The sequence below is a fragment of the Pinus tabuliformis genome, chromosome 6 (assembly GCF_031772625.1).
Source record: "Pinus tabuliformis cultivar Carrire ecotype Pingquan chromosome 6, CPIR1, whole genome shotgun sequence".
Classification (NCBI taxonomy): domain Eukaryota; kingdom Viridiplantae; phylum Streptophyta; class Pinopsida; order Pinales; family Pinaceae; genus Pinus; species Pinus tabuliformis.
In genome coordinates, this window is record NC_142292.1 from 615,459,013 (window position 1) to 615,747,370 (window position 288,358).

The 288,358-nt window shown below is 38.8% G+C and overlaps 1 pseudogene; it reads right to left on the reverse strand.

The window, feature by feature from the left end:
• Positions 1-63,354: 63,354 nt before the first annotated feature.
• Positions 63,355-195,067, reverse strand: LOC149260093 (iron-sulfur cluster assembly SufBD family protein ABCI8, chloroplastic-like; annotated as a pseudogene).
• Positions 195,068-288,358: the final 93,291 nt, after the last annotated feature.

Genomic DNA, 288,358 nt, shown 5'->3' on the forward strand with positions numbered 1-288,358 from the left:
ATAATCGTAGGCCTGTCGGCCTCATTTGATCTCACTAGTGCCCCTTCTGGCAACACTATGGTATTCATCATCTGCGCACGCAACATCTGCTATGTTGTTATTGAGCCGACTGCGAGTCTGGTAGAAAGGGTACCAACCTGAGGAGGGCATGCCTGTAATTCCTGCAACTGCGCTCTGAGGACCCCCAACACAATCTGGTTCTCTTGCATGAAATCTTGGAGAGCCTCAGAGGTGACATCGCACACTGTCTCACTGATGTCATGCAGATCACCCTCGGTTAGGGTGATCAGTTCAATAGACAACTTCGATGTCTTGACCTTTTTATGTCACCCTACCCGTTCTATTGGGTGTTGGCACTTCAACTAAATTGGCATGGTTTGTGGGTCCACACCTCCCTCTTCTGTCTCTATGTCCTTCAGTTCCTACCCCTGCGAAGGCATTGTTTGTCCCCCCCCCCCACCTTCATGGCTACCTCCTATGCTACTGCAACCTTTTCTTGCTCAGTTTATTTCTATACAGCGTACTGCGCCGCCTACACTTTTGCTGCCACTACTTCCTTCCTTTGCTTTTCGGCCAACTTTGTGATGCGCAGCTTGGCCTCATCTTTCCTCCTCTGTGCTGCCAACTTCTCTATCTCTGCGACGTCTCGGGTGCACTGCTCCGGCATCCATATCTCTAGTACATTAAAAATGACGTTGTCTGTGGCTACGAAGGGTATCTTTATCCACAGTTTGGTCAGGTCCTTATGTGCTCTGATATAAATGTTGTGGTTGTCTACTTTGAATTTTGCAAAAATCTGTAGGTTGTTATAGATAGTGGGCGACAACCGCAACTTACAGTTGATCCCCATTTTGAGGCTTATCTCCATGAACATCCAAAATATTTTACTATTGCGGATCCTCTTGGCATCCTTTGTGGCCCTAAGCGAAGCGTACTTCGCAGCCTCTGGCAGGTCCCTGCCAATTATGGGGAATTGACTATCGTCTGGTAATTCCCCTGCCACAAGCACTATGGACAGAAGAAGCCATGCATAGTGAAATGTTTTGCCCTATTCCTGAGCTTTGCGGCAATTCTCTAAAAAATCCTTGCAGAGGAACTCAGACTAGTTAAATTGGACCCCCTCCACACACTTCTCAGCTAGTGCGACCACCGGCGTAGGTAATTCGTCCGCATGGCACTTGATCATAACCTTTCCTGCTAGGATTTAGGTCGCCATGCGTACTACTTTGCCCTTGATGCTGGAGATGGCATAGCCCTTCTTCCTCTTTTCCAACTTGTACTTTTTCTTCATGGCCTTCGCAATGGCCAAGTCACTGCTCTTCCCCTCCGAGATGTCTGCGGGGTCCTCTCCTTTGCATGGAAGCTGGGGGATGTGGTGAATCAAGTCTGCCATGATGGGGATGGGCTCCTCTAGCCACAAACATCCATCATGCACCAGGCAGACTAGCTGCCTGACGATGAAAATGGTTATTTGGGTGTAGTGGAAATGCAACACCAAGAGCAGATTCAGTAATCCAGCCTTTTCCACTCCGCGCAACCACTTCTACGGCTCTAATTCGGTAACCCCCACTGCAGTGTTCTGCTTGTGCCTCATGAGGTGCCTGGTCTTAAGGTGAGGGAACTTCTCGTGGTTAGCGAGGTCCTAGTCTTCAAATTTTAGGCTCGGCACCCATCCCAGGTGCGTGCTCTCAAACATAATGTTGTTTGGGAGGAGCGGGGTCTGGAGCGAGCACTTGGTCTCGTCCAGGTCCTTGGGAACTTTAGCCTTCCCTTTTCGTGGGGGGACATAGGCAGGTAACTTTGTCGGTGGGTGTGTAGGTTGAGTTTCCTCCTCCATGCCTTCATCCTCATCTTCAACGATTATTAGGTCCTTTAGGTCTTATTCTTATTCATCAGTCTCTATGGTGATGACTTTCCCCTTCTCCTCCATTGACAACTTGGTGTGCAGTGGGTTCCGCGAGGACACACGTATGGGAACCATCGCTTGTTTGTCCTTCTTGGGTCTTGGCATGTGTAGTGATTTTGGGATTTCTGCCACAATCCCGGCACCTTCCGGAGCATCTCCCACAGCCATGGCCTACGCGGCCTCCTCGAAGGTCATTTTGGTTATCTCCATAGCATCCTCAGTTGATGCCATCATATTTGTCCAGAAATTGTGCACTCGCAAACTTAGGGGCTCAATCAACGCTCGTCACACAACAATCAGGGCTCTTCTCAATAGCTCAATTCGCAAATGACCAAGTGTTGTTTGCTGGGAAACCCTTTATATTTTATAGCGCCTTTTGAATTTGAATTCAACCGCTCCCCCCAAATCCGGTTCATTAATGCTCCCTTGGCAGTAGATTTTCCCAAATCTTTCCCATAAATCATGTCTTAAATGCCTGTCGCCTGCTCCGTTTGGTCTCAAGTCGAGCATTCCATCATGAATAGTGACTTCAATAGTCACTTTCTGGCCAACCCGCGTGGCAGCGCTACCCCTCATGCACGGTTGTGGACTTGGCAACCCTTTGCTTCTACGCACAACTCCAACATCACGTATCTCCTGGGTAGAATAGTTTATAGTCTTGCACTTCCTTTCAACTGCTTGGAGCGTTAAGACTGTACTTCTCTTGGCTAGTCAGGTGGTCGTGCCACCCGTGGAGATTTTCATCCTGTCATCCATCATGTTTCCTATAGAATATCCACATTTTATTGTTACGATCGGCATCACACACTTTACCATCTACAATGTGCTATCTTGGTCAATACGCTTAGCAATTTGCATTCCAAGCCAAGGCATCAAACTGACCAATTCCTGGCGATAGACCTTAAACCTATCTTCATGATCGTATGCATCCTGCCTTATTACCCTGGTTTTTTTTGAGAAAATATTCCTTTATCTCATCCTCCAGCTTCTTGACTTTTTCGTCCACCAGAGTGCTTTCCTTCCTTAATCGTACCCTTTCTTTTTCAAGTTCCTGGGGCCTAGAGTTTCCTAGTTGGATTTCTTCTTCCAGGGTTCTGCGAACCATCATCTCTATCGGTGTTAGTATGCGTGGTCCAACATTTCCCTGTATTATAAGATTTCCAGTGGTTCCTTGATATTCGAGCCTTGGGGGTGCCTGCGGGGTTAGGTGCTTACACGTAATCCTATAAGCCCATATAACCACTGGTACGTGTAGGTCCCAGTCAGTTTGCTTCTCATTGTCAACCTTTTTCAGTGCTTTGCGTACTTTGTTAAAGGCTTCCATGTGGATATCCTTATGTGCACCTAGTCTTTCCATACTTCGTAGTTCCAGTCGGAGGGGTCATTTGTGCCATTGTCTTGCCCGCACTTTTTTACTGATCGTGTCTCCTACTGCTAGTGTTGTGTGTATTCCGACAAGTTTCGCACCATATGCTTGTATTCACCTAGATAGGTGGGTGCACAGGCCAGTTCACCTAACAATTTTGTCTTTTAATCGCATCGGAGGCTTCCCAAACCATAGTTGCATCATCCTTCAGCAATCACGCCAGTCCTCAAAACTCTTATGGTGCATACCTCGCCACCTTGCGGGTGTAGTGCATAGTACCCATTTTAGAGCGTTGAAACACTATTGTTTTGGCACTTCTCTTTCAAATTTGTTTAGGAACTCCTCCACTTCACCTAACCTGTCGTACATAAGTAGATCCCTTATCTCTGTTGTTACACAGCACAGTGATCGCGTCATCATGTTACAGTTGAGTGTGGTTACCTCATGTAACCACTTCTGCCATCGTTTTATCTCTTCGTCAGAATTTGATGTACAAGAGCTTTCACACTCCCATGATATTTAGCCATCCGCGGTTGGATTCACCCAGTCCTACTCTCGCATGGTTATTTTTAGATACAGTCCAAATCTTCGTCGTTGTCATAGTTGCGCACTGGCTCTTTGTAGAGCGATCCTTCTATAGGGTCTAAAGGGTACCACTACATGCAGTGACGTTTTCCCAAAGATCGTCTTGTGCTTCTTTAGATTTATTACTCCATTCATGTCAGTGGCCCAATCTATTCCCAGTAGCATGGGGTAGGGATTATTGTCATCAACAATCTCTATCACTTTGAAATATGCTAGTGCGCTTGCTCCTTCGATGTCTACTGTGATTCCCTACAATATCCCCATAGGTAGGATCTTTTCTTGGTTTGCCATTCATAGTTGGATAGGAGATAGATGTAGCGCAGGCTTGTCCATGTGCTCCCATGTCTGCTTTGGCAAGATGTTTGCATCTGATCCTAGATCCAAAATCACTTAATCCATCTCATATTCCCCGATCTGCGGGTTAGTCTCATCTCCCTACTTGTTCACGTTGTGTGCTTCCTAAGGTTCCAGTCTATGCGTGGTTCTCCTGGTGCGGTCCTAGCGCATCTAGTTATGAGGTCTTGCAACCCCTTTACAACCTTGTTGTCGTGCAGCAACTTCAGGCATGTCTCTAAGAATGTAGTGAGCATTGATGGGTCCATTTCCAGCTCTATTTTATCTTTACTCCTGAAGTGGAGGCATCCACGAAGCTCCTCTTAGCTTCCATTAAGGACTTCTTAGCGTGCTCCAACTAAAATTCTAGTTCCTTTGTTGGAGCCTTGCGAACCTAGGTACTTTCTTTGAGCTATTTTCCTTTGTCATCCCCTGTCATAATACCACTTTAGAGCACGATATTTACATTAGGGTCTTCCTCGCATGGCTCAAACCTCATCATTTGTAGGTTCTGAGTTGGGGGAGGCTGGAGTGCTCCTTTATTGCACAAACTCACTATCAGTGTGGGACAGTGCTCTGTCTCATGATCAAACTGTGTACAGAATAAGCATGATGGTCACGTTGGATTTGTACAATCGTGGGAACAATGTCCTGGCCCTTTGCAATTGTAACATATCAGCTATCCATGACCACTTCTTGGTCCCATTCCACCTCGGCCTCATCCACACCCCTGAAAACTGGTTCGCTTCATCCCTGCATTCTAGTCAAGGGGCCATGTTTCAGCCTGAACTTTGTAGGTAGGAGTTCGATCCATAATTAGCTCATAACTTCTATAGGTGCACTCATCATGGCCTACTAATCTACAAAAATTACAGAGCAAATGCTGTGAATTCTGTGTATACTTGTGTAATAGATGGAAGTTATCTGTAGCATGCTTTCCTCCTACCTGAAAAATCGCGCACCATAATGTAGGTGCCATGCTTGGTCCTACTTGTGCCTTTGGTCTCAATGGCATTGTTCCTCCTCCCACAAGGTAATTCGCGAACACTGGGCAGTGGTCCTTGTCATGACCTTGTCCCTTGCACTTTACGCACCATACCTCGTCGCGCACTTATGGACGAGTCGTCTTGTTTTGTTTCAAACACTGCATCTCAAGGAACAAGCTTTTCAACTGCGTGTGAATCTGCTAAACTCCCAGGTTAGGATCTTGTATTGGAGTCTTGTGCAATCTCATTGAAACCTCCAAAGCTTCAGCCTTATTGGTTAGTCTTTGTTGTGCCAGCGCGTTCTGTAGATGCGGCGTTAACGATGCTACAAACCATTTGCGGTGTTTCCCATTTGTTAATGTCATGTTTGCTTTGTGAATTGTGCACTTCAATATTTGATCCAACTCCCACGGGGTTTTGCCTAGTAGCATTGTGATTTCCTTGAATCCAATAATTGACTGTGCCTTCGATTTTGGCCTACTAAATTCTTATTTTAGCACAACTTGAATATCCGCTATCCCTACATTTGGATTGTCATTGGAATGCTTAATGTACCAGGTTAGCGCATGATCCTGCAGAGCGCTAACCAATGTTGCCTTCTTTATATTGTCGTCCATGACACCCTGTGCTTCCCATACAACTTTTATCATGAACCAAAACTGGTCTGGATCTTCATTCCCTACTCCCTTGAACATTGGTAGCTCTATTCCGCTGGCCATATTGCTTCGCGGTGGTTGCGAAGGTGGGATGTGCGAAGTCGGGGGTGAAGAAGGTGAAACTGGTGGTGGTGTGGGTGGGGGTGGTATGCGCAGAATTCTTTGCCTTATCAGATTGATCACACTTCTTGGTGAGACCTTCATGAGCTCTTCTTCACCTCCTCACGGAGGTGAAATCAAGGGGCTAGTCTCTAGTTCTGTGCTACCTTCGTTTCTGTAGATTCTCCCACTTTGCGTAGCCCCAAACATTAATTTATTCACATAACCTGCTTTTCACACAGTAGCATTTTAATCCAAGTGTTCAAAGATTTAACGTACTTACCTTGCAGTCCCTTGAGGAAGTGTCATTCTGCCTCGCTATAGCTGACTAAAGTATCTACCATGAATTCAATGATGAATCTTCCTATGATTCAATCGAGCCAGTGATCGACAGCGTGCGTGATCTGATCTTTCAGTGCTTCCAGTCTGCGCACCAATTCTGAAGTCCACACAATAGGTTTGTCGAGTTTACACCTTCCTTAGCTATATTCTAGCTTCATGATCCACTTGTACAACTCAATAGGGAAGGATGCAAAGAAAATTTCATGGATCTCCATATACAAGTAGCAATCTAACCACTCTTCCTTTGATATTGTGGATTTCTATTTTCCTACGCCGTGAACTCGTTAATATTTCTATCCAACCACTTTCCAATTCATTTCTTTGTTGGATTCTAGGGATATGACATCATACATCTCTATGCAGATCCTGGTCCTGACAATGGAACCATTTGTTGGCTTATTGGGGCTTGACCTAGGTTCGGAGTTAATTAGCTAAACAAATCCCTATACTACTGGCCCTTTTAGCAACAATCCGTGGAGCACGGACTGAGGTCTCACCCGAAGTAGTATGGGAGGGTGCTAGAACTAGGTTTCCACACCCTTGAGATGTCTAATGAGTTCGACTAGTTCACTGTTTGTCCCTGAACGCAGGCTTCTTTGCACAGTTTCCCATTCCTCATGGCCTGATACATTGCCTTCGCATAGCCCTAACTAGGGGTTGTGCCGCACTCTGAGCTATTACCCAAGATCTTATTTATCTTCCAGTATTGTTTAAGCACCTTCGCCTACTTAAATGTATTAAGTTATACTTAACAATACAAAAATTCATACAGGCTCGCGTAGTAAATAAATAATATAATTGCAAATTATATCCAATCATGCATTAAACTAGGAAAAGATACACATAAGTATAGCAAAACTTCTCTCAATTGATTCATCCAACGATTACAAACTCAACCTTCCCTACACACTCAGCTGGAGGGGTCCATGCACTCAGCCACGGACTACTAGGCCTCTGCGAACATAGCTGCAGAGCCTTCTCCTACTCTACGACCCATAGACACACTTTACACTTTGACTCAATCACTTAGACTTCTCTATTCTTCCTCATTATTAGTTTTCTTTTACACTTAGAGCCTCGCTCTTTTTATACAATCCCATGGTCCACAGACCATGGGTAGGTCTATCGAGCTGACATTACATTACGAAACTAGGGCGGACAACCCTGTGACTCTATTATGACTTCGCGTCCCGCGCCCGCAATTCTAAGAGCTTTTACAAAATACTTGCTCAAAACTTGGGCTTTAAGACCCAAAACATGCCTTGGGGGGATTCCATGCCCAACACATCCATAACATGACCTTAAACATACTTATACACAAAGATCTTGATTATGAGGACTATAATGCACTTTCACTGACTATAGTTAACTGTTGGATATTGTTGTCACTATGTTGAACACTGTTGAACACTATTGAACACTGTTGCATACTTATAATGTATATTTAGGTCCCAGACACATGAAAAGATATTTTGTGTGAGCATCTAAGACAAATGTAGATGCTCTTTGCAGAACTAGATGAGAGTATCTGGGACAGATATGGATGCTCTTTGCAAAACGGGATGAGGGCATCCAAGGTCCAAACATACTCAGATATGCCCCAAACCTTTGATGCTCCTATTAGGATTCTATGTGAGCATCTATGGTGGCCTGAATGCTGCCTAGACCATTCTGTGTGTGCATCCGGGGACCAAACTGGACTCTGGAAACCCTAGCTTCTTGAACACTCCCAAAAACACTCTATGCGTGCATTCGAGACTTCCCAGACGCTCCCATGACCATACTATGCCAATTTTTAGCGACAATAAACCTTATTTACATGCAAGTGTCTGTGACTCAGAAACCCTAGACATGTGTGAGCTTCGACCTTGTAGTTTCAAACCCTTTGTGCAAGTTTTCCTCCATCAAACCTGTGTGAACCAAACAATATAAGAGAGAAGAGAGTTCTTGATTATTGTGTGCAAATGAGCTTGATGTCTCTTATATTTATAGGCTTTCATGAGGGTATACTTGAGGCTGACCTATCCAATTGTACATGTGCTTAGGGCCAACCTAATCCAATATAACTAAATAAATTCAAAAACCAACTTCTGCTTGTCCAAATAAGGTGATATTTAGGTCAATTTTGGTCCTCTTGAAAATAGGAATCTATTGAAATCATTATATTCATGATATGAGCTTTCTAAAGTGGAATTTGACCGTAGTTACATAATTTTAACACTCCCTATTAACTAGGGAGAATTCCATCTACCAATATCTATCCATGTCGTTCTAGTACCTTCAAGTGTCATCACATATTTTCATTGATCATCTCTGTCATGTAGTCGTCATGCCATTATCATCTCAAGTATCTCATCATCACAAATCATCAATGTAAATCTTGATTTATCCCGTGCTTATTCTTTCTCATCTATTAATTGTTTTTGTTCATATGTTGAACATTCTCGAATCTAAAAGAAGAAGAATTGGTTACTTGAGGGGACCTTAAGTTACCACCCTCTATCCATCAGGTTACTACCAGGAATATCATCATTAATCATCATCGGAGAGCATATCATCAAGGAGAATATCTCAACCTATAACCACATTAGGGAATACATCTCGACCTGTAATCTCATGGGGGATCCACATCTACAATCACATATCAAACAATAGGATATCCAAACACACAAGGGAGCACTTCTCGACCCTAGGATCACATCAAGGAGCTCAATCTCAACTCAGAACCACATAGGGTTATCTCAACCCATCCTATTTCCTACTGATCTTCCCATTGATGACCCTAAATATTCATATGGTAGAACACATGCATCATATTCAACTTGGGTTGTACAACACAAGTATGCTCTCAACTCGTTGGCCAAACGCGGAGTGGTATTCTAGACAAGCCCTTCTTGTGGGTATGATGCCAACTAGGGTATACTCTGCAAAGACCAGACGGGGCAGCAACATTCTCTGACTCTATGAAGATAGGGGAGCTACAACTGTAACCATATGGGTAATAGATTGGGGTCATACCCTATTTTCCAGAGTTACCTCAACCCCAAGAACCCTCTATCTCAATTCCTTATCCTAGGAGCTCAGATCAACGCTTCTCTCATCATACTCAAATCTAGTATATGCTTGTCCCAATAGCAGTTGTTTCATGTTCATATAGGAAATTAAATCAAATATCATATTAGATCTTAACTAATCATATAAATCACAAAAGGATACCATAATCATCCTCCCTCTCAAGGAGGTGTTAATCACAAGCCTAAGCTTGTCTCGAACAACTACACTGACTCAATATATGGAAGTATCTCAGTCCCAACTCTATATATGGGATTTTATATCATCACAATGTATCCATGTCATATTTAGATCTTGATCAAACTAATCTCTAAGGATCTTCTACATCCTGCCTCGCAGCTAGCAATGCTAGCAACATCATACTCAATCTCAGTTGGGTGTAAAGCTATAGACTTGTTAGTAATAATATCATGGAAGATCTCATAATAAGGCAACACTCATATGTGCTCATCAAAAATAATATCTATTAACAACACTACATCCATGTAGTCACATATCATAGGAGAAATACTTGAGCCTAAAAAATAGAACATCTCATGCAAACATTTCAAAGGATGTTCAGTGGCAATTCTATGTGAATGAAGCAACTCAATCATGAATTTATTCAGGTTCTCTCTCTCTCTCTCTCTCTCTCTCTCTCTCTCTCTCTCTCTCTCTCTCTATATATATATATATATATATATATATATATATATATATATATATATATATATATATATATATATATATATATATATATATATATATATATATATATATATATATATATATATATATATATATATATATATATATATATATATATATACATATATATATATATGTATATATATATATATCTATATATATATATATATATATATATATATATATATATATATATATATATATATATATATATATATATATATATATATATATATATATATATATATATATATATATATATATATATATATATATATATATATATATATATATATACGAATGGATGTTTAAAGATGAGACATCAATGCTTCAATCAACTATCAGATGCCATGTCATGTTCAACAACATATTGAACTTCAAATCAGAGTGTCCAAGGATTTTCATTTCTATTATTCAAAAACATTTTTCAACAACTTTGAAATATATAATTTCTTTCCCAAATTCTATAAAATGATTATTCATGCCATGATACATCATTTCAATCTTTAGAATCTATATCCCTCTTCCTTAGTTCACATAGGCTCATCAATTGTCAAGATTAGACCATCAATATGTAAAACCAAAACCATAATCAGAATCAAATCCATACCTTGGAACTCATCATCCTGACTTCATCAGATAACTTCAAATATGGACATATCTAGATTGGGGAGCTTGCTTCATGCAATTCTCTCTGCAAGCATAATGCCTTACTAAGACAACATAATCATCCATACATAAATCAATGTTGTATCAACAAAGTCAGCTCATCATAGTTCAGAACTCAGATCAAAACTATTAACAAATTCATCAATTCTTTCAACCAGATGACAGGTAGAGTACATATCAAGTATTGATTTCATCTATTATCATGACAACAAGTTGTCATCAACCATTCAATATAAATCCAAAACTTAATTAAGTCATTGTCATAATCATAATACAAGTCATCTATGTCACTAGGTGCAAATGCATACACCAAGGATAAGTCATGCAGGTTCCTCTTCATACTGAATCAAAATGATCAATACTTCAACCATTGTGCTATGAACAAGGAGGCCAATACAAAACCATTTTTCTGAATACTCACATAAGTCATTGAAGGTTACTATGCCCACATAGAATTGATATAAGGGAAAATCAATAATTGTCAAATCAAATCATTAGTCATAAGGTCAATTCCAAATTTGTTAGCGTAGAGAGATCTATAGTCCAAAACATATCTCAATCATGAATTCTAAGTCATTTTCAAACATCATGTCAAAGCTCCAAACACAACTCATCTATATCAATCAGCTAAATCATGCCAAACTTTTATAGCACAAACCTCAAACATATCTATATGTATGTACCGATCACCCACAAACACAAGTTTAGTCTTCATGTTCATATTATGGAAAACATTCAAGATTTTCCCACTTTCAGATCTTATCATTATTTGCAACACATCTGTGGTACTAACATTTTCTAGGTGAACATCAGATTTCATGCACAATACTTCATTTTTATGTGATCGAAATTTAACCCAACAACTTCAGAAATCAATTTACAGTGGTAGAATATGTCAGAGACACCTTGATTCAGAGTTCAAATAGATTTATAAAACTTTAGATGATGGTAAACTATAGTCAAACCCTTGGACACTCCCTTCAGGTTATCATGGGAGCACCTTTAGCTTCATGGATTCTACCTACACCTTACCATGCATGTGTCCAGGGATGAAATATCCCAGTTCTATGCCTGCATCCAAAACAGAAACCCTTAATTTTGTACAAGCTACAGATCTAAGACTTTGTGGCAATTCAATAATGCGAGATGCACATAAATCATCCTTCAATACTACAAAATGCAAATAGTGATGTGAGTAAGAATATTGAGAAGAGATTCTCCCTCTGACTGGGAATATACTTCATTCATCTTCATTCATGTCATCATCCTATCTCTACTAGAGTCAGGTAACAACAAATTTGTTAGATCATGATAATCAACATCATGTCATCAATCTTTTGTCAAGAGTTAGAGTTGAAATATTAGGGCAGAAAACATATGTGATGTAACATCCCTTGTTAAAAATCCATGTAAAAATATACAAGGCCACAGTTGATGGGACACTTATTCCAAGCTGAATGGTGGGGGAAAAGTCCTAGTGGGTGTTGATTCAGTTTATTATGGCTAAGGAAATTGGCAAAGGAAAGGATTAAGGCTTTGGAAAGGAAAAATACATTTTGGCACATTTATTTATGAAAATAAAGGAAATTAGGAGGAAAGGAAGGTGAAAGGTCACAGGTTGCATGTGAGGAGGAAAATGAAGGAAAATAATGGAAAATGAAGAAAATAGAGGCCTCATTAACAAAAATTCTTATGAGGATAAGTTGGCAAGCTCTTGGCTCAACCTTGGTCAATGTAACCTTTTCCCAGTTTAGTTTTGGAGCTCTCTCTTTATTCTCTCTCTCTCATACTCTTGGAGACTTAGAGTTTTCTTGGAGCACTCTTGGAGGGTGTGACATACTTGGATTATTTGAGAAAGAAGGTAATCAAGAGCATGAAAGCATAAGAGGGCATCTGGCTCAATAGCTACAACAATTTTTCTTTCTGGTACTGAGTTGCATGTACCTTTTCCTCACTAGTTTTAGCATGCATGGCACATGCATGTGGTTTCTTGGTTATGATTTGTCACTAACATGGAGGATTGCCTGGATTAACAATGGATTTCCTAGCCTTGCCATTTCCTTGATAGCCATGGAGATTGTGGGTTAATTTCATTATTTGGTTTTGGTTGGTTCTCATGTTTACTTTAGCTTGGGTTGAGTTATTAGTTCCTGGAAGCCTTGGTTGGAAAAATGCTCTGGAAGCCTTGTAACAGCTTGGGTTTAGTTACTAGTCCCATAGCTTTGGTTGGACAATTGCTCTGGAAGCCTTGTAACAACTTGGGTTGAATTACTAGTCCTGGAAGCCTTGGTTGGACAAACGCTCTAGAGCCCAGTAGTAGTTATGGGTTTAGTTACTAGTCCCGGAGCCTTGGTTGGACAAATGATCTAGATCCCGACAATAGATGTAGGTTGAGTTACTATTCCTAGAATCTTGATTTCAGGCGACTGGGATCCAAACTGAGCCTGAGAAGCAGGCTTCATTTGATAGGATGGTTGGGATTAAAATCCAACCTGCATCTGAAGACCGGATTGGGTCTGGGGCCCAGCCTGGGGCTGAAAACCAGGTTGAGCTTGAGAAGCAATGATCATTTGAGTGCCTGGTTGGGCAGGCCCAGAAGGATGTCCTTGAGAGAGTTGAGGCTGAGCCATCTAGCCATAAGGTTGACCTAGTTGAAATTGAGATTGGCCCATCTGCCCAGAAGGATGAGCTTGCTGGGTATTGGGCTATCCTTGCACAATTGAGGGTTGTCTTGATAGACCGGATGGCTGAGCGGACTAGACAGTTGGTTGACCTGATTGGATTTGAGGCTAACTGACCTGCCCAGATGCTTGACCATACTGGACAGTGGGTTGGCCTTGCTGAACGTAAGGTTGACCAGCTTGCCCAGATGCTTGACCATACTGGACAGTGGGTTGGCCTTGCTGAACGTAAGGTTGACCAGCTTGCCCAGAAGGATAACCTTGCTGGACACCAGGCTGACCTTGTTGCATGTAAGGTTGTCCTGGATTACCAGAAGGTTGAGCAAAATAGGTAAAAGACAAACCACCAGAGGCTGAAGGTTGTCCCTAAAAGGGTTGTCCTTGTGGGCCCCCAAGTTGCCCTGGATAAGACTGCCCGTAATATTGCTGCCCTTGAGAGGTTTGCATGTAAGACGGTTGGCCTTGATTAGGTGGTCCTTGAAGATGTGTAGGCGATACTTGGCCACCATGATAAGTGGTGGTGCCCCAAGCAACGGGTAATGGAACTGAGACCTCAACGGTAGGCTAAGATGGCAAGGATCCGATAAGATAAAGGTGATGTCCTACAGGATCATAGTAATGGAATGGACCTTGCGAGCTCGGATTCTGGACAGCTTGTAAATACTGATCGTATGCCCCCCTACTGGAATGGAACCAGAAGAAGGTGAGGCATTTACCGTAGGATTAACAACTCTGGGTATAGATGTCGATGGGCCACTGTAAGCTGACCCTGAGGAAGGCCCAGCAGCAGTAGTCACAACTGAGGATGCAGTAACGGCACCGAAAACGGGGGTTGAAGATGCCACACAAACAGTTGGAATAGTCAGGACGGAAGTGACAAACACATTGTGAATTTGAGGAATAAAGGACTCTGAGGTCGGAGTGACAGCGTGTGACCATATAGAACTCGTAGAGGGAGTCCTAGAAGACATAACATCCCTTAACGCCTTGTAGCGTAAAGGAAACGTAACACCAAGAGGGGTGCTAGGAAAAGGTGTAGTTTCCGTTGCGGTGGGAATTTCACCGCTCAGTGCAATGGATTCTTCACTTGTGACAGGGGATATGTCCTCCATATCAAAAGAAGACGCTGGAACCGAGACACCAGGGGGAGTAGGAGGGATATCTTCTTCAGAAGGCTCCTAAACGGGGTTCAAATGAATTTCGTAAGCCTCGTCGTCTGGAGCGCAAGAGTTAATCGGTTGGATACTCGGAATAACAGGGAGAGTATCACTCACAACCGGTACCTCGGGAGCAACAAAGGAAGGATACCCTTGGTCACTTGGAACGGGAGACGGGATCAGTGATTCCGCCAGGATAACAACTTCAAAAGATCCTGAGCAAACTAATGAGAAAGAACCCTACTCAAGCTAACGCAAACAAGATCTAACTGGGTAAATGTGAATCATGGCCGAATAAATTTTAAGACACAGGAACAAAACTTGACCTTTTCATTTTTAAAGAGTCGAGAAAAGGAAAAAAGATGACTCTAGTCGCCTTCAAATATTTAATGAGCCTGAAGTGACAAGTGCTTAGATGGACCTTTTCTTTTAGGGAGTCTGAAAAGGAACGAAAGTGACTACTCTGGAGAGCTAGGCAAAAATGTTTACCAAACAAATCCGTAAAACTGCATATACACCTTGGCAGTCATATGAAAACCAAGGACTTTTCGTACGGTAGTCAATCTTCCCGAATGCTGTGTTCGGTGCGTTACGGCTTGTAAGGCGGCAGACACGGCTTCCTATGAATAAAGGATGATAACCTAGTGGGGTCTCCCCATATACTCGATGGTACGTGGGAGCTCAAATCCGTACTAGACCACTATTGAGTCACGGAAGGAGGAATCACCGAACCTTGAGTGAAACAAAAGTGACTAGGTTTAACGACGCCGGAGCACGTCTCTAGCCTAGACCTCTAAATGTGTGCGTTATGTTCCAATGCATTGTTAGATTTATTTAGTTCATTTTAACATTGATCTTGGATTATGTTTTAGTTTTCAGGCCTTACCGTATGTATATTTCAAAGCTTAGGATTCAGCTAAAACGAATGAAGTATCTTTTTCTTCGATGAACTCCTACCTATGGGAGGGTAGAGAGATGATTTCCAAACCAAGAAAACCAAGGCAACACACAGTCACTTAATGCAAGAAGACATCAATTCCTAAAATGCATGGATACTACTAATGAGAGATCTAAACATTCTCTTTTCATATATGCAACTTGAAATGCAAATTTTCTCACTTTCGCATGCTAAATGAGATGCAATTTTTTATTTTGATGCCTTTAATCTAAAGAAATCAGTAAGCAACAAACAAATGTGGAAAACCAGTTGACCCCAAACAATTGTAATCTATGTCCGGGTAGTGAAGAGAAATCGAAACAATGCCAAGATTGGTTCAACAACGATCACTAGATAATCAACCAAAAGTAAGCAAAGGGGAAGGCTCAATCAAACCAACAACAAGCAGCAAACGAATCTTTGCAAACAAGCAACCAAGCAAAGCTAATCTGACAAACTTGGAACAATAAAACTAGGTCACAAAGCAAAAAGGCAAGATTCGCTCAACAAAACTCACAAGAGAGTGCTTCAACCTCTAGATAGTGAAAAACAAGTCATCAACCAAGTGAGAACAACAGGGGTTAGCAAGACTGACAGATTTAGGAGGCAGAATTGAAAAAATTCAATTCTACAGCAATCAGCGCGGGTAATACACAGCAACAAAGCGCTGATAAAGAACGACACGCAACAACAATTCAATGTCAGCACAGAAGTACACGCCTTTTCCGCGATGGTCCGATTTATAGAACCGTCGCGACTGTTAGCTGTAATAACGCGATGGACATGATATTACAAAAAGGGTGGCACGATGACAGCGCGACTGTTAAATTAAAAAGTGTGATGGTGTTCAAAAACAGCCGCAGTCGAGCCAAAAACTCCCAAACCAAAACATTCAATCTTTAAACAATAAAGCATCTCCCAGACCAAGCCAAGAAACCCAAAAAAAGACAACTAATCCCCAAAATTTTGAAAAGAGACCGAAACAAAAACTCAAGGCAAGAGTGAACAAAAAAAGGGACAAAGGCTAGCTCCCCAGCGGAGTCGCCAATTTGTGAAGCAGGAAAGTGTTCCCTCTGCGGACAGAGGCAACCCCTCTAGCCCTAGAGTGGGTCTAGTCACAAACAAGGACAAATCAACAACAATTTTCCTTAAATAGTTCGAGTTGGAGGACTACCTCAACCGGTGGTCGATGGAGTTCCGTTGCGCTGCTCCAGCTTCTGCTTCCTTCTCTCAATGAGTAATCAACCTGAAACAAAGCAAGGAAATAGAACAAAGCACATAACCAGATACAACAAAGAACTATTTACCCATAAAGTCAAGAAATCATGAGCTATCTAGTACATTGCATACGATACATAGGAAAACATCATTGATTGTATTAAATATGAAATAGAGTAAGCTTACAACCCAGGTCTTGACGTCACAAGCCTTCTCAGGAGGGTCCAGCCAGCAAGTTCCTCAAACATTCACCCTTGAAGATGGATCTCCCAATACAAGTCTCTCTCACTCACAAGTTTCACACAAGATCAAAAGCACTTCACAACCTTCCTCAAGCTCTCAAACAATCCCACACTTGTCACACCAGCTACCTATCAAGCTCACAATACTATCAGCAACACTCCAAAGACTAAGAATTCCAAAACTAGCAGCTCATAGCAATGGTGAAAGCTTAAATAGGAGAAGGAGTCTCCATGAATGGTGGGAAGATGAACTTATCTCCAAGGAAGGTAGCACAAATGACGGCACAGCCATGCCAGAGAAGGGAGGGCAACATAAACAAGGCCAACAACCAGGCCTAGAGTCATCTGGAAGGCCGACTGTTAAAACAAACTCGCCCAAACTGGATCATCACGGGTACATAACTGGTCTGTCGTGCTGACATTGCTACTGCATAATGGAGAAGGTCATGTCATCACGGGAAAATACAAGCAACAGTTGCACTGTCATATGAAAATTGACCATTGCGGGAATCACGTGTACTTCCGCGATGGCAGCGCGTATGGACTGTTTTGGAGCACTCGTCAGCGCGTTTATTTGGACAACAGACGCGATGATGCAGAAACTTTGGCAAAATGGGTTATTTGGCAACATCAGAGAGCATGAGCATGAATGATTTTGGACTCATGACACAGTAGGAAGACTGGGATGAAGGCAGTGACAAATTATTGTGTACCACCCTGCATCCCCCATAGTGCTTCGAGTGAGACTTCAGTCCACGCTCCGTGGATTGATGCTGAAAGGGCCAGTAATGTAGGGATTTTCTTGGCTAATTAATGCTAAATATGGGTCAGGGCCCAACAAGCCAACAATTGGTTTCGTTGTTAGGACCAAGATCTGCATAAAGATGTGTATGATGTCACATCACTGGAATCCAACTAAGAAGTGTTGGGTGTGGAGCATGATTATTTAGAGGTCTTTGTTTTCAACCAAATGTATACCCCAGGAAGATTGTACACCCCTCCACGTGGGGGGTGCCGGGGGGGACTTGTCCCCCCCCCACGGTGGTTCGGGGGGGGCATTCCCCCTGGCTGGGGGGTCTGGGGGCTAGTGGTCCCCCGACGGGGGTTTCGGGGGCAGCGCCCTCGAAGCTAAAAACAGATGTAAAATTGCCTTGTAAAAGTATAGTAATTTCTAGTCAATTTGGACCGTTCATTAGGCTGATGATCTGATGGTAGAATTTATGTTTAGTTTAGGGGCTTTTTCGCTAGAAGGCAACCCCTATCTTTGTATGAGGGCATTATATTGAGGTTGTGTAATAGATGTGTATTCTCCGAGAGAGAAATAGAGAGGTGAGACTGTGAGAGAAAATAGAGGATATTACAGTGGATCTGTTGTAGGTTGTGTCTCTTCATTTTGCTAGATAATAGAAAATAAGGATTGGTTGTTCAGGGTGGACGTAGCCCAAACTGGGTGAACCACGTATATATGTGTCTCTTTGGTTTTATGTGTTTGTGTTTTTCCGCATATTATATGTCTTGCATTTCTCTGTCATATATATAATTTTTCTAACAAGAAGGAGATTGAAGATTGGTTAGATAGAAAGATCCACAAATTCATGGTGTGAGAGAACAAGAATCTGTGATTGATGAAAGAAAAGTGGTTGGATAGATATCTATACACAGAGATACATGAAATCTTCTTCTGTTCCTTCCCGGTCAAATTATACAAGTGGATCGTGAAATTGGTTGACGACCAAGGAAGGTGGAGGTTTGACGGTCCAATAGTCTGGACCTCGGAGTTGTGCAGAGATTAGAAGCCTTTCAAGACAAGATCGCATGAGTTGTTGATCACTAACTCGATCACATCATAGGAGGATTCATGATAGAGTTCACGGTCAATACTTCGGTCATTTACAGCAAAGCAGAGTGTTGCTTCTTCAAGGGACCGTGAGGTAAGTATTTAAGGTCTTTAAATACTTGGATTAAGATGCTCTTGTGTGAAAATCAAGTTATGCAACTACCTTGATGTTTGAAGCTATGCGAAGTGGAAAGATCTTCAGGGATAGAGGGAAAATAGGCCCTGAATATAGCCCGCTGCTTGAACCTCCTCTGAGTGACGACAAGGAAGCAGAATGGGCTTCTCCGCAGAGCGTTGTTCAACTACTAAGACAAGGGTTCCCACGAATACTCCATCCACCCAGACCACCTCCATCTTCACCTTCGCCACATATGCCTTCGCCCACACCACTGCCACCTCCACCACCATCCAATATGGTGAATTTAGTAAAATTTCTTATGTTCAAGGGGTCGGGAACTGAGGACCTAGACCAATTTTGGTTCTTCATGAAAGCTATATGGGAAGCTCGGGATATTATAGATGATTAGACTATGTTGAATAAGGAGTTCAGTAGGCTTAAATCTGAAGCTCAATCACTTGTGGGATTGAAGAATATCATGATGAAGCCTGGCGAGACACCCTGCGATTTGGATCAAAGGTTGAATTTCACAATTTGCAAAGCCAACATGAATCTTATGGATGTGTAGAACCACAAATGGTTTGTGGCTTCACTCTTGCCTCATCTAAGGGTTGCTTTATCGCAACAAAAGATTGGGACCCAAGCGCAAGCACGGAGATTTCAATGAGATTGCATGAGACATCAATGCAGAATGCTAATTTAGGAGTTCAACAGATTCACATGCAGTTGTAGAACCTATGCCTAGAACTTCAGAGTCTGAAGAAAGATAGAACAACTCAGCCAGAGGTGCGTGAAGAAGTTTGGTGCTTGAAGTGAAAAAGTCATGGGCATGACAAAGATCACTTTCCAGTCTTCGGGAATTATGTTGCAGCAGAGGGACTGATTGCTCTGCAGTCGGAAGCTCAAGCAGGGCCAAGTACAAGGCCCGCGCTATGGTGAGATATTTTTCAGGTAGTCAGAAAACATGTGACTGACAATTGTCATTTGCTGCAGAAATTTGTACATACACTGCAACAACACCTTTGCAACTTCTGTCAATCGGTGGGTCATGATGAGCAGAATTTCTATAGCTATGAGCTAATGACGGATAGAACGCCCGCACATAGGGTGTAAGCAGAAACTTGGCCTCTAGACCAAGCCGTTGGGGGAGCACAAGGTGATTATCAGGGGCTCGGATGAGGCCGAGGTGGAGGAGGACCTAGTAGAGGTCGGGGACAAGTTATTTGTTACAACTGTGGAGGATCAGGACACTACGCATGAGAATGAATGAACCTGACACATCTATCATGCCGATATTGTACTCAATTTGACCATGCGATAGAGGATTTCCCTGTATTATTAGCTAAGATATGCAAAAAGGGGGCGCAACCTCAGAAGCCAACTAAGAACCTAGAGATGATGAGGGTTGAGCCTTGCGAAGAGGATCCTAAGGTAAATATTGTGTTGTACAGTGGAATGACGACTAGCGAAGATAAGGGGAAGCAATGAGAAGAAACTGAAATGGTTTGCAAAGCTCCAGAAAAGGAGATTGGGTTTGTTCTAGAGCATGCAAGGGAAACATTTATGGAAGCAAAGAAAATATTCTCTGAGTCCTCTAACTCAGGAAGTCAGGATAAGCCAGCTGAAGAGATAGACCCTTCCACATTTACTACTTTCTTGGAGACTTGTATGAAGCTTATACACAATAGCAAGGCTATGAAAGGACTACAGGAGCTGATAAATAAATGCGTTGGAAAAGAAATTGCTCTTGACGGACCGTGCATAGTCAGGAATATTAGTAAGCATAAGGAAAGAATGAGACGTGAGATGAGGCTCACTATGCAGATAGGAGAATATGAGATGGATCAAATTGTTCTGGATCTCGGGTCGGATGTGAATGTTTTGCCTAAACAAACATGGGAGAGGATGGGGCAACCTGCACTACAGTGGTCTACGATTAAGTTAAGAATGGAAAATCAACAAAAGATCATCCCCATGGGAAGATGGAATGACAGTTGATATTGAGGGCGCAAGCACATTGGCTGATTTTGAAGTGATAGAGATTGTGGATGACAACAATCCCTACCCTGTGATCCTTGGGATTGATTGGGCTATTGACATGAATGGGGTGATCAATTTGAAGAAGCAGAAGATGATATTTGAGATGAAAGCCCTTCGCGTAGTAGTACCCCTGGACCCTACAGAAGGACCACACTATACTGAATTATTTCACGATTATGAAAGCGATGATGATTTGGACCAAATTTATAAGATAACTGTGCGAGATTAGGATTGGGTGGATCCGACAGTAGATGGACGCATTTCCTAGAACCATGAAAGTTCCTGCACATCAGATTCAAATGAGGAGTTGGAGCACTAGTAGAACCAACTAGATGAAGTATCTATGCTACGTTGTAATATGATGACCAAGTCATTGTGTTGTGTATCATTGGAGGTAAGAAGTATGCCTTAATATGATGGTTTAACTGATGTCAATAAATTTTTGGATACATTCGAAAGGGAATTGCCAGAGAAGCATCACTTCTAGGCCTTGGATTGGGCACTGCGTGCTATGTCAGCGAGATGGTGGGGTATGCACAAAGACTGTTTTCATGATTGGCGTGTGTACAAAACATGGAAAATTTTAGGGGCAAATATTCATAGGTGGGCTAATTTTCCATTCTTTTTCCAAACAAACAAAAAAAAATCACAAATTTCCATTTTTTTCTAAAATGATTCGCCCAAATTTTATAGTACACCATTATTTTACCTTAAAAATCACCAAAATATTATATCAACTAATATAAAATCATTGGAAATCTAAATATTTCTACAAAAAAATTACAATTTTCATACTAAGGACTAGTAAGATTCGCTAAGGTTTCTAAACTTTAAGATAAACTTCCATCCTTAAAATTTCCCCTGGTATAGAAAGATGATGAGATTGCGGTTTGGTCACCCACAAGTTTGGCTAACAGAGAAATATGATGGAAGGGATGATTCGCGCAATCACTTGGCCAAATAGACTAAGTTTAATGGAGTGGAGCCTTAACCTGAATGGGTGCATCTGTTTTCTCATACTTTGGATGTAATACCGATGAACCGGTACATGGAAACAGAGCTCTACCATGGCACTGAAGAATGGGACGTTTTGCAACAGGGGTACTTGATGAAGTTTAGCTTTTAGGATGGATTTGAATGTATTAATGAGGCATTACAAGAAGTCAAGGTAGCAATCTTCAGAGTACCGCAAGATCTCTTGGACTTAATTCAACTGGATTGGACCACCCAGCTGCACCACGCGCTGGAGTGCTACAATGTGACTGCCGAAGAAGAGGACGAGGATCCGAGGAACATTAATATCCCAAAGACTGAAAGTCACCATGAAGTTGAAGTATTGCAAATTGAAAATCCATATATCATTGCACCACTGAAAGAAGACAAGTGAACATTAGAATAGAGGCAGAGCCGAAATTTGCAAAGATTGGGGACTACTGGGATGATGGAACAATAGATAAGGTCGCTAAATTGCTCCGCGTATACCAGGATTTGTTGCCTATGAAGTTTTCATACCTAAAGGGGATAATAGCGAACCTAGGAGTTATGAAAATTACGTTGAAACTTGACACAGAGCCGATCAATCAGAGGCCTTACCACCTCAATCCAAAGTATAAAAAAAGGGTTCGCTTAGAGCTGTATAAAATACTTGCGGCGGGTATTATTGAACCAGTAGAAGAGTCTGATTGGGTAAGCCCAATAATAGTTCAGGAAAAGAAGAAGAAGGATGAAATAATGATATGCGTAGATCTTAGGAAGTTGAATGACACTTATGTGCATGATCCTTTTCCGACTCTATTCACCGATGAAGTGTTGGATAATGAAGGAGGACAGGAAGCATATTCATTCATTGATGGGTTCTCTGGGTACCATCAGATCAAGATCACGCTAGAGGATAGAAGTAAGACAACCTTCACCACTGAGTGGGGGTGCTTTCAGTATATTTTAATGCCTTTTGGACTAAAGAATGTGCCAACGATATTTTCACGTGTAGTCATCGCAGCGTTTAAGGACTTCATTCAAAAGTTTATGGAGGTATACTTTAACAATTAGATGGTGTTTTGGCTGGTGAAATTCCATGTAGCCAGACTAGGATTGATGTTGGATATATGTCGGAGGTATCAAATTGTGCTCAATTTGAAGAAATGTTTGTTCTGTGTTCCTTTCAAAATCTTGCTAGGCCATGTGGTGTGAAAACAAGGATTAATGGTCGACCCAGCTAAGATAGCATTTATAATTAATTTAGAGGAACCAAGAAGTGTGAAACAGCTGCGCGCAACGGTGGGGCATACGTGATACTATAGAAAGTTCATTAAGAGTTATGCCCATATTATAGCACTAATGGAAAAGCTGCTAAAAAGGATGCTACATTCAGTTGGAATGAAGAGTGTCAGCAAAGTTTACATGTGTTAAAGGAAAAGATGGTCACCGCGCCGATCCTAGTCTTCCCAGATTGGAAGAAGGAATTTCATGTGCATGTGGACGTGTCATGTATTGCGCTCGGGGTAATACTAACACAAGCCGGTGAGGGAGAGTTGGATCACCTTATAGCATTTGAAAGTAGAAAGTTGTCTAAATATGAGAAGAACTATTCAACGACAAAGCGTGAAGGTTTGGCTATGGTGTACGTGCTCCAGAATTTCAGACACTACTTGCTAGGCAGAAACTTTAAGATGTATACAGACCATTCTGCATTGAAATACTTGGTTAACAAGCCTGTGTTGGGGGGGAAGATATGCAAATGGCTACTGCTGTTTCTAGAATATGATTTTGAAGTTATTGTGAAGCCAAGACGATTAAATGTTGGACAGGATCACCTGTTGTGCATTGAAACAGGAGAGGAGCCTACTAATTTGGAAGAAGGACTACCTGACACGTATCTTTTTGTAGTGCGTGTTTTAGACAATCACTTTGCAGATATCATACACTTCCTGACAACAGGAATGGCTTCAGAGGCGTATATTAGTCAACAAAAGAAGAAGTTGGTGGTGTGTGCGGCAGAATTTTATGTCATTGCAGGGCATTTATATAAAATGGGCTCGGATGAAATACCACGACATTATGTGCCTGAGTTTGAACGAAGTAGCATCCTCGTTGAAGCTCATGGAGGAGCTGCAAGAGGACATTATGCAGGAAAAGCAATAGCGCAGAAGCTTCTATGCACTGGGCTGTGGTGGCTGACGCTTCATAAGGATTCCAAGGTTTATTGTAAGGCATGTGATGCATGTCATAGAATGGGTAGGCCATCGCGAAGGGATGAGCTACCTCTAAATCCAGAGCTGACACTACAGCCATTTGAGAAATGGGTGATTGATTTTGTAGGACCAATTTAGCCTCCAAGAAATAAGATAGGTGTGTGGTACGTCATCATTGCGATTGAGTATTTGACCATATGGGCGGAGGTGTAGCCTATGAAGGACTGTACAGGGGAAACAACAACAAATTTCATCTTAGAGTATGTATTGACTAGGTTTGGTTGTTCGAAGAGTTTGATGAGAAATCGCGGTACGCATTTCCTTAATGAGACGATCAAAGCGTTGAAGGAGGAATTCCAAGTTTATCACAAAAAGAGTACGTTGTATCACCTGTAAGCTAATGGGACAATTGAAGCATTTAATAAGATATTAGAGAACGCACTAACGAAGGTTTGTAATGCACAAAGAAATGGGTAGGATTTGCGCATACCCTCGGTGCTATGGGCTTACAGAATGACTTTCAAAAAGCTGACTGAACAAATGCCTTTTATGTTGGTTTATGTTGTAGAAGTTGTGATGCCGATGGAGTACATTGTACCTAGTCTGCACATAGCGACATTCACAGGAATGGCAGATTGTGGAGCCTTAGAAGATGGATTCCATTAGCAAGTTCAAAAGGAGCGCGAAAAGGCATGGCACAATTGGCGCATCAAACTGTGCACCTTCAAGGTAAATGATTTAGTGTTATTATATGACAAAAAGTTTGATAAATTCCCAGGAAAATGTCAAATGCGTTGGTTGGGGCCCTATGTCATCAAAGAGATTACCAATGGTGGAGCAGTTTAGCTGGCGAAGTTGAATGGAGATCCATTTCCAGGGAAGGTAAATGGCAGTTGATTGAAGCCGTACACCGGGGATTTGACCAGATGACTATATGGTGGGAGAATAGTCTTAGCACTCCAGGAAACTAAAAGGAGGTGCGGGACTATAAACTACACTGCCCAGGTTGGCAAATTACGCGACTAAGGGACTACGCGGAAAGGAGGAATGTCACAGTATCAGCAAAAGCGTGAGGGGAGTTGCACTATAGGAGGAGCAACCATGTAGGGTAGCCAGAAAGTGACCATTACAGTCATTGTTTAGGATTTGATAGTGAGAAAATAGTTAAGAGGAGCAAGGGGGTGGTATTTAAGGCAGAATTTAAATGTGAGATCTTTGAAAATCTGCCACCAATCTCGAATTTATGAACGGATTTTGGGGGGAAAAGTGGGATTCAAATTCGAATTTGCCTATAAATTATAGATTGACGCCCAACGAAAAAAAATTTCATGTTGAGAATTGAGGTGTCGAGCTATCAGTTGTGCATGAACCCTAAGAGTTTTGAGGCTTTGGTGGCCAGTTCAGTGTTTGCAGGTTGCCTAAGGAAACCCAGGAGCTCCTTACTAGCCTCATATCACTGCCCGTGGAAACCACAAGTGATGGAGGATCGATGGTCTTTGAGGGAGCAACCCCTGAGGTCGTAAGTGTAGAAGTTCCAGCAGAAATACCAAAGTCACCCAGATCCCCCAGGCCTAGGCCTATGCCGACGAAAGAGGGGCCTAAGACAAAGAAAGACAAGAAGAAAGTGACATAGCCAGTGTGCGAGTCACCAAGAAAGCACCAGAAGAAAGAGAAGCCTACTACGCACGAGAAAGGCAAGGTGGTAGACCTAGAATCTGATGAGGGAGTGGAAGACACTAGTATGGGTGTAGAGGATATCGATATTGAGGGGGTAGACCCGATGTCCAAGTTTCCAGAATACATCCCTCCATGCCAAGGCAAGGTGAAGGTCCCGAAGGACCCAAATGAGGGCAAATTTTTACTTAACACACCGTTGTTGCCAGACTAGATCATATTCGAAGGTTTACGCTTGGTGCACGTGCCACATCTGAAGTTGGAGGATTGGGACTTGGCAGATACTGACTGGTTCCCCCACTTGGTGACTGATATATTTATGACCCACGTCTTCTAAAAAGATTCTAGTGTGACTGCGTTGGAACTGAGGAAGTGGATTAGAGGAGTGGACAAGGCAGGACTATTGAACTTGCTATGGGTGCCGCATTACAATTGCACACCCATAACTTTGATAGTGATCAAACAATTGTTATGCTTGGTGCATGACGGGTGCCTATGGTTAGGAGAACTGATACCGATCACCAATATGCTGATCCATAGGATCACATTGCTACCGCACTCAAGGATGAATCCGCCAAGGCATTTGGTGGAAATACGGGCAAGTGCGACCTCACCGAGAGAATGAAGGACAAGTTTAAGCTTGTTAAGAAACCGCGTGGCTAGTCAATTTCCATCATAACCGACCCCACGGTTAAGGTCGCCACCCAGATCCTGGATAGGAAAATAATGAGGAAGTGTCACGTAGATGAAGTGCTGGCACCAGTTATGTCATTAGCGGCTCAGTGCGTGGATGGCATACAATTCAATTGGGCGCGCTACCTCTGCAGCAAGTTCCTCATGAACTGTAGAGAAGCACAAGACCAGAGTAAGACCTTCCATTACGCATGGCTTTTTCTATCAATCGTACTGGTCACGTGGGAATTACCGGAGGACAGTTAGTTTCCTCTGATCGCATCAAATCTACCAGAAGCAGCGAAGTTCACTTCGCTCTAGGCCACAAAGGATGCTGAGAGGGTCAAGGACAATAAGATCTTTTGGGTGCTGATGGAGGCAAGCATCTTGTTATGCTCTTGACTTGTGAGAAGATACCAAAATACCAAATATGCGAAGAAATATACCTAGAACACAGAACGATAAGAAATAACAGCATGTATTTTACTATTCAGAAAGGAAAGCAATGTTCACTTGCCTCTTCGAGGGGGCAACCTCCAATAGAGTTGGGCTCAATTACAAAATAAGACATGACGCTCCTCAAGGGGAGTCTCTATCCTTTATATAGGATTCATACATGCAATACCATGGGTCAGTACGATGGTTCTTATTAATACCATCTATCTAATACCATGGCCCATTTGTAACTAACTATGGTCCCTTCTTTAAATGTGGGTCAACCACTTACAATTATTAATATGGGCTTTATTGACTCTTTAACTAACTATAGCTATGACTTGACCCTATTACATAAATAAGGGGGTTAGGGTTGGACCCTAACATGCCCTCCCCCATAAAAATAGCTTTGTCCTCAAGGCTGAAGCTATGGAAACTGTTGAAGAACAGTGGATGGTTCCCAAGTCGCATCTTCTAGAGAGGTGTCTTTCCACTTGACAAGGACTTCCTTGATCGCGCGACCATGTAGGTGTCGTTCTTGCGTGTCAAGAACCTATTCAGGTTGGAGCCAGATTAAACCTTCTTCATCTAATTCCAGTAGACTGGTTTGAATTCTACAATGGTTCTCAACCACTTTCTTGAGGCATGAGACATGGAAGATGGGATGGATTTTTGCAGTGGGTGGCAAGGCTGCTTGTAGGCTACTTCTCTGATGCACTAAATTATTTGATAATGTTCATAGAATTTTGGAGATAATTTTTGACAACCCTTGTCTTTGAGTGATGTTTGCTTATATGGTTGCAACCTCAAGAATACCTGATCCCCTTCTTGAAATTTTCACTCTGAACGATGTTGGTTTTCCTGTTGCTTCATACAATTTTGAGCTTGATGGAGACTCTCTTTGAGGTGGGCCATCATGGTTGCACGGTTCTGTAGGATTTGATCCACTGCTTGTACCTTCGAGCATCCCTAGAAATAAGAATTAAGTGAAGGAGGGAGTTGACTATAAACTGCTTCATATGGAGTCATTTTGGTAGTGGCATGATAGTTAGTATTATACCACCATTTGGCTAGAGGTAACCACTGTACCCATAAATGTTGCTTTTCTGAAGTGAAACACCTGAGGTGGGTCTCCAGACATTTGTTGACTGCTTCAGTTTGAGCATCAGTGTGGGGATGATAGGAAGTACTGAGTTGTAGTTGCGTACATTGTAGCCTGAAGAGTTCTTCCCAAAAGTTACTAGTGAAGATCGGGTCACGACCAAACACAATGGAAGTGGGCATGCCATGCAATTTGAAGATCTGGTCCATGAAATATTGAGCCACCAAAGCTAGTGTAAAAAGGGTGGAGTAGGGTGAAAAAATGAGCATACTTCGAAAGTTTGTCCACAACCACCATGATGACTGACTTGTTGCCTAACTTTAGAAGACCCATAATGAAATCCATAGAAACCTCTGTCTAGATTGAGGCAGGGATGGGCAATGGCTATAATGTGCCCGGGGATTTGACGGTTTCTCCTTTGTGGCGCTGACACACATCACAGTTAGCTACAAAAGTAAGAATGTCCGTTTTAATGCCTATCCAAAAGAATGAATGTCGAGTGCGAGCATAAGTCTTCTGAAAGCCTGAATGGCCTGTAGTGGGAGATGAGTGCAACTCTACCAAAATGTGACTTTTAAGGGTGGATGTTGGTGATATCACTACTTTGTCCTTGTAGCGAAGAATCTCATCCTACCAAGAGTAGCCCATTGTGGAATTTGGATCCACCTGCAATTTATTAATGAGTTGGGAGAGCAAAGGATGTGAAAGCCATTCCTTGCAAGCCTCTTCAATCCACTCTAGAATGGGAAGAGAGATTGCTAGCAGGGTGCTTTCCTCCTCAAATTGGCGTGATAAAGCATTTTCTATGACATTTTCTGGCCCTTTCTTGTAAATTATCTCATAATCATATCCCAACATTTTGGCTAGCCATTTATTTTGTTGTGGTGAGGATAGGCGTTTCTCCAAAAAATATTTAAGGCTTTGATGGTCTGTGCAGATTTTGAAATGCCCCAATAAGTATGGTCACCAGGTATCCACTGCATGTAAGATGGCCATCATCTCCTTCTCATAGGTAGATTGTCCCAGATTTGTCCCACTTAGTTGTTGGCTAGTGAAGGCCAAGGGTTGACCTTCGTGCATTAAGACAGCCCCAATACCCATACCTGAAGCATCACATTCAATCACAAAAGATTTGGTGAAGTCGGGTAGTGCCAATATGGGAGTGGAACACATGGCATGTTTGAGAGATATAGATGCCTGTTGCGCTTCATCATTCCAGAGGAATGGATTTTCCTTGAGAAGGTGAGTGAGGGGTCTAGTAGTGCAACCATAATTGTGGACAAATTTTGTGATAGTAGCCGATGAGACCCAAAAATCCTCTCAAGCTCTTCAAGGTCTTTGGTTGAGGCCAATCCTGCATTACCTGGATCTTTTTGGGATCCACCCTGACACCTTCACGCCCCACAATGTGGCCCAAGTACTCAACTTCTTCCATGCCAAAAGAGCACTTGGAAAATTTGACAAATAATTTATGCTTTCGGAGTAGTTGCAAGAGAATATCTACATGTTGAAGATGTTTTTCCAAGGTGAGGTTGTAGATGAGGATGTCATCAAAGAAAACAAGGACAAATTTTCTAGGATATGGTTTGAGCAGGTGATTCATGAGGCTCTAAAAAGTGGATGGGGCATTACAGAGACCAAATGGCATGACCAGGAATTCATAATGGCCTTAATGAGTTCAGAAATCAATCTTTGGAATGTCTACTTCTTTCATACGAATTTGGTGACAGCTCGAGCAAAGGTCGAGCTGAGTAAAGAATTGAGCCCCATTTAGTTCATCCAACAAATCATCAACAACTGGGATGGGAAATTTATCTTTGACTGTCAACTTGTTGAGGGCCCTGAAATCTGGACACATACGCCATTCCCCATCTTTCTTGAGCACCATGACCACAGGCGATGAAGAAGGACTAATGCTAGGACGAATGACACCGACTTCCAGGAGTTCCTTGATTATTTTTTCAATTTCATTCTTTTGGGCGAAAGGATATCTATATGGGAACACATTTGGCGGTTGTGCCCCTAGGACCAAAGTAATGCTATGATCATGTTCCCCTCTCGAGGGTAGAAGATCATGAGGCTGAGGAAGTCCTGAGAAAAGAACACAGAAGGAGAAGACGGCCGAAATTCTCGCTCGGGAGGCAGCAGCTGTGCTGGCCACCCTAAGTACCTCCCCCAAGCCAAAGGAGAAACGCAAAAGGGAGATTCCTCTGTATTTCAAAGCGAGGAGAAGTGTGAGAATTAAAATTGGTAGGCCCCAACCTCCATCTAAAGACCCAATTACCGTCGAAGACACCCCTACCTCGCCAAGGGAGAAGTCCCCCTCCAAAGTATCAGTCACTTATGAGCGGGGGAGCCCCAAGACAACTACCTGGAGGGAGAGAATGGAAAGGTCAGCGTCAAAAACCCCTCTACAGGATGCTGAAGCAGTTCTACAGGAAACTTTAGCCAAGCTCAAGGAGATCGAAAGAATGGAGGGGGAGGCAGCCACCTCACCACAAAGGGAAGCAGAGGTAGAACACATCATGGAGCCTAGCCCCCAGCCCAGCTTGAGCTCTTATTATAACTTTTTGGAGGCCGGGAAAATTATCCCACAAAAATTCACAGTACCGCTCTTCTTTACATTGGAAGAAGAAAGATTACAGACCCACACGTGGATGAGGATAGCTAAATCTAAAGGAGTAGCAGATATAGGTCCCTTGGAGGAACAACTCAAGGAGGAAAGAAGGGAATTAGCTATGGCCAAGCACATGGGAAACTGCCAGCGAGTATTTATACAAGAAGAGAATGAGAAGCTCAAACTACAGCTATAGGAACAGAGGAAAGAAAGGGGCACAGCCTCAGGGGACACTACAGCAGAACCTCAAGGCAAAGAAGGAATGCAAGCTAGTCTTGAGGAACTAAACCAGCATCTACAGGAAAGGGAACTGCAAGCAGACATAGAGATACAAGCTCTCAAATAGTAGTTGCAAGAAAAAGAGGCACAACTGGCTTGCATGGCCAGTTGGGCTATGGATGCTCTACAATGTAGGCAGCCGGCCAAATCTTATGGCCTATACCTACGGGACCAGTGGCTGCAATTCCATATTAATGCATTAGCATAGAGGGGTATCTCCCAGATCCAAAACCCCTAGCAGTTCACAGATTTATGCGACAGTAGCTCCTCAGAGGACAAGGCCAAGCTATCGGAGTTCTACCTCTATAATTTGGCCCTTCCTAATGTAACTTCATGGGATCCCAACACAGTTGTGGGAGATATGCAGCTAATGGCATTTACCTCATGGTTAAACCACGAATAAAAGAGAGCGACAGAGGTCAAAGATGTTATGAACCGGGAGTTACATGAACCACTGTTAATCAGAGCAGAGCCAGGGGACCCCACTTCATTGATATCTGCCCACCAGCACCTAACAACCAACCCGCAGGCTTTACTAAAATATATGGATCAGCAGGCTCAGGCTATAGCACATTTCGAGGATATGGAGTGACTACTAGGGGACAATTGTGTTCATGCTTGCACCCGAAGGTGGAACACATTGTCCCATAACCTCAAAATCAGGGAGTATCACACTCCAACTAGAATGAGGGAGGGCCTAGTACGGGTACCTCTCTACAAGAAGTCCATGCAGAACCTCCAGGCCAGATGGATCAGCCTCAAGCTAAGCCCACCTTTGCTTCCGGGATTGGTATAAGGAAGCACAGAAAAAGAAGAACATAAGAAATGGGAAGAGGTGGAAAAGAAGGACGGGTTCCATGACAGTGAGGAGGATACTACTTCAGAAGCCTGGGATGTGAGAGTGGCGGTTAAAGCAATGAAGGACGAGGAGCTGGATTAGTTGCTCAAGGATGAGCAATCATTTTAGCAGGGGGGTGATGATGAGCCCCAAATTTGGTAACATTTTGGGCTCATTTGGCCTAACTACCCTTGCTCAATCCTTCATTTTTCATAACTTATGCATTATTTTTTAGTATGTTTATGTCATTTGTACGAATAAGGGTAGTCACTATTCTTAGGTGGCTAACACGTGCTCATTTCAAGATTTTTTGACACATGTTGAAGAAAAACCGAGCAGACATGGGCTAGGAGACAGCCAAGCTTGGGTTGAGGATTTGTAGGGGGTTGTCTATAGCTTTAAATAGCCTCCCTCAGGATCTTCACCCCCAACTCCGAGCTCCAAAGGCCACCAAAACCGGATATAGAAGGCAACCAAGCAGATTTCTTGGAAGGAGTTTTTCACTCACAGTTTGGGTAGCCAAGTCCCATAGATTTAGGAGGCCATCTAGGGCCTCGTAGTGTATAAATGTTAAGGCTTCAGCCTTCGAAAAGGACTTTTTGAAAAACTCTTGCATATTCTGCACTACATGCTGCTAGCTCTGTTTTGTTGTTTTGTAGCCATTATTGGCATAACTCTTGACTTATGATTATTTTTTGATAATAGGAAGCAATCAGATTTGATATCAGCTCTGAGTTTTTTATAGGAGCCATAGCTCTCAGGGTTGGGTCCAACCTGAGAGCCTAGGGCCTCCTTATTTGTATTGTTATCTTTCCTTTCAGCACTGTGATTTTCCTTTTATGCATCTGAACGAAGTTTGTTGAGCTAAGATTTAGTTGTGTTGGTTAAGTAGGATATTGTTGATGAATAGAATTACTTCGAATGTATAGAACAGATTGATAAGATAAAGATTGATAAAAGCTCCATAAAAGGGTTGCCTGCACTCTCAATTTCACCTCTCCCTTATTGGATCAGGGGCTGGAATTGTGGAGCCAGTGCTGCTCAACAAAAACACTAGTTTGCTTGACCATGTAATCATTTGTGTAAGGTTTTTCATTTGTAGAAGTTAGTCATGCGTTTAGACCTTTTTAGATGTTCCTTTGATTAAGTGTTGTACATGGTTCTCTTTGGGAATAAAGCTGCTATTCATTCATTTCATTGACAGTTTGGATAGATTAGCTAAGATTTCGGTTGTATGCAGGATTTGGTTGATTCAGTTAAGTGCACATCGTGCAGGGATTATCCATCTTTCTCTCATCCACCTAAGCTTCATCCAGGCCAGCTGCTCCATCTCCTAGTCAGCTTCTTCGTCTCACAACTCCTCTTCTGTCCACGTAACCCTACCTTCTTGCTCTTCCATTGCCTTAGACTTCCTTAAGACAAATTGCTCTCCACACCCTCTCATCATTTCATCCATCAGTCACTGGGTCATCTCAGACCCCTACCCTACCTCCCTATCCATTCATGCATCCTCTTTCACTCACCCATCCTCCAAAATCCAATGTCAGAACATCCTGTAGAAATTTCTGAACATCCTGTAGAACCCCTGTAGACTTCCTGTAGAAGCTCACAAGTGAGGTTTTTGGATAGACAAACTTGGTGAAACTCTCTGGAAGGGTGTTAGGGACTCCTTAGACCCTCTCTGAACCTTCCCAACCTTTTCCAAGAATTTCTCCTCCTTGATCCACCCCTGCACAGTAAGAAGCCAGTTAAAAGTACATGTATGATAATTTTGATAACGTAACCAAAAATACAAAAACATATGTTCTTTAGATAGAGATAGCATAGGCATGTGTATTTCACCTTTGTAGAAGTAATGGCATCTTCTTCAATAGTTTGCCTCCTCTCCTTTGCATCAATAGTACTACTTGGTAGAATTAGGGTTAGCTAGGGTTTATGTTACTCTTTGACTTTCAGTTTCTTTCTGCAAGTAGATCAGCTTCCTTTGAGTTAGCTTCCATCCATCAGGTATAAAGCTTCTTCTAAGAGCTCATAGAAGTTGGCTTGAGCCCCTAGAGGACTTGTGCCAGCTGACCAAGTGACAGTTGCGGCAAGAGCTAGTACTTGTGCATACAGCACTGTCGCTTCCAAGTTTGTTACAAACTACCGGGTTGATAAGAGTAAAGAAGGGAGTCCCAGGAGTTGCAGCATTATCGCTGCAATACTGGAGCCCACCATCTTTTTGGCGCTATTGCCGGGGACGCGTCAGAGTATTGGTGATTGTTGCTTTTCTTCTATTTTTCTACACTCGCCTTCTGCTAAATAGTTCATTTCATTTCCACTCTGCAATTTCATTTCCACAAAAGTAAAATAGATATTTCCTGCTTTCATACATTAGCAATTTCAATTCTGCAAGCATAGACTAGAAATTTCAATTCTGCAAGCGTAGATTAGCATTTCAATTCCGCAAGCGTAGACTAGCATTTCATTCCTGCAATTTCATTTGAGCAAAATAGATTAGTCCTTTCCTGCTTTCATTTCAATTCCGCATTTTCATTTTAGCAAGATAGCTAGTTGCAATTCAATCTATTTCAGTTTTGCAGGTACAAGCAGAAAAAGAAAAAAGCAATCAAAAGCCTTTCCATTTCATGCCTCGTAGGAACAGAGATAAAACCGGAAAATTCTTACCCAACACCCCCACCACTTCACTGAGTCACCCTTCTCTCTTCTTTGGAGACAGTGATCCAGAAGAACCTATAGGCGAGCCTCCTGAGACATACGAAGATCTTATACCAGAAGAAGAGTTAGAAACCATCCCACCTGAAGCCATGGCTGAAGATGGAAGAGAAGATGAGAGAGTAGAAGGTGCCTTTCCCATCCGAGAGACCAATGGAGACATGAAAATGAAAAACATAAGCCCCTCCGCTTTACCTCACATCCATGGATTGACTACTGAAGACCCTGATACCTTCTTGTTTGAGTTTTTTGTCCTTTTTCGAACCTATGACTATACAGAAGATGAGCAAAAACTGAAACTCTTTCCCTCTACTCTCAAGGATGCAACATTACGCTGGTTCATGGGATTACCTGGAAACAGTATCACCACTTGGGCTCAGATGCAGCAAGCTTTCAATACCAAATACCGGGACTACTGTAGGTCCAAGGAAGCCAAGGGAGAGATCTTTCGGATGACCATGGGAAATGAGGAGTCTTTAGAAGATTATGAGGAAAGATTCCAACTTAGCTATAAACGGGCCAGGTGCACACTTGACCCTAAATCTCTAAAGTTGGTCCTACTCTGAGGAGTCCCTGAAGACCTCCTAGATACCCTTCACATGCTAGCTAGAGGAGACATCTACCAACTACCTTACAAGGATATAAAGACTGTGTTTAGAAACCACTCTAGGGCAGCCCGGAAAAGAGGTAGGGGAAACCCCCTTTCAGCTAGTGCTACTTTCTCCAAGCATGAGTTTGTTAATCAGCTGGAGGACCTCAAAAGTGAGGTGAAATATACCATTGCCATGCAACTTGATACATTCCGGATCCAGCAAAAGAAAGAGGAAGCTGAGAGGGCTTTGTCCGTCTTCTGTCCTAGGTGTACAAGGAAGCACCCTAAGAACGAGTGTCCCTTACACTCGGTAGAGGTATGCTTCGTTTGTCAGGAGAACCACCCCACAAACCAATGCCCAACCTTACCTGGGTTTAAGGCCATGTACCAAGGAACTGAGGCACCCACTGAACCTCTCTACCTCCTCAATCAAAGGAGGCCGCAAGGACCTAGACCTTACCACCAGGGGATGCAAGGGACCTCCCAAGCTTATTATAGCCCCAACCAATCTGCTCCTATGCCTTCTTGGGGGCCCACTGCTCATCCTCCCTGGTCTGTGACTCCTCCATGGTCTTACCCACCTCAATACCATACTCAGCCCACTACTCATTCGTTTCACTCACATGTCCAGCCACAGCCTCAGTGGAATGCACCTCAACCGGGGTGGAGGCCCCAGTACAACACTCCTCCCGCCATTTTGCCTCCACCACCAGCTCAACCACAACCATTACCTCCTGCTCCTCCGAGACAACCCCAAATTCCTGCTCAACCGAACCCGAACCCCAACAACCGACAGGCCCAGTAGGTATATACCGGGGAAACAACCTGCCCTACCTATGTTGTGGAGATCCAGGAGATCAACCTGCGATCCGGGAAGACTCTTCCAGATCGCCAACCTCCTCCCCTAGAGGACGAGGAAGACAAACAGGAAAGTGAACCCAAGGCCACTCCACCCTTTCCTGAGAGGCTAACAGTAACCACACAACCCGACCCAGAGGAGAATGAGCTTCTGGGAGAATTCAAACAGTTGTGTGTAAGAATACCACTTCTCCAAACCATCAAAGATGTACCTATATACAACAAATTGGTTAAGGAAAAGTGTTTCAGGCACCCAGGCAGGCGAAAAAGAGATGCCTCAACCATCAATGTCATAGGACAACTGTCTGATCTTATGTTGGGGCAAGTAATCTATCCAAAGTATTTGGATCCTGGGAGTCCTGTAGTTGATGTCCACATCAATGGCACCATCATACCCCACACTTTGATTGATTTAGGGGCTGCCATTAATGTGATGACCAGGGATACCATGCTCAAACTCAACCTTCAGGGTTCCTTAAGGAAGACCTCGACAATCCTGCAGTTGGCAGATCGCTCCACTGTGACTCCCGAAGGGATTGTGGAGGATGTCTTGGTCTCTGTTGACTCTTGGGAGTATCCTGCGGACTTCTTGGTTCTTCAGCCAAAGGCAAAGCTTACCGGATACCCCTTATTTTGGGAAGACCTTGGCTAGCCACTGCGGATGCTTACATAAGCTGTCGAGCAGGGAACATGACCATCAAAAATGGTCCTATGTCCAAGCAGCTAGTCCTATACCCTCCTACCCAACCTCTATTAGAGCATGACTTACCACTTTGGTTGGACGAAGGAGAAGAGGATGAGGTGTACTCTGCACCCTTATGCACCTTAGAGACCACCAGGGGAGGTCCTCAAACTGAGGATGATTTGATTGAGACCTTGATTCAGAATCCGCCTCCCAGTGCATTGTCCTTAGAGAAATTGGTGGAGGATACTCAAGCCAGCACCTTAGTGGACCTTTGTGTGACCGATCCACTCTCTCCCAGGATAAAAAATGTGGAGTTTGGTCCCAAGAGATCGTTAAAGATCAGCTCCTCCCTATCTCCTTCCCAGGAAAAGGAGTTGTATAGTCTGTTGGCCAGTCATCTAGATGCTTTCGCTTGGAGCTATAAGGAGATGAAAGGAGTCCACTGTTCGGTCTGTACCCATCACATCTACATCAAAGAAGATTGTAAACCGATCAGGCAACCTCAGAGGAGAATGAACCCAGCCCTTAAGGACATTGTCAAAGAAGAATTGCAAAAACTGTTGGATGCAGGATTCATCTACCCCATCTCGGATAGCGAGTGGGTGTCCCCTCTGGTGTTGGTACCCAAGAAAAATGGAAAGTGGAGAATCTATGTGGACTACCGAGAACTGAACAAAGCCACCAAGAAAGACCACTTTCCTCTACCTTTCATAGATCAAGTGCTGGATGGACTAGCAGGGAACAAGTTTTTCTCTTTCCTAGATGGGTTCAGCAGGTATAACCAGATCCAAATCAGCCCGGAAGACCAAGATAAGACCACCTTCACTTGTCCTTGGGGTACCTTTGCTTACCGAGTCCTTCCCTTTGGGTTATGCAACAATCCTGCCACTTTCCAGAGAGCAGTATTGAGCATCTTTTCTGAGCTGGTCCATGATTCGGTGGAAATCTATATGGATGACTTCACTCCCTATGGGTCCAACTTCCAAGAAGCATTGTCCAATCTGGGAAAATTCCTAACCAAGTGCATTGAGATGAACCTGTCCCTTAGTCGGAAAAAATGTGAATTCTTGATGACTGAAGGGACCGTGCTAGGACATACCATTTCTCGCCAGGGATTGCAGGTGGATCCTGATAAAATTGCTCTCATAAAAAAGGTTCCACCTCCTCAGAAAGTAAGAGATGTTCGAAGTTTCCTAGGCTTAGCAGGATATTATAGAAGGTTTATTAAAGATTTCAGTAAGCTAGCCTCGCCACTGTTTGGCCTCTTAGCAAAAGATGTTGAGTTCAAATGGACGGACGACTGTCAAAGGGATCTGAATGAATTAAAGGATAAGTTGGTGTCTGCCCCGATATTAAGAGGTCCAAACTGGGCCCTACCTTTCCACATCCACACTGATGCCTCGAACAAATCCATAGGGCAGCCTTAGGACAAGTTGAACAAAAACTCCCATATGCCATATACTTTGTCAGCAAAAACTTATCCAAGGCAGAACTGAACTATACTGTAACTGAGAAAGAGTTCTTGGCTATGGTCCATGCCCTGAACAAGTTCTGACACTACATCACTGGCTATCAAACATTTGTACATAATGATCATGCTGCAATTAGATATTTAATTAATAAACAGGATATGAATGCTCGTATTATTAGATGGTTACTTCTGTTGCAGCAATTTGATTTGACTATCGTTGACAAACCAGGTAAAGAAAATGTTGTTGTTGACTTCTTGTCTAGATTGGATTTACCTGTAGGTGAAGATGGAACAATGGACGACCAAATGCCAGATGAACATCTGTTTGCTATCTTAGTACTCTCCCCATGGTTTGCTGATATAGCAAACTATCTGGTCTCAGCATAGTTCCCTCCACATCTATCTTCCAAAGAGAAAAGCAGAATTGTAAGGAAGAGTGCCTCGTTCACTTGGATCGGGGACAACCTGTTCAAACTTGGCCCCGATCAGATCTTAAGGTGTTGTGTAAGGGAGGAGGAAGTCTTTGACATCCTCCTAACCTGTCATGACGGGCCTTGTGGAGGACACTTTGCAGCCAAGAGGACTGCCTTCAAAGTTCTACAGGTAGGCTACTATTGGCCCACGCTTCATCAAGATGTCAAGCGATCTATCAGCCAATGTGACCGATGCCAAAGGATGGGGAAGCCAACCCCAAGGGACGAAATGCCTCTCCAACCTCAAGTGACTCTCGAACCATTCGAGAAGTGGGGCATGGATTTTGTGGGTCCCATCAATCCTCCTTCAAGGCAAAGGTCTTACATCATTGTGTGCACAGACTATCTGACAAAGTGGGCAGAAACCAAGGCAATCAAAGCAGTGACAGAAGAAAAGGTGGCTGAGTTTTTAAGAGAAAACATCTTCTACAAATTTGGCTACCCAAGAGAGCTAGTCACCGATCAAGGAAGCCAGTTCACCTCCAACTTAATTGAAGATTTGCTTGCTCATCACAAGATCAAGCATAGGACTTCCACCCCCTATCATCCTCAAGCAAATGGGCAGGTGGAAGTCACCAATAGAGCATTAGAAGGGATTTTGACTAAGGTGGTGAGCAGCAGCAGAAAGGATTGGGCAGATCGCCTGGTTGAGGCCACCTGGGCTTACAACACCACTTGGAAGACCACAACCGGTTTCACACCTTATGAACTGGTCTATGGGAAGAGAGCTTTGCTGTCAATTGAGTTTGAGTACAACACATTGAGGATGGCAGCTCAGCTGGACCTAGATCTTAGCCACGCCCAACAAGAAAGGTTATTGCAGCTGAATGGGCTAGATGAACACAGAATGCAGGCCCTTCTCCACTCAAAAGTGGTTCAACTTCAAAGGAAGATATGGCATGACCGGCACCTCAATGACAAGCAATTCCAACCGGGAGATTGGGTGCTGTTGTATGATTCCAGACACAAGGATTTCAAGGGGAAGCCGAGGACAAGATGGTTAGGGCCATATGCAGTGGAGAAGTGTAATGATAATGGGTCTGTTCTTATACGGACCATCGATGAGGAAGCCATCCCCATGCTCATCAATGGGCATCGACTAAAGATCTACAGGAAACCTCTTTCAAGGCAAGAGTTCATCAAAACTGTGGAAAAATCAGTGCTGGTCATAGAGAAGGGTTCTGCCTCTGTTGTGGGCATACCCTGAGCATTAAAAAAAAAAAAAAATCATAATAAAAATATCCTTGGGTGAAAACCTTTCTGAGGCTCCCAAGGTAGACGGTAGGGGTGAAAACCTCATTGAGGCACCCCTGCTGTCTCTCTGAAAAAATTGGAATAAAAACAAAAAAATACCCTTGGGTGAAAACCTCTCTGAGGCGCCCAAGGCAGATAGTAGGGGTGAAAACCTCATTGAGGCACCCCTGCTGTCTCCTCAAAAAAAAAAAAAAAAAAGAGAAAAAACCAAGGGAAAGAAGAAAGAGGCAGAAACAGAAAAATAGTCTCAAGCTTTGGAAATTAATGCAGGTTGTAGGTATTCCATGCAGAAAAGGAGGCCTCTCAACTCAAGGATAAGGGTCCCTACCATGCTACCAGGTCACCTCACCAGCACTCCCTCCAGAAACACTCATCTCTTCCAAGGTGTAGGCACGGTCTGGTTAGAGTTTAGCCTCCTACAGGAAGCTACAGGACTTTCTACAAGAAGTTCTGTATTTCTACAGGAAACTTCCTATAGAATCTTGGGATGGGCCAGGACCGACTGTGTAGAAAAATTTGAAGCTCGAAGTCCAATAAGGAGGCATGAAAACAATGTTTTTCTCCATCACCCACTGTTGTCACCTCCTTCCACCACCATTGCTGCCATACGATTGGAATACCTGCGCAGTCAAACCAGAACGTTGGACTCTCAGAAGAAATAATTTTCAAATGAAAAATAAAGCATGCAGAGGCCGCTGCGCTACCTGTCAAGGAAATCTGAATACCCTACAACCGTGAACGTGACTCCACCGTTCAGCATGCACCTGAGGAGGAGAAACGGCTACAGGATGTCCTACAGGAATCCTGTAGCAGTTGATCCGGCTAGAGCGCATGTCATGAAGATACCTGAAACTTGTGAGCCAGTGCATGCACCATCCACAGCCAAGCAACCGTCCCGTAACCAGCAGCAGTCAGCGAAATGGAGCTCCCGTGCCCGTGCACGAAGCAGCAGCAAGCGGATCCGTCACCCTTGTCCTGAAGCATGATAAAAATAACGTCACAGCCACACAGGTAAGTGCCTCACCCTGTTTCGTCAAATTACATGAATAATGCTTTAAAATGTGTGTAAATATGAAAATGAATGGGTTGAGCAAGTTGGGTCGCCATTCAACTGGCAACCACAACCAGCTCGACGGCCTCGTTCGATCTGAAAAGCTTTGGGTGTGTCGACAAGGTAGGAAGTGGACACGTGGGAAGAGTCCAGTCGGAGAGAAGCGGCGATCTAACAGGAGTGGCGGCGGTAGATATGCAGGGAATGATTCGGCGGTAAGGCAGACATGCAGTAGAATGATCACAGGTGACATCGGCCAACGAGCTGACGGGGACAGCTCACCCCCGCGCCACAAGTTCCGCAGAGATTCAAATCTACCGGCTAGATCACGTATGGCGCACTACACTCATTTATTCCAACCGCTTTTCAGTCGAGTACGCATCCGCAATTTCCTGAAGGTTGATACTCTGAGTTCTTGGCCTGCTAAACGTCTTGTTGTTTCACAGAAGGCCCAAAACCACTGAAGCACTCCCCAAAACCCATGCACGACTCCTACAGGAAGCTGTGCTACAGGAAGCTCAACGTTACGGAGAAATCAAACTGTTCACGTCAAAGGTGGCAAGTCTAGAACAAGGTAAGCCTGAACATAGTCCTCCCATGCAATTGGTTCGAAAGGTGGTGAAGTCGACGTATCAAAGGGGTAGAAAACCGTAAATTTCAGTCTGTGCATGAATTTGCAAGTGTCTTCTTATTTCTGCATGAGAATTGTCATCGTAGTGTATATGCGGGATTTTCTACAGGGTTTGATTCATAATTGAGCCACTGTCAAGGCTCACCTGTAGACAGTCGTAAATTTATAAACTGTGTGCATGATGAAGGCGTAACTCTGCACTCTGTCTGAGGAAATCCCAAAGTTCCATCTTTTTATACTCGCCAGCCAGCTCAGGCCACCACAACAAGCTTTTACCATGCCGGGTGGGTTCATCAGGAAAGAGCCTACAGACTCAAAGAAACTACGGGAAACCCCTGAGGTGGTAGACCTATTTTATCGTGCACGGTGGATGTCATTCTGTGACAAGCTTCAAGGTCACGATCGCGAGGTTGCAGAGGAATTCTTGCGATCCTTGCAACCAAAGTCCAAAACGTTGGCTGTTGTCAACTTCAGAGGTTTGACCCTCAGACTTACCCCATAGTTCATTAGCAGGGTCACTGATCTACCGATGGGGGTACCTTGGGATAAGGAGGAGAGAAAACTAGGCCAGAAGGCTAAGAAGGAATTCTTTTTGCCAGAGGAGCAATTCTCAGAAGACAAGAATGGAGTGCGAAGAACCAGCCTACAGCCGTTCTGGAGTGAGTTCAGCCTCCAAATTATGAAGTATATCACGTGCGAGGGGCGATTCCGCATCGTGTATGGATACCATTTTCGGCTACTCACAGAACTTAGACACCAAATGGACCTACCCTCAGAGAAAAAGTTGAGCATCCCTTACTTCCTCCTGCAGTCCATGACCAAGTGTGCCACTAAGTTGAAAGAGGGGACGCCAGATCAGATAGCCCATCATGGGCTCATTAAGCTCCTCGTGGAAGATGCACTTCACACGTATACCATCCCTCTCTCTTGGGAAACCTTCCGAAATTTGACTAAGGATGATGACATCCGAGTACTGGCTGAGGAGCTCACCTCCTCCAGCAGCGAGGAGAAGGAACCAATTCAAACAGAAAAGAAAGAGAAAGGCCGAGAAAACATGGCCAAAGCACCAAAGAAAGAGCACAAGGGAAAACAAGAGGAAAAGAAAGAGCCCAAGGGAAAACAAGAGGAAAAACAAGCTGCCAAAACAGAGGGTGACAAAACCACATTAACCCCCAGGGAGAAACGGCTACAGAGCAGAGTGGAAAGGACTAAAAAGGTCCATGTCAGTGAGGGCACCTCTAAGGTAGCCTCAGCAAAATTGAAAGAAAAAGCACCCTTAGCCAAGCAGGCTAAAACGGTGCCATCTGTTTCTACAGGAAAATTGAAAATGGCTTCTACAGGAAGCTAGAAATCAGCCACTACAGGGCTTTCTACAGGAAGTCCTGAGAAAAGAACACAGAAGGAGAAGACGGCCGAAATTCTTGCTCGAGAGGCAGCAGCTGTGCTGGCCACCCTAAGTACCTCCCCCAAGCCAAAGGAGAAACGCAAAAGGGAGATTCCTCTGTATTTCAAAGCGAGGAGAAGTGTGAGAATTAAAACTGGCAGGCCCCAACCTCCATCTAAAGACCCAATTACCGTTGAAGACACCCCTACCTCGCCAAGGGAGAAGTCCCCCTCCAAAGTATCAGTCACTTATGAGCGGGGGAGCCCCAAGATAACTACCTGGAGGGAGAGAATGGAAAGGTCAGCGTCAAAAACCCCTCTACAGGATGCTGAAGCAGTTCTACAGGAAACTTTAGCCAAGCTCAAGGAGACCGAAAGAATGGAGGGGGAGGCAGCCACCTCACCACAAAGGGAAGCAGAGGTAGAACACATCATGGAGCCTAGCCCCCAGCCCAGCTTGAGCTCTTATTATAACTTTTTGGAGGCCGAGAAAATTATCCCACAAAAATCCACAGTACCGCTCTTCTTTGCATTGGAAGAAGAAAGAGTACGGACCCACACGTGGATGAGGATAGCTAAACCTAAAGGAGTAGTAGATATAGGCCTCTTGGAGGAACAACCCAAGGAGGCAAGAAGGGAATTAGCTATGGCCAAGCACGTGGGAAACTGCCAGCGAGTATTTCTACAGGAAGAGAATGAGAAGCTCAAACTGCAGCTATAGGAACAGAGGAAAGAAAGGGGCACAGCCTCAGGGGACACTACAGCAGAACCTCAAGGCAAAGAAGGAATGCAAGCTAGTCTTGAGGAACTAAACCAGCATCTACAGGAAAGGGAACTGCAAGCAGACATAGAGATACAAGCTCTCAAACAGTAGTTGCAAGAAAAAGAGGCACAACTGGCCTGCATGGCCAGTTGGGCTATGGATGCTCTACAATGTAGGCAGCCGGCCAAATCTTATGGCCTATACCTAGGGGACCAGTGGCTGCAATTCCATATTAATGCATCAGCACATAGGGGTATCTCCCAGATCCAAAACCCCCAGCAGTTCACAGATTTATGCAACAATAGCTCCTTAGAGGACAAGGCCAAGCTATCAGAGTTCTACCTCCATAATTTGGCCCTTCCTAATGTAACTTCATGGGATCCCAACACAGTTGTGGGAGATATGCAGCTAATGGCATTTACCTCATGGTTAAACCACGAATAAAAGAGAGCGACAGATGTCAAAGATGTTATGAACTGGGAGTTACATGAACCACTGATAATCAGAGCAGAGCCAGGGGACCCCACTGCATTGATATCCGCCCACCAACACCTAAAAACCAACCCACAGGCTTTACTAAAATATATGGATCAACAGGCTCATGCTATAGCACATTTCGAGGATATGGAGCGAGTACTAGGGGACAATTGTGTTCATGCTTGCACCCGGAGGTGGAACACATTGTCCCACAGCCTGAAAATCAGGGAGTATCACACTCCAACTAGAATGAGGGAGGGCCTAGTACGGGTACCTCTCTACAAGAAGTCCATGCAAAACCTCCAGGCCAACTGGATCAGCCTCAAGCTAAGCCCACCTTTGCTTCTGGGATTGGTAGAAGGAAGCACAGAAAAAGAAGAACATAAGCAATGGGAAGAGGTGGAAAAGAAGGCCGGGTTCCATGACAGTGAGGAGGATACTACTTCAGAAGCCTGGGATGTGAGAGTGGCAGTTAAAGCAATGAAGGACGAGGAGCTGGATTAGTTGCTCAAGGATGAGCAATCATTTTAGCAGGGGGGTGATGATGAGCCCCAAATTTGGTAACATTTTGGGCTCATTTGGCCTAACTACCCTTGCTCAATTCTTCATTTTTCATAACTTATGCATTATTTTTTAGTATGTTTTATGTCATTTGTACGAATAAGGGTAGTCACTATTCCTAGGTGGCTAACACGTGCTCATTTCAGGATTTTTTGACACATGTTGAAGAAAAAACGAGCAGACATGGGCTAGGAGACAGCCAAGCTTGGGTTGAGGATTCGTAGGGGGTTGTCTATAGCATTAAATAGCCTCCCTCGGGATCTTCACCCCCAACTCCAAGCTCCAAAGGCCACCAAAACCGGATATAGAAGGCAGCCAAGCAGATTTCTTGGAAGGAGCTGTTCACTCACAGTTTGGGCAGCCAAGTCCCATAGATTTAGGAGGCCAGCTAGGGCCTCGTAGTGTATAAATGTTAAGGCTTCAGCCTTCGAAAAGGACTTTTGGAAAAACTCTTACATATTCTGCACTACGTGCTGCTAGCTCTGTTTTGTTCTTTTGTAGCCATTATTGGCACAACTCTTGACTTATGATAATTTTTTGATAATGGGAAGCAGTCAGATTTGATATCAGCTCTAAGTTTTTTATAGTAGCCATAGCTCTCGGGTTGGGCCCAACCTAAGAGCCTAGGGCCTCCTTATTTGTATTGTTATCTTTCCTTTCAGCACTGTGATTTTCCTTTTATGCATCTGAACGAAGCTTGTTGAGCTAAGATTTAGTTGTGTTGGTTAAGTAGGATACTGTTGATGAATAGAATTACTTCGGATGTATAGAATAGATTGATAAGATAAAGATTGATAAAAGCTCCATAAAAGGGTTGCCTGCACTCTCAGTTTCACCTCTCCCTTATTGGATCAGGGGCTATAATTGTGGAGCCAGTGCTGCTCAACAAAAACACTAGTTTGCTTGACCATGCAATCATTGGTGTAAGGTTTTTCATTTGTAGAAGTTAGTCATGCGTTTCGACCTTTTTAGATGTTCCTTTGATTAAGTGTTGTACATGGTTCTCTTTGGGAATAAAGTTGTTGTTCATTCGTTTCATTGACAGTTTGGATAGATTAGCTAAGATTTCGGTTGTATGCAGGATTTGGTTGATTCAGTTAAGTGCACATCGTGCAGGGCTTATCCATCTTTCTCTCATCCACCTAAGCTTCGTCCAGGCCAGCTGCTCCATCTCCTAGTCAGCTTCTTCATCTCACAACTCCTCTTCTATCCATGTAACCCTACCTTCTTGCTCTTCCATTGCCTTAGCCTTCCTTAACACAAATTGCTCTCCACACCCTCTCATCACTTCATCCATCAATCACTGGGTCATCTCAGACCGCTACCCTACCTCCCTATCCATTCATGCATCCTCTTTCACTCACTCATCCTCTAAAATCCAATGTCAGAACATCCTGTAGAAATTTCTGAACATCCTGTAGAACCCATGCAGACTTCCTGTAGAAGCTCACAAGTGAGGTTGTTGGATAGCCAAACTTGGTGAAACTCTCTGGAAGGGTGTTAGGGACTCCTTAGACCCTCTCTGAACCTTCCCAACCTTTTGCAAGCATTTCTCCTTCTTGATCCACCCCTGCACAGTAAGAAGCCAGTTAAAAGTACATGTATTATAATTTTGATAACGTAACCAAAAATACAAAAACATATGTTCTTTAGATAGAGATAGCATAGGCATGTGCATTTCACCTTTATAGAAGTAATGGCATCTTCTTCAATAGTTTGTCTCCTCTCCTTTGCATCAGTAGGACTAGCTAGTAGAATTAAGGTTAGTTAGGGTTTATGTTACTCTTTGACTTTCAGTTTCTTTCTGCAAGTAGATCAGCTTCCTTTGAGTTAGCTTCCATCCATCAGGTATAAAGCTTCTTCTAAGAGCTCATAGAAGTTGGCTTGAGCCCCTAGCGGACTTGTGCCAGCTGACCAAGTGACAGCTGCGGCAAGAGCTAGTACTTGTGCATACAGCACCGTCGCTTCCAAGTTTGTTACGAACTACCAGGTTGATAAGAGTAAAGAAGGGAGTACCAGGAGTTGCAGCATTATTGCTGCAATACTAGAGCCCACCAATGGGATAAGTCTCTTACAAGCATCTTGGGAGGGTCTTAGACTTATTTATTTATTACTCTAAAAGGAGTTTTACTCCTCGCTTAGGAATACTGCAGTAGCTGATTCCCAAAAAATTAATTCTACCCAATGTCCTGCAAGAATCATGCCCAGGTATAAGAGCCACACAAATAGTTAGATCTGTCGGTGAAACCCTCAACTGCGGAGTATGAGTAGGAATGTGGCAGTGATCGAACCCCTACTACTAGATCTGAATGGCGTATCTGATTGTTGTGACTGCTACAGAACCCAAACTGCTCGATCTGAATGGCAGATCTGATTGTTGCGACTGCTACAGAACCCAAACTGCTCGATCTGAATGGTGGATCTGATATATTTAATTGGTGGATTTGCTAGATCTGAATGGTGGATCTAAAAGATCTGAATTATGGAACTAATTGTTGCGGCTGCAACAGAACCCAACCTGCTATATTTGATCTGGCAAAGATGATGCATGATCTAGAGAGAGACAAGGGAACTATGGTCTCAAGCAGTTTCAAGTGCTACAGATCGCAATATACATAAGGGTTTGATAGTAGTACTTGACCCAATCTTTCAGGGCACTAACCAAGGAGGATCAACCATACCCTTAGCCATACAACCCGACTACCCTATCGTATGTGCGAGTAATCTCCCCGAGTGTTGTTCTCAGTGTATTGTAGCAGCAAGATGGCCAACAGTTTATCTATGGCGAGGTTTCAAGAGAGCCTATGGGGCTTTCAATATACCCAAAGGGTACTTGGAAGAGAGTCCATGCATGGTTCTGTCTAATGCGCTACTACTCTAAGGGGTACCCACAGGGGTTACAAGGGAGTCCAACAAGCATGACCACCTCTTGTATTTCCTGCGTGGATGCCTCCCAAATCCACAGGTTTATGAGCTCAATGACAAATCCTGTGTTTTAAAGACGTCGGAACACATCTTTAACCAAAAAGAAAATCTATTAAAAATGGAGATTCCACTGGCCCTGGAAGGTACTCTGATACCACTTGTTATGCTCTTGACCTGTGAGAAGATACCAGAATACCAAATATGCAAATAAATATACCCAGAAGATAGAACAATAAGAAATAACAACATGTATTTTATTATTCAGAAAGGAAAGCAATGTTCACTTGCCTCTTCGAGGGGGAAACCTCCAATAGAGTTGGGATCAATTACAAAATAAGACATGACGCTCCTCAAGTGGAGTCTCTATCCTTTACATAGGATTCATACATGCAATACCATGGGTTAATACCATGGTTCTTATTAATACCATCTATCTAATACCATGGCCCATTTGCAACTAACTGTGGTCCCTTCTTTAAATGCAGGTCAAAGAAGGGCCATGGAAGAAGTCCAATGCCAATAAATCATCGCTTGACCCGATCACCTTGACAGAAGGTGACTTGGATGACATCGGAGATAAAGTAAGGGATAAGATCGCATCACTGTTGCAGCAGTTTGAGTAGCAGCAGAAGAAGGCCTTGGTTTCCATTTAGATGGGTTTGCACAAGCTACAGATCCAAACTACTCAACTGCAGACTAGTGTAGGGTGGAGTAGCATGGCGTCGACTAGTTTGGCACTAGGAACTTCTGAAGCAGCGGAGATGGTCCGCTCCTTGGATCCCCGAGCTGTCGCACTGTCCGATGGAGCTTTGACTACAAAAGCGGAAGCTAGAAGGGCTATTGTTAGCACTCTCAAGAAGGTTGGGTTGAACTTGGCCGTGCTTCCAAGTGAAGCCCTTCACACCTTGTAGGCAGGTGTGATCACAGAATTTCAGGCTCGAGAACAGCGCGTGCTAAGTGTGATCAGTGAAAAAAAGGTGAACAATGCATAGATGTTCGCCAAGAAGAATTCAACCATTGACACATGGAAGAAGGTGCAGTAGAAGAATGAGCACACTACAGAAATAGTCGTTGAAGCATGCAAAACCATTCTGGAGTTGCATATCCCAGAAGAAGCACTGGTGGAGGCCAAAATTCGGAAGCTCATTGCAGGTGGGCTTGACGCAAATACAGAGTTGGCCAAGGTTCAGTTTGAGTTGAACCTTAATATCACAAATCTTGAGTTGAAGGCCCATCCTTCAACTCCACCGGAGGTCAGAAAGTAGCCACTAATACAAAATGACTAATTAGTTATTAAAAAAACAACTAAAATTTGCATATAAATGACCATTTTTCAGTCACTGATGTAGGTTTTAACCCCATACAGAAATTACCTGCATACGAATTCTAAAACACAGAAAATAAATATTGTGAGAGCAGAACACATAAAAAACACATATACACAGATATTTTCCCCTAGATCCCAAAACCGAGACTACCAGCTTGATTTTTCATTATGTTCCTTTCAATGTTACAATACATATTTATACATGCCAAAGCATCCAATACCGTGGACTGAAAACCATTGCGTCCAATACCATGGACCGAAAACCATCGCATCCAAAAAACATGTGCAAAAATTATGTACAAAACCATATGTGGGTCCGCCCAACCTAACATAGGGTCCAAAACCAAAATTTTCTGGGGCGCTGCCCCAGACCCCATAAAGTGGGGTTACGGGTGCCCCTCAAACCCCCTGTTAACTATGTGGAAAGAATATAACATAACCCAACATTCTCCCACTTGTTTTTTTCTTCCACAGGGGGCCACAAGAGAGCTTAGTCACTTTTCCAACCCTGAAATGCCCATTGTCTCTCTACACCAAGACAACGTTTTAGAGCTCACAGATTTTGTCAATGCATCTGCAGTATTCTTCAGAGTGTCCACCTTTACCAACAACACCTTTTTGTCTTATATCTTATCCCTCACAAAGTGATACTGAACATCAATGCGCTTTGTCTTTGAATGATATGCAGGGTTCTTTGCCAAGAAAATTGCACTTTGGCTGTCACAGTCTATCCTTATAGCTTCATGTACTAACCCCATACTTGAACACAATCTCTGCAATCAAACTGCTTCCTTGCTTGCATGAGTGGTTTCCGTGTATTCTGCCTCTGTAGTTGATAGTGCCACTACAGATTGTTTCTTATTCATCCAACTGACTGCACCTCCAAATAGGTTAAACACATACCCACTTGTAGATCTTCTCTGATCTAGATCTCCAACCCAGTCCGCATCAACAAAGCCATGAATATTCAACTCTCTGTCCAATATTGGTCTTCCTTGGTAGCACAAACCATAACCACTAGTGACACACAAATACCTGAAAACCCGCTTCACTACTGTCCAGTGCTCCTTCCCTGGTTTTGACGTAAACCTGCTCAATACTCCCACTGCATGTGCAATGTCTAGTCTAGTACAGACCATTGCATACATCAGGCTACCGACTTCACTTGCATATGGAACACGGTACATGTCCTCTTCCTCTTCTTGTGTCTTGGGACGTTGTTCAGTAGATAACCTCACACCTACAAGAATAGGAACCTTCACCGGTTCACTATCCTGCATATTAAACCTCTACAATATTGTCTCAACATACTTCCTCTGGTTTAATCAAAGCTTCCTCTTTGTATGATCTCTTTTAATTTCCATGCCCAAAATATAGTTTGCAGCACCAAGATCTTTCATGTCGAATTTGGAGGACAATTAGGTCTTCAAATCCTCGATAATTTCTTTGTCATTTCCAACCAGCAACATACCATCCACATACAAGACCAGATAAATAATACAGTCACCAATTAATTTAAAATACACACAGTGATCTTCTTTTCTTCTGGTGAAGCCAAGTCCCTGTATAAATGTATCAAATTTCTGATACCACATCCTTGGTGACTATTTTAACCCATACAGAGACTTCTTTAACTTACACACCAGTTCTTTCTTACCCTTCACCACAAAGCCTTTAGGTTGTTTCATGTAGATTTCCTCTTCCAGATCCCCATGAAAAAATTCTATCTTCACATCCATCTGTTCTACCTCAAAATCAAAAGCAGCAGCAACAAATAAAAGTAATCTAATAGAAGTTACCTTGGCAACAGGAGAAAAAATATCACCAAAATCAATTCCTTGCACCTGGGAATAACTTTTTGCTACCAAACGAGCTTTTTATTTCTCCACCTTTCCTTTTGCATTTGTCTTCTTCTTGAACACCCATTTGCTGCCAATGGGTTTCCTTCCAGCTGGCAACTCCATCAGATCCCAAGCCTCATTTTTGTTCAAAGATGCCATTTCATCAACCATGGCCTCTTTCCAAAATATTCCATCCTCTAAATCCACTTCTTCCTTCACAGTTCTGGGATCATCATCAGTAATAGACAAAGAAAAATTTAAATAGAAAGCAAATAGACTATACCTTTATGGCTGCCTTCTTTCTCGAACTGATCTTCTCACAGCCAGAGTTTGTGGCTCTTCATCTTCTGATTCCTCCTCTGCTGTAGAGTCTGATTCTTCCTCCTTTAGCTCAAACTCTATCTTCTTAGGTTCCTTTGGTTGGACTTCATGTTTAATAACATCTTTCACCTCTCTAAACACCACATCTCGGTTGTACACAACCTTCCTTGTTACTGGGTTCCAAAGCTTATAACCCTTTAAACCATCCTTATACCCAATAAAGATGCACTTTTCAGATTTACTATCCAACTTGGTTCGTTTCTCCTTTGGAACATGTACATATGCATCACATCCAAATACCCTTAGATGTGAAAGAGAGGGTTTCTTACCAGTCCATACCTCTTGTGGAGTCTTATCCTCCAATGCTGATGAAGGTGACCTGTTGACCAAGTAACATGTAGTATCCACCACCTCTGCCCAAAATTCTTGTCCTAACCTGGCACCATTGAACATGCTTCTTGCCCTTTCCATCAACATCTTATTCAGTCTTTCTGCAACTCCATTCTGCTGAGGTGTATATGGAAGAGTCGTCTACCATGATATACCACACTTATTACAAAATTTTTCAAATTCCTTACTGAAAAACTCTCCACCATTATCTGTCCTCAACACCTTTATCTTCTTTTCTGTCTGGTTTTCCACCAAAGCCTTAAATTCTTTAAACCTGTCAAAGACTTCAGATTTCTTCTTAAGGAAATATATCCATATATTTGTTGGGTCCCTATAATACTAGTGATTACCCCATTACTATTGTAGTTGTATCCCTTATTAATATTTTTGTGCCCCTATTGTCCCCATATTGTTATTACTGTGCCCCACAGAATCCCTCTATTGTTATTTTTGTGGCTTTATATTATTATTGTTAGGTCGGCTGGGTTATATTGTGACTCCTTAGACTTCTATATATAGAAATGAGGTTTTGTCATTTGAATCATCCAAGAACTGTTCATTTATGTAATGTAAATGAGGTTTCCCCCTCAAAGAGGCTGAATTCTAAGGCGTGGATCTATCTTTCCTATATTTTTCTTGAGCTGGTTCATAACATTTGGTATCAGAGCTTTGAATTCTAGGGTTTCGCTGCTCCAAACAGGTCATCGTGGAATTTTCGCTATAACTTTTTTTCTGAAACGTTTCAAAAGATAAAAAAAGAATTAAAAAACCCATTTGAGAAGACATCGCGCTGAATCTCGGGTCAGAATTTCAGATCTTTTTTCACGATATTTGAGGAGATATGATCTAAGAAATTTGGTCTTTTTGCAGACTCCTGAATTACATTCCAAAAAGGTGACCTGGAGAAAATCATCATAACTTTCTCTCTGAGCATCGGATTGAAATTTCGTAAGAAGGTATAGAAATAGGATGGACTGTAGTTTCTTTTGTATCTTTTTCAAAGCCAAAGGTCGAAACAAGGACACGTGGCACATCGTACAATTTCGCTCTACTGAACTAGTCTATAATCATGTCACTGTGGGAGATTTGACATAACTCTTCCTTGGAGAATCCAATTGGGATAATACTGGTGGCATTGGAAAGAGGAGATAGAGGGCTACTTTAGGTTGCAATTTCAGAATTGGATGATCCGAAATTACAGAGAGACATCAGAGGCAATATCGAGCTCCTACAAAGTGAAAAAAGGTGTGTAGATTTTTTTAAATTTTTGCTTAAGCTTGGTTTGAAAAAATATTTTGAAGGAATTCAAAGGGCATAGTAGAGCATTGTTATTGGTAACTGATGCCCCAAGGAAAGAAAATGCAAACACCTAGTAAGAAACTTGAAAGCCCTAGCATGACTCGTGAAGAAGAGGAAGAAATGCTACATGATATATCAAAATTACAAGACCGAGTGAAAGAAATTTCACTCTCACAAAAGCTAACAAAAGCTAAGATAAATGGCGTGGAATCTAAGATAAAGGGCGTGGAAGCTAAGATTGATGATTTGAAGACAGATTTGAAGATAGATTTGAAGAGAGACATGGCAGATTTGAAGACAGATTTGACAAATTTTCTACAAGAAATACTTACTTCATGATGTTAACAAAAGAAATGTTAATCATGATTTCATAGACTCTAATGTGAGATCGAAGACCCACCATAGTCCAAAAATTGATATGAGGAAGCTTGATGGCAAGGATCCCACAACATGGATATTACATATGGAGCAATTTTTCGATCTCAATAATGTGCAAAACACACAAAAGGTACGTATTGCAACTTTATATTTGGAACCAAATAAGTTTGTATGGTATCAATGGCTTTGCTCTCATAAGCAAATTATCACTTGGGCAACTTTTACGGAAGAATTGACAGCACATTATGAGGATACAAAAAGCAACACTTTTTTTAGCCAATTGATAAGTCTCAAACAAAAGGGTTCAATAATGGAGCACATTGAGGAGTTCCAAAAATTGAACATAACGGTAAAAAATATTCTAGAGGAACATAGGATTGATGTGTTCAAAGGGACTTTAAAGGATAATATCCAACATGATGTTCGCCTTTGGGAACCTGATTCAATAGAGAAGGCATTCAAGTTAGCAAGAAAAATGGAAAGCAAAATTATGGCAACCAGGAAGCATACCACTCACAACTATAAAGATGGAAGTGTTGTTGCCCCTAGTCTTCCACAGCCTATAAGGTTGACACCACAAAAATTGGAAGAAAAAAGAGCAAGAGGGCTTTGTTACAGTTGTGATAACAAATACACTAAAAGTCATAAGTGTGCTGAGAAGAAATTATTCTACATAGATTGTGAAGAGGAAGAAGAAAAGTAGCAAGAAAGGTCAAAATAAGAGGATATACTCCAGGAACAAAGCTTAGATAAAGAAGAAATGAATCCAACCATATCTTGTAATGCGTTGGCGGGAATTACCACTCCTCAAACCATCAAGATAGAAGGAAAAATAAAGAAGAAAAAGGTAATAGTGTTGATTGATTCAGGAAGTACCCACAATTTTATTCATTGTAAAGTAGCAAAAGAATTGAATTGCTTCTTATATCCAGCACCAGAGTGTCAAGTGATGGTTGCAAATGGAGGAACAATAAATTGCTTAGGAAAGTGCCATAATATCAAGCTATCCATGGGAGAATATGTATTGACTAGCCCAATGCTTTCCATTCCAATGGGAGGTGCTGATGTTGTACTAGGAGTCCAATGGCTACAATCCTTGGGTACAATAGCTTTTAATTTTCATGAAATTTTCTGTGGAAGGAAAGGAAGTTGAATTAAGGGGTATTGCAGGGAAACCGGGAAAGATAATCAGCTCTAACGGTATGAAAAAGCTTCTAAAAAAGGAACAAAGAGGTGTAATTGCACATTATGTTCGCTAGATGTTTCCACATTGGAATCATCTATTTCTCCAGATCTCCAAAAAGTCTTGGACAATCATTCCAAGGTATTTGAGACTCCCAAAGGTCTCCCACCTATTCGTGATCATGATCATGCTATTCATCTGATTCCAGGAAGTGTTCCTCCAAACATCAAGCCGTACAGATATCCCTATGCCCAAACGAGTGAAATTAAACGTATGGTTGCCGAAATGCTAGAGGCTGGTATAATTCAACCGATTCAAAGTTCTTTCTCTGCTCCAGTATTATTGGTGCACAAGAAGGATGGATCATGGCGCATGTGTCCGGATTATAGGGAGCTCAACAAGCTCACTATTAAAGATAAGTTTCCCATTCCTATCATTGATGAATTACTGGATGAATTGCATGGATCAATTTACTTCACCAAGTTGGATCTTCGTTCAGGATATCATCAAATCAGAATGAAGACTGAAGACATTCCAAAAACAACATTTAGAACTCATGACGATCATTATGAATTTTTGGTCATGCCTTTTGGCCTTACCAATGCACCTTCAACATTTCAAGGTCTGATGAATTCCATTTTCAAACCATTCCTTAGAAAATTTGTGTTAGTATTTTTTGATGATATACTAATCTACAGCAAGTCTTGGAAGGATCATGTTGAACATGTTGACAGGGTGCTACAACTATTGGAAGAGAAACAATTATATGCAAAAAGCTCCAAATGTTTCTTTGGAGTACAAGAGGTGGAATATCTGGGTCATATTGTATCTCATGAAGGAGTTAAGGTAGACCCTAGCAAAATTAAAGCCATTAAGGAATGGAAAATCCCCACATCCATAAAGCATCTGCGAGGATTTCTCGGGTTGACAGGGTATTATTGCAAGTTTGTTAAGAATTATGGGAGAATAGCAGCACCTCTAACAACATTATTGAAGAAAGATGCATTTTCATGGACTCCAACAGCAATAAAGGCCTTCGAACATCTTAAAGAGGCAATGTGCGAAGCACCGGTCTTAGCTACACCGGACTTCACAAAAACCTTTATTGTGGAATGTGATGCTTCAGGAAATGGAATTGGTGTTGTTTTAATGCAAGATGAAAGACCCATTTCTTTTGAAAGTCATCCAATCAAGGGAAAGTTTTTACACAAAGCTATTTATGAGAAGGAAATGTTGGCAATACTCCATGCACTTAAGAAATGGCGACCCTACCTAATGGGAAGACACTTTAAGGTAAAAACAGATCATGATAGCCTTAAATACTTTTTAGAAAAAAGATTATCCTCTGAAGAGAAACAAAAGTGGGTCACAAAGATGTTGGGTTATGACTTTGAAATCATCTACAAAAAAGGGAAGCAAAATGTGGTGGCAGATGCACTCTCAAGAAAGGATGAGGATGTGGAAGCATTGTTGTGCGCAATTTCTATTATCCAACCAGATTGGATAAACGAAACAAGGGAGGAATGGAAGAATGACGAAGAAGTGTGGGAACTTATTTGAAAGTTACAACAAGATTCTAGTACGTCTAATACATTTAGCTGGCAAAATGATTCGTTATGGTACAAAGATCGCTTATACCTCTGTAAGAATTCCCAGCTAAAACAAAAGATTCTTATGGAATTGCACACTTCTCCCTTAGGAGGGCACTCAGGATTTTTAAAAACTTACCACAAGGATAAGAAGGAATTTTTTTGGGATGGCCTTAAATCAAATATTTAAAAGTTTGTGGTGGAATGTTTGGTTTACCAACAAAATAAAGTTGAAACAATTAAGACATCGGGTCTATTACAACCTTTATCCATTGCAAGCCAACATTGGGAGGAGGTTTCAATGGATTTTATCACAGGTTTACCCAAGTCTGAGGGAAAGCGTGTCATCATGGTGGTAGTTGACAGACTTACCAAGTATGCACACTTTTGTGCATTATCACATCCATTTAAATCCAGTACAGTTTCTTCTACATTTATGGAAACAATTCAAAAGCTACATGGAAACCCAAAGATTATTGTAAGTGACGGAGATCCCATTTTCACTGGAAATTTTTGGACAGAATTATTTTCTTGTCTTGGTACTCAGTTAGATCATAGCTCATCTTATCATCCTCAATCTAATGGGAAAACTGAGATAGTAAACAAATGTTTGGAAGGATATCTTCATTGCTTTGTATCTGATAAATAGACACAATGGGTCAAATGGTTGCCTCTGGCTGAATGGTGGTATAACACTTCCTTCCATACAACAACAAAAATGACCCCATTTATGGCACTTTATGGATATCATCCACCATCCATCACATCATATTTAAGATAAAATTTTAAGGTTCAAGTAGTGGAACATCACATCGAACATCAACAACAAGTCCTCCAACTCTTAAAGGATAACCTCGTGTTGGCACAAAATAGAATGAAACAATAGGCAGATCAACATCGCAGCGAAAGAAGTTTTGATGTAGGTGATTGGGTATTCCTACGACTACAACCATATAAGCAAATGTCCCTCAAGCAAGCTAAGAAGGATAATAAATTATCACCAAAGTATTATGGTCCGTAGAAGGTGTTGCAAAAGATTGGTACTATGGCATACAAATTGGAGCTTCCTGCAGCTTCTCGATTGCACCTAGTTTTCCATGTTTCATGTTTAAAGAAGGTTATAGGCGACAAGCTCCCAGTTCAAACAATATTGCCAGAACTTGACGAGGAAGGAAAAATTATATTGGAACCAGAAGCAGTCATAGAAACAAGAACTCAACAGCTACGAAATCGATCAATTTCAGAGTATCTTATCAAGTGGAATAACTTATCCGTTGAAGATTCCACATGGGAGGATGAGAATTTTATACAGAAGCATCCAAAACTACTCAAGCGTTGAGGAAAACACTTTTTTGAAGGAGAGGGGCATGTTGGGTCCCTATAATACTAGTGATTACCCCATTACTATTGTAGTTGTATCCCTTATTAATATTGTTGTGCCCCTATTGTCCCCATATTGTTATTATTGTGCCCCATAGAATCCCTCTATTGTTATCTTTGTGGCTTTATATTATTATTGTTAGGTCGACTGGGTTATATTGTGACTCCTTAGACTCCTATATATAGAAAGGAGGTTTTGTCATTTGAATCATCCAGGAATTGTTCATTTATGTAATATAAAGGAGGTTTCCCCCTCGAAGAGGCTAAATTCTAAGGCATGGATCTATCTTTTCTATCTTTTTCTTGAGCTGGTTCATAACAGTATTCCTTGAGAATTCATCAATAAATGATACATAGTACACAGACTTACCCAGTGATGGAACCTTCACAGGTCCAAACACATCACTGTGCACAAAATCTAATATTTGTTCCACCCTCTTACCACCAGAGGGAAACTCACCTAATTCTGCTTCCCGTATATGCAATTTTCACAGAAATCAAAATCCAGAGAGATATTACTCATATATTCTACCATACCTTTACCATGAAGTATTCAAAGGCCCTTCTCTCCAATATGTCCAAGCCTTTGATGCCACAGCATGGTCTTTTCTCTAGAGACCACTAGATTTTCTACTCCACTTTCAAGAATCATGGAACTGTTGCACCCATTAACAACAATGCTACCTTGCAGCTTGTATAGAGTTCCAATCCAAACTCCCTGCATCAATACCAATGCTTTCCAAACCATCTTGCAGACATCCTTCTCGAACACTGTTTTTACACTTGCATCATCCATCTTACTAACAGAAATCAGATTTCTGGCTAATGCAGGAATATGCAGAACACCCGGAAGTGTTCTAACCCTTCCACCTTATAGCTTCAACTTTACTTTTCCACGACCAATGATTCTAGCCTTCCTGTCATCCCCCAAGAAGACATCACCACCATCATATTTCTCATACTCACAGAACGACTCCCTATGGGGAGTGAAGTGAAAATATGCACCTGAGTCAATCAACCATGCCTCATGATCTACATGTGTACTTGAAGAAGCTAAGTACACATCCCCACCTTCATCTGAGGTGGTTTTCGCCTCTGCAGAAGGAGCCTAATCAGATCCCTTTCCTTTGTCAGGAGCTTTAGATTTATAGTCCCTTTTGAAGTGGCCTTCCTTTCCGCATTTCCAGCACACCACCTTTACAGGTTTTCTTGGAGATTTAGATCTCCCACTTTATGACTTATTTTTGTTTCTGTTCTGAGACCGTCCTCGTACAGACAAGGCATCACCATTTTGGCTCTCCATATTTTTCCGTCTCATCTCCTCCGTCAGCAAGGCTGAGACTATTTCATCAAACTGCAAGGCAGTTGCTTTGCTACCTATTGCAATAACCAGACTATCCCACGAATTTGGTAGAGAACACAACAAACTGATGCACTTATCTTCATCTGAAATTTTAATATCAACAAATGATAACTAACTTACCACAGTATTAAATGCATTTAGATGCTCTGTCACCGAGTCTCCATCTTTCATCCTCAGGTTATATAGCTTTTTCTGCAGGAACAGTTTATTCACCAGAGACTTAGATTGGTACAAAGTCCCTAACTTGTCCCACAAAGTCTTTGTTGTAGCTCCCCCTGATACATTCAGCAATATTGAATCTGAGACACACAATCATATTGTGCTCTTTTCCTTCCTATCCAACTTCTTCCATTCTTCATCAGACACTCTTGTTGGTTTAGTACCCGGATCTACCGCGATCCACTGATTTTTATCCACCAACAGATCCTCCATCTTGAGTTTCCACAACTCAAAACTCTGACCATTAAATTTCTCGATCTCTATCTTTCCACTGCTCGCCATCTTATTTCACCACCACAATCGATCTCTCAGATCTCCCACTGAATAGGGTCTACCACAGGCCCGAGCGAAACCCCTCAACAACAAAGGCATCCCCTTGAAGCCAAACTTGGCTCTAATACCAAATGTAGGTTTTAACCCCATACAGAAATTACCTGCATACGAATTCTGCATATGAATTCTAAAACACAGAAAATAAATAATGCGAGAGCAGAACACATAAAAAACACATATACACAAAGATTTTCCCCTGGATCCCAAAACTAGGACTACCAGCTTGATTTTTCATTATCTTCCTTTCAATGTTATAATACATATTTATACATGCTAAAGCATCCAATACCATGGACCGAAAACCATCACGTCCAATACCATGGACCGAAAACCATCGCATCCAAAAAACATGTGCAAAAATCATGCACAAAACCATAGGTGGGTCCACCCAACCTAACATAGGGTCCAAAACCAAAATTTTCCGGGGCGCTGCCCCGAACCCCATAAAGTAGGGTTACAGGTGCCCCTGAAACCCCCTGTTAACTATGTGGAAAGAATATAACACAACCCAACAGGTGACCAATAGTATCTAATTTACAATATCTTATAATGCGACCAACTTTTAGTCATTTTTAGCTTAGTCGTTGATTGGTTTCCTCAATTTTATCATCTTGTAGTATATTTAGTCATTAATTTTTCATTGTTTTAGTCATTAATTATCGCAATTAATGACCAAATATACAAAAAAATATATTACTATAGGAATCCTCGAGAAAACCAATTAATGACCAAAGAAATATGACCAAAATGTTGGTCATGTTATAAGATACTGTAAATTAGCTACTAATAGTCATATATATGCAAATTTTAGTCATCATTTAGAACCAATTAATGACTAAAGAAATATCACTAAATTTTAATCTTATTACAAGACACTATAAATTAGCTACTAATAGTTGTATATATGCAAAATTTAGTCGTCATTTTAATAAAAAAATTATCATTTGCAGTAGTCATTTATCTTTTTTTGGTATTTTCATATTCATTATATAGACCACTGATTTAGGTGTTTCTATTCATTTCATTTAATTTCATTCATAATAATTATAAATGACTAATTTAGTCATATATTCATTTTATTTGTGTTCATCATTAATTAATATAAACTACTAATTTAGTAATTTTATATTGATTTTATGTGTTTATTATTAATCAACATAAATTAATTAGTATGATTTTGCGACTAAATTTTAAGAAAATGTCATACAGTGTGCATGTTTATCTAATATGATAACACAAAGTTACATATGTTAGTTACAAGACTAAATAATATCAAGTGCAAATAAAAATAATTTCAAACATATAAATTTTATGATATAAAATATCAAGTATTATGATATGAGTTTCCAACTTAATATCGGTTGGACTACAATTTGCACATGAAATATTGTTTCATCATTTCAAAATGTTATCACTGTGTTGCCAAAACATTGCAAGTGAATTCACCAACTCTGAAGACTTGACCATCAGTCTCTATGAGTGTGTCTTATGAAAGATATTGGCTCTAAGGGTATCACTAGACATATTATCTTCGCTTTCTCATTTTTCATTTGTCACTCCAGTGTTATTGTTCTCCTCTTTCTTCAATTGCTGCTTCTTACCATCAATATTGAGTTCCTCTCCTGAAAATGAAAGAAGATACAATGCAGAGTATATGACATGAAAGATGATGAATAATTGAATATAAAATAAAGTAGACTATAAAAGATTTATGCAACATATACCTCAACATTTGATAGTGGCCACTATGAGGCTCGATGACATGTATAAACAAAGAAAATAAAATGTCACCATAGAAAATAACACCTTATGAACTTAGAATTCAACCTTCAACAAAACCTTAGGCACAATCATACCAGCTAAGTTACATGTTAAAAATAGCAGGCAATAGATAACTTGTTAAAACAAATGGAAAAAAAAAGATCAGGGTAAAAAATATCCTTATTGCTTGTTCTAAAAGAGTCATGTTCCTTAAATTTGGGTATTCTTTTGCCCACAGTAAAAGATCCTCGCTATTATGACCTATTTTTTTAGGATCATGAGATTGACCCAACATCATATTGGATTGTGGAGACAAAATGATTCAACTTTCCAAGATGAGTAGTGTCACTAGCTATGAGTAGTGTCAAAACCTTAGGGAAGCAAAACACTAAGGCCTAAGAAAATATATCACCACTTGTCCACTGAAAGAAAAAATTTCAATCCCACAATGGCCTCTAGGAGTACATTTTGTTGGATGGATATCACACTCTGAGAGATGATTGTCTAATACAATTAGAAGTGTACATATATTGTCACAATGCCCCTCACAGGTAGACTCAATAGTTGTGTCCTATAATATTAATCATATTATAGTATTTAATTATAAATTATGACTATCAAATAATTATTAGTTTGAATAATTAGTCTGAAATTGCATTTTTAGTATTTATGTATACATGAAAATATTCGGGGAAAAAGAAAATTGTACTTTTTATGACTAGTTAATTTGAGTGAATCTAAATATGCAAGAAATTATGGTGCATCGTTGTTTCTCTAGCGGATATCCGCTCATTGTACCAATTTCTCCCATGTCCTCTACTACTTTTGGTGATTTCCTCTTTGATGATGTCCAATGCCAATGCAGTGGACATTTATCCTTGATATTTTTTTGAGCCAAAGGGAAGCTCCACAAGTAACAACCAAAAAGTAGCCTCAAATATATTATTGGGGGCCAAAATGCAGTAATTATATGACAAGTCAAGAAACACTGCATGTTAATCATCTTCCCTTTAATATTGATTAATAATTTCTTTTCATGATCATGTAATACTAAAGTGTCAAGTAGGGACATTTAAAGTCAGTCATCCATCAATATCACCTTTGAGAGTGCTTAGTAGTTAATACTTCCTATTACACACACAGTAGATCACCAACTTCAAGGATAGCAATATAAACACAACAAAAATGAAATTAAAAGAAATGTTAGGAAGTCAAATGCGACTAATCCTGGGTCAAGAAAATACCAAGCCCTTCACATTAGCAAGGCATTCTTAGGCACTAAAAAAGAAAATCCTTCCATTGCATCATTTTCAGCTTTTCTTTAATTTCTTTAATTGAGAACATAACTTTCAAAAGAAAAAATAAATAAATATAAAATAAAATAAAATAAAATAAATATAAATATAAATATAAAAATAAAAATAAAAATAAATAAATAAATAAAAATAAAATAAAAAATGATTGAAAAAGGTCTCAAAAATAAATAAATCATTGAAAAAGGTCTCAAAATCCTAACAAATGCTCAAGTGATTGTCGTATCAATTAAACAGAAGGGAAATCATTAGATATGGTTTTAACTTGCGGAATATATTGAATAATATGAAGCTTTCTCATCTCTTTCTCCTAATCAAATTGTAATGCATGAGTTCCAATCAAGTCGTCAATTTCCCTCCAAGATAGTTAAGATATCACTTTGGGGAAGGACTTCTAGAAGCATTGGGATAGGAGAAATGGAATTAACTAGGAGGAAAATGAAGCACTTTAGTGGGTGCTCCAAAATATTTGAACGCAACAAAAAATGATTTTATACTCTCTCCACACATTTTAAAATAGAAATCATTCAATTGCATCTCATTTATTTTCCACCTTTCTGTAATATGTAATTCTTTGAGAAATAATAGAGCATTCATAAATATTGTCATGAAAGAGGACTCTTCATAATCCTAATAAGTTGGGCTCTAACAAATAAATAATTTCATGTAGTGAATAAATCTTACATGGTAGATTTCAGTGATTAAAATGACAACTTTATTCTTAATCTCATTACAACAAAAATAAATTCAACACTGACTAATTGGGATCTAACAAATCAAGAATTCCATGTAGTAAAGTAAACTTACATGGTAGATCCCAATTATTTGCAATGACAACTTTATTTTTGATCTTATTACAACATAGATAAATTCAAGAGTACATACATATTTCCTTATCTGAGACCAACTTTGAACACATTCCGAGATTTCATAGAAATATAATGATACGATTTACGCGTAGGACATGAGAAAGCTATCTATGTCTAGCACCTGTCACTGGACAATAGTGTTATTGAGACACCATCTCATGGCATTATAATCATGTAGATAGATAGTGTTATAGAGATACCTTGCAACACCTATTCAACACTACCTTCAAGCTTCAAATTCATCAATTGATTTACTTTAGTAGCGAATTCTAGTGGGATTTCATTAAATACAACCTGGAAAAAGCCATTTATGATAGTCGTTGTTTCCTTCTCTAGATCTATCCCCCTATGGAAATATAATCACTGATATTCCCCAATTTTTGAGGTATTTGCTTCATGTTCAACATGGGCTATTGGGTTATTCATGTGGAAAAGGTTGCAAATATTAGATGTATAATGGAAACAAGCATGCAATTCAAGGTTGCTCCTAAATTCCCTTGGGTGAATTATAAAACACCATGTACTTAAAACATGATATATGGTAGTAACAAAAACTACCCAAGATCCCACTTAAGAATTCGAAATGTTGGAAATAGGAGATGTCTTAAACAATATCAACTATCTAATTGCATAATGACACTAAAATAGACAAATCTTTAAAAAGTTGAAAAGTGTGAAAAAATGGAGTTGGAACATTATATTTATATCATGGTAGATATATCTATGTAAAATGTAACTTCTATCTAAAACACGTAAATGTAACTTGTATATAAAAAAATGGAGTTGGAATATTATAGTTAAGTCAGAGTAGATATAGCTACGTGAAAAGTAACTTCTATATACCATTCTAAATATCATTTTTTGGTTATTTAAGAGACTAACATTTTTTATCTTCGGTTAATAACTTAATACTCCACCAAAAATGGCATTGAATTGGTTCTTCATCAACCAAGGGGAAATTTTAAAACAATGTGAAAATGGTTACTCATTCCTCTGCCATATTTCTGATATTTTATTTGTGTGTGGATTTAAGCTAGTGTAATATAACACTTAATACTCCACCAAAAATAACATTGAATTGGTTCTTCACCAACCAAGGCGAAATTTTAAAATAGTTTGAAAATTATTACTCATTCCCCTGCCATATTTCTATTATTTTATTTGTGTTTGGAATTAAGCTAGTGTAATGTAACTTCTACATATTTGACAATTTAAATGTAAAAAATTACCCAGTTTGAAGTTATACAATTAACATATGCACAATAAGATACAATATGCATGAGTTATAAGTAATATGACGTTTACATGTTATATCAAGACAAAAAATTCTCATCTCATTAGCTATTATCTTGTAGTTGGTGATGGATACAGACTTTAAAATTATGAGCCATCCTTGTCATATCTTATATTTAATAATGAATATAGCTTTTAAAAAAATCAACCTAATCGAAGTGCTCATAATTTTATTCAATATTATCTTGTACATCTGGAAATAAAATGATGTAGGGGTGGTGTTTCTAGTGATTTTCGAACTTGTTTTAATTACCTGAATTTAGCCTATTTAAAATAAACAAGGGTGGTGCTTCTAGCAATTTTCAAACTTGTTTTAATTACCTAAATTTATCCTATTTTAAGTAAATAGTTTCATCGACCATCTTATCTTCAAGTTAGTAACTTTGCTTGAGGGAATCTTCATGACATCCAACATCTTTGAAAATTATGAAATATTAGTAGTATCTTGCACTAAATAGACAACGTTGGCATAGAATCTTTTATTGTGTTTTTACTCTATGTCACAAATTTATTGATATTTTATGATTATTGGTTTCAATTTCCATGCTAAGACTAGATTCATCTTGCATGCTAGGATTTTTAGTTGTGAACACATCATATTGCTCACTTCTAATTGTATAAAAAACAAAGAGTATGCACAATGACATGTAGTGACATGTGGGTGTCTATTTTACTCAATGATATTCTTTATTTTTTAACCCATTCCAATCCTACCACAATGAAATTAAGATAGACAAGGACACAAGAAGGAATATAAATAAATGAAATTAGAGACTTTATAATGCAACTCAATTGTACCTTAACATAATAATAAGTATTTGCAACTTCCGGGTCACCAATGAGCATCAAATCACACTTTGAAAAATCCCTTGCATTATGAGAATTTGGTTGCAGCTGCACTAATCCTCTGTAGTATTCCCTTGAATTGCCTATAGATATAATTTTAGAAACAATCCTACTCCTACAATTCTTCCCTATATGGATCATGTTTTTCCCCACTATTGATATTTATTTTTCAAGGCAATAGCATAGAACTCTCCAATTGCATCATTGCCTTTCAAAACAATGTTTGAGTATTTCTAGGTGATTGTTGAATGAGTCTCTACTCAGATCTGTAAAATCCTTGATTTGTCTCCATTGTACAAACCTATTTTCTTAATAAAATTATAAATCTCACGTTTTCATTCCTCATCCCTGAAATACCAATTATTTATAGTGGAATACTTTATCATTGCTCCCTCGGTGCAATAGAGTTCCACTACTATGGCATGTAGATGATTAGTGTCATAAAATGGTGCAGTGCATCCTTTAATATATGTCATAGAAATCCTCTCATATATTGTCATAAGAGTCCTCTCAAACTGCCTGGTCACCATTTCATTCATCCTAAAATAAGTGGATATTTCCATGGGTGACAAAGTGTGCTTGGGGATTTAATAGAAGGAGCTATCACTAAAAAAAAAATACAATGCAAAATAATAACTATCAAGAGGAGGAACAACCCTGCCAAGCTACTTCCTAACTAGATAAAGATACTCCTAAATTACCTCTTATAATGAGAAAAATATAACCTCAAATGCCTATAGAGTCTACCTATGCATGGTAGCAATGAAAACACTGTCAAAAACAACATCTATAACAACATTGGTCAATCTCTTCATCTAGTCAAGGGCATGCCCAAATTTTGAAAAGTATCAAGCAAGTCAGGGTCCACCCCATCCAGGCTCCTCTTCTTCTTCTACTCTCTTTGTTTAGGTACAGAATAATAGAAAAGGTCTTGGAAATTGATGGGTGGGTAAAATTTATCAGACCATTTGGGATCTTCCATTTTTAATCATTGTCTGAACGCATTGAAACTAAATTGCAAAATCCATTTAGGTTCCTTCTTTTTATCTAAAATTAATCTAAACTTTGGAGATTTGTAAGGTTTAATGGATCTAAGTATATTCTACTTAAAATATAGTAACATGGTTTAAAATTGTAGGCATTGAGATCAAAATCTAAGGATGAAACAGAAAATAATTTATGTTCATGATTACAAGAAATTTTAATTTCATGTAACAAAGTTTGAGGAAGGTCTAGCATTTGCATCCTACAAAAAATTTGTTGGCATCACTCGAGCCCTTTGAGTTTGGGCATGGTAGAGTCCATTACACAAACAATCAACCATCAAAAAAATGTGAAAAGAAAAAATAAAAAATCATGCATTCTGACCCTGGAAAATTTAGGGATTGATCTGTACAATAAGGACATGTAAAATGCTTACTTGTCCATTGTCTTTTGATGAATTGTTGGCCGCAATCAATATTTGCATTATCATAACCATTAAACCCTTTGTACAATAAGGACATGTAAAATGCTTATTTGTGCATTGTATTTTGATGAATTTTTTTCCGCAATCAAGGTCTACATTATCATAATCATTAAACCCTCAACTATAGATAAAATTTATGCTTTGATCATATAAACCCTCGAAATTATTTACCCATAAGAACAAAAATCATCTTTAGTAAAAAGTAAGAACGGATTCAAAATTCATACCCATGTACAAATTACCAAAATCTAAATTTATGCTTTGATCATATAAACCCTCAAAATTATTTACCCATAAGAACAAAAATCATCTTTAAATCATCTTTAGTAAAAAGTAAGAATAGAGTCCAAATTCATACCCATGTACAAATTATCAAAATCTCCACACCAATGACCTTGCCCTTCCTCCATCTAATCATTGATGCTCTCCTAAGGTGTTTCCCATACAAACTCCATCTAGGGTTCGAATCCCATGAAATCCATATATCACGTTGATGGTCTTCGTCTGCAATTATGTCATGTTGTAGTCCATGAATATTTTATTCGAACCCAGCACTAAAATGGAAATGAAAAAGAAAATAAATATTTATATAATATAAAATAAAATATATAAATTGCAATTGGGTTAAATTATTTATTTTTAATAAGAATTTGTTATTTTTTCTCGAAAAAATAAAAGAAATATTTATAATATAAAATAAAATATATAAATTGCAATTGGGTTAAATGATTTATTTTTAATAAGAATTTATTATTTTTTTGTAAGACACTAAATTAAAAGAAGAAGAAGAAGTTAAAAATGTTATTGGGACGAGTGTAAACATTTAAATATGAACCCAATTAATAATAAAAAGTTAAATTAATAAAAATAATAAAATTCAATTTGTTATATTTTGATTTTGTTATTAACTTGTGAATAGGATTTGTTACAATACCATGGGCCAATATCATGGCTTATCAATACTACAAGTCCAAAAACTATAACGTATTTCACAACCAAAATATTTTATAACAATATGACAAGAATCTTAACTGTGGATATTCACCCCCACATTACGGTAGATATTATTAACTTGTAAAAAATAGCCTTTCTTATAATACCATGGATTATCAATAACACATGCCCAAAAAACATAAATTATTTCACAATCAAAATATTTTATAGCAATACCACATGCCAAAAAAAAAATCACAATCAAAATATTTTATAACAATATGACAAGATTGTTAAACATGGATATTCACCCTCACTTTACCATATATATTAACTTGTAAATCTTTTTTATGATACCATGGGCCAATACCATGGCTTATCAATACCACATTCCAAAAAACCATAATTTTTTTCATAGTAAAAATATTTTATTTTAATTTAATTTTACAACATATTTTTAATTGAATATAAAATGGAAAATGTTACAATTTGAGATATATTTAAACCATCAATCCTCACGACTACTAAAAATATTCCCATAGAAAATAAATTAAGGTTTTAATAAATTTAAGCTAAGATGGATCTATGTTGGTTCTTTATATATATATATATATCTATATATATATAAGAACCAGAATAGATCGATCTTAGCTAAGGATCAAAGGGATGAGAGCAAGCAAATTGACTAATTATAATAGATTAAATATAGTGCATGATTTTTTAAAGTTTTCCATTATTTTATTTTCTTTGACATGACTGATCCAAAATATAGGTTTAATATTTTACAAGATAATTTTTTAAACACAATACAATGTGATCAAATTTAAGAGAGAGTTGGGGAGGGGGCAGAGAGAGGGACGGAGATAGTGAAAAAGTTGGAGGACACAGAGAGAGAGAGAGAGAGAGAGAGAGAAAGAGAGTGATGGGGGGCAGAGAGAGTGAGGTGGGAGAGAGGGAATGAGAGGATGGAAGAAAGAGGGGAGAGAGAGAGAGAGATGGAGTTGGAGTGGGAGAGAGAGGGAGGAAAGAAAAAAGGCATAGAGAGATAGAGGTGGAGAGAGAGAGGAGTGAGAAGGGGGAGATGGAAAAGGACAAGGAGGAGGGGAGATAGTGATAGAGTTGGACAGAAGAGAGAGAGATAGAGGGAGAGTGATTTGGGGGCAAGAGATAGAGGGAGGCGGGAGATAAGGGATAGAGAGGAAGGAAGATGGAGATGAGGAGAGAGAGATGGAATTGGAGGGGGTAGGAGAGGGAGGGAACAAGAAAAACATAGAGGGAGAAAGGTGGAGTGAAAGAGGGGGTGAAAAGGGAGTCATGGAGAGAGAGTGAGGGAGACAATAGAGCGGGAGAGAATAGAGAGAAGGATATAGATAGAGAGGGAGAGAAGGGGAAGAGAGAGATAGACAGAGAAGGGGAAGAGAGGGAGAGAGTGTGTGTGTGTATGTTTGGGGGGTGAGATAGAGAGAGGGAATAAAAGAGAGACACAAATACAAATATAGATATTATATAGTATTATATAACCAACCTAGATCCATATTAACCCTATAACTATCAAGTGCCAAAAGGGATCCAATCTCTCGAGGTGCGAACATTTCCTCACGTTTTTCACTAGAAAAAAAGTTTGAACCTCGAGAGATAGGACCCCTCTCGGCACTGATAGATATAGGGTTAAGATGGATCTAGGTCAGTTAATATGAAATTAAAGTAGTTTTTATTTGATATTATAGTATTAAAAATTAAAATTGCCCTTCAAATTAATTTCAAATTGGAACTAGATCCAATTAGATTCAATGAATAGATTTTAAAAAAATACATAAAATAATTTTTTTATTAAAAATGTATTTTTAAAATTACAAATTATTAGAGATAAATAATGCAAAGTTGGCTCACCTATACACCATGTGAGGATGAATAAGTGTTTAAGAAAGGATAACCTTTCAACCAATATTTAACAAACTTTCAATCCCCTATCACTTGTAAGTTTAGATTGCTTAACACAATTAAGATGACTAACATAAAAAACTGATTCATATTATTGTAGTACTTGTTAGGTAGTTGTATTTTTGTTCTTAGACTAAATTATTCATTCATGTTAGTCATTTTCAGTTGTATTACTTATTAGCTAGTCACATATTTTAACTCGTGACTAAATTAGTGATTAATGTTAGTCGTTTTTAGTTTGGTCACTTAAGATTGCTCATTTTTGGTAGTATTTCACTTGGAAAAGCTATGGCGACTAAAGTTTTTAGTCACCTAGTCACTAATTACTTGTTTTCTACTAGTAGTGTGAGGTAGATGCCAAGGATGCAGTTACTACAGTAGATGTCACGGTAACAGATTGCACTATGCTCTTTGAGTAGTCACTGGAGGTACTTACCAGTTTGCAAGAAGATCCCAACCTGCAGAGGTTAGCAATAGAGACAAGGGAATTACAACAGCACTACGACGAGGTCAGAGCGATGACACACCATCGCCATCACACAGAGGTTGGCCAAGCTGCAGGAAGCAAAGGGACTGAAGGAACAGGTGGATGCAGCACAACAAAAAGAGGCAGTACTGAAGGCCAGATTGGGGCTTTAGCTGGATGAAGGCTATGTGATCATTGCCACAATTGAGGGAAAATTGGCTAGCCTATAGGCAACACAGTAACAAATCAAGGTTGATAGTGCAGGACCAACAACAGAGCAGCTAGTGGAGCAGGTTAAGCAGGCGGCGACGCAATGTGCCGCCGAAGTTGCAGTGGTACAAGTGGAGTTGGGAGGTATTCGTGACAAAATATTCGTGCCAATAGAGTGACTCGGGGGTGAGTCACAATATTTTTTTGGGGGCCTGTTGGGAACGAGTCCCCTAGGGTCATTTTTGGGGTTAAAAACCCAAGTTTTGGGGCAAAAAGCCCAAGTTTTTGGATAAAAAAGTGTAAATTCTCCGCATTTTGTAGTTGTGGAGCACGAAGATATAAAGTTTCATAAAGGGTTTCCACCCTTTGTTTATGTAAGTCATGCCGCTTTAGGAGATCTTCCCATGGTCTGTGGACCAAGGGATTGTATAAAAAGGGGAGTCTTAGAAGAGTCTAATGGAGTTCAGTTCAATATTGGTATGTTTTGGAGTCACTGATGAATGTAATGGGTCTGTGAGAGCTAAGAGAGAAGAATATTAGTATAGGAAGGAGGCTCTGCAATTGTGTGCACAGAGGCCTAGAGTAGAAACCGCAACTGAGTGCGCGGACCCCTGCAGCTGTGTGCACAGGGCGGTTAGAGTCTGTAAAGAAGATCTGAAGCATCAGTAAAAATAATTATTCTGGTATTATTTGTGTATGATCTATTTTACTTCTGTTATAAATGCATATGATTATGTTATGATGAATACTGGGTTTATGTTTTAATGATGTATTGTTGCGTGAATCCATATGCTTTTCTTTGTTATATGAATGGAAGTAAGAATCTTTGTTTACGTGAAGATCACCTTAATGCATGTTAAATTTATCAGATATTTAAGCTAATCTGGGTGAATACAAAAGTAAGAGTAATTATAGAGGTGTGTAAGTGTCTGATCCACCTATCTAGGGTACGTGAAGGACATTTGTAGACCTTCGCAGAGGTTTAGGGGAGGACTAGGAAGAGTATATCAATAAGCCCTAAAAGGCTTATCGACCTACACGAAGGAATGTTTAGGGTATAAAATGACATCACTACCATCTCTGGGTGCGGAAACTTCTTTCCTGCATCCCCCCATACTGCTTCGGGTGAGACTTCAGTCCGCGCTCCATGGATTGATGTCGAAAGGGCTAGTAGTGTAGGGATTTTCTTGTCTAATTAACGATGAACCTGGGTCAGGGCCCAACAAGCCAATTGGCCTTCATTCTACTAAGAATGGCAACGATTCTATTTTTTTGGTCATCGACAAATTCTCTAAGATGGCCATCATGGTGGCCTACAAGAAGAGTATCACAGGAGAGGCCACTGCTAAGCTTTTCTTTGAGACAGTGTGGGAACAACTTCGGATCCCACAGTCCATTATGTCAGATCGGGATAGAAGATTCCTGAGTGGATTTTGGTCAAGTCTTTGGTCAATGTTGGATACAAAACTTACTAATTCCACAACCTTCCATCCCTAAACTAATGGCCAAACAGAGGTTGTCAACAGGATGATCGTACACATTTTGCGCATGTACAACTCGAAGCATCCACGCACATGGGATGAAAGTCTCCCCTATGTCCAACACAACTACAACAGAGCTCTCCACAGCTCAACAAGCCACATCCCCTTTCAAGTAGGGTTGGGATTTCAGCCATTATGCCCCATTGATGTGGCCATACCATTTGCAACCACTCAGGTAGATTCGGCTCACATGAATTCTGAAGCTGAAAGGGATAAGAACTTCATTGAGCACATTCAACACATTCGCCAATAGGTCCATGATATATTAGATAGAGCCAATTCTAATTACAAGTAGTGCCATGAGCAACATCAAGTGTCGCACAAGTTCTAGGTGGGCGACAAAGTTTGGCTTCATTTGTAGAAGGAGTGTCTTGATGGACCCCACCGCAAACTTCACCTGCTTTGATATGGGCCATACACCATCACCAAGGTCGTCGATGATAATGCCTTTGAGCTTAGCATCCCATTGTTCCTTGGCCTACACCTAGTGTTCAATGTAGATTGCCTTTGGCCATACTTTCCACCATTGTTGGACACATCTGACATTGCAGAAAAATCACACCAACAGAGCTCAACCTGGACTGCATAGAACAGGCCACAACTGATGAGATCATGGACACATAGATCAAGAACACTTGTCAACAAAGGATACATCTATATCGAGTTTCCAAAGTATGCCAACTCCTCCACCAGGGCAAGTGGTACACCAACGACTAGGTTCAACAAAAATTGCCTCACCTCATGGAGGCTCTACACACAATGGGGACCATTGCTTCCTAAGGGGGAGGAATGATCCAAGTGGACATTGGTGGCCACATGCATATTCCACCTAGATCTCCCAGTCAATTTCATCTATTTCTTTAATTGTAGCACAATTTACTATTTTTAGTGGTTTTTTGGGTCCTCAACTTCCAGAGCTATTTTGAGGCCCTATACGATGTTTTTTTGGCAAAATATATTTAGCGATTTCTATGGAAATAGCGTCAGAAATTCTATTTCTCAGAGATTTCTTTCCAATGATTCATCATATGTGTCAAATTGATTAAAATATGACGAAGTTACGACCCCAGGAAGTTGACTTCCCAACTAACCCCAACAGGGCCCATAAACTCTTGGTGTTACATCTCCTTGGGTTAGGGTTTTGGTTGTTTAGGGTTTTCTCTTGTTGCTCAGTAATAAAAAGGCCCTTAAGCCTCATTGTAACTCAGTTCATAGGTATGTATCCACCACATATCTTCTTAGAGATAAGCTACCATTGCCCGAGCTATCTTATTTCCATTATGTTTGTAAGCATAGTTCAGTATATTTATATTAAGGAAATGAAGTGTTTTTTCGTTGCATCTTTGTGTTCATGATTATATCTGTAAGTTTTTGTGTTCCTGCTTAATTTCAGATCAAAGACAACCAATGTACCAAGGAATTTCCACCACAGAGGTTGAAGACTAAGCTTACAGGGTCTCCATTAGGCCAACCTTTCCACCCTTGAATGCACTAAACGACCAACATCGAAAAGAAACAACAAAGAGAAGTCATGAATCATTGACCGATATCCATCTTAATTTAAACTTGATTTTCACACATTCGATGCATGGGGGGGGCATGCCATGCTACCCCCCTCCTTTATGAGCCTTGGGTGTCGATCGGGTGGTTGGCACCCTCCAACCCCACTAACATTATGATCATCCACCCCCATCGAGTTTTTTTTTTCACTCTTATTAGAAAACATTATTTCTTACTTAAAAAAATAGTTTCTTTTTTAATATCTATTTTAGAATATTTTTAATAAATACATTTTTTTTAAATAACTCTATTATAGTTTCAAAAAAGAAAATACTTCTTATAGAGCACTGTATTATCTTTTCTTTTTTTTAATAAATAATTTCTTTAATATTTTTTTTTGTTTAGTTTACGGTTGTGAGACTAACATGTGGTTTAGGGAATTTCTATCAGATACATTTAAGTAAGTCATTAAAATCACAAGGGGAATCTCACACATCTTGGACCATACCAATTCTTAACATTGTAGATAGACTTCTGGAGTTGAACTGTGTAAGTAGGCATAAACATCCAATGTTTTGGATAGACACTCTACCCATCCTTAAGGATAAAAGATTTTTTTTGAATAATGGTGTAAGAGTGTTGAGGAAAATACATAAAGAAAGGACAAGATTAAGGGAAGAAAGAAAATTTCTTGAATTAAGATCAAAATTAGTTGTTAGAATTATTTAAACAAATTATTTTTGATAATGTAATATAGGTAAAAGGGGGCAAGTAAATAATAAATTTCTTTAAATTAAATTAAAGATAACAATTAAAATTTGTGATCAAAATTAATTTTCTTTTTCCCATGGGAAAAAAGCCGTAATATTTCATTCTTCCAGGAAAGATACAAAAATTGCATTTTGTATATGTGCTCATCGTGGATTCCTTAATTGCACCCAAGTTTGTGGCATAGTTAAAAAAATATTTCTACTTTCACTATTCCGAGACATATACATATTTTTTCCATCAAAACAACAGGTAAATACCCATTAACATCCGTAAGAAAAGGAACTAGCACTATGAGACATGTTTGTCCCATTTGTAGAATATATGTCCAACAAAAAGCCATCAAAAATTAAATTGTACTTGCCCATTTTAAGGGCTAACTTTTATGGTGCACTGTGCACTTAGTGTTTTTGGAATGTTTACATTACAAAAAGAAAAAAAGGCTTGTTCATCTTAGGCTAGCTTTTTTAGTGAAAGGTCAATGGTAAAATTCATATGCAATGTTGTCCCTTTGCTCTTGGATGTGCCATAGGCCTTGTTCCATGTTTAGCCCATATTATGAAAGTTCATTAGCCATAAAATTTTGCTCCTTATAGATATGTGAACATATAAAGAAATTGAATGAGTCTTTTAGTTGTTGAATGTCTTCTAGAATTGGACATAAAAGAAAATTCCTGCAAAATTGTGTTATGTTTAGCCAATTGGCTACTAACGTAGAGTCACTATACACTTGAAGCAATGTGCAACCCATTTCCTTTGCAAAGACAAATAATTGTTTACAAGACAATAGATTGACCTTGTTGTTTATACCTAGGCAAAACCCCATATTAGCATGAAAAGATTGATTGGATGACAACAAGAGTACATATCCCCCACCATTCTTGTTTGTAGAGTCACTAGAGGCACTATCAAATAAATCCCATACCTTTGTGATGTCTGTGGATTCTTCCATGATTAGTCTAGGAGGAGGAAAGCCTTTTTCTTAAGGAAAATGGGCCATAATTTCCAAATCTCAGTTGCAATTCTCTCTAGCATTGTTGATTATCGAAAGATTATTTTCTTGCCAGCCAGCCATATGCCCCAAAAAATAATGAGCAGGACGACTTGATGAGGATGATTTGAGGGGTCTCCACACCAATTTTTCCATACAACTTCTAGTTCTTCCCCTTCCCATCTATGATTGAAACCTTGTTGCATTTTGACACACTTCCCATACTTTCTTGAAGAAAGGGCATAGCATGAAAAAGTGCTTGATGCTTTCTTCATCTCCTTTACATAGGGCACACCATCCTAGCACCATAGAAAATACTTATAAAGGATATCCCATGTGGTTGTATTTTTTTCAATAAGGAACCACATGAATATTTTGGATTTTGAAGGGAATTTGGATTTCCATAGTGTTTATTTTTCAGTAGCTTAGGAGGTACTCCAATCCCTAGGGTTCAGGGATTAGAGGGAAAAGCGCCACAAGAGTCACTTGTGGGCTTGGAACCCAAGCATGGGGTTTTGCACCCATTGAGATTTGGGCCAAAACCATGAATAATTTGAGCATGAGAAAATTCGAGGTGATAGAGCTTGGCATGACGATTCCAACGCTTTAAAGATCACTCAAATTAGAGCTCTAGAACTTGAGTTAGGAATTTTTGAAGATTATGTGTGGGTTTGCACAATAAGTGTCAAGGTTGGCTTAATGTTATTTAGCCTTGTGACAACTTTTCAAGCCTATGTTATATGATGGAGGGAGCCCTTCTCATGCGTATATATAGAAGGTGATGGAGGACTCTAATCCTCGTCCATTTTTGAACACATCACAACATAGAAGCTCGTTGGAGAGGGAGATACTCCTGTTCTAGGCCACAACAAGGAGGAGGCTACTAGTGAAGGAGAAGAGGGTTGTTTGAGGCCCATTTCAGAGGTCTGAGTTGCCAGAAGGAGGGCCTAGGTGCCTTGTTAGAGGGCCACAACAAAGGGGACTATTTTGAGGGCTAATAATAGGGGTGAAAACCCTTATAAGGTAGTTGCAATCTTGTAGGAGCCCATCTGTAGCATGCTGCGGGTCTTTAGAGGTAGGCAAAGGATTGGTTGAAGGTTGGGACAACCCCTAATTGAAGCATCCCTCCTCAACCCCTCAAGGAAGGGAAACCGCATCATTTTGGAACAAATCTAGGTGGAAAAGAGGACTATTAGGGATTGTGTTTTGTGCCGTAACTAGACCCAAATTGAAGGAGTCAAGGAGATCTCAAATAGTGGACAGAGGTATGTATTTTGGTGCATGTTGTAGGTGTTGGATCCAGGTTTTGGATCAGTTTTGGATCGGTTTCATTAGCAGAAAGTGGGTACCATTTGGAGGAATTTTTGTGGAGGTCAAAATTCATCCTAAGAGTAGAACTTGCAGTGAAGTGTTGGGTGCCATTGGCCTGGTGGAGGGAAACGTGTTGGCTACCCAAAGTATCCCTAGATAAGCAGTATTGAAGTGAAAAGGATAATTGAATATTGGGTGAAGTTTGGAGCCTTATGAGTAGCTCTTTGATGGACGAAAGAGGCTACTAGAAGGAAGATTGGAGTTTAGGTATTGAGTCTTGACTAGCCTAGAGAGCAGATTGGATCATCCTGTGTACATGCAATAGAAGTTACTTGCAGTAGTGTTAGGTGGCAGCCCTCCTGGAGTCTCTATTATTTTCCTTTGAAGAACTAAGGGGCAGCTAGAGAGCAGTATGGAAGCGAATGACTGATAAGACAAGATATGACATAGAGTCTGCGTAGCATGTTTTTCATTGTATCTTATATACCATAGCTATTGTATTATTTAGATTGGTTTAATATAACGAAGATTGGGTTGTACATTATTGTACAGTATTTTTTAGAAATTTTGTATACATGTGCATATGTGATTTACTGCATTATATTTTCGACTGTGAAAATTAGTTCTTGTTGATATTATTTCTTTGGTAGTGCCATAGATTTTAAGATTCTAACCTAGACCCAAGATTGTGGAAATTCAACATGGTATCAGAGCATGTTTGGGCTACTTTGGAAGTCAGTGAATCAAAGTTGTGCATAGTGAAGTAAAACTTAAGTGTGAGTTGGTCACATTGTAAGTGACAATGTCGCAGTTATAGGCTGGTATCCAGTATGAGGACAGGTTGGAGGGGTTGTCCAACTATAGTCCATGGAAGGAAAGGATCAATTTGGTCTTGAAGGTGAACAGGATCTAGGAGTTCACCAAGAAAGCCATCAAGAATCCATATGAACCAAAGGAGTTGGAAGTGTACAAGGGAGAGATTAATCATCCTTGATGGTGTGAAGGATTCCCTAATACCTCATTTGTCTGGGAAGAACACTGCACATGAGATGTGGATGACTCTTCAAAATTTGTTTAATAATAAGAACAAGAACCAGGTATTGGTATTGGAGGATAATTTGAGCTCTACCAAGATGATATAGGGTGAAGGAGTGACTTCGTATCTGACGAGATTGTCTCAGGTCAGAGACAAGCTTGTTGTTGTCAGTGTGACTATTTCAAATTCAGAAATGGTGAGGATTTCTTTCAAAGGGTTCACTGAGGAATTTGATCCCTTCATCAAAGGGATTGTTGCTAGAGAGATGTTTCCAGACTGGAATAGGATGTGGGAAGACTTCATTCAAGAAGAGTTACAAGAGGAGGATCTTCATTCGAAGAAGAGGGCTTCAGAGGATGACATGCCACTTGTGTCGTGAATGAAGGGTAAGTAGAAGAAAGACTTGAGTAAGGTCAAGTGTTTCAACTATGGTGAGATGGGTCATTTTTTGTCAACATGTCTAATGAAGAAGAAGGTATATCATGAGAAGAAGAAAGGAAAGTAGGTCGTCAGTGTTGCCACTTCCACTGAGATAGATTCTCTCACCAAGAGATTGGGGGAGGAGTACTTTGCTATGATCTATCATTTCACGCAGGGTACTATCGATGAGGATGGATGGTACGTGGATAGTGGTGCAATAAAAAATATGACAGGGTCACAAGCAATCCGAGGATTGGGAGTCATTCCATTCAGAATGGAGACAAGATGTGTGATGTAGGTCTAAGATGTATTGTTTGTACCAGGACTTAGATATAGTGTGATATATGTCTCAATGTCAAGAATAAGGGGTTTGATGTCTTGTTCCAATACGGGAAGGCAAGACTTAGGCCTAGAGGCTCTAGCTTTGATGGGATTATGCTTGGCATTAGAGTACATGGTCTATACAGGTTGATGGGCAAGCCTGTGGACCATGGGAAGAAGCAAGTGGAGCAGGTGCAAGTGTAGGCTTCGGAGGGGCAGGTACAGGTTCCCAAGAAGAAGGTTCTCCTTCCTAAGAAGAAGGTCCACCTTCTCGAGAAGAAGGTCTAAATTCCAGAGACTCAGAGGGATTTGAGTTCTAGTGAGAGCTTGCAGATTCAAAGGGAGACTTTGCAGCCCAAGAAGAGCGTGTGGTCAGTGGGGAGCAAGGGTTCTTCCACATATGGACAGAATTAATCATGGAGGGATTGGAAAGTGATACAGGAGAAGAAGAAGAAGAAGCAGGATGCTTCCAGTGACAACGACACTTCTGAGAGAGGCGTAGTTCATGCTAGGGATTGTTATAGTGGTAAGCACCAAGAGTTGGGTGAGTGTTGCAAGTAGTGATGATGATGATGTGTTACTTCCTAGTCTTGGAATTACCTCCCTTGCTAAGAGGGAGTGTTGATTTTTGAGTAGCTTGGGAGGTACTCCAAGCCCTAGGGTTCAAGGATTAGAGGGAAAAGTGTCACAAGAGTCACTTGTGGGCTTGGAACCTAAGCATGAGGTTTTTTACCCATCATGATTTGGCCCAAAACCATGAAGAATTTGAGCATGAGGAAATTTGAGGTGATAGAGCTTAGCGTGGTGATTCTAATACTTCAAAGATAACTCAGATCATAGCTATAGAACTTGAGTTATGAATTTTTGAAGATGATGTGTGAGTTTGCACAAGTGTCAAGGTCAGCTTAGTGTTATTTAGCCTTGTGACAACTTTTAAAGCCTATGTTAAACATTGGAGGGATCCCTTCTAATCAAGTGCTTAGAATTATGCTAAAAAAATAAGTGTCAAAATCTTGCCAAACTCAGCTTCAGATTAAGGAGCTCATTATTCTGATTCCAATGGTGTGAACGAAACTCAAATCTGAGTTCGTATGCAAAAGTTAGAGCAAGTCAAAGCTCAAATTTGACTTGTCTACATGGTAGAATTGGTGTGATGTGGGAAGGTCTTCAACGAATGAGGAAGCACCAAGTGGCAGCATGTTATTGGACCTCACAAATCACCACAGTAGTAGGAGGTTATGGTTACAAATTGGATCTCGGCAAGGTTGGAGTTGCGATGCAATGCGATCGCATATCGCAATCGCATCAACAACAGGAATCAACCCCGACGTGGGTGATTTCTGAAGGCGATAGATCCCAGACACGATGAATGTTTATGATGTAGTTTAAAGTCCCAGTAGGTTCAAAATCGCAGTGTTTCTGTGTAACAAAACCTTCGTCATTGAACTGTCGATTGCGATGAGCGGGAGGATTCCGAACACGGGAATTTTATAAGTTCTAGTTTAATATCCCATCAGGTCCGTAACCCCGCATAGCAACATTATGTAGTGTTAAGATCCCCTAACTTAGATGATTGCAATTTCGATACGGTTGATAGGATATGGCCCATGGTGCAGTGAAATTTTCACTTCCTTAGTGAATTTTGGAGCGGAAATGTAGTTTTCTACTGGTTTTAGAGCAATTTGTGGAACAATTAGTGGAGGAACTGGGAGAAGTCATAACATCTTCAGTTCTTATCCAAATTGGATGTAAAAAGAGGTTAGATAGCCATTTTTGGGTATTCTGAACTCATTGAGGTAGCTTTAAGAGGCATTTGAGCATTGTAAACACACTTTTCATGTAATTTGAGCATAATAGAGAGGCCCAAGCCATTGGAAGCTAGAGCAAGGAGACGTAGCCTAGAAGGGGTGAACCCCTTTATCATGTGCTTGTTGTGTGTTATATTTTGACGTTCTTTGTTGTTATATTACTGTTGTTCAGCATATTTTTTATGTTAAACTATTTATAACATTTACATAAGAAACTTTCATGGGAATCTGTTAATTATGCAAAAGTTTTGAATCCTTAAGCACTTGAAAAAGAAAATGATAAGCATCTTCGGTTTATTTATGAATGGGAAATTAACACAACATTACTAATCTACTCCAATTCATATCAAGTTGGTATCAGAGTAGTGGTTGTTCTTACTATATTTTCTTAGTGAAAGAAGGATTTAATTGTTTGCAAGTTTGTGTCATGCTTACAACATTAAAACTCAAAAGAGGAGAAGAAAATCTAGTTGAAAGCCCTGAAATTGGGTCAAGTGGAAGAAGAGAAAGGTTTCCAAAGTCTTCTACACCAGTACATCCTCAAGTTGTAGAAGTTGCAGTTGAGTCTCGAGAGATTATGTCTCATGAAGGAGAACCTATCATGACAGAAGATGAGAAAACCTTCAGAAAGGCTTTCTTTGATATGACATAGATGGTTAAGGTCCTATATGAAGAAAGGAATAGCAGATTGCAAGGAGAAAGTTCTGGTGCTCCCAATGGAGAAGGATCTTCAAGAGGAGGTAATGGGAATGGAGGAAAACCTCCATCATCTCCACCAACTTCTTCATCTTCTTCTTCGAAAGCATCTTCACACTCTTCCACAAATATCACCGTTACTCATACTCATCATCATTCTTCAAAAGGGGTTGGTAAATCACCTTTTCTGAAGTTAGATGTTAAATTTTAGTTGCCTATGTACAATGGAGAAGTTAATTCAGAGAAGCTAGATAACTGGATTCATTAGTTGGAGGTGTATTGTAGAGTTCGAAACCTTCAAGAGGATGATATTAAAATTCAGTTGGCTTCATTAAGAATGGAGGGTGCAACACTTGTATGGTGGGAAGTAAGGAGTCAATATGAGATCAAAAACCATGGTAAGATCTCTATTACTTGGTTTGATTTAATTGTTGTTATAAAAAGACAGTTCTACCCTTCAGCTCATATGCAAAAAGCTATCATGAATTAGCAAAATTTTAGATAGTTGAAAGGTCAAAATATGCAAGAGTATACTCAAGAGTTTACGAAAAGAGCTCTTATGCTAGGATTTGACTTAAAGTCATAGGATACCTTGTTGAAATAAATAGGAGGGTTGCATAGCTATCTTTGACATACCATTCTCATGTTTATTCCCACGAATCTTGATGAGGTCTGTGTTCAAACTACACACCTCAAAGCAAGAGGGAAAAATGTACTGGAAGAAGGTAAGAAGAAGCCATTTTAGAGTGGAGAAAAAGGGACGAAGTTTAAAGGAAACCAGAAGAAAAATGCTTTTGTTAAGAAAGAAGGGGGGGAACCCATGTGCAAGAATTATTCCAAGGAGGGACATGATGAAGCACATTGCTGGAAGCTTCATCCATAATTACCACCGAAGAAATTTAACAATAAAGGAAAGCAAAAGACCAATGTTATTGCACAACAAGACTTGGGTTCAGACTAAGGGGATGAAGCAAAAATCGCAGCCATAGTCACCAAGGGAAAAGTCATGGAAAAAGTAAGAAAAGAGGCAGTCGTAGGAAGTACCAACGTCGCAAATAACTCTCACAATGTTTCAAATGAGGAAAACTGAATTGAGTTGTTCCACATCCAAGTTATTTCCAAACATATGAAAATCAATACGATGTTTGATAATGGATCTTAGGTCAACTTGATTTCTATGGATTTGGTGAAGAAAATGAATCTGGAAACCATGCCTCATCATAAACCGTATCCATTGGGTTGGATAACCAAGGATGCCAATTTTCACATCACATGGAAATGTGTTTTCAGATTTGCAATCACTGCTAATTTAATTGATGAAGTTGAATTAGATGCTGTGCCATTGGATATCTCAGGGATTGTATTGGGAAGCCCGTATCTGTATGACAGGAAAGTTGTTTTCCACAGATTTGAGAACAAATATCATTTGTTAAAAAAAAAAGTGGAGTACATTGTGAAATCCCATCGCAAAAAGCTTAGTATGTCTTTGGCAAGCACATGTGAAATTAAGCGATTGGTCAATTCCAGCAAGAGTCTCATGCTTCTTATGATCAAGTAGAAGAATGACTCGGAGTAGGAATCCTTTGTAGGTTGTGATGTGAAGATGAAAGATGAATAGGTTGATGTGTTCAATCAATATGGAGACATGTTTCAAGAACCAAAAGGATTGCCACCAAAAAGAGGAATTCAACACGAAATTCAGCTACAGTAGGACTGTGCACTCCCAAATATTGGTATGTATCGAATGTCAATTCTGGAAAGCTTAGAAATTAAGAAACAAGTGTAGGAGTTGTTAGATAAAGGAGTAATCTATCCCTCTACTTCACCATGTGGTTCACCAATTGTATTGGTACCCAAGAAAGATGGAACCTAGCGCATGTGTGTATATTATCGAGCTTTAAATAAGATTACAATAAAGAACCGATACCCACTGCCTAGAATAGATGATTTGCTAGATGAGTTGAAAAATGCAAAGCATTTCACTAAATTATACTTGAGAAGTGGAAATCATCAAGTAAGAATAGTTGAGGAGGATATTTGGAAGACTGCTTTTAAAACCAAACAGGGATTGTTTGAGTGGCTGGTTATGCCTTTCAATCATTGCAATGATCCAACTACATTCATGAGAGTTATGAATGATGTTTAAGATCATTTATTGATGAATTTGTAATTGTCTATTTAGATGATATTTTGATATTTAGCAAATCATGAGAAGAGCATGTCAAGCATGTTAGGAAGGTGTTGGATGTCTTGAGAAAAGAACAATTATTTCTGAAGATGTCTAAATGTAAATTCAGGAAAACTTCCTTAGTGTATTTGGGCCACATAATTGGAGGAGGTGAGCTATATATTTATCCCTATAAAGTTTCGGTCATTTTGAATTGTCAAATACCCAATTCAGTCACAGAAGTAAGGAGTTTTTGAGGAGAAATGCAGTACTGGAGGAATTTCATTTCCAATTTCTCCTCCATAGCAACTCCACTACATGCGTTGACCAGCGTGAAGGTTGTCTTTGAGTGGGGAGGAAAACAAAAAAAAGCATTTGATGCTTTGAAACAAAAGATCAGTTCAGCCCTAGTTTTAGCATTGCCAGATTTGAAACAACCCTTTGAAATACAGACGGATGCAAGTGACTACGCCACGGGTGTAGTTCTTTTACAGCATGGTAAGCCCATTTCTTTCCATTCTGATATTTTTAATGGTGCTGTTATAAACTATATGACATATGATAAAGAGCTTTACGTATTGGTACAAAGTGTGAAGAAATGGAAGCAATATTTGATGGGAAAGAAACCATTATTCACACTGTCATCAGCCTCTGCAATATCTGCAATTTCAAACTAAATTGTAGCAGTCAAGGAAATTCTATTGGATGGTATTTTTATAGCAATTCCCCTTGGTAATCAAGTACAAGAAATGTATATACAACAAAGTTGTTGATATGCATTCTAAATAGAATGTAAATGTAGCCATTTTACTCAAGAATAATTCTATTATGCCTGAAACTTATGTTGAAAAATACGCACAGGATGCTGACTTTCAAGAGGTATATTTAAACTTGAGTCAAGGCCACCAAGTTAAGGAATTAGACTACCATGTACATGATAATTTGTTGTATCATTTGGGAAAACTTTGTGTTCCATAGGGATAGAGAGTAAATTTCACAAGGGAAGCACACACTTCTCTTATTGCTGAACATTTCGTTGTAAGTAAAACAATGGAAAATCTTTAGAGGTATTTTTATTGGCCTCATATGCTTGAAAGTGTGTCATGTTCTACCAAATTTTGGTCATTGTGTGCAGTCAATAAGCCTAGTAATAGGAAACTAGGATTGTACACACCACTTCCAGTGCCTTCACGACCATGGGAAAGTGTTTCTATGGATTTTTTAGGAGGTCTTCCTTTATCAAGGAAAAGTCATGATTATTTGTATGTAGTTGTGGATAGGTTCAAAAAGATGTGCATATTAATGCCTTGTAAAAATAAAATTACAGTTGAACAAACAACTCAACTTTTCTTTCAAAATGTATGTGTTCATTTTGGATTTCCTACTTCTATTGTAAGTGATCGTGATTCTTGATTGTTGGGAATTTTTGGTCAATTTTATGGAACTTAATGGACACAAAATTGAAGAAAAGTACAGCCTTCCATCCACAAATAGATGGTCAAACTGAAGTGGTTAACAAGATAGTCATTGATTTGCTAAGAGGATATTGCAGCAAACATCCTAAGTTGTGGGATGAACAATTTCATTATATTCAACATGCTTACAACCGGACAAAACACTCTTCTACTCTAACTTCACCTTTTGAAGCATGTCTTGGTTATTTTCCTAAATTGCCTTTGGATTTCATCTTTGAGAAAGATGTATCTGTAGATGGACATAGTGACATAGATAGAGCAAATAAATTCATAGAGAAAATTCAGTTGATTCATCAAACAATTCAAGAACAACTAAAAAACAGTCAAGGTAAGTATAAGGCAAGCATGATAAACATCACGTGGGTTATTAGTTTCAAGTAGGTGATGAAGTTTGGCTATAGATTAGTAAGAAAAGGCTTCAAGGTGAAGGTAAAATCTTAAACCAATTTGTTATGGTCCATTTAAAATTCGGGAAAAGATTGGTAATAATGCTTTCAAGCTTGATTTTCCTTCATCTATGCAAATCTATTCTGTTGTTAATGTTGAAAATTTGAGATTGTATGAACCTAATTTGATTGAATATCAAGGAGAGAATGTTCAAATTCCATCTACTAAAGAGTTTTATCCAGAATTCCTTGATGTTCTTCAACAAGAAACTATACTTGACAGAAGGACAAGGACAACTGAAAGGGGAAATATTGATTATCTTCTGGTGGGTCTCAAAGGTACAAATCCATCAAAGGCCAATTGGATTGAAGTGGGGAAGGTGAGGGAAGAGTACCCTTATCCATTCAATAACTAAAAGTGATCCTTTTGGAGTCCAAAAGGCTTCCAGTGGGGAGGCGTGATCAGGTGCTCAGACTTATGCTCAAAAATTAAAGTGTCATGATCTTGTCAAACTTAGCTTCATATTGAAGAGCTCATCATTCTGAATCCAATGGTGTGAACGACACTCAAATCTGAGTTCGTATGCAAAAATTAGAGCAACTCAAAGCTCAAGTTTGACTTGCCTACATGGAAGAATTGGGTGATGTAGCAAGGTCTTCAATGAATGAGGAGGCGCTAAGTGGAAACCCACCATTGGCCCTCACAAATCGCATATCAAAATGATAAGTGGTTTGGGTTACAAATCGTCTCCCGGCAAGGTTGGAGTTGCGATGTGATGTGATCGCATATCGCAATCGCATCAACAACAAGAATCAGCCCCGGTGCAGGTGAGTTCTGAAGGCGATAGACCCGGGATGTGATGAATGTTTATGTTGCAGTTTAAAGTCCTAGCCAGTCTACAATTACAGTGTTTTTGTGTAACAAAAACCTTCTTTATTGAACTGCCAATTGTGATTAGTGGGAGGATTCTGGATGTGAGAGTTTTATAAGTTCCAGTTTAATATCCTATCGGGTTCGTAACCCCGTATCACAACATTTTACTGTGTTAAGAGCGCACAACTTATCCAATTGTGATTGTGATATGGACGACAAGATATGGTCCATGGTGCGGTGAAATTTTATCTTCCTTAGTGAATTTTGGAATAGAAATGTAGTTTTATGCTGGTTTTAGAGCAATTTGTGGAAGAATTAGTGGAGGAACTGGGAGAAGTCATAACTTCTTTAGTTCTTATCCAAATTTGATGCAAAAGGAGGCTAGATAGCCATTTTTGGGCATTCTAAACTCATTGAGATAGGTTTTAGAGGCATCTGAGCATTGTAAACACACCTTTTATGTAATTTTAGCATAATAGAGAGGCCCAAGCCATTGGAAGCTGGACCAAGGAGACGTAGCCTAGGAGGGTGAACTCCTTTATCGTGTTCTTTTTGTGTATTATATTTTGATGTTATTTGTTGTTATATTTTTGTTGTTCAACATATGTTTTTATTTTAAACTATTTATAACATTTACATAAGAAACTCTCATGGGAATCTGTCAATTATGCAAAAATTTTGAATCCTTAAGCACCTGAAAAAGAAATGATAAGCATCTTGGGTTTATTTCTGAATGGGGAATTAGCACAACGTTACTAATATGCTTCAATTCAGATCACCTTCTCATGTGTATATATAGAAGGTGATGGAGGACTCTAATCCCCATCCATTTGTGCAACACATCACAACATAGAAGCTTGTTGGAGAGGGAGATACTTTTGTTCTAGGCCGCAACAAGGAGGAGGCTATTAGTGAAGGGGAAGAGAGTTGTTTGAGGCCCATTTCAAGGGTCTAAATTGCTAGAAGGATGGATGAGGTGCCTTGATAGAGGGATCCAACAAAGAGTATTGTTTTGAGGGCTAATAACAGGGGTGTAGACCCTTATAAGGCAACCAAAAGCTTGGATGAGCAAATTTGTAGCATTTTGTAGGTGTTTAGAGGTAGGCAGAGGATTGGTTGAGGACTGGAACAACCCAAAATTGAAGCAGCCCTCCTCAGCCCCTCAAGGAAGGGTAGCCACATCATTTTGGAGAAAATATGGGCAGAAAAGAGGATTGTTAGGGACTGTGTTTTTTTCCCTAACCAAACCCAAATTGCAGTAGTCAAGGAGACCTTAAATAGTGGACAAAGGTATGTATTTTGGTGCATGTTTGTAGGTGTTGGATCCAAGTTTTGGATTGGTTTCATTAGCATCCTATGGGTGCCATTTTGAGGAATTTTCATGGATGTCAAAACTCCATCATAGGAGCAAAAATTATAGTGAAGTTTTGGGTGCCATTGGTCTGGTGGAGGGTAGTGTGTTGGCTACCCAAAGTAACCCTAGAGTAGTAGTCTTGAAGTGACAAAGATAGCTAAAGATTGGGTGAAGTTTGAAGCCTTATGGGTAGTTCTTTGATGGATGAAAGAGGCTACTAGAAGGCATATTGGAGCCCAGGTATTGGCTAGCCTAGAGAGAATATTGGATCATCCCATGTACATGTAGCAGAATTTACTTGCAACAGTGTTAGGTGGCAGTCCTCCTGTAGTATCTACGTGTTTTCCTTTGAAGGACTAAGAGGCAGCTAGAGAGTAGTACAAAAGTGAAGGACTGATAGGACAAGATATGACATAAATTCTGCGCAACATGTTTGTCATTGTATCTTGTATACCATAGATTGTTGTATTGTTTAGATTGGTTTAATATAAGGAAGATTAGGTTGTACATTATTGTACAATATTTGTTAAAAAATGTGTATACTTGTGCATATGTGATTTACTATTATATATTTTTCGATGTGAAAAGTAGTTCTTTTTGAGATTATTGGTTTGGTAGCATCAGATATTTTAAGATTCTAACCTAGACCCAACATCATATAAATTAAACACATAGTTCCTCCCACCACCATTGTGGCTCATATGGAGCTATATTTGTGTTTAGGGATATATATCCTAGCTTGGGGGTGTAGAAACTTGTTGATGAGGCACTCCAGACTAGCTCATCTTCCCATTTGGTAATACTTATATGAGTATTATTCAAATCGCTCAAGTAGCCATTCCATGCCTTGATGGAATTCTCCTCAGTGCCTAACTCTACAACATGTTGCCAACCTTGCCTCCAAATGGTAGTATTTTCTAGGTTGGCTATATGAGCAAGCCTATAAATTCCTCTGTCCTGAAGTGAGGTAGTCAACTGCTAGGGAAGGACATGCTTGTATCCACTTGCTGGCCATGGGCCCAAGGTTGTCCTTATTTTCTCTTCATTACCAACTTTCTACGTCAAGCCATTGCTTATGAAATCAAATGAGGCTATAACTTCCTTCCATATAGATGAGATATTTTCCCTTGGTTTATCTTCCCTCCTGATCCATTCCTCCAAGGGACTTGGGGAAATATATTTCTGAGTAACCACCATCATTCATAGATTATGAGATGTGATGACTCTCTAGCTGCACTCTCCCGCCAGTGATTTTGAGAACATGAAAATATTTTTAAAGAAACACCCTCCAATAAGCTTAAGGATTGTTAATTTCTTCCCTCTGACCCAAGGAAGGAAACCATCCTCTTGATTTTCTAGCCATAAGAATTTAAAAAAAAAAAACCTTCTGGCCTTTTCTAGAATTGATTTTGAGACTGATGCCAAAGAGATCCAATAGTTTGGGATTGCTTCCAATACTGATTTTATCAACACAAGATACACATGATATCCATTTTAGGCTCCACCTTTTCAATATTTTCTCAATATTTGCAATGATCCATGACCAATCTACTTTTCTATAACATTTTTTTAAGGTAGAACCCTAAATATTTGTCTCCTTCATCCAGGGGGACCAGTAAAGTTATTGTGTTGGGTGATCAACCTCATATCTTCCTCATCAATATTGTGGAAAGATAATGAGGGTTTTGGTTATTTATGCACATTCTAGTGTCTCTACCATAGAGTGACAATATATCAGTAAGATTAACCACTTATCTTTCAAAACCATTGTAGAAGATAAGAATATCATCTAAAAATAAAAGGTCGGTGATGAAAATTTCCTTAGAAATATGAGTACCCTATAGCTCTCCCTTCCTTTTGGAATTTGATATGAGGCGGCTTAAGCCCTCTACCATAAGGAGGAACAATAGGGGAGAAAGTGGACAACCCTGTCTGAGACCTCTCTGTGCATGGAAAAAGTGTGAAACCACTCCATTAATAAAAAAAAACAAAGGACATCATCTGTATATAGCTCATGATATAAGAAATGAAGATTGGACTAAAACCAACATGAGTGAGAAGGAGGTGAAGATATATCCAATTTACCCTATTATATTCTTTTGAAAGATCAATTTTAAGGATAGTACCTTTAAGGTTTGGTGTCTTGATGTTATGTATACCTTGTTGAGCCACTCTAATTTCTTGATGACTTTTCCTGCCTTCCAAGAATGAAAATTGTTCTTTGGAGATGACTCTGGATAGAATGGATTTCATTCTGATAGCAATAAACTTTGACATCACCATGTATATCACATTACACAGTGATATGGGTCTGAAATCGTCAAAATATGCTAGATCATTATTTTTAGGAATGAGTGCAATGAATGTGGAATTGAATGCAGTAAACATTTTTTTTCTTTTCTTAATTCTTCTATGACAGAGAGCATACCCTCCCATATGATATCATACAAGCCTAAGAATAATTCAACGGTCTAGCTATCAAGCCTTAGAATTTTGTCCTTTTGAAAGCTATGAAGGACAATTTTTAGCTCCTCCTCTGAAGCCTCTTCCATCAAGGCTCAACTCTATTCTTCCTCAACAAATTTGGGAAATAGAATTGTAGTTATGATTACCTCAGCTATAGAGGTCTCTTCTAGCACTTTGAAAAGATTCTAAGAAATGGTACACTCCTAGATTTGTGAGCCTAAAAAAGTTAGATATTTCTTGCCCCTCCCCATCTTTAAGACTCTAGATGGTATTGTTCATTTTCCTACCTTTTGCATGTGCACGAAAGAATTTGATATTCTTGTCCCTGCATTCCATCCTGAGAGCCATACTTTTGAGCCTCCATTTGACCTCTTTTTCCTTCAAAATATCATTTCTCTTTTTTTCTATCCTAATTAATTCATCCCTAGCTTTTTTGATTCAAACCCTTCTCCTTCTCTAGCTAAGATTTACTGCAGTTGAGTTTCAATTGCTTCCAACTCTTGAGCAGTTTCCTGTTTCTTATTCTTAACCCATTCCTTTGATTTTTGTTTGATGAGTTTAAGGTTGGATTCAAACTGATAGTCAATAGAGGTTCCTTCATAAGGGTAAAAACATTTCCAGTGAGATTTGACAAGATTGATGAAATACTCATATTTTAGCCAGCTGGAATTCATTTTGAAGGGGGTTGGCTAGTTCAAATCACGCCTAATATCTAGGAAAATTTGGGAGTGATTAAAATATCCCCCCATGCCAAACCATTGTTTCAATAATTAAAAATCTTGCAAGAGGTCCTAAAATATAAGGAATTTGTTTAATCTCTTCACACTTATATTGTGCCCCAATCCTTGATATATCCATGTGGGAACGATTTTGACCAAGTCCACTTCCACCAACCTGCTCTTGTCTATTTTGTTCTAAAAATAATCAATGAGTGGATCTAGCCTCGATCTAAGAACCCAAGATTTTTCTTCGCCTAAATAAAATTTCACATCCCCTTACAAGATTAGGTTGATAGTTTATAGTAGGAATAAATAAAAAATACAACCCCAAAACTTCTTTTGATTTGAGGGGGCACATAAATATTAAGGATGGTTACAAAAGTACAAAACTCCTTAAAAAATAATTCCACCCCCAGCTCATGTTCCATGGCCTAAAATTTTTTTTCCTGGAGGGCCCTTCTGTTCCATCCCATTTCCAAGCCACTTGACCTACCTCTTGCATCTAACTCAATGAAGGACCAACCTCCCAGAAGGGATTTGTGGCAATGAAATATCCCCACCACATAGGGTTTCTTGTAGAAGAATCTAATTAGGAAGATTGGACTCAACAAGCCTCATCAGAGCACACCTTTCATAGGGGAATGCTAACCCTCAACGATTTAGGGAGAGGAATTTCATTTGAGAACCCCCTAAGGGCTTTCACTTCTCTTAGCACCCTTTGGATAGATTTTTGTTTTCCCACGGCTATATCCTCACAGGCTTGTTCCATGGATTTCATGAGGGTGGATTTTATACCCTGCCCCTAGAATTATTTAGATGGGATGTTGATCCAGGTGGCTTTAGACACACTCAGAGGTCAAAGAGGGCTTACAATAGCTCAAAAATCAAATTGGTCAGATTTCTCTTGAACTAGGTCCAGATCAAAGTGTTCGTCACCATGATTCCAACGATGAAAGCGACGCTCAAATCCGAGTTCGTATGAGGTAGATAGAGCTGGTAAAATTTTTGGTCAAAGTTTCCATGTGGGCTAGGTTTAATGGTCCTACAAATTGACCGAGTCCGAGACATGGAATCTAGCTCCCGAGAGCGGGTGAAATTATCAAATGGTTAATTTGCCTAATAACCCTTATTTTAGACAAAATCGAAAAGAAAACCATGTTAGTTTGAAAAACAAAAAAATAATTAAAAAAATAGCAGGGTGGGACATAACTCCCACCACCCCTGTCGTACCGGTCACATAATATTAAAATATAAGGGGCCAAGGTGGTAGGCCGCAACCCCCGCCACCCTAATGGAGCCACATTGCAAACAATGGTGGTGAGTGGCCAAAACCCGCCACCCGAAGGCCAACCACCATACAAAAATTGAACAGATGAGATCAGTGAGGCTCGAACCCGCTCGGCCTCCACTGGGTCGTCTCATCAACCACAAAACAGGTGGACGAATGAATGTATCCGTGCCATAAAATATATCACCAATCGTCGCTCCAATGAAACATGCCGCCGAAATCCATGCCAAAAAAATAGATGCACGCCCATTTTTGAAGGGGTAGGATTTGATTCCTCATCCCCTTATTAACAAACCATCAAACTTAGCCATTGAGCCAATGACTCATTGTTGGTAAATTTGCCAATGTTTTAATATATAAACTCACTCTTTAATTCAACCAAGGGAGAGGGAGAGCATGACAGAACGAAGAGCACAGGTTTCCAAATGAGGGTAGCTAAGTTAGAGGTGGAACCATGCCGAGACAAAACCATGATTTGCAGTTCCACGAGGTGGAACCATGATGGCACGTTTTTCGAGACAAAGAGTCTTTTGCAAAGAATATTCCTTGATGCTTGAAAGATTCCCTAGGGAGGTAAATTTTCATTTTGTCAGAATGATATGAATTTTATAGTCATTTTAACCAGAACTTCACAGGGAACGTGATGGTGAAAAAAATCACCATCTAAGCAATAGATTTGCAGATTCCTAGTAAAGCAGAATCTTTGAAGAATCTTGAGGGAATATTCCAAATTCCTTGGAGGCTGAAATTCACAAGAGTCAGAATGCAGCCAAATTTATACTCAAAAGTCTCAGAATCTCGAAAGAATCATGATGGCGAGATCAGATTTTTGATTTGAGTTGCAGATATCCATTCAACCAAAAGAACAAAATCTTTGGAGAATCACAGGGAATCTAAAAGATTCCTACAGGCCCAAATTTTGACGGTGTCAGAATTCGACAAATGGATAGTCGATTTTACACCTCTCGATGATAGAAATTAATTTGTGCAGTTAGTTTTTGCAGCTAAGCCTTCCATTTTCGGCCAAATTCAGAGGTGGGGGTACATGAATTAGTGATGTCATGTTTTCCTTCATAATTTTTGAGATGACGTATTATGTTTTGAGATCCCTGTTTGATGTTATGTTGTGGGATCGATTTTGCCACGATATGTGAGATGTATTTAGCTTGCCATACTATGTATTGTTGTGGAGATACCTATGTAACTATGTTGAAGGGATGCTCATTGCCACATTGTGTGAGATCATTTTAGTTTGTCATGCTGAGAGGAAGCCTTCTTGAGTGAGAATTCCTGTAAGTTGAATGTCTCATGCAGAGACAAGCCACTCTTGTTTGAGGGCATATGACATTGCTATGACAAAGTGTTATCCATGTACATCATCATCATTTCTAGCATTATATGAAGCAGCCAACACCACCTTGACACTAGCCCCGGAGACATAGTCCAAGTTGGGCGAACTCGGTTATCAAATGTCTTATGTTTTGATTTGTTGATTGTTGTCATGTTTCCTCTTGTTTAAACATGCACATATGTTCTTTTATGCTCTTTCAATTTCAATTCTAAAAACATCACAGAGTAAAAGATCTTGGATGATTCTGGTAGCTGAAGGAACCAGGATCAAGTTTGGTATCGGAGCGGTCTTCTCGCTGATGTGAATTGTGGGCGTGAACATTGATTGAACATGTAGTAATGGAGGATGACAAATCCATGTATGAGGCCATGCTCGGGATGTCCAAAATGGTGGACATATATTGTGAAGGTTATGAGAGACAGGAGAAAGAAGAAGTAGAAATAAATGCATCATCCACATCTTCCAGTGGTACACTCACTGCCTTCATCATCTTCTCATCATTTGAATGAGGAGACCAACCATAGCCTTCGAGTAGAGAATGTTGAATTAAGGAGGCTTCTACAAGAAGAGAAGTAGGAGAAGTAGAGACTACAACTTCAACTACAAGCCATGGAAAATACCTTGGAGGAGTTGAGGTGTGACAAAGGCTTAGAAAATCCCTCATCATCTGTTTCGAAATCTACATCTGAGGTAAACAATGTTGGTTTTTCTTCATATTCATTTTCACATGATGTTATTTCTATTGGAAATGTGGAGATACCCTTTACAGGAAATGGCATGAGATTCCTTGCGAAGATGGGGTACAAAGGAGGAGGACTTGGTATTAATGGCCAAGGCATAACTCAGCCATTGGAGGTTGTGCAAATACCTCGATTCGTGAGTTTGGGATACACCGAAGGAGAATGCTCAAAGATGTCAAATGCTTTCGAGACATTGTTGAAACCATCAAGGAAATAGAATGATGGGAACACATCACCATCATCCCATGGAAGTGCCCATTGTGAGGAAATAGTTGAGGCAATCTCTCATCGCCATAATTACACTAGAGACAACCAAGAAAGGTATAAATAGTTCCAGTGTTCTAATGTTCATTTCGATTACAATCATGTTGTTAATGAGGAACGTAAATCATGGCATCGAAAAACATTTGGTTTTTGCAGTTTACATAACCATGTGTTTGCTGAGTGCTGGAGGAGAATGGCAGCACGAAAAAGGATGACGCGTGAAAGGCCTTCTCCACAGCAAGGAAAGAAGAAGGTAAAGCAAGTCTGGATGAAGAAGACTCATTGTAGTCATTGTGACAGAAGTGGTCATCAAAGAGCCACGTGTTGGAGGCTCCATCCAAAGAAGTTCCCTAAGGAAAAAGCACCAGTGCAGAAATCGGTTAAAGAAATTGTTCGACAAGCAAAGTTGCCACAAGAAGATAACCCATTCACTTTGATAAGTGAGCGGTGGTTTTTTTAGATGTGTTAGATTGTTTGGGCCTTCTTTTTAAATCATGTGTTGTAGTTTAAAATGTAAATGTGATGATGTATTTTCCATCACCTGTTAAGAAACAATGACATTTTGGCCTTGTATTGATAGCTGGGGTATTCATTTCCATTTTGATGTAAAATTGACCACAAAGTATGTGTTATAAACTCGTGGCAAGTATGGGATGGTTGGGTCATAGTTGGTCATGTAATAGAGCATGTAATTTGCAAAATATTGTACTACATGTTTGCAGAGGATGAAGGTGTCGGCTCATCACTTATGGCTCTGAAGGACAAAGGTGAAGGAGAAGGAAGGGTGACCTATCAGGACACTTGTGGTGCAAACAGGGTATACAACCATTGTAGATTATTTTCATGCTTTTGGAGGACCAAAAGCTCCTCAATGGGGAGGATTGATCCAGGTGGCTCCAGACACACTTAGAGGTCAAAGAGGGCTTACAATAACTCAAAAATCAAAGTGACCAGATTGCTCTCGAACTAGGTCCAGATCGAAGTGTTCATCCCCCTGATTCCAACGGTGCGAACGACACTCAAATCCAAGTTCGTATGAGGGAGGTAGAGTTGCTCAAAGTTTTGGTCAAAGTTACCATGTGGGCCAGGTTTAATGGTCATACAAATTAACTGAGTCCGGAACATGGAATTTGGCTCCCGAGAGAGGGAGAAATTGTCGAATGGTTAATTTGTCTATTAACCATTATTTTAGACAAAATTGAAAAGCAAACCATGTTAATTTGAAAAACAAAAAAATAATTAAAAAATAGGGGGGCGGGCCATAACCCCCGCCACCCCCGTCGCACTAGTCACATAGTATTAAAATATAAGGGGCCATGGTGGTAGGCCGCAACCCCTACCACCCCCAACAGGGCCACATTGCGAACAATGGTGGTGGGTGGTCAAACCCTGCCACCCGAAGGCCAACCACCATACAAACAAACAAACAGTCGAGACCGGCGGGGCACGAACCCACCTGACCCATGTGACTGGCCCCCACCAAGCTATTTCACCAACCACAAAATGGGTGGACAAATGAATTTAACCATGCCATAAAATATATCAACCACTGCCACTCCAATGAAACACGCCACCAAAATCCATGCCAAAAAAATAGATGCGCACCCATTTTCGAAGGGGCAAGATTTGATCCCCCAACCCCTTGTTAAAAAACTGTCGAATTTAGCTATTGAACCAATGACTCATTGTTGGTAAATCTTCCAATGTTTTAATATATAAACTCGCTCTTTAATTCAACCAAAGGAGAGGGAGAGCACAATGGAACGGAGAGCACGGGTGGCCAAACAAGGGTATCAAAGTTGGAGGCGGAACCATGCCCAGATGGAATCATGATTTGCAGTTCCAGGAGGCAAAACCATGATGGCATGTGTTTTGAGACAGATAATATTTTGCAAGGAATATTCCTTGATGCCTGAAAGATTCCCTAGTGAGGTAAATTTTCATTTTTTCAGAATGATATGAAGTTTACAGTCATTTTAACCAAAATTTTGTAGGGAATGTGATGCTGAAATCAGAATCACCCTTTGAGTAGCAGATTTGTAGATTCCTACCAGAGTAGAATCTTTGAAGAATCTTGAGGGAATCTTCCAGATTCCTTAGAGGCTGAAATTTGCAAGAGTCAGAATGCAGCCAACTCTATACTCAAAAGTCTCAGAATCTCACAAGGATCATGATGGCGAGATCGGATTTGTGATCTGAGTTGCAGATCTCCATTCAACCCTGAGAACAAAATCTTTGGAGAATCACGGGGAATTTAAAAGATTCCTACATGCCCAAATTTTGATGGTGTCAGAATTTGACAAATGGATAGTCGATTTTATACTTCTCGATGACATAAATTCAGTGGCACGGTCAATTTTTGCAGCTGAGCCTTCCATTTTTTGGCCAACTTCAGAGGTGGGGGTACATGAATGAGTCATGTCATGTTTTCCTTCATAATTGTTGAGATGATGTATTATGTTTTGAGATCCATGTTTGATGTTATGTTGTGGGATCGATTTTTCCACATTATGTGAAATGTATTTAGATTGTCATGCTATGTATTGTTGTGGAGATCCCTATGTAACTATGTTGAAGGGATGCTCATTGCCACATTGTGTGAGATCATTTTAGTTTGTCATGTTGAGAGGAAGCCTTCTTGAGTGAGAATTCTTGTAAGCAGAATGTCTCATGGAGAGAGAGGCCACTCTTGTTTGAGGGCATATGACCTTGCTATGACAAAGTGTTGTCCATGTACAACATCATCATTTCCAGCATTGTATGAAGCAACCAACACCACCTTGACATCGGCCCTAGAGATGTAGTCCAAGTTGGACAAACTCTGTTATCAAATGTCTCGTGTTTTGATTTGTTGTTCGTTGTCATGTTTCCTCTTGTTTAAGCATGCAAATATGTTCTTTTATGCTCTTTTAAATGAAATTATAACAACATCACTGAAGTAAAATATCTAAGATGATTCTAGTAGCTGAAGGAACCCGGATCAAATGTGAAGTTTTCCCAAATCATATGCTAACCCTTCTTGGGGTGACAAGATGGATTTGGATCAAAGATTATAAATAATGTCACCCAACTCCGATGTACCAGAGGGGGAAGGAGGGGAAATTTTCACAAGATATGAGAAACCTTATGGAGTGGATCAACAGGGACAAATTCTTGGGGAAATAGAAGAGATGCCTGGGACAAAGGGAGGCATAAGTGAAGGAAAACATGGTTTAATGCATGAGACCTGAATATCCAAATTGTTGTGTGCAATATATAATGCATCAAAAATAGGGGAAAGATTATTCAGAGGATAAGGAGTGGGAGCATGTTCCACCTCACTTAATTAGGGTGAGCCATCCTTCCTCATTCGTAGAGGACAAGTTGCTACTCATCCTACATATCCTATCCTTGGCCATCCTCACCCCTTAGTGAGAAACTCTATTTTGCTATGTTCTTTATCCTTTGTGATTGATGTGTTTGTCTTGATTACAAAATTCTAGCTCCAAATCCTTCCTGATTTACATTGCTTGACCCTAAAAAATTAGGAGTCAACCACTTCGCTTGGTTTACCAATGAGGTTGTTGCCTCCATTCCCTTAGAAATTGAGATCTTCCTCTTGGTAGGCATTGTCGGGGCTCTTACATCGAATGGGATGTTAGAGTTTTTCACTAGATGCCCATATTTATGAAATCTCCAATAGTGAAATAGTACCCCTTCATAATATGACATTTGTAGGTTTCCCGACCCATGACTAATGTCTATATATTTAGGTAGGCCCTTTTGCAGGTCTAATAACACCAATATTTTGACTACTATTCTAATTTTGGACTCAATGTACGATGAATCATGATCCAAATATTTCCTTAAGGAATTCCCAAAATCTTGAAAGATGCATGCATCCAAGTAATTTGCTGGTAGTCCAAGCAATCTTACCTATATTGGAACTTCGTCCAACCTCTCCTTCTTGACATTGAATAATGGTGACTAGAACTTGAACAAAAATGGAGTATTGTTAATTCTCCATACCTTTCTCTTGACTCATGAGGCCTCCCCAACATCCTCGAAAACCAACTAAATCCATCCTTTTGTTAGAAACATCACCTCTGAGGGGTGATGCACCAACAATGATATCTCCTATTCAACCCATGTTTTAATAAATTCGAAACTAAATTTTCTCCCTCTAGGTCACCTCACTAGGAACATCCCTCCACAAGACAAGTGAAAGTGTGGATTCACTTACCTTCTTTTATGAAATGTTGTTTCTTCTTCTTTAACCCCTTCTTTTGGCTATTTGTAGGCTCTTGTTTCCTGGTGGATATAAATATGAATTTCTTTGGGCCTCAGATCTCCCCTCAATATTTAGGTATTTACCCTTTTCTTCATCTAATGCAAATACCTCACGCAGAAAACTGTTGGCCAACTACCAAGGGGAGGGCAAATTGGGGATGGCACAATTTGAAGAAACTCCTATTGTAATGAACCCCTCACCAAAACTTAGATTTTAAAGGATATTAGAGAGGGCATGGTACTCTATACCTAGATAAATGGTGTCTAGTAATGGCTCAGACAAAAATGAAGCTAGTTCTTGTGGAAGCCCCCATGACCCATTAAATTTGCTTGGTTCCCACTCTCTTGTCTGATGCCCAGATACCTGCATGTGTTTGATCCTAGGATATCCTCCCTTTTCTAGGCTTCTTCCAGACCTCCAACTGGCCTCTCATGGAATATTTGGCCAAGTTCGGGGGAAGCTTCGGATTTAGTTCTTGGATACAAACCCATTTTTTCATCCACTGCTTTATCCTTTACCTCGGGTGTGGAAACCCACATCAAAGTTTCACCTTTTGTCTTCGGTTCATAATCCACTTCATCTATTTCCACCATGAGGAAAACATTTCTGGATCATCTTGCATATTGATTTAACTTGTAAACCTATTAGCTATACTCTAGTCAACCCAATAGCTAGGGTTTCAGATGGAATTTCATGACACTCATGATAGAAATTCCAAACATCTCAATACAACATGACTAATATTGAGCTAAGTTAATTAGAAATACTACTCCAATACTCAGTAATCACCTTATCCACAAGTGGTTGATACTTTTTCTAGTAACAAACCTTGCATCACAGGCAAAGCTACACAAACTGCAGGAAACCCTAGCTGCAGATCCCCCCATCTCAAAACTGTTGCCTCATTCCTCCACCTTAGGCATACTGTCAAAATTAATTATTAGTATTAAAATTAATAAATTAATTAAATGGAAAAAATCATATATATATATATATATATATATATATATATATATATATATCTAGACGATAAAAGGGGGAAAAGGTAAATAATAACAATTAAATTAATAAATTGGTTTAAATGAAAGAAAAACAAAATTAGAATAGACTAGATGGAGAGGGGATGTTAACTAAAGATTAAAGGAGGTTTGAAACATGACAATAAAAGAAGGGAATGGAAATTTATAAAGGAGGCTCATTGGAAGGTGGAATAAATAGAGAAATTTAAAAATGAATAGAGAAACCAAGGGGAAAGTATCACCAGATTAGAAAAAAATGGGGCTTTTGGAATAAAGAACCCAACATAAAGGATGAAAAATGGGATATAGGAAAAAATGAAAATTTTGAGGAAAGATATAGAGATGGCTAGGGAGGAAAGAGAAAAAGAGAGATAAAGGAAGAAAAATAAATTGAAAAGGGAAAGGATAAGCATGAAAGATATGAAAGAAAATGAGGGAAATTAGAGAGATTGATTTGAAAGGAGGGAATGAATTATAGAACTGGGGAGGACAAGTGTAAGTTGTTAAACAAGGGAAAGGAGGAGGGGACATAAGAGGAGGATGAAGAGGATGAGCAGAAGAGAAAGGAGAGGAGAGAGATCAAGAAGCCTAAAACTAAGAATGATGCTGATGAATGATAGGTTTCCACAACTAGCTTAACTTGTAACTATCTTCCCTATTAAAGTTGTTAGTGTGATTTTCAATTTTAATAGCTTTATGAATGATATAAGAATGACAACAAGCATCAGAAGCCAAAGTTGTGGTCCGGTCAAAGCTGATTAGGTGTTTAGAGTTATGAGAGTTATCAAAATTCGATGAATTGGAGATATGGTTATGATGAGTGTAAATGATGTGTTCTTTGAGATGGGATTTGAAGGAATGAATAGTCTTTCCAATGTAGGATTTACTACAAGAGCAATGAATTTGGTATATATTGGGGCCTCGCATTAGGTTAGGCTTGTTCTTAATAGATTTGAAAAGTTTTTTTTTTACGGTTTTAAAGGGTTTAAACATTGTTCTAATGTTATTTTTGGAAAAAACTTTAGAGATACGACCAATGGTGTCTTGAATAAGGGAAAAGAGACTGGGGCTTGGGGACAAGAAGGAATGGAAGAAACATAATTAGGGTTATTACATGAGTAAAAATATTTATGGATTTGGGTTGATGAATTTCCATTAGCTTTAAAGGATTTCTTAAGGTAGCATTTCTCTTGATTACGAAATTGTGGTGCAGATATGTGAGGGGCTCAAGTAACCAACATTTTAAGGACAACAACTTTCTACACAGATTGATGATTGGATTTGGTGTGAAGTTATCTATCCGTATGAGTCTTCTTTCTATAAATTTGATGAGTAAGAGCGTCGTCAAGTTGACAGGAAATAAGGATATTGAGGAAGGGAAGGAAATTGTTCTCCTAGATTTCCATGGTAAATTGGATGTAAGGGGATTGGTTGTTAGGATGGGTAAGGAAAGAGTCCAGATCAAGGTGACCATGAGGCTAGATTACAAAGATTTCATCTATAAAACAAAACCAACATTTTGGTTTAAGTGGAGAAGAATTCAAGATGGTCTTTTCAAAATGTTCCATAAAGAGGTTGGCCACCACTGGGGATAGAGAGGACCCCATAATAGTTCCTTTAGTTTGTTCATAGCATAATCCTTTAAAAGAGAAAGAAGTGGAGGAGAGACAAAGGTTTAACGAGGTTAAGGTTTTCTTGATCCACAAGTTTAGAAATAATGTGAAGAGCCTTAGGGACAATATTTTTGGTAAATAAAGATACCATGTCAAGGCTGACCATTAGGTCATTATCATTGAGACAAACAAGTTTAGCTTTTGGGGTGAAATCAATAGAATCCTTAATAAAGGGGCGTAACCAACAGAGGGTTGGAGTTTGGTGGCAAGGAACTTAAAAAGAGTGTGGGTGCGGGCTCCAATAACATTGACTATGGGTCGAAGAAAGCTATCTTTTCTTGTGGATTTTAGGCTGCCAATATATTCTAGGGGTTTGGGGATTGTGGGGGATAAGATATTTTTGGATAAAGGGGTCAATGGAGGAGTTTTTGATGGCTTTAGTAATCGAGGAGGTGATAGAGGTAATGGGATTTTTAGAGAGGGGTTTATAAGAGGATGATAAGAGGAGGTTTAGAAGATTAGATTCATAGGATATTGTGTCCATGACAATGGAGGCATTGCCTTTACATGCTTTTATAACAACAATATTGGGGTTGCCTTTAATCTAGCTAATGAGTAGAAACTCATCCTTTGAGAGGTTAGGATTAGGCAGTTTAGAGCGCTTAAGGATCTTAACAAACTCCTGCCTTATTTCTCCCACTTCATTGGAAGAGAAAACACAAGCTACTGATTCAATAGGGTATAAAATTTCTTCATTAGGAATGAAATCATGGCGATGGCAAAATTATAACCTTTTTCCAAAAAGTAGATTGTAGAAGGGTGAAGGGAGGTAGATGAGAGATTTATGATGGTGGGAGGATTTGAATGAGAGAGGTTTGGAGGAAGATTGGACAATGGATCCTCAGAGGAAAGGAGACTAGAAAAAAAGGTAAAGAATTTTATTATTAACAAGACATTCAATATCATTTACATTTGAACGTCGTGGATTATTATTATTAAAAAAATTGAAGATGCAAGATTATTATCAATATTGGTAAAGATTATCATTCAAGGACGAAGAGTTGGTATTGATGTTAGAGTCGATATGGCAAGGAATAATGAATTAGTAGGGTGAGGAAGAAATCGATTACTATTAGGCTTGATGATTTGCTGAGAGCTAAAAGGGCAAACATTAGAAATGGAATTGAGATAATTTGACAATATCCATGCGTAGGATAAGAAATTAGAGAAAAATGTGAGGACCATCCAGACTAAAAAGGCCAAATAAGGCCAAATGAAAGGATTGGGAAGGGGTTGTAATCTTGGTGAGAAATAAAAAGACAAGAATACATTATTATTACTAGAAACATCTTATTATTATTATATTCCGGCAAACATTGTAATAGACAATGTTAATTAATACAGAGGAATTAACGTTTGTATACTCTTTCTCATGTGGGACTAATATTTAGGAGATACCAAACAAAATAACATCAGCTCCTTCGAGTGAGAACAGAGCGGTGACCACTGCTTTGACAGTTTTTGGATCGGATCTAATGCTGACGAATGCTGACGATTTATATCGTCTGGATACACGTCCCTTGACACACACTCTATGTGGGTTTCTCACCTTCTGGCTATTGATTCAGATCCATGATTCAACCGTCTCCATATATCACGACAGGTATCAGGATTTGGCCGCTGCAACAAATACAAATGAGGGCTTCTATCGAAACAACGAACAATAATTATCCTTCAGTCTGTCCACCATGTGCTTTCCAGCTACTGTTCGCTGCGTGTGGTGCTGGTTTATTGTAGGGAAAAGCGTATGGGCTCCTGTTATCGATTTTCCAGCTAATTTGTGGGTCTTTTTCATAGAAAACTACAAGAAAACAGTTGCAGCTCTGTGAAGGAGTAGGTTTTGCCGGAGATCCACGTACGGATCCGATTCTTGTTTCAGGCCGGAAAAGGGATAGCAACGGTAGATCGGCGAGTATTCCTCTAATCAAATGCCTACGTTTGATTTCCAATGGACATGTGTTGCGCATGAGATTCATTGTATTGGAGCTTTGCACAATGGCAGTTTTTCTCTCTGACAGGCATGTCTGCATCTCTCGACAGACAGAGAATGGAACAACAAACCTCCCTACCATCGATCTGGACTGGTGTCGAAATGAACCTTCTGCTTGGTGTAGACCTCATTTCAGATCAAATATGTTCAACCTAATCTGTCCGGGCTCTTCCAGTGACTTACTGATTCTTTAATGCTGATTTTGATAGAATGAATTTGAGTGCCTAGGATTTTTTTAGAATGTTGAATTTATTTATGCATTCAAAAATATATTTAAACAACAAGAAATCACAATTTTACTAAAAATACCCATAAAAAAACTATTTCTTCTATAAATTAGACTAACCATATAATTACCATTTAAATCTGATTTCAAACTTGCAATTGAATTAAAAAATAAAAAATAAAAAATCACAACAATCCTACCCTACAAATATGTTTTCCAACACTAAAGTATTTCATAAATTTATAAGTTGATGAGATGTTGTCATCAGCTCATGAGTTGTTGTAGATATAGAATTGGTCAAATCCATGTATTATAAATTGACACTGAGGGATGAATACAAATGTTTGACAATGACTTAAAGTATTTTTCACCTGCTCTTGTTTTATTATGTTTGTGTTTTATTTCTTAATATGCTATACCTAACACTTAAATCCATTCATAACTTCTTCTGGGCAAATATTATCTAGGGCAAAGGCTTTTAAAGAGTCAATTGAGATTTGTGACTTATTAGAAATAAGGAGAGCCAAGCATAGTCAAAACAACTTAGGTGTAGGCCATTTGTTCCAAATGGGTTGTTTGAGACATTTTAGCAAATGCGGTTTCAAAGTTGTTTTTTTTAAGAGAATCAGTAGACTTGTCGTCAAGGAGGCTTGTGCTCGAGTCAAAAGGACTGGCCCTATACTCCTAAGCCTAATACAACCACCAACTAGCATGCTAGGCGAGTTAAACAAGTTTCAAACCTAGCTGGGGGCCCAATATTGGTTAGCAAATGCTTTATGATATGGGATATCCACTATTTAGCCTAGCCCAATGGGCTAAATGTGGCTTGAAAGTTATTACTACAATACTCAACCAAGGGATCCCACTAAGAAATAAGGAGCAAAAAGGATTATCTTTCCATACCATAATGATTACCCTAACTAGGGGTTAAATTTATAGGGACTTTCAAGTTGTAAATTGTATGGAAATCCTAGCAATCAATCAAACCTTTCCTTTCATAGAGTAAACCTTCCCTCAAAATAGGCCTTTCATTTAGTGACAATACCTTATGGAAATCTCCTCTATTATTATTTGAAGGAAAACCATGGGCTAAGTTACTTTGGTTTTTGTCCCAAAAGCTTTTTCGAAGGGGCCTTTGGATGGCAAATGACTTGTTTAATGGTCATTATTTCTCCTGGTTTCCTTGGTTGGAGGTTTGGTAGAAATTTTAACTAGGGAGTGTTAGGAAGTTTCTTGTGGAAAGACTTCAAGCATTGATTCTAGACAATCTTATGCTTAAAGTTTGTTTGCAAGGCTTGAAATCTCAGTGGAGGGACTAAAACTGGGGCCTTGCGACTGCCTTAACAAAATAAATTATTCAATTGTGATATAAATGGATCTGTGCAAGATGGATTCTTGCAAGTTGACAAAATAACCTATGGAGAGCCAAAAGAAAACAAAAAAAATGGATATTTAGACTACACTACCTATTAAAATCGATCTAAGAACTTCATAAAGCCTTGTTTATCTATTTTTTTAATGTAATCCCTTTCAATTGAAATAATAGCATACCTTCTAGTTTCAAGCTTAAGTTGCCCATAACATGGGCGTAATGATACTTTGAAACATATATTCTACTTCATCATAGTCTAACCCTTCTATATTTTGGCCCCTTTTTGGAAATATTTGTTGGTCATGTTTTCCCGTAATCCAATGAGGATTTGTTGAAATCACAAGTTTTAACTATGTAGTCTACACAAATTGAGTTCCCCAGGGATTTTTTAGGGTGTCGAATCCATTTATGCATTCAAAAATGCATTTTAAACAATAGAAAACCATGATCTCGCCAAAAATTAAATCGCCAAATTTTGGTGAAGAAAACCAAAAATATAATAGTTAGACTACACCTTCTAGTTCTACCCTTTAACCACCTATATTCAAGCCTAGGTAGAGGTTCTTTGCTAGCCATGCATTCTAACCTCCTTCTCATAGAGAGCAATTGTCTTAGGGGATAAAATTTTATGGGATATAGAAATTGACTCTGCTTGGTCGCTTTAGCAAACTAAAGTACTTTACTTTCTAACAAAGAAAGAATGCAATGGTGTGATATTTAAAAAGCATGAGCATGTGCATTTTTCTCATGGTATGATGGGGCATTAATTTGTGTTATATTTCCCATGCAATTTATTTTACAATCATGCAAGATGAGGATGGAGATGGACTACCTACAATGGTGATTAGTTTACCAGGAGGTTTCCAGATGCGTGATGAGTTGAGAGTCATCAAGCACTATCAAGTTTCCTTGTGATCCAGACTTAAACAGGAACGGAACAAATTATAGAGATAACCATAAACACAAATATGCAGCGGAAATAATACTTCATTTCATTAATGTAAAATACTGAAATATGCTTACAAACATTAACGGAAATAAACCAGCTAGGGCGATGGTAGCTTATCTCTGAGAAGAGATGTGGTGGCCACATGCCTCTGAACTATGTTACAATGAGGCTCGAAGGCCTATTTATTGTTGAGAAACAATGGAAAACCCTTAACATTCCAAAACCTAACCCTAGAAGATGAAATGCCAAACTGTGGGCCCCGTTTGGGTAAATTGGTACATCAACTTCCCAGGGTCATAACTTTGGCATACGATCTCCGTTTGACGCGTACAATAGCTTGTTAGAAATATCTATCCGAGCAGTACCACTTTAGGAAGGGAAAAATCAGTCCTTGGACCCATGTTACCCCCAGATTTCCCAAAAAACGTCGTTTAGGGCCTCAAAACGACTCCGGAAGTTCAGGACCTGAAAAACTGCTAAAAATAGTAAGTTGTGCTACAATTAAGGAAACTGAAAATGCTGAGAGAAATAATGGTGGGGGTCCAAGTGGACTTGGTAGGTGGCCACCAATAACCACCTGGATCATTCCTCCCCCCTTAGGAAGCAATGGTCCCCATTGCATTGAGTTCCTCCATGAGATGAGGAAACTTTTGTTGAACTTGGTCCCTGGTGAGCCACTTGCCCTGTTGAAGGAGTTGGCCTGCTTTGACAACTAGATACAGTTGGATATTCTGTTGGCGAGTGTTCTTGATCTATGTGTCCATGATCCAACCAGTTGCAGTTTGTTCCATGCAATCTGGATTTAATTCTGTGGGTGTGAGCTATTCTGCAATGTCAGATGTGTCTAGTAATGGTGGAAAGTATGGCCGAAGGCGGTCCACATTGAACACTGGGTGCAGGCCAAGGAATGGGGGAATGCTGAGCTCAAATGCATTGTCTCCCACAGCCTTAGTAATGGTGTAAGGACCATAGCGGATTGGTCTCAGTTTCCGATAGGCTCCAGTAAGGCGTTCCTTTTGCAAATGCAACCAGACTTTGTCGCCCACCTGAAACTTGTGTGGCACCTGATGCTGATCATGTCGCTACTTGTACTTGGCATTTGATTTCTCCAGAACGTCATGGACCTGCTGGCGAATATGTTCGATGTGCTCAATGAAGCTGGTTGCCTTGTCTGTTTCAGACTGGACATGAGCCGAATCTGTGTGAGTAGCTGCAAGTGGCATGGCCACATCAATGGGGCATAGTGGCTGGAATCCCAAGCCCACCTGAAAAGGGTTGTGGCCAATCAAGCTATGAAGAGCTCGGTTGTAGCTATGCTAAACATAAGGGAGTCTCTCGTCCCATGTTCATGGATGCTTTGAGTTGTACATGCACAAAATGTGTAAAATCATCCTATTGACAACCTCTGTCTGGCCATTAGTTTGAGGATGGAAGGCTGTGGACTTAGTGAGTTTCGTGTCCAGCGTTGACCAGAGACTGGACCAAAATGTACTGAGGAACTGACTGTCCCGATATGAGATGATAGACTGTGGGATCCCAAAGTGCACCCACACTCGTTCAAAGAAGAGTTTAGCAGTGGCTTCTGCTGTGATATTCTTCTTGCAGGCTGCCATAATGGCCATCTTCGAGAACCTGTCGACGACCACAAAAACACAGTCATTTCCATGCTTAGTGGAAGGAAGGCTTGACATGTAATCCATGGAGATGGATTCCCAAGGTCGACTAGGGGTAGGCAGTGGGGTATAGAGGCCTTGCTTCTTGATGGTCAGTTTGGCAATGGAACAGGCAGTACATGATCTGATGTACTTCCCAACATCTTATCGAAGATTCAGCCAATAGAAATAATTTTGCAGTACTGCCACCATTTTATCAACCCTGAAATGCCCTGCAGCCCGACTGTAGTGTGCTTCCCAAATCATCTTGGCATGCTCGCTTGAAGGAACACAAAGGTGACCCAGGTGGCATAACAGGGATCCTGGAGGTGAAAATTTGGAACATGTCGACCCTCCAAGAGTGTCTAGTATGTGTGGCCAAATTCTGGGCCGCTTTTGTAGAGAAGTGGCCAATCAGAAGTCTTGTGCCCACTAGAGTTGAGCACAGTGGTTAATGCCATGATTGGTGGTCGACTGAGGAAATCTGCAACATTATTGGTGCTGCCCTTCTTATACTTGATATTCAAATGGAACTGTTTCAGGTATGTAGACCACTTCTGATGGCAATCATTCTGCAATTTCCCTTGGGTCTGTATGAACTGCAGGGGTCGGTGGTCTGTGTGGATGACCGTTTCCTTCCCCAAAATGTAATGTTTCCATTATTGGTAGGCCTGCACAATAGAATACATCTCTTTATCATAAGTGGGATACTTCCGGACTGTGTCTGAAAGTGTTTCACTGTGATATGCCATTGGATGCCCGTGTTGAGTAAGGACTGCCCCAATAGCATAGTCATAGGCATTTGTCTCGACCTCAAATGGTTGTTGTAAATCTAGTAACGCAAGCACTGGTGCCATGCAGAGGTGATCTTTCAACTCTATGAATGCCTTCTGTTGAGATTCAGACCAAAAGAATTTTACTTTCGCTCCTCCCTTGGTGACTTGACTCAAGGGCCAAGTGATATGAGAAAACCCCAACACGAACCTGCGGTAGAAGTTGGCAAGACCTAGAAAGCTGCAAAGCTCTGTCAGAGTGGTTGGAGATGGCCAATATCGAATGACTTGGATCTCCATGTTGCCCCCATATTTCCCAAAAAACATCGTTTAGGGCCTTAAAACGGCTCCAGAAGTTCAGGACCCAAAAAACTGCTAAAAATAGTAAGTTGTGCTACAATTAAGGAAACTGAAAATGCTGAGAGAAAAAATGGTGGGGGTCCAGGTGGACTTGGCAGGTGGCCACCAATATCCACCTGGATCACCTTGCCATAATCACAATGTGATGGTCATCATAGGGTTGAAAGATTGGTTAGAGATATGTGGGAGTGGGACCATAGGATATTGGCCCCTACTGCATGCGATAATGAGTTTCTCACCTTGATATTTGTCATTTTTGAGGGGCCAAAACCCTTGTTGGAGCGATGTTTTGGAGCACAAGTTTTAGAGCACCGCATCAAAGGGTACCACACAGAAAGGTCAGCCAAGGGTCAGCGCATAGGAAGGCGAAAAACAAGGAAAGTCATTAGGCTTAGATTGTAGGGTTTTCCCATGGTATTATTTACCGCTCATAGTAAAATGGGGTTTTTGGGTTGGATTACAATTAAATGTAAAACTATAAATAGTCTAAGTAGTAGTTAAGGGAGTAAGTACTAGATTGAACACTTATGTGTGTATTGTTCTAAGATATGATCTTGGGTTGTAATGTTTATCTATTAGGCTGGTGAGCCACAATAGTAGAATGTAATGAAGAGTTTTCAGTAATAATAAAAGTACTTGTTTGGACTTATTTTCTTTGTTCGTGCACTATGTGATGAATGGTTTGATTTATCTATCATAATCGTGTCAAATTGTTGGTAATGATTGATTTATTGTGTAGAATGAAGGCATATCTCAATTTCATTTTGTGATTAGTAAATGTTGAATATAAAATTGATAACATAGGACCCATCTTTCCTTCATTATTGCAGAGTTTTTTAGGTTCTTGAATTCCTTTATTAGATGCCTCGACTAAGACTTCACTTATTCATAGGTGTTTCCAAAAGGGCCAGTATATGAGGGGTTTTTTTTGTTAATTTATTAGTAACCTAAGTCTTCCCACTACATGTAAACAAATGTCTCTGTTTTCGAGACCAAGATCTACAATTGAAGGGGATGTGGAGACAAACTAAGGAAGAAATACAACAATGGGTACAAGTAATGGAACAAAAATTTGAAGTGGAATAGACCAAAAACCATTGAATAAGTCCTAATGAATGGCTACAAAAAAATATTTTTACATTGATGATTTTTCTTTGTTGCATTCTTGATTATTCTAGTCGAGTGGTTGCAAAGACTATCAAACGAATTTGGAAACTGGCACCTTGTGGTACTGCATAATTGGAATTCTGATCTGATCCAAATGGTAAATTTTTTGAACAAAAACGTCTCGTGTGTAGTAGACTTCTAGATAAATAGCATATTGGAGGGTTATGTTGTCGAGTTCACTATAGAAGGTAATTAGTCATACAACGTAGCAGAAAAATATTTTTTCAAGACGCCACGAGGAAAGTATTTGAGATAATTGTTTACTATGATAAAAATGTTGTTGTGTGAAAAAGGAGTCATGTTGTTGGAGTCTGATACGATGAGCGACTGAATTTATTTGCATCCGATGGTGAGATTGGGGGCTTGCCAGTGAATGGTCTGATGGAATTGATGAGTCCTATCAATAGGTATATTTTGAAGATCATTGAATTGAACTTAAACATAAATGCAACAAATTACAGATATAACCATAAATACATAAATGCAACAGAAATAAGACTTCATTTCATTAATATCAGAATACTGAAATATGCTTACAAACAAAATGGAAATAAACTAGCTCAGACGATGGTAGCTTATCTTTGAGAAGAGATGTGGCAGCTACATGCCTCTGAACTATGTTACAATGAGGCTCCAAGGCATATTTATTATTGAGAAACAATGGAAAACCCTAAACATCCAGAAACCTAACCCTAAGAGATGAAGTACCAAAACTATGGCCCCCGTTTGGGTAAATTGGTACATCAATTTCTGGGGGTCATAACTTTGGCATACGATCTTCATTTGGCTATCATAATACATCGTTTCAAATCTTTCGAAGAGAAGCACGAAAAAAACAAGGATAATTCTTTTGGACTTTTTCAATCCCTTTGTTTTCCCTAAAAATGTCGTTTACAACCTCAAAATGGCTCCATAAGTTTAGGACCCAAAAAACTGCCAAAAATAGTAAATTGTGCTACAATTAAGGAAACTGAAAAACTAAAAGAGACAGTGTTGGGAGTCTAAGTGGAATAGGAGGGTGGCCACCAATATCCACCTAGATAAGTCCTCCCCCGTTAGGAAGCAATGGCCCCCAGTGCATTAAGTGCCTCCATGAGATGGGGAAACTTCTGTTGAACTTGGTCCCCAATGAGCCACTTGCCTTAGTGCAGCATTTGGCCAGCTTTGACAACCTGATATAGTTGAATCTTCTGCTAGCGAGTGTTCTTGATCTATGTGTCCATGATCCGATCAGTTGTGGCCTGTTCCATGTAGTCTAGGTTTAGCTCTATTGGTGTGAGTTGTTCTGCAATGTCGGATGTGTCCAACAATGGTGGAAAGTATGGTCAGAGGTGGTCTACATTGAACACTGGGTGTAGACCAAGGAACGGTGGTGTTGTTGGGAAAAGTATCCAATACGGAATGACCCTATCCCACTCTAAGGGTGATAGTACCTCAGCAACAATCAAAGCAAAGCTATTTGAGATTACTTCTTTATGAGATGTAAAAGAGGGGAGAAAGAGATCCACTAACCGATGTCTTTCGCTAATGATTGATCCAATCTTCTCTCTTTGCTGCTTGCTCCCAGCTCCTTGCTCTTTCACTGGCCCAGCTACACCAAGATCCTGCAAAATGGCAAGAGAGGGAAACTACAAGAAGCATACATTCATAATTGATTCAAGGATTAGAATAAATCAAATACACAAGTATAACAATACACCATTGAAACACATGTATATAGAAGAACCTCAAATGCTTTATTAATGGAAGAAGTAAAGTTCAGGAAGTGATACAACCATAAGAGGCCCAATCCAGCATCACCTCCCAGCAGAAAGAAATCTCCTCTTCACCTCCTTCAAGCAAATCACCCAATAGTTCTATACTCAAACCAACAGCACTTCCTTACATTCACAAGATTCCAGCCTCCTTAGACCTCATGAGAGAGCTCTATATATAGGAGTTTTGGAGAAAGGATGAGTCAGCTTGAAGCTGGCATGAAGCTGACTAGTGTCCTCTCCCACTTCAGTTATTCTTCAGTTCTTGAGTCCACTTGGAGGTTCTTTCTTCCACTTGGAGATCTAGACCCTCTTACTCATCACCAGTCGAATTCTCTGATCCAAGTGTCATTTTGGAAGCTTCCTGGGCATTGACACCTTGAGGAATGACTGTGCCACATGTCCCAACTCGCCCAACGCAGGTAGCCTTCTTTGCAGTTGACATTCAGCGCAGGTAGACAGTGGAGCAGTTGACATTCCGCGCAGGTGCTCAGTGGAGCAGTTGACATGATCCAGAATTAGCTTGTTTTTGAGTGTTTTCAGGTGGAGAACTGATATTTAGTGCTGTGGTTTGCTGACCTTGTTCCTCTAGGGGTAGGAACAACATGTTTAGGGACTTTGGATCCCTTAGATTATGGACATTTCATGCTTCATGCTGTAAGGCACAAAAATGTCTATAACAGGTGGAATGCTGAGCTCAAAGGCATTGTGCCCTACAGCCTTGGTGATGGTGTATGACCCATAAAAGAGTGGGCGAATCTTGCAATGGGGTCTAGCAAGGCGCTCCTTCTGCAAATGTAGCTAAACTTTGTCGCCCACCTAGAACATGTGTGACAACCAATGCTGATCATGGCGCTGCTTGTACTTATCATTGGCTATGTACAATATATCATGGACTTGCTGGCAGATGTGTTTAATGTGCTCAATGAAGTTTTTAGCCCTGTCGACTTCGAACTAGACATGAGCTGAATCTTCCTTAGTAGCTACAAATGGTATGGCCACACCAATGGGACATAATGGATGAAATCCTAGCCCTACCTAAAAGGGGCTATCACTCGTTGAGTTGTGGAGAGATCTGTTGTAGTTGTGTTGGACATAGGGGAGGATTTAACCCCATGTGCATGGATGCTTCGAGTTGTACATGTGTAAAATTTGTATGATCATCCTGTTAATGACTTCTGTTTGGCCATCAGCTTAGGGATGGAAATCTATGGACTTAGTGAGTTTGGTATCCAGCATTGACTAGAGACTTGATCAAAATGCACTTAGGAATATGTTGTCTCGATCAGAGACAATGGACTATGGGATCCCAAAGTGTACCCACACTCACTCAAAGAAGAGTTTAACAATGGCCTCTGATGTGATACTCTTCTTGCAGGCCACCATAATGGCCATCTTAGAGAATCGGTCGACAACCACGAAAATGTAGTCGTTGATGTGCTTAGTAGAAGGAAGGCCTGACATGTCGACTAGGAGTAGGAAAAGGATTATATAGGCCTTGCTTCTTGATGGTTGGTTTGGAAATGGTGCAAGGAGTGTAGGATTTAATGTACCTCCCAACATCCAGATGAAGGTTCGACCAATAAAAATACTTATGCAGTACTTCCACTATTTTCTCTACTCCGAAATGTCCAATGACAAGATTGCAGTGCACCTCCCAAATTGGCATGCTCACTTGAAAGAACACAAATGTGTCCTAGGTAGCATAACAGTGCATCCTAGCGGTGAAAATTTGGAACTTGTTTACCTTTGAGGAGTGTCTGGTATGTGCTGCCGAATTCTAGATCACTCTCATAAAGATGCAGCTACCCTGAAGTCTCGTGCCCACAGGAGTTGAGCACAGTGATCAGCACCATGACTGGTGGTCGAATGAGGTAGTCTGCAACATTATTGGTTTTGCCTTTCTTGTACTTAATGTTCAAATGGAATTTTGCAGGTATGTGGACCATTTCTGATGGTGATCATTTTGCAACTTCCTTTGTGTTTATATGAACTACATGGGTTGGTGGTCTCTGTGGATGATCATTTCCTTCCTCATAATGTAATGCTTCCATTGAAGATAGGTCTGCAAAATGGAATAAATTTCTTCATAGTAAGTGGGATACTTTCGGACTGTGTCTGAAAGTGTTTCATTGTGGTAAGCCATTGGATGCCCCTGCTAAGTAAGAACTGCACCAATAGCATAGTGAGAGGCGTTTGTCTCAATCTCAAATGGTTGTTGCAGGTTTGGTAATGTGAGCACTATTGCAGAGCAGAGGTGATTCTTCAACTCATAAAATGCCTTTTGTTGGGTTTCAGACCAAAAGAAAGTTGCTTTCGCTCTGCCCTTGGTGACTTTACTTAAAGGCCAAGCGATATGAGAGAACCCCAACACGAACTTGTGGTAGAAATTGGCAAGACTGAGAAAGTTGCAGAGCTTTGTTAGAGTGGTTATGTTTAGCCATTCCCGAATGACTTGTATCTTGGATGGGTCCACATGCACACCCTTCTCATCAATAATGTACCCCAGATATTGAACTTGGGTGATGCCAAAAGTGCATTTCTCCAAATTGGCACACAACTTGTGTTGTCGCAGTGCTTGAAGGACCTGTCGAATACGGTGGAGGTGCTCTTCCCAACTATGGATGAAGATCAAGATTTCATCTAAATACACCACTATGAATGCATTGGTGAAGGGTTGCAAGATGTCTTCCATCAATCTCATGAAGTTTGCAGGGGCATTCGTCAACCCGAAAGGCCGGACCAACCATTCAAAAAGGCCCTCCTTGGATTTGAAGGTAGTTTTCTACACATTAGAGGGTTCGATATGAACCTGGTGATAACCAAAATTCAAGTCAATATTGCAGAAATATTTGGCCCCCTTGAGCTAGTCCAGAAGGTCATCAATACATGGGATTGGATACCTATTCCAGATAGTGATATTGTTCAACACCTGATAGTCAATACATAGTCTCTAGGTCCCATCCCTCTTTTATACCAATACAATCAAGCTCCCATAGGGTGATGAGCTTGGCCTAACGTTCCCTTTCTACAACAACTATTGAATCTTCCTCTTGATCTCATCATTCTCTAGAACAAAGCGTCGATAGATCAGGCCATCAGGTAGCGGCCCACCGAGGGTCAGATCGATGGAGTGCTTGACCTAACAGTGAAGAGGTACCCCTATAGGTGAGGTGAAAATGTCCCTATACTCCTCGATGACCTTGTCCATATGTTGTTGCTGTGAAAAGGATCCCTGTCTGGAATTCGTGGCCACAACCTTCTTCTTTCCCTTAAGGTGAATCATAGGGAAAACAAATTTCCTGGTATGGGAAATGATCTTACTGCATTGCTTTGCAGTGATAAAAGAGATGGCAGTAGGTAGGGATGCCTCTGATATCCTATACATCTTAATTACTATGTAGGGGATAGATGGAGACAACCAAGAGAGAATCTATGGGGTTTGTCCACCTCCTTAACTCCCTAACTCGGCTTGGGATCACAACATCCTCTCTCACCAGTTTGAATTCATTGGCATTCGAGTAACTCCTATTACAAGTCAATATCAAGAGGGACAAGATCCACCATTTCCAATATCAAGGAGAGAATCACTCCTATTTTCAAGGGAGTTGATATCATCTACCCTTTTTATAAATAAACAAGATGAAAAACTCAATAGGATTTGAAGTTTTGATTTATCTAGGTGTAGCTGTTACACAAAAATATCGTCACCATGATTATTTGCAGTCAGTATGGGTCTATCATCACTTGTACTGTCCTCCTAAGCAAGTCTCAGACCTCAGCTCTTCAAGTCAAGCTTTGAAAATGGGAGAAAGACATTGAAAATCAATGAAACTCTGGTTCCTCACTTTCTCTCACTATCACCTGTGGTCCCGCACCTTCTGTTTACAAAAACTGCGGACCTGCCCGCTCTGTCCCTAAAGGTGTGGGTGCGGACCCCTGTGAAAGTCAAAAGGCACAAGTTTTATCTTAAAAAACTCACTTTGGGTTAATTCTAGAGGATTCTAGAAGGAATTTTGACGTGGATTGTTCGCTCTGAGGTGGTTCACCCATCCCAAAAGAGAAGGAGCTAATCCCTTGATGAGAGGAGCTATCCCTTTGAAGGAGGTCTTTATCCCTTTGAAGGAGGACCTAGTAACCTCCCTCCATTGCAGTATAAATTCAGGCATTGGGCTGGTTGCTGGAGAGGTTAGAAGCTGAACATTTTTTAGGGTAAATGCTGGTGAAATCAAGACTTCCTATTTGAGCTTAAGAGGAAAGATCACATACCTTTTTGGCTTCATTGGGGAGTGAGTGAAACTTGTCAAAGTAGAGGAGACTTCTTGCTGGACCCTGGGAGGAGCTTGTACAGCGTCAAGGCATAGGTTGTAAAGTTCTTCTTCTTTTGAATTAATACAATCAAACTCATTTTTCTCAACAAGTATCTCATGTTATTTGTTTCATGGACTCCTTGACTTTCATGTTAAATATGTTTTATGATATTGGATTTTCAAGTGCTATTTAATTTGTTTGCCTTGTTTGTGTTTGCAGATTTGCGACAAAGGAGCTCATTTGGATCGAAGGAGCGAGGGCATCCACAAACTTGCGTTGGACCTAAGGTAGGCCCTAAAAACACTTGTTTGCCATTGTTTATAAAAGCATATTTAGAGAAAGATAGTGTCTGGTTGGTTTGCTTGTCATTAGGTCTTCGTTAGATTCTAGGAAGGTCTATCTTGTCCGCAAGATCGACTTATTTTGTGTGACAAAATGGCGACTCCACTGGGGACTTGATTGTTTTCCTTGTTTTTACTTTGACCTGAGAAACTGTGTTTTTGTTTCTGTTTTTGGCTTGTTGTGTGTAAAATTGGGTAGAGTTTGTAGATCCAGGGCTATTTCTCATTTTTCATAGCTTTGGGAGAGGACCGCACCCTAGCCTTTTGACACAGTCCGTACCTATCCGCACCTTTGCTTTTATCACAGAGCGGGACTACACCTATGTCAACTGTGGGCCTGTGGACCCTGTCAAAATTTTGAAAAACCTAAGATTTCCTCTGTTAGTCAGCTTTGTTTTTGTTTAGAAATTGTTATCCACTGCCCAGACCTGCATATAACCTGTCAGAAGCTTTCCTTAGGTTGATTTCATTAGTGTTAGGGTTTTAGGTGAAATTCCTAGGAGTTTTGCTTGTTGGGTTTGTTTTTCATTTTCGTTGTGTAGTGGCTCTGAGCTTAGAAGCTGTAGGGACTTTAGATCACCTTAGTGTCTACGAGCCTTCTTATGAGTCTGACCATTTATGAAATCTCCCCTTGTTGAGGAATCCGCTTTGAGTTTTCTCTTTACAAAACTTCGAAAAGCTTATGTTTAAAAGTTTGGATTTTCATTTTCAAAAAGAAAACAAAATTGGTTGTTCTTGACTAATTTGTGATTCTGCATAAATTGGTCCTTAGCTTACATCTAGCTAAGTAAAACATCCTTAAAAAAGACATCTAGTAGGCTTTGACTTCAAATAGGTTTTTATAATTTATAGATCTTAAAGTTAGTCATTTCCATAGTTTTGAGTGTTTTATAAAAATAAAAAATAAAAAATCTCTTTTGGAAAAAGTTTGTTTTTTGTAGTGGTTGAGTGCTTTGGAACGAAAAAGGGAAATTTTTGTGAAATAACTAGTTGTCTCGTTTTGAGTGCATTGGAAAGGACAAAATCTCTTCTTTTAATTTGTTTCTTAAGAAGGATTTGTGTTTACAAAGTATTTGCATTCTCAAACTCTTTCTTAGTTTAGAAGTTCATCGAAGAGAAAAAGATTGTTTAAATCATCTTAGGTGCATTTTTAGTGATTTTGAGTCGAGTCTTCATACCACGAGTTTCATCTCCGCACCTTTTGACTTAAACAAAAACCAATAAAAATAATGCTTAAAGTAAAATTCATCTAGTAACATTTTTATTTCTAGGGCTCTGATACACCAACTTAGCTTAGGCTAGTGTCTTGGAGTAGGAGAGTAATTAACTCTCCAAGACAATAGAAACAAACAAGTAGCTGTATCTTGTGGTAGGGAAGAAATCCAATTGTTGCATTTATGCTCTGGGAAAGCTCCTCTTAAAGGAGAAGCACGAGATCGTGTCCGAACCAGTGTGGGAATCAATCCTTCCTCATTGGGAACGACGCCAGATATTCACGTATTAAAAACGTAAACCTCGGATTAACCATTGTCGAGGAGCCTGGGGTCACTTGTTGGTAAACCTTGGATTATGTCAAGGAGCCTTCAAGGGGATTGAGCTTGCTACTCTGCCCTTGCGTGCATATTGGATCGTAGACTGTTCCCCCAGGTATATTTGTTTCAGTTGGTAACCTTAGTGGCCATATTCTTTAGGATTCTTCCTAAGGTGACAGTGGTGGGAAGATCCCATTGTACCTGGAGCAGACGTCGGCTAGACTCACTTGGATTTTCTAGGGGGTTCTCTTCACTCATGACGGTTAAGTGGAGGAACTTGTGCCAGTCTATTCATTAAGCAGGTTGCCGGGGTAACTGTTCCAACCACCATTTCTGTATTGAACTCTGCGACGTTGGATTTCATCACCAACTAGTGTTTTCAGTACGGAAAGTTACTGTTTGTGTGTGATAGATCACCTAGATTCTTTAAGCGTATGATTCAAATTTGTTTGGTTCTTTAGAGGCTTTAGGTGGTTTTCATTGAGATTTTACTTTGTTTGCGTGTGAAGTAGTTAAAAGTTTTTTACCGTGGCTGAATTACCAAGGAAGTCCCGTAGACTTCAGGGCCAACCTCCTGAGTTTTTAACCATGGCTGAATTACTGAGGAAGTCCCGTAGACTTCGGGGCCAACCTCCTAAGGAAGTCCCGAGCTAGCTTGAAGGCTTGAAAGTCCTTGTAACTCCTAGAGATAGTAGAGTTGGGTCACCTGAAGAAGGAGAATCTTCTTTGATAGTACATCCTAATTTTCAAGCGTTAGTGGCAGATTATAATCCACAGTCAGTGTCTATTTCCGAAGTTACTGGTAGCTTTTCATCTACTAGTGATATAGGTGAGGAACCTGAAATATCCGAGCCTGAAAGTGAATTTGCTGCTACTCCGACATCGGGGTTTGTTTCTCCAACTTCTAGTGGTCCTGGTTCACCTAGGGTAGAAAGAGTAATCACCCAAGATCTTCCTTCTGGACTTATTGCTATTGAAGAACTTGCTACTCCAGAAGAAGTAGGCATCCCTATCCCTGAAAATCAACCTGTTATTGAGCTAAGGGAGCGTGAATCAATTTTTTACAGTCCACCTAGGAGCAGTACTTGGTATCTTTCTTTGACTAATTTCTTAGAAAACCCAGGGTTAAGTTTTTCACCACCTCATGTTCCTTATCACCCAACACCTAGAAGTTATTATCCTCCGTTAAATATGTCAAGGCAGTCGTCCATGTTTACTCAATCACCCGAATCCTTTTTGTACAATGGTCCCTCTGTTCCCTCTGGGTATCAGTCCCTTTCTGGTACTTTTTCGGGAGCGTCTCCTCAACCCATTGAGCAAGGGTTATTAACTGGAAGCAATGGTACTAAGCCGTTGAGCATAGAAGACATTCTCATGATGTCAGGTTCTATTCCCAATCCTCAACCTCAAGGTGGCCAGTTACCACCTAGGGGGCAGCCTCAATTAATGCCTGGCAGGCAACCTCAAGGTACCCAATTTTCATCTGGGGGGCAACATCAAGGACAGTACATACCTACGGGACAATACGTTCCTCAAGGTCAACCCCAGACTCAATATGTACCCCAAGGTCAACCCCAGTATCAATTTATACCTCAAGGTCAACCCCAGTATCAGTACATGCCTCAATGGTATCAACCCCAAGGTCAGTACTCGAACCAAGGTTTCCAACCACCCCCTGGTCAAACGTATGTTCAAGGAACGGGAAATGTACCTTTAAATTATCAATCCTACCCTCAACCCGGTTATGGTCCTCAATATTCTCAACCTGTTATGGGTCAGTACCCCAGAATGAATATAGTGTGGGATCCATTGCAAACTCAACAGGCTTTGCAGCCAAATGTACAGTTGTCATCTCAAACTGGACAATCCTTAGTTTCTGGTACACCCCAGCAACCAGTCCAGTCTAACATTCAAACTTCTGTACCTTCGGCAGTTTCTCAGCCTGGGCCTAGTATGCCTCGTACTCCGCCTCAAACGACTGCTACAACCGCCGCAACATCTGTTCAATCTACCCCACCTACTTCTGGAGTATCGATAGCTCCAGTTTCTACTATTCCTGTATCTACTCCTCAGACATCTTTATCACCGTCTGGATCTACGATTCAAACTTCAGTTCAGATGCCTGTAGGACAACCTGGTTTAAGTATGGTTGTCACAAGTCAACCACAATTTACTTATCAATCGTACCAGGGACAATACCAATTCGGTCCTGCTGTGCAGCAGCCAGTCTATCAGTATCAACCGTACCCTTGGTACACTTATCAACAACCTCAACAACCCCAGTAAGGTTCGGTTAATCCTGGTTTTCTGGGAGGATACAATATCCCAAAAGCAATTCCTATTCCTAGTTATCCTGGATATCCTCCTCCTGGGGCTGGTCTCATGACCCAGAGTTTTATGGATCCTAATTGTCAGTTACCATTTATCGCAACTTTGGACTTACCTAACTTGTTGCGCCTAACGAACAATCCCATTCATTATCTTTCGTTTTGGCCGGCAATGCTGAATAAGTTGCCCAGTGACATTCCTAAGTTCGAAGGTAAATCAAGAGAGGACCCGTCGAACCATGTGATGACTTACCACCTCTGGTGTGCATCTAACTCCATTTCAGATGATTCAATATGTCTTAGACTTTTCCAGCGCACTCTAATTGGTCTCGCGGCCAAGTGGTACATTGAGTTACCGCGAGGCACTTTTTATAATTTTAGTCAGTTAGCTACCTCATTTTTAACTCATTTTCAGTTGCCAGTCCGATATGACAATGGCACGAAATTGTTAACTTCATTAAAAAAATTGACATCCACTTACATCTCAGATCATATTCATGAGTGGAGACGTCGATGGCGTTTAGTGAAGGTGTTTATTCCGGATCAGATCTTGACCGAGTGGTTTGTAAAATCTTTGTTGCCAAAGATCACTGAAGATGTAGCTAAAGCCGGAGTTGTTACTGAGGAGCAAGTAATTGCTCAAGCACAGTACCTTGAATTGGTCTATACTCAGTCAGGTATGTTACACGAGAAAATCCCCGATCTTCCCAAGCAAAATCAAATCGCTACGGCTCCTTCGGGATCTCATGCCGCCGATGGTATGATTGGTACGGTTAACACTAAAAGTAAGAAGAAATCTTCCAAGAATTCTTCTCCTATCATAACCTTGCCTGATTCCCCAACAAGAGATTCTTCTGCAGAGATTTCCGCCGATATTCATGTTGTAGAATCATCTACAGCCAAATCAAAATCTAGTGGGAAGAAGAAAGGAAAGAAGAAGAATAAAACGGACAAAAATTCAAAGGAGAAACCTGAAAAATCGGAATCCAATGATGAAAAGCGCAAACCTCGTTATCCTTGTCTCATTTGTGACAATGAACATTTTACAAGAGACTGCCCTCATCGTGCAGAGGTTGCGAAGATTGTCAAAGGTTCCCAAACTCCTGCTATTTTGAAGGATCCTTTTCCAGCTCAAGACAGTAAGATGATAGGTTCGTCCTCAAGCGCCAATGAAGAACCCATATTGATGATGTCCCATGTTAGGATTGCGACTCGATCACAAGATTATGGTAGTAAAAGTCTTGTTGATGGTAAAGAAGCAGAATCTTCTCATTCTAATCCATAAACCTCAGCTCCCGGTTCTGATCCACTACAGATCGAGAAACCTAATCCATACTTGGTAATCAAACCGCCCGCCAAGGGTATACTTCGAAAGTCAGCTTTCAATCCACATGCGAGAGCAGCTCAGAATTATAACATTGTTGAGGATTTAGCTGTTTCACCCTTAGCAATGTCACCTTTGGAAGTGTTGCAATCATGTCCAGCACAACGTAAATTACTTTTGTCGGCTATAGGAGTTGTTGACGTTCAGGACTCGAATCTAATAATTTTTTATCTAGAAACTAGTACACCGCGTTTGCCTCATCAAATGGCTTTCCAGATTCCAGTGATAGTCAAAAACAGACCTATTCATCGGACTGTGATTGATGAGGGAGCCTCAACGTGTATTATGTCAATACAGTGTTGGAGATCGCTTGGTTCTCCTTCGCTAAATCAATCCCCGATGATTCTAAAGGCCTTTGATGGCCGTGGGTTTCATCCTTTTGGCATTCTACAGGATTTGCCTATAGGGGTTGAAGGAAAAACCGTTAGTCTAGATGTGGAGGTGGTTGATGCCCCTCTAGATTACAACCTTCTCTTGGGTCGAAGTTGGTCTTACGCTATGACAACGGTTGTTTCATCGGTCTTTCGGGTTATAAAGTTTCCACATAATTGAAAGATCATAACAATAGACCAGCTGGCTTACTTTTCTTCCGACCCAGCCTCTTCTGAAAGTATTCAGCATGTCGGTAAAACGGCTATCCCGTATAAGGATGTTGGAGTAGGATTAGTTAAAGATGCCGGTTTACTGGGAACTTTTCCTTTTCCTTCGATCAACGCATCGTCTTCATTTGCAACCATTCATATGATTACATCAGAAACCATTGTTTATGATGATCCTTGGATCATTCCTTCTGAATCTGAGATAGACTCACTTGGTGATGTCGTGCCTCTGAGTCCATATGAAATTGCGTATGAGGCCGTGCAATCGTTTACTGACCCATATTCAACCGAAATTTACTTCATGAATGTGGTCCATGAGGAATCACTTTTCACATCAAGCTCAGATTTAATCACGTTTTCTGAACTTGTTCACTCTAATGAGAAAATTCGTGAAATTCTATGTGTAGATGATTTACCATGGGAAGATCTCCATCACAGATCTTCGTTTTTACCCGAGAATGATCGTTTTGAAAATGATTTATCATCAATTTTTATGACTGAATATGTCAAGGAACCTCAGAATCCAATGAAACATCCCGATTCAGAGTTAAATTTGGGAAACATCTCTCGAACTATTCCTATTGACATTTCGGTTAAGCCTGGAATTGTTGAGAACATTCATATAGGTTCCTCGTGTACAGATGATGAAATTCAAATATATAAGGCCCTATTTCAAGAATTCCGCGACGTGTTTGCCTGGTCCTATGAGGAAATGCCAGGAATTGATCCCGCGATTGTCGTTCATGAGATCAAGACTTACTCGGACGCTAAACCCGTCCGGCAACGTTTACGTCAGATTCACCCAAGAAAAGCTGTTGCAATTAAAGCAGAAGTTGAAAAATTACTCAAAGCTGGTTTCATTTATCTGATCCTGTTAATGGATTGGGTATCGAATATTGTTCCGGTTAACAAAAAGCAAGGAACAATAAGAATATGCATCAATTATAGGGACATTAATCGAGCCTGTCCAAAGGACAATTACCCAACTCCCTATATCAATCAAATTATTGATGATTGTGTTGGCAGCAAAATATTCTCCTTCATGGATGGTTTTTCCGAATACAATCAAATCAATATTCTACCTACCGATCAACCAAAAACGGCTTTCATTTGTCCATGGGGGACATTTGCTTATTGCAAGTTACCTTTTGGGCTTAAGAATGCCGGAGCAACTTTTCAAAGGGCCATGTATTATGCATTTCATGACATCAAGCACATTGTGCAACCGTATCTCGATGACTTGCCTGCTCATTCATTACATCAAGCTGATAACCTAGTCCATTTACGAGCAATATTTATGAGGTGTAGGCATTATCGGATTCGGTTGAACCCACACAAATGTGTTTTTTGTATAGAAACGGGTCGATTACTGGGGTTTGTAGTTTCGAAAGCCGGCATGAGCATCGATCCCTCGAAGGTCGAAGCTATTGTCAAATTGCCTCCTCCTTCGAGTCTTCGCCAACTCCAAAGTTTGCAAGGGAAAGCAAACTTTTTACGACGATTCATTCCTAACTACGCCGAGGTTACAAAGGGTTTACCCAGTTGTTGAAATAGAATACTCCATTCTATTGGGATGAGATAGCTCAGAAATCTTTTGATGCACTCAAACACGTGTTGACCCATGCACCGTTATTGCATCCTCCCAACTACAACCAGGATTACTTCTTGTATCTCGCCGCCTCTCGTTCCACCATTGGAATAGTCTTAGTTCAGGAAGATGAATTCGGAACTGAACATGTGATATATTACCTTAGTCGAACTTTAAATCCAACTAAGCTAAAATACTCACATGTGGAAAAATTGGCATTGGTAGCCGTTCAAGCTGTCCAACGTTTTCGTCACTACATTTTACTACGTAAAACTACAGTAATTTCAGATTGCAACCCTATGATCTACATTTTGACCAAGCAATTTCAGGGGGAAAGTACTCTAAATGGATTGTTATCCTGCAGGAGTTCGACTTGGAATTTGAGAAATCCAAGTCTAAGAAATCTTTAGTTTTTGCGAAGTTAATGTGTGACTTCCCGCGTGCTGACACGGAAACTGTGGCAGAAGAGCCCATTGCGGACGAATCCTTGTTTCTAATCAGCACTTTAGATCCGTGGTATTGGGATATCATCGTTTATCTCCAGACCCAATCCTTTCGGCTAGAAATTTCAAGGTCAGAACGTCGAAAAACTCGATTCCAGTCCCAACAATTCAGGATTATTGGAGATACTCTTTATCACCGTGGGGTGGACTCTGTGTTTCGACGTTGCTTAACTCACGAGGAAGCTGAAAGGGTTCTAAATGACTGTCACTCTGGAGCATGTGGCGGTCATATGTCTGGGTATGCCACAACCCAAAAGATATTGCGCGCTGGCTACTTCTGGCCGTCTTTATTTAAAGATTGTATTACGGTGGTCCGAAAATGCCACAACTGCCAAATTTTTTATCAAAAGATGCGCACTCCACCTGCTCCTCTCCACCCTATAATTGTCGTTGGTCCTTTTGCCAAATGGGGTATCGATTTTATTACATGTAACCCTCACTCGGCCAGGGGGCATGCGTATATCATCCTTGCGGTAGATTATTTTACCAAGTGGGCTGAGGCGATGCCTACATTTGAGGCAGACGGCAAGACAACTGCAATTTTTGTGTTCAATCATATAATTGCTAGGTTTGGTGTCTCGCAAGCGATAATCATTGATCATGGGCGTCATTTTCGAAACGTTATGATGACCGAACTTACAGGCCAGCTTGGTTTGCGTCACGATAGTTCAACCCCTTATTATCCACAAGCTAATGGTCTGGTTGAATCCATCAACAAAGTTTTAGTCATCATGATCCGACGAATCATTGGGATTCATCAGTCGAATTGGCATAACATGCTATTTTCAGTGCTTTGGGCATATCGAACTTCAGTAGAAACATCAACAAGGTTCACTCCTTTCCAACTAGTCTATGGTTTGGAAGTTGTGTTACCCATTGAATGTGAAATCCCATCACTGCAAATGGCCATCGAGTTACTTCCAGCCACTTCCGAAGAGGAAAAGCGTTTGTTATACTCGGCTCAATTAGATGAGAATCGACGTGATGCTGCATTGGCGATCGAGACTCACGCAAAACGCATGAAAGCTCAGTATGATCGAAATGTGACCCCTCGAAATTTTTCGGAAGGAGATCTAGTCTTAGTTTACGATCAAGCTAATGATCAATTAGGCGCTGGAAAATTCGTTCCTATGTGGCATGGTCCCTATGTTGTCAAGCGAAAGCTAGCAAAAAGGGCCTATGAATTGGTAGACTTTGACAGGGACTCTTTGGGTAAACCCAGAAATGGTCTTTACTTAAAGAGGTATTATGCTTAAAGAATGGGTATGGAGATTTTTAGTTAGGATAGTTTTTCTTTCTAGCTGGTGTGTTTTAGTTTAAACAGTGTGCTTAGCTTAGAGAGTGTTTTTTCGTCATTATTCCTGCTTATCTTGGTTTTACTCTTGATATTGCGGATGTCGATGACTCTCCAAACATACATTGGTTTCGCTGATGGTGCTTATTGTAATACACAGAACATTTCTTCCGCAGCTTGGGTTATCTATTCGCCCTCTGAAATCCAGTGTTATTAAGATTATTTTTGAGAGTGCGTTTCTTGGAACGTGACTTTGATTATATTGAATATCAACATATTCCAAGATCTTTAAATACATTAGTAGATGCAATTGCTTCTCGAATGTTAAATAGACATTTGCAATAATCATACATGTAAATTTAAAACCATTCTATAACATGATTTACAAGATAAGCCGGTAATAGTGATATATATATAGGAGTGTGTCAAAAAAATATATCGTCCTCGATCATAGGTTGAAAAACACCTTATGATCGGCAAAAATGATAAGTACAAAAAACAAAAATGTCATATGTGCCCACAATAGGTGATCATCCTATCACTGGTGATGATCTTGATAAGAAACCACTGCACAGGCCACCTTGCAAAGGAACCTCCTAAAAGGTCCCGGGACCCCAATCACATAGCGCTGAAGTCAACGAGGAATGTCATCTAAAGTGGTCTCCGGAATATCTCCTGTCAAGCGCTCGAGATGACCCTCCAACTCGGCCAAAACCTCTGATGATTCGTCCTGTGGGGCTGGTGCGACTACAATTGGTTGTTTCCCCTCGTAAGGCCAGAGAGCGGCTGGTCGCTGTGGACCCATATCTGCATTTGAAACTTTTGCTATCAGTTTTGAGAGGATGGAAAAATAATAAAAAAATTAAAATAGGAAAAATGTTGAAAATGATTTTACCTGAGTCATCCCACTACTCTCCTGGTGGAAGAGCCATGTCAGGGTCGCCATGAAAATCTACCCCAGTGTAAGGGAAGTCCTGGATAGAAAAGACCTGGTTTTCCAACCATTGGAAATACTCAGGTTTGAATCGAGCAACCTCTGTCCTCTCGTCCGGGTGACGGGCCATAATTGCGACCCATCGCATCAGTTTGGGCTCTCGAGGAAGCCAAGCTCCAACAGTAAGGTGCTGCGGGATCAACATGGGAACTCTCTCCAGACCAAAACTCACAACCAAAGCCCCATAACCAAAGGTATTTAGTTGTCCATTTTTGGCCCTGGTCAGTTGGCCTTTCAGATTGGCCAACACGGCATCGCACCAATTGAAGATGGTGCCTCGAAAGTAATCAACTGCCATACGCATCTGGGATCTGGTGGCAATATGTAATGCGGAAGCCCCGCAAAGTCTGGTGACAGTAAACGCAATCACCATGAGTTCAGGACGGGATATGGTCTTTATGTCTATCCCTTTGTCTCTAGCCTGGCTGTTGCAGTACTCTAGCCGGAGGCTATCGACAGATTGGCCACCTGGCCTAGCCCCAAACAGAGTCAAGTCTTCGCCTCTCTTAGGCAAACCAGTCAAGAAATATATGTCCACCAGCTCGATTTTGAGCTGGTGGCCATCGATGAAGAAGCACTAGTCCTGAATGCTCCATCTGTCAACCAGCCACTGTAAAAAATCCACCTGAGCCCTCATGCCAGGAATGGCCCAGAATTTGTACAAGCCGCACGCCCTCAAAGCATCAAGTGAAGGTTGATGATTCCATGCGACAACATCCACGTCCTCATGCTCTCGTTCACGCCAATCTAGCATGATGTACTCTTTGCATCAAGTATAAAGATAAATTAAAATGCTAGAAATTATTTTGTTTGGTCCAATTTTGAGAATTTTTGGGTTAAAAACCCTTGCGACGGGGACCGCACCCTCCGGGTTAGACACAGTGCGTGGGACCGCACCTTGTCTACATGGAAGGTGCGGACCCCTGGCTTTTTCCCAATGGAGAAAAAGTCGGGGTCCGCAGGCCAGCAGTGGTAAACCTGCGGGCCCCCGCGCATGGGTTTTAAGCCTAAAAACCCTCCCAAAAAATGAAATGAATGACTAAAACAAAAATTGAAATGGTCAAAAATGAAGAGTAAGATGATGTGGATTACCTGGAGAAGACGGCGTTCGATTCCAACGGTTGGATTTTCCGCAATCTTCACGGGAAGTTTTCTGAACAAAAGCACTATTTTCTCACCCAAAACTCAAACGGTAAAAATGAATTGATGAAGGCCCTTTTTATAAGTTTTTTGAGTAAATAAATTGCAAATTTGTTTATGTTTCACTTTGGAAAGGTACTTTTGTGACATTTTTATCCATTTCAAACAGGTATGAGTAATGTTTATATTTTTGTGCAGGATAACGGATTATTCAGACGAAATCTATCGTTTTCGACAAAAAATATTTAGAGTCACCTTTAAGCTCTTTTCTGACTCCTGAAACATGTAAAGATTGCCGAGTTTTTCTTTTAAACTCGTTAAAACGGAATTAAAAGACGGTCCACTTACATCTCTTTTCTGACCGTAAAAACATGAAAAGATTGGCGGATTTTTGTCGTTTCAAATTCGATATTGGTTATAAAACAACGTGTCATTGATCGATTTTTTACTTTTTCGGATCAAGGGCACTAATGACGAAAAGTACTCCTTGGTCGTAAAAGATCAAGCGGTTCTCTCAAGTATTATTTTATACTTTTTCGGGCTTGGGAGACACAAATTTACAAAAAAGGTCAACCCTGGAGTCTTCTTAAGTTTTTTCAGACTCTCTAAAATTGAAAAACGCCGAGTTTCTCCTATACTGGACTCGTTAAAATTTCACAGTAAAGGACCTGTTCAATTACAAACAGGAACGAACCACTCCTTCTTAGGGTTCGAATTTAAACTAAGTTGGACTCATCCGAAGGATGAGCTTATAATCAAGCAAATGTTATCCTCCTCAAGCTTGTCAAAAATAAAGAGGTACTTGCCAAAAATGGTGGGGGAAAAGAGAGAAAAATGAGCCTGTTTGTCATACTTTGTAACCACTCTTGAACACGACACTTTTATTCACCTGGGTTGGGAAATCCTTTGCCTAACAGTTGATCAAACCACATTGAAAGTCTTTAGCCAGTTTCTGGGTATTAACTTTGGGTCAATTGTCACCAAACCATCTGTCGTGTCATTATGTGTTCAAAAGGTCACTGCCAATAAGCCATTCATCTGCAAAATATCTGTCATCCATCTTGACCATCCCTGAGTCAGTCCTTGCTACTAAATTTCTTTGACTTGATCTATGATTTCGTGTTGTGGGCTTGCCTACGACAGATCGCTTTCTATCGACTTCAGCTCATTATCTAGAAAGATGATCTAGAAATCGTCAGTACCTTGAGATCTGCATGCCTCAATGGCAGGTTTCTCACCTTTGATGACAGGTTGCATAATTGACCTTCAATCAAAGGATTCCGTGACATGTTCGACATCAACACATTTATTCGCATCTCATGGATTGTACTAGGTACTTTGAGAGCCATTGACATCACTGGTGGTTTCTCACACACTTGTTAACAGTTCATATCATTGACTGGTAATCAAGTGGTTTCTACCATGTTCGACATCAACACATTCATTCGCATGGATAGAATCGTACTGTTTCGGGAAGTAGAAATGAAGACCCTGGATCTAGTTTCCACAATCCAGGCTGCGAGGAATTTTGTATTCATTATATAATGGACTATTCATAAACAGATGGCTGCATCCATACTGTGTCCACATGAGTCTATACTTGTGATGTTTTACAAGATCATTCCTGTATCAGAGCAGTAGTTAGTTTTCTAGTCAGTTTTGATATGAGTATGGGAATGCCTACCTCAGCGATGATATGATCTCATATATATATCTTGCATTGAATGTTTTTACAGGTTCCAACCGGGCTCTCCACAAGATGATCCTCGAAATGCTAAAGTACTTCACTCTTCCTAAATGATAAATGAAATCCTCATCTACTATAGACTTCGCACTTTAGGGGGCAATCTGTTACACAAAAATATCGTCACCATGATTATTTGCAGTCAGTATGGGTCTATCATCACTTGTACTGTCCTCCTAAGCAAGTCTCAGACCTCAGCTCTTCAAGTCAAGCTTTGAAAATGGGAGAAAGACATTGAAAATCAATGAAACTCTGGTTCTGCACTTTCTCTCACTGTCACCTACGGTCCCGCACCTTCTGTTTACAAAAACTGTGGACCTGCCCACTCTGTCCCTAAAGGTGTGGCTGTGGACCCATGTGAAAGTCAAAAGGTGCAAGTTTTATCTTAAAAAACTCACTTTCGGTTAATTCTAGAGGATTCTAGAAGGAATTTTGACGTGGATTGTTCGCTCTGAGGTGGTTCATGCATCCCAAAAGAGAAGGAGCTAATCCCTTGATGAGAAGAGCTATCCCTTTGAAGGAGGGCTTTATCCCTTTGAAGGAGGACCTAGTAACCTCCCTCCATTGCACTATAAATTCAGGCATTGGGCTGGTTGCTGGAGAGGTTAGAAGCTGAACATTTTTGAGGGTAAATGCTGGTGAAATCAAGACTTCCTAGTTGAGATTAAGAGGAAAGATCACATACCTTTTTGGCTTTATTGGGAGTGAGTGAAACTTGTCAAAGTAGAGGAGATTTCTTGCTGGACCCTGGGAGGAGCTTGTACAGCGTCAAGGCACAGGTTGTAAAGTTCTTCTTATTTTGAATTAATACAATCAAACTCATTTTTCTCAACAAGTATCTCATGTTATCTGTTTCATGGACTCCTTGACTTTCATGTTAAATATGTTTTATGATATTGGCTTTTCAGGTGCTATTTAATTTGTTTGCCTTGTTTGTGTTTGCAGATTTGCGACAAAGGAGCTCATTTGGATCGAAGGAGCGAGGGCATCCACAAACTTGCGTTGGACCTAAGGTAGGCCCTAAAAACACTTGTTTGCCATTGTTTATAAAATCATATTTAGAGAAAGATAGTGTCTCGTTGGTTTGCTTGTCATTAGGTCTTCTTTAGATTCTAGGAAGGTCTATCTTGTTCGCAAGATCGACTTATTCCGTGTGACAGTAGCTATTGAGCTTAGAGCTTGACATTTTCATTTTGAACTTTTATGTGATGTATGACACATTTACTTTTTGATAATGATAAGTTGGTTATTATGCTTCATATGAGTTAGTTTCAGAGAGCTGAGACCCTTAGGCTTGGGCCCAACCTAGAGGCTTTGGTCCCTCTTTTGTACTTGTGTTTTGTTCTTGATTCTAAGCATTTCATAGTTTCTTTCATTTCAGTAGAGGTTAAGCTATAAAAACATGTGGTTGCAAGCTTCTACATCACCTCTCTTGTGGGAGAATGGGTGGAAGGATTCACAATCTCAATCCAAAAATGTTTTGTTTTTTATTTCTTGGAAATAAATGAATGTTAGTTGTTCTACTTTACATTTTCTTTATGTAGCTTAGAAGTCAGATTAGTTATTAGAGTAGTGTTATGGCATAAAATAGATTTTATTTAAATTCAAATCATCTTTTCCATCATAGGTTATATTAATTTTTTAATCATCAATGGATGTATGCATGTGGCTTGTTGCAGGGTTGTGTTGATCTGTAGGGGAGGGAATCTCTTCCACTTCCATCTTGGACTCCTCCATCTTCTCTTTCAACCCCTCAATTCTATCCCAAAACTATGTTTCCAAAAGTCACTTTTCCTAGTAAACTTAGGAAACTGTGAGTATTCATCCTAGTTCAAGAAAGACCTTTGAGAGGTCCTAGGCTTGGCTAGGGGGCTCAACCCAACCTTACATCATTCTCATTAACCTCCATCCACCTCTTTATACCCTCAAGGCATAATTTTCACCCTAAAAAGCCTCTTGGAATCCCTCCTGTAGCATTACAGGCCCTCTTGTAGCAATACATGACCTCCTGTAGTAGCACCTATAGCACAACTTTTCTTCACCAGTTTTGATCCCCACTTCAACTTTAGCTCAGTCAAGGTGAATAATAACCCCAAGTTGTGATTTGATGATCAAGGGAAGATCCTAGGCCACTCAAACCATTCCTTTTCCTCATTGCAAAACAAAGTAGAATTAGTTTTACTAATCACAAGTATGATGCAAGTTAGGTTTCTGATTTTCAAGCAAGTGTGAACTAGGTAGATGATACATGAAAATAAGTTTGTAGTTTGATGCATTATGCAAGATAAAGTAGTTTTATTTCTGCAAGTAGATTATCCCTTGACCTTTCATGAATTGATTAATTTGCATCTACAAGTTGAGAAAATGGCATTTCCACTTCCACAGCTAGAACTAGTTTTCAATTGTACTTTCATCAGCATGCTTTCACTATAGTTCAATAGGAGGAATGGTATCTGAGCACTTTGATCTAATGTCATGACTAAGGGTGGCATGAGTAGAATCCAATCTTCTTTGCATATAACACTATCACATCTAAGTTTGTACCAACCTCAGGTTGATAATTTGAGTTTAGGAACCCTTGGGAGTTGTAACATTCTTGGTAAAATACCAGGGCTCACCACTTTTTGGCATCGTTGTCAAGGAGATGTCTAAGTAGATGTTGTTTTTGCTTGAGCATTGTTTTCTATTTTGCATACAATTTTTGAAAAAGTGAAAAATAAAAAATAAAATTATTTCATGCATTGTAGGAGTGGGGATAATCAAGGAAAATTCTTACCAAAAACCCCCACACCTTGAAATAGCCAACCTTCACTCTTCTTTGGTGACTATGAACTTACCTCTCTAACTGCAGAGGAGTTAGAAGACCCTCTAGGTGAGCAACCTGAAATTTTTGAAGAACTTATTGGGTAAGAAGAAGAACCCACTTCACCTACCCAAACTATGGTTGAAAATAGGGGAAATGAGGTTTTCCCTATCAAAGAGACCGATGGAGAGGATAGAATAAAGAATGTAAGCCCTACTTCCCTTCCACACTTCCATGCCTTAACCTCTGAGGATCTTGACACCTTCATGTTTGAATTTTTTGTTGTTTGTAGGACCTATTACTATGGCTCTGATGAGCAGAAGTTGATTTTATTCCCCTATAGCCTTAATGATGTAGCCTTGCGTTGGTTTATGGGTCTACCTAGGGGTAGCATCACTACCTGGGCCCAAATACAACAAGCCTTCAATAGAAAGTACAGGTACTACTGTAGGTCTAAAGAAACCAAGGAATAAATATTTAAGATGACTCTTGGACCTGATGAATCCCAAGAGGACTATGAGGAGAGATTTCAACTTAGTTATAGGAGGGCCAACTGCACCCTTGATCCTGAGTCACTCAAGCTAGTTCTTCTCTAAGGGATTAGGGACGATAAGTTGGAAACCCTCAACATGTTGCTTGGAGGAGATATCTATCCATTATACTATGATGATATCAAAATTGTATTCAAAAATCACTCTAGGGCTACCATGAAGAAGAGTAGGGCTAGTCAAGGCATGGTTAGTTCATCTCCCTCCATGGTTAGTTCCTCTCCCTTCACAACATCCATAAAAAATGAGATAGGGAACATGTTGGATGATTTAAAGAGTTCAATGTTTCAGACCTTTGCATTGTAATTTGATACCATTCAAATCAAAAGAAACCAGGAGAAATAAGAGAGGGCACTAGCTATTGGCTACCCTTCATGCACCGAAAGACATCTTAGGAATGAATTCCCATTGAATGTCATAGAATTTTCCTAGTCTGTGAAGAAAATCATACAACAAACAAATGCCCCTCTTTTCCAGGACTAAAAGATGTATACCAGGTGCAGAAGTTGGGTCAAAGAAACTTTGCTTCATTAATGAAAGAAGACCTTAAGGACCTCGGTCATATCAATAAGACATGCAAGGTACACACTACTCTTATTACAATCCAAATCAGAATGCACCTTTGAAACCTTGGTACTATTCCACTCATCCATCATGGTCCACACCTCCTTCTTGGCATTATGCTCCTCCATATCCTCCTTAACTTGTCAATGATCCTTTTTAGCCATATCCACCCCAATCTTCTCAATGAGGAAACCCATCACAAGGGTGGAGGCCTCAATTAAACTAGCCTCCTACTTTACTTCCTCAACCCCAACCTCATCTACAACTCACTCATCCTACTCCACCTAAGCAACCTCAAATGCCTCCTCAACCCAATCTAAACCTGAAAAATAAGCAAGCACAACAGGTCCACAATGGAGAGACATCATATCCTTCTTATGTTGTAGAAATCTAGGAGATTAACCTTTGGTCTAGGCGAGAGTTCCCATATAATCATCCACCTTCTCCACCTAAAAAACTTGAAGAAGAGAAGGAAGAGAGTGTTCCTCAAGTCAATCCACCTCCCTTTCCTAAGAGGTTCATCCACCCTAGCCAGTGCACCCTGTAAGAGGTTGAACTTCTGGGAGAATTGAAGAATTTGTGTGTTAAGATACCCCTTCTCTAGGACATTAAACATGTTCCCATATATAATAATCTTATCAAGGAGAAATGTTTCAAAAATCTCAGGATAATAAAAAGAGACACCCCCACCATAAATGTGGTTGTGCAACTATTTGATTTGATGCTTGGGAGGGTGATATTCCTGAAATATATAGACCCTGGAAGCCCAGTAGTGGATGTGAACATTGATGGCCTTATAGTCCCTACTACCCTGATTAATATTGGTGCTAAAATCAATGTGATGACTAAGGAAACCATGCTAAATTTAAATCTCCAAGGGGCTTTGAGGAAGACCACCATAGTGTTGTAGCTTGCAGACAGATCCACAATAGCTCTTGAGGGAATTGTTGAAGATGTTATGGTCTCCATTGACTCTTGGGCGTATCCTACTGATTTCCTGGTTCTCCAACCCAAAACTAAGTTTAATGGCTATCTTCTCATCTTAGGAAGACTGTGGTTGGCCATTGTTTATGCCTACATTAGTTGTCGGTCTCAGAAATGATAGTTAAGAAAGGAAATTTATCAAAACAAATGGTACTGTATCCTCCTTCTCAGCCTTCTATTTAACATGCCTTACCCTTGTGGTTATAAGAGGAGGAAGAGGATGAATTGTATCACACCACTCCCTACCCAATCTGCACTCTAGAAACTATTACATGAGGGGAGAAACATAATGAAGATTACCTCATTGACCATATCCTTCAGAACCAACCTCCCACTCCCATACCAATTGATGAGTTGATGAAAGAATCTGGGAGTAGTCCTTGGATTGAATTATTCCCTATTGACTCGAATCTAGGACATGTCAAGATTTTAGAGTTTGTCCCATCCAAAACCTTAAAGATAAACCCTTCTCTCTCAGCCAAATAGGAAGAACAATTGTGCAATGTGCTGAGGCAACACTTGGATTATTTTACTTGGGGTTATAAGGAAATTAAAGGTGTGCACCCCTCAGTTTGTACTCATCATATCTACAACAAGGAGGGATGCAAGCTTGTGCACAAACACCAAAGAAGGATGAACCCAACCCTTGAGGACATTGTGAAAGATAACTACAAAAGCTACTAGATGCAGGGTTCATATACCCCATTTCAGATAGTGAGTGGGTGTCGCCTCTTATTTTAGTTCCCAAGAAGAATGGGAAGTGGATAATTTGTGTTGTTTTACCAGAAACCTAACAAGACTACAAAGAAGGACATTTTCCTTTACCCTTCATCAACCAAGTCCTAGATGGCCTTGGAGAGAAGAAATTATTCTCCTTCCTAGATGGATTTAGTGGATACAACCAAATCCAAATCAGCTCTAAAGACCAAGATAAGACCACATTTACATGTCCTTGGGGTACCTTTTCTTATAGAGTTCTTCCATGTTGTTTATGCAATGCCTTTGCTACTTTTTGAGCGCAGTTCTGAGTATTTTTGCTGAATTTTTCATCACTTCATTGAAATATACATGGATGATTTCACTCCTTATGGATGTGACTTCCATGAAGTTATCTCAAATTTGTGCAAGATCTTGAAGAAATGTATTGAAATGAATCTCTCATTGAGCCCTTAGAAATGTGAATTATTGATTAATGAAGGGACATTCCTTGGCCTTTCTGGATCTAACGAAGGCATACAAGTTGACCCAAACAAGATTGCCATCATCAAAAGGGTCCCTACTCCTCAATGTTGGGTTGTGTTATATTATTTCCACAACTAGACCACGTAGGTAATCGGGGGGGTTGAAAGGGGGCGGAGCCCCCCCTTCGTTGCACCGATTGCATAGCGGGGGGATTCACAGGGGGTTTGAGGGGTGAAGATAACTCCACTCTATGGGTTCTGGGGCAGTGCCCCAGAAAATTTTGTTTTTGGATCCTATATTAGGTTGGGCGGACCTGCCTATGGTTTTGTGCATGATTTTTCACACATGGTATTGGATGCTTCAGCATGTATAAATATGTATTGTAAGATTGAAAGGAACATAATGAAAAATCAATCTGGTAGTCCCAGTTTTGGGATCCAGGGGAAAATCTCTGTGTATATGTGTTTTATGTGTTATTCTCTCGCATTGTTTATTTTCTGTGTTTTAGAATTCATATGCAAGTAATTTCTATACGGGGTTAAAACCTAGATTTAGTATGAAAGTTGTTTTGGCTTCAAGGGGACACCTTTGTTGCTTAGGGGTTTCGCTCGGGCCTGTGGTAGACCCTGTTCAGTGGGAGATATGCGAGATTGATTCTGGTGGTGAAAGAAGATGGCAAGCAATGGAAAGATAGAGATCGAGAAATTTAATGGTCAGAGTTTTGAGTTGTGGAAACTCAAGATGGAGGATCTGTTGGTGGATAAAGATCTGTGGATCGTGGTAGATCTGGGTACTAAACCAACGGGAGTGTCCGATGAAGAATGGAAGAAGTTAGATAGGAAGGAAAAGAGCACAATACGATTGTGTGTCTCAGATTCAATATTGTTGAATGTATTAGGGACTTTGTACCAATCTAAGTCTCTGGTGAGTAAATTGTTCCTGCAAAAACGTTGTATAACCTAAGGATGAAAGATGGAGACTCGGTGAGAGAGCATCTAAACACATTTAATACTGTGGTAAGTCAGTTATTATCTATTGATATTAAAATTTCAGATGAAGATAACTGCATCAGTTTGTTGTGTTCTCTACTAGATTCATGGGATAGTTTGGTTATTGCAATAGGTATCAATACAATTTCCTTATAGTTTGATGAAATAGTCTCATCCTTGCTGACAAAGGAGATGAGAGGAGAAAATATGGAGACCCAGAATGGTGATGCCTTGTCTGTACGAGGATGGTCCTAGAACAGAAACAGAAATAATTCATTGAGTGGGAGATCTAAATCTAGAGGGAGATCTAAATCTCCAAGAAAACCTGTAAAGGTGTTGTGTTGGAAATGCGGAAAGGAAGGGCACTACAAAAGGGACTATAAATCTAATGCTCCTGATAAAGGAAATGGATCTGATGATGCTCCTTCTGCAGAGGCGAAAACCACCTCAGATGAAGGTGGGGATGTGTACTTGGCTTCTTCAAGTACACATGTAGATCATGAGGCTTGTTTTATTGACTCAGGTGCATCCTTTCACTTCACTCCCCATAGAGAGTGGTTTTGCGAGTATGAGAAATATGATGGTGGTGATGTCTTCTTGGGGGATGTCAGGAAGGCTAGAATCGTTGTTCATGGAAAATTAAAGTTGAAGTTGCAAGGTGGAAGGGTTAGAATGCTTCCAAGTGTTCTGCATATTCCTGCATTAGCCAAAAATTTGATTTCTGTAAGCAAGCTAGATGATGCAGGTGGAAAAATAGTTTTCGAGAAGGATACCTACAAGATGGTTTGAGGAGCACTGGTATTGATGTGGGGAGTTCGAATTGGAACTCTGTACAAGCTACAATGTAGCACTATTGTTGATGGGTGCAACAGTTCTGTTGTTCCTAAAAGTGGAGTAGAAAATCTAGTGGTCTCTGGAGAGAAGACCATGTTGTGGCATCAAAGGCTTGGACATATTGGAGAGAAGGGCCTTTGAATACCTCATGGTAAAGGTATGGTAGAAGGTATCAGTAATAGCTCTCTGGATTTTGATTTCTGTGAAAATTGTTTATATGGGAAGCAGAATTGGGTGAGTTTCCCCTCCAGTGGTAAGAGGGCGAAACAAATATTAGAGCTTGTGCATAGTGATGTGTTTGGACCTGTGAAGGTTCCATCACTGGGTAAGTTTGTGTACTATGTATCATTTATAAATGAATTCTCAAGGAATACATGGATATAATTCCTTAAGAAGAAATCTGAAGTCTTTGACAGGTTTAAAGAATTTAATGCTCTAGTGGAAAACTAGACAGAGAAGAAGAGAAAGGTGCTAAGGACAGATAATGGTGGAGAGTTTTGCAGTAAGGAATTTGAAGAATTCTATAAGAAGTGTGGTATAGCACGGAAGAATACTACTCCATATACAACTCAACAAAATGGAGTTGCAGAAAGAATGAACAAGACATTGATGGAAAGGGCAAGAAGCATGCTCAGTGGTGCCGGGTTAGGACAGGAATTCTGGGCAGAGGCAATGGAGACATCATGTTACCTAGTTAATAGATCACCTTCATCAACGTTGGAGGATAATACTCCACAAGAGGCATGGACTGGTAAGAAACCCTCTCTTTCACATCTGAGGGTATTTGTATGTGATGCATATGTACATGTTCCAAAGAAGATTCCAAAGGAGAAACGAACCAAGTTGAATAGTAAATCTGAAAAGCGCATCTTTATTGGGTATAAGGATGGTTTAAAGGGTTATAAGCTTTGGAACCCAGTAACAAGGTTGTGTATAGCCAAGATGTGATGTTCAGAGAGGTGAAAGATGTTATTAAACATGAATTCCAATCAAAGGTACTTGAGAAGATAAAGTTTGAGCTAAAGGAGGAAGAATAAGACTCTACAACATAGGAGGAATCAGAAGATGAAGAGCCACAAACTCCAGGTGTGAGAAGATCAATTCGAGAAAGAAGGTAGCCAGAAGATATAGTCCAGATGCTTTCTATTCAAATTTTTCTTTATTTATTACTGATGATGATCCCAGAACTATGAAGGAAGTAGTAGATTCAGAGGATGGAAAACTCTGGAAAGAGGCCATGGTTGATGAGATGGCATCTTTGCACAAAAATGAGGCTTGGGATCTGGTGGAGTTTCCGGCTAGAAGGAAACCTATTGGTAGAAAATGGGTGTTCAAGAAGAAGACAAATGCAAAAGGAAAGGTGGAGAAATACAAAGCTCGGTTGGTAGCAAAAGGTTATTCCCAAGTGTCGGGAATTGATTTTGGTGATTATTTTTCTCTTGTTGCCAAGGTAACTTCTATTAGATTACTTTTATCTGTTGTTGTTGCTTTTCATTTTGAAGTAGAACAGATGGATGTGAAGATAAAATTTCTTCGTGGGGATCCGGAAGAGGAGATCTATAGGTAGCAACCTAAAGGATTTGCAGTGAAGGGTAAGAAAGAACTGGTATGCAAGTTAAAGAAGTCTCTGTATGGGTTAAAACAATCACCAAGGATGTGGTATCAAAAATTTGATACATTTATACGGGGACTTGGCTTCAACAGAAGCAAAACAGATCATTGTGTGTATTTTAAATTAATTGGTGACCGTGTTATTTATCTAGTCTTGTATGTGGATGATATGTTCTTGGTTGGAAATGACAAAGAAATTATCTAGGATTTGAAGACCCATTTGTCCTCCAAATTTTACATGAAAGATCTTGGTGCTGCAAACTATATTTTGGGCATGGAAATTAAAAAAGATCGGACAAAGAGGAAGCTCTGGTTAAACCAGAGGAAGTATGTCGAGATGATATTGCAAAGGTTTAATATGAAGGATAGTAAACTGGTGAAGGTTCCTATTCCTATAGGTGTAAAGTTATATATTGAACAGTGTCCCAAGACATAAGAAGAGGAAGAGGACATGTCCCATGTTCCATATGCAAGTGCAGTCGGTAGCCTGATGTATGTGATGGTCTGTACTAGACTATACATTGCACATGCAGTGGGACTATTGAGCAGGTTTATGTTAAAACCAGGGAAGGAGCACTAAACATTAGTGAAGCAAGTTTTCAGGTATTTGTGTGGAACTAGTGATTATGGTTTGTGCTACCAAGGAAGACCAGGATTAGACAAAGTGTTTGATATTCATGGCTTTGTTGATGTAGACTGGGCTAGAGATCTAGATTAGAGAAGATCTAAAAGTGGTTATGTGTTTAACCTATTTGGAAGTGCAGTCAGTTGGATGAGTAAGAAACAATTTGTAGTGGTACTATCAACTACAGAGGTAGAATACATGGTAGCCGCTAATGCAAGCAAGGGAGCAATTTGGTTGTAGAGATTGTGTTCAAGTATGGGGTTAGTATAGGGAGCTATAAGGATAGATTGTGACAGCCAAAGTGCAATTTTCTTGGCAAAGAACCTTGCATATGATTCAAAGAAAAAGCACATTGATGTTCAGTATCACTTTGTGAGGGATATGATAGAAGACAAAATGTGTTGCTGGTAAAGGTGGACACTTTGAAGAATATTGCAGATGCATTGACAAAATCCGTGAGCATTGAGAAGTTCTCTTGGTGTAGACAAACAATGGGCGTTGTAGGGATTGATAAATGACTAAGCTCTCTTATGGCCCCCTGCGGAAAGAAAACAACAAGTGGTGTAGGTTTTAACCCCGTACAGAAATTACCTGCATACGAATTCTAAAACACAGAAATAAACAATGTGAGAGCATAACACATAAAACACATATACACAGAGATTTTCCCCTAGATCCCAAAACTGGGACTACCAACTTGATTTTTTCATTATATTCCTTTCAATGTTACAATACATATTTATACATGCCGAAGCATCCAATACCATGGACCAAAAAACCATCACATCCAAAACCATGGACCAAAAACCATAGGTAGGTTCGCCCAACCTAATATAGGGTCCAATTTTTTTTTTCCCGGAGCGCTGCCTCGGACCCCATAGAGGGGGGCGGGTTCGGACCCCATAGAGGGGGGCTACCCGCCCCCCTCAAACCCCCCGATAGGGGGGGCTGCTATCCCCCCGCTGTGCAATCGATGCAATAAAGGGGGGGCTCCACCCCCCCTCTAACCCCCCAGTTCACTACGTGGGTTAGTCGTGGAAAGAATATAACACAACCCAACAAGTGGGAGAATGTTGGGTTGTGTTATATTCTTTCCACGACTAGCCCACGTAGTTAATCGGGGGGTTAGAAGGGGAGCAGAGCCCCCCCTTCGTTGTGCTGATTACGTCACAGGGGGTTTGAGGGGTGCAGGTAACCCCACTCTATGGGGTCCAGGGTAGTGCCCTAAAAAATTTTGTTTTTGGACCCTATATTAGGTTGGGTGGACCTACCTATGGTTTTGTGCATGATTTTTTGCACATGGTTTTGGACGCAATGGTTTTTGGTCCATGGTATTAGATGCTTCGGCATGTATAAATATGTATTGTAACATTGAAAGAAACATAATGAAAAATCAAGCTAGTAGTCCCGATTTTTGGATCCAGGGGAAAATCTCTGTGTATATGTGTTTTATGTGTTATGCTCTTGCATTGTTTATTTTCTATGTTTTAGAATTCGTATGCAATAATGTCGGTATGGGGTTAAAACCTACAAGCAAAGAGATGTCAAGAGTTTCTTAGGATTAGTTGGGTATTATAGGAGATTCATCAAAGAATTTAGTAAAGTTGCTTCACCTTTGTTTGGATTATTTGCCAAGGATTCAGATTTTTGTTAGACAAGCAACTTTCAAGAGGCCCTTGAAGTGTTGAAAGAAAAATTAACCATTGCACCCATCCCTAGGGGTCCTAACTGGGAATTTCCTTTCAATATTCATACTAATGCATCAGATAAAGTTGTGGGGGGAGCCTTAGGAAAAGTACAAGATAAATTTCCTTATGATATCTATTTCATTAGTAAGATTTTTTCTAAAGATTAGTTGAATTACACTATCACTGAAAAAGAACTCCTAGTTGTAGTACATTCTTTAAACAAATTCAGGCACTGTACCACTAGGTACCAAACTTTTGTTCATACTGATCATGCAACCATTAAATATTTGATGAATAAGCCTGATGTCAATGCCAGGATAATTAGATGGTTTTTATTATTACAACAATTTTATTTGACTATTATTGAAAAAAAGGGAAAAAATTGTGGTTGCAAATTTTTTGTCCAGGCTAACCTTACCTACATGTAATGAGAAGATGGTGGAAGATCAACTTCCAGATGATCACCTCTTTTCCGTCTCAGTTCTTTTCCCTTTGTTTGCTGACATAGCCAACTACTTGGTTGCTGGGAGGTTCCCTCCTAATATATCATCCAAAGAGAAAAGCAAGATTGTAAGGAAAAGCTCTCCTTTCACTTGGATTGGGGCAATATTTTTAGATTGGGACCAGATCATATCTTGAGGAGATGTGTAAGAGAAGAAGAGGTATTTGACATCCTCTCAGCATGTCATGATGGACCTTGTGGGGGTCATTTTTCTGCTAAAAGGACAACCTTTAAATTTTTACAAGTTGGTTACTATTGGCCCACTTTACATCAAGATGCAAGGAGATACACCATTAGGTGTGATCAATGCTAGAGGATGGGAAAAACCACACCCAGGGATGAAATTCCCCTACAACCTCAAGTGGCCTTAGAGTCATTTGACAAGTGGGGCATGGATTTCATTGGGCCAATTGATCCACCATTAGGACAGAAAAGGTACATTATTATGTGCACTGATTACTTGAAAAAGTGGGCTGAAAGGAGCAATTGAGCATAAAGTGGATGATTTTTTAAGAGAAATCATCTTCTACAAGTTTGGGTATCCAAGGGAGGTAGTCATCTATCAAGGAGCACAATTCACATCAAATCTTATTGAAGATCTCATGATCCAACACCATATCAAGCACAAGACATCGATTTCCTATCACCCTCAAGAAAATGGGCAAGTAGAAGTCACAAATAGAGCATTAGAGAGCATCTTTACCAAGGTTGTTAGTAGTAGCAGAAAATATTGGGCAAAAAGACTAGTAGAGGCCACTTGGGCCTACAACACCACTTGGAAAACCACCACTGTGTTCACTCCATATGACTTGGTTTTTGGGAAGAAATATTTTCTTTCTATTGAGTTTGAATATAACACTTTGATTATGGAAGCTTAGTTGGACTTAGACTTCACTACAACACAACAAGAAAGGATGCTCCAACTTAATGACTTAGATGAGTTCAAGATGCAAGCTCTCCTACACACTGAAGTCATACAACTACAAAGAAAGGTCTGACATGACAAGCATATTAGGGAAAATACTTTTCAAGAAGGATATTGGGCCATGTTATATGATTCTAGGTTCAAATATTTCAAAGGGAAGCTAATGAAAAGATGGTTGGGTCCATACCTAGTAGAAAACTGTCATGAAAATGGATCAGTCCAGATCAGAACCATTGATGAGGAAGACATTCCCTTTCTTGTAAACGATTATAGGTTGAAGCTATAAAGAAAACCCCTATCTAAATAATAATTTATTAGTTTGGTTAGCAGATAATTAAATGTGATTGGGAGTTTCGTAGCTTTTAGTCCACAACATTCCTAGAAATTTGAAAAAAAATAGAAAAATAATAAAAACGCTTGGATGTAAATGTCTATTAGGCATCTCATGCCAACTCCATGGTTTTCAACCTCTTTGAGGCAACCCAGGAGAAAAAAAGAAAAGAAAAAAGAAATATCCATAGTTGAAAACCTCCTCTGAGGCACCTAGGGCAGGCATGAAGGTTGAAAAGCTCCACAAAGGTAGCCTGTTTGTCTCAAAAAAAATAAAAGAGGAACACAAGTAAGAAGCTTACACCATGCTTGCTAACCTTTATCTTCTTTTGCAGGATTGCACACAGTGGCATATTTCATGGCTATAGGAAAAAATCCATAAGCTCTCATCCATCCTTCTAGCTATACACCTCATCTCCATACTCTCCACTCATATAACCATCTCTCTCCATCATCCAATCAACAAGAAATTTGAATTTCAACTCCTCACTGTGAAGTACATGTATTACTACAAGAGGTATTGTAATGCTACATGAGGAGATTGTGAAGCTATAGGAGGGGGATCTAATGAGGAGAATAGCCCAAAAGACCATGATGCCTCTAGGAAATGATAAAAAGGGTCCTCCAATGATTTACTCATCATCCATCCATCACCCATCCACTCCATTTCACCAAAACTTGCTCAAATTTTCCACTCTTTCCTACCTCTATAAAAAAACAGAAGCCATTGTTTTCTATTTCTCCAATGTCTACACTACTTCCTCATGACTCTAACCTTGTCCTCATGACTTTTCATCATCTCCCTCAACACCATCATGCAAAATGGAGACTTTAAGGGAGGATCAAAAGACTGCTATAGGAAGAAAACTCCTCCTATAGCAGCCTGTGCAGTCACAAAAGAAGTCATTGATATTTTTTTTCCACCACTAGAAGGCATAATGGAGACTTTTCTGCAACCAGGAAGGGACACATCATCCTTAGGAAGGCTTTCCACTAGCAGCAACAGTTTGGAAATTAGAGAGGCACCTTCACACACACAACAAAGTAAACATTCAAGGTATCATCAAGTATGAAGACATGCATAAGAAACAAGTCAAAGAGTCAACTCCCTTGATCATAATTTTATATGGCCCAGCTCTAGCATGCAACCATCTGCAACAATTCAATCCATAGTTAGGCTCAGGTATGATAACCCTCACCTCTTCCCTATGCATAAAATGAATAAAATTTATAATGGCCGAGAGAGGTGTTTTAATAAGTTGGAGGTGTCGAGTGAACTTGGCCACCCTCGGCTAGTAAACTTAAGTTTGAGTTAAGTCACCTATGAAACGTTGAGATGTCAACTCAAAATGAGGTGGTGTCTTTGAAGAGTGGGGTGATAATCATGAGGAGAGAGAAATGATTACAAGGAGTGGGGACAATAGTCCAAAAGGGGAAACTGTGTTAATTCCATGTCACTAAAGTGCTCTGATATTTTAACCCAAAGAGGATATTATATTATGTACTAGGATCAACCTCATTTGTACCATCACTCATTCCAAAAACATGTAGAGGAAGGATGAGCTATTGTATCAGACCACTTAGGGTTCCATCAAGAAGTTTCAAACCTTGTCTACAAGTGCTATAGGAAGAAGCAACAGACATTCCTGAAAGTTCTATAGGAGGGTTGAGAGGAGCTATAGGAGGAATTGGAAGGTGAAAAAGGAGCCACAATGGCTCGAAATTGTCTCAAAACCATCATGCACACACAAAATTGTTTTGACAAGAAGTAAGTGACACCCTCCTTCCTTGTTTTTACATCCATTTGCATGAGAATTTTTCTTGAAATTAAGATCCTGTAATAGTCAATTGAGTAGTATGAGGTATTTTTTAAAATTGTTGTGGTTAAAAGAAGAGAAAAGTAGTTTGGTTGATATCAATTCGAGCACCCTTCTCCCTCACTACTACCAAGAAACTTAACATTGTTTCACCATTGAGATTGTTTGTTTTTTTTTGAATTCCACACCTAAATAGAACCAAGGAGGAATAGTAGAAGAAATGGGGGGAGGATTTAATAGAAGAGAACCCTCAGACACCAAGAGGATTCACCAACACCCTCCTGTAGTGGACATCTTCAGAAGACACCAATGGTTGGGTTTCTTTGAGTTGTTAAAGGGGTATGATGATGATCTTTCTCATGAATTTTCCATGGAATTACATTCTCAAGAAGAAGATAGTGCCACTACTGTTGTCAAAGGGTTTGCCATCTCTATCAGTCCTAAAACCATAAGAAGAGTGACCAACTTAACCCTAGGAATTAGGTGGAGCAAAGAAGACAAGGCAGTGAGTGTCACAACTAGGAAAAACTTCTTCATTTCAAAAGAGAATCTTGTAGAAGATAAGAATGGAGTAAGAAGAGAAATTCTACCTTACCCTTGGGATGAGGTAGCTTACCATATCCTCAAGTATATATCTTGTGAAGGGAGATTGAGTGTGGTTTATTCCTACCACTTCATATTGCTCCATGAGCTGAGATTCAAGGTAGAATTGCCTCTCCCTCAAATACTTAGTGTTCCCCATTTCCTCCTATAATCAATCATGGAGATGAGTCAGAAGGTGAGGGAAGGAAAGCACCAACACTTAGCTCACCATGGCCTCATCAAGTTAATAGTGATGGATGCTTTGAGCCACTTGAGGATCCCTGTCTTATGGACTAAATTTGTGGACATGGATAGGTAGAATTTCATAGAAACCCAAGCCATCACACCTGGAGAGACACCAACCTCTAGCATTGGAGGTAAAGAAGGAAAAATAGCAGAAGAAGAAGGAGAAAAAATAGAGGAGGAAGAGGCAGAAAAAATAGAAGAAGAGGAGAGAAAAACAGAGGAAAAAGAGGCAACAAAGACGGAGGAGGGAGAAGAAAAATTAAAGGAGAAGAGGGGGAGAATCAAGTATAAGAGACACTAAGCCCTGAGGATACTTCTAAACCCCAAGAAGCAGAGGAACAACCACATCAAACAAGTCTATCTCTAGGAGATACTGAACAGGGTGTAGCTGCAACATTAGCTACATTGGGCACTCCTGTCAAGCCCAAGAGGAAGAAATGAAGACAAGGCCCCATATATTTCAGAACCAGAAAGAGCACTAAAATTAGACAAGGGAAACCACAAGCTCCTACAAAGGTCCCTATAATTATTGATGAATCACCAAATAAAAAGGAAGAAATAGGACCCAATGAAGGAAAGATTGAGGAGGTCACTCCTCCTAAAACCAAAACCAAGTCACCTATAGCATATGTGGGTAGGCCTACCACTCGGTCATTCACCTTCAAGAAGCCAAGGACACAAGATTCCTTTGACAAAGCAGAAGAAGAGATGATACAAGAGGAACAGGAGAAGCTACAGGAGAGACATGGTTTGCTACAGGAGAGACAAGGTTTGCTATAGGAGGGGCAGAGTCTGCTATAGGAAGAATATGGGAAGCTACAGGAGCACAAAACAGAGCTACAAAAGGAGAAACCACCTCAAAGTTTGTTGGAAAATACCTACAAAATCTCCAAAATACTGAACCACAACCTAGCTTTGGGTCCTACTACAAATTTATTGAAGGAGGAAGGATTATCCCTGAAAAATTTGCAATCCCACTCCTCTATGAGTTGGAGAGAGAGAGAGGAAGAACCCACAGGTGGATGAAAATTTCCAAATCCAAGAATGTGGAATATGTGGGCCTCATGGAGGAGAAATTCATTGAAATGGGTAAGGAATTAAGTGATTTGAGACTGAGGGAGTCTATTATGAAGGAGAATCTATAGGCAGAAAACAAAAGGTTGAGAGAGACACTGCAGGAGAAAGAAACACAACTTGCCACCATGGAAAGTCTCTTTATGGAAACCCTGCAATGCAGGAAATCATCAAAATCTTATGCTCTCATCCTCAAAGAACAGTGGCTGCAGTTCCAGCTAAAAACTCTAGCACAATATGGGTCTCTTCCTTTTCAGGACTACAGACAGTTTATTGAGTTTTGAAACCAAACTAGTATGGAAGACAGGGCAAAGTTAGTGATGAGCCCCAAAAATGGGTAACTTATTGGGCTCATTTTGCCTATTTTTCTCCATTAATCCACCATTATTCATAGTTTATGCATGCTTTTGAGTATATTTATGTTGATTGAATGAATGAGGATAGTCACTTGACCATGAAGACTAATACGTGTTTATTGCATATTTTTGGACAACTTTTGGACCAAGGTCAAGCATTTATTAGCCATTTGATAGCCGAATGCAAGGGGACAAGGCTGAGGATTCATAGGGAGGGTGCCTCCTACACTAAATGGCCTCTTCCTCGATTTCTCCACCATCATCTCGGAGTTCAGCATCCCACCAACATTGATTCCCAAGTGCAGCCGAGCAGCTTTTATGAAGTGATTGAGTACTAACAGTTTGGGCAGCCAAGCCCCACGAATCAAGGAGGACTGTTGGAGGTCCTCGTGGTGCATAAATAGGAAGGCTTCCAGCCTTTGTAGGTTACTTTTGAATAGTTGTATTCTGCACTATAGTGCTGCTAGTTTCTCAGCTCATTTTGTAGCTTCTGTTGTACAACTTCTTTTGTGACATGGTTATTTTTGAGTAATGGAAAGTAGTTTCATTTGGCACTAGTTCTGAGCTTCTTCTTAGGAGCTTGCAGCTCTTGGGGTTGGGCACAACCCAAGTGCCAAGGCTTCCTTTGTGTACTGCTATGTGTTGTTGATGTCTTTATCAAATAATTTCTGTTAAGTAGATTACAGTCTTGCTTGGTTACCTAGGTCATTGTTGATGATTAAAAAGGCTTTTCATGTTCAGATTGGTTTGATAGGTTGATAACAGAGAAGATCTTCAGAAAAAGGCTAACAAGCACCCCTGATATCACCTCTCCCTCCACGGGACCATGAGCTGGGACCAAGGTGTCCTTGCCGCCACCAAAAACACTGTCTTTGCTTCGTCATGCAATTGTTAGTGTTAGATTCTCATTTGTGGAAGTTGATACTAGTTGCGATTACATGTTCAGGTCCATGATTGCTTAGTTTGCATAGCTATTTCACATGATTTTGTTCCCAATAAACTTCTATTCATTTTCTTTGCTGATATTTAGCTCAGATTAGGTTAAAGTAGCTAGGTCTTTGGTTTTCTGAGTCTTTGTTTGAATAGTTTGGAAAATAACTTGTAGAGCACCTGTGATACCTCTTTGCCTAGCCCTACTCCATCAATGCCACCTGCTCCATCCTCTAACTCTGATTCTTGCCTCACATTTTCTACGTTCCCTCATTTGGACCTAATTTCCATATTTTTGTGCAACATTGCTCTACCCCTCCTTGAACAAATCCAACCATCCTTATCACTCAACCACTTCGTTTGCCAGGTCCTAGACCCCTCCACATCATCATCCAACCTCCATACCCACTTCTTCACTTTTCTTCCACCCTCAACCCTCCAAAAATCCCCTTTTGGAACATCCTGTAGAAGCCACAAAGCATCCTGTAGAACCCCTGCAGACTTCCTGTAGAAGCTCACGAAAGTAGTTTCTTGAGATCCAAACACTGTGAAACTCTCTGGAAGGGTGCTAGGGACCCCTTAGGCCCTCTTCTAACCTTCCCAACCTCCTGCAAGTGCCTACTCCATTTCCTTTTGCCAATCAACCTCTGCATAGTAAAAAACAGTTAGAGCACATGCAAAACAATTCTGACAAATTACTCAAAAATGAAAAAAATGTTTTCTTCATATTTCTCTTCAGAAGTAGCTTAGTCACATCCACTTTACCTTTCTAGAAGTCAATGGCATCCATTTCTATAGCTTTCATCCTCTTACTTGCACCAGTAGGGTTAGTCGGTAAAACTAGGGTTTGCTAGGGTTTGCATTTCCTTTCAGCTTTCCGCTTCTTTTTGCAAGTAGATTAGCCTCCTTGGAGTTAGCTTTCCTCCATCATATTTAAAAGCTTCTTCTAAGATCTCATAGAAGTTGGCTTAAGCTCCTAGCAAACTTGTGCCAGCTGATCAAGTGACAGCCGTGGCAAAAGCTAGTACTTGTGCACATAGCACCATCGCTTCCAAGTTTGTTACGAACTACCGGGTTGATACAAGTAAAGAAGGTAGCCCTAGGAGTTGCAGCATTATTGCTGCAATACTGGAGCCCACCATTCTTTTTGGCACCTTTTCCGGGGAAGCATCAGAGTATTTGTGATTGCAACTTTTCTTCTATTTTCTACTACAACCTTCTGCTAAGTAGTTTATTTCATTTCCATTCTGCAATTTCATTTCTGCAAAAGTAGATTAGACCTTTCCTGCTTTCATAGATTAGCATTTCAATTCCGTAATTTCAATTCTGCAAGTGTAGCCTAGCATTTCATTCCTGCAATTTCATTTTAGCAAAATAGATTAGTCCTTTCCTCCTTTCATTTCAATTCCGCCTTTTCATTTCAGTAAGATAGATTTTAGTCAGTTGCAATTCAATCTATTTCAGTTTTGCAGGTACAAGCAGAAAAAAAATAAAAGAAAACAAAAATATTTCATTTCATGCCTCATAGGAATAGAGACAATACTGGAAAATTCCTACCCCAACACCCCCACCACATCACTGAGTCACCCTTCTCTCTTTTTCGGTGGTAGTGATCCAGAAGAACCTATAGGTGAACCTCCTGAGATATACGAAGATCCTATAACAGAAGAAGAGCAAGAAAACATTCCTTTTGATACCATGGCTGAAAATAGAAACGGTATAGAAGATGAGGAGAGAATAGAAGGTGCCTTTCCGATCCGAGAGACCAACGGGGACATGAAGATGAAAAACATAAGTCCCTCAGCCTTACCTCATTTCCATGGATTGACCACTAGACCCTGATACCTTCCTGTTTGAGTTTGCTATCCTTTGTCAAACTTATGACTATGCAGAAGATGAGCAAAATTTGAAACTCTTTCCCTCTACCCTCAAGGATGTAGCACTATGCTGGTTCATGGGGTTACCTGGAAACAGTATCACAACTTGGGCTCAGATGCAGCAAACCTTTAACAACAAATACCGAGACTACTGTAGGTAAAAGGAAACAAAGGGAGAGATCTTTCAGATGACCATGGGAAGTGATGAGTCTTTAGAATACTACGAGGAAAGGTTCCAACTTAGCTATAAACAAGCTAGGTGCACGCTTTACCCTGAATCTCTAAAGCTGGTTCTGCTCCAAGGAGTCCCCAAAGACCTTCTAGATACCCTCCATCTGCTAGCTGGAGGAGACATCTACCAACTACCTTATGAGGACATAAAGACTGTGTTTAGAAACCCCTCTAGGGCAGCCCAGAAACGAGGTAGGGGGAATCCACTCTCAACTAGTACCACCTTCTCCAAGCATGAGTTTGCTAATCAGATGGAAGACCTCAAAAGTGAGATGAGACAGACCATTGCCATGCAACTGGATACTTTCTGAATCCAACAGAAGAAAGAGGAAGCTGAGAGGGCTTTGGCCATTTTTTGTCCTAGATGTACAAGGAAGCATCCTAAGAACGAGTGTCCATTGCACTCAGTGGAGGTATGTTTCATTTGTGAGGAAGACCACCCCATGAACCAGTGCCCAACCTTACCTGGACTTAAAGCCATGTACCAAGGGGCTGAAGGGGCCACTGAGCCACTCTACTTCCTTAACCAAAGGAGACTGCATGGGTCCAGACCTTACCAGCAGGGGATGCAAGGAACATCCAAAACTTATAAAAACCCCAAACAATGTTGGAAATAACACTTAGAGGGGGGGGTGAATCAGTATTATCACATCAATAAAACTTTTTCATTTCCATATTCAGATTCATATATGCTACTTCCACAACTTCTTATGATTCAATTAGTTGATCCTTAATGAGTGCATTAGAACATCATCACCCATATTGACAGTAAACAGGTGCAATAAAATAGAATAGATCATCACACATAAGCCACACACATGAACACCATGATATAAGGTGGAAACCCAATGTGGGAGAAAACCACCTGCTGCAATATGTCTCTATCTTCTTTCAATCAGAAATTCCTTTTACAATGATTTTGTACTGGTGCAGTCCTTTACCAGTACGCAGGCTACAACCTGCAGAGAGATACAACCCTCTTTCATTCTCCAGCTTCTCCTGGAAGGGAGCTACAACCCCCTTAGCTCTTGTACTAGCCAAGATACTAGTACGTAGGCGCCGGCCTACAATCTTCTCTCCTCCAGGTACCACATTTCATACATTTTCTGACTGGATACACCTGAAGCACAATACATAATCTGAAGGGCCACGTTTCATCCAATTTTCATACTGGACCCACAAATATCATTGAAGCACATAATCAATCAATCTTCTGAATCACCCAATCACCAGATCAATACATATACAAGGATAATATGAGTGTTAGCAACCCGATCTAGTCCATTAGATCCATTACTAGATCTCATCCATCAACACAATCAATCAAACTGAATATGTAGAATACTGACACCATTAAATAGTCATCAGAACACATCAACTACCTGAACCACCTGTAACATTAAACATCATAGCTCAAATGGTATATGCTACTACAATGAACCAAACCTGCGTACATACGTGCTTTCACCAATGCCAACCCGCGTACAGATCTATAAATATTCAATCATGACTTGCAGCGATTTCAAACTTAAGTTATACGCAGTTCAGATCATTACAAGCGTCAGTATACAGATCTAGAATAAGCATAATCAACTATATAGAGATAGTTCATTTCAAACCATTTGATCCCGATCTATCCTTGGATCTTTTTTCCATCAACTGGTGAGATCCCTCTTTAGCTCAGATCTAGATCTGCACCATAACCCAATCACAGTATTCCAGATCTAGCACTTTATGAGATATTCAATAATTCAGATGATGCCTTTCCAAATGATCTCCTTCCTCTTTTATAGCCTTAGACCTTTCTCAATACCACGGTCCAAAACCATAGGATCAAAAAACTGTTGGACTAATACCATGAACCAACCATGAAAGTGCGTGAGATCAACACTTTTGGATGCAATACCACGAGCCAAAACCATAGGATCAAAAACTATCGGACTAATACCATGAACCAACCATGAAAGTGCGTGAGATCAACACTTCTGACGAGGTACCATGGTCCAAAACCATAGGTTCAAATACCAAGGACTAACTACCATGGACCAAAGGTAAGTTCTCCAACATATACACGTTTTTCCTTGCATGAAAGTGCGTGAGATCAACACTTCTGACGAGGTACCATGGTCCAAAACCATAGGTTCAAATACCAAGGACTAACTACCATGGACCAAAGGTAAGTTCTCCAACATATACGCGCTTTTCCTTGCATGAAAGTGCATGAACTTTTTATCTACATGAAATAAACTTTTCTCTGCATAAAAGTGTGTGAACTTTTCTCTACATGAAATAAACTTTTCTCTGCATAAAAGTGCGTGAACTTTTCTCTACATGAGATAAACTTTTCTCTGCATAAAAGTGCGTGAACTTTTCTCTACATAAAATAAACTTTTCTCTGCATAAAAGTGCGTGAACTTTTCTCTACATGGAATAAACCTTTCTCTGCATATAAGTGCGTGAACTTTTCTGCACTATAATTTATCATCTGAGATGAGTGGGTTGCCATAAAGTACAACATATGTATCATAATGCCAACAAACAATCCGCTCACATGCCTTCTTGGGGGGGCCCTGCTCATCCTTCCTGGTCCACACCTCCTCCTTGGTATTATCCATCTCAATACCATACTCAACCTGTTGCTCATTTATTTCACTCTCATTTCCAACCACAACCTCAATGGAATGCACCTCAATCAGGGTGGAGGCCCGAATACAACTCTCCTCCCGCTATTTTGCCTCCACCTCCTACTCAACCACAACCAATACCTCCTGCTCCTCCAAGACAACCCCAGATGCCTGCTCAACCAAACCCGAACCCCAACAATAGATAGGCCTAGCAGGTATACACTGGAGAGACAACATGCCCTACCTATGCTGTGGAGATTCAGGAGATCAACCTATGATCTTGAAAGGTCCTTCCAGATCGCCAACCTCCTCCCCTGAAGGAAGAGGAAGAGAAGCAGGAAAGTGAACCCAAAGCCATTCCACCCTTTCCTGAGAGACTAACAGTAGCCACGCAACCAAACCTAAAGGAGACTGAACTTCTGGGAGAACTTAAACAGTTGTGTGTGAAAATCCCACTTCTCCAGGCCATAAAAGATGTACCAATCTACAACAAATTGATCAAGGAGAAGTGTTTCAGGCACCCAGGTAGGTGCAAGAGAGATGCCCCAACTATCAATGTCATAGGATAATTGTCCGATCCGATGTTGGGACAAATAATTTGTCCAAAATATTTGGATCTTGGGAGTCCTGTAGTTGATGTCCACATCAATGGCACCATAATCCCCCACACCTTGATTGATCTAGGGGCTACCATTAATGTGATGACCAGGGACACTATGCTTAAGCTTAACCTTCAGAGTTCCTTAAGAAAGACCTCGACAGTACTGCAGTTGGCAGACCGCTCCACCGTGGCTCCTGAAGCCTGGTCTTTGTTGATTCTTGGGAGTACCCTGCAGACTTCTTGGTCCTTCAACCAAAGGAAAAACTCACTATATACCCCCTCATTTTGGGAAGGCCTTGGTTAGCTACTGCGGATGCTTACATCAGTTGTCGAGCTGGAAGCACGACCATCAAAATGGGCCTATGTCCAAACAGCTAGTCCTATACCCTCCTGCCCAACCTCTGTTAGAACATGACTTACCACTCTGGTTGGAGGAGGGAGATGAGGGTGAAGTCTACTCTGCACCATTGTGCACAGTAGAAGCTACCAGGGGAGGTCCTCTGACTGAGGATGACATGATCGAGAATTTGACTCAAAATCCACCTCCCAGTGCACTATCATTAGAGGAGTTAGTGGAAGGTACCCAAGCCAGTGCTTTAGTGGATCTCTGTGTGGCCGATCCAACCTCAACTAGAGTTAAAAATGTGGAATTTGGCCCTGAAAGAACCTTAAAGATCAGCTCATCCCTATCTTCCTCTCAGGAGAAGGAGCTATGTAGCCTATTGAACTGCCATATGGAGGCTTTTGCCTAGAGCTATAAGGAAATGAAAGGAGTCCATATGTCAGTCTGTACCCATCACATTTACATTAAAGAGGATTGTAAACCAGTCAGGCAGCCTCAGAGGAGAATGAATCCAGCCCTTAAAAACATCGTTAAAGAAGAATTGCAAAAGTTGTTGGATGCAGGATTCATCTACCCGATCTCGGACAACGAATGGGTTTCTCCTCTGGTGCTTGTACCCAAGAAAAATTGGAAGTGGAGAATCTATGTAGATTATCGAGAACTTAACAAAGCCACCAAGAAGGACCATTTCCCTTTGTCGTTCATAGATCAAGTGCTAGATGGGCTGGCAGGGAAGAAGTTCTTTTCTTTCCTAGATGGGTTCAGCGGGTATAATCAAATCCAAATTAGCCCAGAAGACCAAGATAAGACCACCTTCACTTTTCCTTGGGGAACCTTTGCCTACTGGGTCCTTCCCTTTGGGCTATGCAACGCTCCTGCCACTTTCCAGAGAGCAGTATTGAGCATATTTGCTGAGCTGGTTCACGATTCGGTGGAAATCTATATGGATGACTTTACTCCTTATGGGTCTAACTTCCAAGAAGCATTGTCTAACCTGGGAAAAGTTTTAACCAAGTGTGTTGAGATGAACCTGTCCCTTAGTCCTAAAAAATGTGAATTCCTAATGACTGAAAGGACTATGTTAGGTCATACCATTTCTCATCAAGGATTACAAGTGGATCCTAACGAAATTGCTATCATCCAAAAGGTTCCACCTCCTCAAAAGGTAAGAGATGTTTGGAGTTTTCTAGGCTTAGCAGGATATTATAGAAGATTCATTAAATATTTTAGTAAGCTAGCCTCCCCATTGCTTGGCCTCTTAGGGAAAGATGTTGAGTTTAAATGGACTAACGATTTTCAAGGGGCTCTAGATGAGTTGAAAGATAAGCTGGTGTTCGCCCCGATCTTGAGAGGTCCAAACTGGGCCCTACCTTTCCACATCCACACCGATGCCTCGAACAAAGCCATAGGGGCAGCCTTAGGACAAGTTGAGGAGAAACTACCATATGCCATATACTTTGTCAGCAAAAACCTGTCCAAGGCAGAGATGAACTATACTGTAACCGAAAAAGAGTTCCTAGTTGTAGTCCACTCCCTAAACAAGTTCAGACACTACATCACTGGTTATCAAACATTCATACACACTGATCATGCTGTGATTAGATATTTAATGAATAAGCCTGATGTAAATGCTCGTATCATTAGATGGTTACTCTTATTGCAGCAATTTGATTTGACCGTTGTGGACAAGCCAGGTAAGGAAAATGTTGTTGCTGACTTTCCGTCTAGATTGGATTTGCCTGCAGGTGAAGAAGGGACAGTGGATGACCAGATGCCAGACGAACACCTGTTTGTTATTTTATTACTCTCTCCATGGTTTGCTAATATAGCAAATTACTTGGTCTCAGCACATTTCCCTCCACACTTATCCTCAAGAGAGAAGAGAAAAATTGTGAGGAAAAGTGCCCCATTCACTTGGATCAGGGGCAACCTGTTTAAACTTGGCATCGATCAGATCTTGAGGCGTTGTGTTAGGGGGGAGGAAGTTTTCGACATCCTCTTGACCTGTCATGATGGGCCCTGTGGAGGTCAGTTTGCAGTGAAAAGGACTGCCTTCAAAATTCTACAGGCAGGCTACTATTGGCCCACTCTTCATCAAGATGTCAGAAGATACATCAGCCAATGTGACCGATGTCAAAGGATGGGGAAACCGACTCCAAGGGATGAAATGCCCCTCCAACCTCAAGTGACCTTCAATCCATTTGAGAAGTGGGGCATGGATTTTGTGGGTCCTATAAACCCTCCTTCAAAGTAAAGGTCTTATATCATTGTGTGCACAGACTACCTGACAAAGTGGGCAGAAACCAAGGCAATCAAGGCAACAACAAAATGAAAAGTGGCTGAGTTTTTAAGGGAAAATATCTTCTACAAATTTGGCTACCCAAGAGAGCTAGTCATCGGTCAAGGAAGTCAGTTCACCTCTAACCTGATTGAAGACATGCTTGCTCATCACAAGATCAAGCATAGAACTTCCACCCCTTATCATCCGCAAGCTAATGGGCAGGTGGAAGTTACTAATAGATCACTGGAAGAGATTTTGACTAAAGTGGTGAGCAGCAGCAAGAAGGATTGGGTAGATCGCTTGGTTGAGGCGACCTAGGCCTACAACACCACTTGGAAAACTACAACAGGTTTCACACCTTATGAGCTGGTCTACGGGAAGAAGGCTCTGCTATTCATAGAATTCGAGTACAACACATTGAGGGTGGCAGCTCGGCTGGTCCTAGATCTCAGCCATGCATAATGGGAAAGATTACTGTAGCTAAATGGATTAGATGAACAGAGAATGCAGGCCCTCCTCCACTCAGAAGTATTTCAACTCCAGAGGAAGATATGGAATGACCGACACCTTAATGAAAAGCAATTCCAGCCAAGAGATTGGGCACTGCTGTATGACTCAAGATACAAGGATTTCAAAAGGAAACTGAAGACAAGGTGGTTAGGACCATATACAGTGGAGAAATACAACGATAATGGTTCAGTCCTTATCAGGACCATTGATGAAGAAGCCATCCCCATGCTCGTCAATGGGAATCGATTGAAAATCTACAGGAAACCCCTTTCGAGGCAGGAGTTCATTGAAACTTTGGACAAATCAGTGCTGGTAGTGGAGCAGGGCCCTGTCTCTACTCCACCCACACCTTGAGCATCAAAAAAAAAATGGAAGGAAAAAACAGAGAAGTGAAATAAAAAGATCCCTGGGTGAAAACTTCTTAGAGGTGCCTAGGGCAGACAGTGAGGGTGAAAACCTCATGGAGGCACCCCAGCTGTCTCTCTCAAAAAAAAAAAAAAGGAAAAAAAGAAAAAGAAAAACAGGCCTAATCTCTATGGAATAATTGCAGGTTGTAGGGAATATATTGCAGGTTAGGAAGGTCACGCAAAACAAGGACAGGGGTCCACACCAGGCTACAGGACACCCTCACAGACACTTCCTCCATGACCACTCGCCTCTCCTAGGATTTGATCATATTCGGGGACAGATTTCACCTTTCTATAGGAAGTTCTGCCTATTATACAAGAAGTCTATGTCTTCTACAGGAAACATACTGTAGAACCGTCGGGCAAGCCAAAATCGATCTTGGAGGGGAATCTAAAGGTTGGAATCTGTTTGTTAGGCCTGCAGCCACCCCTGTTTCCACCCATCACCATATGGCACCCTGTTCCATCTCTTTACACCTCCGTCACCCACATAGTTATGTGTTCCTGCACAATCATACAAGAAACCATGTTTTCCTCAGATTTCCAACAAGAATTTTCCAGCAACAAATTAAGCAATGATATCTAGCTCACCCTACCTGTCAATCTCCATCTAGAATCTTCATCAATTGAATCCCTCGTCAGCAATATAACCCTACTCGTTTAGCTTGCATTCCAGGAGGATAAGCAGCTACAGGACATCCTACAGGAATCCTGTAGCAGCTAATCCCTCTGGGAGACATATTCTGGAAGCAGGAACAGCCGAAACCAACAAAGGAAACATGCAAAAGGCTCCTCTTGGACGTGAAAACATCCTCACCAGCCAAAACCAAACAGAGCCTGTACATGTAGCGTTAACAACTGAAGGATCAAGTTCCAAAACACGTGCATACAGCATCAAAGAATGAAGGGATGGGTTCTAACACCCGTGCACGAGGCAGCAGCCAGTGAAGGAATGGTCCCGAGACCTGAAGTCTGCATAATGCATCCATGGCCACGCAGATAAGTGTCTAAACCCATTCGTCAATTGCATAAACTATATTTCGAAAGCTGCATGCCTATGAAAATGGTACAGATTGAATGGGATCAGTGGCCAGTCAACTGGCCACCCTCAGCCAGTTACAGAGCTTCGTGGGATCCGAACAAGCTCAGTTACGTTCAAATTTGGCGACGAGACGTGTAGCCGACACATGTGGAGTGTCTAGTTGGGGAAATCATCGGGACTGGCAGTGGTGGTGGCGGTTAATGGTAGAAGGGGAGGTGATGGCGGTAAGAGACACGCAGAGAAAGGATGGCCATGATATTGGGTCAACGGTTCGGTCCGGCCACCTCATCCCCTCACCACAAATTGCACCGCAGTTAAAAGATACTCAGCTGAAGACTCTCACCGCCCTCTTTTCACTCACACTTGTAAGGTCCTCGGCCGAAGTACGCGTCCTCTGCTTCCAAAATCTGTTAACCTGTCGTCCTCCATCGAGTTTTTCGGCCTGTTTAAAAAAAAAATCTCCCACGTACCAGGCTCATTCAGAGGCACAGTGACATCCTATAGAAGTCGACAAGAGTTCTACACGAAGAAGCTCTACAGGAAGTATGACACAACTTTCCGGAGTAGGGAAGCCTGGACTTTTCTTCGTCAAATTTGGAGTTCCGAGAGAGGTAGGCTTGAAAACACTCTTCCATGCATGGTATGTTTCAAAAAGGTGGTGAATTGAACTGTCTCAAATTGGGGAGTTCGAGGAAAATCCGCCTATGAGTTGGAAATAGTAGTTTTCCTGTGTGTTGCATGATATTTCTCAATCGTTTTTGCGTCAAAATTCTCCTCCATAGTTTCTGTTAAAAAAAAAAAAAATTCTCCTGTAGGAAAGATATGAAACTGCGAGGGCTAGCCTGTGTATGAAGAATTTGAATTTGCATGTTTGTATGTATTCTGGGAATAAACATTGAGCTCTGTACTCTGTCTGTGGAAACCCAATTTCTTCCTTCATAAACGGACAACCGAGTTCTGGGCAGCAACAGACTTAAAGCCAGGGAACTGGTGCTAATTGATAGTTGAAATCCCTTCTCAAAGTTCAAGGGAGAAATACATAAACAACATTCCCTTTTCTGATCAGAGCATAAAACAGGGCACTCTCACCATGCCAGGGGGGTTTATCAGGAAAGAACCTTCGGATCCCAGCAAGCTGCGTGAGTATCCGGAGGTGGTGGAACTCTTCACCCACACTAATTGGATGTCCTTTTGTGACAAAATTCAGGGTCATGACGATGAGATAACAGAGTAATTCTTAATGTCCTTAAAACCTGAATCAAAGACACAGGCCACATTGAATTTTAGGGGTTTGACCCTAGAAGTTACCCCTGAGATCATCAGTCGTGTTACTGGTCTCCCATTAGGGCTCCCTTGGAGAAAAGAAGAAAGGTCATTGGGCCAGGCAGCCAAGAAAGCATTCTTCCTGCCTGAGGAACATCCTGTAGAAGACAAGAACGGGTTCTGGAGAACTAGCTTACCTCCTCTTTGGAGCGAAGTCAGTTTCCAAATCATGAAATACATTACCTATGAATGGAGGTTCAACATTGTCTATGGCTATCATTTCAGGTTGCTGAATGAACTAAGACGTGGAATGGATTTACCTCCAGAAGAGAAGTTGAGCATCCCCTATTTTCTTCTGCAGTCATTAAGTGAATGTGGCACAAAATTGAATGAAGGGACACCAGATCAGTTAGCCCATCATGGGCTCATCAAACTTTTAGTGGAAGATGCCCTCCACACCTACACTGTCCCCCTCTCTTGGGAAATTTTCCGAAACATGTCTAGAGATGATGATATTAGAATTCTGGCCGAGGAGCTCACCTCATCTAGCAGTGAAGAAGGGGAACACACTGAAGCAAGAGAGAAAACTAGTGGTAAAGAAACACAGGACAAACAAGTACAAGCAAGAAAAAAAGAGAAATAGGGAAAGGGCCAAATTGCTGAGCCTAAAACAGAGCAAGGAACAACAGAACAAACACCAAGGGAAAAGAGACTGCAGAGGAGAGCAGAGAAGGCAAAAACATCCCAAGTAAAGGCCGGCACAGCCACAACAGTCGCACCAAAACAAAAGCTAAAAAAAGATCCTGAAATGGCCGCAATACAGGTGGAAACAGTTGACACAGAGACTTCTACAGGAAGCATGGAAACAGAACAACAAAGTGGGAAATCACCAGAAATATTGGCAAGAGAGGCAGCAGCTATGCTTTCTGCCTTAAAAACACCTCCAAAACAAAAAGGGAAGTGAAAGAGGTGAACCTCCATGTACTTTAAAGCAAGAAGGGGCACACGGATCAAAGTAGGTAGACCCCAGCTGCAGTCAAAGGAGCCAATTATCATTGAGGACACAACCCCTAAACCAAAGGAAGGGTCTCCTTCAAAGATATTTGTCACCTATGAACAAGGAAGCCCAAAATATTCCACCTGGAGGGAAAGACTAGAGACAATGGACTCAAAGACATTTCTATAGGAAGTTGAAAAATATCTACAGGAAACTCGAGCTAAGCTAAAAGAGACCGAGAAATTGGAGGAAAAGGTAGCAAAACAACCACAGGAAGAAGAAAGGACAAAGGAAATATTGGAACCAAGCCCTCAACTCATTTTGGGCTCATACCATAACCTGTTAAAAACTGGGAAAATAATTCCCCAGAAATTTGCAGTGCCACTATTCTTTGCACTGGAGGAAGAAAGAATTAGGATTCATACTTGGATGAGGATTTCCAAGTCCAAGGATGTGGCCGACATAGGCCCCCTAGAAGAACAACTCAAGGAGTCAAGGAAAGAATTGGCATGGTGAAGCATGTGGAAAGAATTCAGAAGGCCAAACTACAGGAAGAGAACGAGTTGCTAAAACAGCAGCTACAGCTACAGGGAATCCATAAGGAAGACAGGCCCTCCATTCTAGGAGAACAACAGCAACGGGAAAATCCTCCAACAGACAAAGAAACCTTGGATGAATGACAAAGAAAGGATGGGATGCAGGCTGAGATCGAGGCACTAACAAAACAGCTACAGGAGAAGGAGTTGCAGGCAGCATATGAGATATAGTCTCTAAGGAAACAGGTACATGAGAAGGAAGCCCAATTGGCCTGCATGGCCAGCTGGGCAATAGAGGCCATACAGTGTAGGTAGCCTGCCAAGTCATACGCTTTTTATCTTAAAGATCAATGGTTGCAGTTCTAGATTAACACCTTGGCCCAAAGGGGCACTACTCCATTTCAAAACTATCATCAATTCATGGCTTTATGTGACAGTAGCTCATCAGAAGACAAGGCTAAATTATCAGAGTTTTATTTACACAACTTGGCCCTTCCAAACATGAATTCGTGGGATCCCAACGCTGTGGTAAGAGATGTGCAACTTATGGCCATGGCCTCTTGGATGAATCATGAGGAAAAAAGGGCAGTAGAGGTCCGAAATATTATGAACAGGGAAATCAGTGAGCCACTAATGATCAGAGCAGAGTTGGAGGATCCCTCAGCATTGATAAGCACCCACCAGCACTTGGTCAGCAACCCTCAGGATTTACCAAATTACATTGAACGACAAGCTCAAGCTATTGCCCACTTTGAGGACACGGAGAGATTGTTGGGGGATGACTGCCTTCATGCTTGTACAAGGAGGTGGAACACACTGCCCCACAATTTGAAGATAAGAGAATACCACTCTCCAACCAGGATGAGGGAGGCCTTGGCAAGGGTACCCCTCTATAAACAGTCAATGCAAAATCTGCAGGGCAATTGGATTGGCCTAAAGTTCAGTCCTCCCTTGCTTTTGGGATTGTTGGAAGGAGTTAAGGAAGAAGAGGAAAACAGGCAGTGGGAGGAAGTGGAAAGAAAGGCAGGATTTCATGACTGGGAAGAAGACATCACCTCGGAGGCCTGGGACGTGAGAGAGGCAGTCAAAGCTATCAAGGATGATGAGCTAGATTAGTTTCTCAGAGGATGAGCAACCCATTTAGTAGGGGGATGATGATGAGCCCCAAAAATGGGTAACTTCTTAGGATCATTTTGCCTATTTTTCTCCATTAATCCACCATTCTTCATATTTTATGCATGCTTTTGAGTATATTTATGTTGATTGAATGAATGAGGATAATCACTTGACCATGAAGACTAATACGTGTTTATTGCAGATTTTTGGACAACTTTTGGACCAAGGTCAAGCATTTATGAGCCATTTGACAGCCGAATGCAAGGGGACAAGGCTGAGGATTCATTGGGAGGGTGCCTCCTACACTAAATGGCCTCTTCCTCGAGTTCTCCACCATCATCTCGGAGTTCAGCAGCCCACCAACGTTGATTCCCAAGGGCAGCCGAGTAGCTTTTATGAAGTGATTGAGTACTAGCAGTTTGGGCAGCGAAGCCTGTCGAATCAAGGAGGACTGTTGGAGGTCCTCATGGTGCATAAATAGGAAGGATTCCAGCCTTCGTAGGTTACTTTTTGAACAGTTGTATTCTGCACTATAGGGCTGCTAGTTTCTCAGCTCATTTTGTAGCTTCTGCTGTACAACTTCTTTTCTGACATGGTTATTTTTTAGTAATGGAAAGCAGTTTCATTTGGCACCAGGTTTGAGCTTCTTCTTAGGAGCCAGCAACTCTTGGGGTTGGGCCCAACCCAAGTTCCAAGGCTTCCTTTGTGTACTGTTATGTGTTGTTGATGTCTTTATCAAATAATTTATGTTAAGTAGATTACAATCTTGCTTGGTTACCTAGGTCATTGTTGATGATTAAAAAGGCTTTTCATGTTCAGATTGGTTTGATAGGTTGATAACAGAGAAGATCTTTAGAAAAAGGCTAACAAGCACCCCTGATCTCATCTCTCCCTCCGTGGGACCATGAGCTAGGACCAAGGCGTCCTTACCGCCACCAAAAACATTGTCTTTGCTTTGTCATGCAATTGTTAGTGTTAGATTCTCATTTGTGGAAGTTGATACCAGTTGCGGTTACATGTTCAGGTCCATGATTGCTTAGTTTGCATAGCTATTTCACATGATTTTTTTGCCAATAAACTTTTGTTCATTTTCTTTGCTGATATTTAGCTCAGATTAGGTTAAAGTAGCTAGGTCTTTGGTTTTCCGAGTCTTTGTTTGAATAGTTTGGAAAATAACTTGTAGAGCACCTGTGATACCTCTTTGCCTACCCCTACTCCATCAATACCACCTGCTCCATCCTCTAACTCTGATTCTTGCCTCACATTTGCTACGTTCCCTCATTTTGACCTAATTTCCATATTTTTGTGCAACATTGCTCTACCCCTCCTTGAACAAATCCAACCATCCTTATCACTCACCCTCTTAGTTCGCTAGGTCCTGGACCCCTCCACATCATCATCCAACTTTAGTACCCACTTCTTCACCTTTCTTCCACCCTCAACCCTCCAAAAATCCCCTTTCAGAACATCCTGTAGAAGCCACAGAACATCCTGTAGAACCGCTGTAGACTTCCTGTAGAAGCTCACAAAAGCAGTTTCTTGAGATCCAAACACTGTGAAACTCTCTGGAAGGGTTCTGGGGACCCCTTTGGCCCTCTTATAACCTTCCCAATTTCCTACAAGCGCCTACTCCATTTCCTTTTTCCAATCAACCTCTGCACAGTAAAAAACAGTTAAAGCACATGCAAAACAATTCTGACAGATTACTCAAAAATGAAAAAAATGTTTTCTTCATATTTCTCTTCAGAAGTAGCTTAGTCACATGCACTTTACCTTTCTATAAGTCAATGGCATCCATATCTGCAGCTTTCATCCTTTTACTTGCACCAGTAGGGTTAGTCGGTAAAACTAGGGTTTGCTAGGGTTTGCATTTCCTTTCAGCTTTCTACTTCTTTTTGCAAGTAGATTAGCCTCCTTGGAGTTAGCTTTCATCCATCATATTTAAAATATTCTTCTAAGAGCTCATAGAAGTTGGCTTAAGCTCCTAGCGGACTTGTGCCAGCTGATCAAGTGACAGCCGCGACAAGAGCTAGTACTTGTGCATATAGCACCGTCGCTTCCAAGTTTGTTACGAACTACCGGGTTGATAAAAGTAAAGAAGGGAGCCCTAGGAGTTGCATCATTATTGCTGCAATACTGGAGCCCTCCAGTTAGCTGACTTCTATATGCATAATTTCACTTTGGCAGGTCTGAATGTTTTGGATGCAAATTCAAGATTGGGAGACATGCATCTAATGGCTTTATCATCTTGGTTGACTCATGAAGAGACAAGGGCTGAGGAGGTGAAAAAGGTAATGAAAAAGGAGGAGAAGGAACCCTTGTATATCAGAGCAGAGCTAGTGAGCCCTAAGGTTGTCATCAACAATCATAACCTCATCTCCAATGATGCTACTTTAGCACCCAAATACATTTATACCTAGGAGAAATCCATTATATACTTTGAAGACACCTTTAGAATGTTGGGAATAGAGAGTCTAGAAGATTTCCAAATAAGATGGCATTGCTCACATACAAATCAAAGAACATCACTCTCCTGAAAGGCTAAGGAATGCCTTGGAGAGAACACTAATGTACAAGAGAATCATGCAGAGGATGAAAATCAAGTGGATAAGACTCAAACTCAGTCCACCCTTGCCGCTAGGCTTACAAGAAGGAAGAGATGAGATATAAGAGTAGAGGGAGTAGACTAAGATAAAATGAAATGCAGGTTTTTACCCATAATAGGGCACACCATCCAAGGAGCCTGTTGAGATTGCAACAAGATGATGGAGCTTAGTGAAAAGAGTCGCCTTCACTAAGTGGGCCTGCAGGCTATTTTTGGCGCAAGTCTATTTCTAGACTATGTCTATTTTTAGACATATGGATCATGTCTATGGATTGTAGGTTGTTGTTTATGGATGATTGATCAATTTGGGAAAAAATATATGGACTTCTATTTTTGATGAAAGTGTGAGTGATCACAGTGTGAATGATCAAAGTCTATTTTTAGACTGGCTGTCAAAAATAGAAAAGTCAAATATTATTATCTCACAATAATATTTGGACTATAAACTTAATCTTATTCTCTTGGAGCACTTCAGTTTGAGCTACAGAGGTGGCACATGCAGCTGTCAGAAGGAAATATGCTTTTCTTATGAGTCAGTTGAGTTGTTGCATGCATGATTTCAGTTAGAACTCAATCAGTTGAGTTTGGTGGAGTTGATGGAGTTGTGTTCAGTTTAGCTTTGTTAAACTGGTTGTATTTAGTCTAACTGGAAAATAGACTAGAGATGAGTTGGGTGAATTAGTTATTAATTAATTCACAAGTTATTAACTCATAATACAACTAATGAACACATCAGTTAACTCAGTTGCATGTGAGTGCATGTTCAGTTCAACAGGGACATGTGGTAGAGAATCAGATTGCTATCAGTTGTGACTATAGTTGTGCACCAGATCTTGCACAATCAAGGGATTGAGTATGCCAATGAGTTTGCTCACGTATTTTCCCACATTATAGCTTGTTCTCACGTCCAACAAAGTGTGAGTGACTATTTTGCAGGTAAAAAACGAGTTTGGTGAGCCATTCTCATCAGTTCTTGAGCAGGTATTGAGCAGTGGAGGCAGGCAAGCAGTGGAAGAGATTTGGAGATCAGATCTGAGCTGTATTGTGTGTAACAGAGGTGGAGATACTTGTGAGAAGTATTATGCTGTGTAATGTTACATGACTCAATCATTAATATACAGATAGTTGGGGTTTTTAGCGAGATGCTTTCCCCGGGATACACACTGTGTTAATGTGTGAATGCTCTTGATGTTTTATTGTTATTGATGTTGCTATATTGATGATCAACGTAGAGGAGCTTATGTATTGTGTATGTTTTCCGCAATAGTACATGATCAGGATAATCTCCATTGAATATGTGTTAAATTATTCAAAATTTCTACATGGTATCGGAGCTGCTTGATTTGTAGAAGAGATTTTTACAGGATATCAAGCGAGGATTGATCATCAGATCTACTATTCAGGAAGTGTTTACATTCTATTTCTTCAGGAAGAGTCTGTAATCGGGCCAGGTAGCCTCTGGATTCATCCTTCCTTTGGAAGGTGAAATATCTGGTAAAATCCCATACATTCAATCTCTGTACGAGAAATATTTTGTTCTCACGAATTCTAGATCGGAAGTAGTTGAGTTGTTTGCTGGTGGAATTCGAATTTGCAGCAGTGTTTTCTTGGTGACAACGCAGCAATGTCTTTCAACGGATTGCGATTAGAGTATGCTCTTGAGGGCAGCTCAAACTATATTGCATGGAAGGACAGGATGGAGGCAGTATTGGATGATAACGGGCTCAAGGAGTTCATAGATACGGATATCCCAAAGCCTACTGATGCTGCTGAGGTGGAAGTTTGGCAAAAGAAGACCTCAAAATGTCGAAGGATTCTGTTGGAGGGAGTGAAGGATCACATTGTGTCCAGCCTCCATGGAAAGGCAACTCCATATTTGATGTGGAAATCATTAACAGAATTATTCTAAAGCAAGAGCGATCAGAGGAAGCTGGCGCTCAAAGATAAACTCAGAAACATCAAATGCGAGAAGGGTGAAAATATTCCCAAGTATCTCACGAAGTTCACTCAGTGTCGAGATGAGCTGGGAAGTGTGGGGGTTACTTTCGATGATGAGGACTTGGTGAGCTTGGCTCTCCTTGGTCTTTCGAAGAGTTGGCATTCCTATCAATACTCTGTCAATGGTCGGGAGAAGTTGCCAGGATGGGAAAGACTATGGTCAGATCTTGTGCAGGAGGAGATCAGGTGGAGTACGAGGGACGGATCTTCGTCAAAGGGAGCTGATGAAGAGAATTGTGCTTTGGCTGCCAAAGCAAAGAAAGGGAAGAGCAAGAAAGCTTCTCAGTTTGGTGCAAAAGGCAAGAAGCAGGATATGTCCAAGGTGAAGTGTTTTCACTGTCACCAGCACAGACACTATGCCACAAATTGTCCGCAGAAGAAGAAGAACAAGCAAGCTGCTGGATCTGCAGGGGGAGAGGCCTTAGCTTCTCAGTTTGAGCTTGATTTTTCATTGATCGCATGCTTGGTTTCAAGTGTGATGGGATCAGTGTGGTTCTTGGACAGTGGTGCGTCTTTTCACATGACGGGAGATAGAGATTTGTTCTCTGATCTGGAGGACAAAGATCTTGGAGTGCACATCGAGATGGGCGATGATGGTAGATACAGTGCGACCGGTATCGGTACCATTTCCTTTGAGAGGGAGTCTGGTAAACCCTTTGTATTGAAGGAATTCATGCATGTTCCAGGATTGAAGAAGAATCTCATCTCAGTGGCGATGTTAGAAGACAAGGGGTATGATGTTGTTTTCAGCGAGGGAAAGGCCTTCCTGCGCAGCAAGACAACTGGTGAGACCCGGAAGATAGGGGTTCGAGTGAGGAACCTTTATCAGTTGCATGTAGATGGATGCGCAGCAATGGCAGGCAAGGCAGAAGGATTGGTGATCCGGGATGATGGCGAGTTGTGGCACAGGAGATTGGGTCACCTTCACCATGGAGCCTTGAAGATACTGCAGCAGATCACTACAGGGGTTCCTAAAGGCACACTTGCGCAGTCAGATCAGTGCAAGGAGTGTACTTTGGGGAAGTTTGTGAAAGCCACCTTTCACGAGAAGGATAGTCGTGCCACGACGATCCTTGAGAGAATTCACACAGATGTGTGTGGACCTTTCTCAGTTGCTTCGACAGCAAAACACAGGTATTATGTGATTTTTGTTGATGATTTCTCTCGTAAGTGCTGGATCTTCTTCATGCAGAAGAAGAGCGAGACATATTCAAAGTTCTGTGAATTCAAAGCACTGGTCGAGAAGGAGTCGGGGAAGAAGGTGAAGGCTCTTAGGAGCGATAATGGTGGTGAATACATCTCGGACGAGTTCAAGGATTTCTGCAAGACATAAGGGATTCGTAGAGAGCTCATAGCTCCCCATAACCCACAGTAGAACGGGGTAGCTGAGCGGAAGAACAGAACGATTGTGGGTGATGCACGGGCAATGTTGCATGATCAGGGCCTACCCCTTCACTTGTGGGCGGAAGCATGCAATACAGCAGTTTATGTGCAGAACCGTTGTCCTCATAGGATACTTGGCATGAGTACACCCGAGGAGGCTTATTCTGGTAAGAAGCCTGATCTTTCTCATTTGAGGATTTTTGGTGCTAATGTTTACATGCATGTGACGAAGGATGCCAGGAAGAAGTTGGAGCCGACCGCAGAGGTTGGGATATTTGTGGGGTACACTAATACGCCCCACAACTATCGTGTGTATTTTCCAGACAGTGGTAAAACTGTTGTGCGACGGGATATAAAATTTCAGGAGGAGAAAGCCATGAAGTGTTCGCTTGAGAGGGAGCTACACTTGCATGCAGATGAGGAGCTATTAATTCCTAAGGATGAGCTTCAGGACATGGATTAGCCACAGAACGAGGTTCATGGAGTGGAAGAGACCACTCATGCAGCGCCAACCATCAGAGGGCGAAAGCGCTTGACAGAAGCTGAGCGACTGGCTCAAGATGCAGAGAAAGTTGTAGGACCACCTACAGCCCAACGCAGGCAGAGACAGTCACCTGATCGGTACATTGGATACATGGCTCTTGTGAGCAAGTGTGTTGTGACTGAGTCATCCTCTTTCGAGGAAGCTGTGGAGGATCCCGCATGGGTAGACGCCATGGTGGAAGAGTATGATTCTATTGTCAGAAACAGTGCATGGGCGATTGTTCCTAGACCGGAAGGGAAATCAGTGGTGGGTTCGAGATGGATCTAAAAAGTTAAGCAGGCAGCTGACGGGAGTGTGGAGAAGTACAAGGCAAGATTTGTTGCCCGAGGCTTTTCACAGATTGAGGGGATCGCTTATGAGGAGACCTTTGCACCTGTCGCAAGGTATTCTTCCATACGGACGATTCTTGCTCTCTCAGCGCAGATGGGATGGCACATTCATCAGATGGATGTGAAGACTGCGTTCCTCAACGGAGTCATTGAGGAGGAGGTGTACATTGAGCAACCCGAGGGCTTTGAAGTCTTCAACAGTGAGTCGCATGTGTGCAGGCTCAAGAGAGCGCTGTATGGGTTGAAGCAAGCACCACGTGCTTGGTACACACGGATAGACAGCTATTTCATAGGACTTGGATTCTCCAAGAGCGAGGCGGATCCGAACCTATACCAGATTGTGGTGGAGGGTAAGTTGCTTATCATTGTACTGTATGTTGATGATTTGATTCTAACGGGTGATGAGCTGTTGATACTGTCATGCAAGAAGGATCTTGCTACAGAGTTTGAGATGAAGGATTTGGGCCTCCTTCACTATTTCCTGGGATTGGAAATATGGCAGCGCAGTGGTGGACTGTTTGTTTCTCAGGGCAAGTATGCTCGGGAGATACTGGAGAAGTTCAACATGCATGGCTGCAAGCCTGTTGATACTCCTCTTCCTGGAGGTTAGAGGAAGGAGGATGCCACTTCGGGAGAAGAAGTGGATGCCACTGTTTATCGACAGTTGGTGGGGTCGCTGATGTATTTGGTCAATACACGACCTGATATATGCTATGCAGTTAACCAGCTTTCACAGGCTATGGTTAAGCCTACCAAGCTCTTCTGGAAGGCGGGCAAGCATGTATTGCGCTACTTGAGAGGCACATCGGGATATGGTTTGTGGTACAGACAGGAGGATGAGGTGAAGCTATGTGGCTTCACGGATGCAGATTGGGTAGGGAGCCCAACGGACAGAAAGAGAACATCACGAGGGGTCTTCAGTATTGGATCGACAGTAGTTTCTTGGTACAGCAGGAAGCAGAGATCTATGTGGATGAGGATGATCCCGGTCGGTTTTTTTGGGTCCAAGCACATCAGGTACCATCATATCAGAGATTGTGTGCAGCGGAGGATCATGTTACTTTCGTACATTCCAACGGAGGATCAGGATGCTGATATTCTGACGAAGGCTCTCACGAGGAGCAAATTCGAGTACCACCGAGGCAGGATAGGGGTTGCTGATAATCCATATCTTGTCGAGAGGGAGTGTTGATATTGCAACAAGATGATGGAGCTTAGTGAAAAGAGTCGCCTTCACTAAGTGGGCCCACAGGCTATTTTTGGCGCAAGTCTATTTTTAGACTATGTCTATTTTTAGACATATGGATCATGTCTATGGATTGCAGGTTGTTGTTTATGGATGATTGATCAAGTTGGGAAAAAATAGATGGAATTCTATTTTTGATGAAAGTGTGAGTGATCACAGTGTAAGTGATCAAAGTCTATTTTTAGACTGGCTGTCAAAAATAGAAAAGTCAAATATTATTATTTCACAATAATATTTGGACTATAAACTTAATCTTATTCTCTTGGAGCACTTCAGTTTGAGCTACAGAGGTGGCACATGTAGCTGGCAGAAGGAAATATGCTTTTCTTATGAGTCAGTTGAGTTGTTGCATGCATGACTTCAGTTAGAACTCAATCAGTTGAGTTTGGTGGAGTTGATTGTGGAGTTGATGGAGTTGTGTTCAGTTTAGCTTTGTTAAACTGGTTGTATTTAGTCTAACTGGCAAATAGACTAGAGATGAGTTGGGTGAATTAGTTATTAATTAATTCACAAGTTATTAACTCATAATACAACTAATGAATACATCAGTTAACTCAGTTGCATGTCAGTGCATGTTCAATTCAACAGGGACAGGTGGTAGAGAATCAGATTGCTATCAGTTGTGACTATAGTTGTGCACCAGATCTTGCACAATCAAGGGTTTGAGTATGCCAATGAGTTTGCTCATGTATTTGCCCACATTATAGCTTGTGCTCACGTCCAACAAAGTGTGAGTGACTATTTTGCAGGTGAAAAACGAGTTTGGTGAGCCATTCTCATCAGTTCTTGAGCAGGTATTGAGCAGTGGAGGCAGGCAAGTAGTGGAAGAGATTTGGAGATCAGATCTGAGCTGTATTGTGTGTAACAGAGGTGGAGATACTTGTGAGAAGTATTATGCTGTGTAATGTTACATGACTCAATCATTAATATACAGATAGTTGGGGTTTTTAGCGAGATGCTTTCCCCGGGATACATACTGTGTTAATGTGTGAATGCTCTTGATGTTTTATTGTTATTGATGCTGCTATATTGATGATCAACGTAGAGGAGCTTATGTATTGTGTATGTTTTCCGCAATAGTAAATGATCAGGATAATCTCCATTGAATATGTGTTAAATTATTCAAAATTTCTACAGAGCCTTGGGATGTAAGAGAGGCCAACATGTCCATGAAAGAGCTTCACATGGATAAGTTGCTCAGAGGATGAGAAACACCTTCAACAAGGGGTTGATGATGATTCCCATCAATAGGTATATTTTGAAGATCATCATGCCACCCTCCAACCTTAAAACTATCCTTTTCTCACATTCACATTTTTTGTTATATTATGCTTAGTAAGAGGAGTACAACGTGTTTGTCATAGTATGTGGCCTAATGTTGTTTAATTTCAAGAAAAAGAAGCATTTTTAGGCAATTACTATGGAGGGGTTTTATGGAGACAACTAGGAGAGAATCTAGGGGGTTTTCCCACCTCCTTAACTCCCTAACTCAGCTTGGGATCACATCATCCTCTCTCACTAGTTCGAATTCATTGGTAGTTGAGTAACTCCTAGTACAAGTGAAGCTCAAGAGGGAAAATATCCACAATTTTTAAGACCAAGGATGGAATCACTCCTATTTTCAAGGGATCTGCTATCAACTACCCTTTTGTATAAATAAACAAGATGAAAATCTCAATAGGATTCAAAGTTTTGATTCAACTAGGTGTAACTATTGAACCTAGAGCTTAACATTGTCATTTTGAACTTTTATGTGATGTATGAGACCTTTACTTTTTGATAATGAGAAGTTGGTTATTAAGCCGCATCTAATTTAGTTTCAAAGGGCTGATACCCTTGGGTTTGGGCCCAACCCAGAGGCTTTGGTCCCTCTTTTTTACTTGTGTTTTGTTCTTGATTCCAAGCAGTTCATAGTTTCTTTCATTTCAGTAGAGGCTTATTGTAGGATTGTTGCCTCATATACACATCCCATTGACTCATTAGAAATTCACTTCACAGTGTGAATCCTTAGAAACTTCCATGAAGTTGGAAGCCTCTCCCGCAAGAAGAAAAACTAGTGCAAGGATGACACAAGTTCAGCCATAGCTAGTAGCCTTAACAATACAACTACAATATTTGGAAAAAGGTAAAGAGAATCACAAAGGATTTTGGTTTACTATATGCAGTAAGGAAGAACACCATAGGAACAAATGCCCAACCATAAGAAAATACATGGCTACTAGAGCTGCAAATCCTTTGGCATGAAGAAAAGGGATATGGTGTGAAGTATGTAGAGTATGGTGACATATACCAACAACATGTCCTATGATGTGGAATTACCAAACTTTAGTTAAAACCTTGTTCTATAAATTTTTAAATTTATTAGGACATGACATCCATGTGTGTTGTGCACTAGATTTGATGAGGGAATGCACCATTGATGCATATAAGGTATAGGAAGGTGAAGGAAGTGAAGCCACAATGCCAATATATAACACACCCAAAACTTATAATCAAGGTAGAGTCAAAGGGATGTAGGGAAGAGGAAAAGGATTTCAAGGCCGTGGAAGAGGAGGATTTGGAAGAGGAAGGGGCCCAATAATATGTTATAATTGTGGGAAATACAAACACATTGTGTGATATTGCCCCAACCCTTGCACGAAGCGCACATAATGTAAACAATTAGATAATGTTATGAAATAATGTCCTTGACTTATTATGAATTGGCAAGAGAAGAGAGGTCAAAATGCATAGATGATAGATTCCAAAGTGCTAAGATACCATCCATAGGTTCGATAAGTTACACGTGGATGAATGAAGACTATAGCAGATGTAGTGGGACAAGGAAGCCAACCACACAAATGTGTATGGAAAGTTGCAAAACCAACTCCAGGTTTCGATCCAATAAAAGATAAGGGCACATACAAGGAGGCCAAAAGAGAAATTGTTGCAATGGAGTGGGGTCCACCAAGTTCAACCATGCAATAAGGATTGCATGTATACGACATGTCATCAGTTTATAAAAAATATACACTTGGAGACACTACTAAAGAGGTAAGCTCGATTATAAATTTATTGATAGAATTATTGAAGGATGAAGTAGCCCTCGGAAAGTTGCATAGGATAAATGAGCATTATGTGTTGGAGTGAGAAGTTCTTACCATGCATACCCTCTAGCGCACCGTTAAGTCGGTTATGCATAAGAAGAGAACAAATAGAAAATTTAGGCTTAATGCGCATATTAGAGACAATGATATGGATAACATTATTTTGGATCTAGGGTCAGACATTTATATTCTTCCTAGGAAAACTCGAGAAATGATGGGGAGGCCAAAGTTAACTTGGTCACCTATCCAGCTAAGATTGGAAAACTAGTATATAATTTTCCTGATTGGCACGTCGGCATGGGTGGAGGTCAGCATTAATGGAGTTAGGAGTATTGTTGATTTTGAATTTATATAGATTGTGGATGATACCAACCCATATCTTATGTTGTTAGGAATTAATTTAGCACTCCACAATTAGGTCATCATTAATTTGAAGAAAAGAGGAATGATTTTTGAGTCAAGAGATTTGAATGTTATTGCACCAATGGACCCAATAAAAGGATACCAATACGTGGAGCCTATGGGGGAAGGAATTAGAATAGAATATTTGGACAATCTCTGTAATGTAACTGTGTGCAACAATCGCTATGTTAATCCAACTATTGATAGTGTCTTAATCTGGTGGAGTATTAATTCTTTCACATCTACTTCATAGGAAGCACTTGAAAACTGGCAGCAAAGGTTACATGAGGTATCCGCTAGAATGTGCACTCACATTAATTGCATAGTAAGTTGGATTGGAGAAGAGGTATGTGATTCCCTAAATTTTGATGGAATGGAAAATGTGTGCTCCTTTGTGAAATAATTTGAGTCATAAGTACCTTAACATCTTAGATTGTGAGCCCTAAATGTAGCCCTGAAAGGCTCTCCTGCATGATGATCGGTTGTGCATAAAGACAAAACAGAGAAATAGCATAAATATAGATGCTTATTAAGAAAACAATTAGTGAACTGAATGAAATAGGGATAATATCACAAAACTATGCAAACCCACCAAAATGATAGACAAGTGTCAAGCACTCACACTATAGAAAAAGAAAGAGGGAAGAGAAGGCAAGAAGCAACGGAAAAATGTTAGTATAAATAAAAGTTCCATCTCCGTCTCATTAATGACAAGTCATATGTGCTTTGATAGAAAATATCCTTGATGATTGGTGGATTTGGAATAAGCAGTTAATGGAAGGACATTCACCGAAGTAGAGCCCACCCAGAGAAGAAAATGTAAAGGGATATGGGATCACGTTTGAAAAAATTGTAGTTATGATGACTAGGAAATTGTGCAGTAAGGCAGAGGAGTATAAGTGGGTTAAACACAATTTGAGAAGATAATTTTGGGTAAGGTATTTAAAGAGTGGAGAGAGATTTGAATCTGTGAAATAAACCCCAGTTGTAGAGCTAAAATCCAGAAAAGTAACCATAATGAAAACTACCAGAGGAGGAGCCTCTGCACCCAGAAGGAAAGAAAGGACTAAGACACCAGGGGTTCCTTGACACCCTACATAGAAAATAAAAAAATAGAAACAACATAAGTTGAGTTGCCAATAGGGCAGTTTCCAAGTACATACATGCCACCAAGAAAATCCACTGCACCACCAATCAATCTCAAGAAAGACACAAAATATCAAATGATGGTGCCCTTCATTTTGCCAATAGTGAACATAGAGGGAAACATGTTCAACATAGTGGAGAACATAAAGTATTCCAACCATGATATCATGGATGAAAATAAAATTTCCAGAGCTTGCATCAGACAACTACCTCCAGATATTCATGAGTCCAGATGACCAAGTCATCATAGAGAACGAATTGAAACAATTAGGTATCCTAAATTTATTAGAAATATTTCACTCTCGAATAAGCGCAAAAATAAATATATGCATAAAATATCTATTGAGTTATGTCCATGGAGGGTGATGAGCCTCAGTATTGCAACAATAATGTTGCAAATCCCAAGGCTACCAACTTTAATTATCAACCCGGGGTTCGTACAAACTTAAGAGGTATCGACACTATATGTGCAACATACAATGCGTCTATTGAACCTCAGAATTACCCTCTTCTTGACAATTTTCTTCACCTTTTTCCCTCACTTTCTCATAAGATTATAAACCCCAATTAATGATAAATGCTAATTTTTGTCTTAAGGAAAGCATTAAAATGCTTTCCATATTATATTTTCATGTTCTTGCTATTTGAGTAGATTTTTGCAATTTAGCTACAGAACGTAGCCTATTCTGCAACTAACTATGGATATCGTAGCTACTCTCATGGTTTGGTAGGTTTCATGTGTCAAATGAAGAATTGGGCTACATGGGCATTTCTAAAATCATCTCCACATGGATTCTATCCTATTCACTCAGTCTAGATCGACAGAAAACCGAGCCTAAGATCATGGTCAAAGATGGAGTCAAAATATGTTATCTGGAAGCAGTAAGACTCTTGATTTTCTCTTTCGTAGGAAATCAAGAGTCCAACTGTCCTATTGCAAATCTAATTCGAATTAGACACTTGTAGCAAGTTTATCTCACAAATAGTTATGTTACTTTCCTTTAAATATCGGTTACATAGAACCGAGAAATAGTTCAGAAATTAAGTGTTCAATTCAGGATTTTTGCTGATATTTTGTATTCAGACTTCATTTTATCATAATATAAAGTTCGTGTGGCAAATGATTAGTTAAGAGCATCTTTAACTAGCTAGCAGTCCAGCCAAATCAGTTGCAAAGGGCCCCTGCATTGGAGGAGGTTTTTTGTTATTGTTGTTTTTAGTTCAATTTGCATTACTCTATTTTTAGCAAATCTGTTTTCTAATTAGGATAATATTTCATCCCTGTTTTTGATCAATAGCATAGTGATAATTCACAAATGTGCAGCCTTGTTCTTCTAAGATATTTCATGGAGAAAAATAACTCTGTTTCCAAATTGAATTAAGATTGAAGTGACAAGAATACACAATTGCTTAGTTTTCTTACTATTTTGTCATTCATTTTCTTAGAACAGAATTGTCAATTAACTGTGTTAATGGATGTTTTCAAAAGCCATTTCAGGATGATGACGATCCTAAACTAAATGGTTAAATGTCTAATTCATACAGTGATTGAAATTACTTAGTACATTGTTATTATCTTCGTAGGAACTTAGGAACTAAGGCATAATTGACTTCTTACATAGCACTTCAAGAGGGTAATGCTTCACATTTGAATGTTGGAGAAAGTCAAAATTGCATTAGTTGTTTATAGTTATTTTTACATGCTTTCATATTTTTTCTTTTAGATTCTCACTTAGTTGCATACTCTGCTTATTTTTCTAGGACATTAGAAGTTAAAGTACAGACAGTTGCTTATACTCCATCTCAAGAAGATCCTACTTCATAATTGAATGCTAAAGTAACTAGAAGTACTTTAATTGATTTCATTTTTCTATCTTTACTTCAAACAAACACTGTGATTTCATTTTTGGTTTTAAGAATTAGATCCATGGATTAGGACTAATGATAAGATAAGATAGATGCTTAATTTTCCAAATTAGGTTCTAACTAGCCAACAATTTTTGGTTTAAAGAATTAGATTAAACTAGGAACATTTCTTTATATTCACTTACATCTTCTCATAGTTTTAGGTTGAACATTCTTAGACATCAAAGAGAAAAAACCCCCCAAAACAACATAAAATACAAAACAACGAAGTAAGAAAAGGTTAACTAAGCACATATAGTGCACCATACTTCATCAGTTTACAAACCTCGGTTGATAATTTTTGCAAGCAATTTAGGACACTAAATTGACTAAACATTTTGGCGCTGTTTCCGGGGAAGTGTAATTAGGTAACCTCATCTCTTACATCTAAAAAAAAAATGATATGCGTAGAGAAAGGGACTCTAGGGGTAGATTCATAGCTAGAGGCAGGAGTTTAAATCCTACAACACCACTTACTCCACCAAGACTAAGAAGAGATACACCTCCATCTCAAACTCATATTCCACATTTTACTAGCCATAGACTTCCTGAAGTTTTAAGGTAAAAATCCAATTAAGAGGATCTCTTACTTCATCCACTGAGGCAGTCATAGAGGAAGAAAATCTTGGATCTCCAATAGAAAGAGTAACCTTTTTCACCTTTACAAGGGAACATATTTTAGCTGAAGAATTAAAAATTCCTAGTGGAGAGGAAGAAAGAGAACCCTTCTTCAATACACCATTTATAGAGGAACCAGAGGAAGAGCAATTAACCTTGCAGGTTGAATCTTATATTAGCTCTAAAGAATCTATAATGGCAGGAAGAGAAGGAGAAGAAGAAGTTATAAATGGAGAAAATTTACTATTTGGAGGAGGAAGAGGTGGAGGAAATAGGGAAGTTGATAATTCTTTTGGATTCCCTATAGTTGATGAAGATACAAATGCCAGAATGAAAAATATCTCACCTTCTGTCCTCCCAAATTTCCATGGATTAAAAAATGAAGATCCTGAAACCTTTTTATTTCAATTTGAAGTCTTGTGTAGAACTTATGATTATTTGTTATGAAACCAGCTCACAAAAAGACAGAAAAGATAGATGAATGCCTTAGAAATAAGCCTCTTCGAGGGGGCAACCTCCTTTACATTACACAATTGAACAATTCTTGGATGATTCAAATGACAAAACCTCCTTTCTTATATAGGAGTCTAAGGGGACACAATATAACCAAGCCGACCTAACAATAATATAAAGGCCCAAAAATAACAATAGTGGGTTTCTATGGGGCACAAAATAATAATATGGGGACAATAGGGGCACAACAATAACCATAAGGGATACAATGACAATAGTAATGGGGGAATCATTAGTATTATAGGGACCTAACATGCCCTCTCCCTCAAAAATGTGTTGTCCTCAATGCTTGAGTAGTTCTAGGTGCTTCTATATAAAATTCTCATCCTCCCATGTGGAATCTTCAACGGGTAAGTTCTTCCACTTCATGAGATACTCTGAAATTGATCGATTTTGTAGCTTTTGAGTTCTTGTTTCTTTGACTGCTTCAAGTTCCAACATGATTTTTCCTTCCTCATCAAGTTCTGGAAATATTGTTTGAACTGGAATCTTGTCACCTATAACGTTTTTTAAGCATGAAACATGGAAAACTTGGTGCACTCGGGAAGTTAGAGGAAGTTCCAATTTGTATGCCATAGTACCTATCTTTTGCAACACCATAATACTTTGGTGATAATTTATTATCCTTCTTAGCTTTCTTGAGGGACATTTGTTTATATGGTTGTACCCGTAAAAATACCCAATCACCTACATCAAAACTTCTTTCACTGCGATGTTGATTTGCCTGATGTTTCATTCTATTCTGCGCCAAGGTAAGGTTATCCTTTAAGAGTTGGAGAACTTGTTGTTGATGCTCGATGTGATCTTCCACTGCTTGAACCTTAGAATTTTCTCTTAAATATGATGTGATGGATGGTGGATGATATCCATAAAGTGCCATAAATGGGGTCATTTTTGTTGCAGTATGGAAGGAAGTGTTATACCACCATTCTGCTAGAGGCAACCATTTGACCATTGTGTATGTTTATCGAATACAAAGCAACGAAGATATCCTTCCAAACATTTGTTTACTATCTCAGTTTTCCCATCAAATTGACGATGATAAGATGAACTATGAGCTAAATGAGTCCCAAGACAAGAAAATAAATCTATCCAAAAGTTTCCAATGAAAATGGAATCTTTGTTGCTTACAATAATCTTTGGATTTCCATGTAGCTTTTGAATTGTTTCCATAAATGCAGTAGAAACTGTACTCGCTTTAAATGGATGAGATAATGAAAAAAAGTGTGCATACTTGGTAAGTCTATTAACTACCACCATGATAACACTCTTTCCTTCTGACTTGGGTAAACCTGTGATAAAATCCATTGAAACCTCCTCCCAACGTTGGCTTGGAATGGATAAGGGTTGTAATAATCATGGGGTCTTAATTGTTTCAACTTTATTTTGTTGACAAACCAAACATTCCACCACAAACTTTTGAATATCCAATTTAAGGCCATCCCATAAAAAAATCCTTCTTAACCTTGTGGTAGGTTTTTAGAAATCCTGAGTGCCCTCCTAAGGGAGAGGTGTGCAATTCCCTAAGAATCTTTTGTTTGAGCTGGGAATTATTACATAGGTATAACTGATCCTTGTACCATAACAAATCATTTTTCCAGCTAAATGTATCAGATGTACTGGGATCTTTTTGTATCTTTAAATGAGTGCCCACACTTCCTCGTCATTCTTCCATTCATCCCTTGCTTCATTTATCCAATCTGGTTTGATAATAGAAATGGCGCAAAGAAATGCTTCCACATCCTAATCCTTTCTTGAGAGTGCATCTGCCACAACATTTTGCTTCCCTTTTTGGTAGATGATTTCAAAGTCATAGCCCAACATATTTGTAACCCATTTTTGCTACTCTTCTGAAGATAATATTTGTTCCAAAAAGTATTTAAGACTATCATGATCTATTTTTACCTTGAAGTGTCTTCCCATTACGTGGGGTCGCCATTTCTTAAGTGCATGTAGTATTTCCAGCATTTTCTTCTCATAAATAGCTTTGTGTAAATACTTTCTTTTGATTGGATGACATTTGAAAGTAATGGGTCTTTGTTCTTGCATTAAAACAACAACAATTCCATTTCCTGAGTCATCGCATTCCACAATAAAGGTTTTTGTGAAGTCTGGTGTAGCTAAGACTGGTGCTTGGCACATTGCATCTTTAAGATGTTCAAAGGCCTTTGTTGCTTCTGGAGTCCATGAGAATGCATATTTCTTCAATAATGTTGTTAGAGGTGCTGCTATTCTCCCATAATTCTTAACAAACTTGCGATAATACCCTGTCAACCCAAGAAATCCTCGTAGATACTTTATGGATGTGGGGATTTTCCATTCCTTAATGGTTTTAATTTTGCTAGGGTCTACCTTAACACCTTCATGAGATACAATATGACCCAAATATTCCACCTCTTGTACTCCAAAGAAACATTTGGACATTTTTGGATATAATTATTTCTCCTCCAATAGTTTGAGCACCATTTCAACATGTTGGACATGATCCTTCCAAAACTTGTTGTAGATTAGTATATCATCAAAAAATATTAATACAAATTTTCTAAGGAAGGGTTTGAAAATGGAATTCATCAAAACTTGAAATGTAGAAGGTGCATTAGTAAGGCTGAAAGGCATGACCAAAAATTCAGACCTTCATGAGTTCTAAATGTTGTTTTTGGAATGTCTTCAGTCTTCATTTTGATTTGATGATATCCTAAACAAAGATAGAACTTGGTGAAGTAAATTGATCCATGCAATTCATCCAATAATTCATCAATGACATGAATGGGAAATTTATATTTAATAGTGAGCTTTTTAAGCTCCCTATAATTTGCACACATGCACCATGATCCATCCTTCTTGTGAACCAATACTACTGGAGCAGAGAAAGAACTTTGACTAGGTTGAATTATACCATCCTCTAGCATTTCTGCAACCATATGTTCAATTTCACTCTTTTGGACATAGAGATATCTGTAAGGCTTGATGTTTGGAGGAACACTTCCTGGAATCAAATTGATAGCATGATAGTGATCATGAATAGGTGGGAGGCCTTTGGGAGTCTCAAATACCTTGGAATGATTGTCCAAGGCTTTTTGGAGATGTGGAGAAATGGATGATTTCGATGTGGGAACCTCTAGTGCACATAATTGTGCAATTATGCCTCATTGTTATTTCTTTAGAATCTTTGTCATTCCATTAGAGATAATTATCTTTCCCGGTTTCCCTATGATACCCCTTAATTCAATTTCCTTTCCTTCTGAAGAGAATTTCATGAAAAGTTCTTGAAAATTAAAATGTACCCAAGGATTGTAGCCATTGGACTCTTAGTACAACATCAACACCACCCATTGGAATGGAAAGCATTGGGCTATTCAATACATATTCTCCCATGGATATCTTGATATTATGGCACTTTCTTGAGCAATTTATGGTTCCTCCACTTGCAACCATCACTTGACACTCTGGTGCTGGATATAGGAAGCAATTCAATTCTTTGGCTATCTTATAATGAATAAAATTATGGGTACTTCCTGAATCAATCAACACTATTACCTTTTTCTTCTTGATATGCCCTTCTATCTTGATAGTTTGAGGAGTGGTAATTCCAGCCAATGCATTACAAGATATGGTCGGATTCATTTCTTCTTTTTCTAGGGGTTTTTCCTGGTGTATATCCTCTTCTTTTGATGTTTCTTGTTCCTTTTCTTCCTCCTCTTCACAATCTATGTAAAATAATTTCTTCTCGGCACACTTATGACCTTTAGTGTATTTTCTATCACAACTGTAACAAAGCCCTTTTGCTCTTTTTTCTTCCAATTATTGTGGTGTCAACCTTGTAGGTTGTGGATGGCTAGGGGCAGAAACACTTCCATCTTTATGATTGTGAGTGGTAGGCTTCCTTGTTGCCATAATTTTGCTTTCCATTTTTCTTGCCAACCTAAATGCCTTCTCCAATGAATCTGGTTCCCAAAGGTGAACCTCATTTTGGATGTTATATTTTAAAGTCCCTATGAACATATCAATCCTATGCTCCTCTGGAATATCGTTTACCCTTATATTCAATTTTTGGAAGTCCTCAACATGCTCCATCATTGAACCCTTTTGTTTGAGATTCATTAATTGGCTAAAAAAAGTGTTGCTTTTTGTATCCTCATAATCTGCTATCATTTCATCCATAAAATTAGCCCAAGTGACAATTTGTTTACGAGAGCAAAGCCATCAATACCATACAAACTGATTTGGTTCCAAATAGAAAGTTGCAATGCGTACCTTTTTTGTGTTTTTTACATTATGGAGATTGAAAAATTACTCCATCTGTAGTATCCACATTCTGGGATCATTTCCATTGAACTTCCTCATATCGATTTTTGGAACATGGTGGTTCTTTGATCTAATGTTAGAGTCTATGAAATCATGATTAACATTTATTTTTTTCTCATCATGAGTTTCCTTTACTACCCTTTCACCATTAGGAAGCATTTCTTCTAGAAAATTTGTCAAATCTGTCTTCAAATATTCCATGCCTATCTTCAAATCTGCCTTCAAATCATCCATCTTAGTTTCCACGTCGTCCATCTTAGCTTCCATGTCATTCATCTTCGCTTCTACGCCTTTCTTTAAACTATCCATCTTATTTTCTGTTACCTTTTGTGCAAGTGAAATTTGTTGCACTTGGTTTCGTAACATTGATATATCATGTTGCATTTCTTCCTCTTCTTCATGAGTCATGCTAGATATTTCAGGTTTCTTACTAGGTGTTTCCATTTTATTCTTCGGGGCATCAATTACCAATAATAATGCTTCACTATGCCCTTTGAATTCCTTCAAACTAATTTTTCAAACCAAGCTTATGCAAAAATAAAAAATAAAATACACACCTTTTTTCTCTTTGTAGGAGATCGATATTGAATCTGATGTACCTCTGTAATTTTGGATCTCCTAGTTCTAAAATCATGACCTGCAGTAGTCCTCTATGTCCTCTTTCCAATGCCACCAACCTGATCAAAATTGGATTCTCCAAGGAAGAGTTATGCCAAATCTCCCACAGTGACCTGATTATATACCTTTTCAGAAGAGCGAACTTGTATGAAGTGCCACGTGTCACTGTTTTGACCTATTGATCTCAAAAATATCTATAAGAAACTAAAGTCCGTCCATTTTTTGTAACTTCTTACAGAATTTCAATCTGATACTCAGAGAGACAGTTATGACAATTTTCCCATGGTGACCTATTTGGAATGTAATTCGGGGGTCTGAAAAAACCCTAAATTCCTCAGACTATATCTCTGAAAATATAGCAAGATAGGATCTAAAATTCAGACCAAGGTTTAGACTGATTTCTTCTCAAATGGGTTTTTGTTTTAGCTTTTGAAACTTTGTAGCGAAAGAGTTACAACGAAAATCCCACGATGCCCTGTTTTAGCTTAAATTATGGAGCTTGCAAAAACCCTAACTTCCTCAGATCATATCTCCGAAAATATAGTGAGACAAGCTTTGAAATTAAAACCCAAGGTTCAGCACGATTTTTTCTCAAATGGGTTTTTTTTTTTGCTTCTGAAACATCGTAGAAACAAAGTTATAGTGAAAATTCCATGATGACCTGTTTGGAGTAGCGAAACCCTAGAATCCAAACCTCCGATACCAAATGTTATGAAACTAGCTCACAAAAAGATAGAAAAGATAGATGAACACCTTAGAAATAAGCCTCTTCGAGGGGGAAACCTCCTTTACACTACAAAATTGAACAATTATTGGATGATTCAAATGGAAAAACCTACTTTCTATATATAGGAGTCTAAGGGGACACAATATAACCAAGCCGACCTAACAATAATAATATAAAGGCACAAAAATAACAATAGCGGGATTCTATGGGGCACAATAATAACAATATGGGGAAAATAGGGGCACAACAATAACAATAAGGGATACAATGAAAATAGTAATGGGGGAATCACTAGTATTATAGGGACCTAACATTATTTACAAGACTCTCAAAAACTTAAGTTGTTTCCTTCAACATTGAAAGGATCTGCTTTAAAATGGTTCATGGGGTTGCTCATCCAGTCTATTACGACATGTAATGACATGAAGAAAGCATTTTTGGAAAGGTATTTTGATTATTGAAGGCCTATCAATCACATGGATGAAGTGTTTAAAATGATGCAAAAAGAGGATGAAAATTTGGAGGATTTAATTGAAAGATTCAACTATAACATAAAAAGAGAAAAAATGGAGAAATTATATCAAGATACTTTAAAAGATCTTTTATTAAAATCCATTAGAGATGAGTGGATAGACATCCTTAATATGATGGGGAAGGTAGATATCTCTCATCTTCCATTAAATGACATTGGAGAATTATGTATTCATCTCTCAAGAGGAAAAGCCAAAACTGGGAAAGGTCCAAGAGATCCTTCTCTTACTAGAATGAATAAATCTGCAACTAGATCAGTGAGTAGGGCAGAAATTAGAAACATGCTTGATGAATTTAAAACAAAAATTCTAGGGAGACTTAGTGAACAGATAAACATCCTTAAGATACAAAACAAGCAAAAAGCCAAGATTGATGCTTTAGTTATTTTCTGCCCCAAATGCAAAAATAAACATGCTTTAAGAGAATGCCTTTTGGATTTAAAAACCATAGAGACTTGTGTGATTTGTTCAGAAAACCATGAAACCAAGAGTTGTCCTTCAATTCCTGGTCTTAAGGCTATTTTTCAAGAAGAAACAACTTCAAATCCAACATAATCTCTTTGCTTTGTCTCTAGAAGACCTTGGCAGGGGCCACAAACCTAAGGTTTTAACAACCAAATGTATAATTAGCCCCCACCAAATTGGAATTCTTGGTAGCAACCTTGGCCTCAACCACAATATCGATCTCAATTTCAACCTTGGGCTCAAGGAATGCAAAACCCCTATGGAATATCTTTCAATACTATCAATATCCTCCATCATATCCAAACTATCCTCCCAAATAAATTCCTCAACAAATTATCAATAGCCCCAACTTCAAAACCAAAATTATCAACTTTCACTACCATTCCCACTGAGACCAAATCAACTACTTGCCCAACCATTACCAAACCCCAACAATAAAAATCCTCAAAATACTTATATGGTGGAAGGACAACAATTCCCAACCTATATGATCACTCCTAATGATCTCAATGATTTCCAACTAAGATCTGGTAGGATATTAGAAAAAAAAAAGCCTTCTGTAGTTATTCAAGAACAAGACAATTCTGAGGAATATTCTCTACAGCCAAATAAAAGTTTTGGAGAAGGAACATCTCTTCAAAACCAAAACACTGAAAATGAAAACAAAAAGAACCAATAAACTCAACTCCTATCATAGAACAACCATCAGTATCTACTTCTACACCTCCTTTTCCTGAAAGATTACAAGTTGATAGAGGGGTAGAAAATCATATTATGTTGCCTAATTATGATTTTCTAGATGAATTGAAAAATGTCTTTATCAAAATCCCTTTGTTACAAACCATTAAGGAAATTCCAATTTTAGCTAAAACAATAAAGGAGTTGAGCATGAAGAAACCAGGAAGAAAGATAAAAGAAGTAAAAAGAATTCAACTTGTAGGAAAAATAACAGACATAATGATGGGAAAAATTTCCATACAAAAATATTTAGATCTAGGAAGTCCAGTTGTAAAAACACATATCAATGGAGTTGAAATTCTGAATAAATTGATTGATTTAGGAGTAGAAATAAGCATCATGAGCAAACAAACCATGGAACAAATCAAGCTTCCTAATCTTCTTTATACACCTACATTACTGCAATTGGAAGATAGATCTATAATCAAACTAGATGGTGTGTTAGAATATATTTCAGTGTCCTTAGACTCTTGGGAGTACCCTGTTGATCTTATGATCTTAACCCCTAAGAACAATCTATGAGGACATCCACTTATATTAGGAAGACCTTGGTTGGCTACAACTGATGCTTTCATTAGCTGTAGATCTGGTGATATGTATATATTTGATGGTAACTCAACTAAGAAATTCACTCTATATCCTCCAACAAGAACAATCACAGAGATAGATGACAAAGAATGGATTGATAATGAAAATGATATTCAGCCTCTCTTTACTATTTCAACCATTAGTGAACATAGTCAAATCTTAAATTGAATGGAAAATTTTGAATCATCTCCAGAATATGAACATGATCAATTTAAAGAAAAATCTAATATTGAATATTTGTCATCTAGGTAGATGTCTCTTTATTCTAGGGAAGAATTTGGTAGCTCTACAGTTGAAATCTTTCCAGGAAAAACATTGAACATAAACAATAAATTGGAAAAAGTACAACAGGAAAAGTTAATCAAAACACTACAACAAAATTCTTCTACATATGGATGGGAATACACTAACATGAAAGGAATTAGCCTTAAGACTTGTATACATCACATCTACATTGAGGAAAATTGTAAACCTATCAGACAACCTCAAAGAAGGATGAACCCCAATATTAGGGAAATTGTGAAGGAGGAGCTACAAAAATTGCTGAATGTAAACTTCATTTACCCAATTTCAAACAGACAGTGGGTTTCCCCTCTAGTGATTGTTCCTAAAAGGAATGGTAAATGGAGGATATGCATTGATTATAGAAAATTGAATAAAACTACCCTAAAATATCATTTTCCTCTACCCTTTATAGATCAAGTGTTAGATACATTAGCAAGTAAGAAGTATTTCTCATTTCTGGATGGTTTTAGTGGTTACAATCAAATTCAGGTATCACCTAAAGATCAAGATAAAACCGCATTCACCTATCCATGGGGAACTTATGCCTACCAAGTACTTCCTTTTGGATTGTGCAATGAACCTGCAACATTCCAAAGTGCAGTACTAGGAATTTTTTCTGATCTAATACATGATTGTGTAGAGGTGTATATGGATGACTTCACAGTTATGGGAATACATTTGAAGAAGCTTTAGAAAATTTGGAAAAGGTTCTTAAAAGATGTAAGGAAGCAAACCTTTTACTAAGCCATGAAAAATGTTTTATGATGTTTACAGAAGGGACTGTTATAGGGCATCACGTTTCAGGAGATGGAATTAAAGTTGATAAATCTAAAGTTGAAGTCATCTCTAAACTACCAATTCCAAATTGTCAAAAGGATGTTATAAGTTCTCTAGGATTCACAGGATACTATAGAAAATTTCACTAAACTAGCATCCCCACTCTTCAAATTACTCACCAAAGATTGTGAATTCAATTGGAATCTTGATTGCCAGTTGGCATTTGAGATTTTAAAAGAAAAAATTTCTGAAGCACCCATCCTAAGAGGTCCAAATTGAAAACTACCCTTTCACATTTCAACAAATGCTTCAGATACAGCTCTAGAAGCTGTATTAGGACAAAAAGATGTGATCCCCTACACCATATATTACACAAGCAAGAATTTGACTCCCTTTGAGTTAAATTACACTATAACTAAAAATGAATTCTTAGCTGTTGTTCATGCTATCAACAAATTCAGACATTAAATAATAGGTTATGAAACATTTGTTCATACAGAACACTCTGTAATTAGGTACTTAATAAATAAATCTATTACTAATGGCAGAGTTACAAGATGGATATTACTCTTGCAAGAATTCAACATCACTATTCTAGATAGACCTGGAAAACAAAACACAGTCTCTGATTTCTTGTCTAGAATTCAAAATATCAAAGATGACACACCAGTTGAAGATAAATTTCCTGATGAATATCCTTTTGCAGTAACTACTCAAACCCCTTGGTTTGCAGATATTGCCAATTACTTAGTCACATGAAAATTACCTTCACATTTGTTTCCTAGGGAGAAAAGAAAAATCATTCAAGTAAGTGCAAGATACTCATGGATTACTAATGAATTGTATAAAACAAGTACAAATCTCATGATCAGAAGATGTGTTTGAGAAGATGAAATGCTTGAAATTCTTAAGGCATGTCATGATGAACCTTGTGGTGGAAATTTTGCCGACAAGAGTACAGCCTATAAAATCCTTCATTTAGGGTATTATTGGCCATCCATCTTCAAAGATGCCGAAGAATATGTCAAAAGGTGTGATAAATGCCAAAGGGTAGGAAAACCTGCTCCTTCAGATGAAATTCCACTACAAACTCAGGTACTCATTGAACATTTTGAAAAATGGGCCTTGGATTTTGTTGGACCAATTAATCCTCCATCTAAACAAAAGAAGTATATTTTGGTATGCACTAATTATGTCACTAAATGGGTAGAGGCTAAAGCATTACCTTTTGCTAATGAAAAATCTATAGTTAATTTTATTTTTAAGAATATCATTACTCGTTTTGGTGCTCCAAGAGAAATTGTGACAGATCAGGGCTCTCAATTTACATCTAAAATGGTCAAAGACTTGTGGAAGATTACAATATCAAACACAGAAAGTCTACTCCTTATCACCCACAAGAAAATGGTCAAGTCGAATCTACCAATAAGGTGATTGAAGGAATTCTCACTAAGACTTTACATCTACACATGAGAGAATGGGTAGAAAGGCTTCCTGAAGCCTTATAGACCTATAGAACTACATGGAGGAACACAATAAGACATACTCCCTATGAACTTGTTTATGGGAAGAAAGTCCTATTCCCTATAGAGTTTCAAATCAAAACCTTCAAGATGGCAATCCAATTGGGACTTCATTTATCAGAAGCACAGAAACATCGATTGGAGCAACTGAATGAGCTTGATGAAATCAAACAAGGTGCAGTTCAAAGAACCAGTATAGTCCAGCAAAAAATGGCTAAATCCCATGATAATTATATCGAGGAAAATAAGTTTCAAGCATGGGATTTGGCACTTTTATTTGATTCAAAATTAAAATATTTTCAAGGAAAGTTTCAGACTCATTGGCTTGGGCCATATGAGATTGAAAAAGTCTTTGATAATGGAGCCATGAAGATAAGGACAATAGATGAAAGAAAGGTACCTCTTCTTGTGAATGGCCATTAGTTGTAGATATATCATAAGCCAATTTCAAGAGAGTATTTTATCAAGGTTTTCGAGGATAACACTGAAATGAAGTTGGTTAAGAAGAATTCTTCTTCTTCACTAACTTAGCCTTTATTTTTCCTATATATAAGAAAAATGTTTAGTCAATTTAGTGTCCTAAATTGCTTGCATAAATTATCAACCGAGGTTTGTAAACTGATGAATTATGGTGCACTATATGTTCTTAGTTAACCTTTTCTTACTTCGTTGTTTTGTATTTTATGTTGTTTTGGGGGATTTTGTTCTTTGATGTCTAAGAATGTTCAACCTAAAACTATGAGAAGATTTAAGTGAATCTAAAGAAATGTTCCTAAGTTAATCTAATTCTCTAAACCAAAAACCGTTGGCTAGTTATAACCTAATTTGGAAAACAAATCATCTATCTTATGTTATCATTAGTCCTAATCCATAGATCTAATTCTTAAAACCAAAAATGAAATCACAGTGTTTGTTTGAAGTAAAGACAGAAAATGAAATCAATTAAAGTACTTCTAGTTACTTTAGCATTCAATTATGAAGTATGATCTTCTTGAGATGGAGTATAAGCAATTGTCTATACTTTAACTTCTAATGTCCTAGAAAAATAAGCAGAGTATGCAACTAAGTGAGAATCTAAAATAAAAAAGATGAAATCATTTAAAAATAACTGTAAAAAAATAATGCAATTTTGACTTTCTCCAACATTCAAATGTGAAGCATTACCCTCTTGAAGTGCTATGTAAGAAGTCAATTATGCCTTAGTTCATAAGTTCCTAGGAAGCTAATAACAATGTACTGAGTGATTTCAATCGCTGTATGAATTAGACATTTAACCATTTAGTTTAGGATCATCATCATCTTGAAATGGCTTTTGAAAACATCCATTAACACAGTTAATTGGCAATTCTGTTCTAAGAAAATGAATGACAAAACAGTAAGAAAACTAAGCAATTGTGTATTCTTATCACTTCAATCTTAATTCAATTTGGAAACAGAGTTATTTTTGTCCATGAAATATCTTAGAAGAACAAGGTTGCATAGTTGTGAATTATCGCTATGCTATTGATCAAAAGCTGCAATGAAATATTATCCTAATTAAAAAACAAATTTTTTGAAAACATAGTAATGCAAATTGAACTAAAAACAACAATAATAAAAAACCTCCTCCAGTGCAGGGGCACTCTGCAACTGATTTGGCTGGACTACTAGCTAGTTAAATATGCTCTTAACCAATCATTCGCCAAACGAACTTTATATTATGATAAAATGAAGTCTGAATACAGAGTATCAGCAAAAAGCCTAAATTTAACACTTAATTTCTGAACTGTTTCTCGGTTCTATGTAACCAATATTTAAAGGAAAATAACATAACTGTTTGTGAGATAAAGTTGCTACAAGTGTCTAATTCGAATTAAATTTGCAATAGTACTATTGGACTCTTGATTTCCTATAAAAGAGAAAATCAAGAGTCCTACTACTGCCGGATAACTTATTTTGACTCCATCTTTGACCATGATCTTAGGCTCGGTTTGCTGTCAATCTAGACCGAGTGAATAGGATATAATTCATGTGGAGATGACTCTAGAAATGCCCATGTGGCCCAATTCTTCATTTGGCACCTGGAACCTGCCAAACCATGAGAGTAGCTACAAAATCCATAGTTAGCTGTAGAATAGGTTGAGTTCTGTAGCTAAATTGCAAAAATCTACTCAAATAGCAAGAACATGAAAATATAATATGGCAATCATTTTAATGCTTTCCTTAAGACAAAACTTAGAATTTATCATTGATTGGGGTTTGTAATCTTATGAGAAAGTGAGGGAAAAAGGAGAGAAAGACAGTAAAGGAGAGGGTAATTCTGAGGTTCAACATACCCCCACTACAAAGTCATTGCATGTCCTGATGCAATTTGCCAAAAATGTGAGTTCTTCTTCCCTACTGCATTTGCTCAGACACCTCTGCTAATACATCCAATTTCATTCTTTTGTTCTTCTTTGAGGTGACTGTTATTCTGGGCCTTCTCATAAGAAGCTTGTACTTGAGGTTAATGACTGTTTTGTTCAAAACCTTATTCTTTCTTTCTAATTTCTTATTTTTTTTATACCATAGTCCTAAATGGAGAATGGTGTTATCATGAATTTCCTTGTCTAATTATTTTGTTCCTTCAAGGTCTCATTTTCCTGTTTGATATGTCTGTTCAATATCTCTAATTCATAAATATCCTATTTAAGAGCATCAATTAAAGGTTCTTGTGGATTGACATAAAGTTTCAGGTTCATTGAGGCACTTCTCTTCTCCAGTGATTCTATATAATCATATATTTGTTGTTGCACTGGGTCTATGCCTGGAGATCTTCTACTGGGGCTACCTTCAAACGGATAAACAAGAGAATTTTGAGGACTGTGTGCAAAAGAGATGTTAACAGGAGATGGTGCTGAGGTTTCCTCGTCTAAATTTATAAGCTCTGGCCCTTTTGATGATGTTTTCTTTATCAAACCTCAGAGTCTAGAGCTCCTTCTAGGTTGTAGAGGACTTACATTTTCCTCATTTGTAATCTTTTTCTCCTTTCTTATCTTCCCTCTTGCCTGATTTACTTTTTGATCTCTGTCAATTCTTTAGAGATTAGCTATTCATAATTCTTCTGTAATGAAGACTCGGGTCTGTTTTCAATAGTTATATCAGTCTTCTTTCTTCTACTTCTTCTGACATTATCTTCTTTAGGTGACTCTAGTGCTTCTTGAAAATGGTTTCTAATAAGGAAATTCTCCCACGTATCTCCTATGATCTTTAAATGAAACTCAACCAATATCTTTATCAACCCATGATGATACATGGTTGTATCTATGAACTGAATTTTCTTTTGCACATTTGAGACCATCATTTTTAAACTATTTAGCAGGAAGAAAGGAAGATTAATTTCCCCTTTTTCTAAGAAATTTATCAGTAAACAGATATGGTAGACATACATGCAACCAAACCTCCCTTCACAAGTGATAAATTTATGTAAAATCAAGAGCATGTTCCTCCATTTACTTTTAAGAGCTGAGGTGGGGATACCTTTTCTAAAAACGGAGACATCCATACCTAGGTTTTTGAGTATTACTTTCCATGATTCATTGTGGAATTCATTGTTCTTGAACCATCTTTCACCATGCCTGGGAAGTTCTGTAGCCTCATCCATGAATGAAACAGTCACTACAAATTTGATATCTCCAATTTATACCTCCGTGCCATCAAAATATTGAGCAAAGGATTTTGTAATATCTTTATGAAAATCATCAAATTTATCGATGAATTTAAGCCATCCAACTCTCTGCAACATTTCTTTGAGCTGTGTGTATCCTTCCATGTACTTTGCTCCTACCGGTTCTGATCTGACAATTATCCCCATCCCTTCTACTATGTAAAGTTCTCAACTTTCAGAATTACCCTTCCTTGTTTTATGAATTTCTTGTGAATATGGTGAAAGGAATTGTAGGTTGGTATGAATAAATAGATGGTAGGGGATTTGGAGAAACGTAGACAAGTATGTCACGTCGTAGGCGTGACCATTAATGATCAACGAGGGAGTAAATTATGGACCGTTATGCAACAAAATATTGAGGATGTGGCTGATATGTAGTATGATGGAGATTGCAATCAAATCAAATGATGATTTGTCCAGGAAACATATGAATATCCATGTTATGCATGCTTTATGTTTTAACCTTGCTATTAGAACTTAACCTTTTCGTTTGTTGTTTTCTTTGGTGTTGATCCTTAGGTACCCTTTTAGCGTGTTGATCTTTAAAGCATAATTCTTCAACTCTTTGCAATCGTCATTTGTTATAAAAGCTAAGTTAGTGAAGAAGAAGGATTCTTCTTCACCAACTTCATTTCAGTGTTATTCTGGAAAATATTGATAAAATCCTCTCTTGAAATTGGTTTATGATATATCTTCAACCGATGACCATTCACAAGAAGAGGTACCTTTTTTAACTATTTTCCTTATCTTCGCTGCTCCATTATCAATGACTTTTTCAATCTCATATGGCCCAAGCCAATGAGTCTAAAACTTTCCTTGAAAATATTTGAATTTTGAATCAAACAAAAGTGCCAAATACCCTGCTTGAAACTTCTTTTCTTTGATATACTTATCATGCCATTTAGCCCTTTGTTGCTGGACTATACTGGTTCTTTGAACTGCATCTTGTGTGATTTCATCAAGCTCATTGATTTGTTCCAATCTATGTTTCTGTGCTTCTGATAAATCAAGTCCCAATTGGACTGCCATCTTGAAGGTTCCAATTTGAAACTCTATAGGGAATATGACTTGCATCCCATAAACAAGTTCATAGGGAGTATGTCTTGTTGTTTTCCTCCATGTAGTTTTGTAGGCCCATAAGGCTTCAGAAATCCTTTCTGCTCAATATCTCATGTGTAGATGTATAGTCTTAGTGAGAATTCCTTCAATCACCTTATTGGTAGATTCGACTTGACCATTTTCTTGTGGGTGATAAGGAGTAGACTTTCTGTGTTTGATCTTGTAATCTTCCACAAGCCTTTTCACCATTTTAGATGTAAATTGAGAACCCAGAACCTTCTGTCAATCCACAAGAACCTCTAATTGATGCTCTCAAATAGGATATTTATGAATTAGAGATATTAAACAGAAATATCAAACAGGAAAATGAGACCTTGAAGGAAAAAATAAATTAGACAAGGTAATTCAAGATAATATCATTCTGCATTTAGGACTGTGGTATAAGAAAAATAGGAAATTGAAAAGAAAGAATAAGGTTTTGAACAAAGCAGTGATTAACCTCAAGTACAAGCTTCTTATGTGAAGGCTTAGAATGGTAGTCACTTCAAAGAAGAACAAAAGAAGAAAATTGGATGTACTAGTAGAGGTGTCTAAGAAAATGTAGTAGGGAAGAAGAACTCACATTTTTGGAAAATTGCATGAGGACATGCAATGATTTTGTAGTGGGGGTACGTTAAGCCTAAAAATTATCCTCTCTTTGACAGTTTTTCTCACCTTTTCCCCTCACTTTCTCATAAGATTACAAACCCCAATCAATGATAAATGCTAAGTTTTGTCTTAAGGAAAGCATTAAAATGATTACCATATTATATTTTCATGTTCTTCCTATTTGAGTAGATTTTTGCAATTTAGCTACAGAACGCAGCCTATTCTGTAGCTAACTGTGGATTCCGTAACTACTCTCATGGTTTGGTAGGTTCTAGGTGTCAAATGAAGAGTTGGGCCACATGGGCATTTCTAGAATCATCTCCACATGGATTCTATCCTATTCACTCGGTCTAGATTGACAAAAAATTGAGCCTAAGATAATGGTCAAGGATGGAGTCAAAATACGTTAGTCGGAAGCAGTAGGACTCTTAATTTTCTCTTTCATAGGAAATCAAGAGTCCAGCAGTCCTATTTCAAATCTAATTCAAATTAAACACTTGTAGCAAGTTTATCTCACAAATAGTTATGTTATTTCCCTTTAAATATCAGTTACATAAAACCGAGAAATAGTTTAGAAAATAAGTGTTAAATTCAGTATTTTTGCTGATACTCTGTATTCAAACTTCATTTTATCATAATATAAAGTTTGTGTGGCGAATGATTGGTTAAGAGAATCTTTAATTAGCTAGCATTCTATCCAAATTAGTTGCAGAGGGCCCCTGCATTGGAGGAGGTTTTTTATTAATGTTGTTTTTAGTTCAATTTGCATTACTCTGTTTTCAACAAATCTGTTTCTCATTAAGATAATATTTCATTCCAGTTTTTGATCAATATCATAGTGATAATTCACAACTATGCAACCTTGTTCTTCTAAGAATACACAATTGCTTAGTTTTCTTATTGTTTTGTCATTCATTTTCTTAGAACAAAATTGTCAATGAACTATGTTAATGGATGTTTTCAAAAGCCATTTCAAGATGATGATGATCCTAAACTAAATGGTTAAATGTCTAATTCATACAATGATTGAAATTACTCAGTACATTGTTATTAACTTCCTAGGAACTTAGGAACTAAGGCGTAATTGACTTCTTACATAGCACTTAAAGAGGGTAATGCTTCACATTTGAATGTTGGAGAAAGTCAAAATTGCATTAGTTGTTTACAGTTATTTTTACATGCTTTCATCCTTTTGCTTTTAGATTCTCTTTTTTTGCTGAAGCAAGAGCCGAACCTTCTATTTCATTAATTCAAAAGAAAAGTTACATAGTATACAGAAACCTATCAATTGTACAAATTCAGGAGAACAGGTAATCCTGCCAAAGACTAAGACCCTCTGCCTAACATCCATAAACCCAAAACCCATGGGAAAAAAACCCTAAAGGGCTACCAGAACCCTAACCAAAAGGCTAGACCGGACAAAACACACCCCCAGAGTCGACCAACGATAGTGACCACCCCTGACCACCCAAAGTACACAAAGGATGGCAAAGGACAAGATGCACCAACAAAAAATGGGGAATGACCCGCTTGGCCCCACTAAACAGCGCGAATGATCCCAACCATCCATCCAAGCTGCCGGATCCAATGGTCAGGAGCCATATCGCACCGCCATACCCGACTGAACCATAACGAGCGATGAAGGGCGGTTTCCGAATCAACCACCTTGCCACGTGTTGTGATCCTTGTGGGATCGCACCCGAAACTACAAAACCACTTACCACTTTACAGACTTACGATCGCCAAAAAACCGACTATGGCCAGGATCTCTAGCCCAAAAGTGGAAAGAGGGAGAAAGCCAACTGCTATACACTATTAACCACCCATTCTGCCTATTCATACAGTGGAACCAGAACCCGTATCAGAGTTTGTTTGGGAACTGATTCCGCAGTGTGCCAACCAGTAACCTGGGAATCCCGGTCGAATTGCTCCGAGGAAAAGTGAGACCGAAATTGACTATCCAACCTTCCCAGTTCATCCTGTTGGGCTGAGGGTGTACAATCTGGCAACGTCACTTCATGCCATTCAACCTAGCCCAAAATTGAAAAACTTCCCTGTCCTCAATAGCTTGATCCTTGCAGATAGCTTTAAGATGACTTTGAGGAATCTCTTGCCACTTTTTAGCCATCCCACAGTCTACACTGCACACACCTTGATTGGCCAGTAAGTCCGCAAGATTATTGGCATTACGATGAACATGGTTGAAACTTACAGTTCGAAGACCCTGGAGATGAACTTGGATTCTTTGATAAACATGGATAAGTTTTCAGTGATTCGAGACTCTCTCTGGCCGAGAACCACCGCTGATTCTTTTCACTGTGTTAATGGTTATCTCAGAGTCCACTTCTACAATGACATTTGAGCGATGGTTCTGAATCAGAAACTCTAGACACTGCTCCAGAGCCATCACTTCCGCCATGTTATTGGTAGCTCTTCCTAAATGACAGTGGAAGAGAAAGATAATATTGCCCTCTTCATCCCTTAAAACTCCTCCATAACCAGCAGTTCCCGGATTGCCTTTTGAGGCACCATCAATGTTATATTTTAGAAAGCCTTTCGGTGGAGGTTGCCAGAAGTCCTTCTCTGTAACCATAGTTGTATCCCTTCTATTTATACCTTGAGGAATTATCCTTTGCAATCCCAGTTGCCTGAGAGTTCTCTGCTCATTATCCGAGGGTGGATTCTTGGGGATATTGCGAATAGTGGAGCTGACTATCTCTCTGAGCTGTTTCAAGATAAGATCAAATAGACTATGTGGTGAAGACTTTTCATTCTTGAAAATTCTTTTATTTCTTTCTTTCCAAACATTCCAGATAATGAAGCAAGGTGTGAAGGCCCAGGCCAAATTAAGGAATTCATTCTCCGTATAGTTTCTTCTCCATTGGTTTAGGGTATTTGTGATACTTCCTCTGTCCCTATCAGACTGGTGGAAAATTGAAGAGAACGAATCCCACAGCCAGGTGGTGTACGAGCAGCTATTGAGAATATGTTCCATTGTCTCCTCCTGCTCTTCACAGAGCTGGCATCTGGAAGGCCCCATAACTCCTCTTCTCCTAATGTTGTCCCAAGTCAAGATTTTCTTATGATGAACCAACCACATAAAAAGCTTGATCTTCATCCAGCCTTGATGCCTCCAGAGATGCAGCCAGGTCTTGTCTGGAACACCGGAACCCAACCCAAGGAGAAAACCTTTTGCTTCATTAAGATTAAAGGTTCCCTTCTTGTTTTTACCCCATCTCAATTGATCCTGCCCCTCTATTACTAAGATCATTCTTTGCTTTAGCAAGTCCCTAAGAGCCTCTGCTTTGATTTTTAAGGGGCTATCCTCTCTGCAATCAATGTTTCTCCAGCTTCTCCACTTTCCGGAGATGTGACTAAGATCCCAAAAATCCTTTACTTTGATTAACCCTTGGGAATTTGTTTCTTGCTTGAGGCTTACAAAATTCTCTGTTAACAGTGTTGGTTCTTGTTGCCATTTGTCCTCCCAAAAGAGAGCAAGATCTCCTACTCTAATTTCCCAGAAATTGTTCTTTTAAACTAGGCTTATGTTTTAACAGATAGGCTGGAATTCCTTGGATCTTGTGAGGGGATTTGAACATGATCAAATCTCTCTCAGAAAAAAAAGGAGGTACCAGAGCGCTTAACAAAGACTCCTTAGAGTTCCAATCATTTATAGATAATATGAATTTGGTTGATTCAAAATCGGGCAATGGTCTTTTTACATGGAACAACAAAAGAGGAGGTGAGGCATTGGTAGCTTCTAAGTTAGACAGGTTTATGTTATCAGAGGAGTTGATGCTTCTAAATAAAGAAATAACAGCTAGAGTTCTTCCATTTGGAGGTTCAGATCACTGGCCGATTCAATTGGAAATCAAGGGTATAGATTCTCCCAGGAATAGACCCTTCAGATTCGAAAATATCTGGCTCTCCCACCCAGATTTCATCAGTAACATTGAAAAATGGTGGTTTGAAGACCTACAAATCCAAGGATCTAAGATGTACCTCCTTCATAAAAGACTAAATCATATTAAGTTCAGACTTAAGGAATGGAACCAAAAGGATTTCGGTAACATTTTTGAGGCAAAAAAATCAGTGGAAATCAAGATTCTAGAACTCAACTAGGCTCTGATAAAAAATGGATTTGACAAAGCCAAAAGTGATCAGGCTGATAAATACCATCTAGATTTGGAAAAGTTATGCAGACAAGAGGAAATATTTTGGAGACAAAAATCCAGAGTTCAATGGCTCAAGGAAGGAGAGCGGAACACAAGATTTTTCTACAGATCCATTATGGCTAACAGAGCTCAAAACAAAATCTCAACAATTAAGGATGAGGAAGGGAAGATTCAGAACACTCATAAAGATATTGAAGTTGTGCTTGTTCAACATTTCCGGAACATCACTCGAGAAAATATTCCAGACATGGATCAGTCCATTAGGGGAATCACAAGGCATATCCCTAAGCTGGTGTCCAGAGAGGACAATTTTAACCTCAATAGACCAGTTACTGAAGAGGAGGTTAGTGAGGTTCTCAAAGATATGCAGAATGGAAAATTACCTGGCCTGGATGGTTTCAATGTGGATTTTTTTAAAGCTTGTTGGCATATTGTCAAAGAGGACATTTTGAATGTGGTAGAGGATTCCAGAAGCAGCAAAACTATCCTGAAAGCTCTCAACACCTCATTCATCTCCCTGATTCCCAAACAGGACTCAGCTCAAACTGTAGATAAGTATAGACCTATTTCCTTATGTAATGTGGTTTACAAGATAATATCCAAAGTAGTGGCCAATAGACTCAAACCTCTCCTTCCCTCACTAGTGTCTGAGGAACAGTCAGGTTATGTGGAGGGAAGACAGATTTTAAACAACATTATTCAAGCACATGAGGTGGTTCTCACACTAACCGCAAAAGGCAAGCGGGGATGATCATGAAATTAGAGGAATGTTTTTGAAACCCCTACTGGTTGAATGACCACCGATAGGTAATTTCTTGATGCCTTTGCATCTATTATGCTGAACCTTTGGGGATTTCAAAGAGTGAGAATACCCCCCACTGTGTTCTCAACTTTAACCTCTAGAAACTCAAATCTATTGAGCCATTTTTTGTGTATAAGTCTTATTTTCTGAATAGAACATTTTCCTAGATAAAGATCATATCCGGCATATCTTGTTTCATTTTATAACTAAGCAATCTTTGTTTTCTTTTACTTCCTAGACCTCTGTTATTCCAAGATGTGAACTTCATATTTAAAGACTTGTAAAGGAGTAACTAGTTAGGTCTTTCATCTTACCCGAATCTATCATTAGCTTTCCACACTCCATCAAAAGCTCCTTCTGCTTTTTCTAGCCTCTCTTATTGCCTGCATTTCTAGTAGCTAGTCCTAGGGTTGGTTTCAATGTTTTCACTCCTTTGTTTTCCTGCTTGTCAGTGGTTTTTCCTATTCCTAACTCACATTCCTATGTCTTCCATAAAAAAAACTGTTGTATTCTATTGCAATCCTCTTGAGGTAATGAATCTATCCCTCCCGTGGTTCCCTGCATCAAGAACCCTTCCAAATCTAGGTGTTCCTTTTCTAGAATTTCCTGAAGTTCATGATCCTCCAGATCTGTTTCACTTTGGGTCATTTCCATATCCATTTCTAGTTCCGTCTCACTCATCATAGTCTCTTTCTTGTTACAAATCTCTTGTGTTGGGTTGTAGTTCTTTTCCTTCTCCTTTTCAATAGGGCCTTCCTCCATTGATTGATCTTCATTTGTCATTTCTTCATTTTCTTCCAATGCTTGAAACCTATTCTGGTTGGTCTTTTGCCCCTCATTGCGCTGTTGTTTTGAACCCTTTCTGCCCCCTTTACCCTTACTTGCCACTTTCTAAAAGTTTGCAGTATCCTTCACTGTAATAGGTTTTCCCTTGTTGTCTTCTTTACTAAGAGTACAATCTCTGATCAAGTGACCATGTTCATGGCATTTATGACATCTAAACGAGATATGCTCATAATCCACCATTTGCACCCATTCCTCATCAAAAAATTCCAGGATAATTTCATCTGGAAGAGTGCCTGATAGATCCATTTCTACACAAATACTAGCATAGGAAGTATATTTACCCCGTCTTGTGGCTTCCGAAGCCTTAACAAAATGACCTAGTTTATTGCCTATGGCAGCAAGCGATTCATTTTGCCAGTAATCAAGAGGTAGGGAATAGAGCCTTACCCAAACAGGTACCGAGGTGAATGTCTCCCTCTTTGGAACGAAGTTCATCAACCACGGCCGCATATAGAGGCCCGCTGCTACATAAAAGTAGGGTCCTCCTTCGAATATTCTGTCTTTATCTTCAATGTTAGTGAATACCATGGTAAAAAAACCCTTTGACCCAAGATGGAGATCAATACTACCTTTGGGTTTCCAGTGGTATTTGATCCATGTCTGTAATGCCTTTTCAGAGGGCCATATTCCCATGAATTTGCAGATTATGGCATAAGTCCCCATATGTTCCCTATGCGCCTGCAGAGCAGGATCATTTAACACCACTCTAGGAGTAATCTCCATTTTGGGTTTGCACGGTCCCTTTTGATTTTTGTCCCTTGTTCCTTGGCTTTTGTCTACTTCCTCCTTGTCCTTAGTGCTGCTATTTTCCTTGGACCTGGCCCCATCTGACTCCTTTTCATTATTTTTTCCCCTCTTCATCAGATCCTCTGACATTACCCAGTGGTGTCTTGCCTCTGCTGGCAACTGCTTCCTTGTAGGAGGGAGTGGAGCTCCCTCCTCTGCTGCACTCCATTGGGAGCAAACTCAGAGCCCCGTTGTAACCCTAGTTGCGCATCCCCAAGTCCGCTTCCTTGAAAACCGTCACTTTTAGATTCTCATTTAGTTGCATACTCTGCTTATTTTTCTAGGACATTAGAAGTTAAAGTACAGACAGTGGCTTATACTCCATCTGAAGAAGATCATACTTCATAATTGAATGTTAAAGTAACCAGAATTACTTTAATTGATTTCATTTTCTATATTTACTTCAAACAAACACTGTAATTTCATTTTTGGTTTTAAGAATTAGATCCATGGATTAGGACTAATGATAAGATAAGATAGATGCTTTGTTTTACAAATTAGGTTCTAACTAGCCAACAGTTTTTGTTTTAGAGAATTAGATTAACTTAGGAAGATTTCTTCAGTTTCACTTAAATCTTCTCATAGTTTTAGGTTGAACACTCTTAGACATCAAAGAACAAAAACCCCCCAAAACAACATAAAATACAAAACAACGAAGTAAGAAAAGGTTAACTAAGCACATATAGTTCACCGCACTTCATCAGTTTACAAACCTCAACTGATAATTTATGCAAGCAATTTAGGACACTAAATTGACTAAACAGTGTCCTTCCTTTTTTTTCATGATGTAATGGAGTTCATGTACTAAAGTCAAATCCTAAACTAATTGCAGAAAATGAAATGCTTGAAATGGAAACCTCAACCTATTGCAAGAAAAAAAGTACAAGGAAATAAACCTATTCTAATTTAATAAAGTAAATATCATGAAATAAATTTAAACCCTTACATTTAAAATTCTTTAGATCCATTAACAAATTTCATTAGATGTGGCAATCAATAAAATCATCATTTTATTATCCATTTCATAAGTCTGTCCATTAGCCCAAATCGATGAAATGTTTTGCATGGGTAAAGAGGCAAGTCCTAAGTTGTCTTTAGTCCTCTATAATCATTGGTTTATAGCCTAGGGGTCTTGATTCAACTCTAAGGGATCATAACCAAGCTTCTTAAGAAAATTTGGCAAGTATATAAACGCTAGAAGGCTGCTACGGGGATTCCTATAGTACTACTACATGAAACAACAAATCTTCTATAGGGAGTTATAATTCATCGAATTACCAACCAAATCAAATCCAAATTGGATGGGACAATTTTTTTTATTGACTAGGATGTATTAGGTCTCCATTACAAGTAGAATCACTCAAAAATACCTTTGTTAACTCATGCTAAAAAATGGCAGAGAATTACTAGTCTAAAATCTAGAAATTCAAGAACTAGTGAGCTAGTAAATCTATCAAATGCATAACTTAATCAAGTAAAATGAAATGTGGTAATTTTTTTTATTAACTAGAATTTTTTTTTGATCTAATGCAAGTGGAACCAATTTGATTGAAGCTCGTTAGAATTCTCTAAAAAATAGAAAAAAATTATTGTTATTTGCCACAAAGGAGTTCTAGAAATCTAGATTTGGGAATAAGAAAACTAATCCAAGTAGCTAAATGATTACTATGACCTTCCAAAGATTTTCCAAGGATGAAATGATGTTTTTGATCTTGTAAAAGAACTTACATTAATCAATTAACCCAATCCTACAACAAGAAATCATTAATACTAAATGCAGAAATAGAAAGAAACAAGAACAAGAGATGCATGTGAATAAGAAGTGAAAAGAAGAAAACAAAATTATACAAAAGGTCTCCAAAGCCCCTGGGATGGACAAGCCCAATTAAACTCATATTCCTATGGAGGAGACCAAGATTTATAATCTTAACATGACACCAATCTTCATTATTTCCATCAATACAATTACATCTTTGCAAGAAATGAGAGTGGTGCTGCAAAAATACGAGTTCCCTCCACAATAAGACTAATAAAAATATACCCCTAGAGGAAAATTCAACTTGTTACTTATACAAAATTATTAGGAATCATTCCCCATGAAAGGAAGAAGCTTTCCCCACCAAAATATCTTGATCAGTGGATCTCGTTCTCAATACTAGGAATCTGCATTAAATGCCAATGAACACATTCCTAGATTTTCTCAATCATTGGAGCTCCACAATCTGTGCCATAATTCCAGAATATCATGTTTATTTATTATTTAATATTGATCCTCCTGTAGTAGGGAGCAAGTCCCTAAATTGTCTCCTCCTCCAAATGTTCATAATCTGCCCAATATTCTCATAATATTCCATAAAAATGAATAATATTAGGCACAAATATTCAATTATCCATAAACCTTCCTAATGAACATATTAAAGTTAATAATACATTATTTAATGCAAAAAGAGAGGTTTAATGTGCTGAAGGATGGCCAGATGGGCCTTAATTTATGTCTAATTTAGATACCTATCATACCCTCGTACTGAAAGTGTTTCTCATCCTCTGAGAAACTTATTGACCTCATTGTGCCTCATTCGTGGTCCTGGTGGCCTCTCTCTTGTGCATTCCTCAGTCCTTTCTCTTAATAATTTTTGTTGTAAGTTCTACAAGGACAAGCCCAAAAATGTAGTTGTTCTTTTCATGATTTTTTAATAGTATTTCATGCAAAAAAAACTTAATTTTCCTCTTTGCAAGTGAACTCTGTTGGCTTGTAGATCCATTTCATTCACATCCTCTCCCTTGAAACCTTCACTCCATTTTCACTCCTTTTTCCAAAACTATTTCTGCATATAAAAAATCATAGTGTTTATTGAGACCATTATCCTTCCTTCTTCCCCTTATTCTAGATGGATTCTTGAATATTTTTCAATTTGGCAAGGTCTTCCACATCCTTTTCCAACCTTTTGCTACTGTGTTCCACCATTTGGACACCTCTGAAACCTTCAAAACGCCTTTAGATGAGAACTAGGACATCTTGTAGTAATTCTTGTAAGAACTACATGGAACCTTGTAGCAGTTCCCGTAGTACTAGAGGAAACCCTGTAGCAAAGTGATGAGCCTCTATATTGCAACAAGAATGTTGCAGCTCCCAAGGCTACCAACTTTAATTATCAACCTAGGATTCGTACAAAATTAAGAGATATCGGCACTATATGTGCAGCATACAATGTTTCCTTCCTTTATTGTCATGATGTAATGGAGTGCATGTATTGAAGTCAAATCCTAAACTAATTGTAGAAAATGAAATGCTCGAAATGGAAACCTCAACCTATTGCAAGAAGTAAATTACAAGGAAAGAAACCTATTCTAATTTCATAAAGTAAATATCATGAACTAAATTTCAACCATTTCATTTCAAAAACTTTAGATCCATTAACAAAGTTCATTGGATGTGGCAATCAATAAAATCATCATTGCATTATCCATTTCATAAGTCTGTACATTAGTCGCTGAAAGGTTTTGCATGGGTAAAGAGGAAAGTCATAAATGGTATTTAGTCTTCCCTAATCATTGATTTAGAGCCTAGGGGTCTTGATTCAACCCTAAGCTATCATAACCAAGCTTCTTGAGCAAATCTGGGCAAGTATATGCACGCTAGAAGGGTGCTACAAGGTTTCTTGTAGTACTACTACATGAAACAAAAGATTTACGATAGGGAATTATAATTCACCGAATGATCAACCAAATCAAATCAAAATTGGACGGTACATTTTTTTTATTTACTAGGAGGTATCAAGTCTTCATTCCAAGTGGAATCACTAAAAAAGACCTCAGTTAACCCATGCTAAAAATGACAGAAAATTACTAGTTTAAAACCTAGAATCTTGAGAACTCGTGAGCTAGTAAATCTATCAAATGCCTAACCTAATAAAGAGAAAATGAAACGGGGTGATTTTTGTTATTAACTAAAATTGTCTTTTGATCTAATACAAGTAGAACCAACTCTATGGAATCTCGTTAGCATGCTTGAAACAATAGCAGAAATTTACTGTTATTTGTCAGAAAGGAGTTCCAGGAATCTAGATTTGGGAATAAACAAACTAATCCAAGTAGCTCAATGATAATTGTGACCTTAAAAATATTTTCCCAGGATGAAATGATGCTTTTAATCCTACAAAATAACTTACATCAACCATTTAACCCAATCCTCAAACAAGAAATCATTAATACTAAATGCAAAAATAGAAAGAAACAAGAACAAGAGATGCATGTGAATAAGAAGTGAACAAAAAGAAAAACAAATGATACAAAAGTGCTCTAAGGCTCATGGAATGGAAAAACCCAATGAAATTCAAATTCCTATGGAGGATACCAAGATTTAGAAGTTGAACATGACACCAATCTTCATTATTTCCATCAATATAATTACATCCCTGCAAGAAATGACAGTGGAGCTGCAAAAATACGAGTTCTCTCCACAATAAGATTAATAAATATCTACCCCTAGAGGAAAATTTGACTTGGTACTTATACAAAATGATTAGGAATCATTCCCCATGAAAATAGGAAGCTTTCCTCACCAAAATCCCTTGATTAGTGGATCTGGTTCCCAATACTAGGGATCTGCATTGAATGGTAGGGAACACATTCCTAGATTTTCTCATGGATCTCCACAATCTCTGCCATAATTCCAAAATATCTTGTTGATTTATTATATAATATTGGTCCTCCTGTAGTAGGGAGCAAGTCCCTAAATTATCTCCTCCTCCAAATCTTCATAATCTGCCCAATATTCTCACAATATTCCATAAAAATAAATAATACTAAGCACAAATATGAAATTATCCATAAACTTTCCTAATGAACATATTAGAGTTAAAAATACATTAACTAATGCAAAAACAGAGGTTTAATGTGTTGAAGGATAGTCAAATGGGCCTTAATTTATGTCTAATTTAGAGGCCCATCATAGCCACCTACTAAAAGTGTTGCTCATCCTTTGAGTAACTTAGTGACCTCATTGTGCCTCATTCACGGCTCTGGTGGCCTCTCTCTTGTGCATTCCTTAGTCCTTTCTCTTAAGAATTTTGGCTGTAAGTTCTGCAAGGATAAGCCCAAAAATGTAGTTGTTCTTTTCATGATTGTTTAAAAGTCTTTCAAGCAAAAAAAACATAGCTTTCCTCTTTTCAAGTGAACCTTGTTGGCTTGTAGATTCATTTCATTCATATCCTCTTCCTTGAAACCTTCATTCCATTTTCACTCATTTTTCAAAAATTGTTTATGCATAGAAAAAATCACAATGTTTCTTGAGACCATTAACTTTCCTTCTTCCCCTTATTCAAGATGGCTTCTTGAATATTTTTCACTTTGGAAACGTCTTCCACATCCTTTTCCAACATTCTACTACCTTATTCCACCATTTGGACACCTCTGAAACCTTCAAAATGCCTTTAAATGAGAACTAGGACATCCTGTAGTAATTCCTATAAAAACTACAGTAAACACTATAGTTGTTGATGTAGTACTACAGGAAGCCTTGTAGCAAAGTGATGAGCCTCAGTATTGCAACAAGAATGCTGCAACTCCCAAGGCTATCAACTTTAATTATCAACCCGGGTTCGTAAAAACTTAAGTGGTATTGGAACTATATGTCCAGCATACATTGTGTTATTCCTTTGTTATCATGATATAATAGAGTGCATGTACTGAAGTAAAATCCTAAACTAATTGCAGAAACTAAAATGCTCGAAATGGAAACCTCAACCTATTCCAAGAAAGAAAGTACAAGGAAAGAAACTTATTATAATTGCATAAAGTAAAGATCATGAACTAAATTTAGACCATTACATTTCAAGGAATTTAGATCCATTAACAAAATTCATTGGATGTGGAAATCAATAAAATCGTCATTGTATTATCCATTTCATAAGTTTGTATATTAGCCCAAATCATTGAAATGTTTTTCATGGGTAAAGAGGCAAGTCCTAAGTGGTATTTAATCTTCCCTAATCATTTATTTAGAGCCTAGGGGTCTTGATTCAACCCTAAGGGATCATAACCAAGCTTCTTGAGCGAATCTGGGCAAGTATATACATGTTGGAAGGCTGCTACAAGGTTTACTGTATTACGACTACAGGAAACAACAAATTTTCTATTGGGAGTTATAATTAATCGAATGACCAACCAAATAAAATAAAATTTAGATGGGATTTCTTTTTATTTACTAGGATTTCTTATGTCTCCATTCCAAGTGGAATCACTCAAAAATACCTCTATTAACCCATGCTAAAAAAATATAGAAAATTACTAGTCTAAAATCTAGAAATTTGAGAACTAGTGAACTAGTAAATTTATCAAATGCCTAACCTAATTGAAAATGCAATGGGATAATTTTTATTACTAACTAGAATGTTTATGTTATCTAATGCAAGTGGAACTAAATTTATTGAAGCTCGTTAGCATGCTCTATAAAAAATAGTAGAAATTTATTCTTATTTGCCACAAAGGAGTTCCATAAATCTAGATTTGGGAATAAGAAAACTAATCCAAGTAGCTTAATGATTACTATGACCTTCCAAAGATTTTCCAAGGATTAAATGATGATTTTGATCCTGCAAAATAACTTACATCAACCATTTAACCCAATCCTATAACAAGAAATCATTAATACTAAATGCAGAAATAGAAAGAAACAAGAACAAGAGATGCATGTGAATAAGAAGTGAAAAGAATAAAATAAAAGGATACAAAAAAGCTCTGAGGATCCTGAGATGGCCAAGACCAAATAAAATCAAAGTCTTATGCAGGAGACTAAGATTTAGAAGCTGAACATGACACCAATCTTCATTATTTCCATCAATACAATTACATCCCTGCAAGAAATGACAATGGAGCTGCAAAAATACGAGTCCTCTCCATAATAAGACTAATAAAAGTCTATCCCTAGAGGGAAATTCTACTTAGTACTTATACAAAATGATTAAGAATCATTCCCCATGAAATGAGGAACTTTTCCCCACCAAAATATCTTGATTAGTGTATATGGTTCCCAATACTAGGAACCTGCATTAAATGGCAGGGAAGACATTCCTAGATTTTATCATTCATTGGAGCTCCATAATATGTATCATAATTCTAGAAGATCTTGTTGATTTATTATTTAATATTGATCCTCCTGTAGTAGGGAGCAAGTCCCTAGATTATCTCCTCCTCCAAGTATTCATAAATAATAAACATATTAAAGTTAAAAACAAATTATCTAATGCAAAACGAGAGGTTTAATGTGCTGAAGGATAGTTAGATGAGACTTAATTTATGTCTAATTTAGAGGTCCATAATACCCCCCTACTGAAAGTGTTGCTCATCCTCTAAGAAACTTAGTGACCTCATTATGCCTCATTCATAGCCGTGGTGCTCTCTCTCTTGTGCATTCCTCAGTCCTTTGCCTTAAGAATTTTGGTTGTAAGTTTTGCAAGGACAAGCCCAAAAATGTTGTTGTTCTTTTCATGATTGTTTAATAGTATTTCAAGCAAAAAAACATAAATTTCCACTTTGCAAGTGAACTCTGTTGGCTTGTAGATCCATTTCATTCATATCCTATTCCTTGAAACCTTCATTCCCTTTTCACTCATTTTTCCAAAATTGTTTGTGCATATAAAAAATCACAGTGTTTCTTGAGACCTAGCCTACCTTCTTCCCCTTGTAGACCCATTTCATTCATATCCTATTCCTTGAAACCTTCATTCCCTTTTCACTCATTTTTCCAAAATTGTTTGTGCATATAAAAAATCACAGTGCTTCTTGAGACCTAGCCTACCTTCTTCCCCTTATTCAAGATGCCTTTTCCAACCTTCTACTACCTAGTTCCACCATTTAGACACCTCTAAAACCTTCCAAATGCCTTTATATGACAACTAGTACATCCTATAGTAATTCTTGTAAAAACTACAGGAAACCCTATTTAAACATGTTTTGAGCAGAAATGATAGTCTGGGCCTAGTGTAGTCCCTCAACTCGACTTCCATGCCTTTCTCCCATTTCTATAACATCCTTTAGGCCTTAGAAAAAATCTAGAAAGAGATTAGAGATCTCTTGGAAAGCATCTTTTCATCACTACAGTTTGAGTTCTGTTTTTATGGTGAATGCCTTATTTCCTTTTGTTGCCTTCTTCTTCTCTTTTGTGGCCTAGATGATTTCCTAATGGCCTTGGAGTTCTATGTTTTGATTAGGTCTCTCTTAGGCATTGTCATTTTGGGGTTTAACATAATTTATTCCTTTCTTCCTTCTTGTAGCAACATTCTCCCTTCCTGTAGCAGTCATTCCTTCTTCCTTTAGGGTCTTCTAACTATATGGGAGTGATGAGAAATGATGTAGAGGGGTTGGATGATGATGCCAGGGCTCAGAGGCAGTAGTGTAGGTTTTTGAAAATGGAAAGGATGATCTGTTTGTTTCTTCAAGAAATTTCTAGGGTGAGACAGAGTGTAGGGTTTGTTTTTAAGAAATATTATTTTTTTTCTTATGAAATGGGATGGATGAATGATGGGTAGATAGTGGATATGAAGTGGATGGAGGAATTGGAGTGCTTTGGTGAGTTGGCCTTTGCACAAATTTTCTCTTTTAATTATTATCCCATTCCTCGAAATCATCACCCTTCATAATTTGATTTTTCCTTGCATGAGTGAAGGAGTGAGATGAAATTAACTAGTTGAAGGTGGCTGAGACTTCTTACCCATCCTTAGCTTATAAAACCTCATCTCTCATGCATTGACAACATATTTCTAACAATAATATGCTCAAGAGAAGAGGTCAAGAATATTGCATACCTGTACCTACTTGATGGTTATTGGAGAGGCATGCATGTTGCTGTTGAGTTGATGATTGATCCATGGTCCTCTAGAGGTGATAATTTCCTTTGTTTTCTTCTGCACAGGTCTTCATATCTTGGTGATTCTAAACCTCTGTCTTCTAGTTACCATGAGCAAACTATCCTAGTCAAATCTGGCCTTCTTGGAGTGATGGGCTTGTCCATGGGTGATGTTCACCTTCCCTATACCTTATTCCACCATTAGACACATTTCCCACACTTCATTCTACCTTTCCTACCATCTCCTAAGCTTTCGGCCTGTTTCCTATAGTAAAACAGGGCATCCTGTAGTAGAACTAGGACATCCTGTAGTAGTACTACAGGAAACAACATATTTTCCTTGTTTTGTCCATATCTCCCAAATGGTAGAATGGATTGACCTGAAATTTTCTAAGCATGTTTTCATCATCCTTATGCACCTCCGAATAAAAAAAAATTGGCCAATGGATGCACGAATCTCGAGAAAAAATAAAAAATGGTTGAATTTGATGGAGGTCACTGTCTTGAAAACCGTGCATTGGAATTTGTTAAAATTGCTTGGGCATGTTACCATCATCCATATGCATCTCCACATAAAACATCTTTTTAAATGGATGCATGAATATTGAGAAAATTCAAAAATGGTTGTAGGTGATGGAGGCTGATTTCTCGAAAACTATGTGCTAAAATTTTCTAAAATCGCTTGAGCATGTTACCATCATCCATATGAATCTCTCTCTAAAACAACTTGGAATATGGATGCATGGTTTTCAAGATATGACAAAAATAGTTTTTTGCGCTATGTATTTATGTTTCCTATAGTAAAACAAAGCATTCATGTAGTATTTCAGGACAATAAGGAAAATGAGTGGAAAAGATTGGGAATGATGAGTGGATGGTGGAAATAGATGAGGGTGATGGATTTACATGGCTTTGGTCCTTCTGGAGCATCTGAGCAAAGGAGGAGAAAGTCCAATTTTGACTTCCTTTGACTAGAATTTTGACCATTTTTTTATTTTTTTCGATGCCAAGTTGTTTTTGTTGCTTGCAAATGTTGGATAGCACCTACATTCATCAGAGAGATACATGGATCAAGTTTTTTTCCCCCTTTTTTTCTTCTAGGCCTATTAGCCACCTCAATGAGGTTTTCAACTACTAGGTTTTCCTAGACACCTCAAGGAGGTTTTCACCTAGGATCTTTTTTTTCTCATTTTTCTCTTTTTTCCAACCCATTGACCACCTCATGGAGATTTTCAATCAATGAGCCAATCTCAGGCGTCTCAAAGGAGGTTTTCACCTGAGATTTTTATTTTTTTCTCTTATTTTTCATTTTTATTTTTTATTTTTTCTACCCTACCCTACTTGAAAAACAAAATCACTTTCAAGTATAAGAATACTTCCAATGGAGCCATGTGAACATCAAGATGACAGAAATACTAATATGTAGGCTTGAAATGCATGCTTTGGCATGTACCTGAATTTGAGAGATCAAATACTTTGACTTTGATGATATTAAGCATAGTTGAAGAAGAGAGTGTTTTTGCAACTTAATGACTTTCTGGAACCATATTTTAATATAGTTGTGATGCCCCTAGTCCACTTGCTCAGTTGGATCATCTTTGGTGTCTTCTTCTTCCATGACCTTCAAATCTTCCTATTTTTGTTGATTGTTCTCTTGAATACATGGAGGATTTGATGGTAACCATGAGGGATCTTTCTCAATCTCTAATTCTGATGTCTGCTCTTTGTCAAGTGCAGCCCATGATTATTTGGTCTTCTCTTTTGAATCTTCTTTTTCTTCATGTTGTCCTTCAATGACATCAAGATAATCTTCTTCTTTTTTTTTTTTTTTTACTCTTCCTGAGCTAAGATGAATACCATTTATATCAAGAGGAGATGTTTGGAAGTGTTGTACCCCAGCATTGTAAGTGGGCTGAGCTACTTCAATGTGTGGGTTTGGAAATGGTGGTATAGGTAGTTGAGTGGGAGTGGATATTTGAGATGGATGTGGTTGGGGTTGTGGTTTTGGTGGAGGTGAATGGTAGGGATAAAATGGATTTGGGTACAAAGGATATTGAGGAAAACATTGAGGATATTGTGGATGGCTCCCATAAGTTCCTTGCTAACCTTGTTGCCAAGATTGGTTTTGGGGTTGAGATGGCCAAGGTTTCAAGGAAAAGGTGTGTTCCAATTATTTTGAGATGGATGTGCATAAGCTTGAAATTGTGAATTAGGATCTTGCATCATATCGAGTTGGATAGGCTGCCATGGTCCTCTTGGAGATACATAACATAGTTGCATTGGAAATTGACTTGCTCCATTGTCCTCTTGGTAAACTTCCTTCAACCTTGGTAATGAGAGGCAATGTTTAACATCATGTGATTTTGCATGGACAACACAAATATCAACATCTTTTTTTGCTCATTTTGTATTCTTAACATTTCTACTTGTTCACTTAGCTTGCTAAGAATTTGTGTTTTAAAGTTATCAAGCAAATTTCCAAGTTTAGCTTGACTTACTGATCTTGAGGCTAATTGACTTACTCTTTCCCTTCCACTTTATATGTAATTGCATGTTTCAAAAATTTCTTCAAATGATGATTGGTATACATCACCTCTACTCATGATATCAAGGAGATCAATCCATTCATCCTTAATTGTTCTAAGTAAGAGGGTTTTTAGTGTGTCAAATCCTAATTGATGTAGTTTTTCCCTCTTAACATTATACATGAACCTCTCTATTAGCTCCTCTAGACTCTCATCTTTTAAATTTCAATTCATTCTAAATATTTCTTCTATAAGATCACGATCTTCATATTTTTCTATAAATATCTTTTGCATCTCACTCCATGATATTATTGAATTAGTCCCTAAACTCATGAACCATTTAAAAGCTCTTTCATTCAATGTTGTGGGAAACAATCTCAATTTTTGAGTGTTTAGTAAGTAACCATAAGATCTACAAACAATGTTAAACTCAAAGAGAAATATGTTTTAATCCTCTAACCATAGACCATGAAATTTTGGAAGAAAAGATGGAGGGATGTTCTTCATACGCACATTGATATCAGTATCTTGAATGTGAAATCCAAGAGGATATTCCTCATTGTCATCATCTCCATCCATTTCTTCTACCTTCTCTGTCACCTCTTCTTATTCTACCTGCAAAAATGAATGGTGATGTGGCTCTTACTGCACCACGTGATCAAATACATAGGTCGGTTGGAGTTGGATATTTTATTTTTATTTTTTATGATTGAATGAAAACACTAATGCAATGCACTTTTCTGTTTTTGAAATGAAATATGCCTAATGAAATTATTTTTTGTCTTTTCAAAAAATAAAAATAAATGAATCAACTTGGGAAGAAAACAATGCATACTTTTACACCTCCCTCACAATGGCACCAAAAAGTGATGAGTCTTGGTATTGAAAAAAAAATGTTGCAAATCCCAAGGCTACCAACTTTAATTATCAACTCGGGGTTCGTAAAAACTTAAGAGGTATCGGTACTATATGTGCAGCATACAATGTGTCATTCCTTTGCTATCATGATGTAATGGAGTGCATGTACTGAAGTCAAATCCTAGACTAATTGCAGAAAATGAAATGCTCGAAATGGAAACCTCAACTTATTGCAAGAAAGAAAGTACAAGGAAAGAAACCTATTCCAATTTCATAAAGTAAATATCATGAACTAAATGTCAACTATTACATTTAAAATACTTTATATCCATTAACAAAGTTCATTGGATGTGACAATCAATAAAATCAACATTGTATTATCCATTTCATAAGTCTGTCCATTAGCCCAAATCGTTGAAATGTTTTGCATGGGTAAAGAGGCAAGTCCTAAGTGGTCTTTAGTCTTCCCTAATCATTGATTTAGAGCCTAGGGGTCTTTATTCAACCGTAAGGGATCATAACCAAGCTTCTTGAGTGAATTTGGGTAAGTATATACATGTTGGAAGGGTGCTATAGGGTTTCATGTAGTACTACTACAGGAAACAACAAATTTGCTATAGGGAGTTATAATTCATCGAATAACCAACCAAATAAAATCCAAATTGGATGGGACAAATTTTTTTATTGACTAGGATGTCTTAGGTCTCCATTCCAAGTGGAATCACTCAAAAATACTTCTGTTAACCCATGCTAAAAAATGGCAGAAAATTACTAGTTTAAAATCTAGAAATTCAAGAACTAATGAGCTAGTAAATCTATCAAATGCCTAACCTAATCAAGTGAAAATGCAATGGGGTTATTTTTTTTATTAACTAGAATGTTTTTTTGATCTAATGAAAATGGAACCAACTCAATTGAAGCTCATTAGAATGCTCTAAAAAATAGCAGAAACCTAGATTTGAGAATAAGCAAACTAATCCAGGTAGCTCAATGATTACTATGACCTTCCAAATATTTTCCAAGGATGAAATGATGCTTTTGGTCCTACAAAATAACTCGCATCAACCATTTAACCCAATGCTTCAACAAGAAATCATTAATATTAAATGTAGAAATAGAAATAAACAAGAACAAGAGATGCATGTGAATAAGAAGTGAAAAGAAGAAAAACAAATGATACAAAAGAGCTCTGAGGCTTCTAGGATGGCCAAACCCAAGGAAACTCAGATTCCTATGGAGGAGACCAAGATTTATAACTTGAACATGACACCAATCTTCATTATTTCCATCAATACAATTACATCCCTGCAAGAAATGAGAGTGGAACTACAAAAATACGAGTTCTCACCACAATAATACTAATAAAAATCTACCCCCATAGGAAAATTCGACTTTGTACTTATACAAAATGATTAAGAATCATTCCCCATGAAAGGAGGAAGCTTTCCCCACCAAAATCCCTTGATTAGTGGATCTGGTTCCCAATACTAGGAATCTGCATTAAATGGCAGGGAACACATTCCTAGATTTTCTCAATCATTGGAGCTCCACAAACTGTGCCATAATTCTAGAATATCTTGTTGATTTATTATTTAATATTTATCCTCCTATAGTAGGGAGCAAGTCCCTAATTTATCTCCTCCTCCAAATATTCATAATTTGCCCAATATTCCCACAATATTCCATAAAAATAAATAATATTAGGTACAAATACGCAATTATCCATAAACCTTTCTAATGAACATATTAAAGTTAAAAATACATTATTTAATGCAAAAAGAGAGGTTTAATGTGCTGAATGATGGTAGGATGGGCCTTAATTTATGTCTAATTTAGATGCCAATAAGAGGGTTCCAATGGTTAAATTAGACAATGTCCATAGATACTAACTTTATTGCTAAGTTTATAGGGCTATCCATAGAAGGAAGAGACCCAGAACCATACTTCGTGAATAAAATTAGAGAAAAAGCACTTGCAGAGGAGGTCAACAAGAAGTATAGCACACACAAGAGTGTGCATGGATTTTACATTCTAAGTATAAATGAGGATGTAATTAGCTTTTTGAAGCAGGTGATAGCATGCAAGTTACTGCACAAATCTCTTAAGGACCAAGTCCCAACAGGAGTGATAATGACGACAGAAAAGTGCACAGTAGTGGTTCAAATGAACTAGGCCACATTTTTACCTAACTAATTTTTTATTGACTATTAGGAACCGCAAGATAGAAATGTGGAGTTCCACCACATGTGGCTCCTAATATTAATCTTGCTTATTGCATATAGTGAACCAAAAGAGATATAGTTCCCAGATATGATGAAAAAACCTTTCTTAGCACGTCGATATGCCTCCTTATGGCATACTACAAACAAAAATAGGTAGCAGGATAACGATGTCATCTTTTATGTGTATAAGGAGGGGGTCTGGCAGACAATAGAATGCATACCACACATACCACCTTAATATTAGAAGCATACCATGGGATCATGTGTTTTAAAGTGACCCCACACTTCATCTATATAAAGCCACGAATAGATCTAATGAAGCAATGGTTGAAAATTCGTTATAGGTTGATAGAAACTAAAGTCAGTAATATAATTAATGAGTGGGATGCATAATGGAAGGTCCCAGTGGCCAAGGTAGAGGAACCAAAAGACATATAAAGTAGCAAGGAACAATCAGCTCATGATCTTGCATAGTGAACCAAGTAAGGGAATAGTACAAGAGACACTCAAGAGGAAGATATTGCACAGGTCGGGGAGAAGAGGAAGCAAGCACATAAGACAAGAGAAGGGACCCCTCGCACATGGCCAAAGAAGAAATCCACTAAGCCAGGGGTCACTCAGGTTCAGTCATTTCCTTATGACGACTTGGAAAAGATTGAGAACCAAGTAACGAAAAATATGAATAAGTATTAGAGAAGGTCGCCAAGACATAGGAACAAATGGAGCAATTGCGAAAATTATTAGAATCAAGCCGACTTTCTACGACAAAACCTAGATGGAAAGAGAAGAGAAAGGCATAGAGCACCCCCAGAATAATAAATTCAATGTCAACATAGTCACAACCAACAACATCAAGAGAGCTTCGTGCACTTTAGTTATCGCCAAGGGCGATGAGATTTCCTGCTAAGGAGATGCAACAACAAGCACAAGTCTCAAGACATGTAGAGATCATCCTATCACAGTTATCAAAAGAAAATATACAAAAATCATAGTTTAATATTACCCAAGAGAAACAACTCTCTGTTGCAACAACAATGGTAGAGTTGGCACAATTATGAACAAGATGAGATGCTCTGTAAGAATAAAAAAAGGTAGCTAGTGATAGTGTTGCACTAAAAATTGTCACCTTGACATTCTGCAATCTATGTGAGTCCATTACCACTCAAACTTTCCTCCTTTGCAAGTCTTAAGCCTCAGTTCTTCATATCAAGCCATGAAAATAAGAAAAAAATCCCTCAAAAGTCTCTGTGTTATGGGTGCGGACCCCTGTAAAAGTAAAAAAGGTGCAAGTATTTTCTTAAAAACTCACTTTGAGTCATTTCTAGAAGCTTCTGGAAGGAATATTGAGGTGGCAAGTTTGCTCCTTTAAGGTTAATGCATCCCATACCTTAAGGAGGTAACCCCTTGGTGTGAGGAGCTTATCCCTTTGAAGGAGGACTCTATCCCTTCATAGGTGGACCTGTAACCTCCTTCCGTTGCACTATAAAATGAAGCATTGGGCTGGTTACTTGAGAGGTTGAAAGCTAAATATTTTTGAGGTGAAATGCTGTTGGAACTTAGTCTTCCTAATTGAGCTTTTGTGAGGAAAGATTACATACCTCTTTGATCTCATTTGGAAGAGTGTGAGGCTTGTCAAAGTAAAGGAGATTCCTGTTTTGGACCCTGGGAAGAGCTTGTACAACATCAAGGCACCAAAGGTTGTAAAGTTCTTCTATTTCAAAGTTAATACAAATAAGTTTATTTTTCTCAATAAGTTGTGTTTGATGGTTTATTTTATGGATTCCTTGATCACCATAATGAACATGATTTATGATATTAGCTATGTAGGTGTTATTTGATGTGTGCTTGTTTGTGATTGCAGGTTCTCAAAAGGAAACTCTTTCGGACGGTTGAAGGATGGCTGCTACAAACTAGCGTTGGACTTAAGGTAGGGTCTAAACACCTCTATAGTTTTTATTAATGAATCGCAATATGTTTAGAGAAAGGTAGATTTGCTTGTCCTGCTTGTTGCTAGATATATTTTGATACTAGGGAGATTGGCCTTGTCTGCAAGATCGATTTATCCGGCCAACAAATTGGCGACTCCACTAGGGAACTGAATTTGCTTTTTGGTTTTCCTTTCTCTTTGACTTGAGAAACTTGTTATTGTTTCTAGTTTTTGCTTGATGTTTGTGGGATTGGGTTGTTTTTACGATCTAGATTATTTTATTTTTTTTCGAATTTTTCAGAGGACTTGACTTTCTTTTTATAGACAGTGCAGGCATCTCCACACTTTTCCTTTAGTACATAGAGCAGTACTGCATCTAGTTCTTCTAGAAGCCTATGGACCCTGTGAAATTTTTTGAAAAACCTAAAATGTTTTCTTCCAGTTAAGTTTAGGTTTTATTTACAGCTTTTAGTATCTACCCAGATTTGCATGTGTTCTGTCAAAAATCCCTTGTAAGTAAGTTCCGTTGGTATTTTTGTTTTAGATGATTTTCTAGAAGTTTTGCATGCCTAGAATGGTTTTCACTTGGTCTCTGTAGTGACTCAAAGATTAGAAGCCTGAGAAACCTTAGATTACCCTGGTGTCTTTTTGTCTTCTTGATGAGTCTGACATGTTTGTGAAATATGTCCTTTGTGAGAAATAGGTTTACTTTTCTCTTTGCAAATCTTTGAACGAACTTGGTTATAAGTTTTGAATTTCATTTTTATAAAAGAAAACATATCTGGATGTTTTTTGATTGATTTGTTATTCTGAACGAATTAATCCTTAGTTTACTGAATAACTAAGTAAAACGTCCTCAAAAAGAATTGAAGCTTTTATTCAATTAGTTTTTTTCAAGTTTTTAGATCTCAAAATTAGTTTTTGTAGTTTTGAGTGTTTTCTAGAACTTGTAGATCTCTTTTGAAGAAAATTGTTTTTTGTAGTTTCAAGTTTTGAAAAAAGAAAAGGGATTTTTTGTGAGCTTTAATTAGTAGTCTCGTTTTGAGTTCTTATTGAAAAAGACAAAAGGATTTTCTTTTTATTTCTATGTTGAAAGAAGGATTTGTTTCTTAAAGAATTGCATTTTCGAACTCTTTCTTTTAGCTAGAATTTCATTGAAAGAAAAATGAATTGTTTATCATTTTAGGTGCATTTTTAGTGTTTTTGGAGTCGAGTCTTCACACCATCAAAGTTTCACTTCAATACCTATTGACTTAAAGAAACAACACATAAAAGAAACGCTTAATTAAAATTGATCTAGCAATATTTTTTATTTCTAGGGCTTTTATCACCAATATAGCTTAGGCTAGTATCTTGGAGTAGGGAGTAATTAACTCTCCAAGATAGTTAAAACAAACAAGTAGCTATATCTTGCGGTAGGAAATAAATCCAATTGTAATTGATATAATCTAGGAAGATTCTCTTAAAGGAGCCAATCACGAGATCATGTCCGAACCTTTGAGACAATCAAGTCTGTCTCATTGGGAAAGATAGAAGATTTGCACATATTATAAACGGTAAACCTTGGATTAACCATTGTCGAGGAGCCTGGGGTCACTTGTTGGTAAACCTCAGATTAATCATGTTGAGGAGCCTTCAAGGGGATTGAGCTTCGTTACTCTGCCCTTGCACATAGATCGGATCGTAGAATGTTCCCCCAGTTGTATTTGTTGTTGTTGGTAACCTTAATGTCCATAAACTTAAGATTATTTCCTAAGGTGACGGTGAAGGACGCGTCTCACTATACCTGGAGCAGACATCGACTAGACTCACTTGGACTCTCTGGGGGGTTCTCTTCACTCGAGATGGTTAGGTGAAGAAACTTGTGCCAGTTTGTTTCATTAAGCAGGTTGTCGGGGTAACTGTTCCAACCGCCCTTTCTGCATTGAGTTCTACGATGTTGGATTTCATCACCAACTAGTGTTTTTAGTACGGGAAGTTACTATTTGTGTGTGGTTTGAAATCTTAGAATTTTTAGGTATGTGATTCAGTTGTTTGGTTCTTTAGAGACTTTAGGTGCTTTTACTGAAATTTTCTTTGTTTGCGTGTGATTATTTTCACCTACACCTAGAGATTATTATCCGTGATCAATCATGTCAAGATAGTCATCTATGTTTTCCCAATCACCGGAAACATTTTTATATGGCAGTCCTACTGTTCCTTTGGGGTACCAGTCACTTTTTGGTACTTTTGCAGGAGTAACTCCTCGACCAACTGAACATCAGTTATCACCTAGTAGTAATGGAACTAAAACATTGAAAGTAGAACAAATATTTATGATGTTTGGTAGTATTCCAAACCCTCAACCTCAAGGTAGTCAGTTACCGCCTGGGGGGCAAGGTAGTCAGTTACCACCTGAGGGGCAAGGTAGTCAGTTCTCGCCTGGGGGGAAACCTCAAGGTAGTCAGTTATCGCCTGGGGGGAAACCCCAAGGTAGTCAGTTTCCATTTGTAGGGCTACCTCAAGGTTTCCAACCTTCAGGACAGTACATACCTCAAGGTCAACCCCATATTCCTCAGGATTCTTATCAACCCCAGAATCGGTACGTGCCTCAAGGTTATCAACCTCAAGGTCAGTACCCAACTCAAGGTTTCCAACTGCCTTCTGGTCAGTCATTTTTACAAGGAGCTAGAAATGTATCTCCTAATTATCAGCCCTACATTCAACTAGGTTATTGTCCTCCATACGTGCAACCTTTTATGGGTCCCAGAATGAATATGGTGTGGGATCCATCTCAAACTCAACAGACTTTACAACCTAATGTGCGTTTACCTTATCAAGTTGGACAGCCTTTGGTTCTTGGTCCAATCCAGCAACCTGTCCAACCTACGGTTCAAACCTCTGCACCTGGCTTAGTTCAACAGCCTAGGCCTAGCTCACCTCAGACTCCACCTCAAACTGCTGCTGCAACTATTGCATTTTCTGTTCAATCTACCATACCTGTTTCTGGAGTATCTGTAGCTCTAGGTTTCTACTATCCCTGCATCAGTGCAAACTCCTCAAGTCTATGTTCCCCAGTCAGGACCTACAGTTCAGACTTCGGTACAGATGCCTGAAGCACAAGCTGGTCCAAGTACAATTGCCACGAGTCAACTGTACTAAGGATAGTATCAATCCGGTCCTACTGTACAAAATCTAGCTTACCAGTATCAACCTTACCCTGGCTATACTTATCAACAACCTCAACAACCCCAGTTTGGTCCAGTTAATCCTGGTTTTCTAGGAGGTTATAACATTCCTAATGCAAATCCGATTCTAGGTTATCTTGGATATCATCCTCCTGGAGCTGGTCTCATTACACAAGGTTTTCACGAACCTAACCGTCAGTTACCATTTATTGCAACTTTTGATTTACCTGATTTGTCACGCCTTATGAACAATCTGATTTACTATCTTCCGTATTGGCCACCAATGCCTAATAAGTTGCCCAGTGATATCCTGAAATTTGAGGGTAAGTCAGGTGAGGATTCTTCAAATCATGTTATGACTTATCACCTCTGGTGTGCATCTAATTCTATTATTGATGATTCGATTCGCTTACGTCTTTTTCAACGAACTCTTATTGGTATTGCTGCCAAATGGTACATTTAGTTACCACGAGGCTCTTTTTATAATTTTAGTCAGTTAGCCACTTCTTTCTTAACTCATTTTCAGTTGCCTGTCAGATACGATAATGGCATGGAACTGTTAACTTCACTAAAACAATCCACGTCCACATATATTTCTGATCATATTCATGAATGGCAATGTAGAAGGCGTTTAGTGAAAGTTTTCGTTCCAGATCAAATTTTAGCAGAATGGTTTATTAAATCATTGTTACCTAAAATCACTGAAGATGTAGCTAAGGCAGGAGTTGTCACTGAAGAGCAAGTCATTGCTCAGGCTTAGTACCTTGACCTCTTCTATACGCAGTCAGGTACTTTACACGAAAAAATCCGTAATATTCCAAAAACTACAACTCCTTCAAGGTCTCATGCCTTTGATGGTATGATTTGTTCAGTTAGTATTAAAAGCAAGAAGAAATCTTCAAATAATTATTCTCCTACAATAAATTTACCTGATTCCCCGAAAGGAGATTCTTCCGCTGAAGTTTCTGCCGACGTCCATGTCGTAGATTCATCTACAACCAAATTCGGTAGTAAAGAGAAGGGGAAGAACAAAAACAATCAAAATTCAAAAGATAAAACAAATAAGAATGAATCTATTGACGAAAAACGAAACCTCGCTATCCTTGTTTCATCTGCAACGAGGATGATTTCACTAAAGAATGCCCATATCGAGCAGAGTTTTTGAAATTTGTTAAAGGTTCTCAAATGCCTGCTATCTTGAAGGATCCTTTTCCTACTCAAGATATTAAAGCGGTTGCTTCTTCCTCGAATACCTCAGAAGAACCCATTATGATGATGTCTCATGTCAGGATTGCGACATGATCGCAAGATTATGGTAGTAACAATCCTGTTGATGGTAAAGAAGTAGAATCTTCTAATTCAAACACATCAACAATGCCTCCTCCTGTGTCTGCTCCACTACAGATCAAGAAACCCAACCCAGACTTAGTAACCAAACTACCTGCTAAAGGTATATTAAATCAGCTTTCAATCCACATGCGAGAGCTACTTAGAATTATAACATTGTTGAAGACTTAGCTATTGCCCCTTTAGTAATGTCGACTTTGGAAGTGCTACAATCATGCCCAGCACAACGTAAATTACTATTGTCTACTATAGGATCTGTCAATATTAAGGATTCAAACCTAGTAATCTTCGATTTAGAGAATAGTACACCGTGTCTTCCTCATCAAATGGTTTTCCAGATTCCAGTGTTAGTCAAAAACAAACCTTGCTTTTGGACTGTGATTAATGAGGGAGATTCTACGTGTATTATGTCGATCCAGTGTTGGTAATCGCTTGGTTCTCCTACACTCAATCAGTCTCCGACAATTCTAAAGGCTTTTGATGGCCGAAGATTCCATCCTTTTGGTATTTTGGAAGATTTACCTATAGGGGTCAAAAGAAAAACTATAAATCTAGATGTGGAAGTGGTTGATGCCCCTCTATATTACAACCTTCTCTCGGATCGCAGTTGGTCTTATGACATGACTACTATTGTTTCATCGGTCTTTCGGCTTGTTAAGTTTCCTCATAATGGAAATATCATTACGATAGACCAGTTGAGTTATTTCTCATCTGACCCAGCCTCTACTAATAGTGTTCAACATGTCAGTGAAACAACTATCCCTTACAAGGATGTTGGGGTAGGTTTGATTAAAGATTCTGGTTTACTAGGAACTTTTTCCTTCCCTCCTAACGTATTGCCTTCTATTGCATCTATTCATATGATTTTATCGAACACTATTGCTTTTGGTGATCCTTGAATCATACCTTCCAATTCTGAGGTGGATTCAGTTGATGGCGCGATGCCTTTAAATCCCTTTGAAATTGCATATCAGGCAGTACAATTGTTTTTTGATTCCTGACCTATCACAAGGATAGTTTCTTCCTATCTCAACCTCGTTAAAAAATGAAACTGGATGTTGTGAGGATAGTTTTTTCCTATCTCAACCTCATTAAAAAATGAAACTGGATGTCTCGAGGATAGTTTTTTCCTGTGTCAACCTCGTTAAAAAATGAAACCGGGTGTCTGGAGCATAGTTCCTTGTCTTGTGTCAAGCTCGTTAAAAAATGAAACAAGGAGTCAGCGAGGATAGTTTCTTCCTGTATCAACCTCGTTAAAAAATGAAACTGGATGTCTCGAGCATAGTTCCTGGTCTTGTGTCAAGCTCATTTAAAAAATGAAACAAGGAGTCATGAGCATAGTTCCTTGTCTTGTGTCAAGCTCGTTAAAAAATGAAACAACTCCCTTTCCAAGTCGAGTCTTTCCAAGATATCAAAAGTGAACCTTCATTCCATCCACCTCATTGAATGCAATGAAGCTTGGGGGTATGTACCTCATTTTGAGTCATTATGCTGGGGCCATGTGAATTTATAACAAGCATAGTTTTTCATTTCAAGTTTGTGTAAACATGAAACCGAATGCAAGCAGAGTTCTCTATGGTTCAAGCTTGTATAAAAATGAACCCATACCCAATTTACATCTTGTGATTGCCATTTTATCCGCTAAATTCTGTTAGATGAGCCTTGGTTGTTTTCATTCCGTCGCCACCATTTCTTTGGCTGATCATATGCTTTCACTTGGTTGTTTTTCCTTTCCTGAGGGACCGCAGCTATGAGTGGTTTTATTAGCCAGCGTCTTAACCATTACATGTTTTGAGTAGTTCCTCCATTGCCGGAACCAGTTGCTACCCTTTATACCACTCGTTCCTCTAGGACAAGTCCTCTTTAAGCTCTTTTCTGACTCATAAAATATGAAAAGATTGCCAAGTTTTTCCTTTTTGACTTTTTAAACAAATTGAAAAGGCGATCCACTTACACCGCTTTTCTAACCGTATAAACATGAAAAGATCACCAGACTTTTGTCATTTCAAGTTCGATATTGGTTATAAAACTACTTGTCTTCGATTGCTTTTTTACTTTTTTCAGACCGGAGCCACTAATTATGAAAAGTACTCCTTGATCGTAATGGTCAAGCAGTTCTCTCAAGTATTATTTTATACTTTTTCGGGCTTGAGGGACACAAATTTATGAAAAAAGACACCCATGGAGTTTCCTTAAGTTTTTCTTCTGACTCCCTAAAATTGAAAAACACCGAGTTTTTCCTATATTGGACTCGTTAAAATTAAACAGTAAAGGACCTGTTCAATTTTAAACAGGAACGAACCACTCCTTCTTAGGGTTCAAATTTTAAACTAAGTTGGACTCATCTGAAGGATGAGCTTATAACCAAGCAAATTTTATCCTCCTCAAGCTTGTCAAAATAAAGAGGTACTTGCCAGAAATGGTGGGGGAAAAGAGAGAAAAATGAACCTGTTTGTTATACTTTGTGTTTTAGAAAAGCAGTTAACCACTCTTGAACACGAGACTTTTTGTTTACCTGGGTTGGGAAATCCTTTGCCTAACAGTTAATCAAACCATATTGAAAGTCTTCTGCCAGTTTCTAGGTATTGGCTTTGGGTCAATTGTCACCAAACCATCTGCAGTGTCGTTATGTCTTCAAGAGGTCAGTTCAAATAAACCATTCATTTGCAAAATATCTGTCATCCATTTTTACCATCCCTGAGTTAGTCCTTGCCATATATATTTCTTCAAAACTTGACCTATGATTTCGTGTTGTGGGCTTGCCTACGACAAATCACTTTCTATCAACTTCAGCTCATTATCTAGAAATATGATCTAGAAATCGTCAGTACTTTGGAATCTGCATGCCCTAATGGCGGGTTTCTCGCCTTCGACGACAGGTTACATCATTAACCTTCGATCAAAGGATTCTATGACATGTTCAACATCAGATCATTTATTCACATTTCATGGATTGTACTGAGTACTTTGAGATCCATTGACATTACTAGTGGTTTCTCTCACACTTATTAACAGTTCACATCATTGACTGGTAATCAAATGGTTTCTACCATGTTCGAATTTGACACATTCATTCACATGGATAGAATCGTACTAGTTCAGGAAGCAGAAATCAAGACCCTGGATCTAGTTTCTACCATCTAGGCTGCAAGGAATTCTGTTATTCATTATATAGTGGACTATTCATAAACAGATGGCTACGCCCATACTGTGTCTATATATGTCTATACTTGTGATGTATTACAAAATCATTCCTGTATCAGAGCAGTTTAGTTAGTTTTCTAGTTAGTTTTGATCTGAGCATGGGAATGCCTACCTCAGCGATGATATGTTCACATATATAAATTTTGATTTGAATGTTTTTACAGGTTCTGACTGGGGTGTCCATAGGATGATCCTTGAAATGATAAAGTACTTCACTCTTCATACATGAAAGACTTCATCTTCATCTATTACAGACTTCGCACTTTAGGGGGAAATCTGTTGCACTAAAAATTGTGACCTTGACATTATGCAATCTATGTGAGTCCATTACCACTCATACTTTCCTCCTTTTCAAGTCTTAAGCCTCAGTTCTTCATATCAAGCCTTGAAAATAAGAGAAAGCCCTCAAAAGTCTCTAAAACTCTAGTTCCACACTTTCCCTTAGCATTACCTGTGGTCCCGCACCTAAAGGTCATGTCCCCTGCATACTTGACCACTCTGTCTTTGTGTTATGGGTGTGGACCCCTATAAAAGTAAAAAAGGCGCAAGTATATTCTTAAAAACTCACTTTGAGTCATTTCTAGAAACTTCTAGAAGGAATCTTGAGGTGGCAAGTTCGCTCCTTTAAGGTTCATGCATCCCATACCTTAAGGAGCTAACCACTTGGTGTGAGGAGCTTATCCCTTTGAAGGAGGATTCTATCCCTTCATAAGTGGACCTGTAACCCCCTTCCTTTGCACTATAAAATGAAGCATTGGGTTGGTTATTTGAGAGGTTAAAAGCTAAATTTTTTTGAGGTGAAATGCTGCTGGAACTTAGTCTTCCTAATTGAGCTTTTGTGAGGAAAGATTACATACCTCTTTGATCTTATTTGGAAGAGTGTGAGGCTTGTCAAAGTAAAGGAGATTCCTGTTTCGGACCCTGGGAAGAGCTTGTACAACATCAAGGCACCAAAGGTTGTAAAGTTCTTCTATTTCAAAGTTAATACAAATAAGTTTATTTTTCTCAATAAGATACGTTTGATGTTTTATTTTATGGATTCCTTGATCACCATAATGAACATGATTTATGATATTAGTTATGTAGGTGTTATTTGATGTGTGCTTGTCTGTGATTGCAGGTTCTCAAAAGAAAACTCTTTCAGACGGTTGAAGGATGGCTACTACAAACTAGCGTTGGACTTAAGGTAAGGTCTAAACACCTCTATAGTTTTTATTAATGAATCGCAATATGTTTAGAGAAAGGTAGATTTGCTTGTCCTACTTGTTGCTAGATATCTTTTGATACTAGGGAGATCAGCCTTATCCGCAAGATCGATTTATCCGGCCAACAAATAGAGAAATAGCAAATATAATAGAGGGAAGAGAAGTTGGGGAAAGTAGTAGAGGATATCTATAAAAAAATCCTAGAGGCACCGGGAGATAGACATAACAAAAGAGGGAAAAGTAATGATGATTAGTGAGGATATTTAAGGTCTCAAAGAAAAGGATGTGAAATTAGAATGACCATGGAAAATTTTAGGGGCTAATGTTCGCCCAGTGGGCTAATTTTCCATGATTTTTCCACAAAAAAGATTCGCCAATTTCCAATTTTATAAAAGACGATTCGCCCAAATTTTAGAATATAAAATTATTTTACCTTAAAAATCGCCAACATTATGTAGAGACTATATATAAAATAATTATAAATTTGATTAATTTTACAAATATATCAATAAACATTTATAATTTGCATATTAGGGATTAGTGAGATTCGCCAATGTTTTAAACTTCAAGAAAATTTTCCATCCTTAAAATTTTCCTTGTTAGAATCACAAAAGAAGCCCATGATTCTACCTAAAGAGAAGGAGTGTAGAGAACAGGATCGACCAACCATGTTGACTTTCATAAAAATAAAAGTATTAGAGGAAGAATGTAGCCACGTATATGAGAAAAAACAACAAATATGGATAATGTTGATATATAGTGAATAATTTAATGTAGTGCAAAAAAATCAAACTGCCCAAGGAGAAAGCTATGAAGGTCGGGACAAATTGAGCACCTTACAAGCCACTGAGTGTAGGGATGCCATGATGGAACGAAAAAATTGGTAAAATAGCTAATAAAACAACATGAGAATTATGCAGCAATAATTATCATAGTATTTTGAATTTTTGTAGGAAGAAGCATTGAAAATCATAGATGAGATTAAAATTGTGCATTAAATCATCAAGCAAGCAGTTTAGGACAATAAAAAAAAGTTGAATGCCCCCATAATAATTGGGGTAGTAGATCATATTTGGGGACAAGCAGAGGAAGTAGAAAAAAGTTCAATACCATAAAACAAATGTTGGATACCTTCATTGTGATGAAAAAGGAAACAATGCCCTCAATAGCCTGATGGGAGGATTAAATGGCTATAGGCCAAGACATAGGTGAGTGTTGGTGGCCTGTTGGAGCAACATTTTTGAGCACAAGTTTCAAAGCACCACATCGGGAGGTTGGCAAAGGGTCAACATGCAAGAAGGAAGAAAACAAAGAAAGTTGTTAGGATTACCTTGTAGGCTTTTTTCAATGGTAATATTTACCACCCATAGTAAAATGGGGTTTCTGGGTCGGCTTGCACCTAAATGTAAAACTATAGATAACCTAAGTAGTAGTTAAGGGAGTAAGTACTAGATTGAGCACTTAAGTGTGTATTGTTATGCGATATGATCTCACATTGTAACTTTGATCTATTAGGCTAGTGAGTCGTGATAGTGGACTGTAATGAATACTTCTTAGTAATAATAAAAGTATATGTTTGGGCTTATTTTCTATGTTTGTGCACTATGTAATGAATGGTATGATCTATTTTTTATAATCATGTCGAATGGTTGGTAATGATCGAGTTATTGCACGGAATGAGGGCATACCTCAATTTCATTTTATGAATAACAAATTTTAATTATAATAGTGATAACATAGCACCCATGTCTCCTTCATCACTACATAACCATTCAAGTTCTTGCAATCCATCATAAGATGCCTCGGGTAAGACTTCACCTGATTACGAGTGTTGCCGAAAAGGTCAATGTTTTAGGGGGTTTGTTGGCTAATCCATCATGAACCTAAGTCTCCCTCTACGTACCAACACTCCTTGAGGCCAGTGATGGATGATATCTTCCCCTTAAGGAGCTTTCCACACTTACTAAACAAGGCATAACCACACATGATCATGATGAACTCCCACCAAATGTGGATATTTTGGTAGTGGTTGTGGCCTTTAGCTTAGTGGTTTTTTTTAAACAGGAGAACTGGTACACCTATCACCCATCACCAAGGAGAATTGAGATAGATTCAATGGAACTACCACTATACTCTTGAGCCTATATCACCTTCCCACAAGCCTCACTACACAGGTAAACTGCATTTTGAACTTGGGTGGCACCCCTATATTTGTTGGAAGATTCCTTCTAATGTTGGATGTCCATTGTTCAGCTTAGTCTGATGGGCTGACCTTCAGTTATTCCAATGTTTTATCTATGTTTGGTGGATTCACTTAAGTCAATATAATATTGATTTTTCTCCCAATATTTCTTTGCTAAAGACTTTCCAGGTTGTCTATGTGGCCTACATTTTTTGTATTAAAATGATGTACATTTTTATTTATGTTGATAGGCATGTCTTTTTTTGAATAGGGCCTTCAAAATTTTAATTTAATTATCAATAATTATTAGGTGGATGATAGGGATTTAATTTGCATAGAATATTCTAGAATATTCCTAGTAGTATACACAAATCAAAGGTTGAGATTTATTTCCAAAGTAGTTATTCCCTTTTAATTAAATTCATTAATTCAAAAAAATTGTCATATGAACAAGTGTCATATGAAATGAGTTATGGTTTTGGGGCATGTGATATCAATAAGTCATGATATTGGCCCATGGTACTGTAACAAAGCTTATTTAAAGTATAGGAATCTCCCTGATAAAGTGGGGTTGAATCTCCATGGTTAAGAATCTTATTACATGTTTTTTTTAAATGTATATATGTTTAACTCATATATTACTTTTTTTATCATTAATAATAATAATAATAAATTTATAGTTGAGTTAACTCTTATGATTTTCCTAATTTTAATAACTTGAGAAGTATGAATGATAAAGTAAGTATTTTGATGATTATTACAGATTGATGCCTTTTGGCATTTACTAGGCATTTAATTTATATGACGTCGCTAGTTTATAAATATTCAACATTGTCAAGGCTAGTGACAATGGGACCTGCCCCTTGAGGTCGCCTTCCATCGTAATGTGATCTAGCTCAAATGATCATGATGAGACCTCATTGAATGTGGATATGTTGCTTTAGAGGTTCATGCCCTTTCCTTTTAGTCAATACTAGTTTTCATGTTTGGATTTTTTTAATGAAACCAATTTAATTTTGAGTTTTTCTTTTAATATTTTTTTTGTTTGTTAAAAAATTTAAAAATTGTATATATATTTCACTTTTTTATTAGGTCAATAGCTTTGTCTATTTTGGAATAGGGCTTCTAGAATTTTAATTAGATTAATAATAATTATTAGGTGGATGGTAGGCATTTAACCTTCACATAATATTTTAGAATATTATTAGTAGTAATCACATATCAAAGGTTAAGAATTATCTCAAAAGTAGTTATGCCCTTCCTACTCTTTTAATTAAATTGATTAATTAAATAAAAAGGTCATATGAATATGTATCGTATGAACATGAGTTATGTTATTTTAAGCGTGTGGTATTAATATGTCATGGTATTGGCCCATGGTATTGTAAAAAAGTTTATTTACAAATTGAGAATCTCTATGGTAAAGTATGGGTTAAAGTATGGGTGAATCTCCATATTTAAGAATCTTGTTTTATGTGTGTGTGTGTGTGTGTTTAATTTATATATTAATTATTTTTATAATCAATAATAATAATAAAGAACTATGTTGGTAATGTGACTCTCTTCTGGTGTGGCGGCTAGGGTTCATCCCTAGTCGGTCGCTTCCTCCTTATCTGGTTATTGCATTTGGAGTGCACGCGAGCTCCCATGGCTCTTAATCCTTCAAGATCTCCCTTTTATGTGGATTTGGATCTGCCTCTCCTCACAACTCTACCTCCCTCATTGGCGGGGAAATGGTCTCTGACATGTACTCTCCATGGCTTTCTGCCTCCATCCTCAATCCCTTGTGTAACAATGGTGGAAGCATTTCCATTAACGACTTTGATATCGGGCTTGGATTTTTACCTCTTCTCCTTCACTTGGTGGGTTGATCATTACCCCTCCCTCCAGCCAGGTGGGTTCTCATTTGACGTCATCTGCTCTGAATTCTAGTGACATTGTGAAAGATTCCCCAAGTAGTTTTTCATCAGGGTCATCTTCTAGCACTACTTCTAGATCCCCTTCCTTACTTATTCCAATATTTGAAGCTCTGCTGGTTGAAGTTCCACTAGTGGCTAAATCTCTTAGTAGGACTAAATTTTTTTAGAATTTGGATTGATTTGCAATTTCAATGTTTTATGGAAAAGTCTTTTTAACCTCCACTCCTAGATCTATGTGCAATGGAAGCCCCTTATTTCTTATGATCTAAACTGATCTATCCATTGGCCAGAGGTTTTTTTATAGCAATATCTGATAAAGTTAAAGGTAGAGCTCTGATCTTTGAATCTGGCCCGTGGTTCTGTGGCAACGCAGGGCTCTCTATGTAGCCTTGGTTTCCTGATTTTGATCCCCTCTTAGCTTCAATATCGACAACTCCATTTTAGATGAGACTCCTCAACCTTCCTTTGCATTTTTGGAATCTTACTTCTTTAAATTAAATTGGAAATACTTTAGGAAAATTCTATTATCAAAGCAAAGAAACAAAACTCTACTTAAATCCCACATATGCTTGCATATGTGTGGAAATGGATTTCAGTAAAGGGTGTCATTTTGAAATAGAGTTAACAAGACCTGGGTATATTTGGATGCAAAACTGGACTACGAAAGCCTTTCTTTTCATTGTAGAGCATGTTATGAGACCAACCATACTCTCAAATCTTGTTCCAAAGATAGGAGGAATAAAGCAAAGAGAAGTAGAAAAAAACCTCATTTATGTGAAGGTGGAAATCATGATCACTACACAATCTACAAATAGGACCGCCCTCTAGCATCCTTCAAAGAGGACCAACCACAAAAATATTTAAATTTTCAGCAACAAGTCAAGTCAAGATAAACAACAATGTTCAAGTTTCTGACATCTTAGTGAAAGTTACTAAATCAATTACTACCCCATGTGATTCTCAATGAAAAATCTCGATAAAAAGGTCCTCTATGTTTAACATCCTATTAAGGATTTGGGAAAGAACATCTCTTCACCCTCCCCCTTTGTGGATGTGCTTTCAGGAAATAATTTTGAAAAATTCCTTTCTTGGGAAGATTAGATAGATGTGGTGTAATGTCCCCAATTAAATTAATTTTGCTAAGATGAATTTCTATTTTGAAATTGGGTGTTGGGAAATATTTTTTCATGTAAACTTAGGAAAAGTGGGTGGAGGGAGTCCCCACTTAACTTTTGGAGAAATGGAGGCCACCAACATTAGAGAAAATGAAAGATTAAATTGATAGTGGAATATGGGGCCCACATAAAGTACACACTTGGGGAAGAAAGAATTTGATTTCCTTGAGGCACATCAAATTGGGGAAGGGACCCACAAGGAATGCATGGCCAACAATTATAAAAGGAAGGAATGAGGGAGTAATAAGGGTCTTTTTGCTATTTGAAAATCAAATTTTTCTTAGCTGTTCAGCTGAGCCAATATTGTTTTGTTTAGCACAAGAGCTTCCCAAGGAGAGAAGCTCAACCTTCCTTCAGTGGAATTCAAGTGCCACCCTAGGAAGGTTTTCCTTCATCATTGAGACTGGAAGAGGCATCAACTACAAGTCCCACCAGTTATGGAGTAGAGCATGCAGTCTGGGAGCCACCACTGCACAAAGGGAGGATTCACTGGTTGCTTGTGGAGCTAGGTTGTTGGGGAATTGACTGAAGAAGTTGCAGGAGTGTTCTTTGATCATTTTCATGAGTGTGAAGGGCAGCTACAACTAAGAGGACCAACCTACACGCAACTCTCACTTTATCATACGCAAGACTACATCATCTCCTCCATGACTACGCATTGATTAGACTAAAGCTCTTTTGGGGCAACATCATCTGAGGGATTTTGGAGCTGGGGTGCTAAGAAATCATTGGGAGGGAAATTTGAGGAGGATTTCTAGAGTTTAGAGAGAAAATATTGATAGGAGTAGCCACAGTAACCAAATTTGAATTTGGTGGAGGGCCAAGCTGTGAAGGTTCAAATTTCGAAAGTTGGAACTAAGGGAAACCTTTTCTGGGTTTTTCTAGGTTTTGGACAAGGAGCACTCTCCTAATTTTATAGAATTTTCTAGGCAATCTAGAGTGGGAAAATCAAGGGGCAAAGTCAGGCATCAGTGTAGTTTTGGAGCAACAACACAATTTTCTGGAGGTGTTGATTATTGCAGTTGTTTAGCTTTCTCGTGCTCATCACCTGGTGCTTGTAGCTTGCCTTTTGCAAGCCAAGGTGCAATTTCTCCAACTAATTTTTACCACAACAGATATTATTAATAAAATTTAGCGAGTTTGGGGATTTGCAGAAATCCCTGTTTTATGTGTATGCATTTATGAAATTTTATGTGTTATTTATTTGTGCATGTCTTTGTTATCATTGTAAAATTTCTACTAGGAATATTACATGTGGATGAGTCTCCTCTGGTCTCAAAGAAGAACGATGTTAGAAGGGACCAAATAAAGATTGTTGGCAAGACTGGTTCTCCTAAAAACTTGGAATAGAACCAAGTTGGGAAAAATATCAAAAGCAACTTCCCATGGAGAATGAGAAGCCAATCCAAGTGAAAATGAATCTATGATGAAAAGGGGATGCAAATACATAAGGATTTTGGGGGTTTTATGAAAAGCTTTTAGTTGGAATAGAAAATATTTGTTTCTTTATAACAATAATAATAAAATTATAATTTAATTGTTTTTTTTTTAAATATTGACAATGTAATATGAGATAAGTATTTTGATGCTTATTGATTTTTTTCAATCATTTAATTTATACGACTATATATATATATATATATATATATATATATATATATAAAGTCTCACATAAATCTTTTAAGAATAATTTGAATGAGATTTTAACATATATATTCTTCATAGATATAAATTGAGGTTGTTGAGAATGAGAAGTTATGTACTAGAATCATGGGACAAATTACCATTTGAAAATGCAATCAATTTTTAACTAATAATTCCTAGAACTAAAAAAAAAAGAATCATCGATTACCACATGAAATTTGTAAATCCTTTTTGTATTTAACAATTACTTTTAATATTATGATATAAAATTCCAAACACAAAATTAGTGGTGTATGAGACCACTTTGTTTGTGGGACGAGGAATACACCTCCATGTAGCAATGTGACTACTAAAGTCCACGAAGGCATACATATTTTACCCATTCATACATACTCTACCCTACTTTGTATTTCGAGTTGTGACCTTTTAGAAGGAAACATGTGTTCTTAATCATTAGGCCCACTCAAATCGTATTAATAATTTAATTTTAGGGTCACAATTAAATTTGACTATTGAAGTCTAAAAAGGTGTACATACTAAATCCCCCTTTGGATTTAAACATGTGACCTCTTACTAATACATGTCCTTAACCATTAACCCCACTTAAATATAAGAGTAACTCTAATTGTTTAAGACTTATAAAAAGGGATAATATTGCATATATTTTCCTTGTATAGTATTTTTTATATTATATTAAAAAGATTGTTTTTATTTTATATGATTTAGTTTGTTTATATTTTAAATTTATGGTTTTGAATATATGCCTATTATTTTATCATATGTTTAACATAATATTTACATATAAAAATAATTAATTAAATATGAATTGAATAAGTTATAGTCTATTTGTTATAGGTTATGGAGGTTTTTCTGACTTATTTTCGGATCTAATTTACCCATAATCTAGTAGAGATTTATTGGAATCAAAAGTTTGAGTTGTGAAATCTCCACAATTCGAGTGTCCCAAGAGTTTTTTAGGCCATTGAATCCATATATGCAGTCAAAAACTGATTTTAAACAAAAAAGATCAAGACTTGACCAATATTGTTTTCTTCATATTTTGGCCAAAAAGTCCAAAAAGTATAATGTTTAGACAACGACATTTAATACTATGAAAATAATTAATATTAATTTTAATATTGTAGTAATAATATTTTATTGATATCTTTAAGACAAATAATAAATATATGAGAAATACTAAGAAATAAATATATATCTATATATTTTTAAGGAAAAATTCATATGGGAACTTAAATTATGCTTCCTCATGTTTAGTAATGATATACCTAGAAAACTTGTTAGCATAGATTAGTGTGCATAGTCCAAGGGATACAAACCAATTACATTGTTGAGCCTCGAATATGTCCATTTTTCCATCATACAAAACACCATTTATAACCTAAATTTTGACACCAGTGTACTCATTTCACGTTATAATTCCATCATTTATCGCCAAATCACGTCCTATGCCTCGTGATTGATTATCATTAGCTTTATTAACTTTTCAATGATTAGAGATGATTTAATCATGATTTAATAATGACGGTTTCACTAAGCTCATCTTTTCAGAGGGCTCCATCACTGAGTTTCTTTACAAGTCAGTAGAGTACGAAAATGACCAATTTGGGGCTTTGAAACTTTCGGCATGCTTCTGGAGAAACCAAGAGAGGTTATTATCAAAAATAATGTTTTAATACCTTTCCATAACTTGGGTTTCACCCAAGTCACTCATGTGGGTCTCTAGAAGGAAATTCACAAATTTGCCCAAATCTGCAATAAGTTTCAAAATGCAAACTTACACCTCAATTTCCATGCAGGTGAAGGCAAATGAAGAAAATATGGCACATGAGTTTTGGTCCCAGTGTAACAAGTTTACTAACCCTAATTTTTTTTCCAAAATTCCTTACAGTTTGGAAGATATGTAGGGTTATCTTAAGCCAATTTATATAAAATATCCAGATTTGTACTTAACAGTGAAATTCGGATTTGCCTATTTTCGTCCATAGCTACGGTTCAGTTGTGCACGCCTTTTACTCAATGAACTTGTTCTAAACAAGGAAGTGGTTCCTCCATCCATGCATTGATCAGAATGAATCCAACCATAGGTTATTCAAAGCCTCTCCAGAAGAATTAGATATTGCATCTTTTAGTTTGTTGTTTTCTTTTCTATGGCAAATAGTCATGCCTTGTTTTCATCAACAGCTCTGTATAACGACAAAGCTCTGCATGTATGTCAGAAGGACGGAGCAATACACAAAGGCTATGTAACATAGGCATATGGTTTTGCTGCAGCAACAGAAAGGAAGAAACAAAGACTGAGATTATTATTGTAATCAGATTTTGTATCTCAAAACACTGGAGAAGCTCATGTACCAGACTTATGGTTGATTGTTGATTTGATTTAATACAATCTGGTTTCTGCTATGAATTCACAATGAATGTTATGGTTCTTCCTAGTTTATAAGCATTGAATTAGTCTAACTTGTTCCAGGTGTGGCCAGGGCCCACCACGACCTGTGATCAAGTTCTCTCATTCGATTAGGCTTTAGGATTTGTATATATTTTGTGTGAATTAGTTTCAGGTTGAAGATTCAGATTTGATACAAAATCATGTTAGATATACACAGAACTCAGTATTGTTAACTGTTGTGGATTGATTTATTACGCATACCTTCTAATTCTGTTGATTTCGATTAAAGGTTTCGATCCCATGTGCAAGTGACGTTTGTAGAGGCAAGATCTGATTGAATTTTGGTGGTAAGTGTCACGAAATTGTTTATCATATGTTGAGAAGATTAGCACATTGATTTGAATTAAATATGATGCAATATGATTAACACCACAACTCAGTAAGGTACAAGATCGGATTAGGAGTTATGTTGTAGGTTTAGTTGTCATTTTCTTAATTAGGAATTTTGCTATAGATTTAGTGTCCTTTTCTTAGAATCTGCAATTTCTTATTGACTGTTGATAGCACATAAGAAGGAGTAGTGCAAAGTGTGTTGAGTTACTTTAAATCCTTTTTCATTTGAAGAATTAGATAGCCAATAAAACTCTGTAACAAAGGTTTGCGTGTTGTTTCATGACATGATGATTTCTTCATAGAAAGCAGGCCTATGTGTGAACTTAGTAGCGTCATAGTTCAACAGTAGTCATTTTTATTTCTATTTATTTATGAAATGTCTAATTTGGAATTCCTTAATTACTAGTAAGTGTGAGATTGAATTATTCATTTTTACTTATAGGTCTAGATTAGAAGATTCACATAAAGCAAGAGTGTTATCGTAAAAGTTTGTTTCTAAATGAATGTTGCAATTAGAAATTCATCTCTAGCAAGTAACTTGTTAACATAAGATTTTATTTGTCTAGCAAAGAATGATGTGGTTAAGAGTTTATGTTCTAGCAATTGAATAAGAATGTAGTTAAAGTTTCTTTTCCAAGCAAATGAGTGGTGTGTCCTTGTAGATTAGAGTTTCCTTTCCAGCAAATGAGTGGTAGATTAGAATTTCTTTTCCAGCAGATTGTTTAAGAATTATTTTTAGAAGTTTATATGTTTAAGTAATTTGATTGAATGTCTTTCTTTGATTGAATGTCTTTCTCTGGTTGGATTGAATTAGAAACTTTAGAGCTTAGTTTAGATTTTGTATTCATTAGTTTAAATTAGATGTCATATTCATGAGCTTAGCATAGATTTAGTGTTCATGTTCTTTGAATAGAATGCTCTATTTTGATTAGCTTTAGAGTGATTGAATGAATGCTTTCATTGAACATAGGTTGAATTCAGTAGATAGCTTATGAGTATTTTGCAGTTAATGCATCAGTGTGGTTTCATTGTAGTTAAATTTTACTTGCATTGAAATTAAGTTTGATTGATTTAGATTGAGATTAAAATTGTTTATTTTCATTTTGTACTTAATTCAGAAATAGGAATTTGATATTAAGTTAGGTTAGATGCTATGATCTTGTGTTACCTATGCTTGCACCTCAAAGCTTACGAGTCTCGAATTGAAAATTTAATGTTGGAATTATTACACATATAATTTTCCCAACGTACATGTTAGCATGGAACTAGCCAAATTCTCAACAACATTGAAAACCATTGGTTGAGCTAACACCTTGATCTATATATAGTCCCCCCACACCCACACCAAGGAAAACCTTACAGGGAAATCCAAGGGATGTTTCCCCACATCCATGGATAGCATCCCTCATAAACCTGTCAATCTAGATTTGTGCACCTCACTTAAAGTGTTTTGACAAGCACATGCTTGCACAAATTTAACTAAATTCATTGTCATACAAGTAACATCTAATTGAGAAAACCCATTTGTCTTATGTGTGTTTATGTGTGTGGATGGCCTCAAGGTTTAGGTCAATTATTTGAACCATCTTTCCAAGGCACATTGTTGATGAGGAGACCATAAGCCATAGGTTCAAACGCAGTCAAGTCCCTAGAGCATACCAACCATTATTATGTCTCATACTTGAGTTGCCTTCCATTTGGATATTCTAAGGAAAAGGGGGATCTTGCAAGGTTTTCCTTGGATTATGTGTGTCTGATTTATTCAGTTCAACACAACTAAGCTTAAAGTAGTGCATGAGAGAAAATACATGTATCCTTGAAATATAGACAATGTCAATGTGATTGTAACTTTCATTTATACTTTCTATTAGTTGTTTTTAAATATATGTCATTTCATGTTACAATAGTCTATAATTTATTTATTTCCTTGTATGTTTTAGAGACATTTTTCACAAGCAATTCTTTGTTTCTAAGAAATATGTCATGGATGTTTCAGTGGTGAAAATCATAGACATTGTAATGAGTTTTTTGTTGTAGTTCTAAAATAAAATCTTCACCTTGCCATCAAAATGGGAAAAGAAACTAAAAAAAATGAAAATTTCAAAGATGAACTAGTGGAAAATTTGGTTGTTATTTGGGTGTTATTTTCTCTAACATCTTGTAGTGTGTAAGGAGCCTCAAGGTTGAATTTTAGATATATTGAGAGGATGTTGAACGTTTGATTAATATTAGAGAGAGAGAGATAACTAAATGAATTTCTAGTCAGTTTGTATCTTTGAAAAAAATACATAAATAATTGCAACAATGACATAGTTCCAATAATGTTGATAGCGATGGGGTGGCAGGAAGGTGAGGGGTCCTTTATGGCCTCGAAGAAATAAAAGTTTTATATTATTCATGGTTTTTGGGAAGATGAAAAATAATTAGGAAGAATCCTATGGTTTACTCCAAGACATTCTTCTCGCTAAAGAATTTCAGGTCTCTTCTCTCATTGTGTTGGGTGTCTCACTTTTAATAATTCAGTATTTGGTCAAAGGATCTTCTCCTAGAGACAATTTTTGGATAATATCCTAAAACGGATTAAGGAGGTATCAAAAGTTATCCCAAACATGAGTTTCAAGCACATTCTAAGGGATAATAACCAGGAAGGATATCAATGTGCCAAACACGGTTACAATTTGAAGCTTGGAGAGTTGGTGGTTAATGGTGAATTAAGGAAATCCTCCATCCTTTAGTGGTTTAAGCATGAATCTTATGTTTAAGTATCCAAATTTTTGGGGGAACCTGATAGTCAACGTGGATTCGGGGAAATATGTTATAATCAAGGATAATATTTTGAAGTAGGCTATATGTACTATGAGTTTTGTTTAGTTTTGGGGCTCTATTGGAAGGCATTCACCTCCAAAGGCCTGTATATTCTTAGTATCAATTGTAGTCTTCTTTAGAAGATAATTTTGGTTCAGAATTTTGTAGACGATACCGAAGATGGAAGAAAATCATAGTGTATCTCTTGATGTACAACTATGATCTGGGCTCATATTTGCAATTAATACAAATATTCTCATTACTGTCAAAAATTAATGTTGATGGAGATAAGTATTTCAAGAAGGACTCTTATATAATGTCCTTGGAGTCTAGAAGAACCTCATGTGATGATACATGCCATCCATATCCATTAAAATTATCTTTTAGTGAGTCATATACATCAAAGGACTATCCTTTAAGCTGTCCAAAATCTTCTCTAACAGTTGTTGGAGGAAGAGGCATCAATAAGATGACCTATAAGGAGAGTTTCACAAGCAAAGCCTACCTGCCTTCAATAGTGAAAACAAATTTGGACAAGATACTAAGGCATGGTTGTTAGGTATGAGGCCCATATTTGCAAATACATGGCTAATAAGGAAAACTAAAAGTTAGAGATTTCATTTATAACTTAATAAGAAAGGATTACCTTTGGTGGGAAAACCTTTCAATAAAAATCCTTCAATGAAAGAAATATTGATTGGAGGCATTTTTGTTGAGGCCTCAATAACCCACCAAGTCCATCGACTTGGAGCCCCTCCTAAAACATTTCAAACCAAATATTTCAATTGCTTCACTCATTGAATGAGCTCTCTTGGTTTTTAATTATTGAGAATTTATTGCTTGAATGGGTGATTTTTGCTTGAATACTTATAGTTTTGTTCCACTGCAGGTTGAAATCATGATGGAATATAGCAGTAGTATCGTCAATTTTATTTGTGTCACAAAATGGTATTGGTTGCATGTGCTTTTTGTGCCCATGAAAGTGTCATTTATCATCTCTTAGATTGATTGTAGCATCCACAAGGCATAAGATAGTTCTAAATTATTTCCTAGAAATAATTGGCACTTCCACCAAGTGCTTTAGGTTCTAGTGGATTGTTTTTATAGGAAAATATTTTAATTATTGATGGATTAACCCTATTTTTATTCGGTATTGTTGTGGGGAAAAATGCCTATGCAGGACGATCCTATCCACCTAAGGTGTGACAGTGCCTTAGCAACAAACAGAGACAGCTATCCTAGTATTCTTCCTTTATGAATTAAGAATGAAGAGAGATAGATGGACTAACAGGTGTCTTCCGTTTGTCCCTCGATCCGGTCTCTCTTCACTTTGAGGGTTCCCAGCTACTTGCCTTCTCGCTCGCCCAGCTTCAAGAGGTTTCTGCAAGATCGCAGGAAGAGAACACTACACAAGACATGGATTCATATTCATAACTAGTTCAGGATTAGAAATAAACTAAACATACTAATGCAATCATACATCAAAGATACATCAGTATATAGGAGAAACCAAGATAGCTTTATTGATGAATAACAAGGTTCAGGAAGAGATACAACCCAGAGGGCTCCAATCCAGCATCTCCTTCCCAGCAAATGGAATTCCTATCTTCACCCCCTTCAAAGCATTAAGCACCCAATGATTCCAATCTCAAACCAACAACAATTCTTTGCAATAACAAAATTCCAGCCCCTAGATCTCATGGAGGAGAGATCCATATATAGATGTTTGGAGAGAGGATGAGTCAGCTTGAGATCTGACTAGTGTCCTCTCCCTCTGTCAGTTCTTGATTCCACTTGGAGGTTCTTGCTTCCACTTGGAGATTAGGAACCTCTTACTCATCACCAGTCGAATTCACTGAGGCAAGTGTCATTGAGGAAGATTCTGGAAGCTTCCTGGGTCTTGACACCTCTTGGAATGAACTTGCCATTTGTCAAATCTCGCTCAGCGCACCCTGGTAGTGCTTCTACCTGCGTTGCAGTGCAGGTAGCCAGTGTTGGCTTTGACATTCAGCGCAGACAGCTAGTGGAGCCACTGAATTGATCCTGAATTGACTTGTTTTTGAGCAGTTTCTGGTGGAGAAATTCTGTGAATTGCTGTGGTTTGTTAGCCTTGTTCCTCTAGGGGTAGGAACAACATGTTTAGGGACTTTTGGATCCCTTAGATTATGGACATTTCATGCTCAATGCTGTAAGGCACAAAAATGTCTATAACAGTTGCCCCCTAAAGTATGAGGCCGTTTATCGGGTGAAATGATTTATCAGGAGGATCCGAAGTTCATCCAATGCTGGGAGGAGACCTGTAATAAGATACAATACAATACATTATTTTTCATACTGCTTTCATGATCTAGCTAAGGCGGGCATTCCCATGCTCAGCTTTATAAATTCATTTTTCTGTACATAGAACAGACAATCGTCTGATGATAGACTGATAATTTTGATGAAATTGTCATCCTTTGGGTAGGATGATTATATGCTGCAATGATGTACATGTCAATGTCTTTATCTTTCCTGAATATATATCGCAGCCCGGATGGATGAAACTAGATCTGGGGTCTTCAAACTCGTTCGATCTTCACTCTAAGTACAAGTCGATCCATGTGAGAAATGTTCTGAAGTCGAACATGGAAAGACATCGCTTGATTACCGGTCAATGAGGTAAACCGTTAACAAGCGCGAGAGGAATCACCGATAATGATAATGACCCTCAAGGTACTGCAGTACAATTCACACGGTGTGAATAAAGGACTTGGTGTCGAACACCACGCAAAATCTTTTGGTCGAAGGTCATTGATGTATACCTGTCGCCGGAAGTGAGAAACTTGCCATTGAGGCATGCAAGCTTCAAAGTACTGAAGGGGTTGTTCCTAGATCAACTTCTTGGATAATGAGCTGATGTCGACAAGAAGCAATCCGTCAAAGGAGGGCCTTAATGAATCCCACATCAATGACACGGAACGGAGCTAATGATTTTGATGGAGGTGAAAACGATCTATGACATATGATTCAGGGTGGCGATCATGAAAGGATGAAGGATAATGTACGGCAGTGGATGGGACACGGTTGACTTTTCTGAACGACTTCTCTTGAACATATGGCGACACTGATGCGATGGATTGGTAGCATTACCCCAAATATGGATGGTATGGCGAGACCATGGATGTGACCGGTGAATGAAACAACCCAACTCGATTGTGGTACGGAGGAAAAGTGTCATGTTCAAGAGCGACTTGCTACCATCAAAGTTTTCTTTAGTTTCTCCCAATTTTTCCCCAGTCATTGCTGACCAGTACCTCTTTATTTTTGTCAAGCTTGAGGAGGATAACATATGCTTGTTCTATAACCTGCCCTTCGGGCAAGCCCATCGCTATGTTTTAACGAGCCTAGCGATAGTGAAACTCGTTCTCGTCTAAAGACAAGTTTGTCGCTATTTAATGATTTTAACGAGTCTAACGACAAAGATAACTCGGTTCTTTTCATTTTTAGAGAGTCTGAAAAGATACATAAAGTTAACTCCAAAAGTCCTTTTTCGTCATCTAATCCCTTAAGTCCGAAAAAGTATAAAACAATACAGAAGGGATGAGTTTTCGATAGTTTTAACGAGCCGAACAAAACAAGCACTCGATCTTTTTGTGCAATAATCCCTCAGGTCCAAAAAGATTAAAATCTAGAGGAGGGATAGCTCTTCCTGTCCCTTTAACGAGATGGAAGGCCAAGGACTCGGCAATCTTTTGAAATTTTACGAGTCAGATGAAAAGAGCTTAAAGAAGACTCGTCTTTTGAGGAACGAGTGATAAAACGGGTTAGCAGCTGATTCCAGGTACAGGTTGGAATTTTCCAATCACGGCAGTGTCACAAGGATGGCTAGTGAAATCACTCTTCGCAGCTGTTCCTCAAAATGGGTAAACAAACATATGGAGGTGAACGATCGGCCAATGGAAAAGTGGAGGTGACGGTGCAAACACGACCAAGGCTTTAATGGATGATAATATTACATTCACTGTGGTTATTTACCGGGATAGTTCATTTTTTAACGAGCTTAAACGTGGGTGGAAACATTTGCTCGATCTTATGTTTATTTTTTAACGAGCATGAACTATGCGCTAAAACTGCTTGGATCTTGCGTTTATTTTTTAACGAGCATGAACTGTGTGCTAAAACTGCTCGATTACCCAGTCATATGATAAGAGTGTCTCATCAAGATTCTATTTTTTATGGAGCTTCATCTCACTAAGCTTTGCTCTGGATCCTTTCGTTATGCAAGTTCGGAAACGACTAATCCTACGAGTTTAAAGGGTTAGACCTACAGGTTTAAAGGGAGGACCTAAAAATTTAAAAAATAAATAGCCACCCCTTGCTTGCACTCCAAAAGGTTTGCATGCCCCCAGGCATAAAGTACGATTTCAAGGTTACCCCTCAATTTGCAGATAAAACATTTGTTTTACCGGGAGAGGCCTACCTCTTTCAGGCTACCCAAAGATTGTTCTGTTATTCTTTCAACAAAACACTTCTTCGGCGATATCTACCAAAATAGACAAAGGTGAGTGACAACGAGCACCAAACACATAACTTTGACAAAAGAATCTTATTCCAGAAAAACCCCTCTTCCAACCACGGGCGGGGTACAGACTAGTCATATTCTCCCACAGAAACCTACCCTATACCCAAAGTTTTCCTGCCAAAGCAGACCAGGACGCATGCCCCCTGGGTTCCAGTCATATCCTCCCGGATTACTCGCGCTCATCAGGAGGACGGACCGTGGGTTGAGACATTTCTTGCGTGAAGAGACCATTTAGGGATGGTACATGACTATTTGCGATGCGTGATCTGGGAAATGAAAGTTGGTCCACGAGCTTGACCACTCTTCCTTCATGCGGAAAACACATTACTCTAAAGAGTGAGGAGACAATGGCTCCCATGCAATATATATAGTCTCGTCCAAGGAGTAGGTTATAATCCAAGGGTCCTTGAATGACCATCACGTTCATTTGAACGGTCTTCCCTTTCAATGTTATGGGCACATTGGGGAGGATCCCTAAAGGTCGACTAGTTCCTTTATCAAAGCCTAATAGATTTCTCATTTCAGTCAAAAGCACTGGCGAACCAAGCGCTTTCCAAGCAATAGAGGAAAGGATACTCACAGATGCCCCCTCATCAATGATAGTGCCAACCATTACCATTCTGTATATTTGAACGATAATTCTGAATGGTATACTTGCTGGCAAACAGGGTCTGCCTAGTTGGTTCCAGTCGAACGAGACAACTAGGTTGCTTGGTGGTGGGACCGAATAGACGGCCGGGTATGACTCTGACGAAGTTCCTTCCTGCGATAAAGGAATGGGCAAATTGCCCCCTTGTTCGTCGGAGTCTGTGTTGATGAAGATAATTTGGACGGTGTCGTCTTTATTCTCCTCTGTGATGGTATCATTCGAAGATAGAGCCTCTGAAGGCAAAACCGGGTCAACTGCCGCCTCAACCTTTTGACTTTCGTCAGGTATGGATCCAGACGGTTCATCTTCAATGATAGGTGCTTCGGCTGACCACCTGGGCGGGCCAGCCGGGTTCTCAACTAGTGAAGGACTTGGCAGGAGTTTTTGATATCCAGGAGGAAGTTGCGCTCGTAAGATCGGGCGATCTTCCAGAACTCTTTTAGCCTCGTCTAAGAAGGGACAACGGTGGATGGCATGATCGACTTCACACAGTTTGCAGGGAAATCTAGCTTTCCCTCTCTGTCCTGGGACTTCACCTTCACTAGTTGACGGTGAGCTGTCAACATGGCTATCAGAGGTTGACGCCACGAATTGTGCAAACGGGGAGACCAGTCCCTTAGTATCCGAGGGATGCAGGGACAATCTTTGTGGAAGTGGTCTCCTTTGCATATGACACATGGCGATTTAGGCCTAGTCAGTGCTGTGTGTGGATTTTTGTCAGACGCCACTTGTTTGCCCCCAGTCGCTTTTGGCTCCTTCTTCTTCTTCTCTTTCTTCTTCTTTTCCTTCTTCTCTTTAGGAACTTGGTTTTTTGTTTTACCAGTTCCGTCAAGCGAAGAGGAAGGAGGAGAGGAAGAGTTAGATGAAGTAGAAGGCTGGTGGGTAACTCTGGTCTAGTCTAACTGTTGATTCGACTGTTCAGGAATAGTGGTGTTATGAACGACATTGGTCGAGAAGAGCCAAACTGGCAAGCCAATTGTCAGTCCTGGAAGCGAAAATGTGGCCATATGAGGCGCACAAACATCTCCCCAAGAGGAGAAGGGATTAGGATTTCCACCAAGGGGAATTCCTTGGTTGGTGGGCTCCATTTTCTCAACCTAAAGATCAACGTAGGAATAGGGGTTATTGTTCCGTTTAAAATAAATTTTAACGATGCTTTAGACACAACTTGCTTTTTCACTTTTAAAGAGTCGAGAAAAAGCTAAAGATGACTCTAGCCTCCTTCGATGTTTTAACGAGCCCGAAGTGACAAATGCTTGGATGGACTTTTTCTATTATAGAGTCTGAAAAAGGCCAAAAGGAACTGCTCTGGAGTTCTAGGCAGAGGGTGTGCCAAAATTTTCGCAAAACCGCAGAATACTTTTTAGGGTACGGGCAGTCGATCTTCCTGAATGTTGTGTTTAGTGCATTGCGATCAGTAGGGCAGCCGACACGGATTCCTATGGATAAAGGTTAAATTCCTATAGGGGTCTCCCAATATATACGCGACGGTACGTGGGAGCACAATCCGTACTGGCGCTATCATCCCTCAGGAGGAATCACCCACCATCAACAAGATCGACAGTCACCAGGCTTTACGACGCCGGAACACGTCTCTAGCCTAGACCTCTATGTTGTGCGTTATGTTGCAAAGCGTTGTTAAGTTCATTCAATTTATTTTAGGTTGATCTTTTTAGAAGTTTGCCTTTTGAGGTTCACCACGAGATGTATGATACAATTCCTAAATGCAGTCTAAAGATGATAAGCAAGCTTTATATCTTTTCAACTTTGAAAATCCTAGCTACTAAGGGAAAAGAAAGACACCATCTTTTCTCAAAGAGAAATCAGCACACTCTAATGCACTTTTCCTAAATCAAACATGCAAACTATCAAGATGCAAATGCACAATGCAGGTGTTTGTTTTCCGCTTTCTTAGTATTGATGCCTACAAAGAAAGCTTTTTGTACAACTTTGAATTTGCTTTTAAATGACAAATACAAACAAGTTTACTTTTTCGAAATCAGAGAGGGTAGAAGAGATTACAACACTTAACGATTTTCGAAATGAATACTTGTTTCGACACTTAAAAGAGACAAACTCAAACCAAAAGCAAAAGTAAATGTATAATCAACTGCAAACAGCCAATGAACTCTCTCCTAAGATCACAATCAACAGATCTGAATCAAAGGCTACAGGATGATTATTTCACTCATGCAAAGGAAAACTGTAAATGACGCCACAAACACATAAAAACACTCACAGTCTTTTTGTACAAAAGGAGCCAGAATTTAAGCAGAGAAAAGGAGTTATCAGACTGGTACCTATGCTGGTTACAGGTTGCAAAAATCAGAGATCAAAACAAGGCAAAACAGAGCAGAGAACCCCAGCTGCACAAGGCCTAACTGGATCAGCGCAACCTCAACACATGGGTTTTGACATTCAGCGTAGGTAGCCTTCACGGGACCTGCGTTGAAATGCAGAACCTCTTCACAAGGGTCGCGCTGAAGGAGAAACGAGAGTTTCTCACTGGGTTCTGGGTCACAGATTGCTATTTAATCTACTGTTTCAGGCCAAATAAAAGCAACAAGCAAGGTACAATCAAAGGGATGCTTTGAGGGAGTACTAAGATCTATCACAAAGGATCATCAAATCATTTGTGAGTCCATTGTTCAGATCATAGACAAATCCAGTGATTGGATCAAAGCAGCAACTGTCTACTTTGCATCTGAGAATAGTAGATGCAGTTCGATTGTTGTTGTTGAGTCTATGAAACAAACAATGATGGAAACACAAATAAAATGACTAAACAGATCTCCCCAGCTAAGTTGCCAATTTGTTGTGGGGAAAAATGCCTATGCAGGATGATCCTATCCACCTAAGGTGTGACAGTGCCTTAGCAACAAACAGAGACAGCTATTCTAGTATTCTTCCTTTATGAATTAAGAATGAAGAGAGATAGATGGACTAACAGGTGTCTTCCGTTTGTCCCTCGATCCGGTCTCTCTTCTCTTTGAGGGTTCCCAGCTACTTGCCTTCTCGCTTGTCCAGCTTCAAGAGGTTTCTGCAAGATCGCAAGAAGAGAACACTACACAAGACATGGATTCATATTCATAACTAGTTCAGGATTAGAAATAAACTAAACATACTAATGCAATCATACATCAAAGATACATCAGTATATAGGAGAAACCAAGATAGCTTTATTGATGAATAACAAGGTTCAGGAAGAGATGCAACCCAGAGGGATCCAATCCAGCATCTCCTTCCCAGCAAATGGAATTCCTATCTTCACCCCCTTCAAAGCATTAAGCACCCAATGATTCCAATCTCAAACCAACAACAGTTCTTTGCAATAACAAAATTCCAGCCCCTAGATCTCATGGAGGAGAGATCCATATATAGATGTTTGGAGAGAGGATGAGTCATCTTGAGATCTGACTAGTGTCCTCTCCCTCTGTCAGTTCTTGATTCCACTTGGAGGTTCTTGCTTCCACTTGGAGATTAGGAACCTCTTACTCATCACCAGTCGAATTCACTGAGGCAAGTGTCATTGAGGAAGATTCTGGAAGCTTCCTGGGTCTTGACACCTCTTGGAATGAACTTGCCATTTGTCAAATCTCACTCAACGCACCCTGGTAGTTCTTCTACCTGCGATGCAGTGCAGGTAGCCAGTGTTGGCTTTGACATTCAGCGCAGACAGCTAGTGGAGCCACTGAATTGATCCTGAATTGACTTGTTTTTGAGCAGTTTCTGGTGGAGAACTTCTGTGAATTGCTGTGGTTTGTTAGCCTTGTTCCTCTAGGGGTAGGAACAACATGTTTAGGGACTTTTGGATCCCTTAGATTATGGACATTTCATGCTCAATGCTGTAAGGCACAAAAATGTCTATAACAGGTATCTTGAAACCTTTTATAACCCAGATGTCAAAAATGTTGATATAACTAAACTCAAGTAAATCAACAACATCAATGGGGCTTTATATTATATTAAAAGATGAACTTGCACATAATTGTGTGTATTTTTCAAGGTTACCTAATTTATAGTAGGCATACTATAGATTTTTTTGGATTATGAATCCAAATAAACTAAAATAATTGGAATCTGAGGTATGGTAGCACAAGAATGCACACCAAAGATCCTTCATCAAATGAAACTATTTTTTTATGAAATATGTTAAAATAATCTCAAGTGGGGTAGTATGACCACTCATTAGAAATCCTTTCCTTTCCTTTTTGAATGGCAAAAGGTGACATATCAATCAAAATTCATGTCGGAAAGCTACATGTTTTCCAAGCTAAAACCTGGAGTTAGCAATGAAGGGGAAGCTAGAAGGTTCACCAATAACATCAACACTAACAAGAGTAAATTCAAATCTAAAGGTTACAACCTAAGCTAGTATCAATGCATGACTAAGGAGGACCCTTTATTTGGTATAAAACTATTTTTTTAGCATTAATTGTCGACCAAAACATACTACTCAACCTCATATATTGACTACATAAATGGAAATTTAAATGATAAAGTGAAGTGGGTTTTATTAATATAAAATAGGTTTTTTCCAACATGTTAAAGCATCACATAAGATACTTTAAAAAAAAATAATCATATGCATAATTTTGATGGGACCTACAATTTTGTACACATGAAGTTTAAAAGGTTGAGACATAGGGTGTCTCACACCACAATTTTTTGGTGCAATATAGAAAGCTCTTCTAACTTTGAAGCATGTTTCACACCAAACCCTTTTAAGTTTAATATGTATGTTGTGCCAAAGGATTTTACAGAGCCTTTTATCCATAGTTTTTATGGTTCACATTAATCCAAGGCATTTTACAACACATACGGCAAAAATTTGGTGAGGTGTGCATAAGATAAAGTGGCATGCATCAGGTAAAGTGTGTTAGGATATTCTGACACATAGGAAATAGTTAAGTATAACTTGTTCTAGTGTAGAGTTAGGTAAAGTGTTTTTCTTTATTATGTACTTTTGTAACTTACAATCCAATGGTCACGATATGTTCTAGACATGAAGTGATCTGACTGTTCATTCTCTCCTCGGTATTACCGACACTTGATCCATGGCTTAACACCTGATTGGTCCATGATCTCTATTTAAATAGCATGGAGGGTCATTTATAGGGTAACCGTTCATGAGAGAAGCTTATGTAAATTTTCATTTTTTATTAATAAATTGCCTAAAGTGGCCACATTGGCTAAGGTCGTGGACTGTTTCCCTCTTTAAGGGTTTTAACCACATCAAGAACACTGATGTATTGATCCGTGATATGTTTGTGAGTGGTTTCCTTTGGTGCTCTGTCTGAGGAACTTACCCTGTAAATTCCTACATGGTATCAGAGTTATTTGAGGGCCGCATCTGTTGGTGATCCAAATCTGAAGCTGGTACAACTACATCTCACTGTCATTTCCTTTCCTAGATCTACTGCTTCTAACTGCTTTTGAGCCGAGAGGACTACTCTATTGTGTTAGGAGCATCTGTTCCAGTGAGGAACCCATTTTGATTCACGCAAAAAGGTTTCCGATAGCCCTAGTTATGTCATTTTAAATATCTGAAAGTATATAGCCTTTTTTTTGCAGTTCTAGCTATTCATCTCTCTGTTTATTTCAGTTTATTTAGCTCTTTGTTTTTTATTACCGGATCTATATCTTTCATTTCTGTGTATGATCTTTTCCCCATGACTTTGTGCGATCTGGGAAAATAAAAAACAGAAAGGAAGGATTTTTCTCATGTGTATGCTCTTTTCCGTTGTGCCTTAGTGTGATCTCGGAAAATCAAAAACATTGAGGAAAATATTTAGTTTCTGGCTAAAGCTAACCTCAAGCTGTAAGGTTTGTTTTTTTTTTTGTATGTCTGTGTTGGGTTTTGTGGTTTTTGTTTTGTAGACAAAAAAGAGCTTTTTCAAGTAAGCATGCACCCCAAAGCTTCAGTGACTAAAGAAAGACAACTAGCTCACTTGGTCCAAAGTTACTTTATGAGAATAGAGGTCTTGAGTTCAAGTCTTTATTTTTATTGAGTTCCTTTTTCAGATAGCACATATAACTTATGTTTTAAAGTTACTTTATGAAAAGTGTTCTCACCCATTATAAAAAGTGAGTCACTTATAATTCTAAAGTCTCTTTATCTTTTATTTAAGTTACAATTTAGTGGGTAGCTCACAAAGTACCATTGTAAAAGTGACTTTCACTTATTTATAAAAGTGAGTCAAGTAATTTTTTATTTTTTTTTAAAGTGAGCTAATTAGATTAAGTTTGGAAAGGGGGGGATTTTTTTTAAATATAACATTATCTTTCATTTTCGCACATTCACACACTTCGTCAGCATCTTCAATAACTTTTCTTCAAAATCCATAACTTCTTCATCCGGAATCTATTTTCAGTGCCATTTTTTTTTAATTAGCCTAAATTTTCAAGATCTTTCCATTGGAACACTTAGTTTCAACATCTATAGCTTCAGTTTTTGTTAAAATGGAAAGTCCATGCCAAGTTATTCTTGACAGCACCAACTACTTCCAATGGTGGTCCTACATTGTGGATTTACTTAGAAGTAAAGGTTTTTACAGAATAGCCTCAGTCCAAGAAACCAAACTTCAAGATGAAGATAAGGCAGCCAAATGGGAAAATAGGAAAGATCAAGCATGTGGGTTGATAAGGATGACTATTTCTCCAGATCTTAGATTCCATATCGCAGAATTTGATACTCCTAATAAAGCAATGAAACAGCTCACTAAAGTTTTTGGAATTAAAAATTAAATTAGAGCCCATCAACTTGAAAATGAGTTGCTTACATTGGACCCCAATATTTTTTCTTCCATTGAAATTTTTTTGTCTAATTTCAAGACCCTTAGACTTCTCTTAGAAGGTGTTAAGGTTAAGAAAGAATATAGTAGCCTTATCTATTCCATTCTTACGAAGTTCGGACCAACCTACTCTGTGTTTTTTTGCACCTTCCATTCTACTAGAGAAGCCTTTATTTCTCAAGGACAAGACCACAAGTCCCCCTCTTTTGATGCATTTTCTGATTCTTTAATAAGAGAACAAGAAAAGCTCTTATATCTTGGTCTTCTTAATCTTGGAAACTCTTCTAAGAAAGCCTTAGCCACCCACCAGCAACCAAATTCAAAGAATCCTAAGAAGTAGTATCCTAAAAAGAATGGTCCTAAACCAAACAGGGGTCCTAAGCAATTTCAGTCTCAAAATGAAGAATCATTTCAAAAAAATGATAAGGAAAATAAAGAGAAAGGGAAGAATACTGATAGACGTTCAACTTCAACTTCATCTTCAAGAATAACGCTTTTTGCATGTGGTTGTCAAGCATCTCGGTCTAGTTATGCACTAAATGTATCTTCTTCTTCTCATTCTCATGAGTGGCTCATTGATTCTGGATCTTCTTATCACATGGCCAAAAACAAAGCCATGTTTTCTTCTTTAAACGATTGTAACACCAAAAATATATATGTTGGTGATGATAGATCTCTTAGTGTTGTAGGGACTGGAACTGTTCATCTAGACAATGGTCAATTTAATGATGTATTATGTGTTCCAACCTTACACTGCAACCTTCTATCTGTATATCAGATAACTCATTCAGGTGAAGTTAAAATCGTTGAATTTTCACCTCACGATGTTGTAATTACGAACCTAAGAGATCCTAGATAGATTTTAGCTACTGCCTTTGCTGATGATTCTACAAGGTTGTATAAGTTTAACAACTTTGGGTCATCAAATCTTCCCTCGGTATTTTTTGCTCATAATGATGAAGTGAGCAAACTTTGGCATGAGCGATTTGGTCACTTAAACTATCGCTCCCTTTAGAATCTATGTAAATAAAATATGGTGACAGGTCTTCCAATGGTATCTTGCAGAGATAGTGTTTGTTTCGGATGTGTACTCGGAAAACATCATCGAGATATTTTTGAAAAACGTGCCTCTTGGCACGCCTCAGCCCCTTTACAGCTTGTGCATAGTGATTTATGTGGTCCACTTCCAGTTGTTTCATTCTCTGGCTACAAGTATTTCTTAACTCTCATTGATGATTTCTCCTGACACACTTGGGTATACTTTTTAAAACTCAAGAGTGAAGTATTTAACATGTTCTCGGCCTTTAAGGCATTTGTTGAAAAACAATCTGGACACCAAATTCTTAAGCTAAGATCTAATAATGGTGGAGAATATGTTAACAACAAATTCATCAACTTTTTCACTAAGAATGGAATTCAAATGCAACATATTGTTCCATATACTCCACAACAAAATGGTGTAGCTGAAAGTAAGAATCACACCTTAAATGAAATGGCTAATTCTATGCTTCAATCTAAATGACTTAGTCTTAATTTTTGGGCAGAAGCAAGTAACTATGCAAATTACATAGTAAATCACACTCCTACTAAGGTTTTAAAGAATATCACTCCAGAAGAAGCATGGAGCTCAATTAAACCAGATGTAAGTCACTTTCATGTTTTTGGAAGTGAAGCATGGGCCCATATTCTAGATGAGAAACATAAAGCTTTAGAACCTAAGAGTGAAAAATGTATTTCTGTTGGATATTTTGAAGATGTCAAAGGATATAGACTTATTCCTCTTAAGTGAAAAAATGCTATCATTAGAAGAGATGTAAAGTTTGCTGAAAAAATATTGGCCTATGAGCCTAGTTTGGTGAATGTGCCACCTCTCTCTATCCCTTCTACTTCTGAAAATATTTCTTATTTAGATGATGACAACAAGGATGACAATCCTCCCCCACATTCTCAGGATCCTCCTTCATCTTCTCAGCTTCCAAAATGGGTTCGTGCTACTCGGGATGCAGTAGGTGCTCTTGTCAGTGATCCTACAGATCAGCGACATACACATTCTCAATTCGATAGAGCCTCTTCTTTACTGGATCAAGCTTCAGCAAATTATGATCCTGACACCTTTGCAAAAGCTTTAGGCCATCCAGATTGGGATGCATCTATGAATGAAGAATATCGTTCATTATTGGCAAATGATACATGGGATCTTGTTCCTCTTCCAAAGGGACGAAAACTTGTTAGATGCAAATGGGTTTAAAGAACCAAGTATGGACCAGATGGAAAAGTTGATAAACATAAATCTTGTCTTCTAGCTAAGGATTTTTCACAATTTGAAGGCATTGACTATACTGAAACCTTCTCCCCTGTTGCCAGAATGAACTCTATCCGCCTTGTTCTTTCCCTTGCTTCCTCTTTCAAATGGGAATTCTATCAGATGGATGTTAAATCTACCTTCTTGCATGGGGACTTGCATGAAGGAATCTATATGGAACAACCTACTGGCTTTATACAAACAGACTCTAGCCTTGTATGTCAGCTTAAGAAATCCCTTTATGGTCTCAAGCAAGCCCCTAGAGCTTGGCATGCCAAAATGGATAGCTTTCTTTTAGAAACTGGCTTTTCTAGGAGGCATTCAAACAATATTGTCTACACCAAGAAAGTGGGAAAATCTCTTATCATTCTTGTTCTTTATGTTGATGATCTTATCCTTACTGGTAGTGATCCCAACCTTATAAACCATGTGAAGCCAACCTTAAAAATAAGTTTGAAATGATAGGCTTAGGATGCTTGCATTATTTTCTTGGTCTTCAATTCTTGCAATCCAAGGAAGGTATTTCCCTTTCCCAGTCCATGTAGGCCTGTGATCTTCTAAGCCATTTTCACATGGAAGATTGTAAGCTAGCCCCTTCTCCCTTTTGGTCTAGAGCCAAAATTTCACTCACTTGTACTTCCCCTGAAGTTGATGCTACTTTATATCGTCAACTTGTAGGAGAACTTTTGTATCTGACCCATACTCATCCTGACCTTTCCTTTGCTGTTGGCCTTATTTCTCAGTTTATGCAAAACCATCATGAAAGTCATTAGAAAGCAGCTAAAAGAATACTTCGTTATGTTCAAGGTATAGTTCAGTTTGGGATTCATTACAGTGCAAAAGTATCTCCTCTATTGGTTAGTTTCACTGATTCCGATTGGGCTGGTGACCCTAATGATCAGAAGTCTACTGCAGGTTATGTGTTCACTCTTGGTTTAGGACCTATTACATGGGCTTGCAAGAAACAAAGTGCCATTTCTCTTTGTTCAGCAGAAGCAGACTAGCATGGTGCCATAGAAGCTAGTAAGGAAACCTTGTGGCTTCGTCAGATCTTGTCAAAGTTTGGCTTTGAATAGCAGCATCCAACTACACTTTGGTGTGATAATCAAAGTGCCATTCAACTATGCAAAGATATAGTCCAACATCAGTGCAACAAACACATTGAATTACACATGCACTTCATCAGAAAGTTCATTCATGACCATGACATTGAAGTGCAATATTGTTCAATAGATGATCAAGTTGCAGACATGTTTACAAAGGCTCTCACAGAGGCAAAGTTTACTAAACTTCAATTTATGGTTGGAATTCAGGAATTTGTCACTAAGGGGGGGTAGGCTCTAATGCCTCCTTCCTTATCCTATTGCATCATATTTGTACATCCTTCAATCCTATCCCAAGTTGTTCTTAAGGGGGGATGTTAGGATATTTCAACACATAGGAAATAATTAAGTATAACTTGGTCTAGTGTAGAGTTAGGTAAAGTGTGTTTCTTTACTATGTACTTTTGTAACTTACAATCTGACGGTCACGATATGTTCTATACATGAAGTGATCCGACAGTTCATCCTCTTCTCAGTATTATCGACACTTGATCCGTGGCTTAACACCTGATTGGTCCATGATCTCTATTTAAAGAGCATGGAGGGTCATTTGTAGGGTAATCGTTCACGAGAGAAACTTATGTAAATTTTCATTCTTTTATTAATAAATTGCCTGAAGTGGCTGCGTTGGCTGAAGCTGTGCACTGTTTCCCTCTTTGAGGGTTTTAACCACGTCAAGAATATTGGTGTATTGATCTGTGATCTATTTGTGAGCGGTGTCCTTTGGTGTTTTGTCTAAGGAACTTACCCTATAAATTCCTACAAAGTGCACACATGACATAACTTTCTCAATTGTGCCCATTATTCAAAAGCTTTTGATATCAATAATAAAAGTTTCATGAGAGGCACACATAAGGCAAAATTTAAGTGAGGGGCATCATAATCAAAAGTTTTAAAGTGTATGTATTATTCTAATGGTTTTAGAGGAGAATATAAAGATGGAGATACAAACATTTTTATTTTTGCATCATAGAAATATTTGTAGGGAGCAACAATATGTCACACCAATTTTTTTTGGGACAATACATAAGCTTTCCAAACTTTAATGGCATGTTGCACCAAAATATTTTAAAACACAATATACATGAAAAATAAAGTGTGCATAAACCAAGTTTCATAAGGGGACACATTAATCCAGAGTTTTTGAAGGTAATAAAGTATAAAGGATTTCAAGGTTTAAAATATATCACATCGAAGGTTAAAATGGATGCAACACATGACATACTACATTGAAAGTGAAGGGGTAAAATATAGCACAAAAGATAAAAACACATTTTTTTATATTTCTACCATAACTTTTAATCCCAAACTCCATTTTGTTCACTCTTTACACCATTGGAAATATCTTTTTGAGCTCTATTAGGCTTTGCACTCATCATTACTCTAAAAAAAGGAAAAAAAAGTTGTGTTGTCATTCATTTGGCCTCCTTAACCATATATCTAATTGAAATTGACACTTGATGACTAGGACAAGAAAGGGTAGTGATCTTGTAATAAATTATAGAACTTTAAGGAGAAAGGGTTATTCTTTTTCCTCTTGGAGCTTTCCTATATTATTGTTGGAACTATTACATTTTGGGAGAAGACGCTTTTGGTTATTTTATGGAAGACACTTATTCCCACGTGTTGAAAAGTGTGCAACAAGAAATGCTTGTTGAGAATGCCACAAGATGATGGAGCTTAGTGAAAAGAGTCGCCTTCACTAAGTGGTTCCGCAGGCAAATTATGGTGCAAGTTCTATTTTTGGATCCCAACAAGGATGATCACAGCAGGAGTGACCACAACAGGGATGATCACAGCAGGAGTGACCACAGTAGGAGTGATCACGGCAGGAGTGATCACAGCAAGAGTGATCACAGCAGGAGTGATCAAAGTCTATTTTTAGACTGGCTGTCAAAAATAGAAAAGTCAAATATTATTGTCTCATAATAATATTTGGACTATAAACTTGATCTTATTCTCTTGGAGCACTTCAGGATGAGCTACGGATGTGGTACATGCAGATCCCAGAAGGAAATACGTGGTTACCTATGGGATGACTAATATTTGCATGCAGGACTTCAGTTAGAACTCAAGTGAGTTGAGTTTAGTGGACTGGAGGTGCAGTTGATGGAGTTGTGTTCAGTTTAGCTTTGTTAAACTGGTTGTATTTAGTCTAACTGATCAATAGACTAGAGATGAGTTGGGTGAATTAGTTATTAATTAATTCACAAGTTATTAACTCATAATGCAACTATAGAATACATCAGTTAACTCAGTTGCATGTCAATGCATGTTCAGTTCAGGAGGGACAGGTGTTAGAGGATCAGATTGCTATTAGTTGTGACTATAGCTGTGCATGATGATTTTCACAATCAAAGGGATTGAGTATGCCAATGAATTGGCCAATACCAAGAATTGTAGCCTATGCTCACATCTAACACAGTGTGAGTGATTATTTGCAGGTCAAATACGAGTTTGGTAAACCATTCTCATCAATTCTTGAGCAGGTATTGAGCTGTGGAGGCAGGCAAGCAGTGGAATAGATTTGGAGATCATATCTGAGCTGTATTGTGTGTAGCATGTGGAGATAGTACTGAGTACTTGTGAGGAGTATTGTACTATGTATTTTTACATGACTCAATCACTATAATATACATATAGTTGGGGTTTTTAGCGAGATGCTTTCCCCGGGAAAATACTGTGTTGATATGTGTGATTGATGCTTCTATGTACGCCTGTGAATGTTTCTGCTTCTGTAAATTGATGATCAACGTAGAGGAGGTTATGTATTATGCATGTTCCACTTATAAGTATATAATCAGGATAATCTTTGTGAATATGTGTCATATTATTCAAAATTTTTACATGGTATCGGAGCCCTTTGATTTGCAGGAAAAGTTCTACAGGATATCAAAGCGAGGATTGATCATCATATCTACTATTCAAAAAGTGTTTACAATTTATTTCTTCAGGCAGAGTCTGTAATCAGGCCAGGTAGCCTCTGGATTCATCCTTCCTTTGGAAGGTGAGATATCTGGTGAATGCCCAGACAGTCAATATCTGTACAAGAAATACTTTGTTCTCACGAATTCTAGATCGGAAGTGGTTGAGTTTTGAGCTGGTGGAATTCGAATTTAATTCCAAAGCAAGAGATAAAACTCTGAAACATTAAGTGTGAGAATGGAGACAGTATGCCCCAGTATCTCACGAAGTTCACCCAATGCCGGGATGAGCTAGGAAGTGTGGGGGTGACTTTCAGATGAGGATGGTGTGTCTAGCACTCCTTGACCTTCCTAAGAGTTGGCATAGCTACCAGGACTCGGTGAATGGAAGGGAGAAACTGCAAGGATGGGAGGGACTTTGATTGGATCTTGTGCAGGAGGAGATTAGACGGAGCACCAAAGACGGTTCTTCATCCATGCAGGATGAGGAGAACTGTGCCTTAGCGAGTAAGGCGAAGAAGGGGAAGGGGAAGGTTTCTCTTTCCGAATCCAGTTCTTCCAGTGATGGGAAGAAGGTTGACAAGTCGAAGGTGAGATGCTTTTAAGTTGTCACGAGATTGGTTTACGGGTCAGGAACCTGTATGTTCTTGAGGTTCAAGATTCATGCAAACCCTTGAGCAGCAAGGCAACTGATGGAGACTTGGTGGTTGAGAGGGAGGGTATATTACCTCTCAACATGCAGAGCCAAAAGAAGTCTCAGACGATTGTGGAGGAGCCACAATTGGTGCAGTAGCTTCAGGAGGTTATGGGGAAGCCGCAATAAGGGAAACTGAGAGGAGATCGAGTAGAGACATCTACTCATCCAGAGACCTCCAATAGGGGGAAACTTCGATCCAGGTGGGCTGAGGGATTGCATGCAGCCATACCTCCAGGTAGGAGGTAGGGTGATGTGGATTGATTGTCCCAAGGAGGAGGGGCAGGATCCTTGAGGTACCCAACCTCTTGGATGAGACCTTGCTACGGGAGCCCCAGATGTGTAGTAGCAGGAACTGACTGATTGGGTAGAGACAAATGCGGATGGAGCGGCAGAGAGAGCGACAGTGGAGGTAATCCCAGGACAACACACAGCTAGCAGGCTGCAACAATGTGAGAGGCACAAGTGTTTTACACAGTGCTAGGTGGCACAGAGAGGTGTGCAATGGTGCGAGATGCATGGAGATGTTGCAGTAGCATAGATGTCATAGAGGGAGCACTTGCCAGTAGCAGGTAGAGCTTCAGCATCAGAGGGTGTTTCTAGCCCAATAGGGAGGTCAGTTGGGAGGTGCAGTGCGGATGCAATGCTGGGAGATAGAACTAGCAGCAGCACAGATGCAGTCAGAGATCAAAGTGACAGAGTTTATAGTAGTCAGATACTAAATAGCACAGAGATGTAGAGTTTTCAGTCGACAGAGGCAATAGCAGTCAGAGACTTTGATGACAGAGCAAGTGGACCGGCCAGATGTGTTGCATGGAGAACATTCCAGAGTTACAGGATCGGGTTTGAGAGGAAGCCTTTCTTGTTGAGAGGGAGTGTTGAAAAGTGTGCAACAAGAAATGCTTGTTGAGAATGCAACAAGATGATGGAGCTTAGTGAAAAGAGTCGCCTTCACTAAGTGGGCCCACAGGCAAATTATGGCGCAAGTTCTATTTTTGGATCCCATCAGGGATGATCACAACAGGAGTGACCACAGCAGGGATGATCACAGCAGGAGTGACCACAAAAGGAGTGATCACAGCAGGAGTGATCACAACAGGAGTGATCACAGCAGGAGTGATCAAAGTCTATTTTTAGACTGGCTGTCAAAAATAGAAAATTCAAATAATATTATCTCATAATAATATTTGGACTATAAACTTGATCTTATTCTCTTGGAGCACTTCAGGATGAGCTACCGATGTGGTACATGCAGATCCTAGAAGGAAATACGTGGTTACCTATGGGATGACTAATATTTGCATGCAGGACTTCAGTTAGAACTCAAGTGAGTTGAGTTTAGTGGACTAGAGGTGCAGTTGATGGAGTTGTGTTCAGTTTAGCTTTGTTAAACTGGTCTTATTTAGTCTAACTGATCAATAGACTAGAGATGAGTTGGGTGAGTTAGTTATCAATTAATTCACAAGTTATTAAATCATAATGCAACTATAGAATACATCAGTTAACTCAGTTGCATGTCAGTGCATGTTCAGTTCAGGAGGGACAGGTGTTAGAGGATCAGATTGCTATCAGTTGCGACTATAGTTGTGCATGATGATTTGCACAATCAGAGGGATTGAGTATGCCAATGAATTGGCCAATACCAAGAATTGTAGCCTATGCTCACGTCCAACATAGTGTGAGTGATTATTTTTAGGTCAAATACGAGTTTGGTAAACCATTCTCATCAATTCTTGAGCAGGTATTGAGCTGTGGAGGCAGGAAAGCAATGGAATAGATTTGGAGATCAAATCTGAGCTGTATTGTGTGTAGCATGTGGAGATAGTACTGAGTACTTGTGAGGAGTATTGTACTATGTATTTTTACATGACTCAATCACTATAATATACATATAGTTGGGGTTTTTAGCGAGATGCTTTCCCCGGGAAAATACTGTGTTGATATGTGTGATTGATGCTTCTATGTACGCCTGTGAATGTTTCTGCTTCTGTAAATTGATGATCAACGTAGAGGAGGTTATGTACTATGCATGTTCCTCTTATAAGTGTATAATCAGGATAATCTCTGTGAATATGTGTCATATTATTCAAAATTTCTACACCATGTGTATCTGCTATGGAATGGTTTGTTTCTTTTACTACGCAATGGAGTTGTGTGAGGATGCATTTCACATTGTATACTATTCCTATGTGAAATTATTATAATCTTTTCTTTTGTTATTGTTTCTTTGGAACTATTTGTCTGAATCGATGAACAAAGGATTTTAAATGGCCATTTTAATACTAAATTATTTTTAGTTTTGCAATCATTACTCATATTCTTGTATTTTTTGTTAATAAAATAATTTATGGGTGATTGAAAGGAGAATGTTTAGTTCTATACTTGTATTCTATTTACTATTAGTCATGTCTAGATGCATGCATTTTGATCTTAGATTAGTGTCTTTTTTTTAAGTCTAGAGGAATCATAAACTAGGTCGGTCTCATATTTATGTGACAAGGGGTAGATTCCATCTGCTATCATTATAACCCCTAGGTGAACCAAGCCATCCCCAACATACGACCATGGATAAGAAGAAGGGATTTGATCATGGGACCTCATAGTCACATTTACTTTACATTTTCACAGTATTTCCAAGTGAGACTATCAAGGGGGCTTATATTAGTTGCATTTCATTATTTAGTTTAGAAAACCATAAATGATAGACTGACATGCAATTGATAAACCCCAAAATTATTAATGGTTTTTGGGACAAAATCTGAATGGGTTCCCTATACAAACAATGAGGAGTCTAATAGGAAATTTTCACTAGGGTTAACCCCTATTGTCGACCAATGTAATTTTAAATCATCAATAAAATTGGCACTAGACTAACAGAGAAATGAAAATCCTACCTACATGGAGTCTTTCCCAGGAATTTTTTTAACTAGCCCATGGCTCCTCTCCATATATCTCTATGGGTTCACCCTTTGAGTGCCTTTAGAGAATTTATTTTCATCCTAGTAAATATAGTTGAACTCTTATCAAATTTAAAGGTCAATGGTGAAGGGAAAGTCTTTGCATTCAGTCCTACTTGATATATTACGCTCATTAATATTTAAGAAAAACTTAATATAGTTATTGTTAAGGGAGACAACTTCACCAAAATAATTCTCTTGATTTCTCAAATATGACTTGCCTCACAATTTCTAAGGTTTTCAGTAACATTTTCCCATGTGAAATTATCATATGGAGGGCATACATGGCCACTGCAACTCTAAGGAAGATCAAAGTAAGGATTAGAGAAAGTGAGCTTAACAAACCTTAGACAAATTCTTCAACATATATTTAACACAACTAAGCTTGTTGAAATGGATTATAGATGCCACTATTTATCATTTTTCTAGGTGCTAAAATTGAGCTTGAAAGATGAAACACTTCAATGAGAATGTATTCACTCCAATTATGGAAAGATATCCATTGATGGAGTACATGACCCTGAAGTGTGTTAAGTTTTCATAGGGCTACACTGTTCTTTGCTTTGGTAATTGCATTTATTCATTAATACATTAAGTTCACCCCATATCCTCATTACATTATTAAGATCTGCACCATTATTCATCAACATATGAAATTATATATAAATAACAACATCATCATCATCAATGCAACAAAACAAAAAGGAACAATAGAAGAAAAATCATGCACACACATAGATACACCAGGATTAGTCCCAAACTATGGAAAAACCCACTATGGGGAAAACCCTTGCAAATATTCTTCTTCTTAGATCATCATAAAATGATTCAAAAAAAGAGAGTACAATGGTCCATACATTTATCTATGCAACAAAACAGTTATGATATCCATGAAACATATCTAATCATGCTTATAATCACAACCCTGATTCTGAAATCTGTAGTGTGTTGTCACTGACTATAGTCAATTGTTAGATATTGCTTTCATTGTGTTGAACACTTCTGTCACTAAGAGGAATCTTCGGAATATTTAAATCTCATCTTTAAGTCCCAGACGTAGGGAGGAGGGGATGTGCGAGTGTCTATAGAAATTATGGGTGCTTTCTGTAGAATTGGAAGATTACGCCTAGAACAAATATGGATGCTCCTAGGTAATCCGGATGAGAGCGTTTGGGGTCAAACATACTCAAATATGCCTCAAAACCTGGACACTCTCATAAGGCTTTTGTATGAGTGTCTATGGCATCCCAAACGCTCTCACGACCATACTGTGAGTGCGTCAGGGGACCAAACTGAGTAACAAAAACCCTAGCCTCCCAGGTGCTCCCATAAACACTTTGTGTCAGCATCCAAGGCTCCTTGGACATTGTCAAGACCATACTATGCTAGCATCTAGGGATGAAAATACTCAGTTACATGAAATTGTTTGAGATCTATAAAACCCTAGATCTGTGCGAGCTTTGAACCTATAGTTTCAGACACTTTGCGCGAGCTTTCCTCCATCATACCTGTGCGAACCAAGACAATAAGAGAAGAGAATATGGCTTGATCAAATGTGTCCAAATGAGCTTGAGGTCTCTTCTATTTATAGGATTTCATCAGGGTCCACTTGGGCTTGAGGCTGGCCTGTCCAATTTAACATGTGCTTAGGGCTGACCTAACCCAATATACGTGAGTGAATAAATAATTTCAAAAACCAACTTCGCTTGTCCAAATAAGGTGATCTTTAGGTCTATTTTGGTCCTCTCGAAAAGAGGAATCTAATGCAATCATCATATTGGCCAATCATCATATTGGTCATATGAGTTGTCCAAGGTGGACTTTGACTGCAGTTGCAAAAATTAACAAAGTGACCATCTCATTAAATAAGTATTGGTATCAAAATCACACTACAATAGTGAGTGTATCATTATCAAAGTCTAAAGGGCAGTTGCATGCTTATTAGAGCGATAAGAATTTAGGTGTTTAATTGATAAAATTGATAGTTGAATTTCTATTTTCATGTATATTTGACTTATCCTCCAAGATTTTGATCAGCTCATAAACATTATTTGGAAATGATCCGTGATAAACTAATTAAAAGGTACTCAAGTCTTATAACTGAATAGAAGTGGGGTTATAACAAAGATAAATGTTAAACCCTAGATAAAGTCATGTGTTAAGCCATATATATTGAGTATTACATTTATATGGTAATTGTAACTTTTGTCTCCTTTATATATGACATATAGACCTAGTTTTAGAATAATCTCATCTTGTATTTTTTTTCTCTTGCAAAAGGAGTTTTCCTCCTCAAAGAGACTTATCTTTAACTCTTATATCTATTTCTCAAGGTGTTTCATTACTTCTCCTTCTACTTTTATTCTATTTTAGTTTTTTTCGCCTAACATTTGGTATAAGAGCATATGATCCTAGTGTTTTTCTCCTTCAAACAAGTCATCTTGGAATTTTTTATATAAATTTATCTTTGTGAATTTTTAGACTATGAATTTTTCAGGATCCTAGGGAAACATAGAAAACTAAATGTTATAAAATATTTAGAAAAAATTCATGAAAATTTCTAAGATATAGCCTATGGAATATAGGTCATTTAATTGATGTTGAAATTAGTCTCAAAGGAATCATCTTGGAATATTCAATATAACATTTTTTGGTGAGGTGTCATACTGTGAAATTTTTAGCAATATGAGGAGACATAGAAATGTACTTGTGGTAGAAATTTTAGGTTCTTGTTACTATAATTATAGAAATATAGGATGTTGAAATTAGAGCATTTTTACTAAACCTAAAACTAGTCTCAAATAGGTGTTCCTAGAACAATTGTCATATCTTAGGCTAGAAAAGTCAAAATTGAGTATCACCAATTTAGTTGGAAATAAAATAAACCATGGTATTTGAGACCCAAATTTATTTCATAATAATACCATAAAAAATGGACATGTGTAATTCCACACAAGTTCTTTCTTCACAAAGAGCCAAGAATTAATGAACTTTTGGAAAGTTACCATAACTTTCATTTGACACACCCAATTTTCACCAAACCTTTGGAATTGCATAGAAGACATATCAGAGTAATAGAAGCCAAATATTTAGACTTATAAAAGCTACAATTTGAGAGATACATCAAGGGGGGATTTCAACCAACAAGATAATCTCTAAATTAGGGTTTTAAAGGTAAGTAATTTACAATTACTAACAAAATTTTAATTAGAAGATATATTTTGGTGATTCAAAAAATATGATAAGGAGAAAATAGAGGAAAATTATTATTTTACCACATGCAAAAGGGTTCTTCAATAATTTCTACTCCTAAACCTCCAGATAACTTATACATGATGCCTAAAGAAAATGAAGACTTATAAAACAAGGTAGCCCAATTAAAGAACTAAGTTAATGAAATGAGTGACAGTATGTTGAAGCTAGTGGATTTATCACAATATCAAGAAATACTTAAATGAGAAATGGAATATTTGATGGATCAAAATATGGATCAATTATAAAATTCCATGGAAACCATGCTCTCACAAAGTTTCGCTAAAATGGATATTCTGATATAAGGAAATCATGAAAAGGACAACAATAGTGTTGAACTTCAGTCACATATGGATTGTTCGGCATAGTCCTTTGGGAATTTTGTCCTAAAAATTGTAAATAAATAAATTAGGAGAATATGCAGGGATCCTTAGGCATTGAAGTGAAGAGTCACCTCCTTTTACAAATTCAATTCCACATTAATTGAAAGGAAGTGAGGAGTTACCTCTGACATGGCATCAGATCATGGTTGAACTGATTTCATGCTCATTGTTTAGCTTATCCCTCTGCCCATCAGTTCCCTACCATCCATTTTTGTCATGCCACAAACTTGCACCTATCCATTTCATTTTTAATGACTTTTGGCTTGATCATTTTGGCTACTCTTAGTTGTTTTGAACCCTAACGCTCCATTTCCAAGTCAAGGAATCTATTTTTTGTTTTTTCTATTTCATGGATGTTTTTAGAAATACCTTCTCTCTATTCTCCATATTTTCTAGTGTCAAAGCATCTTGGTATCCATAATTCTGTCCACCTACACCCCTGAGAGGAAATGGATCCTCAAAATTGAATTCCGTGTTTGAGAGAGCCAAAATATCAAAACAATTTTAATTGCTATGCTATTGTGTGTTGATTGATCATTCGTACAAATTCACATGGTTTCACCTGCTTTGCTTTCCCATTACTTATTTTTCAACTGTGTGCATTATATTGCAAACATAGTGACACTAGAATCATATTGTGTATATACAATATCATAAATTCAATGAAGTTGTTGAAGTCACAGATGCTTCTCAATAAACACCTGTGAGATTAAAGGAGGGTATACATTTGTTGAGAAACATACAAGTGCATAATAGAAGGGTATATTTTTTGAAGTGGAAGAGCTCTACTATAATGTATTCAGGGTATGGGAATGTGTAGTAAGTGACAACACCACAATGGAGATAGCCCACATGCTACCTAACATTGAATCAACTTCTCTTGCAAAGGAAGTGGAGGAGCATGAGTCACAGATTAAATGCAAAGTCACACCCTTAAGTTTCCTTAAAGGATTGGCCTCAATGGTGCAATGCTCTAATAATATTGTATTTGTTAGTCACATTAATATTTCATCCTACAATTTGCTAATTTCCAACCATTTAAGGATATTGGAAAGATAATCATTTTTATGGTTTGAAAACTTCACTTTTGGGTGAAATTTAAAATTCAAGCAAGAGATCTTGGTTTTTGGTTAAAATTAGTCAAAGAAACATTATAGATCCATTTTAGACCATTTTTTACCAAATATTATTATTTTTTCACCGATTTTATTTATCCATTTCTCATCTCGATTGGTCAAAACTATATTTGAAGATGCATTGTCTCATTTCCATTGTTGGTGTAATGTTGAATGACAAGGAGAACTACTAAGAGTAGTACATATATTAGGCAGACCCTCATTTTTAATGACTTATGGAAAGGCATTTATGAATGAGATGAGGACAACACACCTACCAATCCTACATCAAATAAGGAGCTAGCCATTTGCAAAAATAAGGACAACAAAGCCTATGCCTTGATTGTTTCTTTCGTAAATGAAGAGGTGAGATTTCATTTATTACAACTAAACATTCTTATGGTGCATTAAATAAGTCAAAATATATGTATGACTCAACTTCGAATCATATATTTTCCAACTGATGGTCAAAATCTTCAACCTTGAGTTGAAATATGATGGCACTCTGGCCCTAGATTTTGAATTTAGAGCCATCATGCATGATGTATATTCCATTGGAATTAAGATGGAAATTCCTCTCACATACTTTATCAAGGCCCTCTACCCTACGTACTCTATGTATCTTGAATATCTCCAAGCTATTGAGCAACTCAAGTCCATTACTTTTGACTCCTTGATGGATACGTTTGCAGAATGAGAGAAATATTTTGAGAAGAGGAAGACAACAACTCAGTCCCTTGAAGAAATAATGTGCCTTACTCAGAAATGGAAAATCAATCACATAATTCTCTTAAAGGAATTCACAACACATGAGGGAATTGAAGAAAGAATTTCATAGATAAGGGGGAATATAATGAAGGAGAAAGACTTGATATTCAATGCATTCATTGTGGCAGAGATGGACATTGTGCATTAACATACAGAATCCCCTCGTAGAGAATCAAAGATAGTCGAAACTAGAAAGAAAAAAAAGGTAAAACACCATATCTAGATAAAGGGAAAGTGTGTGAATCTACTCATTATATTGTTTCCCTTTGTAATATCGGAGTAAATGAAGATCTTTTCCACACTTCATTTTCTTCTTGGAGAGATGTGTGGCTACTTGATACAAATGAAACATGTCACATGACCTTCCAGACAAACTTCTTTGAATACTTTAGTTGCAATGTAGATGGAACAATGTATTTTGCAGTTAAATCAAGTATGAAGCCCTTAGGACTTGGCACCATTAGGCTTAAACTACCTAGATTTCCTAATATTCTTCTGCATGATGTGCTCTGCCTTCTAGAGCTATGAAGAAATATGTTGTTAGTTGTTTACATTCACCTGCAAGGCCACTCTATCCATATGTTTGATGGAATAGTAAAAATAAGGAAAGCATCTAACAACATGGTTGTCATGATTGGAGTAGAGGATAAAAGACAATTGACGCTAAAAGGGATATCTACTCATAAACAAAATTTTGCGTACATCTCTTATCATTATGAAGGTACATTTCCACCTAGTCTTCTATGGCATACTAGATTTGAACATATTAATTATGACAACCTTTATGCATTGAAAACATGTTTTTTTCTAGTTTTAATGCTATTACTAGGAAACTGATGCAATGTGATGCTTGTATCCTTGGAAATCATAAAAAACAACATTTTCATGATTCTACTTCTATAACATGTAGAAAATTTAGATTGATAGACTCTCATTTTTGTGTCCCTATGCATGTTCCTTCTACTAGTGGAAATAAATATATGATGACTTTTGATGATCAAACCATAAACTTTTTGGGTATATTCATTGAAAATTAAAGCTCAAACTTTTAAAACTTTCAAATATTTTCTCGTGCGGATTGAAAAAGAAGCACTATCACATATTGTCTCTCTTTGTTCTGATAATGGAAGAGAATACACCTCTAATTAATTTTAAAACTATCTTCACCAACATGGGATTCAACATCAAACCATGGTTCCATACAATCCTCAACAAAATGGTGTAGTTGAAATAATGAAGAAGACTATCTTCAATATAGTTCACTGAACGATTATTTTCAAAAATATCAAGTTGATGTTTTTGGTTGATGTGGTTCTATGTGTATGTGTATGTGAAAAATACATGTCCACCTCATGCTCTTGAAAAGAAGATTCCTTATGAAATGTGGTATGGCCATTTTTCTTCATTGGGGCATCTGAGGGTCTTAGGTTCCACCTATTATGCCTTGATTCCTAAGGAACAAAGAATCACACTTGATTCAAGGAGTCAAAAGTGAATCTTCTTGGGGTATTCAAATACCACTAAGGTATATTGTCTTTATGATGAGGTAAGCAAAACATTTATTCTATATAGATATGTATTTTTTCTTGAAAATTCCAAGACCAAAACCATTGTTGAGCAACAACTTGATCATTTAGATAGATTCAACCATGCAAAGAAATATCATGAATTTGATAATGTGATTCCACATCTTGAAGGGGGGATCTCTATCTTGGATCAATTTATGAAATCTCCTTTTGAATCATTGTCTCCCTCTCATGAAGTTCTAGCCACTTATTCAAATCAAGAAGACCCTTTGAGTGATGTGATTTAGAGGGTTTGAAGGCTAAATATTTATGCATCCGCATCTCAATCAATGGAGTAACTGGACCATATCATAAAGGTACCCTCAATGGATCACCAAAACACTTGAAAATGTTCATTCTAATGAGGTCAAAAATACAGGAACTAGAGGTTCCACTAGACAAGATGGAGGAGATGTAGATAATTTTGATTAAATTGATGTAGATGAGATGGATGTTTCATATGATTGTGAATTAAATTTATCTACTTACTTTCAACCAACCTCCTTTAAATAAATTATTTCTCATTATGGACAAAAACAAGCAATGTATATGGAGTATGATATTATCCTAAAGAATGGAACATGGAAGTTGTTGGGTCTTCCATTTATAACTACACCAATTGCTTGCAAGTGGGTTGACAAGAAAAAGTACAAATACGATGACTCACTTGACAAGCCCAAACAAAGGCTTTTGGAAAAATTACTTACACAAAAAGAAGGTCTTTATTATGAAAATACGCTTTCCGCCGCAGCAAAATGGGCCACTATCCAAACTCTCTTTGCCTTGGTAGCTTATAATGGATGGAAGGTTCATCAAATGGATGTGAAGCCTACTTTCTTGAATGGAGACTTAAAAGATAATGTCTTCATGGGTCAACCAAAAGGTTTTGTTGTGAAGGGAAAAAAATAAAAAAATATGTAAAGTTATCAAATCCTTATATGGCCTAAAATAAGCATCGTGCGCCTGGTATGAAAATTTAAATGACCATATTCTAAATTTAAATTTCAAACACTTTAATCTTGACAATGAAACTCTGTTTGTCAAGAAATTTAAGAAAAATATTGTATATCTTGTGGTTTATGTAGATGATCTATTGATACTAGGGAACAATGAAAACTATATTGCATCAATAAAGAAAGAGATGAAGAAGGGTTTTGAGATGACAGAATGGGACACCTTCAATACTACTTGGGCATTGAAGCAACTCAACATCTAGAGCACGTATAGAAATACATTGGAGAATTATTGAATAGGTTTGGCATGTCTGATTGTAATGCTCTATTTACTTCAATAGAACAAAACTTCAACCTTACATCAAAAGAAAGGGAATGAATGTGAGGATGCAACCAAGTACATACAACTTGTGGGAAATAATTTCTACCTCACTACTATCATCTAGTAGATATTTCATTTGTTGTTGGAATTCTTTATAGATTTATGCAAAATCCTTGTGAAGGAAATTAGTTTGCTGCAAAAAGAGCTTTGAAGTAATTGAAAGGATCTCGAGACTTTGTACTAAAATATGCATAGGTGGATGACTTTAGTTTGATTAGATGTTCGGACTCAGACTTTGAAGGAGACAAAGGAAATGTAGTGTCAACTTCATCCTATCTCATGATTCTTGGACCAGTAGTGTCTCCTAGAGGTCATGAAACTATTTAGTTGTAATCGATTCCATGATAGAGGCAAAATGTGTGGCAGTTGCCAAAGAAACAAAGGAGATTGTGTGGCTTCATAAAATACTTGAATATTTGTAGGAGAAACAAGTGAATTCTACTTGTCTTCTAGTTGGCAACACTTTTGCAATCAAGTTGGCCAAGAATCCTAGATTCCATGATAAAATCAAACATATAAACACAAAGTATCATTTTATTTGATGTAATGTAGAGGCCCATATTGTTTATTTAACACATTCTTCCACAAATTAGCGAATTACAAACATCTTCATGAAAACACTTAGAACATAAAAGTTTGAAAATTACTTAATGGATTTTAGGCTCACAAACACCCTTCATCTTGGGGGAGATGTTGGATATAATCCTTCGGGTATTTTCTCCTAAAGTAAATAAATAAATTAGGAGAATATGAAGGGACCCTTGGAAAATGAAACAAAGGGTCAACTCCTTGTATAAATTTAGTTGCACATTAATAGATAGTAAAGTGAGAGTTACCTCTAACATTGAGAAAATTTTAACACATTTAGAGATTATGGATATTAAATCCCAAAGGCATGATCATTTATCATTCTAAGAGGTTGAAAAATAGGTCTAAATTAATGGGTCTTTTCTTCCATGATTCTTCCCCAATAAAAATTAGAGCCATAAATTTTATCCTCAATACAAAAGCTTACCACTTCAACTATTACTAGGGTCACTCTTTCTTGAACAATACAAATTTTCATTGAGGGGAAGTTGCATTTCCTTTCAACCCCATTTAAATTTTCTCTTTTCTACTATCTGTGGTGACACAAAATATGTCTTTTCATGTGCTTTTCCCCCACCACTACATTGGATATCAAATCAATTTATCCTAATCCCTTCATCGTTGGGGGTTCAATTCAAGACCAAGGAATTACATAATTCCCAAGATCTATATGAATAAGCTTGATGATAAAAATACTAAAACATGGATATTCAAAATGGAGCAATTCTTTGATATAAGCCAACTGCAAATTTTACAAAAGGCCTCTTGCATCCTTATATTTAGAAAATATTATTTTGTTTGGTATTAATGACCTTGCGAACCCTTGAAAACATAATCCTTAGGGATTATGTAAAATTATATTATTCACTTGAGAGGAAGGTGAAAATCCACAAGTGAAATGAACAACCATGAGGACCACAAGAGACATCTTAAAATATGAAAGCAAAGGTAATAAAAAATTGTATTTATTTGTGTGCTTATCAAAACCTGTCTACCACTTTCATGAATCTAACAATGACATTAAATTCAACCTAAGTTCAAGTCCTTTGTACCAATCACAAATGTCCCCTAGCCCCTCTATCTAGGAAAACCATTCTTTGTTTCCCTACATTTGGAACAACCCTACATTTCCCTGATTTGGAAGTCGACTCTCTATTCCCATACGAGAACCTAATTCCTGTAATTTTTTATTGGAATGTCTTACTATGTAGGGAAAGGACCTGAGGACTTTTCTAGATGAAGAGCTGAAGTGAATTCTAACATTCCCAGTTTGCTTTGACACATAGACAAGCTCCTACTAATCTAGGAAAATGGTGATACCAACATAATCCCCAACAAGGAAGAGTTTGGTGTCAGAGAGGGAAATGAATTGGTTGCTGAGAAATTTGTCCTCTATGTGTTCTAACAATGGTTCTAACCCTAGTTACAAAGTTTGGTCGTATCGACCAAGAAAAATCAGAAATTTGGGAATATGATTCATTCGTTTAATAATTCGTGAACTTTAAAACAGTACAAAAATTTTAATTAATAAAAAGTTTTATACTAAAAAAATAATAAAAATTAATAATTTCTAAAATAAAAATTTAAGGTCCATCTGGGGTAGCTCAAGTGACAATGGTCGTGGAATGAAGTCTCACCGAATCGAAGATCTTGGGTTCGAATCTTGTACTACCCTCCCCGTTGCGGGGTGAATAATGGACATGTAAAATCGAAAATGAGAGAGTCCTACCAAGCTTAACAACGGTTCTATATTTAAAAAGTTGCATAAATGTTGAAACATAATTTTTTTACTTTTATAAAAAAAAAAAAAAATTGGGAAGATAGTAATTAAAATGTTGGATCATATCAAGTTTGCTTCAAAATGAAGATTATTGTTGTGGAATTTTATTTAATGAGTTCATTTTTTGTTGTTCATCACAAGGATTAGTGTGCATAAATTTATTGTTGAATAAATCTAGACAAGATAAGGACAACTATGAGAAAAAAACCTTCTTGGTATGTAGACATCAATTGAAGCCTATTATTAATATTTAATATCTCATTCTTTGTTACTTATATTATTGGACTTTACTTATATATTTTCACAATCTATAATACAAATAAATTTGATGCATTTTGTCTCTTAATATTTCTAGATCATCTTAAATACACAATATAGTTAATATTTTACATAAATAAGCAGAAATTGTGAAGAAAAAATTTAATAAAAATTCTTTGAAATTTTATATATAATGCTTACTTCATTTCCATTTTTGAAAACAAATATTAACATGTATATTCTCGATTTTTTGTATTAGATTTTACAATATCAATTTGTTTCCTTATCAAATCGAATTTGAATTCAAATTTGGTAACCTGGTCATTGAGAAATTTGGGTTGTGTGTTTTCTGACCTAAGTAGTCTTCTCAAGGTAGATAATCCCATCATTTTGTACAAAAAAAATTCTCCTGTCATCCTCCACCAGAAAGTCAGGCAAGAAAGCAACATTCAACTACTGTAAAGACTCAAAATTTACATCCTCACGGATTTTACCCTATGGTTCTAAATTGTAATACAAATTTGCAATTGACAGTCATGTCATTCTTATGACTCCATTTTAACGCTCACCCAAAACATGAGGCAATGAGTTTAAACACTCAGACAATACCCACAATAATTAACATATATTCTGTGAAGTAATTCTGCCAGAATTTTTTTTCCTCATTGCTCATTCACGCGGATAAACCATTATATCGAAGTCAAGAAGTGCTTCTACTAATGTCCAATTCTTCATTTTCTATCCAAGGGATTTTAACTCTGGATTCCACCTTGTGAGAGGTTGTGTATGGTATGATTTATATTCTACTCTCCATGAATTTTGTTTCATGATCAACATACTTCAACAGTACTCTTTGGACTCGAAGTGGTGGCAGCACAAGTAGTGACAGTTGTTATCAAAGTGATAACTTTGGCATTTGATCCAGGTTGCGATGACACAAAATATGAGAAAACATAGCATATTGACCAAATCCAACCTCATGATCCTACACTACAATGAAAATCTAGGTGCCCTACTACGTGACCATTACCCTCTCTCTTCCAAGAGAGTCTCTGCTCGATGAAAACTGCTCAAAATGTGAGATTGTGGTCTGCTAATCTATGTGCCCTACTATGTGACCATTACCCTCTCTCTTCCAAGAGAGTCTCTGCTCGATGAAATCTGCTCAAAATGTGAGATTGTGGTCTGCTAACTTGGTATTTTGTTTAGAGTATTTTGGTGAGGCCTCCTTTTTTCTAATGGATGGCTATATGGATTATCACCATCCACATTCTTAGCCAGTGAGTTGAGGGTGTTTTCTAAGTATATTCTAAGCCTTTTATCTCTACCCTATTTCCTCCATAGTATAAGGTGCATATTAGCTAATATTATTGATTTGTGTCTACTTTATTTCCTCCATAATATAAGGTGCATATTAGCTAATACTATTGATTTTTATAATGACAAAGTTTTAGTTATCCACAATAAATGGTTGAAAGATACTTGTGGCATTGTACAAGACTGCATTACGCTTAGCAAATCCTTCTCTTGCACAAGAAAATGGCATGTTACTTGGGTCAAGACTTTGGCAAGATTAGAATAAAAAGGTTTGTCAATGGTTCAACTCCAAGAGAGTGTGATAGGTTGTGACTTGTTCCTAGTCCAGCTAACACACCTACCTACAAATGAGGCTTTGATAGATTTTATTATAATGATTAGTGCTTGCCTTGGAGCATGTTCCAAAAATATTATAGTTGTTATATTTCTCTAGGAACAAATTCCCTCTTGTGTTTATGAAGCAAATTATGTTATTTTGTTAACTAGGTGTTTGAAGATCACTAAAAGATCATGAAGGTGGAGTTGCAAGAAACCTTTAGAAGTCTAATTCGGTCTTTAAATGGCTAAAATTGATGAAGTATTAGAGTTACTAAGCACTTTGATACTATCCTCTATTGATGATATAATCAAAATCAATAAATCTACTCTCACAGATGTTCTAACCTATTTGCAATATTCATGGGAAAAATTTGAGTTTCTCCGGCTTGAGTCACAACTCCAAAGAGATGAATTAGAACAAAGGAATCAACATTTTGAACTAGTTTTTGTTCTAAACAATTCACTATTTGATTTTGAGAGAGATTATTAAAATCCATCAACACATGATCAAATTAGTGACACCCATTTAAAAGAAATTTCACATGAAGATGTAGAAGTTTCACTTGCACTTCCCAATCCCATTATCAGATCTTGGGAAGAAGTCATTAATAGCAGACACAAAATTGGTCTTGGATACAAAAAGGAAATCACCTTTTACATTCTATACTACTCCAAACCAATTTAGTTTCAAAGCAAGGGACTCCTTCAAGAATTCTGATCTTCCCCTGCTCCACTTCCACATCATATTCTCAAATGCCAAAATTGTCTTCGAGTTGGCCACTTGAAATATTAGTGTTTTTATTTACATTCTTGTGAATAGTGTGGAAAGTATAATCATCATTCAAACGAATGCTATGAATATAAGAACCCTACAAGAGCAAAGATTCACCTTTGATGGTTCACTTCTTGGTAATGATCATCAACAAACAAGGATGATACCATAAAACTCATTCTTGAGTATTGACACTTACAATGGAGTTATTTTCAACTTCTTACCTAGTATCTGGCAAGGGGAAATACTAGTGATTGATGGTTAGGCTTCATGTTTTGAATTCCAATCAATTAAACAAAATCAAGAGATCTTGAACCACAGCAAAAACCAAAGCCAATAGCCAGAGTTGGTGAGAGCCATAGTTAGAGTTGTAGTGAGATTCATGTTCCATGAGCACCATTTGGTTTATGTTCTTTTCTAAACCATTGTTTAGTAGAAGGCTTATTTCTTACACTAGAAAATAGTGTGTTGTCATCTTCAAACCACCATTTCATTAGTTTTTGGTCATCTTTAAACCATCATTAGTGAGTAATTCCATTTCATAGAAAGCATTAGCTTCTAGCCTATTCAGAATTGTTCGAGGATAATATTTGAGCCAAGTTCCAGAGTTGATGATTATCCTTAAACCACCACCAGTATAAAACTTTAGATTCTATTAACCATTTAGTTTAAGATATTCCTTAAACCAGCATATTCAAAGACCACATATAGCCATTGGTTATTATCCACCTTCATATTTCAACTCTTTTCTTGGACTCACATACATAGCTTTGGATTAGGGAGTGAATGTTGGGAATGTAATCCTTAGGGATTATGTAAATTTTTATTATTCACCTAAGAGGAAGGCGTAAATCCACAAGTGAACAAAAGAAACCATATGGAATGAAAGAGACCTCTTAGAATATGAAATCAAAGGTCACAAATAAATCTTTTTTTGTGTATCATATTAATGAGAAAAGCATATGATGCTCATTGAATATTGTCTTCCACTTTCTACTATCTTTGGTCCCATGGAAAATATGTTATTTCCCCCACCATTACATCAATTATCAAATCAATCTATCCAAATAGTAAAGAAATCCCTTCACCATAGGGGGATTCAACTTAGGACCAAGGAACTACTACATTCCCAAGATCTATATGAATAATTTTGATAGTAAAATCCTATAGCATGGATATAAAAAATGAAACAATTCTTTGATATACACCAATTTCCAAATTCACAAAAGGTCTCTTGCATCCTTTTATTTATAACATGACGAATTTGTCTAATGGAAAAGATTTTATTATCTCTCAGTCCATTTTTATGGATGAATTGATAGCACATTATGGGGATATTAAGAGTAACACATTCTTTAGTCGATTTACAAATGTATAGCAAAGAGGTCGAAGTACAAAGCACATTTACCAATTTCAAAAGTTGAGCCTTAACTAGAGGTTAATTTGTTAAATATATTTATGAACACTCTAAAGGAGAACATTCAATATGAGGTGTCTCACTTATAAACTATATCTCTAAAGTGTGTTTCCAGTGTGGTAAGGAAATTTGAAAGTAAAAATATATTGGATGGTCCCATGATTGAAATACAAATGGTTGGTGCTAATGTTGTTTTAGGATTTTAATGGTTACAATCATTAGGAAAAAATACTCATAGTTTTTATTAACTTTTCATGATGTTTTTCTCAAAAGGAAAGGAAATTGAACTCATAGATATCCAAGGGAAATTCTCTAAAGCAATTATCTCTAATAGCATAACAAAATTACTCAAAAAGTGACCATTATGCTCACTATATATTCAAACATCTAGAACCTCTATTACAATGGATCTCTAAAAAATATTAACAATCACTTCGAGGTATTTGGAAAGATGCATAAGGGTCTTCCACCTACTTGAGATCATGACCATGTTATTCATTTGCAACAAGGAACGGTACCACCTAATATTAGGCCTTATAGGTAACCATGCACATAAAAGAGTGATATTGAGCATACAATTCAAGAAATGTTAAAGGCTATAATCATTCAACCTAGCCAAAGTGCTTTCTCTTCACCAATGGTGATGGTTTAAAAAAATCAAGGTTCACGGTGTATGTGTCAAAATTATAGACAACTCAACAAAATAACCATTAAAGATAATTTTCTTATCCCTGTCATTGATGAATTATTAGATGAAGCATAAGGATTAATTTTATTTACCAAGTTCCCTGGATGTGGGTGACACCATGGTTGAAGGCGAGGAGCCACATGGAAGCCATGTGTGGCCTCAAGCCTGAGACAGGCATTCAATGCGATCCGCCGCCAAGGAATATAAGCGTGGGTTCAGGTGCGATCATGGACGGCAATTCAATGCACTGTCCGGGGTTCAGGTGCGATTACAGAGCGCAGTTATGGCATGTAGAGTTCGAGGAAAAGCTGAGGAGTTTAAGAATGGTGAGGGGGTGGATCGCATTGTGTTGGTTCGCGCTCAGAAACTGGAGACTGGTTTATGGTTTAGGGAGTGTGCATCTGCTTGGTTTATGGTTCGCGGAGCTACTGCTCACGCCACTCCTCTGTCAATTGACTGCGGCATCAAGTCTGAAAGAGCGGGTGGAGGGTGCTTCAATCTCCCCAATTCCTCCTATTCTGCTCTGTTCTTCCCCCCGGTTATTTGTGGAAAAATGGTCAGGCCTCGACAGCGCCTTCTCAGCCGTCGAGGCACTAGCCGAGGCGGGTCTTCACGCCCCTCAGATGCAACTCCCCAATCCCGCTGCTGTCGATGCCTCTTCCATCGAGTTGCAGAAGCCCATCCCATCAAAGCGAGCCAATTCTTGGACTCTAGAAGCCCAGAACTGGACTCGGCACCTCTACTTGCGTTTGGCACTGCCGTCTCTCTTTCAGTAGCTCCCAAGAAAATTCCCACATCAACGCCCATGTCTCGGTCCTTTTCCTTGAAGAACCGCAGGATGAGGGCGAGGAACACCCCAGCAAGAAGATGCACCAGGCAGGAAGCTCAAGGGATGTCGAGGGATCGCCAGAGGCTGCCCCAGAGCGTGCTGTCAATCCACCTCCGTCTCAGGCAGCGCCTTCTCCAACGGGGGACAAGAAAGAACCGGACCCTCTCCCTGAAGAATATGGCTGGTACCCGATTATCGAGGAGGAGCCGGACGATTAGCCGTCCTCTTGCTCAGCATCACTCTCTCAGACGCTGCTCAGGTTCACCCATGTTTTACTATGTCTGTTACAATGGCCTACTGTATGTTTTTGTTGTTTATGTATGGTTCAAAAGAAATCTTGTTGAATGGTTTTTGAAGCCCCTGCGAGGGTTCCTAATGAAGGTCTCCTTTTTCCTTTTTGAGCCCCTGCGCGGGTTGTCAATTTTTGCTCTGATAGCACTTCGGTGGTTTAAAGCCCCTGCGCGGGCGGTTTGTCTCAGTTGCGGTGCCCCTGCGTGGGCTGCTCTTTCTGATAACTTCCAGTCCAAAGTGCCATCCGTGGCCTTTGGCAGTATGACTCAATGACTGTAATTGTTTTCCTGTTCATGTATATAATAGAATAGCATAGTATTAACGAGAAAAAAAAAATTATTTACCAAGTTGGATCTCAATTCTAGATATCATCAAATAAGAATGAGGAAGAAGGCTTCCTAAAAGCAACATATAGAACATATAAGGCTATTATGAGTTTCTAGTGATGTTATTTGGCCTCACTAGTGCACCTTCAACATTTCAATACTTGATGAATTATACTTTCAAAGTCTTCCTCGGAAAATTTGTGCTAGTATTTTTGATAATATATTGGTCTATATCAAATATTGGGAAGAGCATCTACAACATGTTGTCATAGTATTTAAAACTATTGAAACAACAAAATTTGTATGTAAATCACTCTAAGTGTGCCTTTGATGTTCAAGAAGTGGAATATTTGGGTCATATTATATATCATGAAGGTGTCAAAGTGTATTGTAACAAAATTAAATCTATGGTAGAATGGCCAATTCTCAAAACCTTAAAGAATCTTAGAGGATTCTTAGGATTAATGGGCTATTACCATAAACCTATTAAGAACTATGGTCAAACAGAAACATCTCTAAGGACATTATTAAAAAAAGAGACATTTTCTTGCACTCAAGAAGCAACCAAAGCTTTTGAAAAAATTAAGGAGGCTATGTGGACAACTCAATATTCTATTCATGAGATATTTCATAAAAACCTTTATTGTGAAGCATGATGACTAAAGGTATGGCATTGGTGCAATTTTAATATGAAAATTAAGAACCCTTGCCTTTAAAAGTATCCATATTAAAGGAAAGAACTTACTCAAACCCATTTATGAAAAGGAAATGTTGGTCATATCACATGTAGTTAAAAAATGATACCCTTACCTAACATGAAGTTCCTTTAAGGTAAAACTAATGATCATGATAATTTGAATTACTTCTTGGAACAACGATTATGTTCAAAAGAACAACAAAAAATGGCTTAAAAATATGTTAGGCTATGACTTTGAAAGTATCTATTTAAAAGAAAATGAAATATTTTGGTAGATGTATTTTCAAGGAGAGAAGAAGATTGGGTAGAAGAAGCAAGGATAGAATGGAAGAAAAATTAAAAGGTATAAAAGATTATTCAAAAATTACAAAAGGATATATTTTCATTAGATAAATTTGTGTGGAAGAATGATTTACTATGGTATCAAGATCACTTATGTTTATGTATAAAATTCCGAAATCAAATAGAATATCCTTTTGGAATTCCATGCTTCTCCTATACAAGGAAATTTAGAGTTCTTGAAAACTTACCATAGAATTAAGAAGGATATTTTCTATGAAGGCATTAGAACTAATGTTCAAAATTCTATGGCTAAATGTGTGGTCTACAAATAGAATAAGGGAGAGACAATCAAGACCCTATATCTCCTACAACCATTTGACATATCAAGTCAATGACGAGAAGAGGTTTCAATGGATTTTAAAACATGTCTATGTAAGCTTGAAGGAAATAATGTCAAAATAGTAGTAGTGGATCAACTCAAAAAAATTGTTTTTTTTTTTTTTTTTTTTTCTTTGTTGAAATGTTAGTGAGAAATAGTTCCTTGACTTGTGTCTTAATCAAAAGAACCACAACAAGTTTTTCCTTGGGCATGCACGAGTTCTTATGAGTTAAGATCTAATTCCTAAAAGTTAGGACGAGTTCCTAGAATATAGAGCAAATTCCTAAAAGTTAGGAGTGCAAGAAGTAGTTGACTAGTGCTAATTAGTGGAAAGCCAAGTTTATTGGCTTCTAGAGTGAATTATTTTGGGTAAAGGACGAGATGATTGAATCATACTCTTAAATTATAGGAAGAACGAGTTAACACAACCAATGATATTTTGTTAATTATTCAATCAATAGTTTGACTTTCCTCAAATAGAACTTGCCAGTAATAACCTAATTGAAGCACAATTTGATCATTGTTTTGGTGAGTATGAGTTGGTGATACCAAGCAATAGGAAGCATAAGTTTGTGTGTGGATCTTGTGAGAGGAAGAGTCTGCAAGAGAAGGTTGTGCACAAATTAGTCGAGGGCAACAGAGATGAGTAATATTGCAAGGGTCTCAAGCTTAGATCAAGCAAGAAAGACAAGTGTATATTTCAGATTGAAACAATTGTATTTTGTAAGAGATTAATTGCTCATTTTTTCTATCAATATAATTATCATCAAGTAGAGGGTTTTTCCTAGTTGGGTTCCTTAGTAAAAGAAAAATTTATGTCTTGAAATCTGTGACTATGTTTTATTATCTGTTCCTATTTTGTTGCAATCTAGTAGAGAAATTATTTGTTTATGTGAGAAGAAATTTTATTTTAGATTTCTCTTATTAGTAGATCAAAATTTCATGGATTTTCTACATGGTATTAGAACAACTCAATAGTGAATAGAATTTACCAGCAAATATTGCAAATTTGTGTGCCCTAGGAGCAACATTCTGGAGCAGCCATAATCTTAACAAGTGGGTAGTCCTTGAAGTCCTCGTGTATAATGGTCATTGAAGGGCTAATAAGCTATTAGGAGGTAGATTTGTGAAGACCTAGTTCAGTGGGTTGTATATGGAAAAACCATTGATAAGAGGGCAGACCCAGAAGACCCAATGAGCAGAATTATTAGTGGAGGTAAAGGCATGCTAGTGGGAAGATTAGTGAGCCAAATTTCAGTGACACAAAAGGAGTAGTGATCATTGATAGTGGCAGAATTTGGACTCGTAGAACATGGTGGGAAAGAACAAGCCTTCATAACAAGTTATGCAAAATAAAGCAACGAAGACTTCTAGTTCAGAGGGAGCATCTACATCAGTGAAGAAAATGGTATTTTTGGAAACAGGTCCAAGTGGATGAGGTTCTTCCAAGAACACCTTCCTCGCTAAGAGGGAGTGTTGAAAAAGTTAGCAAGAAAGAGTTCCTTTATTTGTACATTAATAAAAGGAACCACAACGAGTTTTTCCTTGAGCATGCATGAATTCCTATGATTTAGGAGCTAATTCCTAAAAAGTAGGATGAGTTCCTAAAATATAGGGAAAATTGCTAAAAGTTAGGAGTGCGAGAAGTAGTTGACTAGTGCTAATTAGTGGAAGGCCGAGTTTGTTGGCTTCTAGTGCGACTTATTTTGGGTAAAGGACGAGTTGATTGAATTAGGTTCCTAAATTATAGGAAAGATGAGTTGATTGAGTCAAGCTCCTAAATTATAGGAAAGATGAGTTGATTGAGTCAGGCTCCTAAAATATAGGAAGTACGAGTTAACACAAGCAATGAGATTTTGTTAACTAGTGAATAAACAGTTTGAATTTCCTCAAACATAAATTCTCAATAATAGCTTTATTTAAGTGCTTATAAGGAGGAATGTAGGCACAATTTGATCATGTTTTTTGGTGAGCACAAGTTGGTGAGACCAAGAAATAGGAAGCACGAGTTTGTGTGTGGAGATTGTGAGTGGAAGATGGTGCAAGAGAAGCTTGTGCATAGGTTGGTAGAGGACATCAAAGATCACCAATCTTGGAAGGGTTCCAAGCTTAGATCAACCAAAAAAGACAAGTGTGTCTTTCAGATTAAAACAATTTCATTTTGTAAGAGATCAATTACTTATTTTTGTTATCAATAAATTTCTCAATAAGTAGAAGTTTTTTCCTAGTTGGGTTACCTATTATAAAAAAAAATTGTCTTGAATTATGTTACTAACTTTTATTCTTTGTTCTTATTCCACTACTCTAGTAGAGAATTTAAGTGTCTTGTTGTAGCTTTTCCTAGCACCTGTAGCACAAGTGCTTCAAGATATATAGAAGCCTCCTAGAGACAACCTCTGGGTTGATTGTACACTAGTGCCTAGGGAAACTTAAAGAGAGGAGTCATTTTGAAGATTATATGGAGGGGTTTCTACTGCATTCCAATTGTCATGTCATTTAAAAGGAAATAATTCAAAGGCACTTGGTTCAATAGTCCTTCATCAAGGTAAACTCAAGCGCATACATGGATCTAAATCCTCAGGGGGTAAATCGGGCTACTCTCAAAAAGAAATGTCTGATTCTGGTGGCCGACACAAAAAATAGGCAGCTTTAATATTGAAATTGTAGTAAAATGAAGAGGAGGAAAGAAAGGAATGAATTTGACGCACAGGGATGGATACAAGTTCTAGAAAAGGTATGAAAGAATGAGAAGGTGAAATGGCAGAAATAGTGGAGCGCTAATTAAGGCGCCGAGCTCTATGCATCATGAATACATTTTCCACAAAATAAATTTAGTAAACCTGGGTACTTTATAGGTACATAACTAAATATGTAGTTAACACAAGTATTGTTACTACTTAGTAGCGAATATACAACCATGAATCAAAGTGAATCTAACAGCTTCATTACACTATTTCAGAGTGAGAAAAGCATACATGAAGTGACTTACAGAGGAGAAAACGTAATGCACATTGCTATAATTGGAATCACCAAAGGGTTTCGTTAATCATTCAAAATGAGTCCAATTCAATAGTCCATTTACATTCAGCAATGTATCGCTCAAGTCCCTCATGAACAGGCAAATAGAACCAAAGTGGAATCACAAAATTTGGACCTCTCAGGTACAGAATTCTGGAACCATTGTTAAGTATTTATTCCTTCCTTTTATAAGGAGAGGGAGATTTTTGTAAAACTGTTACAAAATATCTTAGCCTAAGCTCTAGCTGTCTGATAGACTACTTGTCTCGTGTGCAAAGGCCTGCTGCCCAAATTATTGCGATCAGATTTGATTTTGTTCTTTCAAATACGAAAATTACAGGAAAATAAAAAAAAGGGGAAATTGAATGATTACGGAGGAAAATATGTTCCTACCACCCCGTGATGGCCTCTAATCAGGTCTTGTTTCTGCGTTGATGTGCCTCCCTTGCATCTCCACTGGTTCCTGTCACTTTCACCTTAACCACTTGAATTTCCACGTTTTAGAGATGAGAGCGATCCATTGCGATGGCCTTAGTGGTATCATGGAATCATAGTTTTCGACTCATCCATCACATAAATCCCTTCCTTTCAACATCGGAGTGTTATATTCTTCGTAATATAGCCATATTGATATATCATATTTTTTTTCTTCATCGAGACTTTCACTCTAAAGAACAATGCAAAACAGTGATTAATGGTGGTCCTAGGCCCTTTTGTTTAGCCCCTTTCTGCTTTCTTCATCATATGGCTGGGGGTCATGATTGAAGGCTTGGCCTTAAGGTGCTAGGGCCTTTTGTTCCTGTCTGGGGGGCTTTTTCCTTTGTAAATATATTGGCACCCAATTCCTTTGATTTTCTCTAGTGACCATGCACTAACCCAATATATCGGAGCCCCCTTATCGATGGTTTCCAATCAGGATTTCCACTCTAGAGTCATGATATTCAAGTTTCTACAATCGTTGATAGCCCTATGTGCTTTCCACAACCCTACACCTTTGGTTCTTGTTCTTTATGTGAATGTGTGTTAGCCCTTATATTGGAGCCCCCTTATCGGCGTTTTCAAGAATCAAGCATTACAAAGTGTCGACAATCCTCAACCTTCGATTTGTGACCTCTAATATGATTTCATCACTGCCATGTGGCACTTTTTCAATGTTGAGACATGACACCTAGATATGCCCTCATAGGCCCCCTAATGCCAAAACTGCATGACATGTGTTCTTTTGTAATGTTATATCATGCTAACATCATCTGCCACGTGTCTTTATTGGAGCCAATCCTGTGTTGCCACGTGTCATCATCGAAGCCAATCTTATGTTGCCATGCGTCCTGCTAGAGGAAAGAAAAAAGGGTTCATTTGCCCTTGGATTTGTAGTGAAATCCTTTGTAAAATCATTTTTGAGTTCCCTGGTGGTTTTATTCTCTATCGGAAATTTATGTGTTTCACAACCTTTTAAGGTTGTCACGTTCAGAAGTTCTAATTGCCGATGTTGCAATATTGCGTGATGTTGGACCTGCGATCACCGATATGTGACTGTTGACGTGCTGATACCTCTAATTATGAGATCATCGATATTCTATGCTGCCCTGATGTGTGATCATCAATCTTTGACGTCACTAGACCTCCGACATGTGATCTATAATATCGGACCTCTGATATTCCCTCTTTCCTTGAGGCTTTAATCCTTGAACTTCAGAAGACCATAACTTCTGATTCAGGAGTCCATTTTTGTACTTCTACATACCGTTGGAAAGATTTTTCAGATCACTTTCCAATGGAAAGGGTCTAATTTAGACTTTGAGTCATCCTGTGGCTTGGAATATGACTGCAAAATTCTCTACTCTTTTGCACTATGGACAACTGAAAACACATTTTGCAGTAGGTGACAACATTGGCCCAATTGGGGACAGTGCTTTGGCAAGGTGTGGAGAACTTGCAGACTAGTATCCTTCACCATTGGGCATGGAGTCAAAAATATAATGAACTTATACAACCAGAAAATCTCCATGGAACTTTATTTGTAGGGAGTCCTTTCCTCATCAAACTAAAATGCAAAAATGTAAATTCTAACAACTAGAAATTAAATGCTCAGCTAGTGAGATTATTTATATACAACTCCTACTTATGAACAAGGCTCAGTTCACCCAAGTGAATTCAACCTTCCAATGACACCATCTCAACATCAGGGTACTCAAACTTAAGCCATTGCTCTCTAGAAATTCAACAATTAAAACAGGCATATACCACATAAAAGCTTTGGACAAAAATTTCGATATGTGCCCCCAACTTGGTAGTTGATGCCCAACTCTTTTAATCTCCTCCATGAACCTTCTAATGGTGCTATGTTCTTAAAAATCAGTGACTAAAACACACCTGCACCCCATAAGAACTTCAGACCAAAGATTTGAAACATACCTTGGACTTGATGTATATTGTTGTGGGTGAAAGAAAGATGTCATGTAGTCAACTATTGGATCATGGAACTGATGATAAAAATTTATAGTTGTCTCCCTTTCTTGAACAGTTTCTAGGGAGGAATATTTCTGAAATAGGCAGCCACAAACATTGCTTGGCTCTTGAACTTTGGGCTCCTCTTGAAGGATTTTTTGTTGGTAGTCTTCTCCCCACTTGTTTGTAAGTACCCTTTGAACATCTACAATAGTCTCATCCTCCTCTGAATCATATGAATCATAGATTGGAGAATCTTTATTAACTTGAATACTAGTTTCTTGGACTTGTTCTCCCTTAGAAGGATGTGAGTTGCAAACTGAGGCCTCTTTGTTAACCTCTTGGTGAACCTTCTATTTTTGTGTAGCTTCCCATGAATGTGACTATTGTGGTTCTACATCGCTCGACTCCCTATTGGAGTCACACACATCACTAAAAGGAGAATCATCAAATTTGGTAGAATAAGATCTCTGAGGGTTTGTTTCTAACTCGATAATGTCTCTTTCTTATCTTTCTTGATCACTGGGTGATGCTTCTTGATGCTAGTATATGTATCCTGGAGTGGAGCCCCACAAACATCTTTAGCAGGATCATTAACCTTAGAAATATTTTCATCATTAAAATATGCACAACAATCTTCAAACAGATCATCCGGTGGATATAATATTTTGCAATAATAATTGAATTCTATGTGAAAACGCTTCAAGGAAGATATGTTGTCGCGAGGTATTGTTTTTTACCAAACTCTAAAATCTTCTTCTAAAGAGTACATGAACAATTTCATTTGCGCATCTTCAAAAAAAATACCTTTTTGTTCCAAGCATTCGTGAAAATCCTTAAGGCATTGGTCCAACCTTCTATCTGTGTTCCCACTGAATCTAGGTAAATAGGTATTCCATTCATGAAATGAAGGGATATGAGTGGGATAACTAGAAATAGAAGAAATAGCCAGTGGGGAAAATCTTTTGGCCAAGAATGTAGGAAGGGCCATTTTGAAAACATCTCTAGGTGAGTGATCTCAAGTTCAAATGCAGGGGAAGCTTTTCGTTGTTCAGCATTAGAGCAAGTATGAGGCCTCTTGAAAGCTAGGATGGTCAAACAAAAATATAGAAAGTGGAGTTTCTAGAATGTTTATAATGAGATTCAACAGTAGAGTCACCAGGGTGAGAGATCTTCAACCCACACTTCCCTCGCTCACCTAACAGAGGAAACTTTAAAAATTTTGTCGTACCCAGGGAAAATTATTTCAAATTTGTTCCCTGGCAACAGTGCCAGAAAGATGTTGTAGCTTTTTTTAATCACTTGTAGCACAAGTGCTTCAGGAGATATAGAAGCCTCCTAGAGACAACCTCTAGGTTGATTGTATACTAGTGCCTAGGGCATCTTAAAGAGAGGAGTGCTTTCTAAGATTATCTGAGGGGTTTTTGTTGCACTCGAATTCTCACATAGTTTAAAAGGAAATAATTCAAGGTGGCTTGGTTCAATAGTCCTTCATCAAGGTAAAATCAAGCACATACATGGATCTAAATACTCAGGGGGTAAATCAGGCTACTCTCAAAGAGAAACGTTTGGTTCTGGCGACTGACACACAACAATAGGCAACTTTAATATTGGAATTGTAGTAAAATGAAGAGGAGGAAAGAAAGGAGGGAATTCGATGTAGAGGGATGGATACAACCCAGAATCCTAAGCAACAGGTTCCAACATAAGTATGAAAGCATGAGGAGGTGAAATGGCAGAAATAGTGGAGAACTAATTAAGGCCCCAAGCTCTATGCATCATGAATACATTTTCTACCAAATAACATTAGTAAATTTGGGCACATTACAGGTACATCAGTAAATATATAGTTAACACATGTACTCTTACTACTTAGCAACAAATATACAACCATGAATCAGAGTGAAACCGACAACTTCATTATACTATTTCAGAGTGAGTTGGATTTGGTTGGCTCTATCTCTGGATCACCAATGTCAGAATCTCGATCTATATATCGAACATCTGGCTCTCTATCATGACCATGACCACAAACATAAGAAGTGATTTACAGAGGAGAAAACATACTACACATTTCTCTGATTGGAATCACCAAAGAGTTTCATTAATCCTTCAAAATGAGTCCAATTCACTAGTCCATTTACATTCATCAATGTATCACTCAAGTACTTGATGAATAGGCAAATAGAACCAAAGTGGAATCACAAAACTTGGACCTCTCAAGTGCAGAATTCTAGAACCATTGTTAAGTGTTTCTTTTTCCTTTTATAAGGAGAGGCAGAGCTTTGTAAAATAATTACAAAATATCTTAGCCTCGTCACTAGTTTTCTGATAGACTAGTTGTCTCTGTGTGCAAAGGCCTGCTATCCAAATTATTGCGATTGGATTTGATTCCATTCTTTCAAATACATAAATTACAGGAAAATAGAAATAAGGGAAAATTGAATGATTATGGAGGAAAATATCTTCCTACCACCCTGTGATGGCCTATGATCAAGCCATGTTTTTGTATTAATGTGCCTCCCTTGCAGCTTAGTTGGTTCCCATCGCTTTCACCTTAACCACTTAAATTCCCACCTTTTATAGTTGGGAGTGATCAGTTGTGATGGCCTTAGTGGTATCGTGAATCACAACTTCTAACTCATCCATCACATAACTCCTTGCCTTTCACTATCACAGTGTTATATTCCCCGTAATATAGCCATACTAGTATATTAGAGTCTTTTCTTCATAGGGACTTTTACTTTAAATAACATTGCAAAATAGCGATTAATGATGGTCCTAGGCCCCTTTTGTTTAGCCCCTTTTTGCTTTCTTCATCATATGATCGAGGACCCTGATAAGAGTCTTGATCTTAAGGCACCAGAGCCTTTTGTTCCTGTCCTGGGGGTATTTTTCCTTTGTAAATAGATTAGCACCCAATTCCTTTGAGTTTCTCTAGTGACCATGCACTAGAAACATATTTCAGAGCCCCCTTACTAGCGGTTTCCAATCGCAGTTTTCATTTTGGAGTCACGATACTCAGGTTTCTCTAATCGTCGATATCCCTCTGTGCTTTGCTTTAGCCGCGCACCTTTGGTTCTTTGTTCTTTATGTGCTTGTAAGCCATCCCTTATATCAGAGCCCCCTTATCAATGATTTTCAAGTGTCAAGCATTACAAAGTACCGAGAACCCTCAACCTCTGATTTTCGACCTCTAATATGACATCATCACTTCCACATGGCACTTTTTCAGTGGTGACACATGTCACCTAGATATGCTCCAATAGCCCCCCTCAAAATGCCAAAACTGCATGACACGTGTCCTTTCATATTTCGACGTCATACTGACGTCATCTACCACATCTCTTTATCGGAGCCAATCCTGTGTCGCCATGTGTCATAATCGAAGCCAATAATATGTTGTGACGCGTCTTGCTGGAGGAGATATAAAAGGGATCATCTGCCCTTGGTTTTGGAGTTAAATCCTTTGTAAACTCATTTTTGAGTTCCTCGATGCTTTTACGCTATATCATAACTTTATGTCTTTTGAAACCTTTAAAGGTTGTCATGTTTAGAAGGTTTGATTGTAGATGTTGAGATATTGTCTAATGTTGGACCTACGATAGCCGATCTCCGATGTTTCTTTATGTGCGATCGTCGATATGTGATCACCGACATGTCGAGACCTATGAATATGCGATCATCGTTGTTACACTAAAATTTGTCACCATGACTATTTGCAGTCAGTATGGCTCCATCAATAACCATACTGTCCTCCTTGGCAAGTCTTATACCTCTGCTCCTCATGTCAAACTCTAAAAAAGAGAGAAAGCCTTTAAAAAATCAATATAACTCTGGTTCCGCACTTTCTCTTACTCTTACCTGCGGGCCCGCACCTCAAGTACATAATACCTACATACTTGTATGCTCTGTCTGTAAAGGGGTGGGTGCGTACCCCTGTAAAAGTCAAAAGGCGCAAGTTTTACTTCAAAAAACTTACTTGCGGTCGATTCTAGAGCATTCTAGAAGATGGTTTGACGTGGATTGAGCGCCTCCAGATGGTTCATGCATCCCAATGAAAGAGGAACTTATCCCATGAAGAGGGGAGCTATCCCTTTGAAAGAGGGGCTTATCCCATTGATGGTGGACCTGTTTAACTTCCTCCAAAGCATTATAAATACAGGCATTGGGCCAGAGGCAATGGGGGTTGAAAGCTGAACATTCCTAAGGGTAGATGCTGCTGAAATTAGAACTCCCTTATAGAGCTTAAGAGGAGAGATCACATTCCTTTCTTAGCTTCATTTGGAAGTGGGTGAGCTGATCAAAGTAGAGGAGAACTCTTGCTGGACCCTGGGAGGGACCTGCACAACACCAAGGCGCTGGTTGTAAGGTTTCTTTTGTTTCCAATTAATACAATTAAGTTCATTTTTCTCAACAAGTTGTTATATATAATTTGTTTCATAAACTCCTTGGTTTTTATGATGAATATGTTTTATTATATGAGTTATTCAGGTGCTATGTAATCGTTTGCTTGTTTGTGTATGCAGGTTTCAAGGAGAGGAGCTCATCTGGATCGAAGAGACTTGGCCGCTACAAACAGCGTTGGACTAAAGGTAAGCCTTAAACACCTGGTTGCTTTTATTTTAAATGCATATTGAGGGAAAGATAGTGCTTGACTATTTTGTTTGTCACTAGAAAAGCCTTAGTTTCTAGGGAGGTCGGTTTTTTCCGCAAAATTGACTCTTTCCGCATGACAAAATGGCGACTCCGCTGGGGAATCCATGGATTTTATTGATTTGTCTTTTGATTGATACTTTGACGAGAGAAACTGTATTTTCTATTTCTGTTTTTGACTTGATGATTGTGGGATTGGGTGAATTTCGTTAATTTTGAGTTAGTTTTTATTTTTCATAGTTTTGGGAGAGGTACGCACCCTCTGAGTTAAGCACAGTGCGTACCTGTACGCACTTTTGCTTTGTGCACAGAGCGTGGACGCACCTGTGTAAACATGTTGCCTGCGTACCCTGTCAAAAATTTGAAAATTTTAAATTTTTCTCTTTTTTATCAGTTTAGAATTTGTTTATAGGTTTTAGCCATTGCCCAAACCTGCTTGTTCCCTGTCAAAAAACTTTCCTTGGTTAATTTCATTGGCATTCCTACTTTAAGCTTTTATCAATTGGGTGTTTTGAGTCTCTTTTTTGAGAAATTCTTAATTTGATTTCCTTTGGTCATTACTTGGAGGTTTGTCT